The sequence below is a fragment of the Halichoerus grypus genome, chromosome 11 (genome assembly GCF_964656455.1).
Source record: "Halichoerus grypus chromosome 11, mHalGry1.hap1.1, whole genome shotgun sequence".
Classification (NCBI taxonomy): Eukaryota; Metazoa; Chordata; class Mammalia; order Carnivora; family Phocidae; genus Halichoerus; species Halichoerus grypus.
This window is the reverse complement of record NC_135722.1, coordinates 74,172,328-74,460,685: the sequence shown is the minus strand read 5'-3', so window position 1 is coordinate 74,460,685 and position 288,358 is coordinate 74,172,328. Positions and strand designations below refer to the sequence as shown.

The 288,358-nt window shown below is 43.3% G+C and overlaps 2 protein-coding genes across 3 annotated transcripts; both read right to left on the bottom strand.

Annotated features, from left to right (window-relative positions):
- Nucleotides 1–66,972: 66,972 nt before the first annotated feature.
- PANX1 (pannexin 1) lies at nucleotides 66,973–117,761 on the bottom strand. Of its 2 annotated transcripts, none has more exons than XM_036075001.2 (5): nucleotides 117,217–117,761; nucleotides 81,063–81,199; nucleotides 69,750–69,976; nucleotides 68,001–68,659; nucleotides 66,973–67,468 (listed from the first exon to the last, which is right to left on the bottom strand). In XM_036075001.2, exons 1-5 carry the CDS (start codon nucleotides 117,395–117,397, stop codon nucleotides 67,389–67,391), a joined length of 1,284 nt encoding a protein of 427 aa, XP_035930894.1. In that variant the 5' UTR covers nucleotides 117,398–117,761; the 3' UTR covers nucleotides 66,973–67,388. The 2 variants fall into 2 exon arrangements, with proteins under 2 accessions (XP_035930894.1, XP_035930895.1); XM_036075002.2 differs by lacking the exon at nucleotides 117,217–117,761 and adding an exon at nucleotides 99,945–100,040.
- A 5,101-nt stretch (nucleotides 117,762–122,862) lies between these two features.
- Nucleotides 122,863–211,133, bottom strand: HEPHL1 (hephaestin like 1). The gene is made up of 20 exons (XM_036075008.2): nucleotides 210,964–211,133; nucleotides 197,737–197,981; nucleotides 189,765–189,977; nucleotides 188,889–189,068; nucleotides 184,857–185,111; nucleotides 181,103–181,271; nucleotides 178,587–178,726; nucleotides 178,304–178,435; nucleotides 176,530–176,741; nucleotides 170,507–170,657; nucleotides 167,401–167,613; nucleotides 162,122–162,335; nucleotides 156,931–157,070; nucleotides 154,585–154,725; nucleotides 150,800–150,906; nucleotides 132,553–132,775; nucleotides 131,119–131,258; nucleotides 123,736–123,898; nucleotides 123,195–123,266; nucleotides 122,863–123,100 (listed from the first exon to the last, which is right to left on the bottom strand). The coding sequence occupies exons 1-20, from the start codon at nucleotides 211,131–211,133 to the stop codon at nucleotides 122,898–122,900; spliced, it is 3,483 nt and encodes a 1,160-aa protein (XP_035930901.1). The 3' UTR covers nucleotides 122,863–122,897.
- Nucleotides 211,134–288,358: the final 77,225 nt, after the last annotated feature.

The following is a 288,358-nucleotide window of genomic DNA, read 5'->3' as shown; positions in this document are numbered from 1 at the left end:
CATCAAGGTCCTACGGGAAAGAGATGAGCTGAAAACCAGAGAAGGTATGCCACAAAGAACAAGTGTCTTTAGTTTCCTACTTATTTTTCTTCTCAGGCTGCTAGATTCTTCTCTCTTCAACACAGTTTCCCCGTTGCCATGTCTCACTGTGACACTCAAACCAGGCTACTGCTGGGTGTCCGGGAGACCGTGTTAATAAGTGACTGAGGTTTGCAGGCAGTTTGACAATGTGCAGCTGAGATCAGCCCATTTTCTCTTTCAGTCCTCCCAACATCCCTCCCCGCAAATATCTCTTGACTCCGAGTTTTGCCCCAGCTACAAACCTGTCTCTCTCTCTTCCCAGCCTTGCTTCCTGAAAGACCTGTGTATGTTCATTGTGGTTCCATGTGTCACCTCACATTCATTTATCAACCACTGGTATTCAGCTTGTACTCACCATCCCATAGAACCCACTCTTGCCAAATTCACTAGCAACCTCCAAATTGTTCTACGCAATGGGAAGGGTCATTCTGTATCATACTTGACCTTTTGGCTGCCTTTGACCAAGGTAATCCCTCCAGCCTTCTTGAAATTCACCTTTTCCTTGATTCCCAGGGCTCCACTCTGTCCTGGTTTCCCTCCAACATCTTGACTTGTTCCTTCTCTGTCTCCTTGGTAGGCTCCATTTCCTCCATCTGCCATTTAAGTGTTTTTTTGAACTCTGTCCTTGGGCCTCTTTTCTTTCTACACTGTGCATGATCTCCTATATGCAGATAATTTCTAAATCTTTCTCCAGTCCTGACCTGTAGAATGGCCGATGTGTGTGTGTGTGTGTGTGTGTGAGTGTGTGTGTGTGTGTGTTGATCTATCTCCAGTAGTATTTTACTTGGATTTCCAACAGGCACCTTACATTCAATATGACCCAGCTGTTCGCTCCCCATTCAATCTGCTTTTCTACGTTGGTTAATGGGACCTTTATTCTTCTAGTCATCCAGGTCATGGCCTCTTTTTTTTCTCCCCCACGTCGTACAAACACTTTAACATGACATGCAGAATTCTTCATGGCCTGGCACTTGGTTACTCTGGAAACTCCTCTTCGTCCCCTCCCCATCCTCACGCTATACACTTGCCGTACTGACATGCTTGCTGCTGTCTGAATTTGCCACTGCTCTGTACCTTCGCACCCACAGCTCCATCTGCCACGAATGTCTTTCCCTGAGTCTTCACTCGAGTTCTCATCCTCTGGGGCTCCCCTCAAGCATCGTCATCTCTAGGCAGGCTACCTTTGCCCCTCCTTGGGTTCGGGTCCCTTCTGTGGACTCACATGGCTTTCTGTACTTCTTTTTAGTATTGCATTGATCACAAGGTGGTATAATCTTCTGCATATTTGCTTGCCTCCCCATGTAGATTCTGAGCTCCCTGAGGGTGAGGACTTTATCTTATCCTGCTGCTGCTAGCCCCTAGTTAATGGTCCATATACAAGCCTTTAAATGTCTGAATAAATGAGTGAGTGGTATGTGCCACATCCCGACAACGCACAGGGGCCTGCGCCTACATGCAGAACCCAGTCTTTCTGAGCCCGTGGACAGTGCTCTTTCTTCATGGTCCAATTTCCAGCACCCATCCCTTGAACGTTCCAGCACGCCTGCCTAGTATATTTAAAATTGAAAATTTGTTTGGAAAGGCCCAAACCTATCAGCAGGTCCTTTCAGAGGATCTTTTACACTGGAACAAATTGACATGGTTATAATACATATGGTTTAGTGGCCCCGTCCAGGCATGGCTGTTTAGAGCATGTTTAGCACCATTGTGCCCCCCCTCCATTTCCCCCTCCCACCGTCTATGGGATGTGAGCCAATGCTGGTGTTAGTCTTAAAATTGTAACCATCATCCTATCCCACCTGTGAGAGAAAGAGACAGGGTCCAGAACCCCAGCTAAACTGAACCAACTTTAATACTTTCAACATTCTGTGGTCACTTTTGCCTCAGATCTTCACACATGCTGTTCCCTTTCACTTGGGACCTTGCCCCTTCCCTCAACGCTCTTAGTACTTCCCTTAACAGACACTTTATTTTTTAGGTCTCAATTTGGAGTGGTCCACATTCAAGGGAGCCCAAGTCTAAGTTAGGTGTCCCTCCTGGTGCTGTCACAGCCCATGGGTGACCTCTACCATGATGCCACACTATCGTGGAATAGCCTGCTGACTCACATTTTCCCTACTGGTCTGAAAGCTCCTGGACTGGTAGAGACCGCGTCTGTCTCTGGTACACGGTAGACACTCAGTAGGTGTTTGTTGAATGAACAAGTGATTTTTTTGGTAAGAAGGATTCTCTCCTATGATTCATTTTTTACTAAGAAGCATACCAGGACAAATTCTAGGAACTCTAGAGATCAACCCATTTTCCCCAAAAACTAGTTTTTGTGTATGGTCAGAGTGATAAGAGTGATGTGTATGTGGTATACAAGCTTGTGGATTTCCACCTTTTTTTTTTTTTTTAATTGTTTTTCTGTCCCTCATTCACCTCTCACTTATTACTGAATGACCTGTGCTTGGAAGGTCTCTTCTTGCTCATCTTCTTGACTCCCCACAGCTCTGATAACCATGAGGCTTGGCAAATGTGGTTGGTGAATTCTTTTTCTCTTGGACATGTACACAATTTCAAGTTCAAAAATGGAATTGGGTCAGTTGTATATTTTCTTTGATTTATGAAATATCTTTCTAGATTTGTTTTTGTCTTTATGTCTTGGTCTTGATCTTATATTGAAAATGCCTGAGAAAATGCACAGAAGGGTTGGAAGGTCCATAATGTGTTTTGTTGTTTATAGAAAGAAAGTGGTAGAAAGCAAATCATTTTAAACTGGCAAATATTTGACTCCATAGGCCCTTGTACCTACAGATGAAAAGATGGAGATGGGAAAAATCAATTTTGCAAGAAACTGTGGGTAAATTGCCTTCTGGTAATGCAATGATTAAGCAGTTGCCATTTCTAGAAAAGTGAATTTTGTGATTCTTCCATGACCTCTTTTATAAACACTATAATATAACCCTGTGTGAAGCTCTTGAATGTATTATGTTTACTTAAGACTTAATTCTCTGGAAAATGTTAATGGTTGTGAATATTCAATTACTTCAGTTTACAAAACTAGATTTTAATTTGCTAAGTGTCTGCTCACACTTGAGTTGATGATTCTGTTGTTTATTTACCAAAGCTTTTGGAATATCTGGTTGCTATGGATACTGGCGTTTAAGAGGAACCACTGAGTCATCTTACTGTATTGTCCGTAAAGACAAAGCACTGCACACATCCACAGAAATGTAGAAATATCTCTATCTTCTCTATGTCTCTGGCATGGTGGCTTCTTTGGATTCAGAAGAAATTTTCTGGACTTTCTACTGCAGGATGAATGGTCCCTTTGGGTAGAGTGAAGAGACACAAGCTACCACTGGTTATTCTGAGACCTGTGGCTTCCCCATCCTAGGAGGAAGGGGAAGTCAACTGAGGCTTCTCAAGCATTACTTTGTTCTAGGCCACATGGCACACTCTTGATAGACCTCATCTCATTGCCTTATATGGTAGTCAGGGGCAAAGATGTGTCCGTTTCAACACTGTATACTATATAGTTTGTATTGATTGATACAAATGACTGCTGATGAATGAGCAAATAACCCTGCATAAGTATTATAAACCCATTTTACAGATGACCTCAGACAGGTTATACAAGTTGTTTGAGGTCTTCTCTCCTTACCCTCTAATATAAGATGTATTAGTAGTAGTTAACTTTATGTCACAGTATTTAAGTTACAGGATATCAAAGGATAAGAGTGAATATCACCCAAGGATCTGAATCCTCTTCTGGGGAATGGATTAGCATATTTCTGGTTGTTTATGGGATAATTGTATCTTGTGGAAGTATGACTTTATTGTCCTTACTTGGAGATTAAGTATGGTTTAAGAGCTGTACAGGTGCCAAGTTGACAAGAGTAGACTGTAATTGTCAGTTTCGTATGTCCGCTTGTCTAGGTTAGTATCCCCTGTTATTCAGGAGCACTAATCTAGATGTTGTTATGAGGATGTTTTGTAGAACTTAATAAAGTCCATGAGTAATGGAAGGAATAAATAAGGATTTGAGTGTAGTTCTATCTAGCTTAAAAGTCTGTGTTTTCCTGTATTACATTAAACAGGGGAAAAAAAGGTCTGTTGAATTATTCCTTGGCACTTAAAATCTTATAATAAAATCTGCAAAGTACTGCATGCCTGTTAGGGCACTGGGCCATGGGTGTCACTCAGGTTATTACGCAGCAACCCTAAATACCATCACTCCTTTCTACTGTCATGGAGAACGTGGGGTCTAGAAAACCTCCATATTATGTTTAACTCTTTCCTGCACCGTTTCCTAATGTATGTTCCCTGAAGCTCCAGTCTCCAAAATGACAGATTCTTTCCATGAACCAAAAATTGGGGAAATAGTCATGCTATCACCACCTCCTGAGGACTCAGTGTATATGCATGATATATTACAGACTTCAAGGAGTCCTCCAGTAAAGACATTTCTCGAACTCCTCTTAACCCAGCATTTCCAAACTCCTCTTAACCCAGCGTTTCCAAACATATTTGACCACAGCAGCTCTAGTGTGTTTTATAACCATCAGCATGATGGTATGAGGGTTTTGCTGATCACACTTAGGGGAATCCTGGGCTGCTGTGTGGCACTAGGCATTGGTTTTACAGCAGCAACAGTGGGGAAGGTGCTCAGACCATATCAAGTTCCTGGGCCATGCATGTTACTTAGATAATGTTTCGTATATATATCACATTTTGTAAAAGTCTTGTGTGGGCTAATTTCTCTTCAGAGGAGCCTCATTTTGCCCATAGGTTACATGTCAGATTCCAGTGAAAAACAATTCTTGCATCTTTTGGCAGAATAAGCCTGAGAATCTCTCAATTCTTCTTTCATTTCTTGTGTGCCATTTTGATTTCCTCTCATTTCTTTTTTGTATATTTTTAAGTGCTTTTTAAAAATTTTTTAAAAATTTTTATTTTTTTCAAGTTATTTTCTAAGTGATTACCCTGGGGATTACAATTAACATCCTAAAGTTCTAACAATGTAGTTTGAATTGAAACCAACTTAACTTTTTTTTTTTTTTAAGATTTTATTTATTTATTTGACAGAGACACAGCGCGAGAGGGAACACAAGCAGGGGGAGCGGGAGAGGGAGAAGCAGGCTTCCCGCCGAGCAGGGAGCCCGATGCGGGGCTTGATCCCAGGACCCTGGGATCATGACCTGAGCCGAAGGCAGACGCTTAACGACTGAGCCACCCAGGCGCCCCTGAAACCAACTTAACTTTAATAGCATACAAAAAGTCTGCTCCTGTATAGCTCCACACCCCTCTTTATGTTGTTTTTGTCACAAATTACATCTTTATGCATTGGTGCCTGTTAACATAAATTTATAATTATTGTTTTATGCATTCATATTTTATTTTTTATTTTATCTTTTTAAAGATTTTATTTATATAAATGAGAGAGAGTGAGAGCGAGTGAGCAAGAGCAGGTGTGGGGAGGGGCAGAGGGAGAAGCAGACTCCCTGCTGAGCAGGGAGCCTGACATGGGGCTCGATCCCAGGACCTTGGAGATCATGATCTGAGCTGAAGGCAGCCACTTAACCAACTGAGCCACCCAGGAGTCCCTATGCATTCTTATTCTAAATCATATAGGAAAAGAAAGAGGAATTACAAGCCAAAAAAATACAATAATACTGGTTTTCATATTTGCCTATGTAGTTACCTTTAGTGATGTTATTTCTTTACATGGTTTTGAGTTACTGTCTGGTGTTTTTTCATTTCATCCTAAAAGACTCCCTTTAGTATACCCTGTAAGGCAGGCCAACTAGCAATAAAATCCCTCCGCTCTTGTTTATCTGTGAATATCTTAATTTCTCTTTCATTTTGGAGGATACTTTTTCCAGGTATAGACTTACTGGTTGAGAGAGTTTTTTTTTTCTCAGTACTTTAAATATGTCACCCCACTGTCCTCTGGCTTCCATGGTTTTTGATGAGAAATAAGTTGATATTATATTGAGGATCACTTGTACCTGACTAGTTGCTTCTCTGTTGCTGCTTTCAAGATTGTCTTTGTCTTTTGACAATTTAATTACAATGTATCTCAGTGTGGATACCTTTGAATTTATCTTACTGGAGTTCATTGAACTTTTTGGAGGTGTAGATTCATGTCTTTCATCAAATTTGGGACTTTGGGGACATTATTTCTTCAAATATTTTTTCTGCCTCTTTCTCTCTTTCCTCTCCTTTCTGAGATTCTCATAATGTGTATGTTGGTACATTTGATGATGTTCCACATGTCCCTTCAGCTCTGTTCACTTTTTTCTTCTCTTCAGACTGGATAATTTTAATAGAACTATCTCCAAGTTACTGATTGTTTTGCCTGTCAGATCTTCTGTTGAACCCCTCTAGTGAATTTTTCATTTTAGCTCTTGTACTTTTCCACTCCAGAATTTTTATTTGGTTCCTTTTATTGTTGATTGATACTCTCTATTTGTTAAGATATCATTCCTCTGGTTTCCTTTAGTTCTTTGAGCATGTTTAAGACAGTTGTTTAAAGTCTGTCTGGTAACTGTAGTATCTGGGCTTCCTCAAGGACAGTTTCTGTCAATTTATTTTCTTTTTCCTGTGAATTGGCCAGTTTTCTGTTTCTTGGCATGCTCCTAATTTTTTGTTGAAAATCTGACACTTTAAATATTATAATGTGATAACTCTAGAAATCATATTCTCCCCCCTTTCCATGATTTGCTGTTGTTGCTTATTGTGAGCTGCAATCATCCACTTATTTAGTGACTTTTCCAAATGATTTTGCACAGTGTATTTCTTGTCATGTGTGCTCATGCCTTCCATTCTCTGGCAGTGACCTGAGAGATATTTCTTTAAATGCCCTGGAGCCAAGAAGAAAACACTTGATTGTAGCCAAAAGGCCGAGAAGCGATTGCCAAAAAGAAAACAAAACAGAAAATACTTTATGGTATTTGCAGTCTTTGTAGATTGTTTCTGAACTAGAGCCCTCAGTGCTTAGTCAGACCATCTACAACTGTCTTAACCTTTACCTCCTGTTACATGGAGCCCAAAGATCAACCAGAGGTATAAGCATAGGATCACCTCAGGCTTTTTCTGAGTATGAATTCAGACTTGGGCATGCACATGGGCCTCCAGACTCCCTGGCATACCCGGGAGCCATCTTCCTCCTTAGACTCCTCTTTCCCAAGCTTTTTGGTCTGTCAGTTGCTTTTTCCATTCTCCATCCCTACCCCAGGTGACTGTCGCTAGTATAATGCTTTTAAATCCTTTGACAAATGCTGTCCAGAAGACCATTCTATCCCTGAGAAAATTCCAAGAAGATCAAAACAAAGGCAGCCTCTGAGCCACTCATTTAGGGAACCACCTGACAGTTCTTTGATAACAAAGTTTGAATTGCCCCTCTGGCATTAGCAAGCTGCACTACCAAGAATGTGAGTCATCATCACCATGGCCACTGGCCAAGTTAGGGAATGGGGCATGGTAGGTGGGTAAGAAAAATGCCACATGCTCTTACTAAAATTTAGCAGCTGCTGCTTCATTAAGCATTCCCCTTGTTGTTGCAAGTCTTTTTTTTTTTTTTACATTCCTGATTCTGAATGTTTTTGCCAGCTTAATGTTTTCTTCAGTGGAGGGATAGATACTTGGAGCTCGCTGCTCCACTAATTTTGGTGACACCTGTCCTCCAATACCTAACACATATGGAAGCAGAGATGCTCTTGTTGGAGCAGGGATAGGACGCCTGGAGTTCCACTCTTGCAGGTAGCTATTCCACATTATCCCTCCTCATATTACCTGAGGGCTTTGTGGCACACAATTTAAAACCACCAGTACAGAGGATAGAGCATGAACTTTTGGGCTACACAGCCCCGCCTGCCTGCCTGCTTGCATGTTTTTTCATTTTATTTATGCATTTATTTATTCATTGCCCAATAAATATTTATTGAAAACCACATGCTAGGCACAGGTTTGAACCCTGGCCCCATGGTTTATTAGCTGTGTGACTTTGACTTATTCTCAGCAAAATGTGTTTCTTCCCTGGTGGAGGACTAAACACAGCCTGGCTTCAAGAGTGGCTATTAATGACTGGGTTTATTACTGAAGAGGCTTCCAGTAGTTTCCACTCCCACTGCTATAGCATGTTTAAAACCATATCATTCAAGTCAGCAAAGAAAACTGTATATGCTTTAAATTTTCTCAAAGGCCAAACACTTCATCCATTACACAGATAGTGTAATGGCTAAGAGCGGAGGCTTTGGAGCAAGACTGCGTGCATCCAAATCCCAGTTCTCCCTCATATCTGTGGGGTGACAGTGCGTAAGTTGCTTAATTTCTTTATGCCTCGGCTTTCTTATCTGAAAAATAAGCATATTAATAGTACCTAGCTCATCATACTCTTATGATGTATAAATAAGATTATTTAAAATGTTTGGAACATTGTTTGACATACAAAAAGCTCTCAATAAGTGTTGCCTATTATTATCATTTTCATCATTTTTGTTTAAATGGTGCTCTAGATAGCATTTCCAGAGCTCTGGAGAGTGGATGAGGAAAGCTCGGGCAAATTATAAGAAATCAGACCTTTGCAGGGTGTGGGTAAGAGAGAGAAAAAGAGGAAAGAGCATCTAGAAGGTGAACCCTTCATGGATTCATTTAGCTCTCACCATAAAGCAGGGGGATTGTATTCATATCCTTGGGTCTTTCCCTGCCTTCTTTCTAGGGCTATAGCAGGTACACAATCATGATTATGGAATGAGCAAATAAATGAATGAATGAGAAGTGAATCACTGCATAAGTGAATCATGGATAATGGAATGAACCAGAGTCATGTTCCTTTTCACAGTCTTTGACACTCAGTTTATCATACTTCACCCAGACACATAGGTCTACTTATTTTAGTCTCTTTCAAATTAAGAATATGGGTAGTCATGGTACACTGTCCCCTCCTTCCTCCCACGCCCACCAAAAAGAGGATTCTCAGCTTGTGGCTGTGCTTTCTGGGCTTTGTGATTCTGTCCCAGATCCTCTGTGCTTCATAGGTCTGCCCCTTCACTTCCCTTCTCCAGGAGGAAACAGCAGGAACCCACCTGGCTGTCATAGAGAAAGCTGATGTTATCAGCAGGTCCTGAGATTGTCCTGACAAGAAACAAAGATGGCACCACGTGGCCCTGCTTTCCAGAAAGACTAGAGGACAGTCACAGGAACACTGGGACATTCAGGAGTTTTTTTGCAAGAACTCTTGGATTCAAATTTCATGATAGAATGTCCATATAAGGTTATGGAGTGTTAGCCTATCTGCTGGATATTTCTGTTCTGTGTTGACCCTAAGGTAGGCACCGGTTTTCTGACATGGCATTGACATAAAGTACCATGGGATGAGACAGTGCAGGGTATAATTTCAGAAATCTTTCAGGGGTGACCTGGTATAGGAACTTGCCTTCTGTTTCCTAATGCACTGGAAGGGGAAGGAGGCTGTGCTTGGAATTTGGTCAGACCAAGTAGGTAGCAACAGTTCGGTTGAGCATAGGACACAGTGAATTTGTTGCCTTCCCTCTCTCCATGTGGCACAGGCCCCTCTAACCCTCCCAGGCTCAAAGGGAGGTCATGCTCCTGTTCTGTAATCTCTGCCTCAGGAACAAGGTAAAGGGAAATAGGTCTGCCCCATCTCCATTTCAGGATGTGTTTTGTTTCACTTCCTCTTAATATTTACCAGATTTAGGGTTCTGACTCTCAGCCATTTTTCAACCTATTGGCAGTTTCCATCCTTATTCTGACCTCTCTCTCCACAATATTCTTCCCGATGTGTCTTTGGTACTTAGAGGGTCTCTTACTGTAGAGACAGTTGAGATGAGGTGGTCAGCCCTTGGGACTAATGCTAACAGCCCTTCAGTGATTCTCTGCAGTTGTGTTGTCAAACTTGTTCTAACGCTCTCTCCAGGAGCTTCTTCTCCTGTGGCAAAAAGGAGTGCAAAATGGTAATGATGGTGGTGAGGTACAGGAAGGGAAAGAAAAATATAATTGTAGAACAAGTAAAGCACTTAATGCAATTTTGTAATTTCTATAAATGCAATTATAGAAAATATAGGCGATTGAAATCCACACACATAGCTTCAGTAATACCAACTTTCTTTAGAAAACTTATCCCAGAGAGTGCATGTAGTGAGGGACCTCATGGCCCAGGAGGCAGTATTTGGGATATTTGGGATTAGAAATTGGAGGCTCGGGTTTCAGCAGTGGCTTTGCCATCAGCTCTGTGTGACCTTAGATAAATTACGTTTCTGGGCCTTGGATCGTTCGTCTGTAAACTAGAGATAATAGTGCCTATCTGGAAGCACATGCAGATTAAGTGAGAGGATGTGTACAAAGTGCCTAGCACAGGGCCCGGCACCATGCACAGCCACTTTGTGGGTCCTAACACCTTTATTAATTGAGGATAATTGAGGTCTGCCTTGAGGACCTCTTTGGTGATGAAAATGAGAATGTGCTTTGGAACGGGCCCTGTTAAGTGTTCTTGGGGTCCAGCACAGAAGGTCTGCTTAGGGATAGCCCATGTTTGGCAAACGTTTGAATTCAGTAATGAAGAGTTGACAGAATCCGGGGAAGCTCTTGTTTGGTACCCCTGAGAAGTATGGGCTTTGTGAAGAGTTCCCTGCTAGCTCTTTGGATGGTCGGCGTCATTCGCGTTTATGTTCAGGGGATCTCAAAATCCAAAAAGGAAGTTGTGGATTTGGCACAATTTACGGTGCTGCCCTTCTCCAAGTTAAAACCATTCTCGTGGTTTCCGTCTTTGGGTAAAAAGGGCAGATCCATGGGTCTGCAGGAGCTTGGGCCTGAGGTTCCAGCAGGGGGAACATGAGCACAAAAGGCATGGAAATTAAATTTCTGAGACCTGGGAACCCCTTGGAGTCAGGGAGAAGGCCTATTGCTTGTACCTGGCCTTGTACTTGATGCAAAGTTGGTACTTAGTATTTATGCCTGAAAGAATGAAAGAGAGCAAGATTTCAAAGCTGGTAGGGCTGGGGGACACTCAGAAATCTGTACAGCTGAGTTCTGCTATCAGTTTTATCATTTTCTAAGTACTATATTTAATTACATATAGGGCATGACCAACCAACTTTGGCAATTTATATTTTATTGTTAATAATGGCTGTAATTTTTTAAACACCATTTATAAGTCTGGCCCTGTGCCAAGCACTTTACAAATATTGTTAAATTTAATACTATAGCCCTGTGTCAAATCAAACTTCACTGGTTCCCTCCCCTTTAGCCATACCTCCCTCTTACTTGGTAAAATGGTTCTCAGACTCAATTCTAATGTGGGGGGTGGGGTGGTTATCCACACCACCACCAATTCTCTGGGGACACCAACTGGGTGTCCAACAGTTCAACTCAACTCTATTACTATCTACCTGGAGATAGTATTGGACCTCACAGAGTTGCCATATGTCTGAGTTCTGGCTACTAGCCCCTAAAGAAAAGTCCAATACAAGGACTACCGGGAGGCCTATTTTCCTGCTTTTTTTTAAATTTTATTTTATTATGTTATGTTAGTCACCATACAATACATCATTAGTTTTTGATGTAGTGATCCACGATTCATTGTTTTCATATAACACCCAGTGCTCCATGAAGTACGTGCCCTCCTTAATACCCATCACCGGGCTAACCCATCCCCCCACTCCTCTCTCCTCTAAAACCCTCAGTTTGTTTCTCAGAGTCCATAGTTTCTCATGGTTTGTCTCTCCCTCCAATTCCCCCCCTTCATTTTTCCCTTCCTTCTCCTAATGTCCTCCATGCTATTCCTTATGTTCCACAAATAAGTGAAACTATATAATTGACTTTCTCTGCTTGACTTATTTCACTTAGCATAATCTCCTCCAGTCCCATCCATGTTGATGTAAAAGTTGGGTATTCATCCTTTCTGATGGCTGACTAATACTCTATTGTATATATGGACCACATCTTCTTTACCCATTCATCTCTTGAAGGGCATCTCGGCTCTTTCCACAGTTTGGCTATTGTGGACATTGTGGCTATGAACACTGGGGTGCATATGGCCCTTCTTTTCACTGCATCTGTATCTTTGGGGTAAATACCCAGTAGTGCAATTGCTGGGTCATAGGGTAGCTCTATTTTTAATTTTTTGAGGCACCTCCACACTGTTTTCCAAAGTGGCTGTACCAACTTGCATTCCCACCAACAGTGTAAGAGGGTTCCCCTTTCTCCACAACCTCTCCAACATTTGTTGTTTCTTTCCCTGTCCATTTTTGCCATTCTAAGTGGTGTGAGGTGGTATCTCAATGTGGTTTTGATTTGAATTTCCCTGATGGCTAATGATGATGAACACTTTTTCATGTGTCTGTTAGCCATTTGTATGTCTTCTTCAGAGAAGTGTCTTTTCATATCTTCTGCCCACTTTTTGGCTTATTTGTTTTTTGGGTGTTGAGTTTGAGAAGTTCTTTATAGATCTTGGATACCAGCCCTTTATCTGTAGTGTCATTTGCAAATGTTCTCCCATTCTGTTGGTTGCCTCTTTGTTTTGTTGACTGTTTCCTTTGCTGTGCAGAAGCTTTTTATCTTGATGAAGTCCCAAAAGTTCATTTTTGCTTTTGTTTCACTAGCCTTTGGAGATGTATCTTGAAAGAAGTTGCTGTGGCTGATGTCAGAGAGGTTACTGCCTATGTTCTCTTCTAGTATTTTGATGGATTCCTGTCTCACATTGAGGTCTTTCATCCATTTTGAGTTTATGTTTGTGTATGGTGTTAGAGAATGGTCAAGTTTCATTCTTCTGTATATAGCTGTCCAATTTTCCCAGCACCATTTATTGAAGAGACTTTTTTTCCATTGCATATTTTTTCCTGCTTTGTCAAAGATTATTTGACCATAGAGTTGAGGGTCCGTATCTGGGCTCTCTATTCTGTTCCATTGGTCTATATGTCTGTTTTTGTGCCAGTACCATGCTGTCTTGGTGATCACTGCTTTGTAATATAGCTTGAAATTAGGCAACGTGATGCCCCCAACTTTGTTTTTCTTTTTCAACAGTTCCTTGGCTATTCGGGGTCTTTTCTGATTCCATACAAACCTTAGGATTGTTTGTTCCAGCACTTTGAAAAATGTCATTGGAATTTTGATCAGGGTGGCATTGAAGGTATAGATTGCTCTGGGTAGCATAGACATTTTAACAATGTTTATTCTTCTGATCCATGAGCATGGAATGTTTTTTCAATCTTTTTGTGTCTTTTTCAATTTCCTTCATGAGTGTTCTGTAGTTCCTAGAGTACAGATCCTTTACCTCTTTGGTTAGGTTTATTCTGAGGTATCTTATGGTTTTTGGTGCTATTGTAAATGGAATTGTTTCCCTAATTTCTCTTTCTACAGTTGCATTGTTAGTGTATAAGAAAGCAACTGATTTCTGTGCATTGATTTTGTATCCTGCCACATTACTGAATTGCTGTATGAGTTCTAGTAATTTGGGGTGGAGTCTTTTGGATTTTCCACATAAAGTATCATGTCATCTGTGAAGAGAGAGAGTTTGACTTCTTCTTTGCCAATTTGAATACCTTTTATTTCTTTTTGTTGTCTGATTGCTGTTGCTAGGACTTCTAGTACTATGTTGAACAATAGTGGTGAGAGTGGGCATCCTTGTTGTTTTCCTGATCTTAAGGGAAAGGTTCTCAGTTTTTCCCCATTGAGGATGATATTCACTGTGGGTTTTTCATAGATGGATTTTATGAACTTGAGGAATGTTCCCTCTATCCCTATACTCTGAAGAGTTTTAATCAGGAAAGGATGCTGTATTTCGTCAAATGCTTTTCTGCATCAATTAAGAGGACCATATGGTTCTTCTCCCTCCTCTTATTAATGTGTTCTATGACATTGATTTGCGAATGTTGAATCACCCTTGCATCCCGGGGATAAATCCCACTTGGTCGTGGTGGATGATCCTTTTAATGTATTGTTGGATCCTATTAGCTAGGATTTTGTTGAGGATTTTGGAATCCATATTCATCAGGGATATCAGTCAGAAATTCTCCTTTTTGGTGGGGTCTTTGCCTGGTTTGGGGATTAAGGTAATGCTGGCCTCATAGAATGAGTCTGGAAGCTTTCCTTCTGTTTCTATTTTTTGTAACAGCTTCAGGAGAAGAGGTATTATTTCTTCTTTGAATGTTTGATAGAATTCCCCAGGGAATCCATCAAGCCCTGGACTCTTGTTTTTTGGGAGGTTTTTGATCACCACTTCAATCTCGTGACTGGTTATTGGCCTATTCAGGTTGTCAATTTCTTCCTGTTTCAGTCTTGGGAGTTTATAGGTTTCCAGGAAGGCATCCATTTCATCCAGGTTGCTCAATTTATTGGCATATAGTTGTTGATAATAACTTCTAATAATCCTTTCTATTTCCTTAGTGTTAGTCCTGATCTCTCCCCTTTCATTCATAATTTTATTAATTTGGGTCCTTTCTCTTTTCTTTTGGATAAGTCTGGTCAGTGGTTTATTGATCTTATTCATTCTTTCAAAGAACCAGTTTCTAGTTTCATTGATCTGATCTACTGTGTTTCTGGTTTCTAATTCATTGATCTCTGCTCTAATCTTAATTATTTCTCTTCTAATGCGTGGCTTAGGCATCGTTTGTTGCTTTTTCTGTAGTTCTTTAAGGTGTACCGTTAGTTGGTGAATTTGGGATTTTTCTCTTTTTTTTTTTTTGAGTGAGGCTTGGATGGCTATGTATTTCCCCCTTAGGATCACCTTTGCAGTATCTCATAGGTTTGGACCGATGTGTTTTCATTCTCATTGGTTTCCATGAATTGTTTAAGTTCTTTGATTTCCTGTTGACCCAAACATTCTTGAGCAGAGTGGTCTTTAGCTTCCTAGTGTTTTAATTTCTTCCAAATTTTTTCTTGTGATTGAGTTCCAGTTTTAAAGCATTATGGTCTGAGAATATGCAGGGAATAATCTCAATCTTTTCGTATCAGTTGAGACCTGATTTGTGACCCAGTATGTGGTCTATTCTGGAGAAAGTTCCATGTGCGCTTGAGAAGAATGAGTATTCTGTTGTTTTAGGGTGGAATGTTCTGTATATATCTATGAGGTCCATCTGGTCCAGTGTGTCATTCAAAGCTCTTGTTTCTTTGTTGATTTTCTGCTTAGATGATCTGTCCATTGCTGAGAGTGGAGTATTGAGGACTCCTACAATTAACGCATATTTATCAATATGACTCTTTATTTTGGTTAACAGTTGGCTTATGTAGATGGCTGCTCCCATGTTGGGGGCGTATATTTACAATTGTTAGATGTTCTTATTGGATAGACCCTTTAAGAATGATATAATGTCCTTCTGTGTCTCTAACTACAGTCTTTAGTTTAAAATCTAATTTGTCTGATATAAGAATTGCTACCCCAGCTTTCTTTTGAGGTCCGTTGGCATGGAAGATGGCTCTCCATCCCTTCACTTTCAGTCTGGATGTATCTTTAGGTTCAAAATGAGTCTCTTGTAGACAGCATATGGATGGGTCCTGTCTTTTTATCCAATCTGCAACCCTGTGCTGTTTTATGGGAGCATTTAGGCCATTCACGTTGAGAGTGATTATTGAAAGATATGAATTTATTGTCATCATGTTGCCTGTGAAGACGTTGTTTTTATAGATTATCCCTGTAAATTTCTGTTCTATATCACTCTTGGGGTCTTTTTCCTTTTATAGAACCCCCCTTAATATTTCTTGCAGGGCCAGCTTAATGGTCACATATTCTTTCAGTTTCTGCCAGTCCTGGAAGCTCTGCATCTCTCCATCCATTCTAAATGACAACCTTGCCAGATAAAGTATTCTTGGCTGCATGTTCTTCTCGTTTAGTACCCTGAATATGTCTTGCCAGGCCTTTCTGGCTTGCCATGTCTCTGTGGATAGGTCTGACGTTATTCTGATGTTCCTCACTCTGTACATAAGGAATCTCTTCCCCCTAACTGCCCTTAAGATGGTTTCCTTGGTTCTAAGATTTGCGAGTTTTACTATTACATGCCGGGGCATTGGCCTGTTTTCCTTGATCTTGGGAGGGGTCCTCTCTGCCTCTAGGACATGAATGTTTGTTTCATTCCTCGGATTAGGAAAGTTCTCAGCTATAGTTTGCTCAAATATATCTTCTAGTCCTCTCTCTCTCTCTCCACCCCCTCAGGGATTCCAATAATTCTGACATTGGAACATTTCATGGTGTCACTTATTTCTCTGATTCTATTTTCATGGATTTTGAGTTGTTTTTCCCTGGCCTCCACTTTTTCCTTCTTGTCTATTAATTGGTCTTCTAGATCCCTAATTTGTTCTTACCCTAACCTTACCCTAGCTGTTAGATTATCTAGATTAGATTGAATCTCATTGATAGCATTTTTAAATTCTGCCAAGTCAGCTTTCATTTCTGCCCTTAGAGACTCTATGTTGCCATTAATTGATTTCTCCATTCTAGCTATTGTCTTCACAATTGCTAGCCTGAATTCCATCTCCGACATCTTGGTTATATCTGTATCTATTTGTAAATCTGTCGCATAAGTCATAGTCTCTGAGTCTTTCCTATTTTGGGGGTTCCTCCTCCTAGTCATTCTGTTGATGGGTGGTTGAGGGAATGTATAGAGTCCAAATTATTGACCACAACCCAAGCAAGATGCACCTGTTTTATGGAGACCTTAGGGTTGCTGGACTGTCTTCTGGGGGGAGGGGCCTGCCGTGCTGTTACTCAGGCAACCCTGTTTGGGCAGAGTTGCCCTGCCCCCTGTGGTGGGAGATGGGCTCAGTGAAAACCAGTTTTTTGGGACTTTTGTTCTCTGGCGGCTTTCCCTGGTGGGTTTCCATGTCTCTTCCAAGAGTCAGAGCAGAAGAGACCATTTCCAACCCTCTGCCTCAGAGAGAGAGATCCCAGTCTGTTCTTCAGTGAGCTCTCCAGGCCACGCTATCTCCATTTCTGTCTGTGCTGCTATAAACTGCAGCGTCCTGGGTTGTGCGCCCCTCAGCAGCAACCCAGTCCTTGCTTCCATGTCGGGGCATGTCTCTGCCCTTTGTGCTTCTAAAACTACCAGCCACCCCCAGTTCGCATGCGTGGCCCCGCCACTCCAGTTTCCCTCCGGGGGGCTGCCCTAAAGTCCTTTTCCTGCTGCTACTGGTCTGTGAGTCTGTGCCTGGTCCCCAGTGCAGGAGGTTATCGCTCACCAGAGGTGTAGGATCCCAACGGCTCTGCTCCCTCCCCCTTCCATTTATCCTCCAATATCTGCCCGCGGAATAACGGCTCCCTGCTTCCGACCTTGAAACCAACCACCTGCAATACTCTGTAGAGATCCAGATCCATCTTCTTACATCCCAGGCTGATTTCATGGGTGTTCAGAGTGGTCTGGTAGATATCCAGCTCAATTCCGGGGACTGGTTGGAATAGGGTCCCCTACTCCTCCACCATCTTTTCCAATCCCCTATTTTCCTGTTAAAAGGAAAGATATAGGTACCTTGAATATAAATGTGGTATCTGGAGCCACAGCAGCCATTTTACGAGCATGAGGCAATAAGGATGACATAAAGGCCAAAAGAATCAAGGACATATTATTGAGGTACTGAAACAACACAATTAGTCACCACTTCCAGAGCTCTTAAGTGAGAGAAACTATATTCCTTTTTGTTTAAGCCACTGAGTCTGATTTCTTTACTTGCAACCAAATGATAAAAAATGTGTTCTGTGGATACTATCATTTTCATTTCTGGATGAGAAGATAGATTAAAGTAACCAGCTCAAAGTCATAGAGCTGGTAAATTGTGGTGCAAAATTCAAATCTAGTTCTATCCAAATTTAAATCCTATCTTCTCAACCGCTATGTTATGTTGAAATTGTCAGTGTAGTTAATAAAAAGTATGTTTCTCCATTGCTGGGAACTCTAAAAAATAGAATAACACAAGCGCAGAGAAGAAAAGAGGAAAAGGCAGGCTACTCAGAGCCTTTGCTATATCTGGAGCCCAGGTCTTTCTGAATCTGGGATGCTGATCTCCAGTTAGAGGCAAGAACCATCCTGCAGACTTATTTGCTCTCACATCTGGGAAGTTCTTCCAGCTGCTGAAGGAGATAGGTGCCAACATGGGGTGAGGCCAGAGAGGGAAAATCTGGGATTGAGGTTTTGGTGTACCAGCTCTGCTGGGTTGGTGAGGGGGCCTGGAACAATCCTGGGGAGCTAGTCCAGGATTGAGACCCAGCCTTAATGCTGACTGGTGGGAATTGGACATCCAGCTATACCCCGTGCACAGTCAGGGAGCGTGGCAACTCAAGGCAGATGTGACAAGAGCCAGAGACTGCCACTTGCTTGCAGCATGCTTATCATATAAACAGAAAGAAGGGAGAATATGCCTGAAAATCATATCCTAGAATGTGCAGGTAGTGACAAGGAAGTGTGGGCCTGCCTGAGGGGTATGAGAGGCAGCCAGATCCTGCAGTCCCAGAGTTTTCTACCAGGAAATGAGGGCAAGGATACTTTCAACACCAACTATGTCTAGGCAAGGGGGAACAAAGATGAGTACATTTCTGTACAATGTGCCAGACTCTGAATTAGGTACTTTATGCATAATATCTCATTTAATTCTCACTATAACACAATGAGGTAATTATTGAGTTGTTAATTTTTTTTTTTTTAAGATTTTATTTATTTATTTGACAGAGAGAGGGAACACAAGCAGGGGGAACAGCAGAGGGAGAGGGAGAAGGAGAAGCAGGCTTCCCGCAGAGCGAGGAGCCCGATGCGGGGCTCGATCCCAGGACCCCGGGATCCTGACCTGAGCCGAAGGCAGACGCTTAACCAACTGAGCCACCCAGGCGCCCCGAGTTGTTAATTTTTAAACATTAAAACTCAAATGAGTTAAGAAAATTTTCAGGCTGCACAGCTAAAAAATGTTGAAGTTGGAACTCAAGCCTTGTTCAATCTGCTTCCAAAGCCCATGGCATGCTACTCTGACTCTCAGAAAGCTCAGGGTGGAAGGAAACAGGCCTCTTTCTTCCCACACAGCAGAGAGAAGGCAAGAATGGTTCATGGTTCTTTGTGTTTGAGTTCTTCAGAGGAGCGGATTGATGACAGGTCTAGGATTAACAGTGCTTGGCAGCCGTCACCACCCGAAATGGCAGGGTTAAGAAGGGGAGTTCTGAAAACGTGGGCCAGTGGAGGCAGCTCCTTTTTCTGAAATCACTATGGTTCTGATTCGGATAGTCGGGCACAGACTCATTTTCCCTCTGCATTTCTTCAGTACCCAGGAGCTGTGACCCAGACCTCTGTCTCAGGACAGACTGGGGGTGGCGGGAGAAATGACTGCGTGAGTACATCCGCTCTAAGGATGAGAGCAGAGGTTGGCAGGAAGTAGGCCACAAACAGAGATGCAGCTGAGCACAGCCGAGGTTAGGGGTAATCCTCGAGTGGGTTTCATGCTTCATTGATAGGATTCTTTATGGCTCTGAGTTCATTAAACAGAATCTCCATTCTATGTCACCGAGTCTCTGAGGTGGGCTTGGTTTCTGGACCATGCAGTTGAATCCCCTCAAGACATACCACATGTCCTCTCAGGCAGGCCTGTGACGCCCACCCTTTCCTGAGCAATGCCTGCTACGATCACTGCAGTGCATCTCTCTCACCACAAGGCTTTGGCTGTGTTGCCCTCCCTTTTCCTTCACCACACTCCTGCCTCTTGCTGTCCCTCCTGCCATTCCCTTTGGAGCCACTCTGTCTACTTCTCTAAACCACACCAGCTCTCCCAGCGCCCCCACACCCTCTTCCTGCCTTTGGAGCAGATCCGTTCTGCTCTGCCCCTCACTGCTCACCTCAAATTGAACGTCCCCAGAGTCTATCCGAGACCAGAGCTGGCCTGTCCCAGTGCCCCTCCTTCTCTCTCACTTCACCCCATCCTGAAATGGACCACCTTCTGACCACCATCCTCCTCCACGACCATTCCTGCTCCCCGAGTCCTAGAGGTATGGAGGACCCGGCTGCAGGTAGTTTGGGGGAGAATGATGAGAGGGATTGGAAGGGGTCAGAAAAAACGGACCCCTGGACACACCTCTTCAGGGGTCATTTTTGCCCACGATGGTTAGATTCCAACATACTATTAGATATGTGCTGTAAGAGAGGTTGAACTACCCAAATACATGTTTTTTTATATAGACATGTACTTTCTTAAACAGTTTTTCACAGTGCTTTTTAAAATATATATATATATATTTTATTTTTTTTTCAATTTATATATAAATTTATTTATATAAAATATATATATATATACTGCTTTAAAAAATTAAAAGTCAACTTATAGCAATAAATCAGAAAGGGCAACACGGTATATTTCTAGAGGCTTATTTTATATCATGCCAGTATTAAAATATCCAGATGTACAATTATAGGACCAAAATCTTCTCAATGTATATTGAGGCAAATGGCTCCCAGCTGCACCATTTCACATTCTTTGCACAAAATTTGGGATCATAAAGCCCTGACATCAGGTCTTTTGTGCAGCATTTAGGCTTAGTGTAAGCCACCCCGATTGTGTTGGTTAGAAAAAGCATTATTACAGGTTTTTTAAATTATTATTAAAATAACCCTCTCTACTTAGAAGAGTTCAAAGTAGTGCAAAGTGAGTCAAGCAAAAAACTGTTTTCTTAAATTCTGCTGCCTCACTGACCAGTCTTACTTTTTAGAGGCAAGTGCTTTTAACCATTTCTAACTTTATTTTTTGTTCTGGTTATTACCATAATTGTAGATTAGTCTTCCACTATTTCCCTGCTGTCAAAGAGGATGAATTTCGGTCACTTGCACTCTCATGCACATTAGCCCGTGAGCCCCATGAGGGCTGCCTGTCATGTTCAGCATTGTAGACATGTTCAGCATTGTAGATGTGTTCAGCATTGTAGACATGTTCAGCATTGTAGACGTGTTCAGCATTGTCTCTCAAGACCCAGAGCAATGAGGGGCATGTGGAGGGCATGTAATACGTAATTATAGACTGAACTAAACAATATACTCCAATATGTACTTCCAGCTCAATAGACTTGAGATGACCATTGCGGGGGGAATGGGCACATCAGAGCCAATGCAACATCTACTGTTTCTTTTGTCAATTACAGAATATCATTTTTACCAGGTTATACCATTTGAATTCTTCTCTGTACCTATAATTATATATCATGTTCTGTCTACAGATTGACTCTAAAAAATAAGATATCACCACCAATATTATAGTTATATATTTTTCAATTATTGCAGACCCAAATACTAATTAAATTATATGTTGCTAATCCTGTGGAGTTCAAAGAATATACAAGCCTATGGAGCAAATGAATTCTCTCAAGTTCCACCATTGCTCAAAACTACGCCATTTAAAGTTTGCTTCATCTTTGCACTGGGATTCTTCTCACATTTGCTTGTTTTTCCTGGAGTTTCTAATTCTTTTGTTTTTCTTGTTGAGAGAAATAAGTGCCTTTTTAAAATTAAGTTACAAGATATTTCCAGGTTTTTAATACTATCTGTTGAGCGAAATCCATTTTTTTCTTGGAGATCATCATCTTGGAGTCCTTTGACTTCAAATTCTAGTTTGGGCCAATTGTTTTATAAACTCGCTGTATAGTTGTCATCTAATATGTTTTCATTGTATCCATGGGCTAATTCTTTCTGTTGTTGTAGACACGCCTCTAATCCATATTGGGTTTTTTTTTATAAAGATCTTATTTATTTATTAGAGAGAGAGAACATGAGCATGAGAGGAGAAGAGAGGCAGAGGGAGAAAGGCTTGATCCCAGGCGCTTCATGTCTTTTCTCTCATGTTTTATATCCTTTTTCTTTTGTTCCATGTTCTTGACAATTTCCTTAATTTTATCATCCAGCCCTACTATTAAATTTATATTACAGAAATCACATTTTTAATTTCCAATCAATTATTTTCTCAATGTCCTATATATTAGCAGCTGATTCATGTTCCATTGATGTAATAGCTTCTCAAATATCTGAGCATTTTAATAAAGACTGTTTTAAATTTTCCTTCTTTCCCTGAATAGTCTGTTTCCTCTAAGGTCAGATTTTCTTTTCCTTTTTAGAATTTGTTTTGAATGAGTTTCTTGTTTTGTTTTCTCATGTTGGTCCTTGTCTTTTAACCTATTGATTTTCCTCAGAAAGACTGTGATCCTGGATTTCCTTTTGTATTTATGAAAGACTAGGTCAGTTAATAGAGATGCTGGCAGAGGTTCTGCCATTTCTCCAACACATATGTTCCCAAGTGAGAGGGCTGGCTGTGAGCTCTGTGTACTGTACAGAGTACGTCGAGTGAATGACTGTTTGTGGGAAGAAGACAGGCAGGATCACCCCTCACCCTTATCTCCACCCTTACAGATGAATAGGTTCACTCTGAGGTGGGCAGCAAGCTCCCACACTGAGAACCCTGGTCTCTCCACGCAGACTCTTCCTGGTACAGCAGGTCTTCTCAGGTTTTGCGCCAAGGGCAAATACTGCTACCTACTAGTTGCTCTGTGTGCTGAGGGACTGGTGTTAGAAACAGAGAAAGGTATTTGAGTAACTGACTCTGCTGTTCAGTAGGTTAATTGCAGGACATGCCCCTTCTGGTCAGTTATACCCTGCCAAGGAGAAGGCAGTAGGGTATGGACTTTGGGGATTCATGTGTGCGCACGCACACGTAAAAAGAGAGCAGGGAGAGAGATGGGGTGGCACTGGCAGAATGAATGATTTACTGGTATTTGATTATGTATCTGTCTCTTGATTAAACCATAAGCACTTGAAAGGCAGAGATGTCTTTATCGATTGGCAGTACACTGAAGAGAGAGCTTGGGCTGCAGATACGGACCTAGGAGTCACCTGCTGAAATGTAATAGCTGGGACTGAAGAGACAGATGAGGCCCTGGAGAAAGAGAGTCCCAGAGAAGAGGACAAGGACAGGGCCCTGGCTTGTTCAGTCAACAGATCTTTGCTGAGCACATTAGTCTAGGGCCGAAAATAGAGTCTGGAGCAAACAGCCCAGTTCTGCCATTTACCAGCAGTGCGGCCTAGGACAAGCGTCTTAAACTTCTCTGTGCCTCAGTTTCCTTATCTCTAAAATGGATATAATATTAACACTTAAAATTTTAAAAAGTTAACAGACGTTAAGAATTGAGAGCACACGTGACACACTCTGAGGGCAATGTGTGTTAGTTGTTGTTATCATAGAAGTGTTAGCTGTTCCTGTTGTAGTAGCTGTTGTCATAAGCTCCAGGCACTGAGCTAGAAGCTGTTAATGAAATAATGAGTTAAATACACCCTTACCCTTAATGAGGAATCTAGTGGTGGAGACAGCAAGCAAGCAGCCTATTACAATAGCTAATCCTTGGTAGAGTGGAGACAAGTGCAGGACACCTCTGGGCCTGCAGAGGAGAGGTGCCATCCCACTTAGGGGGTGTCAGGAACTTCTTCCTGGTGGACATATTCTTCCCCTCCCTATTTTCTCCGCCCTGTGCTTTTGCCTTGCCCCACCCATATGAACCTTGCTGGTTGGAATCCCTGCAGCCTAGAGAAGCTGGACATCCAGGCTTCCTCCCAGCCCCCCAGGCTGCAAGATAACTTTTTTCAGGGCTGGGTAACCCAAGGCTTTGCCTTCTGAGCTCTAAAGCTACCTTTCAACTGACCAGTGTTGGAGCTCAGTCTTGCTCAGAATGTAGCCAGTCACTTCCTGGCCCTGGTTTCATTTCCTTTTGTCCAAATTGCCTTTTGTAGTTTCCATAGACATGAAGGCTTCCTGCTGGCCCCATCCTTGTGGAAACTTCAAGGAGATTAACAGGCACCGTTGCCATATTTGATTTATTTCTCACTTTCTGAATTGAATAAAACCTCACATCCCAGCTCTTGATCTTGCTGGTGCAAAGGAGGGCGAATTCATCAGTTCGCTAGCAGCTGACATATTACATATATGTTTGATTTGTAGGCACTGCTTCATGGTTGTGTCAACATCCTACTTGCTGGCTTGGAGTAAAAAACATACATGAATTTGTATAGATGCTCATGACAGATGATAATGTTCCCCTGTTAGTTGATGGGAACCCAAGGTAGAGGACAGTGCGTGATCGTTGTTTCAACAGGAACAGAAGGTCATGCTGATTCTGAGTGGCCCTGATCCTCCTCTTCCCAGGGCTGAGTCTGTGTGCCCCCAAATGACAAATTCCCCAAAGCAGGGAGGAGTCAGTGGCCAGTCTTAAAGGCTGTGACCCCGGGCAGCTGCCCCAGTGGGCTAGAGCAAGACAATTATTGTGTCTGTGCCTTTTCCTACCCCCTATTTTTCAAAGCAGGTGTATTGAGGTATAATTTACATACAGTAAAATTCATCACATTTATGTACAAATCTGTGAATTTTGACACAGGCATGCAGCCACCACTATAAACAAGATCTAGAACACTTCTGTCACCGCCCCCCCAAATTCTCTTGTGCCGCTTTGTGCTCCTCCTCTCCTCCCACCCCTTGCCTCCGATCTGTCTTCTGCCCCTCTGGTTTTGCCCTTTCCAGAGAAAAGGTATACACAATTATTCATTTTTAATATGTGCACTCACAAAAAAGTGAATACCCCCAGACGTGGTGAGATTTCCAGAACTTATGTGCCATCTTAATAGGGGAAGTGAAGGGGGGGTGTAGCAACTTAGGGGAGAGTAAATGATTTTTAGAAAAGATGAATGGGCCCTTAGAAAAATAGATGGGAGAGATGATAGTTTGTAACAAAGTTTGCGTGGGTGTGGTGTCCACTTCTTGTCTCCTTCCCTGTGATAGGAGTCCATCTTCTCTGGTTGATGGAACCCAAGGAAGGGGATTTATGACCACTGAGTTCCTTTTGAAGGCTCTGTCTTTAGGCAGAGAAGGGTGTACAGAGAAAGTCTCTCTCTGCATTTGCTGTTTCTCAAGTGCCTTCAGCTCAAAGTAATCACTATACCAAGTGGCATATCTTGGGGTGACATGTCCTGAGCTTCTTAAGTGAACTAAAGCTCACCCAGCTCATAAAGGTGGACCTGACTTCAGGTCTGTGTGCTTCCAGAGTCCACACTCCCTCCACTATGCCCCCAACAAATTGGCAATCCTGGCCAAGGAGGATCTCTCGCTCTCCTTACCAGCTAAGAGAGGGGAAGATGTGAGGAGGAACTGCATGGTAAAGACCATCCATCTGAGGGAAGAGATCGCCCCTTCTCCCACCTCTCTCCCTCTCTCCGTGAACCCTTCTGGGTATCAGCATGTTTGAATTCCATGTGCACCTCAGAACTAGGAATGTTCCTGTGACAGAATGTGAAAAATCTCTCTCCCCATGCCTCAGACAAGGTCTTCCATGAATGTGTCTGCATGTCCTACTTAATTTTACATCGTGAAATTGCTCTTCTAGAAGAAGGTTTTCCAGGAAAAGAGTTGGGGTAGGCAACTGAGCAGATCATGGTGGGCACAGCAGATCCCCTGGGCTAGGAAAAGAACAGAGGCATATGTATTACCAGGTACTGTGCCTCATTTTCTTTTTCACAAGTGATTTGTTTTTTTTTTTAACTTGATATAGAACAGATTCCATCTGTGTATTCGTAATCTACTGCTGTATAACAACTCACCCCAAAACTTAGCAGCTTAAAATGATCAATATTTATGATCTCACCATTTCTGTGGTGGAGGCATCCAGGCACAGTGTAGATGGGTGGTTCTGATTCAGGGCCTTTTACAAGGCTGCAATCAAGGTAACATCAAGGCTGACCAGGGAGGGATTCCATTTTCAAGTTCGTTAGCTGTGGCCAGGCCCCAGGTCCTTCCTGGCTATGGGTCAGAAGCCTCAGTTCCTTGCCACATTGCCCTCTCCAGAGGGTAAGTTCACAGCAGAGCAGTCAGCCTCTCCCAGAGTAAGAGCAAGAGAAAAACAGTCTCCTGAAAGCCACGATCTTCTCAATGTAACCTCAGTAGTGATGAACCATCACTTGTGTTGTATCAATTTGTGGGGAGTCAGTCCTTAGGTTTGGCCCACACACCAGGGCAGGGCATCGCACAAGGGTGGGAATACCAGGAATTGAGGACCATCTTAGAGGCTGCCTGCCACAGGTATAAAGTTATCACAGTTTAATGCACTGTAAATCTTCAGGATTTAAGTCAATGAGTTTTGACAACTGTATACACCATGTAACCATCACTCAAGGTATAGAACATTTCCATCCCATAGAAAGTGTCCCAATGACGCCTTCCAGTCATTCACCCGACTCCCCCCACACACACACCCACACACCCCTCCACCTGCTTTCTTATTTCTATCACCACGGATTCTTTCTGCCTGTTGGTGGACTTCATATAAATGGAATCATTCAGTCTGATTTTTAATTCATGTTCTTTCATCCATGCTTGGTTATGTGGAAAGAAACAAAGACCGCCCACATGAGAACAAGTAAAGGCTATTTATTCAGAGTTTGCTCTAACAATGGAGTCAGCCACCATCACTTGCATTTTGGCAGAGACTCAAAGGCAGGCAAAGGAGCAGAAAAGCTTTATAGTAAGAAGAAAGGGAAGGCCTCAGGTGTGTGCCAGTTGGAGGTTGTTTGCATAGGGATGCTGGAGGTGGGATGACCAGAAGCAGAGCATCCTGTGTAATTGGTGAGGGGAAAATATTTGGCTTTCTCTAGGTGATCCTAAGTTGGAAGTGAGGACAAAAGTTAGGGAAACTATCAGTTATTGATCAAATCCTGACCACCTGGGGCCTGTTGCTACAGCGGTTTGCTTTGGTTGACTGGTTCCTACAGACTGGTTTGGCTTCGCAGGCTGGTCCCTGCAGTTTGTGGGTCAGAGTCCTATTTCAACATATGGTTTGGCCATTGTCCATTTGGATATTCAAGTTTTTAGTTGCCTTCAAGGAAGTGAGGAAAGAGATCCTGGCCCAGACATCAGTATTTGGTAAAAGCTTTCCTGAACATCCTTTAGGTGCGGACAAAATGAAGGGTCACTGCTCTGAGGGCATCTCAGGGACAGCTGCCCAACAAAAAAACCAGGCTATCCCAAGCTTCTTCCTGAGTACCTTGTGTCTTCTGTCCCAAGCTGGTGTCACTGCGCCTCCTCAACTGCACCTCAGTGGTGGCTGAACTCCCACTCAGCAACTGGTGTTTGTCCATCCAGAAACATGGCGGCTGAGCTGATTGTGCCCTGTAGTCCTGGTCTTACCTCAGGCAGACACGACTCTCACCCCCAACCCCCTTTCTCTAGTCGGGACGCTCAGTCTCCATCTAGCTTTGAGCAGAGTAAAGCATCCCCTAGCTCTGTATGCTATTGTATATGATTCTCAAATTATTTCTGGAAAGTTTCACTTCCTTAAAGAAATTTTAACCTCCACAAAATCAGAGTCCTCATCTGTTTCCAGGAGGGACTAGCATACAATTGTGCGGACAGTGGGCAGGGCTTCAATGTCTTTGATCTGTAAAATGAGGTTATCTATAAAATATTTGGATGTGCAAATTATATCCTGTTTCAAAGGAGATGTTTGAAATGATGCACACAAAATGCCCAGAATGATCTGGAACATAGTAAGTACCCCATAAGTGGTGGCTAGTGTTGGATCCGTTGAAACCTAGGCATGATGACATCCAGACCCGGACTTCCTCTAGCTTTCAGCAAGTGCCCAAAGTGACCATGAGACTCCGAATTCTTCAAGTTTTGATGTGTGAAGTACTGAGTGATTGGCCTCGTGGACTGGCTACTAATTGCGAGCTCTGCTCAGGAAATGAACATTTTGACCAGTAAGTTTTACAAGGCCAATTACCATGAGAGTGTTATGTCAACATGACCTACCAGAAAACAATAGTACCTGAGTCATTCAGAGTACTCATGGTGTGACACTCAGGACTCCAGCAGCCTGATCAGCATGACTCTGGTCCTCCTGCCAGGCCAGTGCTTAATTTAATCTGTGAAAGACATGACTGGCTGGGCTTGACCCCCTCTCCTCCTTCATTCCCCCTGGCTCTTCTGAGCAGACGGTGAGGACCCGCTGTTCTGGACCGTGTGCCACATGGGCAGCCTGTTCTGTCACTCAGCAGGAGGGACGTTTGCTTTGTTGTTTGTCTTCAAAGGAAACCACAACTCTCAGGTGTTGCGGTATTGCCAGTTCAGAGAGAAGGCAGAACTTCCCAAATTCCACCTCCGTTCAGTCTCTTCTGTCAAGAAGAATGGAGAGTTGTCAGATTGGAAAGGCCGGGGTCATATTAGCTGGAGTGTCTAGAGATCCAAGAGAAAAAAAAGATCATAGGAGAGCTCAGAATTCATCTAAGTGGCATCGAGCCCTCCCCGATAGAATATTTTCCACTGTGCTTGGAGAGGTTGCAGACGAAATTTTGGAACGTGTGTTGGTGCATCAGGGAAAGTGGGTGGAAGAGAGGTTCAAGACAAGGGAGGCCAGTGTTATCCCACCTATTTTAGTTACGGTGACACCAACTGCTCAAACAGATGAACACCGCAGTCTCGGTGGCTTGGTGGCTTAACAATAAGGGGTTATCTCTCCCTAAGGAGCAGTCTGTGGTGAGTGACATGGCCCAGCAGCCTTCCACATCAGCGTTCTGGGACCCAGCCTCTTTCCAGCTTGTGTTCCACTCTCCTTGTGGGGGTCAGAGTTTTTCCCATTCAACTGGTAGATGGGAACAGAAATTATAGGAGAGATACACCTACTTCTTATCGGAGTCTGCCCAGAAATGACACACGGCATTTCTGGCCATATTTATCTCCTTGGTTAGAGCTTGGTCACATGGCCACACCTGACTGCAATGGAGATGGGGAAAATGGGCTAGCTGTGTCCCAGGAGGAAAGGGAAAGGATATGACAAAGCAACAAACCAAAAATTCAAAGTTAACTGAAATAAAGAAGCCAGAGTACCATGCCACCCCAAGCCTCACTCGTCCTGAACTATTGGCTTTGTTTTCTTTCAATAACAGTCTGAATCTTCTTGCTGATTCTTTTTCTTTTATTTCCTTTTATTTTATTATTTTCTTTTATTTTAATTTGATTATGTTATGTTAATCACCATACATTACATCATTAGTTTTTGATGTAGTGTTCCATGATTCATTGTTTGCGTATAACACCCAGTGCTCCATGCAGTATGTGCCCTCTTTAATACCCATCACCAGGCTAACCCATCCTCCCACCCCCCTCCCCTCTAGAACCCTCAGTCTGTTTCTCAGAGTCCATAGTCTCTCATGGTTCATCTCCCCCTCCGATTTCCCCCCTTCATTTTTCCCTTCCTACTATCTTCTTCTTTTTTTAAACATATAATGTATTATTTGTTTCAGAGGTACAGGTCTGTGATTCAACAGTCTTACACAGTTCACAGTGCTCACTATAGCACATACCCTCCCCAATATCTATCACCCAGCCACCCCATCCCTCCCACCCCCCACCACTCCAGCAACCCTCAGTTTGTTTCCTGAGATTAAGAATTCCTCATATCAGTGAGATCATATGATACATGTCTTTCACTGATTGACTTATTTCGCTCAGCATAATACCCTCCAGTTCCATCCACGTTGTTGCAAATGGCAAGATTTCATTCCTTTTGATGGCTGCATAATAATCCATTGTATATATATACCACATCTTCTTTATCCATTCATCTGTCAATGGACATCTTGGCTCTTTCCATAGTTTGGCTATTGTGGACATTGCTGCTATAAACATCGGGGTGCATGTACCCCTTCAGATCCTTACATTTGTATCTTTGGGGTAAATACCCAGTAGTGCAATTGCTGGGTCATATGGTAGCTCTATTTTCAACTTCTTGAGGAACCTCCATACTGTTATCCAGAGTGGCTGCACCAGCTTGCATTCCCACCAACAGTGTAGGAGGGTTCCCCTTTCTCCGCATCCCTGCCAACATCTGTCATTTCCTGACTTGTTAATTTTAGCCATTCTGACTGGTGTGAGGTGGTATCTCATTGAGGTTTTGATTTGGATTTCCCTGATGCTGAGCGATGTTGAACAGTTTTTCATGTGTCTATTGGCCATTTGGATGTCTTCTTTGGAAAAATGTCTGTTCATGTCTTCCGCCAATTCTTGATTGGATCATTTGTTCTTTGGGTGTTGAGTTTGATAAGTTCTTTATAGATTTTGGATACTAGCCCTTTATCTGATATGTCATTTGCAAATATCTTCTCCCATTCTGTCGGTTGTCTTTTGTTTTGGTGACTATTTCTTTTACTGTGCAAAAGCTTTTTATCTTGATGAAGTCCCAGTAGTTCATTTTTGCCCTTGCTTCCCTTGCCTTTGGTGATGTTTCTAGGAGGAAGTTGTGGCTGAGGTTGAAGAGGTTTCTGCCTGTGTTCTCCTTTAGGATTTTGATGGACTCCTGTCAACCATTTGGAGTCTATTTTTGTGTGTGGTGTAAGGAAATGGTCCAGTTTCATTCTTCTGCATGTAGCTGTCCAATTTTCCCAACACCGTTTGTTGAAGAGACTGTCTTTTTTCCATTGGACATTCTTTCCTGCTTTGTCAAAGATGAGTTGACCATAGAGTTGAGGGTCCATTTCTGGGCTCTCTATTCTGTTCCATTGATCTATGTGTCTGTTTTTGTGCCACTACCATACTGTCTTGATGATGACAGCTTTGTAATAGAGCTTGAAGTCCGGAATTGTGATGCCACCAGCTTTGCTTTTCTTTTTCAACATTCCTCTGGCTATTTGGGGTCTTTTCTGGTTCCATACAAATTTTAGGATTATTTGTTCCATTTCTTTGAAGAAAGTAGATGGTATTTTGATGGGGATTGCATTGAATGTGTAGATTGCTCTAGGTAGCATTGACATTTTCACAATATTTGTTCTTCCAATCCATGAGCATGGAACGTTTTTCCATTTCTTTGTGTCTTCCTCAATTTCTTTCATGAGTATTTTATAGTTTTCTGAGTACAGATTCTTTGCCTCTTTGGTTAGATTTATTCCTAGGTATCTTATGGTTTTGGGTGCAATTGTAAATGGGATCGACTCCTTAATTTCTCTTTCTTCTGTCTTGTTGGTGTATAGGAATGCCACTGATTTCTGTGCATTGATTTTATATCCTGCCACTTTACTGAATTCCTGTATGAGTTCTAGCAGTTTTGGGGGTGGAGTCTTTTGGGTTTTCCACATAAAATATCATATCATCTGCAAAGAGTGAGAGTTTGACTTCTTCTTTGCCAGTTCGGATGCCTTTTATTTCTTTTTGTTGTCTGATTGCTGTGGCTAGGACTTCTAGTACTATGTTGAGTAGCAGTGGTGATAGTGGACATCCCTGCCATGTTCCTGACCTTAGGAGGAAAGCTCTCAGTTTTTCCCCATTGAGAATGATATTTGCTGTGGGTTTTTCATAGATGGCTTTTATGATATTGAGGTATGTACCTTCTATCCCTATACTCTGAAGAGTTTTGATCAAGAAAGGATGCTATACTTTGTCAAATGCTTTTTCTGCATCTATTGAGAGGATCATATGATTCTTGTTCTTTCTTTTGTTAATGTATTGTATCACGTTGATTGATTTGCGGATGTTGAACCAACCTTGCAGCCCAGGGATAAATCCGACTTGGTCGTGGTGAATAATCCTTTTAATGTCCTGTTGGATCCTATTGGCTAATATTTTGGTGAGAATTTTTGCATCCATATTCATCAGGGATATTGGTCTGTAATTCTCCTTTTTGATGGGGTCTTTGTCTGGTTTTGGGATCAAGGTAATGCTGGCCTCATAAAACGAGTTTGGAAGTTTTCCTTCCATTTCTATTTTTTGGAACAGCTTCAGAAGAATAGGTATTAATTCTTCTTTAAATGTTTGGTAGAATTCCCTTGGGAAGCCATCTGGCCCTGGGCTCTTGTTTGTTGGGAGATTTTTGATGACTGCTTCAATTTCCTTAGTGGTTATAGGTCTGTTCAGGTTTTCTATTTCTTCCTGGTTCAGTTTTGGTGGTTTATACATCTCTAGGAATGCATCCATTTCTTCCAGGTTATCTAATTTGCTGGCATAGAGTTGCTCATAATATGTTCTTAAAATTGTTCGTATTTCTTTGGTATTGGTTGTGATCTCTCCTCTTTCATTCATGATTTTATTTATTTGGATCGTTTCTCTTTTCTTTTTGATAAGTCTGGCCAGGAGTTTATCAGTCTTATTAATTCTTTCAAAGAACCAGCTCCTAGTTTCATTGATCTGTTCTACTGTTCTTTTAGTTTCTATTTCATTGATTTCTGCTCTGATCTTTATTATTTCTCTTCTCCTGCTGGGTTTAGGCTTTATTTGCTGTTCTTTCTCCACCTCCTTTAGGTGTAGGGTTAGGTTATGTATTTGAGACTTTTCTTGTTTCTTGAGAAAGGCTTGTATTGCTCTATACTTTCCTCTTAAGACTGCCTTTGCTGCATCCCAAAGATTTTGAACAGTTGTGTTTTCATTTTCATTTGTTTCCATGAATTTTTTAAATTCTTCTTTAATTTCCTGGTTGACCCATTCATTCTTTAGTAGGATGCTCTTTAGCCTCCATGTATTTGAGTTCTTTCCGACTTTCCTCTTGTGATTGAGTTCTAGTTTGAAAGCACTGTGGTCTGAAAATAGGCAGGGAATGATCCCAATCTTTTCGTACCAGTTGATACCTGATTTGTGACCTAGGATGTGATCTATTCTGGAGAATGTTCCATGGGCACTAGAGAAGAATGTGTATTCTGTTGCTTTGGGATGGAACGTTCTGAATATATCTGTGAAGTCCATTTGGTCCAGTGTGTTATTTAAAGTCTTTATTTCCTTGTTGATCTTTTGCTTAGATGATCTGTCCATTTCAGTGAGGGGGATGTTAAAGTCCCCTACTATTATTGTATTGTTGTCAATGTATTTCTTTGCTTTTGTTATTAATTGGCTTCTATAATTGGCTGCTCCCATGTTAGGGGCATAGATATTTACAATTGTTAGATCTTCTTGTTGGATAGACCCTTTAAGTAGGATATAGTGTCCTTCTTCATCTCTTATTACAGTCTTTGGTTTAAAATCTAATTTGTCTGATATAAGGATTGCCACCCCAGCTTTCTTTTGGTGTCCATTAGCATGGTAAATGGTTTTCCACCCCCTCACTTTCAATCTGGGGGTGTCTTTGGGTCTAAAATGAGTCTCTTGCAGACAGCATATCGATGGGTCTTGTTTTTTTATCCACTCTGATAGCCTGTGTCTTTTGATTGGGGCATTGAGCCCATTTACATTCAGGGTAACTATTGAAAGATATGAATTTAGTGCCATTGTATTGCCTGTAAGGTGACTGTTACTGTATATTGTCTCTGTTCCTTTCTGGTCTATGTTACTTTTAGGCTCTCTCTTTGCTTAGAGGATCCCTTTCAATATTTCTTGTAGGGATGGTTTCGTGTTTGCAAATTCCTTTAGTTTTTGTTTGTCCTGGAAGCTTTTTATCTCTCCTTCTATTTTCAATGACAGCCTAGCTGGATATAGTATTCTTGGCTGCATATTTTTCTCATTTAGTGCTCTGAATATATCCTGCCAGTCTTTTCTGGCCTGCCAGGTCTCTGGGGATAGGTCTGTTGTCAATCTAATGTTTCTACCATTGTAGGTTACAGATCTCTTGTCCCGAGCTGCTTTCAGGATTTTCTCTTTGTCTCTGAGACTCGTAAGTTTTACTCTTAGGTGTCGGGGTGTTGACCTATTTTTATTGATTTTGAGAGGGGTTCTCTGTGCCTCCTGGATTTTGATGCCTGTTTTCTTCCCCAAATTAGGGAAGTTCTCTGCTATAATTTGCTCCAATACACCTTCTGCCCCCCTCTCTCTTTCTTCTTCTTCTGGGATCCCAATTATTCTAATATTGTTTCATCTTATGGTATCACTTATCTCTCGAATTCTGCCCTCGTGATCCAGTAGTTGTTTAGCTCTCTTTTTCTCAGCTTCTTTATTTTCCATCATTTGGTCTTCTATGTCACTAATTCTTTCTTCTGCCTCATTTATCCTAGCAGTTAGAGCCTCCATTTTTTATTGCACCTCATTAATAGCCTTTTTGATTTCGACTTGGTTAGATTTTAGTTCTTTTATTTCTCCAGAAAGGGTTTCTCTAATATCTTCCATGCTTTTTTCAAGCCCAGCTAGTATCTTTAAAATCATCATTCTGAACTCTAGTTCCAACATCTTACTAATGTCTGTACTGATTAGGTCCCTGGCAGTCGGTACTGCCTCTTGTTCTGTTTTTTGAGGTGATTTTTTTCTGTCTTGTCATTTTGTCCAGAGGAGAATAGATGAATGAGAGAACAAAATGCTAACAGGGTAGCAACGACCCCAGAAAAATATACACTAAACAAATCTGAAGAGACCTTCCAGAAAGTTGTCGCTTCTCTGTTCAGATAGTTGCTGCTATTCTTTTCTTCGATCTCCTGTTGAGTTTGTAAGTGTTCAGAGTGGTTTGATCCCTATCTAGCTGAATTCCTGGGATCAGACGAAATGTAGGTCTCCTACTCCTCTGCCATCTTGCTCCTCCCCTCCTGATTCTTTTTCTCTCTTCACTTTAGCCACTGCAAAGCTCAGCTGTAGAACTTAACAATGTCTGCTTCTATGTATATATTTTTTCTTCTGGCCTTATGTTTATTTCTTTGTACTAAATCTACATTATTTTCCTTTTTCTCAGATTTCTTTATTTATTTTGGAAAGATGGGTTTGCATATGAAGCAGATGATTTGGGGCTCCCGCCTTTGGAGTAAGCTCAAACCCAGGTTCAAAGTCTGGTTGTTTGTTAAGGCTCTTACAGATTTGTTCTGGGCTCTTTGGGGATCTAATTTCATAAACTGATAGAAAGGGCTTTTGCATTTCTGTGTGGTTTGAGGAGAAAGGGGACACAAAGGATGGGAGACCTGTGTGTCCTGCGGCTTGGGAAGACAGTCAGAAATGATGCCCAGGAGATAGTGGTATGGTCTGGTCCCAGCCTAAACAGAAGCCTCTGTGAGAATACTCAGGGCCCCAGGCTGCAGGGATTGGCTCAGGACAGACTTTGTAAAATGGGGCAGTAAGGTGACAAAGGGCAACCAGAGGGAGGACAAAGACCTAAATCCTTGCCATGGCCACAAACCACAGTGCAGCTTTGGCAATAGGAAGGCAGGGAGCCTACCAGTGGAGAGAACTCTCAGGGAGTCACCAGCCACACAGGTGGTAAGATGTGGCTCAGGGGTGAGAATATGGTCCTCTTCCCTGATGTGGAGATCTCTAAAAAAGAGCTTTAGGTTTGTTGTTGTTTGGTTTTGTTTTGGAAGTTCTCCATAAACAAGTAGAGAGGGGCTGCCACTGTAGTTAAGAGATGAATGCTGGTGTGAGTGTGACCTCCTCATACTATCAAGCTGATGAGAGGCTTGGGCCATTCAAGTTTCATTCATTTTTGTAAGTTACCTCAAACCTTTTGAAAATGAGATGAAGCTTATTATGAGTTGACTGTCCTCCAAAAGTTATGTTGAAGTTCTAGCCCCAGTACCTATAAATGTGACTTCTATGATGTAATTAAAAGATTAAAAAAGAGAAGAAGAAAGACTGTCCGGACAAACTCCTTTCAAAATTAGAAACGAGAGCCTGTATTTTATTCCTTTGCAGTCTGGCATGAAATCTCTGCCCCTAATTTGCCTGCTGCATTTCAAATATCAGAGTGATCGTAAGACATTCAGGAACACCACAGGGAAAGCAAGATACCTCTATGAGGGCTCTTGGGTAGCTCAGTCGCTTAAGCATCCAACTCTTGATTTTGACTCACACCATGATCTCAGGGTCATGAGATCAAGCTCCACCTCCAGCTTACTGCTCAGTGGGGCATCTGCTTAGGATTCTCTCTCTCCCTCTCCCACTCCCCCTGCTCGTGCACGTTCTCTCTCTCTGTCAAATAAATAAATCTTTTTTTTTTTTTTAAGGTACTTCTATGGGTCCAGCAGCTGAGAATGAGGGAGTCTCTTACTCCTTCCTGGACCCCCACCATGTGGTACCTGACATAGCATAGCTGCTCAGTAATGGTGTAATTCATTTATCTATTATGCCTGTTCTCCAACTAGAATACAAGTTCCTTGAAAGTGGGAACCATGTTTTATTTTCTCTGTAGTCTTCTCTGGAAGCTATTATTTTTTATCTTCCCAGCATGCTTTCATTTCTCTCTTCTTCCATTAAGGGGGTGTTCTTTCCTTTGGAAATGTCTTCCTTACTCCATGTGGTACTGGTAGACTTTAACTTATAATGATTTCCCCCATTCAGAGGGATGGGCATGTGACCCAGACAGGGAAAACCATAATTTGATACTCCTTCAAAGCCATGGATTAGTCCAAGGATGAGCACATGATTCAAAGTCAATCATCAGAGTCCTTCATTAAATTCTCTGAATTGGAAGGAACAGGATAACCATTTTTCTTGGATTCTGAGCTGAAAGAACATTGCTTTTGGGCTGCAGCAGCCAAATTCCCTGATACCACGTAAACCTATCTGCAGGAAAAAGAGTGAGGCCAAGACAAGGAGAATTGAGCAGTGATGTGTAGAGGGAGGATCCTTGAGTCCTTGACTGCAGTTTCTAGCTCTTACACTTCATCCCTTGATTCTGTCACCTCCCTATGACCACTGCAAGCTTTGTAATTCAGTAAGTCCTACTTTTTTGTTAAGTTAGTCTGAGCTGAATTTCTATTGCCTGCTACATGCTGAAATATATATGGTTACACATGTATAACGCCCATTGAAAATATTAATAATGGAAAGTATTTATACCTGTTATGTACCAGATATTGTAAAAATTCTTTATGTATATTAACTCATTCAAAAATAATGCCATTAGGTAAGTACTGTTATTATCACCACTCTTTTAGGGATTAGAAAATTGAGGTATAGAGGCCAGAGAACTAGTGAATAACAGAGCTAAGATCTAAAACCAGGAAGACTGGTTCCAGAATATGACTTCTTAACAGCTATGCTATTTTGCTTCTTTAAAAAAAAAAAAAAAAAAGGATAGATTTATTTATTTATTTATTTATTTATTTACGAGAGAGAGAGCATGAGCAGAGGGAAGAGGCAGAGGGAGAGGGAGAAGCAGACTCCCTGCTGAGCAGGGAGCCTGATGAAGGGCTCAACTCCAGGATCCTGGAATCATTACCTTAGCCAAAGGCAGCCGCTTAACTGATTGAGCCACCCAGGTGCCCCGCTATTTCGCTTCTTAAACATTAGGTACTTACTGATATTCTGTAGAGTGAATGAGTGGCAGAAAAGGAAAAGTAGGAAAACCATATTGTTTCAATGGCTGTACGGGGGAACTAATGCTATGTTCCACACGTGAAGCAGAGGAACATTCCTGTACTACAAGACTAGAAGGAACCAAATGTCCATCAATAGGAACTGAGTACCCTCGTACTCAGATTGTGGTCTCCAAATACCATTTCTCACTAATAGAAACCAGGGCTCCTTGCAAAAATGGCAGTTTCCATATCTGAGGCAGAAAAATGCACAAGTGGAGTTTAGAACATCATGTCATACTGGAATGTAAGATATCTATTGAAAACCAGTAAGCCCTTGTGAAAAGAATTCAGGAAGTAACTTGAAGAGACTAATGCTGGCCAAAGATGGGACAATTTGAGCAACAATAAGGATATTAACTACAATGGATTGAAACACATTAAATAGGTTTAAATCCATGTTTTTATTATATAATGATGCCAAGAAAAATTTATTGATCATCTTTGAAGAATGCTCTAAAACCAACTCATTTGAAAATTAGCAAATAAAAGAAATGACATTTTTCCTGTCTTTTCCATGGATAACAAATGGTCAATGAAGGGAAGTTTCTATATAAGTAACAAAGGAAAGAAAAACCTAGAGAATCACTGTTTGCAATCATTAATTAATGGATCTTGGCAATGATCAGCAACAACTGCTGACACATAGAGAGAGAGATGACCAAACCTTATACAACTCCTAGAGGAAGTACCCAACACCCCCTAAAAGATGTCTTGCCAAAAAAATCAGATGTGAATCTGATTAAGTCCCTAGACATAACTGCCAATTTACAGGAAATACAGAGGGCAGGGAAACCTGTTAAATGATGCCATACAGATGCAATCAGTAAGATCAACACTGTGGGAAACTCTACAGGACAAGCAGCCTGTTCTCTTCAACAAGTAATTGCAAGGGGAAGAAAAAAAGAGGTGGCGGGTATTTCTGGGTCAGAGAGACTTCTAAGATATAAAACGAAATGACATGAATGGGTCTTAGTTGGAACTTAGTTCAAACAAGAACACTAAATTAACAAAAAGATGATTCATTGATAGAATAAGGAATTATGATGAATATATAGGTGTGATAAATATATTATTTTTTTAGAGTCCTTTTCTTTTAGAGATACATACTGAAATATTTATGAATGAAATTATATGTTGTCTGGAATTTCCTTCAAAATTATTCATGGAATGAGAAAGAAGTACGTGGGAGTATAAATGAAACAAGATCGGCCATGAGTTGAAAATTGTTGAAGCTGGGGAATGGGTCCATGCATCCATCATATTATTCTCTCTACTTCTGTATGTTTGTTTTCTGTAGTAAACAATTTGAAAATATATTCCTACATCAGTCAGGACTGGCTTGGAAAAGCGGCACAAGAGAGGCTGCATACTGATGGATGGACATCAGTAAGGCCAATTATAAGGGGTTGTAGACCTGGGGAAGAGCCAAGTCGAAATGGAAACTGGAACTTAGCATGGAAACTTGCATCCAGGGTTGACTGTCTAATCCTTTGCTTCTGTGCTTACACAATTCCTCCCATGCCCCTACTTATCAATCCACCCCTTATTCCAGGCACTACCTTCCCAGACTATGTATCTAAGCACCTTCTACCCGCATTCACAAACCCCCCATTTACTACTGCCTTGGCTTCCTCCTCTTCCTCTGTGCTTGAGCATGAAGATGAGGTGGTGGGTAGGCCTGAATCTGCTCAATGACTAGATCATCATGACTAAGTGAAGTTGAGTCTATTAAATGGCATTGAGTTTCTAGAATTAAGTAAACTTCTTACTGGCATGTAGGGACTTCTATGTCTCTATACTATACCCTCACAAATCCTAGTCCAGCCCTGTGCTTTCAGTTAGTGTTTCATCTGCAGTGCTTTTTAATCTGATTTACAGAGTGTGAAACAAATGTATGATTAACCCAGAGAACAGATATTTTCTAATTTGACTTCATGACATTTCTGGTCACTTTTTCCATGGAGTGAGGGGTAGCTCCTCTTCCTCTCTGCTTCATATGGACCATCTTCATAAATCCCCACACAGAAGGTACTGGAATTCCAAGGCAATTTAATGTTCAGAGGGGTGTATCTGCAAACCAAACAGGAGATGACTGTGGGTAAACTAAGCTAATTGTCTTCTAATCTCATAGCTTGTTTTCGTTAAGTCACGTACACGGTCTAAACCATTGTTTCCAGAACTTTTTAATGGTACAGACCAGTGGGGTAAAGAAAACCAAAATCCCATAAAATTACAGAGTGCTTTTTTTAATATACAAATTGCCCCATTCAGATCTGTCCCCCCATCCTTTCCCCTGCCCCATCACTGTAAAGTCTCATTCAAATGGATACAAAGAATGGATTTACCTTATGACAGCTTATCATTTAGAAATATCATGTACATTAAGGAAAGGAAAAGTCAGAATCAACTCTTATTAAGCATCTTCAGTGTACCAGGCATGGCTATGTTTATCATTATTTACATGCATTATGTCATTTAATAATATAAGGGTTTAAAGATAATTAAATGAGATCACATATGTTAAGTGCTTGTCATATAAACTGATACATAGGAAACACCAAAAATTGTAGTGCTCCAAAATACATAAATAAGAATAGTTTTTATTATTAATTATGAAGTAGTTATTCCCCTTATTTTATAGATAAATGAGTCATTCAGTAGCTTTCCTAAGATCACACAACTAATGAGTAGTTAGTAGAGCCACATCTCTTCCACAATAGGACAGGACAGGGGTGTGTCTGGGGATTTCACTCTGCCATTGTCTGGGCCTCTGTCTGGAGTAATGTGAGGATTGGAGGGTCACCATTCTGTTCCACAAGGACACTGCCACCTGGCAGAAAGGAAAGCCTTGGTCAGGGATACGGGGGCATTTGCCACCTTCTAACATAGAGGGGCCATGAGAGGGGTTTTACTGGGGTTCAACCAGAGAAACAGAACCAATCAGAGATATGTAAGAAGAGGTTTATTGCAAGGAATTAGTCTAAATAACTGTGAGGACTATGTAGGCAAGTAGGAAATGTGTAGGGTAGGCCGTCAGAAAAGGCAGGGTGGCATTCTCAGGCATGAGCTGATGCTGGAGTCCACAGGCAAAATTTCTTTTTCAAGGAAGCCTCAGCTCTGTTCTTAAGGCCTTTCAACTGATCGAACCAGGCCCACTCATATTATCTAGGATAATCAACTGATTATAGACCTTAATCACAGCTAAAATATACCTTCACAGCAGTACTTTGGTTAGTGTTTGAGTAAGTAGGAACTGTAGACTAGCCAAGTCAACACTTCAAAAGACCATCACAGTGTTCCTTCCATTTTGCCTTCTAAATAGAAATTTAGAGCAGGAAGTTGCCTTAGACCTGATAGATTCCAACTTGTGCATTTTAGAGAGAAAAACAAGGTTTAGGGCCGTGCAGTGACTTAGCCAAACTCACACACTTACCAAAGCCCAGGCCTTCTGGCTTCAGGGCTCTTTCCACAGTAACACCCAAAGCTCATTCAACAAGTATTTGCTGAGCGGCCATCCTGTACCCTGTGAAGGATGAGCTGTGACAGGACATCATGGATGCCACAATAGATGTGTTTGCGGCACACAGTAGAGGCACAAAGTGAGAAGATCAGTTCCTCGCAGAGGAGTGTGGTCAGGAAGGGCTCATGAAGGAGGTGGAAAAGAGATTTGGAAAACTTGCTAATGTTGGCCAGGCAATCAGCAAGAGAGAAGGCATCAGTGATAGAGAACAGTGGGAGCAAAGGCCTGAAGTAGTGTTTACCTGAGGCGAGAAGAAAAAGAAGATTAAAGTTCTTCCTTGGAGGAAAGCCCAGACTTTTTAACATTATATGCAGTAAAACTAGTAGAGTCTATCCATGGGTGCTCCTCTGGGCATAAGTGATCTCTGACTTTATTTTGAGAAGCATTGCCTCAGAAACCCATAAGAAAAGAGGCAAGCAGTTACCTCATTTTTAAACATAGAGGAAGATGGGCAACTCTGGCAAGAATATAGCTAGAACCGTCAAGTATGAAGTAAAAATCCCAATAAGGAAGAGCCACATCTCTTCCACAATAGGACAGGACAGGGGTGTGTCTGGGGATTTCACTCTGCCATTATCTGGGCCTCTGGCTGGAGTAATGTGAGGATTGGAGGGTCGCCATTCTGTTCCACAAGGACACTTCCACCTGGCAGAAAGGAAAGCCTTGGTGAGGGATGCAGGGACATTTGCCACCTTCTAACATAGAGGGGCCATGAGAGCGGCCCTATTGCTGTTCCTGTGTGCACTGAACACTTCTCTGAAGCAGCCAAACATCTTGAGGAAATTGTAGCTAACTTGGATACTGCTTCTACACGGAAGACTTCAAGGGCAGGAGGACCCAAGCTCTCAGAATTCAGAGGTGTGTGTTCTCAGGAGCAGAACAAAGGGTGAGTGGGGCTCCCATAGGCTCAGTGTAGCACAGGAAAGAGCCCAGCATGTGAGTCCATTGCAAACTAGCTGTGAGGCCTCTCTGAGCTGCACAGAAACTGAGAAAATAGAACACCCTGCCTCTCAGGGTTGTCATGACATAATGTAAGGGCAAACATCCCACACAGTGCCTGGAAAATATTTGTGGAATTTAAGGTCCTGGAAAATTCATACTACATGCCACCCCCTAAATCCCCACAGTTACATATAGTTAGATACATATTAAGGAAAAGTTCAAAAGGGGACTAAAAGTATTCAAAAGTTTTCCCTGAGCTCACCCATCCTCCAAGTTAGTTTTCTCAGCTAGGCAATCCATAGCATCTGTGTACGTACCCATCATAATACTAATTAGACTTTCTTATAAGTGCTGGTTAATCATTGGGTTCCCCTAATGGACTGTCAGCTATGGAAGGGCAGGACCATATTCATCTTATTCCGCACTGTATTCCCAGAGGCTAGTATAAGCCTGGCACATGGCGGGTGCTCAGTATTTGCCAAATGAATAAGGGAGTGTAGAAGGGAGTGGAAAGTCCCAGGTGCTTTGCCTTGGTCTTCTGGACCTCTGGCCTGGCTACAAGCATAGTAAGATTTGGGAAGAGCATCCAGAGGAGCCAGAATTAAGTGATGGAGGACCCAGACCTAGCTTGGCCTAAAGGTCATCTACAAGATCTAGCCAAGCCCCTGAGAAGTGGAGGGTAAGGATCACTGGGTCAGAACTTCCTATGAGCATATTACAAGTGTGCTGGGATATTGATCCCCTTCCACCCATCAGAGAGGGCCTAGAATAGCTGGAGCTCACAGGTTTGTCACCTCTAGCCAGAAGCAGCCCCAGGCTTTTATCCCAGAATGCCAGGTAAATATTTTCATGCATGACGTAAAATGGAGAAAAATAAGTTGGGAGCACCACGTTGAATGAATGAGGATATGGTCCCTGGCCTATGGCACGACAAGCTCTTACTTGGGAGGCACTGGGCATTTGGTACCTACAAGGATACTTCAAAGGAGGGATAACTGGAGAAGACTGAGCTACCCAGGAAAAATAATCAGTAGAATAGGCTCATGGGATCTGTCTGTGGTGCTGAATCAGCTCCCTGCCAGGTTGACCCTTCTCTCTAACCTGACCCTGATCTCTGCTACATAGATCTTTTCCTATCTTTCTGGTCTTGGAATCATGATCTTGACCTCATCTCATTAGGCCATTGCAATCAGTCATGGGAAATTCATACAGGACCCAGTCCACAGCATGTACTACACCTGGGGCAATCTCTGCCCTCAGCCATGCAGGAATCTGCCCCTTCCCAACTCTCCTCCTCTGGGCCTTATCTCCTGCCATATTCATGGTTTAAAATGTGGTAACTAAAGGCTCCAGGTACCAAGGAGATTGCTGAATTTGAGGAGGGAAGTACAGTTGGGCATGACTTCCTGGGCCTCTCAGAGCACCAGTCTGAGCTGTAAGGGAGAGAAGCCCAGTCCCATATAGAGTCTGTCAGTATTAATTAGGATGGGGCTAGATTATGCTGTGATAACAAACAGTCCCCAGATCTTGTCTGCCTACAGTGAAAGTTAGGTTCTTGCCCTAGCAAAGTCAGCTGCAGGACCAGGTGGCTCACCAGAGTAAATGTCTTCCATTTGTCTCATCATTCTGGGCCACTTTGACCTTGCAGCACCTCCATATCAAAACTTGCTTCTGTGTGTTAGAAGTTGTAACAAGGAAATAAGGAGAGCTGATGAGGTGACCACCAAGAATTAAATGCTTTGGAGCAAAAGTGACGCAAATCCCTTTTCTCATTTTATTGGCCATATCTAGCCAATATAAACAATCATGTCCAACTCTAAGGGAGCAGGGAAGCACAATCCTCTGTTTACCTAGAAAAGAACCTGCTGTTGATCATTTGTATTCTCTGCGACACTGCCTGGCATGGGGCCTGAGGGTAATGAATTTCAGGTCAGACGCACCTTATTTGAGTCCCAGCTGTGCCATTCACAAAGTCTAGTCACTCCATCTCCCTAGTCTGATTTTTTTTCTCTTTGTGTAAAATGAAGAGGACACCTATTCTTCCTGTTGAGACATGAACTAACGTAATTGTGTTTTTAGAACTGTAAGCATCAGCTATTGATTGATAAAATTAATAGAAGCCCTTGCAACATTTAATAGAAGGGGGAGTTGAGGCTTCTAAATAGAGAAATAACAAAGTATGAAAATACCCTTAAGGAAACTATTTCTAGCAGCTAGAATTAGAGAAGGAATTAATTTTTCATTAGGTCCTTAGTCCTTACTGCCTTGTACAGATAATTTTATACTTCTTTTATTCATGAATTGTTGCTCGGCTTATCATGAACATCCTTAAGATTTAGGGGACAAAAGGGGTGCCTGGGTGGCTCAGTTGTTAAGCGTCTGCCTTCGACTCAGGTCATGATTCCAGGGTCCTGGGATGGAGCCCCACATCGGGCTCCTTGCTCAGCGGGGAGCCTACTTCTCCCTCTCCCTCTCCCACTCCCCCTGCTTGTGTTCCCTCTCTCGCTGTGTCTCTCTCTGTCAAATAAATAAATAAAATCTTAGAAAAAAAGATTTAGGGGACAATAAATAGCATTCCTCTTGTCTACCTGAGTTTGGGAACCAACTGAAAAATAGAAAGGAGTTGGATTCGGGGAGAATAAAATACTGGTTTTGTTAGTAATAAAACTGACACTGGAAATATGACAATAGGTGCAACAGTGGATTTCTTAATACTGAATTCGAGAATTAGACGTACCTCCTAATGTCATTTAAATATAATCTAAGTGATGAGGGAAATATAAGCAAAGAGCTATGGAAGCAGGGAAAGGGCAAATCACTTCTCAGCTCTTTGGTGCTAACCATAAAATGAGTATAGAATAGAATGCAGGCCCATCATCCATGGGCATACAGTTGTGCATTGCACACTTCTACAGGGTGTTATAGTCTATGACTCCCCACCCCCAACCCCGAGAATTGTGTAAGGAACAGCCTGAAGGGCTGTACACAGTGGCCCTTGTAGAAAGAATGGATACCATTTGGGGGGTTTAAACTTCTTGGAAGATCATATGAAAAACAGAGATATCAGTTATCCCTAGAAAGATGTACATGGGGACGCCTGAGTGGCTCAGCCAGTTAAGCATCTGCCTTCGGCTCAGGTCATGATCTCAGGGTCCTGGGATCAAGTCCCGCATCGGGCTCCCTGCTCAGCAGGGAACCTGCTTCTCCCTCTGCCTGCTTCTCCCCCTGCTTGTGCTCTCTCTCTCGATCTGACAAATAAATAAATAAATAAAATCTTAAAAAAAAAGAGAAAGAAAGAAAGAAAGATGTACATGCTGCTGGTAGAATTCTGCAAATAATTTCAGGAGTGACACTAAGAGCCTGAAGCCCATCTCTGAAGAACTAGCTAAGAATTTCTTGAGAAGATGATCTCCAGAGTCCTATATCATTCAGATATTCCATGATTCTAGGGCAGTCTTCTGGTTAGATTGCAGGATTGGCCTGGCAACAACCTGGAGAAAATGCATCAAGGTTAAGAGAGAAGACCACCCTGCAAAACGCGAGGCATACTTCAGCACAGAGCGCAAATGGCTCTGAAAAGCTCATGCAAAAACCTACAGTAGCCATTAGGTTAGGCTTTTGAAATGATACATTTGTTTCTCTCTCTCTTTTGACATTTAAAAATTGTGGTTATTTTTATGTTGAAAGCAAAAAAAGAGATAAACAACCCCTATGGTTTCATGCTGCTGGCATTTATTTGGCAGCAGGCTTCGTTTGCTGCCTGGAGGAGACTCTGCCTCACTTCCTGGCTTGCCGCTTCCGTGGCCTCTCCAGTGGCTGCAGTCAGGCCGACTCAACCTCCAGGCCCTGCCCCTGCCCTGGTTTTGCTTCTGAAATCACGTGGAAGAGAAAGTTAGACAAGTCGGGCTATGTCAGGGGCTGACCGGGACTGAACTTTAAGGGCTCCCTCCTCCCAGGATATGGTGGACCCCCTGCAAAGACACAGGTGGGGGTCCATTTAACCTTGCCTCTGCTCTATATCCATAAACAAAGGGGTCTTGTTCCTTCCCGCTCAATTTTTCATGACCTGATAATGCAGTATGTCCAAGCAGATTTTTAAAAGACTTCACTCTTAATATGAAACGTATCCTAATCTTTTTGTGGGAAGAAACATTTCCGTTTCCCTGTAGATACAGAAACACTGAAGCGGCACACACAGAGGGCACTGATGTTGACGTCCCCAAGGACACTGGAAAGTGGGAGGGGTGAGAATGTGGACAACAAGACTGCTATTTTCTCCTGGTAAGGAATGCCCTTTTCTGGGATCTCCTGAAAAGTGAGAAGGCAGGACAAAGCCTGCAGTCACCTGCTGGGAGTGCTCCCAGGGAATCCTTAGCTTAGCCTGGGCTAAACAGATACTTTATAGAGGTGCTTAATTTATCACCAAAAGTTGGTGCCTTCCATTCTATGCAATGGCTTGATCCAGCTGTTCCAAGCTTCAGGATCATCTGGTTGTTCAAACAGTTGGTGAAGATAGCTGGCCCCACCCCCAGAGTTTCTGATTCAGTAGGTCTGGGGTGGGGACCAAGGGTTTGCATTTCTACCAGCTGCCTGGTGCTATTGCTGTTGCTGATCCAGGGATTACGCTGTGAGAACCACCGGTTCAACTGTTCACAGTTTCCCATTCTCTCTCTCTTTTTTAAAATTTATTTTTTATTTTTTTATTTAAATTCAATTAACTTACATATAACGTATTATTAGTTTCAGAGGTAGAGGTCCGTGATTCATCAGTCTTCTACAATACCCAGTGCTCATGACATCACCTGCCCTCCTTAATCACTCCAGGCAGACAAGGGATATACAGAGAATCAAAAGAGCTCATCGGGCAGTAGGGGAGAAAAGCTGAGGTAAGGGTAGTTGAAGGAGCAGTGTGTCTAATATTGGTTTAACGTATATAAGGAGGATCCAAACTTCGAGCTCTGAAATTGTATTCAGCATGCCATCACCAAACCTCCAAATTCAGGTCTTCAGTTTGGGCTCTCTATAATACTCATTTATCACATTGCATAAAAGGAAATAAAGATGTAAAAACACGCATAGCCCACCACGCAGGTCCTGGATATTGTGTAAATTATCCCACAGTGCTTGCTGTGGATTTCTGAGGCAGAAAATAAGGAGTTACAAGAAGAATGGAAGAGGAAGGTGTCACCATATGGGAATGGGAGACAGGGTTGTGACATTTCAAGAAGGAAGGCATTTATTTTATTTTTTTTTAAAGATTTTATTTATTTGTCAGAGAGAGAGAGCACAAGCAGGGGGAGTGGGAGAGGGAGAAGCAGGCTCCCCACCGAGCAGGGAGCCCAATGCGGGGCTCGATCCCAGAACCCTGAGATCATGACCTGAGCCGAAGGCAGACACTTAACGACTGAACCACCCAGGCGTCCCAAGAAGGAAGGCATTTAGTGGTAATACATATTTGTTGATGAGTGAATGGACACATAGTTATGTTATTTAACTGTCCAATTCAAAACTGTTGCAAAGACTACGGATGGGGCAAACCGTCAGTCTCTACCTGCTCTGCTCCACGCGCGAGGGAGCCTGGGACCGCGCGAGGGAGCCTGGGACCTGGCCTGCGGCAACATGGTGATTCTGACAACAAAAGAGATTTAAGATGTCTTCTCTTGCCCAACAACTTCCCTTTTTTGTTCCCCTGCAGAAAATTTCTGACTTCTGGCAAGATTGTTTCTGGATGTTATGTTCATTTTATGGCTACATATGTCTTATAAAGCCGAGACATAACTTGGCTATGGTCTCCCAGTCTCCCCTGGCTCTGGTTCAGAACTGCCTGAATTTTATCTTCATCACATCCTTTCGATGGGTCACATTTGGGTCACAAAAAGGGATTTCTATGGGCAGTTTGGACTTCAGAGCCCTATAAAACTCTGGGTGAAGCTCAGCAGAACTTTTGCATTAAATTTTAGTAGTTGACTGTTTTAATAGGCTCAGTTAACTGTGCACAGGGGGTGCCTGGCTGCAATCCAGGTCTCTTTTTCTGAAGCCAAGCAGTTCATCCAAATGAAATCTGCTGGAATCGACAATGAGCTTTGAGGCAAACACTCTATCTCCTGAGTAGCTTCAATTGCGTACAAGGAAAAAATGCACATGAAGCTATCCATGGAAACAATAATTCTGTTTTGGGTATGGGATTTGGGCATACTCCAATAGAAAGTTGGTTTCTTCAGGATGTCATGCTCTATGCATAATACTGGTAATGATAGGAATGGCTAATTTATACTGAGCATCCTCTGGCCCAAGCACTTCCTGTGTTCTCTGACTTAACCACAACATTGGAAACAATAACATCTGCCATAGGGTGTGGGTTTCCACGAGCCTCTGTGCTTTATGTACATTATTTGATGGGTCTTCTTAATAATTCTGTGCTCACCCCCATTTTACAGATGAGGAAACTGAGGGTCTAAGAGGATAAGACCAGACTCCTTTGGGTGTGGATTCTAGAATCCTCAGAAGCCTAAATTCACCAGCCTCCTTTCAGAGTCAGTAAATGGGATAGATTCTCATTGTGAGACCACCACCAGGAGCCTGAAAAGGTAGTAAAAGATGACTGTCTGAGGGTATATTGTGTGGCAAACACAGGGGATTTGACTCGAGGAAGGAGAGCTAACAGACTTCAGTGGTGCCGGGCACGGAAGCTCTTTCCATGTCTTCCCTCAGTTAAGCCTCACAAGGGGCTTCTGAGGTGGGTGATACTATCCCCATTTTTCAGTCGAATATGGAGTTGTAAGAAGGTTGAGGAGCCCTGAAATCATGCAGCAAAACCATACTAGGAGCCAGCCTGCCAGCCTTACAACCCCCCCTTAACCCTCTTTAAATCCACCCCAAAAACAATGCCTCTCAAGTGAGTACTGCTTGACTAAAACGTCAAGGTTGCTAGAAAAATGTATGTGTTAGAAAAATATGACACTCTTCCTCTTCCTGAATGATTCCATCCTAAAACCAATAAGTGGGCAGAGCAAGGCCCTGGGGGACGGGGGGAGAGGGGTAATCCAAAAGGAAGAAATGGGGAGAGCAACAGGATCAGGGTCCCGCCTGGGGCCTCACTCCTCCCACCCTGAGGCCAGGAACGGTGCACAGCGCCCACCCACCCACCCGGCAGGAACAGGGGCCCTGATGTGCGACCCTCATCTCTGTCAGCACAAGGCCCCCGGGGGCTGGGGGTCCTGGGAAACTTCTCCAGCCTCCGCTGCAAATGCTCACAGGTTCATGCCCACAGGGCCCATCTGGCTCATCTTCAGGCGCTCGCTGAGTCAGGGACGCTCCTCAGTTGTTCTGGAAAGCCCCAAGCTACCTTCCTGATCCTTGCTCTCTGCTGCCCCAACCCCGGGGGATTAAGGGCAGGGTGAACAGCTGCTCTTGGAAAAGGTGAAGGTTTTCCTGTCTTAGCAATGACCTTTCCAGATACTTTCCCAGCCAAATGTCTGGCATTGGGTTCTATGAAGACACTGCAGTTTCCCTTGTCCTCAGCTGTTGTGAGTGGGTTTCTATTTGAGGTAAGATTCGCAGCTACTATTTGTCGAGCTCCTATTCAGTGCCAGGTGCCTCATTTCATTGAATTTTCACAACAGCCCTGAAAGGGGGACTCTGGTAAGAGGAAAAACATTTTAAGTGACTTTCACACAGTCACCTCTTGTAAGTGTTAGAGCTAAGGCGCCAAGCCAGATTTTCTGATCAGAGCTCAAATTGAGCTTTTCCAGGATGCTAAGCTGCCTTTCATTCTGCTCCAAGAGTTTGGGCTTTTCTAGTATTCAAATGTGGTTTACTTTGTGAACAAAGAAAATGCTGTTAGACTTTTTTTTTTTTTTTTTTAACAAGAATTAAGTGTTTTCTCTGTGCTGGCACAACATCTAGGGTCTTTATTTAGACGATGTACTTTGATCCTCACCAAAAACGCCATGCTGATATAGATATTATAAATGAGGAGACCAAGGACCAGCAGAATCAGGGACCAGGGTCATACAGAGGTCAGACAGAAGTCTGGCAGCTTTTTTTTTTTTTTTTTTAAAGATTTTATTTATTCATTTGAGACACAGAGATACAGAGAGCATGAGCAGTGGGAGAGGTAGAGGGAGAGGGAGAAGCAGACTCCCGGCTGAGCCAGGAGCCCGATGTGGGGCTCGATCCCAGGACCCCGGGATCATGACCTGAGCCGAAGGCAGACGCTTAACCATCTGAGCCACCCAGGTGCCCCCTGGCAGCTTTTCTGAAGCACCCATTCCCATAACCCCTTGATTAGGTCCCTCATCCCAAAACAAAGGGAACATTCTCATGAGCTTGTGAAGATGTAGTGAGCTAATGTGTATTTTTAAATGCCTGGCATGCAGGTGCTCAACAAATACTAATTCCTTCTTCTGTCTGGGGTCTAAGGATCTAGTGTGGGACAGTATGATCCCAGAAGCACAGACATTAGACCTCGGAGGCTGGTTAGTCTGAGCCTCAGACCGAGCACACGGCTAGGGGCAGCGCACTGATGGATGGAAACAAAGCCTTAGTCCTTCTCAGCCTCCCCCGCCCTTTGGCCACCAACATACCCAGGAAACTCCATGAAGCCCAGGGCCCACTGGTTTGTTCAACTTTATATCTGCCATCGGTCACAGTAGGAGGTTGAAAAGCCTTTGTTGAATGAATGAATGCCAACCTCATCTTGCAGCTGAGCTGAGTTTGAAGTCGTGAAGTCTCCTCCCTGGAGCTTTGTATCTAGGGAAAAACACATCATCTTTGGCTCCCTGGGCCAACTCAATCAGTGTTCAGGGGTGACTCACTGGCTTGGTGAGGAGCCCAATTTCCCAGCTGACAGTGCTGCACACAGACTGCCCCCGGCCCAGCGGGGGATTAACCAGCTGCCATAGGCGGCAGGCTTGGAAGCAGGCCCAGTACAGTAGAAAGAGCCCTGGGAAGGGAGTACTGACCTAGGGGCTTATACTTGGCCACCCCTCTCTGGGCCTCACCATCCTTCATTCTACAAGGGAGGGGTAGACCCGATGAGCTCTGACCACAGGGCTCTTTTCAACAGAAAGACAAACTGAGCCAGAGGGTGAATTCATGGGCCGTGGGAATCGCTGCCCCAGGCTGGTGTTCATCTTCAGCAAGAGCTCAGCATCAGCTGCCAGGAACGTTCGCCAGGAAACTAATGTTTACTGACCACGGTGCTCGTGACTTGCCTTTGTGTTTTTCTGTAGGATCCTCCAAATAAGCTTGTATGGAATATTCTCCATCAGTAAAAAGAACAAACTATTGATACATGCAGCAACTTGAATGGACCTCCAGGGCATTTTGCTGAGTGAAAAAAAAAAAGGCCCTTTCAAAGGGTGATATGCTGTATGATTCTACTTATACAGCATTCTAGAAAAGACAAAATTATAGAGATGGAGACTGAATTAGTGGTTGCTAGGGATTGGGAAGGCGTAGGTGGGGGCCTGACTATAAAGGGGCATGGAGTTCTTTTGTAGTTATAAAACAGTTCTGTATCTTTTTAAAAAAAAATAAATTTTTGTAGTTATAAAACAGTTCTGTATCTTTTTAAAAAAAAATAAAAAAAATTTATTTAAATTCAATTAATATATAGGGTGTTATTAGTTTCAGAGGTAGAGCCCAGTGATTCATCAGTTGCATACAATACCCAGCGCTCATTCCATCACGTGCCCTCCTTAATGCCCATCACCCAGTTACCCCATCCCCCCACCCCCTTCCCCTCCAGCAACCCTCAGTTTGTTTCCTAGAGTTAAGAGTCTCTCATGATTTGTCTCCCTCTCTGATTTTGTCTTATTTTATTTTTCCCTCCCTCCCCCTATGATCCTCTGTTTTGTTTCTTAAATTCCACATATGGGTGAGATCATATGGTAATTGGCTTTCTCTGATTGACTTATTTTGCTTAGCATAATACCCTCTAGTTCCATCCACATTGTTGCAAATGGTAAGATTTCATTTTTTGATGCCTGAGTAATATTCCATTATATATATATATATAATGTGTATATATATATATATATATATACATATATATATATACACCACATCTTCTTTATCCATTCATCTGTTGATGGACATCTGGGCTCTTTCCATAGTTTGGCTATTGTGGACATTGCTGCTATAAACATTGGGGTGCAGGTGCCCCTAAGGATCACTCCATTTTTATCTTTGGGGTAAATACCCAGTAGTACAATAGCTGGGTCATAGGGCAGTTCTATTTTTAACTTTCTGAGGAACCTCCATACTGTTTTCCAGAGTGGCAGCACCAGCTTGCATTCCCACCAACAGTGTAAGTGGGCTCCCCTTTCTCCGCATTCTTGCCAACATCTGTTGTTTCCTGACTTGTTAATTTTAGCCATTCTGACTGGTGTGAGGTGGTATCTCATTGTGGTTTTGATTTGTATTTTCCTGATGCCAAGTGATCTGGAGCATTTTTTTCATGTGTCTGTTGGCCATTTGTATGTCTTCTTTGGAGAAATGTCTGTTCATGTCTTCTGCCCATTTCTTGACTGGACTATTTGTTTTTTGAGTGTTGAGTTTGAGAAGTTCTTTATAGATCTTGGATACCAGCCCTTATCTGATATGTCATTTGCAAATATCTCTTCCCATTCTGTCGGTTTCCTTTTGGTTTTGTTGACTGTTTCCTTTGCTGTGCAAAAGCTTTTTATCTTGATGAAGTCCCAATAGTTCATTTTTACTTTTGTTTCCCTTGCCTTTGGAGACATGTCTAGCAAGAAGTTGCTGTGGCCGAGGTCGAAGAGGTTGCTGCCTGTGTTCTCCTCTAGGATTTTGATGGATTCTTGTCTCACATTGAGGTCTTTCATCCATTTTGCGTCTATTTTTGTGTGTGGTATAAGGAAATGGTCCAGTCTCATTCTTCTGCCTGTGGCTGTCCAATTTTCCCAGCACCATTTATTGAAGAGACTGTCTTTTTTCCATTGGATATTCTTTCCTGCTTTGTCGAAGATTCATTGACCATAGAACTGAGGATCCATTTCTGAGTTCTCTATCCTGTTTCATTGATCTACGTGTCTGTTTTTGTGCCAGTACCATACTGTCTTGATGATTACAGCTTTGTAATAGGACTTGAAGTCTGGAATTGTGATGCCACCAGCTTTGGTTTTCTTTTTCAACATTCCCTGGCTATTCAGGGTCTTTTCTGGTTCCATACAAATTTTAGGATTATTTGTTCCAGCTCTGTGAAAAATCTTGGTGGTATTTTGATAGGGATTGCATTGAAAGTATAGATTGCTCTGGGTAGCATAGATGTTTTAACAATATTTGTTCTTCCAATCCATGAGCATGGAATGTTTTTCCATTTCTTTGTGTCTTCCTCAATTTCTTTTATAAGTGTTCTGTAGTTTTCTGAGTACAGATCCTTTGCATCTTCAGTTAGGTTTATTCCTAGGTATCTTATGGTTTGGGATCAATTCCTTAATTTCTCTTTCTTCTGTCTCATTGTTAGTGTATAGAAATGCAACTGATTTCTGTGTATTGACTTTATATCCTGCCACTTTGCTGCATTCTTTTATGAGTTCTAGCAATTTTGGGGTGGAGTCTTTTGGGTTTTCCCCATAGAGTATCATGTCATCTGCGAAGAATGAGAGTTTGACTTCTTCTTTGCTGATTTGGATGCCTTTTATTTCTTTTTGTTATCTGATTGCTGAGGCTAGGACTTCCAGTACTATGTTGAACAACAGTGGTGAGAGTGGACATCCCTGTCATATTCCTGACCTTCAGGGAAAAGCTCTGTTTTTCCCTGTTGAGAATGACATTTGCTGTGGGATTTTTGTATGTGACTTTTATGATATTGAGGTATGTTCCCTCTATCCCTACACTGTGAAGAGTTTTGTCAAATGCTTTTTCTGCATCAATTGAAAGGATCATGTGGTTCTTGTCCTTTCTTTTATTAATGTGGTGTATCACACTGATTAATATGTGGATGTTAAACCACCTTTGCAGCCCAAGAGTAAATGCCACTTGGTTGTGGTGATTAATCCTTTTAATGTACTGTTGGATCCTATTGGCTAGTATCTTGGTGAGAATTTTTGCATCCATGTTCATCAGGGATATTGGTTTGTAATTCTTTTTGATGGGGTCTTTGTCAGGTTTTGAGATCAAGGTAATGCTGACCTCATAGAATGACTTTGGAAGTTTTCCTTCCATTTCTAGTTTTTGAAACAGCTTCAGAAGAATAGGTATTAATTCTTTAAATGTTTGGTAGAATTCCCCTGGGAAGCCATCTGTCCCTGGGCTCTTGTTTGTTAGGAGATTTTTGATTACTGGTTCAGTTTCTTTGTTGGTTATGGGTCTGTTCAGGTTTCCTATTTCTTCCTGTTTTAGTAGTGTATATGTTTCTAGGAATGCATCTGTTTATTCCAGAGTGCCTAATTTGTTAGCATATAGTTGCTAATAATATGTTCTTATAATTGTTTGTATTTCTTTGGTGTTGGTTGTGATCTCTCCTCTTTCATTTATGAATTTGCTTATTTGGATCCTTTCTCTTTTCTTTTTGATAAGTCTGGCCAGGGGCTTATCAATCTTGTTAATTCTTTCAAAGAACCAGCTCCTAGTTTCGTTGATTTGTTCCACTGTTCTTTTTGTTTCTATTTCATTGATTTCTGCTCTAATCTTTATTATTTCTCTTCTCCTGCTGGATTTAGGCTTTATTTGCTGTTCTTTCTCCAGCTCCTTTAGGTGTAAGGTTATGTTGTGTATTTGAGACTTTTCTTGTTTCTTGAGAAAGGTTTGTATTGCTATATATTTCCCTCTTAGGACTGCCTTTGCTGCATCGCAGAGGTTCTGAACTGTTTTCATTTTCATTTGCTTCTATGAATTTTTAAAATTCTTCTTTAATTTCCCGGTTGACCCATTCATTCTTTAGTAGGATGCTCTTTAACCTCCACTTATTTGTGTTCCTTCCAAATTTTCTCTTGTGATTGAGTTCAAGTTTTAAAGCATTGTGGTCTGAGAATATCCAGGGGAAAATCCCGATCTTTTGCTACCAGTTGAGATCTGATTTATGACCCAATATGTGGTGTATTCTGGAGAATGTTCCATGTGCACTCAAGAAGAATGTGTATTCTGTTGCTTTAGGATGGAATGCTCTGAATATATCTCTGAGGTCCATCTGGTTCAGTGTGTCATTCAAAGCTCTTGTTTCTTTGTTGATCTTCTGTTTAGATGAACTATCCATTGCTGTGAGTGGGGTGTTAAAGTCCCCTACTATTATTGTATTATTTTCAATGTGTTTCTTTAATGCTGTTATAAATTGGTTCATATAATTGGCTGCTCCCAAGTTAGGTGCATAAATATTTATAATTGTTAGAACTTCTTGTTGGATAGGCCCTTTAATTATGATATAATGTCCTTCCTCATCTCTTATTACAGTCTTTGGTTTAAAATCTAATTTGTCTGATATAAGGATTGCTACCCAGCTTTCTTTTGATGTCCATTAGCATGGTAAATTGTCTCCACCCCCTCACTTTCAATCTGGAAGTGTCTTTGGGTCTAAAATGAGTCTCTTGTAGATAGCATATTGATGGGTCTTTTTTTTTTTTTTTTAAAGATTTTATTTATTTATTTATTTGACAGAGAGAGACACAGCGAGAGAGGGAACACAAGCAGGGGGAGTGGGAGAGGGAGAAGCAGACTTCCCGCTGAGCAGGGAGCCAGATGAGGGGCTCGATCCCAGGACCCTGGGATCATGACCTGAGCCAAAGGCAAATGCTTAACGACTGAGCCACCCAGGCGCCCAGGTCTTATTTTTTTTTTATCCAATCTGGTATTCTGTGTCTTTTGATTGGAGCATTTAGCCCATTTACATTCAGAGTAACTGTTGAAAGATATGAATTTACTGCCATTGTATTACCTGTGAAATCACTGTTTCTGTATATTGTCTCTGTTCCCTTCTGGTCTTTGTTACTTTTGGGCTCTCTCTTCGCTTAAAGGATCCCCTTTAATACTTCTTGCAGGGCTGGTTTATTGATCACAAATTCTTTTAGTTTCTGTTTGTCCTAGAAACTCTTTATTTTTCTTCCTATTCTGTATAACAGCCTTGTTGGATAAAGTATTCTTGGCTGAGTATTTTTCTCATTAACACCTTGAATATATCATGCCAGTCCTTTCTGGCCTGCCATCTATCTTTGGGCAGGTCTGCTGCCAGCCTTATGTTTCTACCATTATAGGTTAAGGACCTCTTGTCCCCAGCTGCTTTCAGGATTTTCTCTTTATCTCTGAAATTTGCAAGCTTCGCTATTATATGTCAGGGTGTTGACCTATTTTTATTGATTTTGAGGTGGGTTCTTTGTGCCTCCTGGACTTGAATACCTGTTTCCTTCCCCAGATTAGGGAAGTTCTCGGCTATAATTTGTTCAAATAAACCTTCTGCCCCCCCCCCCCCCTTTCCTCTTCCTCTGGGACTCCAATTATTCTAATATTGTTTCACTTTATGGTTTTGATGATGTCTCGAATCCTCTACTCATGATCCAGCCTATATTATTATCCTATTCTACAGATGAGAGATCTGAGTCTCATGGAGGTCATATAGCACTAGGCAGGAAATAAGAATTTGATTTACTTCTCCTCTTGAAACTGCTTAAAAGTATAAAGTTGAACAAAAATCAAAATGGCTACACTAATGCTTTAGCGAAGCTCGGTTTTATACTAAGTAACCTTTTCCTCTCTTCCCCAAACCTTCCCTCCTCCCTTCTTAGCCTTTTGTTTCAGGGATCTGGTATCACTTGGAAATTGTGACAAAAGAGGCTGACAGGAGGTACACAGTTCCTGTTGAAGACAACTAGATCCTGTATTTCCCTATAAAAATCTCCCAGCTCCTTCCTCAGGGCAGAGTTGCAGTTTTGAAGACCTTAGCCTGCTGCAGCCTCCTTTGCCTGGCAAAGCAATAAAGCTATTCTTCTTTATTCCAAATTCTCTTTGAGTTATATTTTGGCTCTGAAGCACGGAGGTCAGTTTTCAACAACACTCTGACCCCAGAGCTGTGAGCTTCTCTCTCTACCACAGGGACTTGGGTGTGGAAAGGGAGCTGCCAGAAGCCAGCGCATGCCATCCTCCACTCCTAGCTTCAAAGGTCTCTCTTTAGAGTTTCAGTACCTCATCCTGTGAGGGGAACATGTGAAGTATTCATGTTTTTCCACCTGGGTGGTGAGAGTCTAAGACTTAGCCAGCTCACTGGTGAGCAAGCCTTTTTGGAGGGCATCTACCATGAGCTATTATTACACTTCTTTGCCCACCTTCACCAAGGCTTTGGTTGGAGGAGAAAGAATGACCCTGAGCACCTGCAGTTTGATTTTTCTCAGAGGAAGAAAACACTTCATCCACACACTTAAACTTTCTCCCGGAAAATTCCATCTCACTTCATCTTGCTGTGCTTGGCACTTGCTAGACAGAGGTTGGGGTGGGAAGGTTTACTGTGAAGGCCCTAAGATAAGACGCCTGAATTAAACAGAGCCTACGGCCCATGTGAGGAGAACAAGGACAAGTAGTAACAAACAAAACAACAGTGAAGGCAAGAGAGCATGTGGTTGGGGAAGCAGCCACAAACTCTTACTCCAGATTAAAACTGCTTCAAAGGGAGGTATTTAATGTACATCTCTTTGTGGGCAGGTGGTAGGTACTCACAGACTTGTTGAGTTTCAAGGTAGCAGAAGGGTGAAACATCCCACCCTTCTGATGAGAGGGACGCATATTCTTTCAGAAGGGAGCTAGGCTTCAAGAGAACCCCAGCAAAGATACAAGCACATTAAAGTACATGCCTTTAGGTGGGAGCAGACATGGGCAAAGCATTCTGTTGTGACCTACCCCGTTCAATATGGTAGCCACTGGCCACACGTGATCACTGGAGCACTTTAAATGAGGCTAGTCTGACCTGAGATGTGCTATAAGTGTAAAATACATGCTGGTATTTCAGAGTTAGTACAAAAAAATGTACTTCTCAATATTTTTTATATGCTATATTGAAATTATATTTTTGATATATTGGGTTAAAATAATTATGAACATTAATTTCATGTGTCTCCTTTTACTTTTTTATGTGGCTACTAGAAAATTCTAAATTACTTATGTGGCTCTTGATGTGATATAGGGAGCAAATGGTCCAAGTTTTCTGCACAAAAAGGTTTTTATTCTAGCCCGGGGACAGGACCTGTGGGCAGAAAGAGCTGGTGCTGGGATTGTGAACACTGACTGATTCTAACTTTTTAGTTTGCTGGGGTTAGGGATAGTGTAAGGGTCTAAGAAATTTGGAAGCAAGGCTTCTAGGACCTTGGGGGGCTAGCTGTTGTTAGAATAAGGTTATTTACTACTGGCTAGCAACCCGTTAGTTGTGAGACCCTCCCAATGTCTATCAGTGGGCCTTATGTTTGAAGGATGATTGCTAACATATATCTTGGGGGGTAGAGATAAAGGAAGTTTCTAAAGGGTTTTCACATGTTAAAGAAGACTTACAGGATCCTGGAGGTCAGGCTAATGTCAAGCTAAGTTGCCTTTTGCCTCTGGCAAAGCATTCACATTAAGGCAGTTGTGAGTTCCTGGAGGAATGTCATATTCTGCCGGCCTCAGGTGTTTTCAATGGGCTGCAAGTTGTAAGGAAATTTAATTTTATCTACATTTCTCTTGCCTTTGTTCTCCTCATCAGCTCTCATCTTATTCTATTGGACAGCCTGTCCAGGCCATGCTTATTATAATACTTACTCTTTTTTCTGCTCCCTTTTGCAGCAGCCATAGTTTGGGGTAATTTCTTTTTTCTTAAATGAGCTTCCCTACCTCAAGGGTGATATTACTTATCAAGTACTTTAAGAGATGGTAAAGAGCCTCAAAGGCCTCTGTGCTCAACAATGCTTCCTTTGAAGCAGTTTTTATATTCAAAATGAGCAAAAGAGATGAATGTTAAAATCTTTAACTCTGAAATTACCATCAGAACTTTCCCTTTTACATTCCTGAAGTTTCCATGGAAGCTTGGATTCTGCTTCCTGAGGGTCCTGGAATCACAGTTCTGGGATGTGGAAGTGATTTTTGATAGCGTTTTAGTTTCTCTGGTTTTTCTTTTCCTTGCGTCTGAAAAGCCAAACTGAAACAATCAAACAGGGCTCTTGGAAAATGTATTTTGATTTTCGTCCATTCACTGGATTTGACTTGCTTCTCCTTTCCCTGAGGGGTCTGCAGTCTCTAGTGTACCCCAAAGGACCATGTACCTGCTCCTTCTCTTTTTTCATCTCACTTTCAAGTAGGGGAACCCGGAACACTGATGTTATTTGAAGGGGGAAGAAGAGGTAGGATTTGAATCAAATTCTCCATTCTGCTATTTAGTCACTGTAATTCAGTTTTGTCAGAAAGGGCACAGAGCTGCCGGCCCAAGTCAGCAGGCTCCAGCCCAGCCTCTCCCGCCTCCCCCTGTCCTCACCCCTGGGTGGTGATGGGGGTGGTGGGGGATGGTGGGGGGGTGTGGTGGGGGTCCGGGTTGGCAGTGTAGTGGGGGGAGTGGAAGCATCACAGACCAAGCCTCTTCCAAACTGTGACTAGAAAAGGTGTCATGGTTCTCCTCTTAACTACAATGCCATCAGCGTTGCCAGTCAACAGAATGCCGAGGAGTCCCAGAAGGTGGTGTCTGTCAGAGCTGCTGGAGATGAACCGACGCTACTCGGATGTAAATTGGCATGGGCACAGATGGAGAAACCGCCCACCAGGGAACTCCTTAGAAGAGTTTCAGAAAGGCCCCAGTTAAGCTCTCAGTCACTGAAGTGGGAGAAGCGGGCAAACTGGAGGGAGGGGGGTGGAGCCCGATGAGGAGGATGATGGGGTGGGGGAGCGTTCCTTCTCACCGGATGCTCCCGTCCACACGAGGCATTCTCAGGAGACATCACGGGGCTACGAGGGTAGAAAAAAGCACTAGGCTGTGGGCCAGGTGCCGGAATCAGGGACAGGAAGGTGCCCTTGCGGTGGGAGCCGGGGGGGGTGGGGGGGCGGGGGTGGTCATTTGAGCCCGGGGAAGGGGAGGGGAGGTTGCGGAGAGCTGCCTGCAGCCGATCTCGAGCATTTCCTTATGGTGGTAAAGTGCATGTAACCTAACACTCACCACCTTAACCAGGCTTAAGTGTACAGTTCCGTAGTGATAAGGACGTTCACGCTGCTGGGTGACCAATCTCCAGAACTCTTTTCATTTTGCAAAACTGAACTCTGTACCCTTTCAACAACAACACTCTATTCTCCCCTCTCTCCAGCCCCTGGCAAGCCCCATTCTACTTTATTTCTGTGAATGGCCCTTCTCCAGGGACCTCACATAAATGGAATCATAGGTAGTTTTTGTGATTGACTCATCTCACTGAGCATGACATCCTCAAGGTTCATCCACGCTGCAGCCTGTGTCAGAACTTTCTTCCTTTTGTCAGGACGGTGTATGTACATTTCCTCCATCTGTTCATCCGCTGACGGACATTTTGGTTGCTTCCACCTTTTGGCTATTGTGAATAATGATGCTATAAACATGGATGTACAAATACCTCTTGAAGACCCTACTTTCAGTTCTCTGAGGTGCATGCCCTGTTTTGGACTTGTTGACTGCAAAAAAAGAAAAAAAAAAGTCAACTTGTTTTCTAAGGGTAATAGCCCGAGAGACAGTACTCCAGACTGTTCTGAAGGACTGCTCTGAAGTTTGTTAGCAAACTGGGGATCATATGCAAAGAGGGAAGGGATACACGTACTTGTAAACAGTTCTCTCAAGGTATAATTGCACGTCACAAGGTATAATTTGGTTATAAAAATTAAGGTTTACTGATCTCTACATAGACATGTGAGAGACCCTTTGGTTGTCTTAAAACATTGTTTCTATCATATCTGAGTTTTCAGAAATTTGCCTACCTGCCTCTGCTTAAGTGGTTTTCTGGTTCTTCTTGTTTTGGGTTTCTCCTTGAGGTCCCTTGAGATGGTCACAGAAGGCTGACATCAGTTGTCTATCTTAATGTGCTGCGCTTTTAATGCACGGACTGAATAGTTCTCCTCTGCCTGCCTCCCCCCCACCCCACCCATTCATAGGTTGAAGCCCTAACCCCCAAGGTGATGATATTTGGAGATGAGGTCTTGAGGAGATAATTAAATGAGGTCATAAGGGTGGGGTGGTGGGGTCCTATCAGCATAGGACCAGAAGCTTTATAAGGAGAGAAAGTGAGGGCGCCTGCATGGCGCAGTCAGTTGAGTGTCCAGCTCTTGATTTCGGCTCATATCATGATCTCAGGGTCCTGGGATCAAGCCCCACATCAGGCTCTGTGCTCAGCATGGAATCTGCTTAGGATTCTCTCTCCCTCTGCTTCTCCCCCCACTCTTTCTCTCTCTCTCTAAAATAAACAAAATCTTAAAAAAAAAAAAAAAAGGAAGAGAGAAACCCCTACCCTTACCCCCAACCACCACATGCACCAAGGAAAGGCATGTGTGGACAGAATACGAAGGCAGCTGTCTGCAAGCCAGGAAGAGAGTTCTCACTAGACACTGAATTGGCTGGAACCTCTACCTTGGACTTCTAGCCTCTAGAAAGAGTCTCCCTTCTTGTAAGAAAACAATTCTGTTGTGTAAGCCACCAGCCTCTGGTATTTCATTATGGCAGCCTGAGTTGACAAATATGTACCCCGGAGTGGAATTGCTGGGTCAGGTGGTAATCCTATGCTTAACTTTTTGAGGCCTTGACATACCGTTTTCCACAGTGGCTGCACGATTTTACATTCTCACCAACACAGAGCTGACTTTTGAATAGAAGGGAAGAGAGCCTGAGAGAGGAGAGGGGCGGTTAAGGAGCAGTGCACGGGGCTGCATCTGAGACGGGCGGCACAGGGGTACAGGACGAGCCTGCAGAAGTGGGCAGGAGGTGGGCCCTTTTGTAGCAGAAACCACAAGTCTGTTCTTTAGGCCCAAATCCATGAAGAGTCCCAAGGGCTTTAAAATGGTGGGGGTGAGGTAGGGAGGGTTGGCAGGATCACATCTATATTCTCAAAAGTCCTGACAGAAATGTAGAAGATGGTGAGATACAGTCAGACTGTAAGAGGAATTCAGGAAAAAAGTGACCAGAGCCTGTAAGATAGGATTAGGAGTGGAACGAGGCCTCAGAAGGACGTTGAGGAGGTTATACTATGAGCTCAGAAGAGAGGCTGGGATTTAGGGTAACTTCCTTAGGTGGCCCCCCGATTCCCCTGCTGTTCATGCCCTGCAGCATCTCCTCCCGAGTGTGGGTGGGACCTGTGACCTGCCTCTGGGTGACAGAATACGGCAAAGCTGAAGCAACTCCACAGATGTAATCAAGCTCCCAAAGCAGCTGATTCTGAGTCTATCCGAAGGGGGAATATCCTGAGTGGCATGATGTAAGCAGGTATAAACTCTTCCAAGAAGGGCTGGGCCCTCCCCGAGGTGAGAGACAACCCTTATGGGCTTGATGACAAGAGCAGTCACACTGGAGGAACCCACATGGCAGGGATGGGCGGCCTCCAGCCAACAGTTGGTGAGAAGCAGTCAGGCAGTCAGAACAGAAGGAAGTAAGTCCTGCCGGCAACCTGAGCAGGCTCGGAAGTGGCTCCTTCCCCAGCTGAGCCTCCGGAGGAGGATGCAGCCTGTCCACGCCTTGGCTGCAGCCTTGTCAGACCCTGCGCAGAGGACCCAGCTCAGCCGCGTGCAGACCCCTGACCCCGAAAACCATGAGATGATAAAGGTGTGTTGCTTTAAGGTGTTAAGGTTGTGGAGACTTGTTCTGGAACCACGGGAACCAAGTGCAGCTTCCAAGGTTCCCCACGGTGCCACCCTGGGGGGTGGCTGGGGAGCACGAGGAGGTGAGGAGGGCTGCCGCCGGCGCTGGCGGCTCACTTTAAGCCAGGCATGGTACTACTGCTTTGGAGGGCCCGGATTTATCCCTACAGCAGCAAATTGTGTTAAATCCCCAATCAGAAAGCATGCGATCTCGGCTTTGAAAATTACAGAAGCTGTGGGCCCTTCATCAAGGACTTTCTTCCTTTGGTTCCTGCCAGGTGGGTGTTAAGTACCATGACGCCTACTGAATTTGATGTATCCAGCAGAGAGGAAGGAGCCCTGAGTCTCATGACATTTTAGGACTCATCTCCCGTGACACCCTCCCTGAAGAGAAGGCAAGAAATATCACAAGACACATTTTTTGTTACTGAGAGAAGTTTTATTGAGGTGGGTGCAACACTGCAGAACGAAAACATTGTTTCCGCCTTCACTACAGACATGGGTAGCCTTGGATCCCTCCTTAAGGGGAAGGCAGCTTGATCAGAATGCAGAACTTGGACAAGTGACTTACATGGGAATCTAAAATGTCCTAGCGAGGACCACCAAACCGCAGAGCTTTCAAGATTCTTGTGCTTTTTTTAAGGATCATTTTCTAACACCGATACGCTGTCATCCTTTGATCTGTGTGGAACAGAAATCGATCATTCTTAGCGAATGACACAGCAGAAAAGAACACGTGTATTTTTCTTTAAAAGTTTTGAAGATGTTTAGTCATTAAAAAGAACTTAAAGTACGCCTAGAGCACCACTCTACAGAACTCCGTGAGACTGTAATTACAGTGCTTTTAAAAAGCCAACTTGTTAGAGAGGAACGGATGGCGTCTGCTTTTGTAGGGAACATTTGTGACACTGTCGAATTCTACAAGGATTTTCCTCCTCTGGGGGCAGGGGAAAGCACACATGGCATGAGAAACTCTTAACAACTTTCAAGAACTCGAAGAACAATCACTGATCAAACTGCATGCTTTAAGTGACAGAGTATTTTTACAGCTAAGAAGAAAACCCCCCCAAAACAATACATTTCAAGCAGGCCGAACAAACCAACGGTGAATTAACATCTACTACGTTCCACAGTGACACACTATCATTTTCGCCAGCCCTTTTTCACGGTTTCACAGTACTTGTGAAAAACAGGGCCCCAGCCAACAACTGCCCAGAAGGGCCATTTCATGTCCATGCCCTCATATGAAACCCCAATTAGCGCTAATTGCACATTTCAATCAATGTTCCTTTTCAAGAGGTTGTTCTGGGAAGTGACTGAGATCAGGAGCTTCAAAACTTCAATTTCGCTAATCACTGCAGGGCAACACTGAACTTGTCCTGAACTTGGAGAGGGGCCACAAGCAGCAGCTAAGAACTGCCACTACTTTTCCGCAGAGACCTCGTCATTGACACAAATCTTCCTCTCTCCACCAGGGGGCCGAGGGAGTCTGCCCTCTCCTTTCCTGCACAAGACCGTGTGCCTTTTCAAATCCGATCACAGTTGCCAACAAACTAGACTTCTCCTAACAGCGTGTTCGTGTGCTCAGCAAGTATTTACAGAATGCCTACTACTCGCCAGCTGCTGGGCTAGCTTACAGTACAGCAGGTTAAAAACTCCCGTCTCGTACACAGTCTATTGACCCGGGACGGACAATAAGCACAAGACACCAACACGAACACATCTGAAAAAGCGTGCAACACTCCGCCCGTGGGAGCGTCTGCCCTGCCGCCCCACCTTGGCTCATTCTCGGATAGGACAGACGCTCGGCTTCCACAAACGGAACACGAACATGCAACGAGACCTGCCACGCAGCCGGAAGCTGCTAGTGTTTTCACAGCACAACCACCAAGTAGGACAAAGCATTGCGCAGGTGTTCGGAGAGGCTGAACGGGGTCAGTGGCGGCGGCAGGGTCGCTCCAGGATGCTGCCACCTACCCACTCTCGTAACTGGCTTGTTCAGCCCGACTCTGGACAATGAGCTCCACTCCTCAGAAGGTACAGCACATTGGAAAGCGTGCAAACACGATCTCACTACGTGAACACAGCGCGGAGACACTGCCGGAAGTGGCCGCTCCCTGCGAGGGCCGAGGGGCCTCCGCTGTGCGCCGGGCGGCCTGGACTCCAGCCCCGGGAGTGCGCACCAGGACGGGCCCTGATGGTGCATTTCATGCTGTGTGTGCATCGCAGGGGAGGGTTTCTAACTTCCCAGAAGTCTGAAGAAGGTCCACACTGGACGTCTCTGCCTGTCCTGTGGTAAAAGCAAACAGGTGGTCGGACGCTGCTTTCAGGATGATCGGGTCCAGTCCCAGCCGGTGGTTTTCTAGGAAGACTCGAGCCGGAAACAAAGTCAGTAGCCCTGGGGTCCTCAGTCAGGATTTGTCTGTCCCTTTGTAGAAAGCACTGGATGACTCTTTACCCTCAGGAAATGGAAGCCTTGAAAGTCGTCCTGCAAGCCAGCAACTCCCAGGGGATGGAGGAGTTCACTTTCCTGGTGACACTTTCTCCCCATGCCGGAATGTAGGGCCGGGCATCCGCCTCAGCCTCTTAGCTCCACGACAGTCATTCACGGCCAACCCCACGGGCAGCTCCACGTCCGCCGCAGGCTTGCCCCCGCCCCGCCTGCCAGGGAAGGTGCAGAAGGCCAGCGGAGCCCTTCCTGGGCAAAACCACTCTGCTATTGTTTTGTCCCAGCTTCACACTGGAGGACTGGTGGCTAAAGAGCCTCTGGGAAAAACTACAACTAGACTCTCAAGACCACCAGCTACAGAAGCTCTGGAGAGAGGAAAACAATATGGTGTCTCCCAATAACACAGAGCAGCTGCTGGGAGTTTCTGGAAGGGCCTTTATTGTGGCTACTCTTCTTTGTACCTGCCTCTGCCTTTGCTGCCTGTGACTAGGTTCTAAACTCCTCAAAGATGGGGACCAGCCTTATTCGTCATATCCAACAGTCAGTGACGAGCATGACGAGCATGATGGGCCCGGGACATCCCAGAACCTACTGGAGCTCAGTGTAGCAACAGGGAAGAAGAAGAAGGGTCAAGGACTCCAACTATACCAACTCTGATAAAAGGATTACATGTAACAGGGCTGAGGGAGTTGCTGGTTTCCTAAAGTAATGGATCTATTTTACCACTTCAAAGTACAAATTAGGGGCTGCCTATAAAGAAGATGAAGCTTTTTGGGGAAAAAAAGTGTATCATAGAAAAAGCTCTCAGAAATCTTTTTAAATTATAAAAAGAAACCAGTGTAGAACGCTTGGATATGGCGATATAAAAATGAAGGAAAATGGAGTATTTAGGTTCCTACCATTTCTAAGTCACACTAATTCAACGGTAATAAATATCATGTAATAAAAATAATTTAAAGCACTGATTGCATTCTTAAGACTTATCATCAGCTTTCCATCTCAGACACCATCACAGAAGCGCAACTAAAATCCGCTTCTGTGAATATTCTGAAAAGAGAGTAGAATATTCTCAGAATATTCTGAGCAGCTTATATAAATTTTGTTTTTCAAACAGTAATTAGGTTAGGTAAACAACTCTCCCTAGGAGCCAAATGTAAACTTCGAGGTTCCTGAGGATTACTCACTTTAGTAATGTGTTAACTTCCTAAGAATAAAAACAGGGAGATCCACGGACAGAATTTTAAAGGGTTTTGTATAAAATGTAAACATAGTTTGGACCTATTTCCATGGTTAGAACTGGGAAAGGTTTTTATATACTCTGAACTGGCCTTAAATGCTTGAGTGTTATATATCCATCTGTAACGTTTATCCTATAATTCTCCATCAATGCTAGAACATCCTTCCCAAATGGCCTCAGTTCTGACATCACAGGATTCTAAATTAAAATGAATTTTTAAAAGATGTGCTTAAATATAAATTAAATAAACCGCTAAGCTGGTCTGGTTCCAAGCACACCATATGGCAGATGTCATTTATACGTTCTGATCATAAGAAGCAAAATGTCCCCCCCCCTTTTTTTTTTAAAGCATTCTGTGTTCTGTTCATTTGTTTAACATCCTGTTTCGAGTCTTTTGATCACAGAGGAAGGACCTGCAGAGAACCCCTTGGAAAACGGACTGAAATAGCCTGTTCTGTATGTCCGGATTTCCCCACTGGGCTCTGTGAGAAGCACTGTTTCCTGTACAGAAGTTGCAAGTAAATGTCCCCGGGACCCTGCCTTGCTCACCACGATTCCAGGCGGAGCAGTGCGGGGGCCCGCAGCCCTCCAGAGCAGAGCCGGCGCCGCAATTTCGGTGACGAGCAGCCGGGTGTGCAGAGCCTGCGGGGACAGGAGCCTCACTGTCCCCAGTGGAGGCCACGGCCAGCAGCAGGTACCCCGCTGGTCAGTGAATGGTTTTCTCATGCAACAGCCATTAAGGGCACATAGGAGATTCATGTTACAATTGTATCCTGACAGGTTTATTATTATTTCACACAACAAATACAAAAAGCCTACCAAAGTCCTTGCTGGTAGCTCCGAGTCTCACTGCAGCATCTCTCCAGAAAGGTGCTTCTCTGAGGCAAACAGGGCTAAGACTCTTGCTTTGATGAGCCTTCCCACCTCCATGTGATGAGGACTCACACATGTACAGTTGCTGGGGTTGACTCATCTCCATGGTGCCGCTCATCAGGAGTTCATGAACCATTCTCCTACGACATTCTGTGGACCGTCATTTCCACTGGGGACTCAACAAGGCATGCTCAGTAGCTCTACTGAGAACCGTCTGCTGCGGACCGGCTGGGAACCTGACAGCCGATACCAATCCCATGTCACAGAAGTCACGGATCTCATGTTCAAGGGGAAAAAAAGTCATCAGCAGGAAGAATCCAGAAGTCTCTGTCGAGCATTCGTCTCTCCGTTATTTACTTTAATTTCACTGGGTTCATTCGAATCTGTCAAAACAGAAAACAAGTATTTATGACAAAAGTCACAGAGCAGGAACCGACAGCATGAACTACCTACTCTTCTATCAATCTTGTGTTCTTTGCCTTACCAGGGTTTGCTTCTTAGCCACATTTCAGGGCACAGTGAAGTTAGGTCAGGGCTATGGTTAAATCAACGAATTTGTCTCTTTTGAAAGAGATGGAGAACAACGGGCAAGAGGCCCAGAGGTATGGGGACAAAGCCCACAGAATGGACAAGCATACGCGAGAATGACAGCAAGGAGGGATGCTTGGGGCAGAGACCTCGAGAGAATGACCAGGAAGAGAGGACAGTCGGGAGAAAGCACACGTTCCTCTGGAGATCAGGGGCAGCACCCATTCTTCCCCTCGGTCTCCCAGTACTGAGGGGTTTCACCTAAGACCGCACAGGAAAATGGTTTCCTGATGAGGGGCAGGGGCAAGACTGTCGCTCACTGGTGAAGGACGGCCACAAAGGCACTCCATGGGCCTCCTCAGCCTCTGCCCCGAGAGCTCACCCTACCTTTGAGCTCCGTCATCGGGTCCCCCGGCTCCTCTGACGTCATTTCCACAGGCTCCGGTCTCTTGCCATCCATGACATCCATCTTGATCGTGCCAAGGTGAGTCAGGAGGAGCATTGGGTTGATGCCCTGGCCGCTGCTTTTAATATTCTCCAGTACCTTCAGACACCTGTAGGACTTGAGCTCACTTACATTCTCCTCCAAGAAGAGGTTGTAAAGACTCAGGTCGTTGTACCCCTCCGACTTGAAATGCAGGACATCGAAAGTGGGCAGGATCTCATACACCCTGAGAACGTCTGTCTTCTGTCGGTGGGGAACGAAGAGCGTGTAGATGACCACGGGGGCCAGCAGCACATAAACCACGAGGTTGATGAGGCTGAGCAACTGGAAGATGCCGACGGCGATGAGCTTGCACTGAAAGCGATCGGGGATGCTGCTGTCATTTCTCAGGATCCCGGACTTGATGTTGCAGACAAACTCGTCAGACAGCGACGAGAGGCTAAAGTAATAGCCCAGGTAGGCGCACGCGGACAGTATGATGCTGAGCGTCAGCAACCGGCAGCTGATGTACTTGATGATTAAGTTCTTACAGTTCTTCTTGGTCTTCAAGTACTGCTCCACAATCGGGTACTTGAAGTGGCTTTCAGAGATCTCCCACAAACTATAAACAACAACAACAACAACAACAAGGGAATAAAAAAAAATTTAAACCCTTACGAAGATCAAATATCAAAGACGTAAACGCACAGAACAGTATCACGCTAAAAATCTCAAACGCCCTTCCTCCCTCCCTACTTTACCTCTAACTTCACTGGTGTATCAGGGAATAAAATCGGGTTTAAAAAAAGAAGAAGAAAAACTACAACAGAACACTCACCCTCTTAGTATTTTAAAGAAGGTCTGGTTGGTTAAATGAGTTATATTTGTAAATTCTTAGAATGCCTGGCACCTAGTAAATGCTACACGTGGACCATTCTTATTCTACTGTTTTTAAATCTGCAATTTTCTCAGGTATGCAGAATAAAGAAGACTTTCTGGCCCAACTTGAACGCATGTGCCTCCTCCAGGCGAGGCACGGGAGGCAGATGGCTCCGTGGGTTCGGGGCTCAGACTTAGGGCACACGGGCCTGGCTGGGGTCCCAGCCCTCCCTCTGAAAGCTGGAGGACAGTGTTTTTATGGGGGAAGAGGGAGGCAGGAAATCAAGGCAGTTAGTTGTAATGACGTGGTGAGGGCTGAGATAAGGTACCCAGAGAAAACACAGTCTCTGGGATAGGTTATTTTAAAAATGAGAGCTATTAATAGGATTACCCTTGTTGAGAACAGGAACCAGAGGAAGAATGTGAAAAAGACAAGGTGCTGCCTACTCATTCCCCACTTCTCTCTCGCCAGTTCTCCAAGCTCAGCAGCCCCATAACCCTCTGCGCTTCTCCGTTACGCAGTAGGTCCCAGCCAGCGAGCAGCTGGTGCCGTCACCTGTCACCCCAGCTACACCTACCTGCCTTTCAGAACACGAGACAGTGGCACTCCCCTCAACAAGGCAAAGCGTCTGGATGTGAGGACAGGTGCTGGGGCAGGCAGGTGGGATGAGACTGGGGGACAGCAGGCCTTCCTGGCTCCCACAGATGTCTGCAGGTGGATGACAGCCCCCACCACCACCTACTATAGTGGGACCCAGGCCCAGATGGGCAGGAGGAGGGCTGAGACCTCATACCCCAAAGCCTGCCAAGATACCTGCCGGGGGCTGAGTTACCTTTGCCCCATGTTCTCAGGAAGCCCCGAAACGGGGCCGGCACCATCTCTCATGTCCTGATCATCATACATGCTCTTTGCGGCTTGAATTGAGCGGTTGTAAACCTTGTCAAGTTCTTCCATGATAAACTTCAAATCTGAGCAAAGATGAGGAGTAGCTGCAAAACGCCAGAACAGGGAGGGCAGGTACAGGAGGATGGCCACCAGCAGCAGGATGTAGGGGAAAAACTGAAAAACAAGACAGCCAATCAGGGGATCCACAGACCCCTCACCTCAGGACCCTAAGGGTCCAAGTGCTGCTCTCCGTTTTCTCGTTTTGAGACCAATGTGCATGCCCACGTCAAGGACGGAAATCGGGCTCATTACCTCATAACTACTTAAGGCTAAACTCACCTGCCCAGGTACGTAACCATCACTATCTTTTTTTTTTTTAATCCTCCTTAATTTGAAATAACTGGCAACTATGTGGTGACTGACACACAGCATCTCCTCCCTAATCACAGAAGGAAACAAAAAAATAAAATGACTTCCATGTCCTTTAGTGTAATCCCTTAATAAAATCCCAATTAAGGAACAGGTAAATGTCACGGTGGTCTCTCTGGTTGGGGGGTTAGTTTTCAATGCCGTGGTTTTAGGAGGTCACTAATGTTAGAGCTCTTTTCTTTCCCCTTTCACTACAATCTGGGGAAAATGACACAGAAATGCCAACCTCACCCAAAACAAATGAGAAAAATTGTGGCTTCAGTGATCCAGTAATCACACCATCAAACAGCTGGCCTAAGCAGTTAAACTTCATAGAATGCAGAATGGACCGTCCATGCCGGGACAGACCGGAGGACTGCCTGACACCCTCACCGTACAGCTGAGCGACCTCAGGCCCAGAAGAGCCAACCGCCATGGGCCACAGCCCCGCGGAGAGCATCTGGATGTGGATGTACGTGCAAAACAAACCCGAGGGGATTCCGGAGTCAGGGAAAGCAAAGAGCGCCCAGTAACCAGGGCTGCCGGGCCATCGGGAAAGGCTAAACCTTAAGAGAAGGCAGAGGAAGACCATGAGCTACAGTTAGCATGGATGTGAATTTAAGTTCGGCTTCGTGTCCTTGGGTGCTGACGTCACTGAGCCTCTGACTCTCAGGTTCCCGATCTATGAAATGGTCATGTAATAGAGGTATCGTGCAGATTAAGTGGGATAATGTGTGCAAACTGTTTAGCATGGGGCCTGGCGTGAAAAAGGCACTACAGCACCAGGCTACAACCAACGGAAGGGCTGCCTCATGGACACATCCTACCTCTAGTCCTCACAGTGACCCTGCTAAGGCCTTTATTAATGGCTTCCCTTCACAAAGGGGAAGAGGATGCCCAGAGCGTCCTCTGGCCACAGAGCACAAAGCTGGAGCGGGGGACAATATGAAGCCTGCCCTCTCTGAACCCAGAGCCATGCCTTTTCCACCACAATACCCCATAAATTATTTTTACTTCTCTGGAGAACTTCTCCCCATCTTTGGATTGGTCTCTCCCATTTCCTCAGAGTTGTAGCAGTGAGGGTCTCGAGAGGACACAGAACTCCCACCCCACACATCTCTGGGAGTGGGCAGCAGACCCAACACTGGGCTTCTCGCCATCCAGTCAGATGTACAGAAAAGTTGCAGAGATCATACAGAGTGTTCTCGAATGACACACATCTGGTGTTCCCACTGTTAACACTTTACATTCCCATGGTCCACTTGTCAAGACCAAGAAGCCATCATTAACTCAATTTCAGACTTGCACTTGGGTTTCTCCAGTGGTCCCAGTGTTGTCTTCTTTCTGCTCAAAGATCCAATTCAGGGTCTATCTGTCAATTGAGTTGTCATGTCTCCCTCGTCTCCTTGGTTCTGTGATAGTTTCTCAGGTCTTTCCTTGTTTTTCATGAAGAATAGTATTTTTCCTAAAGATTTTAAGTAATCTCTATAGCCAACGTGGGGCATGAACTCACAACCCCGAGATCAAGAGTCGCACGCTCCACTGACCAAGCCAGCCAGGTGCCCCAAGAATAGTATCTTTAAATGTGTAAAATAATACCTAAAAGTTCACAAAAGAAGTGGATGATAATTGAGAGAGTTATTACATTACAAAACAAATCTGTATGTGCTTATTAACACATTTATTAGGATCTGACACATGGTCTAACACCAACTTTGAAGTGGTGAAGGTCTCTGGCAAAATCACAGATGCCACTGACATCATTAGGGATAGTTGCCTGCATGGTATGTATTTTTCAATGTTAAATTTTAGTTAGAGATGCATAAAAACCCCCTCACCGATACTGCCTCCTCCATCTGGGGCTCTGGCCTGGGATGGGCTTTCTCAAAACCATTAGCCCGACTTGCAGAGGCCTGCTGCACCACGACACGCACAGCAGGCTGTGATCCGACGAATTCTGGCTACGCCGTTCATAGTTGGCTACAGCGAGAAGCACCTGTTTTTTGTGCCTGTTAGCACAAAAATGTAACCGTGTGAGACAGAGTCTGTGCTCCTTCCAGAACCCTCTAAGAGAGCCAGGCATTTTCTTGGGGAACTACAGGGAGAACGCTATTTCTAATCTGGGGCTGTGGGATACCTTTACAAGCCACTTTTGTTTCAAAGCTATTTGAATTAATAGAATTTTACCTCAAACTGTTCTTCTGGATTAAAAAGTGACTGTTTACAGTCTGTGGCACTTTTTCCAACAGGCCTATGTGGTGCAATAATTAGTACCAATGAATAGATCAGCTACAGCTCATTGTAATTGGAAAAATGAGTGTTTAAAGCTATTACACATTGGGTGTTTGCTTTCTCCTCAGATATCCTCATACCTTGATCACCTCTGTAAGGAATGCAGTTGAATAATGCCCCATTTCTTGGTTTTCTCCACAGTTAAGCCTTTTGTTTCTTTTTCATCAAAAATGAAAATGTGACTTTCAGTGACTCTGTAACAAGGTGGTACTAAAATCAATTCAATTGAAATAGGAATCCAAAAAATCATTATAGTCTTTAAAATCCTTTTGTCTGCGTAAGGAGCATGGGGAAATTGCCGAGCTTTAGGGATGGGAATGGCTTTGTTCATGAGCTCTGTCTGCTCCAAACGAGGTCTGAGACACTCGGCATCTCTCAAAGCCACGGCCGCACACTCCTGTTATGCGGTTCATGTCAGCACTGAGTTCTTCCCGTGACAGCGAAGCTCCTCAAAGCAAAGTAGAACCAAACGGCAGCACAATTTCCAGTCTGTTTGCCTTAAAAGTTTGTGTTGTTTCTGGAAGGGGTTGTAGAACAACAGAACTTCCAGAAGGAAGGAAGCCTGGAGGGGCTCTGGTACAACCTCCCTCCACATTCAAATCCCCTGCATTCAAATCCCCTCTACCTCGTGGAAGGTGAAGATGGGTTCAATTTAGGACTGTACAGCTCCTCCCCTGAAATGTATGTGGTCACGGCCTATGGCATTAAATGCAGATGGGTAAATCCATTTAAAAACATCTGGGCTGGGGGCACCTGGCTGGCTCAGACAGTGGAGTGTGCCACGCTTGATCTCGGGGTTATGAGTTTGAGCGCCACATGGGGAATGGAGATTACTTAAAAAACTAAAATCTTAAAAACAAACAAAAAACCCATCAGGCCTGGGAGCAGGACCAGGTGGGAATACCAGCTAATAATTAAATAAGCAAAACGTTAAAGTGATGGCCACTAAATACGTAGGTACTTAAGTACTGAGCAACGAGAAATGTCCCTCGGAAGGTCAGGGAAGGCTTTACAACAGAGGTGACATCTGAACTAGGTCTTCAAGTACAGTGAGGCAACAAGAACATACAAGAATGCTATCCGTACATTAAGACTCCACTCAAATTTCACCTTTTCTGTGGCCCTTCGGATGCACACTTTCCTCTGCATGGAATTCTCTCTCTTTTTCTGCCCAGTGAATTCCTACACATCCAGGGCACCAAAGCAAACGAGCGAGCCCACGGTGAGGACGTAGTAAGAGCTGAGGTTGGAAGGATGTGCTAGGTTGAATGGTGTCTCCCCGCCAAAACTCACGCCCAGAACCTTAGAACGTGACCTCGTTTGGAAATACACCACAGCCTGCCAGCCACCACCAGAAACGAGAAGAGAGGCACAGAGTTCTCCCTCTGAGCCCCCAGGAAGGAACCCACCGTGCTGACACCTTCATTTCCAAACCCTGGCCTCCAGAAATATGAGCAAATAAATTTCTGTTGTGCCAAGCCACGGAGCGGGTGGTAATTTGCTACAGCAACCCTAGGAACCCCTACGAAGCGTAAGCAGGAACTAATTTATGACGTCCTCAGCTTCCCACGTTATAGGCGATGGGAAGCCCCTGGTGCAGGGCGTGATGACAATTAATTTGAGAGAGATTACTGCAGCCGTGGAGAAGGGAACCCAGTGGAAAAGAGAGAGACAAGGCAGGAGGTTAGGACGCTATGCGCTGGGCTGAGGCAGCAGCAGGTGGGGGGGGGAGACGGATGTAAGAGCCACAGAGCGCGAGGAGCAGACGCTGCCCACTTGGAATTAACGGATGGAAAAGGGAAGAACAGAGGCTAATTCTGGGTTTCTAGCTTATGCAAGGGTGTGGGTGGTAGTATCATTAGTTGAGCTAAAGAAACAAGAAGGAACGGATTCCAAGCAGAGGGGAGTGAGGTGGGAGGTGGACCCGAGGAGATGAGAGCTTGTGAATGTAAGATACCCATACTCAAGAACTCAAATCCTAGTGGAGATGTGCAGTAGGCAGCTGAAAATAAAGGGGAAAAATCTGGCTGACCTTACGATTCAGGATTTTGTAGCACACAGAGATGGTCGAAGCCAAGAATGGCTGGGCTCATCCAAGGAGAATGTGTAGGAGGGGCCAAGAGGGGCAGGGAGGGACACGGGATCCTGACCTGAGGGTCGGGCAAAAAGAGAACGCTGGAAGAGATGGGAAGTAATGGTCTGAACTCAGGAAGCAGGTAAACCAAGAACAAACTGCATCGGGGAAGTGGTATAAAAAGACACATGGAAGATGTCTGCTCTTGGCCGCGTCTTGTTCAGACAGTAATCACTTTGAAGATAATCCCAAATTTCGGAAGTCTCGAGTGTAGGGCTACGCAGAAAGGCTAGTGCATCCAGGAGCAGCTTACAGAGGACAGAGAAGAAAGGTAGGTACTCCATTCTACTCTGCACTCAAGGAAGACACCCGATACCTATCTCCAGGCTTCATGACTCATGACATTCGGGGAGGGTCCTGGCACGAGGAGAGACCTAGGGAAGAGAGGATGGTAAGCAGAGCATTTGTGTGTGGAAGCAGAAAGAGACTCCTGACAGCAGAATCAGAACCAAGTCATGAGGAAGCAAGGACAAATGCTCCTAAAGATCTGTATGAAAATGGAACGAACTGTTCTGGGAGGCAGGGAGTTCCCTTTCAATGAATCATCTGGGAGGCCTTTAGAATTCTCCATCGGGGCAGGCAAACTTTTTCCTGCCAAGGGCCAGACAGTAAATGTCTGTGAGCCAGACGTGAGAGCAGACGCAGGGAACGTGTAAAGGAATGGGCATGGCCACACTAAAACTCTTCACAGAAATAGGTGATGGAGGGGCTGGATTTGGCTGGAGCATGTACGTTAGAGTTTGTCAGTCCCTTGGTCTGTATCCTTGTTTCCCAGAGAGTGGTCCACAGAGCAGCAACTTCAGGATCACCAGGGCAACTGCTGGGAAGAATGCAGGCCCCATCAGGCCTACTGAACCTGAGTCTACGTCTCCACAGGGTCCCAGATGACTTAGGGGCACAAAGAGTTTGCAAAACACGGGTCTGGATGAGCGGTGCCCACAGGGGAGCCCAAGGCGAGCCAGCAGAATCAGCATCTCCTGGAGGGCTGAAGAAAACCAGATTCCTGGCCCTCAGGATCCTGAAGTTTCACAAACTGCCCCCTCCACCTCCCACCCAGGGTAATGCTAAGGTTTGGAAACCTCTGGTCTGGGAGTCTCAGAGGATCCCTCCAAACTAAGTTTCAGTGAATCCACTTAAAGATTTGTCCATTCTGTTAATTTTATTTTCTTGTTCTGTGGCTTTTTTTTTTTTCAGTCAAAATCTTGCTTTCCTGTTTCAGAACATAAAAATCATGCCTAGCAGCTGCCTAATGAACTTAAACAAAGAACAGAACACTCAAAAAAAAAAAAAAAAAAAAATGCCCATTATCAAAGAGTCCTAGAGCACCACCTGCCGGTCCCCCTGAGTGCACACACATTTCCACGAAAACCGTTCCTTGGCGCTACTGGAGGCCACCAGAAGTAAGTGGAGGAGGAAGAGGGAGGGAGACGTGAAAAAGTAGCTGGGAAGAAATCACAGCATTGATTATGCCAGGCCCACAAACTTCACACTGACATACACTTAAATATTCCAGTGAGTAATTTCTTTGGGGGAAGTTTGGGCCTCCTGGGTTTAAGCCTGGCGTCAGAACTAAGTTGAGAAGCATTCCCATCAACCCTGTGCCCCTAACGCCCTCACCCTGGATCTGAGCAGGACATACGAATTGCTTCATTCCCCCCACTTCCACTGCCCCAGGGGCACGCTGCTGCATGAGACACGGGTGTGGGCTCTTCCTGCAGGGAACCTGTAGGCTTAGAAATAAAGAATCACTTCAACAGAATTAAGGCGAGGATCTGCCACCTCCCATGGTTGCTCTAGGAACAGCACAGGCTGCTCTGGGAACAGACAAGAGAGACCAGTGTGCGGTGCAGCTGATGTTTTGCTCAGCCAGCACCCCATTTTTGGGATCTGACTGCCTGGAGGCAGGTTGTGCGGTCTACTGTCCACACAGCGGCCTCAGGGTCTTACTTCGTGTTGACCCCGCCTGGCCCCGAAAGCGATTAGACTTGGCAACAACCCTCAGTCTAGAGGTTCAGAGGAAGCTTCCAGGTGGACTGGACATTTAAGCTGAGACCAGAACAGCACATTAGGAGGTCGGCGGATTAGAGGGGAGGGGCCATCAGGGAAGGTTATTCAAAGGCAGGTGTGTGTGAGACAGCCAAGACACGTGAGAACTACAGGAAGTCAGGGTCCCTGGGGCCCAGGGGTGGTGGGGATGGCCTGGCGGTGAGGCTGGGGTGGGGGGGTTCGCAGGGGCCAGTGGGAGGGAGAACCGTGGTAGCCAAAATAGCTTGAGTTCTAAAAGAAATCTAGACATTGGGGCGCCTGGGTGGCTCAAATGGTTAAGCGTCTGCCTTCGGCTCAGGTCATGATCCCAGGGTCCTGGGATCGAGCCCCACGTCTGGCTCCTGGCTCGGCGGGGAGCCTGCTTCTCCCTCTCCCTCTGCCTCTCCCCTGCTCATGCTCTCGCTCTCTCTCTGTATCTCTGTCTCATATGAATAAATAAAATCTTTAAAAAAAAAAAAAAAATCTAGACATTGTGTAGGGACATTGGAGGGTTCTGTTTAGGGAAAGGACAGTCAGGCAAGAAAAAGAGCGGGTACAGTTAGTGGGAAGGGGCAAAGGGGGAGTACGAGCGAGGGCAGCAGGAGAGTGCACGGCAGGAGTCCGGGAGAGAAACGGCACGGGCGGGGCCGGGGACCCCGGGACACAAGAGCCCGTGGGAAAGCATGACCGCTGGGCTGGGAGGCTGACACGATGGAGCAGGGAGACAACAGCAAAGTGACCCTCAGATTTCTGGCTGAGGGAATAGGGCAGACAGTGGTGGGCACAGCGGGGCCGGGCAGGGAACATGTGCTGGAGGCACGCGCTAGGCCTTTGGGTGCACGAGCTCAGGGCGCAGCTGGGGGTCGGATCTGGAGCTCAGGAGGGGTGGGGGTTGCAGACGAAGACCCAGGTGCTAATGGCAGAGAGGAGGAAGCCAAGACAGATGCCTGGTGAGGTGATCCAGGGAGAGGGGTGGCGTGAGAAAGGGAGGGGCCTAGGACAGAGCCCCGGAGGAACCCCAACTTCTCAGTGATGGGCAAAGGAGGAGTTCACCAAGGAGAACCTGCCCCAGGAGTCCAGAGCGCTTCTGCAGAATGAGGGCATGGCCCACAGGACTGCACGGCTGAGAGAAGTCGAGTGGGGTAAGCCCCCCGCCCGGGGGAGAGGCAAGCGTTTACGCAGCAGCAGAGGAGTTGCTGGGGATGTGGGGAGAGCGCTCGGGGGGGGGGGGGGGGGACAGACGTGCCCAAACGTGCATGAGGAGGGAGCCCGCGGGAAGGGAAGGCTGAGGATGCAGACGACAAAGACGGGGATGCAGTCTGTCTGCAACCAGGGGCACGGGGGTCCGGAACACAGGGGTCCAGCCATCGGTCAGGAGGTGGGGGCCTCTTCCATTTCTCGGAAGGGAAGGAAACGGCTGGGGCTGTTCTCACGTCAGAGCTTCCATTTTCTCTGAAAGTGGCGGGGAGGGCCTCAGAGGGCAGGAGGTGGTGGTGGGGAGTGGGGTGCCCTACTGTAGTTCCAGGTAATGACGAACTCAGAGCGCGGCGGCCACGGGAGTGGAGGACACACGGAGAGGGGGGCAAAGTCCTCGGAGAGCAGACTGAGGGCCCGTGCCAGCTCGGCAATCGTGAGTCCACGGAATGTGGAGAGGCCAGAAGAAAACCATCAGGAAGAACTCTGTTGAGAAGGAAACCGGCAGCCCCACGTCCAGGTATAGGCCCACAAGACCTGCAGGCAGGGCCTTGCACAGATCCCCATCCTCCCGTGTTCGCGGCAGCATTCACCGCGAGAGCCGTGAGGCAGAAGCCGCCCAGGGCCCACGGAGAGATGCATGGACACACAAGACGCAGTCAACACACGAGACAGAGTATGACTCAGCTTTAAAAAGGGAGGGAATTCTGATCATGCGACGACGTGAGCAAAACCTGAAAACATTAAGCGGAGTGAAATAAGCCAGATGTAAAAGGACACATCCCATAGGAATGCAGCTGCAGGAGGGCCCTGGGAGGGTGGACAGAAGACAGACAACGGGACAGTGGGGGCCGGGAAACACGGAGTCAGTGTCTGACGGGTACAGAGTTTCAGTTTGGGAAGGCGAGAAAGGTCAGACGGATCTTGGCAATGGTCGCACAACTGTGTGAATGTACTTAACGCCGCTCAACTGCACACCTGAGAACGGCTAGGAAGGTAAGTTTTAGGTGGTGTGTACTTTATCACAATTAAACAAAACACCGGAAGAAGAAATCGGTGTGGAAACAAAGCAGCTACGATCACAGAGTCTGGCCGGGCCAACAACGCCTCTGTTATGAAGACACCAGTCACAGTGGATTAGGGGCCCACCCCTACTCTGGTAACTAGTTCCACCTGCAACAACCCTAGTTCCACAAAAGGTCCCATTCGAGGGTACAGGTGTTAGGACATCAATACGTCTTTTAAGGGATACAATTCAACACACAACACCACCCAAAGGAAGACTCGGTTTTCTTGTACACTGGTTATTTTTTTATCGACTCCTGAAGTTACACATGAAAAACTGGACAAGAATTTGAGGCTCTGGGTGAAGTTACCTGCCTCTGGAGAAGATTTATTCCTGCTGCTGGCTGGCAGGCAGACTAGAGATGCTGACCATCCCCCTATCTCCTCATTCCATCAGTACTGAAATGATTCAAACCAGGACTCTAGTCCCCATGAGGGCTGGTCTCATTTAGGATCATCCCTTACTCCCCAGGAACAGACTTTCAAGCCAGGGGTGTTGACCAGGGTCCTTCCAACTTAGCTGGTCCCAACTCTAATTTCTGTCCCCAGCCCTATGAATCTGGAAAGATCTCTCAGCCAAACTTCCATCCAAATAAGCTGGACTGCCACCACCAGAAAGAGAGCTCCCCAGTCTCTCACTGACACTGGAGACTGAAGGCTTGGCTGCCCCCACTGCTCCACATGGTCTCTCCTTCTCTAGTGCAGGGGGACTGGACAGCCAGGGACCTGACTCTAGTCTTAGAGCCAGCAACTAGTCCTGCTCCCCAGCTTGCTCTCTCTAGGTGCCCTTCACCTTACACTGCAGCAAAAACCTTGAGTTTCTTCCTTCTCTAAAAGTTTCACAATCTCTACCGTCCCTGCCAGCTCTTATACTGGGCGAGCCAGATTATACATTCTTCTTCTGTGGCTCCGTTAATGCCCAGCCCGGCGACCAGTTACAACCTCCCTTCTCCTAAGAGCATCGTGACAAAGGCACATAAGCTGTAACAGCATGGATTTTGACTCACAAACAAGGCTGTTCAGCTTCTGGAACTATGGCCATTCATAGCATTACTGGTTGGCCTGGCTACTGAGACATGCAGAGTTGACGGGGACCCAATGGACGCTAAGGCTAAATGTCGAAGAGAAAAGCCCAACCCTGAAGTCATTGTAGGGCATCACTGTGCCTGATGGCATGCAAAAAATAAACTGGAGAAGAGGCCTGAGTCATAGCAAAGGACTTAAACTGTTCTTTTTTAGAAAGAAGGATGTGTGTTCAACAATAGGTCAAGGCTGGAGACAGTCAAACTTCAGCCTTTGGCTCTTCAGAAAATAAAATAGCATGCTTTCCTCAATGAAAAGCAGAAGAAACACAAATCTTCTATTTGTTTTCATGATGGACAAAAGAACCAGTGATTGAAAATAATAACAGGCTGACACAGTCCTACTTCTCTGTGCACAGAGAAAACCTACTGGAGCCACTTCATTACACAGAGAACGTTCTCCTGCACAAAGCTGGCCAACTCCGGCTCAAGTTCCCCACTGCCCATCCTCTCCGCACCTCCACCTCCACCACTCCCCTGACGCGGAGCTCCTGACTGTCTGCACCTCTCCTCTGTCGGACACGGGCGTTGCCCTCGTCGTGTGCCTCCACAGTATCTGGCCCCAGCAGAAAGCAAAGGAATCTGTCCCGGGCTGGGTTGCAGCCAACACCCCCAGAGAGAGTCATCACCAGGCTTCCTGATGTTCTAGCAACACACTGTCTAGAAGAAATGGAAGTGTATGCTGGCCCTTACTGTTCCCAAGGGACCCTGTGAGCACTGAAAAGGCAGCGGCCAAAGCTAGGTTTGAGTACTAGCTCTGCCCCCGTCTAACACTGCCCACCCGGGCATCCAAAACGCACCGGGAGCCTACTCTGCGCCAGACGCTGCTGGGCAGTATGGGTGGGAAGGGGACTAAGACACAAGAGGCGCCCCCTGGTACGGAGCTAAAATCCAAAGAGTGCCTCAGCTTCCTCAGCGGCTAGCGAAGGTGCTGGACCAAGTCATGTCTGAGGTCTCTTTATGACCCGCGTGCCCGCGCTGCGGGCTGGCCACGGTCTCTGGGCTCCCGTTCCCACATCTACAGAGCGGACAGGTGAGATTCGCAAGCGTCCCCGGTTACCTTATGCAGACACAGCGGAAGGCGTCCGGCATCGCCCTGCAAGGAGGCCTGCTGAACGGCAGCCCAACAGTATGAATCCACGAAGGCAGCCTGCCGCCAGGAGAAGGAACTTGGGGAGAAACAGCTTATCTGGGTACCTGAGAAGCAAAAACAGACAGTGCCAAATAAATGCGAGTGCGGGGTCCGGACCCGCCCCCGCAGCCCCCCAGACCTCCCTCCCGTGTCAGTGAAGTCATGGAGCACCACACCAGGCGTAGGTCAGAGCTAAAACCCAGCGCCCAGGTTCGTATTTAGGCTATTGGAGAGACTTTCGGCCGACGCTGGCAGCTTGGGCTCAGCTGGGGAAAGCTCTGGAAAGAAGTGAAACCACCATAAAGAGAAAAAACGGCAGGAAAAGAACCAGGGCCCAAAGCGTCGCAGGGAGACATGAACAGGGCTGCTTGAATGTGGGTGAGGACTGAGAGGAGGGAGGGGTTACAGGGCAGGGGCAGGGGGAAGGAGGGTCGATCAGAAATCTGGACTAGAGGAGGAGTCCTTCAGAACAGAGAAGTCAGGGGGCGCCTGGGTGGCTCAGTCAGTTAAGCGTCTGCCTTCGGCTCAGGTCATGGTCCCAGGGTCCTGGGATGGAGCCCCGTGTCAGGTTCCCTGCTCGGCAGAAAGCCTGCTTCTCCCTCTCCCACTTCCCCTGCTTGTGTTCCCTCTCTCGCTCTCTGTCAAATAAATAAATAAAATCTTTAAAAAAAAGAACAGAGAAGTCAGAACTTTGAGCCTGATGAGGGGAAGGCCAAAGGAACATCTGGTGGTAAGTCACCGGATGGCAAATCAGCAGTTTTCTGTCTCCTCCAAGAAAAAAGGCGGCATGGGTGAAAGCACAGGCCAAGCAGGAGCGTGCAGACCCGCAGACGGGGGGACGGGTGCGGGGTGGGCCAGGGGGAGGCGCGCGGGAGCGTGAGCTCGGCAGGTGCAGGGGACCTGCGGCTCAGGCCCAGAGCAGCCACGCCGTCTTCTGTACCCCGCGCGGCCAGACAGATGCTAAGGGCTTGGGCTCTGGTGCTGGTTCTATTCAAACCCAACCCTGCCACTCACAGCTGGGTGACCTCAGGTCACTCCACCTTCCGAAGCCAAGGCTCTCCAAGCGGACACTGGCGTCCCCGTCTGCGTTCTCAGTACACTGCCTGGTTCCCAGTAGTCGCTCAGTAAGTACTACATTCTTCTGTATGAAGTAACTAGCAGGTGCTGTGATTGCTTGGGAGAGTGGGGGCATGCCCACCCTAGACAGAGGGGAAAGGGATGGCAGGAAGGCACTCAGGTGGACTTCCCTAGCCTCTGGGACAGAAAAAGCCCCAAAGGGTCAGCTCCCTCTGGGGAGGAGGTGGGATTTATACTTGTGGCAGGACAGGGCAGTAACGGGGATGTTGTCCAGGGAGCAGATTCTTGTGGTGGAGGAGGTACAACGGGCCCAGAGCACCCCCCCCCCATCGGAGACTTCTATGCCCGCGGACATCAAGAAAAGACTTCTCGGCAAGAGCCCTTAGAGGAGATGGCTATGAAAAGTCACATGCCATCTGAAAATGTCCGATAATAGGGTAAGTTCTTGCCATCTAGGAATGGCTTAAACATGAGTTGGGGGTAGGTCATGGATTTCCAGGACCTCTCAATTCTCGTATCCCATTAAACTTGAGTTCTTGCATTTTATAAAAATAGGCTAATCAGAACAGCACCGAGCCACCGGGCTAACTTCACAAAGCTCTTGCGTTAGCATGACTTTGCTAAATGCTGCCCAGGCGGTCCCACCCACCCAGGCTTACTGAGCACAGCCACAGACACACAGGAGGGAGAAACAGGCCCGGGGTTAGACATGGATGGGTGACTGGCCCAGAGAAGAGTATCCAAGTGCGTTCTCACGAAAATGGACAGCGCTAGTAGGATTTCATGAAAATCTGTCTGGCCTGTATATCCTTTAGGCCAACACATCATAACATTCTTTCTATAGGAAAATGTGCTGCCAAGTCCTGTCTTGGGACCTCCAAAACCTCCCCCAAGGCACTGGTGGGAAGTGCCAGAGCATAAATAACTAAACTTTTTACACCAAAGCTTTTGCAAAAGAGGAAAAAAGAAAATATAATTGAGTCTAGAGAGATGGAAACTGGGGCAGCGCTGAGCTCAAAAGTAAATGTTCTTCATCTGGAATGGAAGGTCAGAAGAAAAGACAACAGACAACCAATATTCACGGAACACTAAGCAGCCCTTAACTCATTGCCTCATTTCAACCTCACAGCTAAATCAGAGAGAGAGGGAGAAAATGAGATCTTCTCTTCCTTTTACCCTGGATGAAACCAAAGCACAAAGTAACCCCTACCCAAGCTAGTAACTGGTAACGGCAGAATTTTGATCCCTCAGTCTCTTAAAACACTCCTCTCTAGGCCAGTCGCTGCAGCGAGGGCACACTGGGGAGGTCCCAGGAGCCAGGGTCTGTCAGAAAGGAGGTGGTTTGAGCAAGGGGTCCCTCCAAGTGACCAGGAGGGGCAGAGCTTCCTGGGAAGAGTCAAGGACAAATCCAGGAAAGGAAACAGATCAAGCCCCAAGAGGTACTTCCAGGCCAGAAATGAGAAACCAAGTTAGTCCAGAGCCAGGAAGCAGCAGGAGCCAAACTGGTGGGAGTGGAGAAGGGCAGAGCAAGAGGGTGCGGGGGCCGCCGTGAGCTGGGCTGTGCAGCGCTGCACCTCCACCGGCGGGGACTAGCCCAGCCTGGCTTCCAGGCACACCTGGCAGGTGCTCAGCTGTTGCCGGAGCCTAGGACGCTCGAGACCTGGGCCATCCTGACTCACCTCTCCAAACATACTTCCACCACCTCTATCTCATTTAGTCTTCAAAATGATATTGGGAAATAAGTAAGGTGCTTTGCATATTTTCCTAGCGGTCTCCAGTACAGAAAGCTTCCAGGTTCTCCCTCTTCCTGTTTTAAACTGTTTGCCAGATTATTCATCCTAAAAGCCCAGTTCTGGTCTTCACACTCTCTTGGCTCAACATTTTTTTGCTGGTTCCCCCTGCCCAGGGTACAAATCCAAACCGATGCTCCAATCCAACCCAATTATTGCTGTGGCTTGCACAGGCCTGATTTGTTCCTAAAATCTGTGCCTTTCCTCACACTAGTCCCTCTGCACGGGGGGCCCTCGTTCTGTACTTGTTTGTTAAGTTAATGCCCCATCCACACTGTCCACTGCCATGGGCCATCTTTCAAAGCCCAGCTCAGATGTGACCCTGTCCATGAAGCTTCCCCCCACGGAGCGACCCAAGCACTTTAAAGCCATCAGAGACATGCAGATAATCACCTCTGACCAGACTGTATAAACATGCACATGTGTCTTATGTCCTCCAGTCGTATCTCAGCTCTCGGCCAGCAGGACGGACACACGTATACACACAGACACACACTGTCTTTCTGGCTCTCTCAACCTCACACAGCACCCTGTATCAAACAAGCGACACCCCTCTGCAGCTTTCAACAGTTCGGACAACTGTCATAAGTACTGTCTCAATCAAGCATCCCCGTAAGACAGCACCGCCCCACTGGACAGTTGAGCAAATGGAGCCCGCAGCCGACCCACATCTATCCCGCAGTGATTCCGCAGCCGACCCGCATTTATCCCACAGTGATCCCGCAGCCGACCCGCATCTATCCCGCAGCGATCCCGCAGCCGACCTGCAGCTGACCCGCAGCCGACCCGCAGCGATCCCGCAGCCAACCCGCAGGCACCTCCCACACTCCTCCCGCTCCGCTCGGCAGTGCCGGGTGATGGCCGGATGAGCGCTCTGATTTCTGGGGAGTAGCTTTAGTGAGACATGAACTGCCTTCACACTGTACAGAAAGCAAGAAACGAGTTTCAGATTTACACCGGGAACAACAAAGAAGCATACCTTTGGACTTGCTGAGAGCGCAGAGGGAGCTGTGGGCTTTACATGTATGCGTCCGGCCAGATGCGGTGAAAGATCGCGGGGAGGGAATGTGTGCTCACGTGCCCCGTGAACGTGCACGACACCTGCTAAGTGAGGGACCCACGCCACAGACATCCCCCTGTCCATTCGCCCTCCGGCCCTAGCCTGGAGTCCAGGGGCAGGTCACACAGGCCCCGGTGTGGCAGCCCTGGTGGCCCTCGGCCCAGCTTACCCCTGCGCCCGCAGCCGCGGCCGAAGCAGCTGGTGGAGAACTCGAGAGCAGAGCCGCCTGAGCGGGGACCGGAGCGGGGAGGGCAGGCCGGCCGCCAGCCCCTTCTCCCAGCACCAACACCAGCTGCGCCTGCTCTGGCCTCATTTTCCTACTGCCTTTCTCTCTTTTCATGGCTTTCTGTTCATTTTTATGCGTTACTAACCTCCAGCTGCTTAGGAGGCCTGAGTTCTGCGCAAGCCGCAGGCCCACTTCTGACGGCCAGACACATCCACCCTCCCTGGGCGCTGCACGGGGTGGGGTTAGCTGTCCGGCCCTGTGGCTTCGCGCCACGGGCGAGCTCCCCGCACCGGCCCCGCGGCTTCATGCCACGGGCGAGCCATCCGCCTCTGCGGCTTCACGCCACGGGCGACTGTCGGATAGCATCGGAAGCAGGCCTCCTGACAAGTTAAGGAAACTCATACAAACCTCAGGTTTAACAAAATAAAAACAGAAACAGAAAGATCTAGTTAACTGGCTAGGAGGACCTTCGAGGAACTTTGGAATGGAAGATTCTAAGCTGAAGGAACCAACACACTGAAGTGACTAAAGGGGCAGCGGAAGGCGGGCAAAGGCAACGACCCCTTGCTGTGCACTTCTACCCCGCTCTTACCGAGGAGCAAAGTGAGGCACTGGGATCTCGTGGCTAGTGGGTTGCGGGGCTGGGATCTCTACCCAAGTCTCCATCTTTACCTTCCAAATACAAGAAAGAGGAGACAAAAAGCACTGGCTATGGCAGAAAGTGGGTCAGAGATGGTAGAATGAGAAGGAAGCGGCCAGGAGTTTCTGTGAGGGTAACAGTAAATCCTGGGGTGCTTATTCTGGGAGGCACAAAAAAAAAAAAGAGTGTAATAATGATTAAATGAATTATAATCCTTAGTATCTATATAGCATTTTAAAAATTCGCGAAATGTTTCTATTTTGCAAACGAAAAATGAGTTCTAATTCACTTTAATGTAAATTATACACACACACAACTCACATGTATACACATGCAGATATGGGGATCCAGGTAGATCATAACACAACCTATAAAGCACTGAATTTGAATGTTCTGGCTAGATTTTAAGGTTGCCAAAAAACCCTGAGAACTATTATAAACTCTTGAGTTCAGTGAGAATAATCACAGAAAGAGGACCGTCAATGTGTGGAAAGAAAGAGATGGGTAGTGGTCAGCTCTTAAAAATAAACACAGAACAGTAAACAAGCACAAGAACGAAATCAGGTCTGACTCTGTTTAAAGTATCTTTCACTCCAATATAAGACTTGGATGAGCCAAAGGACCTGCCCCAGAGGGTCATTTCCTGCAAAATACCCACAGCTCCCAAGCATGATAAAATACAGTAAGACTGCAAGAATCTAAGAATAGCATCTCTTTCTTAAAAAGAACCAAATTCCTCCCCTTTTGCTTCTCCAGGAGACATCAACCCAAAGCCATCTCTAGCTTCAGACACAGCAAATACGTACATTCTGGAAGTCCCAAATGGTCTACTAGCACCTTCATTTGCAGGCACTGACCCCAAGGCACATATATGTTTCAAACCAGTGTGAAAATGTAAGAATGTCTACAGCCCACACTGACCAAAAAAAAGGGGGGGGGTGGCACTGAATTGAAACAACAGTTTTCCCTTAAACCAAATTAATTCACCAGGTCTCTGTTTTCCACACCCCAAACCGACCTTTTTTTTTTTTTTTTTTTTTTTTTTAAAGAGAGGGAGGTGGGCGGGAGAGGCAGAGGGAGAGGGAGAGAGAGAATCCCAAGCAGGCCCCATGCCCAGTGAAGAGCCTGACATGGGGCTCGCGCTCATGACCCCAAGACCATGACCTGAGCCAAAATCAAGAGTCGGATGCTTAACCGACTGAGCCACCCAGGCATGCCCCAAACCGGGCTTTTAAAGAGAACCCAACCAGGGCTAACATCAGCTAAGACAGGCATAATCAAGTGCCGTCTTGTAAATGAGTTCCGAGTCCCGAGGTACTTCACTACCCATCCCTGCAGTACAGACCAGAATGAATGGTTTTCCCCCTCGGGACCAATTAGACAGAGGCCCCATCGGTGCACGACGCCCTCACTAAATGGACCGGAAGAATAGCCGGTACCTACCAACCTGTGGGCCAGGCTGGGTGACCCCTAGACCGCACAAAGGGAACACACGACCAAGCTGGTGAGCCTCAGACGGACGGAACCTACAAGGCTGCTTTCATTCAGTCCAGCACTGATGGCATAAACAGCATAACAGAATCCAGCTTGCTAAGTGCAGCAGCAGCAGGAGAAAAGGAAGCTGGTCTCAGACCCCAGCTGCACGGAACCATGGGGCCAGATTACACCCAGAAGAAAAGACTGGAGAACTAAGTAGTGGTCTGAGCGGTTTCTTTCCTGTGGTGGAGAACCCAGAAAGTCTACACCACAGGAAAGAACAGCTTGTATAAACCTGGCGTAAAACCTGATGACTATCCAGTGAATAAAATTTGTGACCTGGGTACCAGGGCAAAAAAGGCACAAAAAGAACTCAATGTCCTAGGAAAGAGGCAAAATAGTACTTAGTATATGTAAATGTTATTTTATTTTTAAAAATTTTAACATCTGAGATTAATTAACTCAAATATACAGAAAATTATAGAAAATAATATAACAGACACCCTCCTTTTTTTAAATTAAGCATTTTATTTTGATTTTTTTTCAGACCTACAGAGAAATTACAGGAATTTTACAATGATGTTCAGCCATAAAAAGGAAGGAATTTCTGCCATGTTTCACATGGATGGAACTTGAGGGCATTCTGGTAAGTGACATAAGTCGGACAGAGAAAGACAAATACTGTATGATCTCACTTAGATGTTTTATCTAGTAAACTAGAAACAGAGAACAGTTTGGTAGTTGCCAGAGCTAGAACATGGGGGTGGGGTACATGAAATGGGTGAAGGTTGTCAAAGGGTACAAACTTCTGGCTATAAGATAAATAAGTCCTGGGGATGTAATATATAGCACAGTGACTATAGTTAAAACTACAATACTGTATTATATACTTAAAAGCTGCTAATAGCAAATAGATCTTAAAAGTTCTCATCACAAGAAAGAAGACTATGTGGGGTGATGGGTGTTAACTAAACTTACTGTGGTAATTATTTTACAATACATACATCTGTGAAATCATTATGTGGTGTACCTTAAATTTATACAATGTTATAGGTCAGGTATAGCTCAGTACAACTGGAAAAATTACATAAAATCTGTAAACACCATAAAATACAGTATCAGCATAAAAAAAAGAACATTACAGTGAAATCACAAATACTCATCCACTGTCAACATTCTGCCACATGTTCTCTCTATACATGTATACCTAATACATACATCTCTTTTTCTTCTTGAACTGCTTGTGAGTAAGTTGCAGCGGTTATGACCCTTCCTCTCAGAAGTGTGTATCTTTTAAGAACAAAACATTCCTATATGACCCAGAGCAATTATTGATTTTTTTTTTTAAAGATGCAATACTGGGGTCCCTGGGTGGCTCAGTCGGTTAAGCGTCTGCCTTCAGCTCAGGTCATGATTCCAGGGTCCTGGGATCGAGCCCCACATCGGGCTCCCTGCTCAGTGGGGAGCCTGCTTCTCCCTCTCCCTCTGCCTGCCACTCCCCCTGCCTGTGTGCTCACTCTCTGTGTCAAAAAAATAAATAAAAGCTTTAAAGATGCAATACTGCTATTGGTATTCGGATTTTCCCAACTCTCCTTTAGAGCAATTCTCCCCCCTCCAATCGGGCTCCAGTCCTGCACCAGACGCTATGCATTCAGATGTCACGTGTCTTTAGTCACCTTTTCACCTCATCTGGAAGCGTTCCACAACCTTTCTCTGTCATCTGCAGCCCCTACGGGTTCTGTGTGAGGCTCCCCTGATTTCTGTCCATCTGATTGTCCGTGCTCCGACCAGCTTCTGCATGACAGGCAGGACTCCCCCAGGAGGGCGCGGGTCCTCTGCAGGACACCTGGGGAGACACCTAGCATCGGTTTCCTCCAGGGCCAGTGATGTCACATACGACAGCTACTTGCTCGAGCTGCTCTCAGGGCTCTTTCTCCCTGAGACAGAAGTTGTCTGTGTGGAGATCTCGGACTGTGGAAGTATTCGGTTCCCCAGCAAGCTTTTACCCGGTGGTGAATCAGACACTTCCATGGTGGGTGCAAATGAAGGGTTTCCAACTTCATCCTTCCCTCTGCGTGTGTTAGTCAGCATTGTACTGGAAAGAGGAACTTCCCCTTCCCCCAATTTATGTTTTTTAGTACTAAGACGTGCTTATACAGTCTTATGTTTTTCAATATTTTGTCATCTGTTGCTCTTATTCATTTTGATGCACAAACCGTTTCCGACCCGCGCCATGCCCGTGGTTTCTGAGCACTCTGCACTTTGTGGCACGGGTGTTCTGGGCTCCTCTTGTACTTTCCCTGCCCCAGCCCTGCCACTGGCCGTGTCTTCAGGGAGGAGCCCTTGGTTCCTTTTAGTAGGTAATACAATTCCTAAACCCAGGATATGGATGCAAGATGGGCTCACTGCTCCTAGCTGCCTTCAGCAGACATGGCGAGGAAACCCATCTGTTTGTGTATGTATGTGTGCGTGTGTGTGTGTGTGTGTGTGTGTGAAACAGAGTTTATACTGAACATTCAGATTCCAATTTAACACCCCTGGCCTTCCCCCAGTCCGTATTTGTGTCTTCTATCTTTTACAGTGAGACCCCCTAGATTCCAAATATACCAAAATATACTCATTTTCTCAATCCTAAAATTCACACTGAATAATTGCAGAATTTTTAAAGCAAACATATCTTCTGATTTTCCTTTTAAGAGGTTTACTCTGGATGCTGTGTCCAAAACTGCCCATCCAGGGTCAAGAACAGAAGCAGACACTGGTCAGGAGTCTAGGAGACAGTATGAAAAAACAGTCACAGCACGCATCGGCCTCAAGTCTCTTCTGCTATTACCTCCAGGGCCCAGCCTGGTCCCGGCCAAAGGCATTGGGTCTGTGAAATGAAGAGCAATGTAAAAGGCTAGATGGAAGGCAGAAAAAGAAATCAACACAAACGTCTCTGCTATAATGCTATCGATGTGTTAAAAAAGAATATTAGTGCTCTGCAAAATCACACAAAATCTGTACCTAGAGCACTAACCAAACAGCAACAATCCCGATAAAAACACACTAGGTGTGATGACAGGATATATAAGGAAGGCTGCTGAGTTATGTACACAAGAATAAAAAGCAAAATGCACAAAGACCAGAGAGAACTGCCTGACAGCACTCTGAAAACACGGCACATGGCCAATGGAGCCAGGAGGAAGAGCCTGGGGCAAATGGGCATCATGTACACGCCAAGGCATTAAGAACCGATGTGACTCCCTGTTACACTGGTATTCCCCTGTGTGCTGATCACATATAAGCTCCTTTCCATCACAGAATCGCCTACTAAAGGAGAACAGGAATCATTTATTAAATACTGTGATCAAATAGGAATTAGAAGCTCTTGTTCAATCCAATAAAAGAGCCTATGGGCTAGTTATCATTTAGTCCCATTTGTCCGATGCAGAAATAAGGCTAAGAGTAACTTCCCAAGTCAGACAGCTAATACTTGGTATAGGGGCAACACAAGCCCACGTGTGTGGCCCTACTCCTTCCCCAGCATGATGGGAGCCTGCAAACGAGGGAGCAGGAAGGAGAGAGGGTGGAGGCATGGGGAGTGGAGAGAACAGGTGCAATACCAGGCCAGCCAACGACACAAGGGGAAGCAGGGAAGGGCCAGCCTCAATCTCCCCAGCAGCCTGGGCCTGAGCTCCAAGTTCATGAGAAAGTGTATTAAAAAAACCGGGGTGCCTGGGTGGCTCAGTCATTAAGCGTCTGCCTTCGGCTCAGGTCATGATCCCAGGGTCCTGGGATTGAGCCCCACATCGGGCTCCCTGCTCCGCGGGAAGCCTGCTTCTCCCTCTCCCACTCCCGCTGCTTGTGTTCCCTCTCTCGCTGTGTCTCTCTCTGTCAAATAAATAAATAAAATCTTTAAAAAAAAAAAAAAAAAAAAACCACAGGGCCAGGCGGCGCAAGATGGCGGAGGAGTAGGAGACCTGGATTTCGTCTCCTCTCAGGAATTCAGCTGGATAGGGATCAAACCATTCTGAACACCTACAAACTCAACAGGAGATCGAAGAAAATAATAGCAACAACTCTCTGAACAGAAAAGCGACCACTTTCTGGAAGGTAGGACGTGTGGAGAAGTGAATCCGAGGCGATATTCGGGAGGATAGACGGCGGGGGAGGGGCCACCGCTGGCCGCTTCTGACAAGTGATAGAGCCGCGGAGCACAAAATCGGAACTTTTAGAAGTCTGCTCCGCTGAGGGACGTCACTCCGGTGGCTAAGTGGGGGGTGGAAACCTCGCGGGACAGTGTGGTCTCAGGACCCTCGGGGTCACAGAAAGACCGGGAGTGCCTGAGTGCGGCAGAGCTCCCAGGTATCGGAGCGGGGAAGCCGGCTGCGGAGACGGAGCCGACGCGTGGGCTCTCAGCTCGGGGTTGCTATAAACTGTGATCCGCGGCACAGTCGGGCCACTGCTCCTCCAGCAGGGACCCAACAAGCGGCAGATCCAGGGAGACTCCCTTTCCTCCCGGGGGATGAGGGGCGCGGGAGCGCACTGCAGGGATCTGCTGGGTTTGGAGACTCCACACGGGGTCGGGTGCCAGAGATAGAAACGCTCGGTCACAGGCCGGGTGAGCACGGAGTGCGGCCGGAGACCGGGGAGACGGGAGTGACTGCTTTTCTCTGGGGTCTCACTGAGGAGTGGGGCCCCGAGTTCTAGGCTCCTCCGGGGCGGAGACTGGGAGGCCGCCATCTTCACTCTCTGCCTCCAAAGCTGTACGGAAAGCTTGCAGGGAACAAAAGCTCCCGAGAGCAAACCCGAGCAGATTACTTAGCCCAGACCGGCAAGGGTGGGGCAATTCCGCCTCCGGCAAAGACATTTGGGAACCACGGCAACAGGCCCCTCCCCCAGAGGATCAGCAAGAACAGCCAGCCAAGACCAAGTTTACCGATCAATGAGAACGGCAGAACTCCAGCGCTAGGGGAATACTGCACATACAATCCATGGCTTTTTTTACCATGATTCTGTAGTCTTTCAAAGTTAATTTTTTTTTTTAACTTTTTTTTTTTGAATGTTTTTTTCCCTTTGTCAACCAACATCTTATCAATCCCTTTTTTAAAAAACATTCTTATTTTTCATTTTTAGAGTCATATTCTATCCCTTCATAGTAGTTACCCGTATTTTTGGCATATATATATATAAGTTGTTCTCTCTTTAAAATTTTGAGAGAGTTTCTTCTAACAGATCAAAATATACCCTAAATCTCTAGTGTATGGTTTTTTTCTACTCCCCTGCCTGATCACATTCTCTCCCTTTCTTTTTCTTTTTTTTTTTAAGTCCTCTTCTTTCTTTTTTCAACTTATCAATTTCTTTTATAAAGTTTTTTATAATTTCCACCTTTACAGTCATATTCCATCCCTTCATCATATCAACCCTTATTTTTGTACATATATAAGTTTTTCTTTCTTTAAAATTTTGGGAGGCACTTTCTTCTAACAGACCAAAATACACCCAAAATCTAGTGTGTGGCACTGATCTATGTACCAGCCTGATCATATTTGATCATATTCTGGTTTTTTTTGTTTTGTTCTGTTTTTGTTTGTTTTTATCTTTATCTTTTTCTTTATCTTTTTTTTTCTTTTTCTTTTTCTTTTTTCTCTCTTTCCCTTTCTTTTCCCACTGCTTCAGGTCTTTTCTGATTTGTTTAGAGTATACTTTTGGGGACGTTGTTACCCTGTTAGAATTTTGTTCTCTCATTCATCTATTCTCCTCTGGACAAAATGACAAGATGGAAAAAATCACCTCAACAAAAAGAACAAGAGGTAGTACCGACTGCCAAGGACCTACTCAATACGGACATTAGTACAATGTCGGATCTAGAGTTCAGAATCATCACTTTAAAGATACTAGCTGGGCTTGAAAAAAGCATGGAAGTTATTAGAGAAACCCTTTCTGGAGAAGTAAAAGAACTAAAATCTAACCAAGTCGAAATCAAAAAGGCTATTAATGAGGTGCAATCAAATATGGGGCCGCTAACTGCTAGGATAAATGAGGCAGAAGAAAGAATCAGTGATATAGAAGATCAAATGATGGAAAATAAAGAAGCTGAGAAAAAGAGAGATGAACAACTACTGGATCACGAGGGCAGAATTCGAGAGATAAGCGATACCATAAGATGAAACAACATTAGAATAATTGGAATCCCAGAAGAAGAAGAAAGAGAGAGAGGAGCCAAAGGTATACTGGAGCAAATTATAGCAGAGAACCTCTCTAATTTGGGGAAGGAAACAGGCATCAAAACCCAGGAAGCACAAAGAACCCCTCTCAAAATCAATAAAAATAGGTCAACACCCCGACATCTAATAGTAAAACTTACGAGTCTCAGAGACAAAGAGAAAATCCTGAAAGCAGCTCGGGAGAAGAGATATGTAACCTACAATGGCAGAAACATTAGATTGGCAACAGACCTATCCACAGAGACCTGGCGGGCCAGAAAGGACTGGCATGATAGATTCAGAGCACTAAATGAGAAAAATATGCAGCCAAGAATACTATATCCAGCTAGGCTGTCATTGAAAATAGAAGGAGAGATAAAAAGCTTCCAGGACAAACAAAAACTAAAGGAATTTGCAAACACGAAACCAGCCCTACAAGAAATATTGAAAGGGGTCCTCTAAGCAAAGAGAGAGCCTAAAAGTAACAGAGACCAGAAAGGAACACAGACAATATACAGTAACAGTCACCTTACAGGCAATACAATGGCACTAAATTCATATCTTTCAATAGTTACCCTGAATGTAAATGGGCTAAATGCCCCAATCAAAAGACACAGGCTTTATCAGATTAGATTAAAAAACAAGACCCATCGATATGCTGTCTCCAAGAGACTCATTTTAGACCCAAAGACACCCCCACATTGAAAGTGAGGGGGTGGAAAACCATTTACCATGCTAATGGATACCAAAAGAAAGCTGGGGTGGCAATCCTTATATCAGACAAATTAGATTTTAAACCAAAGACTGTAATAAGAGATGAAGAAGGACACTATATCCTACTTAAAGGGTCTATCCAACAAGAAGATCTAACAATTGTAAATATCTATGTCCCTAACATGGGAGCAGCCAATTATATAAGGCAATTAATAACAAAAGCAAAGAAACACATTGACAACAATACAATAATAGTGGGGGACTTTAACACCCCCCTCACTGAAATGGACAGATCGTCTAAGCAAAAGATCAACAAGGAAATAAAGACTTTAAATGACACACTGGACCAAATGGACTTCAGAGACATATTCAGAACATTCCATCCCAAAGGAACGGAATATACATTCCTCTCTAGTGCCCATGGAACATTCTCCAGAATCGATCACATCCTAGGTCATAAATCAGGTCTCAACCGGTACCAAAAGATTGGGATCATTCCCTGCCTATTTTCAGACCGCAATGCTTTGAAACTAGAACTCAATCACAAGAGGAAAGTCGGAAAGAACTCAAATACATGGAGGCTAAAGAGCATCCTACTAAAGAATGAATGGGTCAACCAGGAAATTAAAGAAGAATTAAAAAAATTCGTGGAAACCAATGAAAATGAAAACAGAACTGTTCAAAATCTTTGGGATGCAGCAAAGCAGTCTTAAGAGGAAAGTATATAGCAATACAAGCCTTTCTCAAGAAACAAGAAAGGTCTCAAATACACAACCTAACCCTACACCTAAAGGAGCTGGAGAAAGAACAGCAAATAAAGCCTAAACCCAGCAGGAGAAGAGAAATAATACAGATCAGAGCAGAAATCAACGAAATAGAAACTAAAAGAACAGTAGAACACATCAATGAAACTAGGAGCTGGTTCTTTGAAAGAATTAACAAGATTGATAAACCCCTGGCCAGACTTATCAAAAAGAAAAGAGAAATGACCCAAATCAACAAAATCATGAATGAAAGAGGAGAGATCACAACCAACACCAAAGAAATACAAACAATTATAAGAATATATTATGAGCAACTCTATGCCAGCAAATTAGATAACCTGGAAGAAATGGATGCATTCCTAGAGATGTATCAACTACCAAAACTGAACCAGGAAGAAATAGAAAACCTGAACAGACCTATAACCACTAAGGAAATTGAAACAGTCATCAAAAATCTCCCAAAAAACAGAAGCCCAGGGCCAGATGGCTTCCCAGGGGAATTCTACCAAACATTTAAAGAAGAATTAATACCTATTCTTCTGAAGCTGTTCCAAAAAATAGAAATGGAAGGAAAACGTCCAAACTCATTTTATGAGGCCACCATTACCTCGATCCCAAAACCAGACAAAGACCCCATCAAAAAGGAGAATTACAGACCAATATCCCTGATGAACATGGATGCAAAAATTCTCACCAAAATACTAGCCAATAGGATCCAACAGTACATTAAAAGGATTATTCACCACGACCAAGTGGGATTTATCCCTGGGCTGCAAGGTTGGTTCAACATCCGCAAATCAATCAATGTGATACAATACATTAATAAAAGAAAGAACAAGAATCATATGATCCTCTCAATAGATGCAGAAAAAGCATTTGACAAAGTACAGCATCCTTTCTTGATCAAAACTCTTCAGAGTACAGGCACAGAGGGTACATACCTCAATATCATAAAAGCCATCTATGAAAAACCTACAGCGAATATCATTCTCAATGGGGAAAAACTGAGAGCTTTCCCCCTAGGTCAGGAACACGGCAGGGATGTCCACTATCACCACTGCTATTCAACATAGTATTAGAAGTCCTAGCCACAGCAATCAGACAACAAAAAGAAATCAAAGGCATCCAAATCGGCAAAGAAGAAGTCAAACTCTCACTCTTTGCAGATGATATGATACTTTATGTGGAAAACCCCAAAGACTCCACCCCAAAACTGCTAGAACTCATACAGGAATTCAGTAAAGTGGCAGGATATAAAATCAATGCACAGAAGTCAGTGGCATTCCTACACACCAACAACAAGACAGAAGAAAGAGAAATTAAGGAGTCGATCCCATTTACAACTGCACCCAAAACCATAAGATACCTAGGAATAAATCTAACCAAAGAGGCAAAGGATCTGTACTCAGAAAACTATAAAATACTCATGAAAGAAATTGAGGAAGACACAAAGGAATGGAAAAACGTTCCATGCTCATGGATTGGAAGAAAAAATATTGTGAAGATGTCAATCCTACCTAGAGCAATCTACACATTCAATGCAATCCCCATCAAAATACCATCCACTTTTTTCAAAGAAATGGAACAAATAATCCTAAAATTTGTATGGAACCAGAAAAGACCCCGAATAAGCCAGAGGAATGTTGAAAAAGAAAAGCAAAGCTGGTGGCATCACAATTCTGGACTTCCAGCTCTATTACAAAGCTGTCATCATCAAGACAGTATGGTAGTGGCACAAAAACAGACAGACAGATCAATGGAACAGAATAGAGAGCCCAGAAATGGACCCTCAACTCTATGATCAACTCATCTTTGACAAAGCAGGAAAGAACGTCCAATGGAAAAAAGACAGTCTCTTCAACAAACGGTGTTGGGAAAATTGGACAGCCACATGCAGAAGAATGAAACTGGACCATTTCCTTACACCACACACAAAAATACACTCAAAATGGTTGTAAGACCTAAATGTGAGACAGGAGTCCATCAAAATCCTAAAGGAGACCACAGGCAGCAACCTCTTCGACCTCAGCCACAGCAACTTCTTCCTAGAAACATCGCCAAAGGCAAGGGAAGCAAGGGCAAAAATGAACTACTGGGACTTCATCAAGATAAAAAGCTTTTGCAAAGCAAAGGAAACAGTCAACAAAACCAAAAGACAACTGACAGAATGGGAGAAGATATTTGCAAATGACATATCAGATAAAGGGCTAGTATCCAAAATCTATAAAGAACTTATCAAACTCAACATCCAAAGAACAAAGAATCCAATCAAGAAATGGGCAGAAGACATGAACAGACATTTTTCCAAAGACATCCAAATGGCCAACAGACACATGAAAAAGTGCTCAACATCGCTCGGCATCAGGGAAATCCAAATCAAAACCTCAATGAGATACCACCTCACACCAGTCAGAATGGCTAAAATTAAGTCAGGAAATGACAGATGTTGGCGGGGATGCGGAGAAAGGGGAACCTTCCTACACTGTTGGTGGAAATGCAAGCTGGTGCAGCCACTCTGGAAAACAGTATGGAGGTTCCTCAAAAAGTTGAAAATAGAGCTACCATATGATCCAGCAATTGCACTGCTGGGTATTTACCCCAAAGATACAAATGTAGAGATCCGAAGGGGTACGTGCACCCCAATGTTTATAGCAGCAATGTCCACAATAGTCAAACTGTGGAAAGAGCCAAGATGTCCATCAACAGATGAATGGATAAAGAAAATGTGGTATATATATACAATGGAATATTATGCAGCCATCAAAAGAAATGAGATCTTGCCATTTGCAACGACGTGGATGGAACTGGAGGGTATTATGCTGAGCGAAATAAGTCAAACAGAGAAAGACATGTATCATATGACCTCACTGATATGAGGAATTCTTAATCTCAGGAAACAAACCGAGGATTGCTGGAGTGGTGGGGGGTGGGAGGGATGGGATGACTGGGTGATAGACACTGGGGAGGGTATGTGCTCTGGTAAGCGCTGTGAATTGTGCAAGACGGTTGAATCTCAGATCTGTACCTCTGAAACAAATAATGCAATATATGTTAAGAAAAAAAAAAAGAAGAAGAAGATAGCAGGAGGGGAAGAATGAAGGGGGGGAAATAGGAGGGGGAGACGAACCATGAGAGACGATGGACTCTGAAAAACAAACTGAGGGTTCTAGAGGGGAGGGGGGTGGGAGGATGGGTTAGCCTGGTGATGGGTATTGAGGAGGGCACGTTCTGCATGGAGCACTGGGTGTTACGCACAAACAATGAATCGTGGAACGCTACATCTAAAACTGGTGATGTAATGTATGGTGATTAACATAACAATAAAAAATTAAAAAAAAAAACCACAGGGCCAACAAGAGCAGCCCCCGGTGGCCAACGGCTGGGGTGTGAAGACTGACCCCAGAGCACCTACTGCTGTTTTGTGCAGAGCAGGAAGACTGTTGGTGAGGTGGAGGAAAGGAGCCTGCGGCCATTCGCTCAGCAGGGATGGAGGCTGGATGCATGGAAGGACAGGGCCAGATACGGACACTGTGTCATCACAAAGGCCACAGCGGGAATTGGACATGTGAGGGCCAGGATCAAGTTCTGGTGGCAAAGCCAGACCAGCCCCACCTCCACCAGAGGAAATGTGGTCTTGATTTCTGCACTGTGAGAGCGCGGCGGGGAAACGAGGCAGCGTTTCAAAATGAGCACGAGAAATGGATGCTGCCCCAAGAAGGAGGTCAGGGGCATGAGGGCAGCTTAAGAAAAATGTCAAATAAGCAGACCCTTGAAGGCCCAGGGGCCATTTCCTAGACACTTTTAAGTATAAAAGGGTTGGAAGAAAATTACCGTCTAGCCAGTCTTCACTGACACAGAGGCCTGATCTGTGTGGAACCATGTGGAGGTCCAATTAGATAGGGAAAGGCACATCTATAAAAAGAGTTCTAGATTCTTTATTCCTGAATATTGCTTTTACAAAGATCTCATTATACCAAAGAGCCACTGGGTTTTCTCCTTTACTAAGTCCCTTAACCTCTGTGCACCTGATTTTTCTCATCTGCAAAACCTCAGAGAACTCCTATAAAGACCAAAGGAAGGGCCTGCCACAGCGCCAATCAACTCCTGTTGATTATTTCTCCTGTTTTTATTTCTGTGCATCAGGCTCCACGGTAAGCCCTGCAGATACAGAGACACATGTTCCTCTGTCACATCCTGTGTTACTTTCTTCAGCGCACTTGGAATGATCTGAATGTCCCCTGTACTGACTGGTTTACTTCTTGGTCTTATCTTCTACGGCTCTCGAACACCTGCACCCTGCAAGTCTGCCGTGGATAACTGGGATCTTAGATTTAATGGGGCCACAGCCTGAGACTAGACCCAACTTTGTTAAGTCCTTTTGCATCCTCCTCTCCCTCAGTGATGGCTTTTAAAAGCTAGCTTTTGGGGTTCTGGCAACAAAGGAACCCTATTGTGTAGGAGAAGGCCTTGAGTGTCTCAATCCGGGAATGAATCAGAGATTGGTGACTCCAATAAAATGAAAAGAACTTACAACAACTGTTACCATTATTTAGATAACTGGTCATGAGACTTCTTTGCAAATACAAAGACATTCTAAGTAGACCAACACTGGTTTCAGGGCAAACGCTCTTTTCTTAAGAAACCTTAAAAAAGAAAAGGGACATTCAAGTTCATCCGAGCTGGGCATTTAATGGCTCGGGGCCTTTGTGCCAGCAGCGTATCAGAGAGAGCCACGGACCCCTGCCCTCCCCGAGTGCTCTGTTCTTCCGGTATCTGTTACCGGGCAACAGAGCACAGGTGCTCTCCCTAAGGTACGCAGAACTCACGGGTGTGGAGCCCAACCCAGCACGGATTCACTGGGCATCTACTGCGTACCTGGTGCCATGTGGGACACGGGGGATTCCAAGATCAGACACGGTCCCCGTCCTCGAAGAGCTTACAGCACAGTGGAGGAGGCCAAGACCATGAACGCTAAGCATAAGAGACAGAACAAACTACATAAGGGTAACGGTTAGGCCAAGCCGGGTGTTCCTATGTGAAGGGAGGGGGACCCAGGCTGGGGAACCAGCACAAGCAAACACTCGAGTCTGGAGCTCGCAGCTCATTATGAAGGGCTCTCTATTCACTGTGCCTGAATAGAGAGCCCAGCTGGACATCGGGGAAAGGACATCCTTGCAGACTTGATTCTGTGGTGCTGGCAGGGAGGGCTCGGCAGGGTGCGGTGCGGGAGCTGTGTTCTAATGTCCTTGGGGCTGTCCTCCACACAGCCGTGGTCCTGATGACCTGCACAGGCCGAAGTGCCGGGCTGGAAGGGGCTGGCCATGACCGTAATGGAGCAGACGGCCTCCCTCCCCCCCCAGCAGGAATGCAAGCGGTGGGGAGGGCGACCCCACAGCAGCAGAGCCCATGCCCCAGCATAAGCGAGCAGCTTCGGTGCTGGGGTGCGAGCCTGCCCCACTCCCTGTCCGCTGCTCCTTGCTCACAAGATGGGTGAAGGGCCGAGCACACGGGCTTTGGAATCAGAGCTGCTTTCCAGCCGGGCTCCTCGGGCCCCTAGGCTGGTTATCTGACCTCTGCGGACCTCAACGCCTCATCCATCGGGGTCATCCGTGTCGGGGTATGGTTAGCAGCCAATCTGCCCCGAGCGCCCGCCCTGTCCCAGATGTCAGTCCGGTGCTCACTGTGCTGATCCATTTCATCCTCTATGCCCCGTGAGATGAGCTCCATTATTACCCACATCACTGAGGAGGACACTGTGGGACAGAGAAATTATGTAACTTGCCTGAGGTCTCACAGTGGATGTGTCACCCGCCAGGGTAAATGCAGGCAGTCTGGCTCCAAAACTCACATCCTTTTTTTTTTTTTTTTTTTAAGATTTCCTTCATCTCTTTGAGAGAGAGAGCGATAGTGACAGCATGAGTGGGGAGAGGGGCAGAGGGAGAGGGAGAAGCAGACTCCCTGCCGAGCAGGGAGCCTGACATGGGGCTCGATCCCAGGACCCTGGGACCATGACCTGAGCCGAAGGCAGACACTTAACCAACTGAGCCACCCAGTGCCCCCAAAACTCACATCTTAACCACTATCCCACAGTCTTTCAAAAGTGAACAACATGTAACTGTCCGGCAGGACTGCCGCTCAGCAAACACTGTGCTCAGAGGACTAGCACACAGGCGGTGTGGGGTCTGTGGTGGCTTCATGCAGTACAGGGCTGTTATTCAAAATCCACAAGGAACCCTTAAAACCCAACAGTAAGGAAACAACTCAATTAAAAACGGGCCAAAAACCTTAACAGGCACCTCACTAAAGAAGATATGCTGATAGAAAATGAGTGTATGAAAAGGGTCTCCACATATGTCATCAGAGACGTGCAAATTAAAACCAGTACCCGCCTACTAGAATGGCCAAAATCTGGAGCGCTGACAATACCAAATGTTGGCAAGGATGGGGAGCAACAAAAACGCTTGTTCACTGAGACTGGGAATGCAAACACATGCAGACACTTGGAAGGCAGTTTCTTACAAAATTAAACATACCTTTACCGCATGATCCAGCAATTGTGCTCCTTAGTATTTGCCCAAAGGACTTGAAAACTCACGTCTGCACAAAAACTGCACGTGGCTATTTAGCAGCTTTACTTATAATCGGCAAAACCTGGAAGCAACCAAGATGTCCTTCAGCAGGGAAATGGATGAAGTGTGGCACACAGACAACAGGATCCCCAGCACTAAGAGGCAGTGAGTCAGCAAGCCGTGAAAAGGCACAGAAGAACCTTAATGTAAATGTATATGACTAAGTGCAAGAAGCCAACGGGAAAAGGCTCCAACTCCACGACTCGGTGGAAAAGGCAAAACTACAGAGACAGTAAAACCATCAGTGGTTGCTGGGGGTATGGGGAGAGGGCTTGAATAAGCAGAGCACAGAGGATTTTTAGGGCAGTGAAAATATTCTGCACGATACCATAATGACGGACACATGTCATTCACATTTTTCCCAAGCCCACAGGATGTACGACTCTTGTGGGAGATGTTGATGATGGGGAAGGCCGTGCATGTGCAAGGGCAGGGGGTATCTAGCAGATCTCCGTACTGCCCCTCCGTTTTGCCGTGAAGCTAAAAATGCTCTAAAACAGTAAAGCCTTCATTACAAAAGGTAAACACGTACACGTGTATATGCACACAGGAGCTGTTAATCCTGGTCCTAAAGGCAGCAGAGGAAGGCAGACATTAAGCGCAGAGGTAAGCGGCATCTCCCTTCGGCGCCCGCCCACAGCTGCAGTGTCCCACGGGCCCACAGCACACAGGCCTTCCTGCTCGGCCAGGTGATGAGCGCCGACCGCTGGCCTCACCCAGGACCGGGCTTCCACACTGGCTCTGGGCCGCTCCTTCCTCACCGCCCCATGCCAGCCAGGCTAGGCTTCCCAAGCGACCACGGAGCTGCAGAGCAGAGCTGCTGCACAGGACCAGCTTGGGGCCTCCCCAGACTGGCTCCAGCATCGCAGGAGAGGCAGGCGAGCCCCCCGGTGCTCACAGAGTGCCCGGCAGTGGCCCCCCCAAACTGTGGTAAGCTCTCTGTCCCATACAAAGTACCACGGCGGAGTCCAGGACACCTGCAACGGTCCCCGGCCTCCAACGGCACAGAGACCATCGGGCCGAAGTTAACTGCAGTCACCCCTAACTGGTGTCTCCACAACTCCAATCCATCTCACGGCGTACCTGGGGTGAGGTTTTAAAATGCCTACTGGATTATGTCGCGTGTAGCTAAAAGCCCTCCGGCCGCTCTGGATAAACGCGACGATCCAAACGCCACAGGAGCTCCTGTACTGGGCTGGCCTCCTCTTGCATTGACACCGTTCACTCCTCCCCCTGTTCCGCAGGCCCCAGTAACGCTGACCCTGTTCTCTTTCCCCAAGAAACCAGTCCGCTCTCCCCTAAGAGGCTTCGCCCAGGCTGAGGGATAACTCAGCCCAGGGCCGCTTCTCATAAAGCCGTCCCCGATGTCCCCCACTGGCTGAGGCTCCCCACCGGGGAAACTTGTTCCAGAACACTTCTCACAGCCAGGAGGCGGCAATCCCCGGGAAGCCATGTCCCCGGCCAGGCTGCGAGCTGCCAGCCTTGCTCACCCAGAGCTCCTGGTGCACAACAGGGCAGTGCCCAGTGAAATGCCCAAGGGATGAGAACAGGAATTAAAGGGGATGAGAGGTGAAAAAGAGTAATGACTGTAAGGTGGGGCATGAACCACAGCGCCCGAATGAGCAGGGGCCTGGAGGGCATCTGAGAACTAATTTTAGTCCACTGTCCTCATGTTACAAGGGCTGACACTGGCTCTTGGGGCCAGATGCCTTCTGGGCACACATGTTCCACACAGCCGCCCCTTGCCGTGAAGCCATAAGGGTGTTCCTGTGGTTCTTTACAGTGCACCATTTTCCCATTCGGGTATTCAGTCCACTGGGTGTGACAAAGAAAACCGAAAGCATAAAGGCTTAGAGAGTTTAGAGAGACTTAAAAGGAATGATACCTTATTGAGAAGAAGAATTTCAGTATCATCAGACTCTCCTTCCTCAAAGGGAGCCTGGGGCAGGGACAGGAGGCTAGTGAGTCACTCCTCTGGGGCTGAGCCTCCCGCACCCGTCTCAGTAGCGCCTGAGCATGAGTGAGAGCTGGGGAGAAGCGCGAGGCCTCTCACCTTGGCTGTGCCGGCTTATGGTTCATCACAATTTCGCAAACACCTCCAGATTGCAGAAGTGTAACGTAAGCCAGCTTCGGCGCCAACCAGCATGTACTAAACACAAACAAGCTTCCAGGCCTCCTTCCATGTATTATCTCACTTAATAGGCGTCATTTCCTGTTTTGCAAAGAAAAGCTGGTTTAAGGAAAGGTGAGACTCCCCAAACGAGGGAACAGAATGTCTCTCCAGGAACCCTTACACATGATCATCAAATGTGCAGCAGATTTAACATTTAAAAGAAAGACTTTCTGAAAGACATCTTTACAGTTCCCAAAAGAACTGTAAACTGTAAACTCTGCTAGTTTTGCTCCTTGACCAAAGTTAAACAGGGAACAGAGGGAAATGACTTTTTTTTTTTTTAACTTTCAGCTTAAAACAAAAAGAAATAGTTAAGATAGACTGGGCTTGGGGGAGATTTCTTAAGGCAATGATGACCAGCTGACACCTCACAGTCTCCCTAAGATCAAATACCCCAGGCCAAAAGCATGAGTAGGTAGGCTGGAAAGAATGAGCAGTCCCTAGAACACCGCTAAGTGTTACGGCCAGAGCCCAGAACCACGTCTTGTGAAACCCCAGTGCAATAGGGAACTACAAACGGCAACAGTGAGATACCGTTTCAATGAGAAGAGCAAATAGAAAACCCTGAAAATATCAAGCATGAGTAAAGCAGTGGGGACAGGCCCGCTCCCCTCTATCACTGGTAAGAGTGTGAGCTAATATTCTGGAGAGCACCTGGAAGTACCTTTTACATTTGGAATGTGCACACCTTGTGACCCTCTAACTTCCAATTCCACCCTCCAGTTTGACCCCAGAGCAACGGTTCTCCAAGTGTGGTCTGGAACCTGAGAATCTTTCAGGAAGGTCGTGATGTTAAGCCTGTTTTCACAATAATACTAGGTTTTGTTTGCCTCCTTATTCTCATTCTTACGAGTTTATACAGAGGAGTTTCTAGAGGCTACTGACATGGGATATTGCCACATGATGAATGAAAAGCAGATGTGAGAGTCAGTGGTCTTTTATTAAGTCAGACATTAAGGAGATTTGGTAAAAGTGGAAAACAACGCCACTCTTCTTACAAAATTCTTGTTTTTGAAGTTGTTTTTAAATATATATATATGTTGACTTATTTTAAATTGTCTTTAAATTTTCTCAGTTTTAATTTTTAACATGATAAATACTGATAGATACAACCCACAAACAAAAGTTCTTTGAAATCTCCAACAGAATTTAAGAGTGTGAAGTGTAAAGGGGCCGCAAGACCAAAAAGTTTAAGAACCACTGATCTAGAGAAACACATTTTGCGTGAGGAAGCACGTCCAAGGACGCTGACTGAACCACCGCGTACAGTAGGAAAATGCAGAATGAATGTACACGACCCTTAACAGAATGGTTCAATGAACTGGGGCATAGTCGTACTGTGGAAAATTATGCCACACCTAAAAAGAATGAGGCAGACCTACATGCGCCGACATGAAAAATATCTCCAGGACACCCTGCAGATAAATGAGCAAATTATAAGCTATTAATACAAGGCATAATATTTTGCTAAAAATTTAATAATAATAAAATACAAATAAAATCCTGTTTTTCTACAGGAACACAGAGCAGCCTAAAACACTAACAGTAACGGTAGTTACCTCTGGGGAAGAGACCAAAAGTAGGTGTGTCCAAAAAAGGGCAGGGCTTTAATTTTCTCTTACTGCCTGAATGCGAACACAGACACACAAATACAGATATAGAGACGTGTGGCATATTAGAATTTCGTATGGAGGAAGCTCCCTCCACTACCACACTAGCAGCAGGGGGTGGGACAGACCTGGGCTGGTTGGTGTGGGAAACATCTCAGGAGTCTCACTGGCCTCAGCCTGTCCTATCAGCCAAGGCACTGAGGCAACGTATAGCCTATTCATCCTTCCTCCTGGAATATTCACCACTTTCCAAACCAATCTGGAAGTTGTAATTCCTCTCAGAACCCACTCATAATCAGTTACAACTTCCTGTAATCACAAAGACAGTAGTCATAGCAGTGATCAAAACACAGAAGGTTAAGTAGCCTTAATAACACCCCAAAATGTAACCATGTACTGGTTCTCGTAACTATCAAAAAGAAAAGTGTCCAGAGTTGAGAACGTGACAAGTTCCCAATAAGGATCTGTTGGTAATGATCCTCTTCCTCTAATTCAGTAGCATTCTAAATATTCTCTACACCATGAGGGATTTATCTGCAACAACCTGCGCCAGGCAAGTGGGACGCTTCAACTGCTGGGCTATGCTTTGGTTTCCTTGTTCATGGTGCCAGTATTTCCTGATACCCAGGTATCTCCTTGCATCTAGAAACAAGTCAGGATGAAGCAGTAACAGGATGGTCTGGTAACAATACAGAGAGCCCTAAAACAGGCTCACTCACATAAGAGTTTATAATAAAGGGGGCGCCTGGGTGGCTCAGTCGGTTAAGCGTCTGCCTTTGGCTCAGGTCGTGATCTCAGGGTCCTGGGATCGAGTCCCGCATCGGGCTCTCTGCTCTGCGGAGAGCCTGTTTCTCCCTCTCCCCCTGCCCTTCTCTCTCTCTCTGTCAAATAAATAAAATCTTTAAAAAAAAAAAAGTATATAATAAAGAAATCACCAGAGACCAATGGGTAAGGAACAGGTACCTCAATAAAGAACAATGGAGGAATTACCAGCTAGAGTCTTGACTTACACCATCAAAAGACCAAAGCAGACTGAAGAGGTAAATGTTAAATAAAATCATCAAAGGTAATTAGGAAAAAAAAAACTAGATAGATATTTAACTGTCATAAGGAGGAGCTACAATGGTCTGATCATAATGGAACTGAAGAAATAAAAAATGAAAAGATAGACAGTTTTGACAACTTAAAATAACTTCTGCTCATCAAAAGTAACCATAGTCACAATTCAAAGGTAACTGACAACTGAAAAGGAAGGTATCTGCCATAAAGGACAGCCCCCAAATATCTGAAACTATGTTAGCTGTTAATAAAATCCACTGAGGACCCAACATGCCCTCTGAAAGACAAGCAAAGGACATGAACAATTCACAGAATTATATAGAAGGTGAAAGTACATATGGAAAACCGTTCAACGCCATACCTGAATAAATGTGACCTGAAATGATGGTGGACCTTTATCCATCTACTGAACTGTCAAGGACAATCAGGACGTGCTGCTGACAGGCGAGGCGGGCCTCTCCTAGCTGCTGATGGCGGTGCAGGGACAGTCCTGGAGGGCGGCCTGCCACACCAGAGTCCTGAAAATGTCTGCACACCCCGGCCTCGTGATTAGACTTATACAATTTGTTGAAATACTGAAATCTTCATAGGGAAGAGGGCTCTGTTCAGGGGTATTCCCCCACAATGCTGTTTATATTAGCAAAAACATTGTGAAAGGGTTAAATTTTGATATTCCTAATCAACATTCAGTTTTGTAGCCAACAAAAAGCAAGTTAAAGAATATGGTAAGATGGCCCCGATTTCGTGTTTGATTTTTTTTGTAAGAAGTAGAAGCTGTCAGGTATGTATATATGAAAAGCCTTGGGGGAAAATACACCAAGATATAAGAGTGGCTATCTCTGGTGGTGGAATTACTGCTATTTTCTCTTCCGTATTTTCCATGTTTGCGACACTAAGCCCTACCTTATCATCAGATAAAAACACACAAATTCAGAGATAAAGGAGCACAAGCTTCAGAGAGGATGAATAAATATGTGAGAATGAAAAACCCCTTTCCCCAACACACACCTGTATCCCACAGAGAGCCAGGCTTGCCTCAGTACTCTACAGGCTCTGTCTAGGTCCTCCCCCCCCCCCCACCCCGACCGGCCACCTATGTCCCCACACTGCCCCCCTTGCTCAGCCAGGGCGCAGCGGACATGATGCTCCCAAACTCCCTCCCCTTCTCCACTCTGGACCAAACTCACTGCCTCAGGGGTTTGAGCAGAAAGCAATCCAAGGAAAACAATCTGCGGAGGAAATGCGGTGCTTACGGGGTTTTTTAAAAGGATGTTGCTAATCCAAACTTAGAATCTGCAAAGGTTCCAAGACGTACTTTCAGTTTTTGCTAGTGGAAATTCCATCTATTATGAAAGAATAGACTTTCTTCCTTATTTTCATTTTCCTTTCTTTTTTTTCTTGGGGCGGGGGTGGGGAGACACAGGAAAGGGGGTAGTAAATAAACACGGGTCTTCTAATTTACTAGGGCTCTTCAAGTCAGGGAACAGCGTGGGCTGAAACAAAACAGAAAAGACGCCTTCCCACCAACAGCACACGAGGCTTCCTTTTTCTCCACATCCTTGCCAACTTGTTATTTTTATTTATTTATTTATTTTTATTTTAGCCATTCTGACAGGTACAAGGTAATATTTCATTGTGGTTTTGATTTGCACTTCCCCAGTGCTGAGTAATGTTGAGCATCTTTTCATGTGTCTGTTGGCCACCTGGATGTCTTCTTTGAAGAAATGTCTGTTCATGTCTTCTGTCCATTTTTAATCAGACTGTTCTTTTTGAGGGGTGTTGACTTATATAAATTCTTTATATATTTTGGATATTAACCCCTTATCAGATATATCATTTGCAGATATCTTCTCCCATTCAGCACGCTGCCTTTTTGTTTTGTTGATGGTTTCCTTGGATGTGTAAAAACTTCTTATTTTGATGTAATCCCAATAGTTTATTTTTGCTTTTATTTCCCTTGCCTCAAGAGACAGATCTAGAAAAATGTTGCTATGGCTGATGTCAAAGAAATCACTGCCTATGTTCTGTTCAAGGATTTTTATGATTTCAGGTCTCACATTTAGGTCTTTAATCCATTTTGAGTTTATTTTTGTGTAGTTAGAAATTGGTTCAGTTTCACTCTTTTGCATGTAGCTGTCCAGTTTTCCCAGCACCATTTACTGAAGACACTGTCTTTTCCCCATTGTAAAACGGATACAGTCACTATGGGAAACAGTATGGAAGTTCCTCCAAAAACTAGAAATATAAATACCACATGATCCAATAATTCCACTACTGAGCATTTGCCCAAAGAAAACAAAAACACTAATTTGAAAAGATATATGCACCCCTATGTTTACTGCAGCATTATTTATAATAGCTAAGATATGGAAGCAACCTAAGTGTCCACCAACAGATGAATGGATAAAAATGTGGTATGTGTACACACACACACACACACACACACACACACACACACACACACACACCCCCCACAGTGGAATATTATGCAGCCATAAAAAAGGAAGTGATCTTGCCACTTATGACAACATAGATGGACCTGGAGGGTATTATGCTAAGTGAAATAAGTCGGACCAAGAAAGACAAATATCACATGCTTTCACTCAGATGTGAAATCCAAAAAACAAAACAAATGAATAAACAAACAAACAAAAAGCAGAACCACATCTATAAATACAGAAAACTGATTATTGCCAGAGGTCTGGGGGGGAGTGGTAAAATGGGTGAAGGGGAATGGGAGACAGGGGTTCCATTTATGGAATGAGTAAGTCATGGGAAGAGAAGGTACAGCATAGAGAATATAGTCAATGATACCGTAATTGCATTGTATAGTGACATACACTTGAGGTGGGCAAAGTGTAACGTATAGAGATGGTGAATCACTATGTTGTACACTTGAAACTAATATAACATTGTATGTCAACTCTACTCAAATAAAAAAATTAAAAAAAAAAAGAAACAGACTAAATGCTGCTTGGGCAAGTTCTAGTTATTTTATTTATCTTTTTAAAGATTTTATTTATTTATTTGGCAGAGAGAGAGAGCGAGTATGTGCACAAGCAGGGGGAGCGGCAGGCAGAGGCAGAGGGAGAAGCAGGCTCCCCACTGAGCAGGGAGCCTGATGCGGGACTCGATTCCAGGACCCTGGGATCATGACCTGAGCCGGAGGCAGACACTTAACCAACTGAGTTACCCAGGTGCCCCAAGTTCTAGTTATTTTAAAAATTGATCTCATCATTATTAAATGTTTGCTTACCTTCTCTCAATTCATATTCCTTGCTCTGTTATTGTTATCCTAATCAGTTCCGATGACACTATACAGAGTTTCCAAATATTTTTGACAATTTTTTTAACATAAAATTCCATCTTACAGACAATATAATAACTAACACTCCAGATCCAATCCTACTGACATCACTGATCATTCTGTTCATTCACACACTCTGTTGAATGCCTACTGTGTATCAAATTTTATGTTGGAAACTATGGATAGAGTAGTCAACCAGATAGAGGAAAGATGGTTCCTGCCCTCAATGAACTTACAGTGTGGTGGGGAGACAGTATTCAACAAATATTTATAGAAATAATTATGTAACTGCAACTTATGGTGGGAGCTAGGAAGGAAACTTACAGTGTGTTATGAGAATACTTCAGGAGTTGTTGTAATTTTGTATTGTTTGAATATTGTAATTTTCTTCTGGGAAGAGGCTAATCTTTCTTAAAACTGAAAGCACATCAAAATGTCTCTTCCAATCTTCTTATAGTAACATTTAGAGGGAGTTGGTGGAGGAGGGTATACAAGGTGGCTTTTTTTTTTTTTTTTGTACTTACTTGCAGTAAGAACTCAGGAATGCAAAACTATCCTGGAAAATGATTTCATCCTGGAAACTGATACTGGTTTCTTCTTTCCTTTCAATGCTGAGAGGAGGGGAGCACTTACAAAGACTTCTGTACAAACAAGCCTTGTGTGTAATAGTAGAAAGTTTGAAAGAACCTAAACACGCATCACTGAGAGAGTGCTTAGATGAATTATGGTGAGAACATACTATGCTCCGCAAGAACATGGATGGAGCCAAAGAAAGACAAATACCCTACAATTTCATTCATATGTGGAATTTAAGAAACAAAAAAAAGAAGGGACAAACACACAAAATACACGCTTAAATACAGGGAACAAACTGGTGGTTGCCAGAGGGGAGGTGGGTGAGGGGATGGGTGAAGGGGTGAGTAATGTATGGAAGTGCTGAACGTTACAGTGTACACCCAAGACTAATAAACACTGTAAGTTAATTATACTTCAATTAAAAAAACAGTGAAGTAATGCCTACATACTAACATGGAATGCTCTCCAAAACATCCTCAGTGGGAAAAAGCAAACCACTGCGTATGACTCAATTTGTTTTTAAAAGAACGTGTACACATGGTGTACTAATGAGAGAAAGAGGACTTTAAGGCTGTACCAAGCATCCATGGTGGTTACCTCTAGCACGTGATGAAGGAGGCTTATGCATCATTTATCATCAGAATGTATGTAGGTACTATTTGTACAATAAAAATACAAGAGGGGGTGCCTGGGTGGCTAAGTCGGTTAAGCGTCTGCCTTCGGCTCAGGTCACGATCCCAGGGTCCTGGGATCGAGCCCCGCATCGGGCTCCCTGCTCAGCGGGGAGCCTGCTTCTCCCTCTCTCTGTGCTGCTCCCCCTGCTTGTGCTCTATCCCTCTCTCTCTCAAATAAATAATAAAATCTTTAAAAAAAGAATTAAAAAAAATACAAGAGTAAAAAAGAAAAAAAAAAACCCACAAAAATTAACCCAGAAAAATTGTACCCATCAGCAGCCTCTCCCGAGCGCAGGAAACACAAGGGGGACCCTATGCTAATAGGATTGGAAGCAGCTGCAGTTGTCACCTGTCCTTTGGCTCTGCAGGGAGGAGGGGGGAGAGGCTAACACATGCCCTGTAAAACTAGCTGTGGAGCGGAGCTAACCCGGAGGGACCAAATCCCTCTGCCCAGAACTGTGGGTGCTCACTGGGGTGGGGGGCAGCAGGGAGCGAAGGCTCCCGGGGCAGCTGAAACACCCTTTCCCAGGGGTCCACCGGCTGCCCCGCTGCTCATCCGGTCCAGCCACCCCGGCTCAGGGCAAGAAGCATCCTGGCAGGAGACAGGGCTCTCCTCTCCAGGGCCTCCTGACATGCCAGGTCAGGGCACGGGAGAAGCAAAGCCGTCCCTCAGGAGGATTCCCTCAGCATCAGGCCCTGTACAGCCCTGAGCCAAGGGCACGGCAGACCCTGTCAGAAGACTCCAAGAACATGAATCCCACTCATGTTGAAAGGTAGCACACTGAGGGCATCTATTTATTCAATAGTTTAGACAAACCCTCTTAAAATCTCAGATCTTAAAGGCCGGCCAGTCTACTAACGCTTGTATTCTTTTTGTTTGTTTGTTTTTTAAGTAGGCTCCACCCCCCCGTGTGGAGCCCGATGTGGGGCTTGAACTCACAACCCTGAGCTTAACTGACTCAGCCACCCAGGCGCCCCTACTTATGCTTGTATTCGACACGGAGTTGCCACCCACCTAGTTCCTAATCTCTCTCTGGGGGCAGGTATTCGAATGAGGGTCCTTCCGTGGCACAGAACTTTGTCCCCCTGCAGCTCCCACGCTGGTGAGCCACAGGGAATGACATTCATCCGCCCTCCATAGTAGAGCCCTTCAACACTACAAACACAGCTCCCTCCTCGCCACAAAACACTGCAAAAGGGAATCTGAGGTACTTGGAATATAGCCTGCCCTTTTAAGTCAAGTGGGGCAACTTGGCTCCCTCCCATGATGACCTGTCTCCGTGAATGCTATTATCGGGGACAGGCGTCAGGAAGGAATCCATGACTGGACATGACTTGTGTTCTTAAATGACACAGGCAGCCCGGCGACTGGGAAGTCTCCCTCTCCGTACCCGGAACCCCTTGCCTCCAGCTGGTGAATTCCAGACACTGGGTGGGAGCTGGAGACTGCAACCTTTGGCCTGACCTTAGCATCTGGACCTGGCTTCCCTTATTCCATGCTTCCCATTCCCGCAATGCCCCTGCTCCCCAGCCACAGTCCAAGGGAGGACTCCAGAGAGTCCTTAATGTGCTCCAGCATTTCCTTCACCATATTTTTACTGAGCACTTTTTGTGCACAAGGCATGAGACGAGGCAAGGGGAGAGAAAAAGGGAGGGCTGGGAAAACAGAGCATCAGTTCCCCTTCTCTGGCCCCCATCCCAGTCTTCCCGGCCCAGTCATGATGACACTGAAACTTCTGCTGTGTGCCAGTTAATGCAAAATTGGGTTGTTGTTTTCTTCTCCATACCTAACTTGCCCTCTGGGGAGCCGGGCCTGGAGTGTTCTAGGCAGGCTGAGTAGAAGTATCAGGCCTCCCCAGGCCAGGTGCATATTTTAATTCTTACATCAGTTCAAGTCAGCTCACTTTCCAAAAGCCTTCCAAATGCTCCCAGCAAAAACTCGGGGGTTAAGAAAGTCCCCTAGCAACTCCCTCCAGACTGTTTCTGCTTGTAATTCTCCCCATCACAGGGCCGTCAGGATCAATAAGCAGTCCCTGTCCCAGGCTGCTACACAGGCTACCAGACTTCCCTTGACCTTGACCGGGGGCACCAGCCCTTCTCTGTTCTTCTGCACCTTGTCACTTCTACAATGACCCATAACCTGTGGGCAGACAGCAAGGCAGAGCTCCCTTTTTGCTCCCCAGCCCCGCAGCAATGCCCCCCAGTGCCAGGAGCCCCACACCAGCGCCCACCATGCCGGGCCATATCTGAGAATCTCTGTGCGCGGACTTTGCCTGCAGCGCCCCCCCCATGCCAGCACCCAGGAGGGCCCAAATAACGGTCCTTCACTGCCCCACTGGCAGGTCTCTGTGGCCTGGGCAGAATCTGTCCCTCTTTTCTAAGACAAGCCCAGTGGGCTGAACTGGTGAGAAAATGGGCCAAAGACTAAGGAGAAGCCTTTACTCTAAAGCCCAATAGGTTTTATCATGAGGACATTCTCCAATCTTCCACTCTGCTTCCGTACACGTATACTTTTTTAATTCTAAGAAGTCTGTGCAAAATTTCAGATTTAGGAGAACATTTTCTTTAAAAGAAAATGTTTCCTTAAAGCAAAAATTGTCACCCAGTTACAACTTGGATCCTATTTTATAGAATACTAGTTCATGGAAAACTGAGTTTTCAGAAACTGGAAAACAAAATGTATTTTAGGCTTAAGAGGATTTCATATCACGATCAACAAATTTTTATGTATACCAGGTTATCAATGTAAGAAGAAGAGAGGAAAATTGGTATCTGTAGCCATTAAAGGTGATTTTCACATTGTATATACACCCACCAACACCAAAGGGAAAGCAGTGAGATTTACTGCACCCTCTTTTCCCTATCTGCCCCTCTGGACTGACCTGACTCCCACTTTCCCCCTTCTCCTGACTGTGTCTGCCCCTAAAGCTCCCACAGCCACACAGCATCCCATGCCTCCCTGCTTGGGCTCGCACTGCTCCATACATCTGGAACCCTTTTTCAGAGTTCGGTTTCAAACCTTCCCTGCCCTGAGCCCGGGGCTGTTATCCCGAGTCAGAAGCAACCCCTCCCTCTGCTTTCTATTGCACCCGGCTGCACACCTCTGACCTCGCCCAGATTCCATGAATCCTGTGTGAGGAGGTTATGACCCTCTTCTCTGCTCAACCACCTTCCAAGGGGCAGGGTCTACGTCTTACAAGTGTCCCGCTGCCCCACTGCCAAGAACAGCATCATGCATGCTGGGCTCAACAGACGTCTGATGATGCCAAAACCTGTCACCTTTCATTCACTCAGCAAACCTTATAGAGGGGCTTCCACGTGCCGTACAAGACACCAGCTTCTAGTGATCAATGGAAGAAGTATCTCGTAAGTAAGGGGGCCACATGAACAAGTTATAATGCAATGTGCAAAGTACAACCATGAAAGAATATGCCAGGCACCAGCAAGGTGGGGCGTACTTACGAGAGGGAGGATGAAGCCACATTTTAAGTGTGCAGGCCCATCTCACCCTCTTTCAGGGGCAGTGCTCCTGATTGAAGTGGTGGGTGCGCTCCATTTAAATCACTCTCTCTCTCCATTGTTATTCTCCTTAATCGCTCGGCTTGTTCTTGCTTTCACACAAAAGCTGAAACTGCACAAAATTTAATGCTCCCTGACATGACTCCATTGTACTGACTCCATGCATTAATTTATGTACCTCTCTTCTCCTCCCTAATATCTTTCTTTCTGGCATTATCTAATGAGTACTCAACCTGACAGGTCTTCCCCAGTGCAGCTGGGTCATCCCACATGCCTGCCCTCCCCTCAGAAGTCTGAAGCACTTGAGAAGAAGGGGAGTCTGCTCCACAGCATCACCCAAGTCCCTGCCAACCTTTACCTGCTGGGTGCTCAGAGCTTGACACTGTCCTGTCACTGAACCACATGCTGCTGAATGTCACCTGTCAGCGCATCTGTCCTAGTGCCCAGATGGGTGGTAAACTCTCGCAGGGCGGGAAGAAGACCATGCCTCAAACTCCTTTCATGTCCCACTCAACGCACAGCAGTGCTCTCTGCACATAGCATAAGCTCAGACTCCTGCTGGATAAACCCATTCCCAATGCCAACCAAATGCCTCTCCAGCAGCCCATCAACTTGAATGTGTCGAGAGTGCTTCTGCCTCCAGAATCCCTCTACTATGCGGGGTAGACATTAAGTTTGATCACGGAGGGTAACCAACTCCCTCCTCCTGGCATCAGATGCCCAAGACTGCTGCTTCTCCATGACGGGGACCATGCCTCATTTATTCCTGGGCCATGGTGCCTAGCACTGGCTCCAGCCCACAGCTGGTACTCAAGGAACATCTGCTGACGGGGGAGACTCTCCAGGACCCAAGCTACTTGGTGGTTTTCCTTTCTACTGGAAGTCCCAACTCCTGGCCATCTGGAAGGCCGAATGAAACCCCATGACTCTGCCTGCCCAAAGACGAAAAAACTGATCACTTATTTTCCACAATGAATTTGGCAACTTCCTGCCAAGTTGAACAACTTAGTGCTGTAGATCACAAAATCAAGCTCACCATAACCCTTTTCTAACCAACTCCTCCTGCAACTTCACTATTCCCATCAAGAATACCACCATTCTCAGGGCGCTTGGGTGGCTCAGGCCTCCGACTCTTGATTTCAGCTCAGGTGGTGATCTCAGGGTCATGAGATCGAGCCCCACACTGGGCTCTGCGCTCAGTGGGGAGTCTGCTTGAGTTTCTCTCTCCTTCTCCCTCTGCTCCTCCCCTCTGAGTGCACCACCATTTTCCAGTCACTCAGGTCTGCAGCCTTTCCAACAACAACTCTGGTCAATATCTGCCCTTCATGACCTATTAAGAACTAGGTACCCAGGTGCCCCTTACTGTTCCTTGATCTCTTAGAAATCATCTCCCATCCTTTCCCTTCAAGTCTTGGCCCCCAGGTATGCACAAGACCTCAGTTAATGCCCCATCGTCTGGCATCTGGCCTCCCTAGCTCCAATTCCCCTCCTTGACCCTAGACCCTCCATGCTACCATCAGGTTTATTAAGTAATGGTCCATCCTCTGCTCAAACAATAACTTTGCACTTTTAAAACCATCAAGTCTGTACTCTGTTCTAACGGACTGGACCCATATTCATGCTCATATCCCAAGAACTGTGACTAACTCTCCTGCCTCAACAGGGGACGGTCACTCTCTCTCTCCTTCCAGGAACATGTAACATTCTCTGCGATCTCAAAATCTTAGCAAAGGTCTCACCTCTGCTTATCCAAATCCCACCCGTGCTCCAGGGCTCAGGGCCAGCACAGTTTCTCATAAAAGCTTTCCCCAAGGTCCAGCCCCACCGGCCTCTCTTCTCCCCTAGTGAACAGTCTCTAGCTGTCCTCTTGACTCATAAGCATCCTCTCCTGTGTTGTAAGTCAGAACGGCTGATGAGGAAGCCCAGAGTCTTATTAGCCACGTGATCCTGCCCCAAACACTTTCGCACATTGGAAGCGTTATTATGAGTAAACACTAGTCTACATGACGGGGACTTGTTCATCCCACATTCATAACAAGGCTGTCCAGGTGGAGGATTCTGGTATCCCTCTAATGCCCGCCAAGTGCAGTCATTTCCCATCATTCACAACCCCGCAGAACTAGTCTCAGTCAGTATCAACTCAATGTAAGGTGATGAAGGGAGAACACATTTCAGGGAGTACTTTTCTTCAATCCTCCATTCAGCCACTCAGGAACTTCTCTGTAGGTAATTACACAAATGTAGGGGTGAGGGGAAGGGAATAGGAGACCACTGTTTTCGACAAATCTGATGGCAAGGGCGCCGGTCCTAAGAGGTGGACACAAATGCCACGCCACACTCAGGATCCGTGGGGAGCAGACAGAAGAACTGAGCAGTAGGGATGCAGGCAGGATCCACAGGGGTATAAAATGAACCACGTGGGCAAAGAATACTTCAGGCCATAAAACCGGGGCTCCCTTTCTTCCCAACGTTCACGCCCATCGCAGCCGAGTGGGCTTCCAGGGGCGCGCAGTAAAATCACTTCCCACCAGACCCGGGCACCTCGAATAACGCCGGCTCACGCCTGCCGGCCCCACCCCGCCCCTCCGGCCCGGCCTTACCGATCGAGATTTCCTGCGCGAAGGCCAGCGAGATGAGCAGCAGGGGCAGACCCACGGCGATGCACGTAACCATCTTATCCACGGCCAGCTCCAGCCGCAGCCCCTTGAACTTGGGCTCCGAGGGCTCCTTCAGCAAGAAGTCCGAGAACACGTACTCGGTGGCCAGGTGGGCGATAGCCATGGCTGCGGCGCGCCGAGTTCGGCCCGACAGGCCCAGGAAGGCAGGCCCGGGTACCGCCGGCGTCGGGAGGACTGCGCGGCGCCTTCGCCGTCACCTGCCGCGCCCGCGGCTTTCGCTTTCCCTTTCCCGGCTCCCGGGTTGCTCACGCATCCCACCAGCCTTTGTGTGTCGGGGTTCCCGGCTCCCGGCGAGCCACAGCACCGCCGCCGCTCCCGCCGTGCGCCCGGGCGCAGGAGCTCTCGCGCTCGCTCGTCCGCCGCCGGCTGGGCGCAGGCCCGCCCCCGCGCGCTCGCCCCGTACAGGTCCCCGGGCTGCGCGCGCCGCCCGGCGTTCCCCCGCCTCGCGCGCGTCCGCAGGCGCGAGAACCAGGCGCTCCCGCGACCCCTCCGCCCCGCCCCGGGCCCCGAAGCCGCCCCCCCGGCCCGCCCGCGCGCTCCGCACGCCCGGCCGCGCTCTTCCGGAACCCTGGGCGAGCGCGAGAACCCGGGCGCGTGGAGTTGCCGGAAACCGCGCTGACGCGGGCGGGGTGGGCGCGGCAGCGTGCAGGGACCCCGGGATCCACCTCGGCAGGGGGACCTTCCCACCGAGCGGTACCTCGGCAATACTCGCGCCCCCCCTCGGCCTCAGCCACCCCCGTTCCTCGACCGGGATTTTTGAAATCATTTCCGAAAGCGACCTCTCACCGTGTAGACAGAAGGGTCCCCATTCACGCCCCACTCCCAACAGTTCTATAGGGCGGAATCGGCTTAAAAGGAGCCGCGAACGCTTCAAAGGGCAACGGCTGCCATAAAAGCCATTCGAATGGTGTAGAAGAGGGGACTGTGGACTCTTCCAGGAGCTTGCGTGAGTGGAGGCGCGAGGGCTGTGGGGAGCCCTGCGTGCGCCAGGTTCTCACACTTCAGTTATCGCTGGCCGGATCCGCGCTTTTCCTCGGTCTTCCCAGCCGGCCGAGGCTTGGTGCGGGAGCCGGCCCCGGGCTGTCCGCGGGTGGGTGGGATTGGGGGCTGCAGACAGCTGCTTCTGAGCCACTTACAGGAAGTGGAGCATGAGAAACAGGAGGAGATGCTCCAGCCGGCCACGTTTGCGGCTGACAGGACCTTTAAACAGGAGGGCTCCTTGGGCTGGGCTGCCTTCTCTGCCCTTTGTACCTGGACGGGCGCAGGCTAGCCTCCTCCGTCTGCCCTCGAGTCCCTCAGACCTTGACCTCTGAACACTCATCCGACAGTTTACACAGCTCTGCACTGGAATGGCTCACAGGACTTCGGACTCATAATGGCCAGGCCTGCAGTCATCTTCCTCTCCAGCTGAACTCCAGTCTTCCCTATCTGGCTGAGTGCACCACCATCCACTCATATAGCCAAGCCAGAAGCCTCCAGCACCATCTTTAACGCTTCCATTTCTCCCAGCTGCCATAACCAATTTCCAAATTCACTTGCTTCTCTCTCCTAAATATACAAAATCTGATGGTTGATCAGATTACATTAATATTAATACATTAATACATAATTTCATTAATATTAAAATCTAGCTTATTCATATCTTCTTAATGTTTACGTCGTATCCTTTTGTTTTCTGTTCTAGGATCCCATCTAGGATGCCACATTGTGTTTAGGTATCATGTCTCCTTAGCTCCTCTTAGCTGTGACAGTTTCTTAGACTTTCCTTACTTTTGATGACCTTTTTTTCCTAATTGTAAAGTGCATTTAGGGATTGAATAATACATGCTCCTCCCATGTCCTCCCTGCCCAGTGTCATTTATTAGAAGGAAGCCAAAGCAGCTGTGGACCTCACAGCCACTGTCCCAGAATCTGTTGTTTGTTTCAGACCCTTGACATTTGACATTTGAATATGAGACTTTTTGCAACTGAAATAGTCGAAGTCAGAATAGTCCAGCCCACTACACTGTCTATTCTGCTTACACATTCATTCAAGTAATATTTGCTGAGCAACTATTATATATCTGCACTGTGGTCTGTGCTGGGGATGCAGCGATGAACAAAAAAAGGTCAGGGGTCTTTGCTTCCATGAAGCCTATATTGCAGTCAAAGAGGCAGAAGAAAATCAAACCAACAGAAGGATAAAATGGTCATGTCTTGTGATAAGTGCTACAAAGGAAAACAGTGAAGATAGGAAATAACAGAGGGCAGTCTGGTGAGCTCACAGATGAGCTAGGAAAGGTAGGAAGGGGGATGAGAGTGCTGGAGAGGAAGAGTACTCCAGGCATAGAAAGCAGCATGTGCAAAGGTCCTGAGGCAGAAAAGAACTAGCAGGACACAAGAACTGATCCAAACTAGAGAAAAGAAGAGTTGGAGATGAGGAGAGGTGGGCATGGGCCAACTCAGGCTGGGCCCGAGACCAACGTAAGGAGTTTGGATATAATTAAAAGTGAAATAGATGAAGTAAGGTATGAAGAGGGCTGTAAAAAAATGACCACAAACTTGATGGCTCCCGTGTATTCTCTACCAGTTCTGGAACTCTTAAATCCAAAATCATGTTTAATGGAATACAAGATGCCCACAGGGTCAAGCTCCCTCTGGAGGCTCTGGGGGAAAATCTGTTCCCTTGCCTTTTCCAGGTTTTAGAGCAGCATTCCCTGGCTTGTGGCCCCTTCCTCCATCTCCAAAGCCATGGCATAGTGTCCTACTTCAGTTGTCACATGGCCTTTTTCTGTAGTCAAACCTCCCTCTGCCTCTCTTTTAGAAGGGCACTGTGACTTTTATTTATGGACAACCTGAGTAGTCCGTCTCAGGATCCTTCACTTAATCATACTTGCAAAGTCCTTTTTGCCATATAAAGAAGTAACACAGGTTCAGGGATAAGGACACAAAATCTTTGGGGACATTATTCAGCCTACCCCAGAAGGCAACAGAGAGAAGAGGGCCCAGTGTCAAGCTCTGAGGCATGCCAACACTTAAGTTAGATGGGAGAGAAGGAACTAGCAAGAGACTGAGAAGGAAGAACAACCGAAGAAGGAAGGCTGGCAAGGGGTCATGCTGAAGAGCTAAGGGACTGCGAGGTGTTTTGAAGGAAGGAGCTGTCAATTGTGAATAGGTTGAGTGAGATCAAGATGGGGAAGAAGCCCCTGGAAATGGCATCATGGTTGTTGATTTTGACAACAGCAGACTGGGAGGTGGGAGCAAGGCACACTGGACTGGAAGTCACTGGAATGGGGTGAGGAATTCATGAGGTGAGGTGGTACAGACAAGAAGTTCTGCTCTGAAGGGAACAGAGAAACTGGGTTAGAGAGGGTTATGAAGTTAAGGACCACAGCCCTCTGTTTGTTTGTTTGTTTTTTAATGGTGGGTGCTGCTGATGACTTCATGCACTAGACAAAGCTGAACACTGAGGGAATGAAGTCCTTGAGAGAGCAAGAAGGGTTAGTCCAGAGCCAAGTAAGAGACTGCTCTGCTAGGAGCAGGGACACTTCTTCCATTGTAACAGGAGATGTATCTAATTGTAATTGATTTTCTCAAAGGACTGAGGCAGAGAAAGAAGTATGGTACATTTGAGGAAATAATGTTTGAGGAGAGTCCTATTCTTTGGGAGACGTATTGTTATTTTGTTTCATTTCCTGTAGCAGGTATAACTAGGATAGTTGCTAAATATCTAAAAGACAATTCTCCTTTCACCAACCCCCCGCCCTAGGTCTAGTGATAGGGTAATAGTGAAAAAAATGCAAATAGCCATCTTATAATCTGTGAAACTTTATTAAAAAGAGAAATGGTGTAATCAAACTACTTTATGGTTTCGTTTTCATTAAAAAAATAGACTAAGAGAAAAGGAAAAAACTAAATAATTTGTTGTCTAGGTGAGTTATAAATAAGGCATTTATCATAATTATTATTATGAAATTATACAGCCTACACATGTATGAAAACCGTAGAGCACATACTACAAAATCACATTATCAGTGGTTAGCAGGCTGGAATTCAAAATCCTTTGGGTACACTGATATGACATTCAAGCAAACTAAGAACAGAACTATTAGCATTCGCATCCAGGTTTATGTAATACTATAACTGCTATCAGATTACCCATTTCCCCTCACCAAGATGAAGATGAGAAAGTATGAAAGATCCCTCCACCGGAGTTATTTTTTTAGGTCCTACTTGTTCATCTGGACATCCAAATGATCTGCCAAGGCAGATGTACTGATATCACTCATCTGGCATTGACATTGGCATCGCAGGGCATCTTGCCCTGAGTTAAGGGCAATTTCTCAGTCTAGTAATAAGCAAAGTTGCTTTTATCAATCTTAACCTAATGTTTAGGCATGTATACAGAGAGTGTGGATTGCCTTTATTTTTACATTTGAGAATTGAAAACTGTAATGCATGTTTTCAAAGCCGATTTAATGATTTAAAACTTGCCACTGGGACTCTCTCTTTTCTAGCCTTTTCTCTCTCTCTTTTTTTTTTCCCTTCCTCCCACAAAGGGCTGTCTTTAAGAGGCATGGAATCAAGAATTTTGTGAGATCTCTTCTCCCCACCAGTCAGCTGCACTGATGAATTCTTCCTGGTGTTGCTCACATGATGAGCAAAGTGAGGGAATGAAGTCCTTATTTCCTAGAAGATGCAGACTTGGAAAGATCCTGCTAGGTGAATGAAAAATCAGACTCAAGGCTCAAGTCCAGATTCGCCTTCTTCAAAGCTTCCCTCACACAGGAGCTCCCACTAAACTTTTAGGGAGTCTCTGCCTCACAATGGGAGAACCTATCCTGCTCTTTTATAGCTTCCGGCCCTCCACGTTCTAAAATACAAATACAAATTCTCTAGATGATTTTGGGGCGGGGGGGAAACAACGTTGCCATGGAAACATTGTAAAAACACAGAACATGAAGTGAGTTGTAAACATTAAAGTATCTCTACTGGTTTGCATAAAAACAGCAGGAATTTTTTTTTATGCTGGTAACTTCGCCTTCTGTAGCAAACAGGGCACAGGCTATTTATATTAAAGTGGAAAAGGCCAGGGGAGCTGGCTAAAGCTCCGAAAACTTCATTTGGTCAAATTCTATCAGCAGATACTGATTTAGACATTTCCATGAACTCCTCAGAAAGTTATTTTCCCTGGAACGACTAAGGGAAACATCTTACATAACAGTGTTGAAAAATCAGAGCCATTCCAGTTAGGTGTCTGAGGCGGTATAACTCTCAAAGTCGTCCATCTGGAAACTTGGAGAGTTAGCTGAGGAAGCACCGTCTAATCTAAGAATTACAAAAAAAAAAAAAAAAAAAAAAAGGAAAATAAAGATATCTTTCAGAGGGTTTCCCCACCTCAGCAAATTCATTCAGAGAACAGACTGTGTTTTCTCAGACACACCTGTTCTTCTTTCTGTATTTTATACCTGAGGATTATTCACAGCCCATTAAAAAATAAATAAGTAAAAGCAAATTGCTTTGGTTGTGTTCTGAAGGATCAGAGCCTGATCCAGGATATAATGTAAACCTTTCTTGATGAACGATGCCTTGTCCAGTTTCCTTGCTGAGGAAGACCAGCTGGTTCACAGAGCATCCGTGGGGAGTGCGCAGGACTGGACTTCCCGGTATGCAACCGGCTTCCTTGCAGACTGCAGTCTGATGGAGAGAATCACCGTGGAGATCAGGAGGAGGAGTCCAATGATGAAGAGGATGACCAAGGCTGCTTTGGCTCCCCTAGGACCCAGATTCTTGCCAAAGAAATAGAGCTGCTCTTTGCCAGGTTCTTCTGTGAAAAGAAAAGTGAGGTGTCAGTCCTCTGCCTTTTCCTAGGGAGTGAACGCTGACCATTCACATGCGGGATTCGGGGAGAGTATCGTTACCATTGGAGGGCACTGTGGCTGGACGGGACGCTCCTCCAGATGGAGACTTGGTGGAGTAAGGGATCCTGTTGTCTGGACAAAGATGACAAGTTGATTTTTTTTATAAACAACAGAAGTAGATTCTTTTCATGACATGAGTTATTTCAAGGGTTACATCATTTTACCAATGAGGACTTTATCCCATTTGTATCTGCAGGTCTTTCTTAAATTCTCACTGTTCTACTTCATACCCATACACATGCTATCCTTACCCCATCTACCTTTCAAGCTTCTGCTAACCCATTAAGATCCATCTGAAGCATTAGAGCCTCTAGAATGTTTGCTCATATCCCCACACTGTTAACCATTACCTCCTACTGCTGCCACTGAGCCCTGTACTCTGCACTCTATGTTGGCATGTATCATATTCTATTATAGTTACTATTTATATGTCTGCCTCTCTTACTTGACTCTGAGCCCTTGGGGGCTCTTGAGCCCTCTATTTTCAGGGCCTATGGGAAGCCTGGTGCTATCACCCATCATCGCTGACAGAAAACAGTACCTATGTTCCGAAGGACTGTGTAGGTTGTCTCCATGCCAGCATGGATGTGGTCAGACACATGACAGTGTAACAGCCATGTCCCTGGGTGATCTGCAAACAGCTCAATGGTTTGGAATGTCCCAGGAAAAAGATCATACACGTCTTCTCGGTAAGACTTATCTATCTGCAGAAAGAAGGTAATAAAAATAAGAGCAGAAATCAATAAAACTGAGAGTAGAAAAATAATAGAGATAAATCAAAGAAAACAGAAGCTGGTTCTTTGAACAGGTCAATAAGATTGATAAACCTTGTGGTAACCATCCTCCGCAATGGCCCCCAATAATCCCTGCCTCCTGCTATTCATAACCTTTGTAGTCCCTTTCCACATTGTATGAGAGTTGGTCTATGAGACCAATAGCATATGGCAGAAGTGATGGCATTCTACTTCCAAAAGACTTAGATTCTCTCTTGCTCTCTTCTCTTGGATCACTCACCCTGGGGGAAGTCAGCTCCCACGCCATACCCATGTGGTGAAGAACTGAAGCTTTCAGTTAATAGCCCTTTGAGTGAGTTTGGATGTGGATTCTCCAGTCCCAGTCAAACCTAATGACTGCAGGTCCAGCTGACATCTTAATTATAGCCTCATGAGAAATGCTGAGTCAGAACCAACTAGCAAAACTACCCCCAGATTTCTGACCCAGAAAAACCGTGAGTTAGTGTTTGTTGTTTTAGGCCACTAAGTTTTGGAGTAATTTGTTATAAAACAATAAATAACTAATACAAACCCTTAGACAAACTGACCAAGGGGAAAAAAAAAAGACACAAGTTACAAATATTAGGAATGAAAGAGGGGACATCACTGAGACCTTATAGACATTGAAAAGGATAATAAAGGAATATTATGAATAACTGTGAATTCTAAAACTTAGATCGTATGGACAAATTCCTTAAGATGAAAACTTCCTAAGATCACTATTCAGATTATCTATTAAAGAAACTGGAATTATATTAAGACTTTCCGACTTTCCAATAAATTAAAACTCCAGGTCCAGATGGCTTCATTGGCAAATTCTACCAACATTTAAAGAAGAAATAATACCAATACTAAACAAACCCTACCAGAAAATAGAAGAGAACAGACCACTTCCAACTCATTTTATGAGGTCAGCATTACCCTGATACCCTAATAATTTACCTATGCATTACCCTAATACTTTATGGGAAGAGAAAGCTACAACTAATATTCTTCATGAACATAAATGTAAAATCCTTAAAAAAATACTAGCAAATTGAATCCAGCAATATATAAAAAGGATAATGCATTGTGACAGAGTATGATTTATCCTGAGACTGAAAATTGGTTCAATATCTGAAAATCAATCTATGTAAATCACCAATACACTAAAAAAAAAAAAAGTCATCAACAAACTAAAGAAGAAAAATGTGATCATCTCAATAGATTCAGAAAAAGCATTTGATAGAATTTAACATCTGTTCATGATAAAAACCATCAGCAAACCAAGAATAGAAAGAAACTTCTTCCACTTATTAATAGGAACTACAAAAAACCTACAGCTAACTTTATATTCAGTTATGAATAACTGAGTACTTCCCCCTAAGACTAAGGCAAGGATATTCCCTTTCACCATTCAGATACAACAAATACTAGAGGTCCTAGCCAGTATAATAAGGCAAGAAAAGAAATAAGAGGCATACAGATGGAATAAAAAAAATAAAACCATCTCAATTCACAGAAGACTGTCATTGTAGGAAATCATCACCCCAAAATCTACAAAAAGGCTACTAGAACTATTTAGCATAGTTGTCGGATACAAGATCAATTATACAAAAATCAATTATATTTGTATATATTGGCAATGAACAATAGAAATTGAAATAAAGACAATACAACTTACACTATCACCAAAACCTATGATATTACTTAGGTAATAATCCAACAAAATATATGCAAGATCTGTATGCTGAGATGGAAAAACATTCTATGCCCATGGATTGGAAGAACAAACATCATTAAGACATCTATGCTACCCAGAGCAATCTACACATTCAATGCAACCCCTATCAAAATACCATCGACATTTTTCACAGAGCTGGAACAAACAATCTTAAAATTTGTATGGAACCAGAAAAGACCCTGAATAGCCAGGGGAATGTTGAAAAAGAAAACCAAAGCTGGGGGCCCACACAATGCCTGACTTCAAGCTGTATTACAAAGCTGTGATCATCAAGACAGCATGGTACTGGCACAAAAATAGACACATAGATCAGTGGAACAGAATAGAGAGCCCAGAAATTGACCCTTAACTCTATGGTCAACTAATATTCGACAAAGCAGGAAAGAATATCCAGTGGAAAAAAGACAGTCAGTCCCTTCAATAAATGGTGCTGGGAAAATTGGACAGCCACATGCAGAAGAATGAGGCTGGACCATTCTCTTATACCATATACAAAGATAAACTCAAAATGGATGAAAGACCTAAATGTGAGACAGGAATCCATCAAAATCCTAGAGGAGAACACAGGCAGTAACCTCTTTGACCTCAACTGCAGCAACTTCTTGCAAGACACGTCTCTAAAGGCAAGGGACACAAAAGCAAAAATGAACTACTGGGACTTCATCAAGATAAAAACTTCTGCACAGCAAAGGAAACAGTCAACAAAACTAAAAGGCAACCAACAGAATGGGAGAAGATATTTGCAAATGACATAACAGATAAAGGGCTGGTATCCAAGATCTATAAAGAACTTCTCAAACTCAACACCCAAAAAACAAAGAATCCAGTCAAGAAATGGGTAGAAGACATGAACAGACACTTCTCCAAAGAAGACATACAAATGGCCAACAGACACATGAAAAAATGTTACATCACTTATCATCAGGGAAATACAAATCAAAACCACATTGAGATACCACCTCACACCAGTTAGAATGGCTGAAATTAACAAGACAGGGAACAACAAATGTTGGCAAGGATGTGGAGAAAGGGAAACCCTCTTACACTGTTGGTGGGAATGCAAGCTTGGAAAATAGTATCAACGTTCCTCAAGAAACAGTATCGAGTTTCCTCAAGAAGTTAAAAGTAGAGCTACCCTATGACCCAGCATTTGCACTACTGGACATTTACCCATAGATACAGATGTAGTGAAAAGAAGGGGCACCTGCACCCCAATGTTCATAGCAGCAATATCCACAATAGCCAAACTGTGGAAGGAGCTGAGATATCCTTCAACAGATGAATGGATAAAGAAGATGTGGTTCATATATACAATGGAATATTACTCAGCCATCAGAAAGGATGAATACCTACCACTTACATCGACATGGATGGAACTGGAGGGTATTATGCTAAGTGAAATAAGTCAATCAGAGAAACACAATTATCATATGGTTTCACTCATATGTAGAATATAAGAAATAGTGCAGAGGATCATAGGGGAAGGGAGGGAAAACTGAATGGGAAGAAATCAGAAAGGGAGACAAACCATGAGAGACTCTTGATTCCAGGAAACAAACTGAGGGGCGTGGAAAGGGAGGTAGGTGGGGGGGATGTGGTAAGTGGGTGATGGGCATTAAGGAGGGCACATGATGTGATCAGCACTGGGTGTTATACGCAACTAATGATTCTTGAACACTACACCAAAAACTATTGATGTACTATATATTGGCTAATTGAATTTAAATAAAATAAAATTTTAAAAAAGATCTGTACGCTGAAAGTACAAAACACTGATGAAAGAAATCAAAGCAAATCTAAATATATAGAGAGATATACCATGTTCATGAGTTGGAAGACTTAATATTGTTAAGATATCAATTATCCTCAAACCAATATACAGATTCAAAGCAACTTCAATCAAAATCCTAGCAGGATTTCTTAATAGAAGTCAACAAGAAATCAATTTATTTCTAAAATTTATATGGCAAGGCAAAGATCTAGAATAGCTAAAACAATCACCATGAGATTTAAAGACTTACTATCACACTAAAGTAGTCAAGACAGGATAGTATTCAAGAAAGGACACATACATAGATCACTGTAACAGAACAGACATCCCAGAAATGAACCCACATATATATGATCAATATGATTTTGACACGGTGGGAGAAAGGGTAGACTTTTCAATGAATGGTGATGGAATGACTGCATCCATATGCAAAAAATAAACCCTGAACCATATATGAAAGTTAAAATGGATCAGATGCCTAAATAGAACACCTAGAACTATAAAACAGCTTGAAGAAAATCCTTGTAACCTTGAGTTAGGCAAAGATTTCTCAGATATGACACCAAAAGCATGATGCATAAAAGAAAAAACGACAAACTGTACTTCATCTGAATGAAGATTTTTCTGTTCTTTGAAAGATAACATTAAGGAAAGAAAAAGATAAGCCACAGACTGGGAGCAAATATTTGCAATCATGTAGCTGGTAAAGTATTTGTATGCAGAAAGCCCTCAAACTCAACAATACAGAAATGAACAACAAAATTTAAAAATGGGCATAAAATCTGGACACTTCACCCAAGATTTACAGATGGCAGATGGTAAATAAGCACATGAAAAGATACTCAGTATCATTAGCCATTCGGAAAATGTAAATAAAAAACAATGAGCTACCAGTACATACTTAATAGGATGGCAAAGAAACAATAAAATAAAAATGGAAGATACCAACTGTTGATATGGGTGTGGAACAGGTGATGTTCTCATGCCTTTCTGGTGGGAATGCAAAAGGGTACTGCCTCTGTGGAAAATACCTTGGCAGTTTATTATGAAGTTAAGCATACACTTATCACATGGTCTGGCAATCCAACTCCTAGGTATTTTCTCAAGGGAAAAGAAAAATTATGTTCACAGGAAAATATGTATACCGATATTTACAATGACTTTATTTGTAATAACCAAAACCCAGAAAGAACGCAAATGCCCCTCAATGGGAAAATGGATTAACAAACTGCAGTATATTCATACACTGGAATACTACTCAACAATAGAATGAAACAAAGTACTGATACACACAAGATGGATGCAATTCAAATGCCTACACTAAGTGAAACAAGCCAGTTTCAAAATGCTGTAGATGGTATGATTCCATTTATATGACATTTCAGGAAAGGCAAAACTATAGAGACAGAAAATATATCAATGGCTGCCACAGGTTAAGCATGAGGAAGTAGCTGACTCTAGAAAGCGCAACAAGGACATTTGAGGGGGTGATGGGGATGTTAATCAATATTGATTACACTATTGTGTGTGCTTCCCAAAACAGAACTGTACACTAAACAGAGGGAATTTTACTCAATATCAACTGTACTTTAATTTTTAAAGTTTATATAATATGTATACAAAATAATTGTATAGGTGTATAGAATGATTTTTATAGTTTTATTAAATTTTATAAATTTTTAATATATTTTTAAAGATGTGAGTTGAAAAAGCCAAGTTCTGAAAAGCAGCATAGCCATTTAATATGTAAAACTGTAGTCATTGTAGGCTAGTACTTGGTGTCTTAAACTATGTTAAATAAATATACAGAGGGGAAATATTAGGCATTTTATTAAAGTTACTATTTATTGCTGTATAATGAAAAAGGACCAATGCAGCTACTTCCACAGATTAGATGTGATTATTCTTTTCTATTCTTACATTTCCTTATAGACTTCACTAAGCACTTGGGATGATGGCCTATTTATTTATTTATTTATTTTTAAAGATTTGATTTATTTATTTGAGAGGGAGAGAGAGCATGAGCAGGGGGAGCTGCAGAGGGAGAAGGGGAGGGAGAAGCAGACTTCCTGCTGAGCACAGAGCCCGAAGCAAGGGCTTGATCCCAGAACTCCAAGATCATGACCTGAGCTGAAGTCAAACACTTAATTAACTGAGCCACCTCGGCGCCCCGGACGATGGCCTATTTAGACCTTATCCCTGGGATTCTGATTCCTCAGGACCAGGGGGGGGCCTGGCAGTCTGTTTCTTAAACAGCTCCCCAGGTTGATTCCATATAGGCAGTGCCACCGAGATGGAACAGCTTGATGCTAGACAGGCAGAAGGCCACACATGGTCCAGCCCAGCTCAGTAGGGCAAAAAAAACCAAAAAACAAGAAAAAACCCAGCCCAGCTCAGTAGGGCAAAAAAAAAAAAAAAGCAAGATAAGTTTTGGAGCCCAAGCCAGAGCTTGAAGTATCTCCTTTACTGGATAGGGCCATTCTGTTAGCTAATGACATAGAAAAGAAAGGAACTAGAAGGAAAGTAAAAGAAAAGGGGAAGGTTAAGGAAAAGAAACAAACTACTACAGGTGCTTTCATATACAGTATTAACAGCATAATCCAGAGTGATAAAAATTATCCCCATACAACTGATGAGAAAACTCTCATCTGAGGCTTGGAGAGTTTCTCACAAGCACAACTATATATATATATTAAGAAAGATCTACCAGGAGAAGGGTATAATCACATTATTCTGTTCTGTTTTCTAATATGAACCTCACAAGCCATCTTTGTTCACAGTGAACATACATTGAATCTTTTAGCTCAAAAAATCTTCCCCAAAGCATATTCCTTTTTTTATTATTATGTTATGTTAGTCACCATACAATACATCATTAGTTTTTGATGTAGTGTTCCATGATTCATTGTTTGTGTGTAACACCCAGTGCTCCACACAATACGTGCCCTCTTTAATACCCATCACCAGGCTAACCCATCCCCCCACCCCCTCCCCTCTAGAACTCTCAGTTTGTTTCTCAGAGTCCATAGACTCTCATGGTTCATCTCCCTCTCTAATTCCCTACCCCTTCATTTTTCCCTTCCTTCTCCTAATGTCCTCCATGTTATTCCTTATGTTCCACAAATAAGTGAAACCATATGATAATTGACTTTCTCTGCTTATTTCACTTAGCATAATCTCCTCCAGTCCCATCCATGTTGATGCAAAAGCTGGGTATTCATCATTTTGATGGCTGAGTAATATTCCATTGTATATATGGACCACATCTTCTTTATCCATTCATCTGTTGAAGGGCATCTCGGCTCTTTCCACAGTTTGGTTATTGCGGACATTGCTGCTATGAACACTGGGGTGCATATGGCCCTTCCTTTCACTACATCTGTATCTTTGGGGTAAATACCCAGTAGTGCAATTCCTGGGTCATAGGGTAGCTCTATTTTTAATTTTTTGAGACACCTCCACACTGTTTTCCAAAGTGGCTGTACCAACTTGCATTCCCACCAACAGTGTAAGAGGGTTCCCCTTTCTCCGCAACCTCTCCAACATTTGTTGTTTCTTGCCTTGTCAATTTTTGCCATCCTAACTGGTGTAAGGTGGTATCTCAATGTGGTTTTGATTTGAATTTCCCTGATGGCTAAAGCATATTCTAATACTTACTTTGAAAAGAAAGCTCTCAGCATGATAATGGATGGTATGTATGTCCACTTCACTTCCCATTCCCAACAGATACCAGTTTGTCATCGTATCCTCATTCATGATAAGGCCATGGAGATTCCCAAAAATCTTTCCATTGATAGCTAAGAGGGTGAAAAGAAAATAGCCTTTGATTAGTGATCATTACTCAATCGGGTTTTAGAAATGGTTCAAGATCTTTAGGTTACCAATATTTTCATCTACCTTATAAACATGTAACCATCTTACTCACACCAATGTCCCTACCTTTCTAGACCCAAAATCCAAGTTACTAAGAAATCCTTATAAAAGAAAGCCAGAAAAGAGAAGTCACAGTTGTTTTGTTTTTGTTTTTGTTTTTTTAACTACATCTTGGGTAGCAGTGTGTGTTGTTTGTCTGCTTGCTGGTTTGGCACATTCTCTTTATGGAGTGGGTTACAGGCTCATTTTTGAAGCAGCCATTATTTATATCATTCTATATAGATGAGTGAACTAAAGCACAGAGAATCAAGGTCATATAAGTCAAAACTGAATGAATCAGAAGCTATTCCCTTAATACTTTGCTTTTTGAGAACTAGTTTCGGGCAAGTTCCTAAGCAGGCTGAATTGCCAAAAGAATAAAAGTTTCACACGGGCTGAGCCCATGCTATTACAATGACCAAAGCAAACTCAAGCTGGTTTGACCTGATGGGGACTCTCACCCTGCTTTCTACTAACTTTTTATTCTGTGCATTGTACCACAACCAAATGAGTTACATTTATTAAAAATAGAGAGCGTACTAAGGGAAGTATGGGGGAAGCAAAATTGTAGAGGAAAGAGTAGCTGAATCAGAAATCAGCCTACCTATTCTAATCAATGTTAGCAATACTTAAATTTGTGACCTTGGGCAAGGCCTATCTTTTTGTATATTTTGGTCAGAAGTAGATCTTGGTGAGAGAGTACGGGTGTGTCAATTAGAACATATTACTCCCACTTAAAAAAAAAAAAAAACTACCTTAAATTCTATAGAATTAAATAAATAACACAGACACATTAAAACAGAAATTTGGTGATGGTATTTCATGTCCCAGCATCAGTTAAACCAAACCCTTAAATTTGATTAGCTAGAGGTTATGGATGTATTCTTATAGAAATATACCCATAAGTGATCATTCATTTTTTAAGAATTACTTTACAGTCTTATAGTTTAGGGATCCCAGGCTTCAGAGATAGAGCTCCCTAAACAATTGATCCAAAGTTGCACTGGACCTTGCTGGCAGCCAACCAATAGCTTAGCTCATTCCCTCTGAAGGAAAGTTTTAGAGGACTTTCTTTAGTGCAGGTGCCCCTGGGAATGGGGAAGGGTTCAGAGAAGGAGGCTGGGGACCTCCTACAGTCATAGGAATTTCTATGAGCTTATATCAACATGGGTCTTATACCATGCATTTTGTTGCTCTCTTCAAAGTCGTCAGTGTGCTTAAAATGTCGTGGATCTTTATTGAGATACTTCTTTATATTGTCATCCAGATACCAGGATTCATTCTCATTAAATACCAAAAACAAGAGAACGAATTCATAATCAACATCGCTTCTTCTTCCCTTCTCATTCAACAATCCTTCTCTGCAAATAATCAGAGGACCCATCAAACCGCTATATGTATCCTGAAAGAAAAATAAACTGAATTAGAGGAGCCTTTAAATAATTTAACAATAAAGACTAAGTGCTTGTAAGAAAGTCATTGTGAAAAGACTGTTGACCACAAAACAATTATTCTTTTAAGATTCATTTATTTATTTGTGAAGGGTGGGGCAGAGGGAGAGGGAGAGAGAGAATCTCAAGCAGACTCCATGCTGAGCATGGAGCCCCATGTGGGGCTCGATCTCACAACCCTGAGATCACAACCTGAGTGGAAACCAAGAGTTGGCCACTTAACCAACTGTGCCACCCAGGCCCCTACCACAAAATAATTATTAAGAAGCCCTGAAGATGTAGGAGTGTTCCTAAAAATGAGCTACAGCAACCTCTATGAGGGCTGAATCGGTGTCCCTCCCTCATCACTGAGTCTCCAGAGCACAGTTCAGTGACTAGTACATAGAAGATGCTCAATAAATATTCATTGAATAAATGAATGCCTATTTCTATTTTCCCGTTTGCTTTTCAAATGAGACTATATAACTATATACAGGTGCTTATATTCTACTTTTTATGGGTAACTGGAAAATGATATGGGACCGTCGATGACCTCCATGTCAAATTGTTCAGCCCTAAGCTTTCTTTTGAAGGAAAACTCCCACATTTCCAACTGTCTATTTAGATATTCCACCTGGATGTGCTTTCTGCAATAATTCAACCTACTGAGCATTTTTATTTTTTATTTTTTTATTTATTTTTTTAAAGATTTTATTTATTTATTTGACAGAGAGAGAATGAGAGAGAGAGCACATGAGAGGGGGGAGGGTCAGAGGGAGGAGCAGACTCCCTGCAGAGCAGGGAGCCCGATGCGGGACTCGATCCCAGGACTCCAGGATCATGACCTGAGCCGAAGGCAGTCGCTTAACCAACTGAGCCACCCAGGCGCCCAACCTGCTGAGCATTTTTAAAAGTGGATTTTATTATTTCCCTCAAAACATTTCCTTCTCCAGAACTCTCTAATTCTGTTGATAGCACTATGTTATTTCCTGTCATTTAGGTCAGAAAAAGATTTCAGTGTTTAATTCTTCCTTCTTCCTCACTTTGTCCCATCTTGTTTGCTGTCAAATCTTACATTTCTTTTCCCTTCACAATGCCTCTCCATTCTATGACTTTCTTTCCATTCCATCTGCCATGCTTCTAGCATAGGATCATAATGCCTTACCCTGGACTAGAAATTGGCTCCTCTCTGGTCTCTGGCTCACCTCACTTCCAGCCTATCCTTTTGACCACCATCACATCAATCTCATCATTCCCATATCTAGCAGTCTTCGGTGACTTTCCAGTGATATTCCTGCTGGATAAATACAAATCCTCAACGGGTCCTTAAGCCCCTCATATGCTCCCCACAATGGATTTTTCTAGCTTAAGTTCCCCCAAACTGCTTTCCTTTTGTACCTTATATGGTAGCCAGTATGATGTTCAACATTTCCCAAATGCACCTTCTATTTTCCTATTTTCAGCTTTGCTCATAACGTTCTCTCAGACTCTCTTTCTAATGCCCCCTATATAGCCCTGTACTCCTACTGAACTCACCAGATTCTGAGTTGTATTATAATTACGGGTGTGCACATGTATTATTTTCCCCAAAGATGATAAATTCCTTCAAGATGAGAATATTTGCATCCCTCATAGAACTTGGTAGGGTCATTTGCATATCATACGTGCTCAATAAATATTTATTGGGATGCACAAAGGAATAAACAAATGCGGGTTTCCCATAATTCCAATATGTAATTTTATTTTTTCAAGTGTCTTGTATTTCTCTCCTGAACTCTTGCACTGCCCAATACAACTCAAGGATGTTAATATAGCATCTAATATTTAAGAGGAAGGTTAGATAATCCTTCACCTTTTTTTAAAATAATGGGCAATGCTTACATTATATATCCAATATGATTTTAGTTTGGATTTTGATTTATGACATATAATTAGAGACTAGTTGTTTTATATACACATATCTGACTTGAATTCAATATTGAATGTTTAATTGCTAAGTAAAGTTAGTTTATTTTTTAGTCAAATAGTTTGTAGTTTCAGTTATTATGTTTGGAGTGTGCTTTCTTTCCTGAGTCCAGATAGCAACGGTAATGCCTTTAAAAATGATAGATTTCACACATCAAAAACCATGATATAAATTACATTGAAATATATTTTTATTTTATGATTATCTATTTACATATCCTCTTTTGCTTCCTATCTTTTTTTTTTTTTAAAGATTTTATTTATTTTGACAGAGAGAGAGACAGCGAGAGAGGGAACACAAGCAGGGGGGAATGGAAGAGGGTGAAGCAGGCTTCCCGCCAAGCAGAGAGCCCAATGCGGGGCTCGATCCCAGGACCCTGGGATCATGACCTGAGCCGAAGGCAGACGCTTAACGACTGAGCCACCCAGGAGCCCCTGCTTCCTGCTATCTTGTAAGTTCTAAATTTGGTAACTGAAACATTGGGATTTTATTTGTTTTTTTTTAACCCATACTTTATTTTTTTTACGTTTTTATTTATTTTTTAATTTAAATTCAATTAGCCAATATATAGTACATCATTAGTTTTGATGTAGTGTTCAATGATTCATCAGTTGCATATAACACCCAGTGCTAATCACATCACATACCCTCTTTAGTGCCCATCACCAAGTTACCCCATCTTCCCACCCACCTCCCCTTCCAGAACGCTCAGTTTGTTTCCCAGAGTCAATAGTCTCTCCTGGTTTGTCTCCCCTTCTGATTTCTTCTCATTCAGTTTTCCCTCCCTTCCCCTATGATCCTCTGTGCTATTTCTTATATTCCACATATGAGTGAAACGATATGATAATTTTGTTTCTCTGATTGACTTACTTTACTTAGCATAATACCCTCCAAATCCACCCATGTCGATGTAAATAGTAGGTATTCATCCTTTTTGATGGCTGAGTAATATTCCATTGTATATATGAACCACATCTTCTTTATCCATTCATCTGTTGAAGGGCATCTCAGCTCCTTCCGCAGTTTGGCTATTGTGGGTATTGCTGCTATGAACATTGGGGGTGCAGGTGCCCCTTCTTTTCACTACCTTAACCCATACTTTAGATTGAGGGCTGGCACCAGATGGTAAATATTTTTTACTTTGTTGGCCATACTGTTTCTGTCACAACTACTGTTTGCAAAGAGACAATAGAATCCAAATGGAATCTCTTATGCTAAGTCCATGTCACCAAAATGAGACTTAATACCTAACTTAATTACAGTTTCAACCTCTTCCCGGAGTGGAATCTTAATCTGGAGTTACCTGGTTATCACCGATGAGGTAATCTGCCTCTTAGACATCTGTCATCCCCTAAAGGAAGGTGACCTGGCCACAAACAATCTGTTTTTTACTATTCACTTCCTTATCCTATCCCCTTCTGCCTATGAAAGTCTTTCATTCTGTGCAGCTCTTTGGAGCTCTGTTCTATCTGCTAGGTGGGATGCTGCTTGATTCATGAATTACTGAATAAAGCCTGTAGGATTGTAAAATGTGCTCAGTTGAGCTTTGTTTTAAAGAGAATTGGTAGCAGTGATGGAATACAAAGAACACTCCTGATGGCTTCAGGAACAATGAGAAACACAGGCATGATACCTGCAGAACTTTGAATTCTCTTTCTTGCCATTTCTGAGGGCTGTGGGTAAGTTTTTCTTGGTTCTGAGCTCCACTCTCCTTGCATCAAGCTCCCCATCTAATTAGCTTTCCACAGTTCACCATTTGATTGGAATCTCCAGCTCTTGGTTCAGTCCCCAAATTCCACATTGGGAACTGCTGGTCATTACTGGCTAGAGTCAGACTGAATCCAACATAAAAACTGGGTCCAAAACAGAATTTTGTTTTACTTGTATTGTGTCGGTAAGGGCTATTGCTAATGGAATCTTGGAAGCCAAAAGCTGCAAAATTGGTGGGCATGGGTTGAGTACTTAAAAGTTGTTAGAGCATCTGCTACTTAACTCTAAGACTCCCATGGTAGAATACATTGGTCATGTAGTGGGTTAGATTGACACCAGGTTACTCACCAACCTCAAGAAAATGTCCGTGTAACAAGGCACACTGTAAAACACCACATAATCCCCAACCCAGTGGCATATCCCCCTTAGGTATTAGTTTGTCTCCAAGAGACCCAAAGCTTAGCTAAAAAAAAAAAAAAAAAAAAAAAAATCCTCAAATTCCAAAGAGTTGAGCACGCCACCTTCTGGCACATCTGCTTATTTTATGCCTTAGAACTCCAGTCCCAGAAACTATATATACTACTAAAATGGCAAAATCTAACTAAAGACAACCTAGAATTACAATGGCCATTATGGGTAACATTCCGATGAGACAAGATCATTTTTTAAAGAAGTGCACTTACAAACAAGAGTTTCCAAATCAAGCAAACAGAATGGGATACCTATTTTAATTGGTATGTAAAACCTTCCAAAAGGCTTTACGATTCCAAAATAACTTCATTAAAAGTTTCCTTGCAAAAGGCTAATGAAAAATTAAAGATGCAAAAAGTATCTAAAACAATACCTAGGCCTTCTTCATTACAACCTCCTAGGGATCCATCATCAAAACACCGGCCCAGAAATTGATGTCTCATTTGTAATCATCTGAGACATAAGGAAAAATCCTGTCCTTAAAGATTTTGTGCAAATTTTTCAATATCAACTCAAATGCCCCCATATCTATCTACAAAGGAGAGCCCCCCATTGTGGGGGCCCCCCAGAGTTGATAAGACTCTAACGGATTTTCTGGAAAACTGCTATGTTATTTCCTTAAAAAGCCCAGGGGAAACTAAAATGAAAATGAATGAAAAACTTTGCCAAATTCTAATAGATTGTGGAGCCTGCAGAGGGGATCCTGAGAAAACTGGTAAAAGCCAGAGAAGGGTAAGAATTCTTACCAAGAGTCAGCTCTCCTGAATCTCTTTCTGTAGTGTCCAGTTAAGAGCAGAAAATAAAACTTCATGTTGTCCTTTCCTTTCCAAACTCATACCTGTTGGTTACTGATCATTTCTCTCCCAGGGATAGCTATTGCCTTCTTGCTTGCCTTGTTTTATGTCCTAAGAATTTGACTTGGCTTTCTCCTGCCTGGGACATGCAGGTTGCCATTTCTTTCTGTTGCCTATCTTTGGGTGTGACTTTAGGTCTTGGGAAAGTAGTATCCTTTGTACCCTCTTCAGGGACTGCTTTTATATACAAGGGGTGTTCAATACTGCCAGAAATATTTTCCTGGCTGAAAAGTGACAAGATATTTAAATTTTTAAAGTAGTTCTGTCGCCAGAAGTTGGCCATATTGGAAGCTGATAATCAGACCCTGATCTACTTTTTTTAGATCTCCTTCCCTAAGCAAAAATGAAACTATGTATCCAGGGGAAAAGAAAAACATCTCAAGCATTTGTAGAAGGATTTACTAAAACATTCCAGAGATAAACCGTTATAAATCCATAGAAATCTCTTGATTTTCATCTTAGCTGGAAATCCTTTCTGACTTATATTTTTAAAAAAATCAAATTGAAAATAATGAGGTTAGGTGGGTACATCAGCCACTTGGTATCATTTAGGCTGCAACCCAATTCTTTGAGGAATTAAAGCAACTACCCTCATCTCATAAATCTTGACAAAACCAAAAATGCAGCTCCAGAAACAACTCAAAATCCACCTATTCTATTTACCAATCCCCCAAACCTCACCTATTTATCGCAAAATTGTAAAAATCCTGGCCTTAGGAAACAAATGTCTTTTTGGAAGAACTTGCATTCTTTCCCTGTGCCTTTGAGATTGTAAATATTCTACCTGGTCTTCTCAAGGGACTCTTATCTAGCCATCTCTTTGATATACAAACTTCATGGAGGTAATTCTTACCAGAAGAAAAACAAGGAGGTGGGGAGTTTCTTTGGAACTTGGGCAAATGAAAAATCGTGTTTTCTCCAAAAATATTAATAAAAAGCTTTGACCATCTTAATAGGTAACCTTAACTTCTTCCATCTACCAGAAACACAATTTGGATCTAACTTCTTTTATAACTAGTGGATTTTGTATTACTGTGCTTGATTCATGGCAAAATTTTAGAACAGAATCTATAAGATCTGTTTATATCTGCGTGTGTGTGTGCATGCACATGCATCCATGTGTGTGTGCATGTGTGTTATAGATGTATGATGTTTTCTACCTGGGCATGGTGTTGCCAAAATGAATTTGTAAAAGAGCTCTGTTTAATTGACTTAAAGAAAATTAAGTACTTGTATGAATTAAGTATTTATAAAATTCTCAAAAATATAATAGAAACTAACCCAATTGCTTTTTAGATTCATGTGATCTGGAAAAATATTCAGTATTAAAGCTAATTTAAGTTTGATGGCTTAATTAAAATGTACATGTCTTTAGAATTATTAACATTAAATAATGCAGACCTACAACTTTTATTCTACCTGGGTTATTAGTTAAATAAGTCCACATTACCTCTGCTAAAAATTTTGTCAGCGAGAAAAATAACTTGTATGATGAAATTTTCATAAGTATTCTAAACATAATTGTTAAAAATAAGTGAATTAAATAGATGTAACTGGAATTAGAGTTTTTAGGTGAACTTTTTTTTTAATGTTTGAAGTTTTTATTTAAATTCTAATTAGTTAACATATAGTGTAATATTATTTCAGGAACAGAATTCAGTGATTCATCACTTACATATAACATCCCAGTGCTCAACACAAGTGCCTTCCTTAATACCCATCACCTATTTAGCCCTTTCTTCTGCTCCTCTCCATCACCCTTCAGTTGTTCTCTATAGTTGAGAGTCTCTTATGGTTTGCTTCCCTCTCTCTCTTTTTTCCCCTTCCCCTATGTTCATCTGTTTTGTTTCTTAAATTCCAGATATGAGTGAAATCATAGGTATTTGTCTTTCTCTGACTGACTTATTTTCCTTAGCATAATACTCTCTAGCTCCAATCATGTCATTACAAATGACAAGATTTCATTCTTTTTGATGGCCAAGTAATATTCCACTGTATATTGCATATTCCATTGTATGTATACCACATCTTCTTTATTCATTCATCAGTCGATGGACATTTGGGCTCTTTCCCTAGCTTGGCTATTGTTGATCATGCTATAAACATTGGGGTGCATGTACCCCTTTGAATCTGTATCTATCCTTTAGATAAATACCCACTAGTGCAATTGCTGGATCATAGGGTAGTTCTATTTTTAACTTTTTGAGGAATCTCCATACTGTTTTCCAGAGTGACTGTACCAGTTGCATTCCCACCAACAGTGTAAGAGAGTACCCCTTTTCCGCATCCTTGCCAACATTTGTGGTTTCCTGTGTTGTTAATTTTAGCCATTCTGACAGGTGTGAGGTGGTATCTCATTCTGGTTTTGACTTGTATTTCCCTGATGATGAGTGATGTTGAGTATCTTTTAATGTGTCTGTTGGCCATCTGTATGTCTTCTTTGGAAGAATGTCTGTTCATGTCTTCTGACTATTTCTTAACTGGATTATTTGGGTTTTGGGTGTTGGGTTGGGTAAATTTTTACATATTTTGGGTACTAAGCCTTTATCAGAGACGTCAATTTGCAAACATTTTCTCCCATTCCGTAGGTTGCCTTTTAGTTTTGTTGTTTCCTTTGCTTAAAAAAAAAAAAAAGATTTTATTTATTTATTTTCTTATTTATTTATTAAAAAGGGTGGAGGAGGGGCAGAGGGAGAGAGAGAATCTCAAGCAGATTTCACCCTAAGTGTGGAGCCTGATGGGGGACTCAATCTCACAACCCTGAGATCACGACCTGAGCCAAGATCAAGAGTCAGATGTTTAACCAACCAAGCCACCCAGGCACCCCCAGAAGCTTTTTATCTTGATGAAACCCCAATAGTTCATTTTTGCCTTTGTTTTCCTCACCTCCAGAAACCCGTCTAGTAAGAAGTTGCTACAGATGGTGTCAAAGAGTTTGCTGCCTGTGTTCTCTAGGATTTTGATGGTTCCAGTTTCACATTTAGGTTCATCCATTTTGAATTTATTTTTGTGTATGATGTAAGAAAGTGGTCCAGTTTCATTCTTCTGCATGTGGCTGTCCAGTTTTCCCAACACCATTTGTTGAAGAGACTGTCTTTTTTACACTGGGTATTATTTCCTTTTTTGTCAAAGATTAGTTGACCATGTAGTTTTGGGTCCATTTCTGGGTTTTTTATTCTGTTCCATTGATCTATGTGTCTGTTTTTGTGCCACTACCATACTGTCTTGAGCACTACAGCTTTATAATATAGTTCAAAGTCCAGAATTGTGGTACCTCCAGCTTTGTTTTTCTTTTTCAAGATTGCTTTGGATATTCAGGGTCTTTTGTGGTTCCATACACATTTTAGGACTGTTTGTTTTAACTCTGTGAAAAATGCTGGTAGTATTTAGGTGAACCTTTCAGCAATAATGGTATTTCATGGTATGTCTACTTAAATAGTGTCCCCACATCTTTTTGATAATTTAAAACCTTAGAGTTTTGCTAAGTGAAATGAAAGGATGAATAGTAATTTAATATCTAGATCATTTCCAGATAAAATAAAATACTGAAACACTAATTACTGAACATGGGTTTACCTACTTTTTTGACTTCTTATTACCAAGAAACTTAAGATATTTGGGTTTATTAATAAACAAGTTTTATGCCACATTGAAAAATTTACTATGAGGAAGAATGTATTTCTACAAATTATGAAATGTATTTATAAATTTGCCAAATCACAGAATGCTAATGTAAAAGACAGTTAACAATTGTTTACTTTTCTGTTTTCCCTAGAAATTATGGTGATTAATGGTTAAAAATTCAATATATTCAAGCTACTAGAAACAATAAGGGAAATGACTCTGTTTGCAAGGAAACTAGGCTGTGTGTTTTTGGTAAAAGAAGGTATGAGAAATGGAGATGCATTTTTGTTGAGGGAAAAGAAAGTAATTTTGTCCTAGAGTGAGGCTGATTATTTCAGAATAAGGAAGAGGGGGAAAAAAGGACAAAATTTGGATGTAAAAAAAGGAAGTTGTAGAAGGTTTGTAGAAGGGAATCTTGGGAAAGAAATTTTATGTGAGTCAAGCTGGCTAAGACTATAATAAATTTAAGTAAAAAAGCATTTTAATATCAAAAGTACACTGACATATGGGTAATGCTGGCCTTGTAGAATGAATTTGGAAGTTTTCCTTCTTCTTCTATTTTTGGAATAGTTTGAGAAGAATAGATATTAACTCTTATTTAAATGTATCATAGAATTCACCTGTGAAATCCCAGACTTTTGTTTGTTGGGAGTATTTTGATTACTGATTCAATTGCATTAGCAGTAATTGGCCTGTTAAAATTTCCTATTTTTCTGTTTCAGTTTTGGAAGATTATGTTTCTAGGAATTTATCCATTTCTTCTAGGTTGTCCAATTCGTCCAATAATTTTTCATAATATTCTCCTATAATCCTGTATATTTCTGTAGTGTCAGTTGTTATTTCTCTTTTTTCATTTCTGATTTTGAGTCCTCTCTCTTTTTCTTAATGTGTCTGGATAAAAGTTTATCAATTTTGTCAATCTTTTCAAAGAACCAGCTCCAGGTTTCATTGATCTTTTCTATTGTATTTTTTTAAGTCTCTATTTCACTTATTTCTACTCTAGTCTTTATTATTTCCTTTTTTCTACTAGTGTTGGGTTTTGTTCTTCTTTTTCTAGCTCCTTTAGGTGTAAGGCTAGATTATTTGAGATTTTTCTTGCTTCTTGAGGTATTGCTATAAACTTCCCTCTTAAAACTGCTATGGCTGCATCCCAAAGATTTTGGGCCATTGTATCTTCATTTTCATTTGTCTCCATTTATTTTTTGTATTTCCTCTTTGACTTCTTGATTGACCCATTTATTGTTTGGTAGCGTGTTGTTTAGCTTCCATGCAATTGTGTTCTTTTCAGGATTTTTTTCTTGCACTTGACTTCTAGTTTCATATAGTTGTGGTCAGAAAAGATGCTTGATATGATTTTAATCTTCTTAAATTTATTGAGACATGTTTTGTGGCCTAACATGTGATCTTTCCTGGAGAATGTTCCATGTGCACTTGAAAGGAATGTGTATTCTGCTGTTTGGGGATGAAATGTTCTGTACATATCTGTTAGTTCTATCTGGTCTAATGTGTTGTTCAAAGCCACCATTTCCTTGTTGATTTTCTGTCTAGATGATATATCCATTTAAGTAAGTGGGGTCCTAGAGCCCCCTACTATTATTGTATTATGTCAATTTCTCCTTTTACGTCTGTTGCTTTATTTATTTAGGTACTCTATGTTGGGTGCAAAAATATTTACAATTATTTTATCCTCTTGTTGGATCATTTCCTTTATCATTGTGTAATGCCCTTCTTTGCCTCTTACTACACTCTTTCTTTTAAAGCCTATATGTCTGATATAAGTATTGCTACCCTGTCCTTTTTTTTCACTTCTATTTGCATGGTAAGTTTTTCTAGCTCTTTGCTTTTAGTCTCTATGTGTCTTTAGGTGTGAAGTGAAATCTCTTGTAAGCAGCATATAGATGGGTCTGTTTTTTATCCATTCAGTCATCCTATGTCTTTTAATTGGAGCATTTATTACATTTATATTTTAAGTAATTATTGATAGATGTGTACTTATTGCCCTTTTGTTAATTGTTTTCTGGTTGGTTTTATAGTTCTTCTCTATTCTTTCTTCTCTTGCTCTCTTCCCTTGTAGTTTGATGGCTTTCTTTAATGTTAACTTTGGATTCCTTTCTCTTCATTTTTTTGTGTATTTATTATAGGTTTTTGATTTGTGGTTACCATTAGATTTATATATGATATCTTATGTGCATAGCAGTTTATGTTGTTGATGGTTGCTTAAATTCAAACATTTTAAAAGCACTAAATTTCTTTCTTCCACATATTATGTATATGATCTCATATTTTGCATCTTTTTATTTTGTGTTTCCTTTGACTAATTTTTGTAGATATAATCAATTTTACTTCTTCTGTGTTTTAACCTTCACACTGGCTTTATAAGTGATTAATCTACTACCTGTACTATATGTTTGCTTTTACCTGTGAAATTCTTTCCCTTCATAATTTTCTTCTAGTTACGCGTTTTCTTTTCATTCAAAGAATTTCCTTCAACATTTCTTCTAAAGCTGGTTTAAGGTGATAAACTTCTTAACTTTTGTTTGTCTGGGAAACACTTTATCTCTCCTTCTACTGTGAATGATAACCTTGCTGGGTAGTGTATTCTTAGTTGCAGGTTTTTTCCTTTTAGCACTTTGAATATATCATGCCACTCCCTTCTGGCCTGGAAAGTTTCTCCTGAAAAATCAGCTGACAGCCTTACGGAGTTTCCCCTGTACGTAACTCTTTTTTTCCTCTTGATGCTTTTAAAATCCTCTCTTTATCATTACTTTTTGCCGTTTTAATTATTATGCGTCTTGGTGTGGACTTCCTTGGGTTAATCTTATTAGAGAGCTTCTGTGCTTCCTGGTTCAGGATGTCTGTTTTCTTCCCCAGATTTGGGAAGTTTTCAGCTATTATTTCTTCACTTAAGTTTTCTGCTCCCCTTTCTCTCTTTTCTCTGGGATCCTTATAATGTGAGTAGTATCATGCTTGATGTTGTCGTTGGGTTCCCTTAACATATCCTCATTTTTTATTATTCTTTTTATTCTTTTTAAAATTTTTTCTGCTTTGTTGCTTTCCATTACCCTGTCTTCCAGATCACTGATCCATTCTTCTGCATCCTGTAATCTGCTGTTGATTCCCTGTAGTGTATTTTTTTTTTTAATTTCAGTTACTGAATTCTTCATTGCTGACTGGTTCCTTTTTGTATTTTCTATCTCTTTGTTGAAGTGTTTGTTGAGTTCATCTGCTCTTAAGTCCAGTATCTTTATGACCATTAGTTTGAATTCTTTATTAGGCATATTGCTTATCTCCATTTCATTTAGCTCTTCTGCTGTGATTGTGTCTTATTCTTTCATTTGGCCCATATTCCTCTGTCTCTTCATTTTGTCTAACCCTCTGTGTTTGTTTCTATGTATTAGGGAGGTCAACCACATCTCCTACTCTTGAAAGTAGTGGCCTTTGTAGAAGAGGTCCTGTAGCACATTGCCCTCTGGTCACCAGAACCAGGTGATACAGGGGTGTCTCCTATGTGGGTTCTGTGCCCTCTACTGTTGTGGCAGAAATGTGTTTGCCTTCAGAGCAGTGAACTGCAAGGATCTGCTTTGCCTGCTATGGATGCACAGGGCAGGGTTTGGTCCCTGTGCTGTTGGGGGGCCTGTCTGAGGCTGCCATGGGATCATAAGTGGACAAGATCCGTATGTTACCCTGATACCAAAACCAGACAAAGACGCTATGAAAACAAAACAAAGCAAAACCCAAAACTACATGCTAATATCTCTGATGAACATAGATATAAAAATCCTTAACAACATATTAGCAAACAGAATTCAACATTACAGTTAAAATCATTTCCCACAATCAAGTGGGATTTATTCCAGGGATGCAAGGGTGGTTCAATATTTGTGAATCAATCAATGTGATACATCATATTATAAGAGAAAGGATAAAAACCATATGATCATCTCAATAGATGCAGAAAAAGCATTTGATAATATACAACATTCATTTATGATAAAAACTCTCAACAAAGTGAGTTTAGAGGGAACACATTTAAACATAATAAAGGCCATATATGAAAAACCCACAGATAACATCATCTTCAATGGTGAAAACCTGGAAGAGTTTCACCTAACATCAGGAATGATACAAAAAAAAACAAACCAAACCACTCTTATCATTTCTATTCAACATAGTACCAGAAGCCCTGGCCATGGCAATGAGATGAGAAAAAGAAATAAAAGACATTCAAATTGGTAAGGAAGAAATAAAATTGTCACTATTTGCAGATGACGTGATGCTACATATAGGAAACCCTGAAGACGCCACCAAAGAACTATTAGAACTGATAAATGAATTCAGCAAATTTGCAGAGAACAAAATTAATATACAGAAAACTGTTGCATTTCTATACACTAATAATAGTAGTAGAAAGAGAAATTAAGGAAAATAAGGAAATAATTCCATTTACAATTGCACCAAAAAGAGCAAAATATTTAGGAATAAACTTAACCAAAGACATGTAAGACCTGTACTCTGAAAACTATAAAACATTTATGAAAGAAACCAAGGACAACACAAACAAGTGGAAAGATATTCCATCCTCATGGATTAGAAGAACAAATATTGTTAAAATGTCTATACTACCCAAAGCAACCTACAGATTCAATGCAATCTCTATCAAAATACCAACAGCATTTTTTTACAGAACTAGTACAAATAACACTAAAATCTGTATGTAACCACAAAAGACTACAAATTATCAAAGCAATGTTGAGAAAGAACAAAACTGTAGATATCACAGTCCGAGATATGATATACTACAAAGTTGTAGTAATCAAAATAGTATGATACTGGCACAGAAATAGACACATAGATCAATAGAACAGAATAGAGACTAGAAATAAACCTATGATTATATGGTCAATTAATCTATGACAAAGGAGGCAAGAATATACAATGGGGAAAAGATAGTCTCTTCTATAAATGGTGCTGGGGAAACTGAACAGCTACATGCAAAAGAATGAGACTGGGACACATTCTTACACCATACACAACAATTAACTGAAATGGATTAAAGACGTAAATGTGAAACCTGAACGCATAAAAATCCTTGAAGAGAGCATAGGCAGTAATATCTCTGACATCAGCCATAGCTACATTTTTCTAGGTATATCTCCTCAGGCAAGGGGAACAAAAGCAAAAATAAACAATTGGAATTATACCAAAATAAAAAGCTTTTGCACAACGAATGAAACCAGTAACAAAATGAAAAGGCAACCTATTGAATGGGAGAATATATTTGCAAATGATTTTTTAATAAGGGGTTAATATTAAAACTATACATGGAACTTACACAACTCAACACCGTAAAGCAAGTAATCAAATTTAAAAATGCACAGAGGATTTGAGTAGACATTTTTCCAAAGAAGATATACAGATGGACTACAGACACACGAAAAGATGCTCAAAATCACTAGTCATCAGAGAAAGGCAAATCAAAACCACAATGAGATATCTCCTTACAACTGTCAGAAGGGCTAGAATCAAAAAGATAGGAAATAACAAATGTTGGTGAGGATGTGGAGAAAGAGGAACCCTCTTGCACTGTTGGTGGGAATGTAAATTGGTGCAGCCACTGTGGAAAACAGTAAGGAGGTTCCTCAAAATTAAAAATAGAAATGCCATATGATCCAGTAATTCCACCACTAGGTATCAAAAAGATATATGCACCCCTGTGTTTATTGCATCATATTCATGATAGTCAAGATATGAAAGCAACCCAAGTGTCCATTTATAGATGAATGGATAAAGAAGTGATATCGATCTATCTCTCTGTCTATCTAAGCCTATAAAAAAATTTGTGAGACCTTGCATTTGTGGCAACATGGATGGACCTAGAGGGTAGTACGCTAAGACAAATATGTCAGACAGAGAAATTAAAATACCATATGATTTCACTTCTGAAAAGTAAAAAAAAAAAATCTAAAAAACAAAACAAATGAACAGAGAAAGAAACAAAGAATAAATAAACAAACAAAACCAAGACCCTTAAATACAGAGAACAAACTGGTAGTTGCCAGAGAGGCAGCGGGTGGGGGGATGGGTGCAATAGATAAAGGAGATTATGAGGTACAAATTTCCAGTTATACAATAAATAAATCTAGGAGATGAAAAATACAGCATAGGAAATATTGTCAATAATATTGTAATAATGTTGTAGGGTGACAGATAGTGACTAACACTTATTGTGGTGAGCACTGAGTGATATATAGAATTGTGGAGTCAATATGTTGTACCCCTATAACTAATAGTATGTTAATTATACTTTTTTAAAAAGTACACTGGTATGAAGTTAATATTTGGTTTACTCTCTGTTAAAAAGACAAGTTTTCTTGGATTATTGGTTTGCTCTTGATAAAAGATAGTAACAGTTGTGTGTGTGTGTGTTTTACCTTTTAAGTAATCTGCCTAGAAAACAGAGTCTGTCTTACCAAAATAATTTTCTGTATTTCATGTTGTCTTTATCAAGTCTTTGATTACTTAAGAGAACTGAGTCTTCTCTACTAAAAGAGCTAAGATTTTTTAGAACTATTTAGCATTCTGTATTTGCCTTGTGAAGTCTTGTCACTATGGTTAAATGGATAACTACTTATTATTTCACAGCGACCTATGATCCTATTTGGCCAAGTGTTTTTAAACCTTTTGATATTTTTGAGAAAGTTCCCCAAAATCAATTTCTAAATGAAGTCTTTTTGGCCTTGAACCAACTTTGGGATATTTTAAGAGGGTCCCTGGAACATTTCAAAAGATTTGTTCTCGGGGCACCTGGGTGGTTCAGTTAGTTGAGTGACCAACTCTTGGTTTCGGCTTGGGTTGTGATCTCAACGTCATGAGACAGCCCTGCATCGGGCTCCACACTCAGTAAGGAGTCTGCTTGGGATTCTCCCTCTGCCCCTCCCCCCGCACACTCTCTCTTTCAAATAAATAAATAAATCTTTAAAAAAAGGAAAAGATTTGTTCTCTCTCCTTATTAAAAGAGAGATGTTAAACTAATTAAGTGTATTTGATATGTTAAATTACACAGGAAACATGAAATAAGAAGTAATATTAAGCCTTCTTTATATTATATTTGTATAGATGCATATCATAAATGTTCTAGAAATTGTATAAAATTCCTAGAAATTTGATATATCCTAATATCACATTATCAGTCATAATTCGTTATTATTTTAAAATGTTGTATGTTACAGAAATAACCAAATTTCCTTGTGAATTCCATGATAATGAACTCTCATTAGATCTTTAACCATGGGCAATGTTAAAGTTTTTTATTATTCACAGAGAGTTATTATTTTACTCTGATATTTTTATAAGAATGAGACTCATGGGAAGGGCCTTATCAAGTGCTCTGACCACTGACACTTTTGTAAAACTAAATTTTGAGTACATCTCAGAGCTGAAGAAGGCTCTACCTGTCATCTGGTCCTGTACAAACTTTGGAGATTTCCAAATCAAATTGACTAGGAAAAGAAATAGCCTACATTGAGCTAGACTGCTTCCACCTAAGATACCACATCAAAGCTTCATACTTTAACTAAACATCAAACCCTGCCTTCTTCTCTTTCTTTCCTTTACTCTGGCAGTGTCTGGAAAGATAACACCATCATCCATGTCTTCCAGGCCCTTGCTAAGGGGGGGTAACCTTTCAGACTGCTGGATTTGACATCAAAAACTCCTGTCTGTGATGCTAAAGACCCTGTGGTCCTCCCTCTCATCAATGTTTCTTCTATTCTTAATTGACCCCCCACATCACAACTTAGGAGTCACTTACAAAGTCCAACTTTTTTTTTATGTTATGTTAATCACCATACAATACATCATTAGTTTTTGATGTAGTGATCCACGATTCATTGTTTTTGTATAACACCTAGTGCTCCATGCAGTACGTGCCCTCCTTAATACCCATCACTGGGCTAACCAACCCCCTTGGCCCCCTCCCCTCTAAAACCCTCAGATCGTTTCCCAGAGTCCATAGTCTCACAAAGTCCAACTTTTAACATCAGAATATCCATGTCTTGTTTTTACCTTTCTCCAATTATAACCATACTTTGTTCAGGTAAACACAAATGCTTATGCAAATCACAGCACATTTGCACCCCTGCATTCTTATGATTATCTGAATCAGATCTGCCCCAATCACAAAAAGATCTCACTAGCAGTACCCATCTTTGCAAGGCCAGAGTTGTTCTGGATCATAAGATAGCCTTTTATTATCTTTTAGCTGAACAAGGGGGTGTTGGTGCTGGGGCCAACACCACTTGCACTCCGATAACATTTCTGGGGAAGTTGAAACTCAAATACACAAAACCACTGAATAAGCCACTTGGCTTTAGAAAGTGACTCCTTCAACCTGGTCTTTCTTTGACTTATTTGATTTTGATTGTTTTGCCTTGGGGATCATGGCTCCAAAGTGCACATCAGAAAGTGGGGATTATTCTGCTTATGATCATCACAGTAGTCTCCCTGGTTCACTGTATTCCTTCAAAAGCTTGCAGTGCATGTTGATAGCTGCTAAATGAGCAAATGATCTTGCTAAGAATGGAACATTGGAAAAAGAATGAAGAGAATGACTAACTTAAGAAATGTGAACCTGAAGTTGTGACCTATGAATACCACAGAGATTCAACAATAAGCATCATGACCTATGAATACCACACAGGGGATCAACAAAAGTCGTGAGAGCTTCAGAGCAGTAGCTGGGAGAGGTGTTAATGCCTTAAATTTTGATCACATCTCTCAGTCAAGATGAGAATTTGATCAAAAGCGGGGAATTGTTAAAAAAAAAAAAAAAAGACAACATGTCCAAAATGGAGTCACTTGTGCTAAGCCCACATCACCAAACCAAGACTTACTTCCTAGGTTAATTACAGTTTCAATCTCTCCCAGGAACAGAATCTTAATCTAGTCAATCACTAGCACTAGTAAGGTAATCGGACTGACAGACCCCTGCTGTCTCTTAAAGGAAAGTGACCTTGCCACACACAATCCACTCTTTGCTAGTAACTTCCTTGTTTTGCCGCCTTCTGCCTATACAAGTCTTTCATTTTGTACAGTTCTTAAGAGACCCTTTCTATCTGCTAGATGGGAAGCTGCCCAAGTCATGAATTGTTGAATAAAGCCAATGAAATCTTTAAAATTTACTCAGTTGAAGTTTGTTTTCTTAATACCACTCAACTCAAGCAGAGACAATGTTAACAAATATGCACGGCCATAGTTTGAAATCCTTGCTCACCATTCCACCCTTCGCATATACTCACCAGAGTTGTGATAACTTGAATAATCGATTTAAAGCCATATTACATTAAGCATTTTGGTTGTTCTCTCAGTCTTACCTTCACAAAGTTTACTGTTGAATAGTAAACCCACGGAATACAATTTGGATCATTTGGTCCTGGACCAGACCTTTTAGGGACATTCCACCTGTAGGTGTTTATTTCTCCTGAAACAAATGAGAAGAAATAGAAAGAATTTACTAGTGTTACCTTTGGTTCAGATGTTTTACCTGAAGAAATAACAAACAGGTCTTGATATATTTCGGTTAATGTTTATTGCTGGGGAGAATTACTCATCCATTAGAAGTGTTCCAATTAAACTTACCTCTTGATTTTCTGAATTTGCAAAATGGCATATTTTTCATTCCAGACTATGGTTTTCTTTCTAATTTGACCTTTCTATTATCAACTGATGTTTACTCAAGACACGAAGACGTATTGTATTCCTCACTGTTTTTTCTCCTCAAATTTCATATCTCCCTCCCAAGAGTTAGGCTTGAGCACACTTGAGTTACTGTGGGACTCAGCCTTGATTTCTGATTGAATCGCCAAGGAGCTTTGTAAACTCTTATTGCTGAGGTCTCATCTCAAACCAATGAAGTTAAAGTATCTAGAGTCTAGGACTAGGGCATCAGTATTTTTTTTTAAGTTTCTCAGGTGATTCTAATGTGCAGACCAGTGACATATAGTTAGAACCAGAGAGAATCAGAGAGACTTAGTTTCAAATCTCAACCCTATCATTTCCTATTTATCTAACTTTTGACAAACTACTTAACTTCACTGACCTTTAGTCTCCTTACTTGTAAAGTGGGTTAGTCATCCCACTTTTCAGATTGCTGTGAAGATTAAATAAAATAAAATACCTAGGTTAGTGCCTCACACTGAAGGCAGTCAATAAATGTTCATCTGTATGTATACTAATAACAAATGAATGCCAGGCACCACATCTATGCATCCCCTGAGGCTGACCCAGAGCCTTGCGGAGGAGTCACAAATAAACTCACATAAATTGGCAAGATAATCACATTGTAAAAGTCTCAAATAAAAGCCACATTTAAATTGCTCTCTCCTTTTGAACTGTCTAGCAAGGTATTCCTACAAGGATGGGGTTGAGGAAAAGAAATTGTCACTGCCCATGATACCAACCTCTCTTGCCACTCCACACCCCACCCCACCCCTAATTCAGAAACCTGTGTTTTGCTGCTTCAAGAAATCTCTCATGAACATTCTAAATGTCTATCTATAGGGAGATACTTAAACACATTTTGGAATATCCCTACAATGAACTATTACACAGCCATTAAATGATGTTTAAGAAGATTTTAATGACATGGGGAAAACTTGTGGTCCCATCCTAGGTCCCATCCTGTGTCTAGGTTCCATCCCTACCTTATCAGGACATACAGCCTATAGCTGAATGCAAGCCACAAGACAAAACAAAAATAATGCTTGCATGTAACTGCTCCATATTTGCTCATACACCAGTAGGTTAGCAATATAACCTTAGGTCTAGTTTCCATTACCTTTCATTATAGCTCCTCTGCCTTGTTAATTGCAAGATAAACTGCTGATATTTAGCTTCTTCAATGCAAGTGGCTAAGGGGTGGTATTATTAAAGTTGGAATGGTCCATTATTCACCCCAGTGGGGAGCACAGCTCTAAACAAAGGAAGATGCTCAGTGCATGCATGTTGAGTTGGTGGCATGAAAAAGAAGAAGAAGGAAAAGGAGAAGAAGACATTTGAGAGGGACTTCTTTGCTTATCTCATGCATGCCCGAATTAACCATTCTTCTCCAACTTGTCTGGATTTTGTGCACAAAATTATTTTCTTGCTCCTACCCCCAATCTCTGGGCTCTCCCAAGACTTTCAACCTTGTCAGACAGAGACCCTTGTGGGGATTCTCCCCCTCCAAGTTGCAGTGAGAAAAAGGCTCTTTGCCACATTTTAATCACTCTTCCCTCTACCCCCATAACCCCATCAAGGACCCTTAGAAGGCCAGTCAGCACAGAAGAGCTATGTCCCTTGCCAGTCCTCACCATCAGGGCACAGCAGCCTGTGAGGGCTCACCCCAGCTGGCCCATAGCCCTGTCAGAACCCTTCCCCATGCCTGATTGGCACCTTTCTTCCTCCCTCCTGAGTTACTTTTCACCACCAAAACTGAATAACTTTAATTGCTTTTTTGACCCAATTAAAACCATTTCCCTCTTAATAAAAGCGAGACATCCAAGACAGAAAATGTAGAAAGTACAAACAATGTGAAGAAGTAGAAAGGAACATCACCCTAACTATTACTTAAAATACTACCCTGAAGATACAACCATTTTTAACATTTTGGCCTATTTCCTTTTTAACCTTTGTTCCATACTTGTATTTTTCTTAACATGATACCACAAGTTTTCCCCATGTCATTAAAATCTTCTTAAACATCATTTAATGGCTGTGTAATAGTTCATTGTAGGAATATTCCAAAATGTGTTTAAGTATCTCCCTATAGATAGACATTTAGAATGTTCATGAGAGATTTCTTGAAGCAGCAAAACACAGGTTTCTGAATTAGGGGTGGGGTGGGGTGTGGAGTGGCAAGAGAGGTTGGTATCATGGTCAGTGACAATTTCTTTTCCTCAACCCCATCCTTGTAGGAATACCTTGCTAACTTTTTCCAGTGATGCATTAGATTATTTTCTTTTCTTCCTTCTATGCATCTTTAAATTTTTAAAAGTTTATATGACCTTTATTACAATTACTATAGTATTTAGTATTATACATATATATATATATATATACACACATAAGAAGTAAAATGGAATATAATTCCCCTGTAATTATACCTATGATTGCTCTTTATTTCATAACTGAAGGTCACAGAGGATCTTGACATTTACTACAACCACATTTCAACTGTGTAAATGTTATAGGAAGCTCTTTAAATTATGAGATCTTCTTTCCCTTCAATGCATATTTTAAAACCCAACTGGAGTTCCACCTCTTTTAGAAAGCTTTCCCTAATTACTCCTTTCTTTATTTGCTCTGAATCAATCAATCAATCTTTATGGATTTTCCTTCTCTGAAACTTTTATAAACACTCCCAGATATATTCTTGAAACTCTTTGCCAGTTAGAATTCCATTATGATTAATCCACATTACTACTGAAATGATTCATCTTGTTTGTCTTTTTTTTCCTCCAAATTCATTTTAAGCAACTCGAGAGAAATGTATGGCTAAGAGCATACATTCTAACTCCAGCAAATTGAGGTTCCACTGTTACTAATGTATGACCTGGTCAAGTTCTTTACCCCTCTGTTCTTTAGTCATCTATTAAATGGACATAATGATACCATATTTCCTCAATTATAGGATGTGCATTTTTCACATTTTAACATAACTGAAATCAAGATGTATCTTTCAATCAGTGGCATGCTAAGGTTTAATTGGCCATGTGTTCTTTCCTTTTTTAGTAACAGATAAAAATAAAGATGGATATTCTAATCAATGGTATCAGAGTCAACGACATATGTTAGTGTCTACCTTGTTGGGCTATTGTAAGGAAAATGAATTTTTTTTTTAAATATAAACCATAGCACATGGCAAAAGATGAACATTCAATATGTATTAGCTATTATTATGTCTTACTGCACTTTTAGGTCCCTAATGGAGCCCTAGAAACACCATAACCACTTGGTCATTGGATGAATGATGATCTCATATTAGGAGTGACTAGGTGATGGCTGGAACATATTGACATTAAGATGAACTTTCCAAGAGCCCTCAAAGATCAGAAAAGATCAGAAGAGAGTTGAGTCTGGGGTCCTTATCAGCATGGAGCAGATCTCCTGTGTAACTTACCTGGCTTTGTGACAGATGCTTGGAGTTGCTTCCCACTCTCCATGTCTTCAATACCATGGGCTGAGATGGAGTAGGGCCGCTTGGCTTTGTTCTTAAATATGATCAGTATGGAGTCACCCACCTCAGCATGAACCATTGGGCCTAAAGGCAAAACACAAGCCTGTGTGCATTATCTTTGCTCTTTTCAACACTGATGTAATATATATGTAGGTAGTTTTTAGCAAAATAAAACAAAGGTTAGTTTCCCCATTAGCATACTTCCTTTAGAAGGCAATATATGTAATGTTAAATACTCATGTAGTGTTTGGCAATCAGACCAACCTGGGTTCAAATCCTGCTTCCTTCACTTATTAGAGAGACCTTGGGTAAGTCAAGTAACCTGCCTGACTCAATTTCCTCCCCTATGAAATGGGTTTAATATCACCTTTCTCATAGGGATATAGTAAGAATTAAATAAGATAATGTATGTAAAGTGCTTATTTCAGTGCATTGAAACACAGTAAGTACTCAATAAATGCTTAAATTTTTACTACTGCTGAGACACAGTCTCCAGGAAAAGCCATATCCACATGATATGGTGACTTCCAGTTCTGTATGTAACTTCTGTAAGTAACTTTGGCAAGTCTGAAATTGTTCATTATCTGGTAAATGGATATATCAATAATAATAACCACAATGAAGATCCAATGAAATATTGTGTATAAAAGGGATTTGAAAGATAAGAACAAAATTAAAACATCTATGTACTAATTTATGATCAATACAGGGATTTTACTAATGCATGTCCAATGCCATTTCTCAGTACTTGGATACCTTGGGGGTTCACGACATTCCACTACATTCATAGAGAGATACGCTCATGGTAGGGGCTCTGAAGGCACCCATCCTCTCTTCACGGATTCAAACCATGGTTTTAGTTGCTTTTCTGAGAAGACCACTAAAGTCCTAAATAAATCTGAAATTTGATGGACTGTTTTTATCTTTGGAAGAAAATATTTAGTATGAATCAGGAAGTGTCTGAGAAAAAATGCTATTTTGTTTTTAATGATAAAGCTAGAAAAGAATGCATGTCTTTTAAATAGCAAAGTTGGATATAGTTCCAGATAGGTGCATGTGTATACATATATTAAAATGATTATTTGTCATTCATTACTACTTTAATTCCACATGGCTTGCTGTGCTGGTAGGAGTGAATGTCTTCTGATTTGGGGCCTGATAGGTCACCGGCAGCAGTAAAGAACAGAGGGTTGCCTGTCCTGTGCCCTTTGGAACTTCAGGGGCACAGGCCTGTCCCTAAGCTGCAGAAAACGAGTGGATGGGCCTCATGGTCTCCTGGGAGAAGCACCACTGGGCTTGCCTCTGATGGAGTCATGGCTTTGTGTCATTTTACTGAGCAGACCCTCAGTTGCTTTTTGAGGGGCAACCCACTCTTGTTGGTAGGACCAGTGAGCTTTTTTCCTGGAGCTCATTCGACAGACACAGCTCAAAAGAAGGAATGTTCCCACTGGGGCTGACTCTTTTAGTGTCACAAACCAAGCTTGCATGCCAGTGTTAATAGACAGTGAGGGTAAGGGGAAGATGGGTGGGGCATTTAATAATTTATCAAGCTAGCTGTCCTGGTGCCTTTTTTAATATTAAGAAACACCGTGTAAAGTCATACTATTTATATAAGTCACCTTGTGCATTTAAAAATGAGAGCAGGAAAAAAAAAAAAAGGGAACGGATTTCAGAAAGTCATCTAGATTAGCCCTCTGCCTCAAGATCTCATCTTCATGATGGGGTCAAGTTTGGTGACTCCCAGGTGGAAGTGGGGAAGGAAAGCCAAAAAAGCTTATCTGATCACCACGTCAGGCAGCCCAGGACATCAGACAGGCCTAGCAGGTCCTGAGAAGGCCAAGTTCAGGGCCTCCTGAACTCAAACCAGCCCTTCCATCCTTAGCGCTTCTCTCATGGAAGGGGTTTCTCTTTGGCTTGAATTATTTTTATGGTGTGTTCTTATGGCTCTGTGCATGGAGAATCCAGGACCTTGAAGGAGTTATGCAAATACTCTGCCTGCTCTTCTGAGGCATCAGATCATTCCAAGTTAAAATGTCCAGGCTCAGCAGAGGGATGGGAAAGGAACTTGAGGGCAACAGATGTTGGTTAGACAACCCTGATGATATGGATTGCTGTTTGTGTGTTAGCTGGTTATCTGGTTGACCATTCTTTGAAAGAGCATGCTCCCTGACAATGGGAGGACAGGAAGATGTCATACTTGGATGGATGCTGTCAGGCTACTCTGTCCCTGCTGTCCCTTCTCAGGCCACCCTTGGGGCTGGCAGTGCACGGCTGTGATCTGTACCATACCCAGGAGTTCCAGATGCTTTTCTCGTGGCGGTCGGGCCTTGATCTCCACAAATTCACCATCGGTGTATTCTCTGTAAACCACCTTCCTGTACTGAGAGCCAATCCAGTTCTCAGTGTGGTTCATAAATATATCTCCGTGTCTGTAAAGCAGAAGCATCAGAAATTAAAGTCATCAGGAGGTAGAAAACCCTTGAGTGCTTCTGAGTGATTCAGGGGTACTCTGGAGCAGTGTTTCTCAAACCTGGCTGCCCTCAGGATCCCCCTGTGGAGCTGGACTTTTGCACCAGGCTCTCTGGAAGTGGGGCCAGGAATCTGCACTTGAAAGCACCTCAGGGGGTTCTGATGGGGGCAGGCAGTCTGGCCCAGGACTTCCTTCTTGAGGACCATCATTGCAAAGCCCTGCTGGGTGCTGAATGGGACCAACCTTAGTTAGAAACTCCCATGAGATAGCACGTTTCTTCTTGGGACTAACTAACCTCACACACATGCACATGCATGCACACATGCGCACACTCACTCTCTACCACCCTGAATTCCTTCAGATTTCACGTGTATCTTTCTGTACCTTGTTCTACTTTTCCACTTTAAAGATCTCAAGAAAGACTCTGGGTTGTATATTGTGCATTTACTCATATACAAATATAGGCATAGTTGATTCTTGTTATTCACAGGAGTCATGTTCTAGAAAGTCACCTCAAACACTGAAATAATGAATATTGAACCATTGTTCCTAGGGGAAATACAAGGTTAGGTTTTGTAGGTGTTCACAGTGAATTGCCCCAAGATGTGCCATTTTGGCCTGTGGATTATTTTGAGCTGAAAACAATCAAGACCTAAAAGATCCAGGAAAAAATTTTGACCTTCCCTCTAACTGCCTAAAAGTATTTAGGTAGAGGACCCATTCCAAGAAGAGGCTATTACCATAGGTAACTACATTATAATATGAACTAGGGGTGGGAGACAGGGAGGAATTTAGCAATGTCTGTTTGTTAAAATTCTTCTCTCTGTCCCATTGTTTCGGAGTGGCCCAGCCAACATTTGTTTACCTAACATTTACTCTTTTTCATATTCTTATGAATTGCTCTCCTTTTCTTTGAAGTCCCAGACTCCTTCACCCTTCTCCTTAGGTTCAGGATGACATATATAGCTCATTTTGCCTGACTGTCTTTGGAATCTCTCATGTTTATGTGGATTATCCCTGTGTAAGTAAATTTGATTCTCTCGTGTCAATTTAATTCTTAGACCAGCCAGAAGAATTTGAAGGGTAGAGGAAAATCCACCTCCCCAACCCTCCAAAAAAAACCCAGTTTCTTCAAACCTCTGGTCACAGTATTTTCATTGACAGATTAATAAATATCCTTGTTTTATGTGTGTTTCTGCTTAAAGACATCTTATTCAATACGTATTGTTGATTCATTTACTTTGAATTCTGGCCAATAGCACTGTAACTCATGCCTGAATGAAGCTTATCTAACATACACACTTCCTCTGTAAGGCACATCACGGTCTTCTTGCACTTGAGAACACTAGGCAGCCAAATAAATATTTTATTATTTATTTATTTATTTATTTATTATTTTTATTTTTAAACAGCTAAGTCACCAACAAAACACACACACACACACAAAAGTAGCACTAAATAGACCACAAAGAGGATGTCTGTTTACAGAAGACAGAGGGATGACTCGTTTGTCTGACCTAGCTGGGAATGTGCGTATTGGGTGACACAAATTCTTAGCCGCTTTATGCATCACTGTAAATGACCACAGAAGCGCCACAAAAATTGATTTTGGTGTTACAGATAAATTTCAGCAAGTAGGCAAATTCACAAACATGGAATCTGCAAATAATGAGGATCAACTATATATTTAATCCATCATCAAGATAGATGATCACGAACGATGGGGAAAAAAATCTTATCGGTTTTATCTACAAAATATAGTATGTCTCACAGCCTTCCCTTTCCCTCCATTAAACTACCTGCACTCCAACCTCAGCCACCTACATCACTTACCTACATGAACTGAGTTGTTCCTGGTCATTCTACCTGCCTCCCATGCTCCTCCCTTCCCTCTACCCTCTACGCTACAGGCAGAATGATCCTAACCTGTACATTCAACCAAGTGAGTCCTGGTGGAAAACTCTTGATGGCTCCCAATTCCCCAAATTCCTCACACCCCTTCACTATCTGCCTCTGCCAACCTCCCAAGTCTCCTTTCCCAATACTGGCACCCACACTCTCTACGCTTTGGTCATTCTAAATATTCTCTCTTGAACTCCATGTGCCCTCCCCACCTCCAGGCCTTCCATGTGTTATCCCCTGGGCCAAAAACACCCTTGCCACCTCTTCAACTGGCCTATTCCTCAAGTCCCAGGACAAAGACTACTTCCCCTCAAGAAGCTTTCCCTGACCACCTACTCTCTCCCCGGCTCTCCCCCAGATGGGGCCATGTGCACCTGCTGTGAGCTCCCCCTGTGCCCTGCACTTCCCCTCTCATAGTGATGACCTTGCTCAATATGCTTGGTCAAATGTCTTCCCCATGAACCATGAATTCTGTGTGGGAAAGGACCTCGCCTGCCCTTGTTAGCACCGTTTTGTCAGCACCTGGTACAATGCCTAGCACACAGTAGGTACTTAACAAACGCATGTATATCTTCGACCTAAACCACAATGCTTGCCAAGGGAAGAGAATTTTTCTTCGACTTTCCTTTTCCAAGAGTCCTAGTAACATGCGTGGTAGTGACCCAGACACCTCTGGAGCCACGCTTTACTGTTTGCCAGCTTTCCTATTCTGCAAAGTGGGGTGATGACAATTCATCTGCCTCCCAGGATGGGTGTGAGGACTCTGTGGGTTAAGATCTGTAAAGGGCTGCTCCAGACACATACTGAACACCATGTAAGCGCTTGCTCATCCGCCATCTTGCTGGGATGTCAGGTGAATTTCTGGGCCAAGGCTGACCAAATGGGTCAAGGACATTGTGAGGGTCACTATGAGATAGGGTTTGTAAAAACCCTAGCAAAATGCCTGGTGCAGGGTGGGTGCTCAATACATGGCAGTTATTATCTCAAATCCCACACTGGTGAAATTAAATGCCTATCAGTCCACAAGCTCAGGAGTACTAGGAATACAGCTTTATTTCCCTAGAGCAACTTCATCTCGGTGTTTGAATTCTCTCCCACTGCACAAACCCTGGCATTGCGCTGATGAGTCCCACTGGTTGCTTTTCTGGGGTCCCGAGGCTTTCTCAGTGTGTTCTGAGAAAGCCTTCAGGGAAAGATATCTGGGTCCCAAGGTGAGGCAGAGGGTCTGTGTGAACCGGGATGATAAATGTCTCAGGGATAACCCACACTGACAGGTGGTTTGAAAACTAGGTGTGCTCCCTGCCAAGGCTTTGGCTCAAAAGGCAGAGGCATAACAGTGGCGGTGCAGATGGGGCGTTTGTCCCTGGGCTCCCAGCTGCAGAGGGGCCACAGACATGCCTCTAGGGGGCCCGGTCATCTCCATCTGTACTGAGTTTCTTTCTACAGATCCGTTATACTTCGAATATGTGAACAGGCTCTTGTTTTACTTTGTTTTCGTTTATTTACGGGCAATATCCCGAGCGGAGGGCAGAGTGCAAACACAGCCAGCACCCTCTCTCTCTTTCTCTCTCTCTCTCTCTCTCTCTCTCTATGTCCCCTGGGAGACAATCCCAGAAGACTGAGGCTGGAGCCTCCTGCTGGCCCAGAGAGCTGGTGGTCGGAAAACCGAAATTACACCGAGTTTCAAGAAAATCATGACGGCTATGTTTCTTATACTCTCAGGGGCTAGGAATATACATACAACAAAATTGTTATGCGATTATTTCTTTAGTTCTAGCTGTCTTTAAGTAAAAATCATCATTTTAGAAAAGGCTGGGTCAGTCTTCTTTTCATTTTCTACTGCCCCAGCATCAGTCTTGAGCTGGTATCGGCAGCACTGGTTTTGCAGGAGAGGAATGTCTGGTTTAATAAATGGGTTGGTGAGTCATGGAACAAATTTTAAATCATCCTGTCCCTGAGGCAAATCTTTTTAAAGGGGACGAGTCATTTTGTTTCTTCATTTATCCATAAGGTGATGCTGTTCTACTCTCTTTTCCAGGAGTTTAAACCCTCAAAACAGGCCAACAAGTAAGAACAACAACAAAAAAGACATGTTAAGATCAGGAAGAGTTGGGTATAGAGGATTTGTGTGTGGTGTGGCCAGAGAGAATTGGAGGAGGGGGGGGGGTCGTAGGGAGCTGATAATACAGAACAAAGAAGAACAAAGATATGCAAATTAACATGGCTTGGTGATGAGAACACAGATTTGTCCTTGAAAAGGTCTATGTTCAATTCCAGTGTCCATGACTAGTGGTTAGCCTTAACTCTCTGCACTGAGTCTCCTGGTTGGTATATGGGGACAGGGACTACCCAAGCAGCAGGTGTTGTTGAGTGGAGGGTATGAACTTGGGGGAGGAGGTCTACAGGTCAGCTCCAGGCAGATGCCTCTATACCTTGTTTCACTTTACCCCAGTGCACAGGGGCGGGAGGGGAAGTGTGCGTGGGGGACCAGCGTTCCCAGGCTCCAGCCCTGCTGACCCTTTGGTGCTTAGCATTGGCTGACAGTACTCTCACGGGAGGGTCCATCTTGGGAACTTTCGGGGTACAGGGCCTACTAGAGAGACCAGTCTGCCCATCTCAATTCGGGGATCTCTACCAAAGCAATGCCTCCTACCGGCTCCTAGGCCGTTCCCCATCCGATGAATGCTCTTTCCCCGCGGTCCTCAACCTACCCATCTGCTCACCTCGCTGCACACCCCGTCTCTGCCTCCTTCTATACCCTTTTGTCTTCACAGTCCCCCTGTCACTGGGCTCTGCCTCTTTCCCTAACCCTTTCACGCTAGGCGCTCGCTCAAAGGCACACGCATTCTTGGGACAGCCACACTTGGAACCGGCCACCACGAGCAGGGGATGCACTGAGCCTGCCCGGCGTGCCCCCAAATGACTTCAGACTCCCCTCCTAGGGTGCAGATGGGGAGCTTGCCTCATCTTTTGTGCTCATAGTAACAGTCTCTGTCCGCCAGAATTGTGCAGACAAAACCAGGGCAATGTTAGGTTTCCCCACTTGAAAAACATCTACAGAGCATGTGCAATCCCACCCAAGAGACTTGGCGGCTTCGCCCGCGGTACCTTTCCCCTCCTGCGTCCAAGTGCTGCTTTTCGAACTCCCAGTTTTTGTTAGGGGCATAATCCCATTCTACCTCTTCAGCGGCGATGTAAAAGGTTCTTATCATCCCATACGGCTGCTCAGAAGGGTCCTTGTTGCCACAGCTGCTGACCTCATATATCTGACTCATGCCTCTCGCGAAGTGGTGCATGGTGGAACAAAACAGCCTGAAAATACCTGGAAGAGAAACGACTTGGCATTGTGTGCCGAACTCGACTGTTTTGGTTTTGGCTTGGATCTGCTAGCAATCTACAGCATTTTGTTCCCAAAGAAATAATTGGTAAGGTGGATTTTTTAAATACCAATTTTATATCATATTTTCCAGCCAGACTCCAAGGGGAATAAATTACTGTGAATATATTTACTTAGGAGGGGAAAATAATACCATCTGAAATTCCTTTGGAATCGAAAATGAAAACTTGCAAAGTTGCTACCAAGAAATAATTTCTCTGGGTCTTCCCTATTTTACACACCTGTTAGAAGAGAGTTGCTCCTGGAAAATCACTGATAGGTATGATTATCTTAGCCCAGCCCAGTTTAAAATGAACTAATTACCTGTAAGATTAATATTCTAAATTGAAATTAGGGCACATTTCTGAAATCATGTATTTTGCCCTAGAGGATTTCATAAACTATATAAAGTGAAATATACACATAAGGTATTATTAAATTATTATTATTATTCATTAATCCTTTGAGCAAAGGAGGTTCTCATTACCAGTGATAGGTCAACATTATGCCAGGTGAAAAGAAAAAGAAAATCAACTAGATTTCCCTACATAATGCCAACAATCATGTCTGAGAATTATGTAATTTTATAAACTGATGCAATTTTCTAGATTGGCATCAGGTAGATATATCTTAATTGAACTCACCGTAAAATCATATAAAACAAAATTATTGAAAGATATTAACTGTCAGTGGAATTACTGGATCAATAAATCTTCCCTTCCTTTCATAGAGGCTGTTCTTAGAGGTGAGTGATCAGGGATTGGTCTCATTAACCATCTACAATGCCCAGTGATAGCTTTTATCATGCTATACATATCGAAGTATTGCAAATTACCCCTTGAGAATGAGAAAAACCCACTGGTTCAGTGGGTTGTCCGGCTCCCTCCACACTGAGCAGGACCCTCACGAGGAAGGGTCTTTATGAAACCACACAGAAGACACTCTGAAGGCAGACATGGAAAGAGCTCCCACTGTGTGTGTTATTTGCCACACAGCCCGTTATTCACGTGTTCATCATGTTCCTCGCTAGCCAAGGAATTATCTTCTCTAAGAATGAAGAGGAGTTTGGGCGCCTGGGTGGCTCAGTCATTAAGCGTCTGCCTTCGGCTCAGGTCATGATCCCAGGGTCCTGGGATCGAGTCCCACATCGGGTTCCCTGCTCTGCGGGAAGCCTGCTTCTCCCTCTCCCACTCCCCCTGCTTGTGTTCCGTCTCTCACTATGTCTCTCTCTGTCAAAAAAATAAATAAAATCTTTAAAAAAAAAAAAAAAAGAATGAAGAGGAGTTTAAGGCCTTGATTGTGGTGATAACTTCACAGACATATACTTACCTCCCAACTCATCAATTTGTTCTTTTTTAAATGCATAAATAGCTGTTCATTTTTTTCTATCATTTTATTTTTTTCATCCCCTCTGGTAACCATCAGTTTGTTCTCTATAGTTAAGGGTCTGTTTCTTGGTTTGTCTCTCTCTCTCTCTCTTTTTTTTCTTTTTTCCTTTGCTCATTTGTTTTGTTTCTTAAAATCTACATATGAGTGAAATCATATGGTATTTGTCTTTCTCTGACTAACTTATTTCACTTCGCATTACACTCTCTATAGCTCTGTCCATGTTGTTGCAAATGGCAAGATTTCATTTTTTTTATGGCTGAGTAATATTCCATTATATATATTACCACATCTTCCTTATCCACATTTGGGCTGCTTCCATATCTTGGCTATTATAAATAATGCTGCTATAAACACAGGGGTGCATGTACCCCTTTGAATTAGTGTTTTTGTATTTTGGGGGTAAATTCCCAATAGTGTAATTCCTGGATCTTAGGGTAATTCTATTTTTAATTTTCTGAGGACGCACCACACTGTTTTCCACAATGGCTGTAAGAGTTTGCATTCCCACCAATAGTGCATGAAGGTTCCTTTTTCTCCATATTTTTGCCAATATTTATTGTTGCTTATGTTTTTTTATTTTAGCCATTCTGACAGGTGTGAGGTCATATCTCATTGTAATTTTGATTTGCAAACCCTAAGACTCCACCAAAAAACTATTTGAACTGATAAATAAATTCAGTAACGTTGCAAGGTACAAAATCAATATACAGAAATTTGTTGCATTCCTATACACTAATAATGAAGCAGCCAAAAGGGAAATTAAGAAAAAAAACCCATTTACAAATGTACCAAAAACAATAAACTATCTAGGAATAAACTTAACCAAAGAGGTGAAAGACCTCTACTCTGAAAACTATAAAACACTGATAAAAGAAATTCAAAATGACACAAAGAAATGGAAAGACATTCCATGCTCATGGGTTGGAAGAACAAATATCGTTAAAATGTCTATACCATCCAAAGCAATCTATAGATTTAAAGCAATCTCTATCAAAATACCAACAGCATTTTTCACAGAACTGGTACAAACAAATCTAAAATTTATATGAAACCACAAAAGACCTCAAATAGCCAAAGCAATCTTGAAAAAGAAAAAAATTGGCGGTATCTCAATTCCCGATTTCAAGTTATATTACAAAGCAGTAGTAATTTAAACAGTATGGCGCTGGCATAAAAATAGACACATAGATCAAAGGAATAGAATGCAAAAACCCAGAAATAAACCCACAATTGTATGGTCAGTCAATCCTCAACAAAGGAGGAATGAATATGCAATGGGAAAAAGACAGTCTCTTCAACAAATAGTGTTATGAAAACTGGACAGCAACATGCAAAAGAATGCAACTTGACCACTTTCTTACACCATACACAAAAATAAACTCAAAATGCATTAAAGGCCTAAATGTGAGACCTGAACCCATAAAAATCCTTGAAGAGAGCACAAGCAGTAAGTAATCTCTCTGACATCAGCCATAGCAACATTTTTCTAGATATGTCTCCTGAGGCAAGGGAAATAAACAAAAATAAACTACTGGGACTACATCAAAATAAGAAGTTTCTGCACAGTGAAGGAAACAATAAAACTAAAAGGCAACCTACTGAATGGGAGAAGATATTTGCAAATGACATATCCAATAAAGGGTTAGTATCTAAAATATACAAAGAAAAGATACAACTCAATACCCCAAAAACAAATAATCCAATTAAAGAATGGGCAGAAGATATGAACAGACATTTCTCCAAAGAAAACATATAGATGGCCAACAGACACCTGAAAAGATGTTCAACATCACTCATTGATTTGTATATATTAAAGAGCTATAGGTTTTGTTTATCAGTCATATCTGAATAAAGTGGCTAAAAAACAAGAACAAAGAAAAAAATATTTGAGTTGAAGCCTAGGGTCTACTCACATTTTGGGCACTATTTTTGGCCTATAGATATGCAACAGGAATTGGTGAAATGACCAAGCTATTAGGCAGTCACAGATTTATACTCACCACCAGACGTAAACTGGAAAACATTGTCACAAGCTCTTTAGAACCTTATAGGGCTCATGTGTAATACACAAGGCCCTGGAATAATCAATCAAGTCCCTAAAATTATTCCAGCCAGCTGTAGTTCTGAATGCTGGTTTCTATGGATTAAAACTGGCTATTACCCTGCTCTCCCATCTTTGGTCTTGAAGAGCATATTTTTAAAAATCATTGTGCCCAAGGCATCCCTTGGCTTGGATGATTCATAACTGATCAATTATACTAACGTAGAAAGGTTAAATACTCAAAGTCTATAAGGCAGGGATTGTGGAGCTCCTAGTTTCAGGCAGTTCTTGGACAAATATTTTGAAGCACAAGCCATATGTTTTTAACCAATGACACTAAGGGGCATTGAAACTGTGCTTCTCATGTGAAGTAAAGAAGTAGACATCAATTCATAAAGGACACACAGTCAGCAAGTACTCATCTTGGGTAGCATATTGGTTTCTTTTTTTTTTAAGACTTATTTATTATTATTTATTATTATTATATTATAAATTATTATTTATTATTCTATTTGAGAGAGAGAGAGAAAGTGGGGGAAGGGAGGGAGAGGGAGAGAAAATCTCAAGCAGACTCTCTGCTGAGTGGGGAGCCTGAAAAGGGCCCAATCTCACGACCCTGAGATCATGACCTGAGCCGAAATCAAGAGTCAGATGCTTAACAGAGTCACCCAGGTCCCCATATTGGTTTTTTTAAAGACTAATGAAAAAGTTCGGTTGGAGAAATATTTTGAATGCCCATAGCATCTGCTATCTTTATTTTTCATGTGACAGGTAGCATGTGTTGCCCTTTATCTTTTGGAAAAATGTCCTGATTATGTAATTAGTGTGGGAATCTCTAAGAGAAGGGATGAGTACTGGCACTTCAATGGGCCCTCCATGGACTTCAGACCCAATGCAACTTCCCCTCTAGGGAAACCAAGGGTACCCAACAGAATGAAAATGGGGAGGTCTCCAAACAACTTATCAAAAGGCTACTATCAGTCTCTAGAGAATGGAAACCAGGTCATGTCCATAACCCGAAAGCATCTATGGGGCTGTCCATGCCTGGTACATGCTTCAGAGCAGCAACTAAAATGCTGGTGCTTAAAGAGAACAAGAAATATCCTCTTTCCTGGGGCCAAATCATTCCTGGGAATGGATCAAGAGCGCTCTCCTGGGATTTGTGTGGCAAGGTTGTTTAGAGGATGTTGATTTCTGCTTTGAGTCATTCTAGGTACTTCTCTTTTGTAAAGATTTTGTATTTTTATTTGACAGAGAGAGACAGTGACAGAGGGAAAACAAGCAGGGGTAGTGGGAGAGGGAGAAGCAGGCTTCCCACGGAGCAGGGAGCCTGATGCAGGGCTCGATCCCAGGACCCTGGGATCATGACCTGAGCCGAAGGCGGATGCCCAACGACTGAGACACCCAGGTGCCCCACTTCTCCTCTATTCTTTATACTTTGTGTTTGGAATAAAGTAGTTAGGATTGTCTGATTGTAACCAAGGCTGTTTGCCTTGAAGTGCCCAAATCCAACCAATTTCTTCTAGAATGTATGCCTGAAGATAGGAATTTTGTCACCCAAGATGGTCCTGCCAAGTTTACCTGCATGGTCCGGCTGCATGAACACCGTTGTGGAGGTATGGGGAAACAGGGCTAGGGTGTCTCGGTGAGTCCCTCGTAGGTGGATGGTGTTCCCTTGAAAATAAACTCCATGCATATCCGTGTCAGTGCCCATTCCAATCATATGCCAGGAAACTCTATCCTTTTTGCACATGCTTAGGCCTGGCTGGTTGCCATACATAAAGCCATTAATAGCTAAACAAAAGGAAAAAGATAGTCAGAGCCCACTATGATCTTGTAGATACTGAAAACACACCATTTTAGTTGAGGATTATCAGTGTGGGGGGGCGGGCTGTTCAAGTGTTCAAGTTCAAACTGTTTACAGAAGATCCTTACTACCAGAGAGTAAATAGTACTGGAGAAAAGGCACACAGTGAATCAATCCAAACTGGAGACTAAACTGAACAACAAGAATGAAAATATACTAAAATTGTGAAAATGTTATATTTAACAATATATACACAAGGGCACAAGTCCTAAGAATCAATAAGGAATAAATCAGGTTGTTTTCTGGCATAATTTTTTTCTGACAAAATTGTTTGATAGTGTAATATTATATCCTGCAATTCACATTTTAGTTTTGCAGATTATGAAGAACATCATCCCTGTAAAAATATCTATGAACTTCATCAATTTCCTCAAAGCCTGCTCTAGAACTCTTGATTTAAAAATCATTTTCTTTTGAGGTTCTTATCTTGTTATCTCTTTTAAGTGTCTCTTTCTCAGTTTGTTAATTCATTTCATTTTGTTAGATCTTCATCTGCCAATGGATTTGCATTTGATTCCAAAAGTTGCCAGACATCCCTTTACTGATTTCATGGATCTTGCACCATTTGAAAGATTTGCAATTGATTGACATTGTATTTGCATGTCTGGTCAGTGGAGAGGGATTTTTCTTGCAGGGGAGAGGGGTGCTAAGTTTTAAGAGGTTAGACTTTGAGTAAATAATTTTGCCTTTTGATAACTTTTATTTCCCTACCCCAATAAAATAACTGAAAGGACTTTGAATAATGATGATTTAAATAATGGAGACTTTCTGTATCTCCTGAAATGAAAATCTTTTATATCAACCTCAATCCACTGATAGTGACTACCTGGAGCAGTGCCTTGAAAAGAATTTAGAAACCACATTCCCACTCTGTGAGGGATGAATATATTAACTGAATAGCACTGTTTGACGGGGGGGGGGACCACACATAATTATGTCTCATGTTTGATGTCCCTTAGATAAAGATTCTATACCCGCGCCACTCCTTATAATGCCCATAGTAGGAAAGAACAACTATCATACATATGAATGATCTTCTTTATAATCCCATTATCAGATAAAATCATTTTTTTATTTCTGTGTCTGCAGAACCAGTGGTACTTGGTAATTTTATTCAAATGTCTGGGATTATTAGTAGAAAGTCTAAGAAGCCTGGAGGCTTCTGAGAAGAACATTGCATTTTCTGAAAAAAATCTTTGATAATGCTTTTGCAAATAAATTATGTAAATCTTGTCCACTGAATGTTAAAGAGATTTTTGTAATTTGTCAGATAAAGGTACCCAAAGCCCATGATAAGTTCTGGTAAAGAAGTTACACTGTTCTGCCTTCTTGTGTAGTCTTGTCCCCTAACTCAGTCAATATTTGTTGACTAACCCAAGAACTACTGTAGGTACGCTTCTTTTTTGTCATAAAAGACCCCCAAGGACAGCTCGCAAGCCACTGGGGATGCCCTTGAGGGAAAGAGATCAACAAACACCTTTGAATATAGACTATATAATAGGTGTAATGCAAAGCACTGTCTACCATGTGAGGCACTTTCTCTTTGGTACTGTTGCCATCATTCTTCCCTCTACTCCATGCAAGCAAGCCTGGAGATAGAATTTAATTTATAATTAATGTAAAATTTAAATTAAAATACATTGCTTTCCTTGCATTTTGTTTTAAAGGTGGCATATTTTACACATCCAATATATGAAATTGTATTTCACATTGTCAAACCAGGGTGGGGCTGGATGTGACATGGTCCATTAGGGGTTTAATGCTTTCTCTTTACAGGCCTCTCTTACAATAAATTTCTTTTGCAACTTAGCTTTTCCATGAAGGAATTGCTGTTTCCTCATTCTACTTTATTCCACCCCCCCCCTTTTTTTGGCTGCTAGGAAGGTTGGAAACAAATTTCATTATTCAGTTATAACAAAAATTTTGTAGAAGATGGTATTGAAAATGAGTTACTCTGTGCTTTTCATTGGTCGAAGAGGAGACTGTTGGCATGGAGCACCCAGGACCATAGGAGTCTGTGAGCTGCCTGCTATGGGTCACTTGGAACTTCCTTGGGGGAAGGGAGATTAGGGACTATTTTGTTATTTTCCCATAATGTTTCAAAGGCAATACATAGTTGTTATCCTTGGTCCTAAAATGAGAAATCTGGCACCTGTTCTCTTAGAGTGCTTGCTTTGGGCCCCTTTGTTGACTGCACACTCTAGTAGTTGTTTGAGTTTGGGCTCTCACTCATTATTCTCTCACCTTAGGTAGTGTGCCCAAGACAAATGAGAATCTTGTGTTAGTCACACCAATTACAAGGTGGTTTGCCACTGTTACAACTGATAGAAGAGACACAGAGAAGGGGAATTAAGTAATTCCTTCTAAATAAGATCTGGGACAGGAATGGGTAGCATTTTACAAATTAGCACTTTAGACAGTCCTTCATGTATTTGATAAGAGATGCTTTGCTGTTTAATGTTTATCTCTAATGATCACTTGGATTATCAGGCTTAATGATATGATTACAAACCCAAGGGAGGGCATTTTGTCAGTAATTTTGTACTTTTATAATGTACTGTGATCTTTGCTAGTTCATATTCTGTGTTGCTTCATCTCAAGCTGATGAAGTATTCTGGAAGTATTAATTAAGTTTCACAGTATCGCTGGGAGATAGGGAGGTTTCACCATACATTCTGAGATGAAGTCATGAAATAATCTACGTGTGACCAAGAACAATATCCAAGAAACCAAAATTAAGATAGTTAAAACATTTGAAACATTTTCATTTCAAAAGCAATTACACCTTTCCCTTACAGAAGGGAAAGTCATTTTTCATACCATGCATTCGGTTGGACTTCACAAAATCCTTGTCTTCTTTGTCAATACTGAAGGGGTGCCACATAAACCTCTGAATGTTTTCGTCAAGATACCTGCTCAAGTTCTCATCAAAGACTGTGAAGAGTAGGTAAAATTCCTTGTCTATTCCTTTCTACAGAGAAGAAAGAAAGGAATGTATAAAAAGTACAGCTTGGAGGGAATTCTTATCTCTACTTCACTTTCAAAGTTAACACAAAGTAAATGAGGACCAACATCAGCCATGGATTTACTGGGTCATTTTGTAAATCAGGATTCTGACCGTGATTCTGATAAATTCATTTTATACCGTAAAATTCCATCTTCCTCATTACATCCTTCTTTCTCCCCATGGGACTTGCTCAGAGGAAATAAGTCCTTACTCACAAGCTTTCCTACACTGTGGGACTCCTGTTTTCAGGCTGGTTGTCACTCTCTTATGCTCCAAGCCCTGGCCTCTCTCTCTGACTGTCTCCTTGTCCTCATCCCTTGCTTACTCCAGCTCCCTGGTTTTCTGCTCTTCTATGATCACCCAGCTTCGCTCCTACCTCAGGGACTTTTCATGTGCTGTTCCCATTGCCTAGAAGTTTCTCCCAGGTCTTGCTTGGCTCACTCCCTTACTCCATTCAGTTCTCTGCACAAATGTCACCTCCTCAAGGGCTCTTCCCAGACCACCCTGTCTAAAACAGTCACCCAGCTTCCATCCTACCTGCAGACTCACTCACTCCCTCCCTCCCACTATACTCTTCTTCATAGCACTTATCTCCATGGGAAATGATATTTTATTTATGCATTTAGGTTTTTGATTGATGTCCCACTGCATTGTAGCTTTGTGAGGGTAGGGACATTTTGGATTCCTCTCTGTGTCCCAGTTAAAAAATAATGCCTGGAAAAGCAGGCACTCTACATGTTTTTGAGTGAAATAATGAATTCATATAACCCATGAGACTTTGCTAAATTATGTTAACATAAATTGAAATTGAGGGGACCATGGATTACTTCCCACTGTGTATATTCCTAATCCATGTGTTTGAGCATGTCTGACCACACAGCATCCCGCATTGCTGAAATATGCTTTTCTTTAAAGCTGAACCAGAGAGGTGACTATATTTTCTGTCCTTCAACCATCTTCTTATCTCTAATGTGTTCCCCTCCAACCCACCCTTTACCCTGCTGCCTGCTCCGGAGGGATCCCCAGCAATGCCACAGATCACATCTCTCTCCTTCTGAAACTGGACAATACAGTCCAAACTTGGAGTGATCTGGTCCTTGCCTACCTGCTCAGGCTCATATCTTGGCCCTTCCCTCCTGGCACTTTGACCAAAGTGAGGTCAAACTCCTTGCAGCAATCTGAATTTGCTGTATTCTGAGGGCCTTTGTCTTTCATGCATGCATCCCTTCAACTTGAACATCTGCCACCCTAATCCAACTTCAAGGGCCAGTTTAGCTGTCCCACCTCTGTGATGCTTTCCTAATGTATCATCAAAGATGTGGGTACCCTTTGCTTTATTCTCATACCATACCTTATATACAGTTATTGCTTTTATCACATGGTGTTTTAGAAGGCAGTAGTTTAAGATCATGAGCTATGAAAAGGAACAATGCAGGCTTGAAATTTTTCAAAGTAAAATATAAAAAATTGGGGAGAAATAAGAGGTCAAGTATACTTTAAAAGATTATGGGATTCTAATGTCATTCTACTTATCCACTGTGGAAACTGGGGCAAGTGATTTACCCTCTCTAAGCCCTAATTCCCTCATTTGCAAAAGGAGGATAAGAGTAGCCACCACTTCCTGTTTTTTGGTGAAGGTTAAATTAGATAATATAGGTAAAGCACTCAACACAGCATCTGGCAAATCCCAAGTACTCAATGTTAATTGTGATTATTAGCTATGATTTCAACTGTCCATAAAACAAGAAGGAACCGCTGAAAGGTATTGAGTTGAAGAACCTCATCACCTGTGAGTTATTTGGAAGGTAACTGGGTCTATGAGGGTGGGAAATTAACCCAGGAAAAGGTTAGAAAGTGATAGGTGAAAGGTGATAGGACCCTGTGTGATGGTTAATTTTATGTGTCAACTTGACTAAGCTGCAGTACTCAAATATTAGGTCAAACATTTTTCTGGATGTTTCTATGAAGATGTTTTTGGATGAGATTAACATTTGAATTTGGTAGATGGAGTAAAGCAGATTGCTCTCTCCAATGTGGGTAGGCCACATCCAATCAGTTGAAGGACTCAATAGAACAAAAGTCTGACCCTCCCACAGGTAAAAGAGAATTCCTCCCACCTTTGAAGTGGAACATTGACTTTTTTCTGCCTTCACACTTAACCTCAAACATATGGTCTTCCTGGGTCCTGAGCCTGCTGGACTTTTGTGTCTCCTGGGTCTCTTGCTTGCCGACTCTCTCTGTAGATCCTGGACCTTACCAGCCTCCATAATCATGTGAGCCAAGTCCTTATAATGAGTCCGTTTCTATTTCTATATACATCCTTATGGTTCTTTTTCTCTGGAGAACTTGGATTAATCCATCCTGCCATCTGTGCATGGAATGCATCTGAGTGATGGCTAGTGTCCGCAGCAAAAAATTCTTTTGTGAAGAGCATTTACATCAGTATGATTTAGGCTCCCATAGCAGCAGGGAAACCAGGAGGTCTGAATCATGATCGATCACACAACTCTGAGTGTTGAAATGTGGATACGGGAAGTGAGTTTTGCAAATAAGGTTGTCCTGAAATTTTTAGTGTCTACTTGTAGACCACACATTTAATATTTGAGTGTGTGTAATGTGGCATTTTCTGCTACCTAAACTTCTTAATATGATTTTGAAGATGGAGTGCTTATCCTGTATTTCATTTATTCAACCATAAATATCGGTGGAGTGTCAGCAGTGTACCAGGCATTGTTCTGGGAAATGAAGATAAGACAGACAACTTTCCTGCTCTGTGCTACCTATATTCTTGTTAGAAGAAACATACCAGAAACATAAAAAATAAACAAAGAAAATGTCCTATGAAAATCAGGTGATGTGATAGAGTATGACTTTAGCTTGGTGATCAGGGAAGGCTTTTCTAAAGAGGTGACAGGAAGAGCCAGCCATGCAAGGTCAGGGGAAGGCATTCCAGGCAGAGGGAACCTAGTAAAGAGACCCTAAGCCAAGGATAATGTTGGTCTGTTCAAGGAACAGCAAGGCTTATATGGATGGAGCAGAGGTAGGCATGAGGGAGTGTGGGAGACATATCAAAGAAGGAGTCAGAGGCTGGGCACATAAGGCTGGGCTAAGAAATGTAGATTTTTATTCCAAGTGTGATAGGAAGCCACTAGAGGGTGTTTAACATGGATGTGATTTGATCTTATTCACATTTTAGAAAAGTCACACTTGCTTCCCTGTGTAGAAACAGATCACAGGAGAAACAGGGGCATGAAGAGGGGATGATGCATGATCTAGATCAGAGCTTGGACCAGGCAAAACATATTTTCCTTTTGCTATGAAGGACATCGGAAAGACAGCAAAATTTTCAAGGGTGCTCAGATTTGATAATAGTACAGTATCAAGACTAATTTCCTGACCTGGATAATTATGCTGCATTTATGTCAGAGAGTGACCTCACTTTTCAGAAACATGCTGAAGAGACATCAAGTCTATAACCTACCTCAAACAGGTCAGGAAAAAGAAAACAGAAAAATGAAGAGAAAGCTAATAAAGCAAATGAGGCAAAATGTTTATATTTAGGGAACCTGGGTGAAGGATGTATGGGAATTCTTTGTGTGGTTTTTTGTGCAACTTTTGCGTAAGTCTGAAACTATTCAGTAATTATTCAAAATAAGATAGGCATAGATGGCTGGATAGACAGAGGGTAGAAGTAGGGAGTCTGATTAAGTGGCCATTGTAGAAGGCATGGGTGTTAGCAAAGGGCCTATTAGCACCTAGTTAGATTCTGTGACATCCATTCACCCCTGGGAGAATTTCCTGGAAAGAGATGCAAATACCTCTTTCATGTTCCCGATCTACCTGAAGAGAAGAGACCTAAGCTTTGACCTACAGATGGCCTGCGTTAGTATGTGTTTCATAAGTACTTTTCGCATTGAAGAAACTTTCTGTCTGGCCAAGTGGATTTCTCTCTCAGCCAAGTCCCAGGTGTGGGGTATTTCAGGTTACTATTAATTTTTCATGAACTTCGTGTAAATGGACTGACCATGAGCGGTGTTTGGCTCAGGCAACAATCTTCACATACTATGACGTGCTTCTAGCAAGCATCCAAGCTACTTGGATGAATTGGGGCAAAATCAGAACTACCTTACAGAAGTTTTCTGGCACTCAGTTTCCTGGGGTCAGGTATTTAGCTACAGGAAGCAGGGTAGTGCATTGGAAAAACAAAGTTGGAAGCTCAAAGCCCTCTGTTACTGCTGAGTTTCAGTATTTACTACTTGGGATATCACTCAATGTCTCTGGGCCTCAGTTTCTTTCTTTCTTTTTTTTTTTTATTCTTTTTTTTTCTTTTCTTTTTTTATTATTATTTAAGACCTTTATTAACGGGTGCTTGCTGTTTGTTGATTTTTTTGAAAAAATCAAGTTGTAAACTTTTTATTACAAATTAAAAATGAGGTTCTTAAAAATCTCAACTTGACCAGATATGAAACAATTTAAAAACCTTTAAAGGTGTATTGAGAAAAACCAGGTTTTGTTTTTTTTTTAAAAAAACACATTTGTCGGGGCGCCTGGGTGGCTCAGTTGGTTAAGCGACTGCCTTCTGCTCAGGTCATGATCCTGGAGTCCCGGGATCGAGTCCCGCATCGGGCTCCCTGCTCAGTGGGGAGTCTGCTTCTCCCTCTGACCCTCCTCCCTCTCATGCTCTCTGTCTCTCATTCTCTCTCAAATAAAACAAAAAAAAAAAAACAAAAAAACACGTTTGTCATTACCAAAAAGAGACGTCTTTAGGTAAAAATAATAAAAACCCCATGCTGCATAGATAATGCAGATAGTTCTATTTATCTGGTCAGTGTGGGCCTCAGTTTCTTTAGCTTTAAAACAGGCATGTCATTCTGCTTTGCCTTATATGACTGTTGGGGTACAGTGTAACTGTTCAGTCCTATTACACATGCATTATTGAGGGCCCATTTGGAGGGCCCTGACACACTGAGCCTCTAATAGACATTTCTAGGATTGGAACTTTGTGCAGAAATGAAAATCTGAGGTGGACTAAGACACTTTGTGTCCTTTACCTAGAAATTCCCTGGAGCCCAGAAGTGGGTGCTTACAATGCCAACATTATAAAATATACCATGTAAATAAATAGCCTTGCTATTTCTGATTGGTGAAATAAATCAAAATGATTGATTAGATTTTCCTCCTTTCATCAATGTGTTTAATATCATGTAGACATAGCTTGAAATGCTATGCTTTGCCACACTAGTCAATGCAACCAGCAAAGCCTCCAAGTTGGGACTTGCAAGAATTTATCTACATGCTTTCTTGTGCCCTTGACCCTAGTGATTCACTTGCAGCTTACAGTGGTGAGTTACAATGGTTCTCTACCTCGGCTACACATTAGAAAGCACCTGGAGATTCTGATTGAATCAGTCTGGAGCACTGGAATGAAAGATGTTTAAAAGGTCCCCTATGTGATTCTAACATGTGGCCAAGTTTGAGAAAACTTGTCCAAGAAGAAAGGGTCCCAATTCACAGTCCATGTAGATCCCTAAAGATTTCTAGAATCAAAGCAATGCACAGGGACAGGGACCCACCAAATTCCACCCACAACAAGCAGAAATCCTGGGTTTCTGGGTGGGCATCTATAACTTTCAGATCTTAAATTTACCTTAAAATTAAATTCAGATCTTAAATTTACAAAAAGTAAGATACTCATTCTGTATCTTAAGTCAATTTTAAGAAGGAGGAAAAACCGCTTTTCATACCTGACGCCTTATTACACTCTTATCCTTAGCCATATTATTGCTGTCTCCCACATACAACCCTGAGGAGAATTTAGTGACCTTGGATGGCCTACCTGTGTCCCATCAGCATTGAGAGCACCCTTCTTACAGACTAGCAAGGGCCCCACAAGACCAGCACTGGTGTCCTGGATGGGCTCCACCGCTGAGAAGTAAAGATAGGTCAGACAGGGGGGATCACCGGCCGTTGGGCTTACACTCTCAGGCACTGTCCACTTGTACGTGAAGGTTTCACCTGGCTTCACATGAGCCCCTGGCTTCAGAAATCCTGGGCAGATAATAGATACAGTTACTCTCAAAGCAAGAGCCAAGAACATTAGATTTGTCAGACTGGGTCTTCCAGCCCTGGGGTCTCTCTCTGATGATGTATTTTGTAGAAGAACAGTTGTTTCCACTCGGGTATCCTACCAGGGAGGTCACTGTCACTGTCCGCTGTTGTATGAGATAGCAGCTTATATCCAAGGGTCATCTTCTCCAGAGATTACATTTAGTGTCTTCGTAGATACTATTTCTTACCCAAATACTAGGCTTAGCAAATATGAAAAGAGTGATAATTGCCTCTCTAACAATTAAATGTAAATCCATAAACTCTCACTGAGTGCCTTCGTATGCAGAATACATGATACTCAGCACTGCGGAGGATACCCCAAAAAGTTGAGCAAGCACCCTGTCTTTAAAGAGTTTGAAATCTAGGTTGAACTAGGAAATAAGCCAAATAATCATAAGATAGAGGAGGTAAGTGATGACACAGGATGACAAAGCTGATAAGTGGCAGGTCTGGGATTCAAACTCAGGGCTGTCTGATTCCAAAGACTTGGCACTCAGCCCACACATCAGATTGCCAAATGAACACGATGAATACGTTGAGTCTCTCCAGCCAGGCTGAGGCCAGAAACTCTCTGCACCTTGTCCAGAGCTTTGCAATAACGTGCCCAGTATGTTTGCTAAGATAAACAATAGAAAATATAGACATATGGGCTGTCACTGGCTGTCTTCCTACACACACACACACACACACAGCCATTGTGAGCATTTTGACCAAGGAGAAAGTATAGGTAGAAGAGATGTTGCTGTAGGAGGGAGGATGATGATGGGTCTGGGAAGGGGGAATTCTCCCTCCATTCCTCCCTTCTCTGTTCCCATCATTTCAAAGCCTGCTCTGGACTGGGCCTAGCCCCTCCTTGGGCATGAAGTATCCCAGACTTTCATAATGTCTGTTGCAATGATGGGGAAGACTTCCAAGGAGACTAGGAGGTTCCCAAGAGTAGTATCATGAGTGGAAGGGTAGTTCCTGCAGCTATCGGGCCAAAGCTGCCTTTCTTACATGTAGGGAGTCTCTGCCACCTACTCTGTGATGGGGAGAGGCCATATATGATGGTAAACACACGAGACTGATTATCAATAAATATTTGTCAGCAGAGACAGTGCAGGATTTTGATGTCAACCAAACATTGGAAATCAGATTTTATCCTCAGCCTTTACCCACAGAATCCCCTATAACCTGTGGTTGAAAGCTCTCCATCTTAGGGAAGTGGGGGTGACCATGAACGTAGCTCACTTTGAGATTTATTACATTACTGAGGTAAAAGGAAAGGAGTGAACATTTCCTAAGTGCTTACTGTGGAGCAGACCCTGCCCTGAATTCTCTCCAGCTCCTTCTGAAGGAGTCAGAGTGTCACTATCTACATTGGTAGGGAAAGAGTAAGGCACAAGCTCACAAAGCTCCCAGGGCTGGTAAGAAAAGGGGCCAGCATCTGAACCAAGTCTATCCAGTTCTAAGTCCTCTGTTCCCTCATCCTCTTTCCTCCCAGAGGCCAGCCTGAGACTCACCATCTATGTTTGGGGCTGCATCAGAGGCCTTGTCATAGATCACGCCATGGGGCAAAATACTGTAGACTTTGTCGGCTTTGTTGGCAAAGGTGACTAGCAGGGTATCACCCACCTCTGCCCTGATGACGGGGCCTGAAAGATATCAAGAGGAGGAGGGAGAAGAGGATGAAAAGGGGCAGAGGGAAGTGAATATATGCAGGAGAAGGAGAGTCATTCCATGTACATATATGCCCCACTAAAGCATCTCCCCCCATTCAAAACATGACAGATGGTTTTATTCTACCAAGAATTCCAAGATGGGCTTCTGCCTCAGAGAGTCTCTTTCTTCGAGTAAAAGTTGCATCAACATACTCCATATACTGAGCCTTCCAATATTTTCCTCCAATTCTGTTGTCCCCTTGTGTGAAGTAGAGCTCGGAGTCACTGTGTAAAGAATAGGAACCTGACTGAGAGCACATCTCTACATATCCACCAGATGCCTTAATTATGGAGCTTCCTTTTATTCTCTTTAGCTCATTCACCCACCCATCTCCCTGGGAAAAATGGTCCAGTCTTCAACCAAGTGCCCCGGAATAGTCAGGCAGCCTTGAAAGTCTCCAGAGGGCTGGATGGTGGTCAAGCTCACTCTCTCTTAGCCACCTACTTTCTTCCCCAGAGGTCCAGCAACCGAAGAAAGCACAGGTGAACTCCTTACTTACCAGCATTGCAGTCCCAGAATGGTGTTCTACAAAGTAAAGAGCTAACTGGTTTCTTTGCAGAGTAAATATCCCTCTATCTCTTGCTAATGTCAATATGAATAGTCTCTGCATCTAGTAAGCTCTTTGATATCTGGCATGATTAAGGAATGGAGTGTCTAGTTAATCAAATAGTTTAGTCAATGGAGAGTTATCGTATAAACGATATACATGAAATACCAAATTCCAAAGTTGTGAACTGCAGTGATGTGAATTTTGACTAGCACTATCTCTAGATACCTTATTTTTGCCAACGGTACCACCACTCCTGCAGTCACACAGGCTGCCTTTGTCTTCTTTCTCTGCCTCATCTCCTTATCTTGTTCATCCTTCCTTCTCTGTACCCTTTTTGCCTCTTTTCCTTGCCTTTCTCCCCGCTGCCACAAGCCCCGTACCTGCCCCCATCACCTTGTGTTTGCAGCATTTTACGGAGCTCTAGTTACACCCTCCGCAGCCTCCCTCTAGCCTCGGCTCGCTCCGGGTTCTCCCTCAGCATACACACTCCTACAACGTTAATCTCCAAGATGGTAATCTCCACGGCCTGCTCTAACATCTTCAACTGTTTACAGCCGCCAATCAGATAAAGTTCAAAAGGATTATAGGATATCTGCGGTTGAGATCCAGTTTACCCAATCCTCTCCCTATGGCTCTAGGCAAACCTCCACTCCCCTGTGCAAATCCCCCATCCAATCACTTTGATCTCACTAACCCCTGCAACTAAAATTTCCCTCCTTACGATTCACTTATATAAATTCCACTATTCTTCAGGACTCTGCTTAAGTCCCATTTCCTCTGAGAAGTGTTCCCTGGCTGTCTTAGCTCTCTCTGAACGCCCAGAGAACTCCCTTGTCTGGACAACTCATCTTAATCTTACTTGTAACTTGCCAGGTTACTTCTCTTCTCCTGCACACACAGCTTCTTTCTGACCTGAGGGTGGGAACACTGCCTTTCAGCTCCCTGCAACCCTCGTGTCAGTTTTTATGTTGTGTTTCCATATATCACATTAAATATCAGTTAAATATAGTTTAATATTTCATAAAGGTGCTTCAGAATTCTGGAAGGTTTCTAAGACAAAATTCCCAATGCCAGTTCTCATTATTCTGTTTATAGAGAAATACTGGTCAATAGAGAGTGTCGATTTCAAACAGGTTCATAAATGGTTCATACATATTCTTTAGGTTAGGTTCAAGGGCATTGGTTTGATGGAAGAATGAATGAATGAGTGAAATTATGATGAAAGAAATGAAGGGTATCTTATCCATCACAAAGAGAATTTTAAAAACATTCCCTCAAACATAAAAGGGATCATAGGGTAATAATGATCATTCTTGGTATCATACTGCACATTTCAAAATGCTTTCACAGATATCATTGCACAGGATTCCATAATAACAAGTCACAGGAGTCCACATCCACTTAGTGAATTGTTAGATTTAATTTGAAAAATACTACATGCTATGGGAGAGAAAATGATTAACAATGACTCAGGAGTCAGGGGAGGCTTCACTTAAGAGGTGACATTAGAATTAGATTTTGAAGGAAAAATAACATTTTGCTGGATAGGTAGGAAAAAGATATTCTGGGTAGAGGGGGCATAACATATCAGGTTGTCCTTGAACCAGAAAGGGTAAATTTCCTTGGTCAGTTCATGTCTATTGAAAGAGAGCCCTGTCTTATTCTCTCTTCAAAACTATCTTTTCCACATGTGCAAAGACCTTAGTCTGGTCTCTGTGAGCTTAGTATTTCTCATGGCACTTAGCACTGCAATTTTCACCCAGTAGGTGCTCAAGAAATGTTTGATGAATGAATGAATGAATTTAGTGCTTTGATATAGCCAGCCAATCATGACACAATAAATACCCTGCCAATTCTCAGCAATATGTACGTTACAGGGCTCAGAACCCTTTAAGTGGTGTCTTTTAGTGTCGTTAACCCTTTAAGTGGTGCCATCTATGGAGTATAGGCTCATAGGATAAGGGCTGGGGATACAAGTGAGGTCCCAGAAAAAGGTCTAACAGATGCCTCCCTTATGAGAAGCTTAGAAACACCAGCAAAGAGTACTTACCTGCCAGAAGCATTTAGGGGAAGACCACTGAATTTGTTATAGCCTTGAGGAGCATAATCCCAAAGAACTTTTTCAGCTGCTATAAAGTAGCGCCTCTGCTGACCCTTCATTTTGGGGTGAGGAATATCACCTTTGCAGTTACCAACATTATACTGTCCCAGCATGCCGGCTGCAGAACAGAGAAAAACCACAAGCCAGGGTATAAATGCTCACAAAAGAAATCAGACAGGAAAAGACTGATAGATTTGACTTTGTAAACATTTAAAACTTTTGTACAGAAAACAGGACCTTAACGAAGTTAAAAGTGAAGGATAAGTGGTGGGTAGGGGGATATTTTAACACATAGGACAAAAGATTAATACATAAATACATTTGACAAAGAAGAAAGAAGAAAGTAAATCTCCCAATGGAAAATGGGCAAGGGACATCAATAGATTATTCACAAAATCTATCTAAATACCGTCGACCTATAAACACATGAAAAAAACAGTTCAATATTAATAGTAATCAAGCAACACTGTTATCCATTTATCAGATTGGTAAAGATTAGAAACACTAATAGTTCTCAGTGTTGGCAGATGAATGGGGAATTCTCACACACTAAGGGTGAGGAGTAAAAGAGAATTTGGCAATACATGTCCATCCATAGCTTTAAGAGAAAAATCAAACTGTTTGACCCAAGAATTCTAAATCTAAGAATTTTCCTAAAGAAATATCAGACAAAAGTGTAACATATCTGTAAACTGAGTTTTTTTAGTATGGTTTATGATAGCCCCCCAAAAATGAGGGGAAAATACAAGTGTTATGCAATAGAGTATTTGTTGGGTAAATCATAATCTCCTTTGAAAGGACACTGGGAAGATTAACAATGACGAAGTAGCTTTATATTCACTGACATGGAAATATATTTCTGATATATTAATAAGTGGGAAAAGTCAGATAAAGGGCAGTATTAATAGATTCACTTCATTTTATAAATAACATGCACTTATGTATAAAGGTCTAAAAAATAGAGGGAGAATGTTCCTCAAAACGTAACACCATTATCCTAAGACAGAATTACTGATTTTTAAAATTAAGTATATTTTCTAATTTTTTATGATAATTTTTTTCTGAGGGTATGGATAATTTTGGAAATGCTATATTTCAGTAATGTACAAACACCAGCTTATGTCCACAGCCACTGGCCATGCTTAGCAATCTTACTAGTCTCAAATAAGCTGTGAATGCCTTGATTTTAAAACTAGTTTCTTCCTACATATAACAGCATGAGACCCTGTAAGAATAGGGATCTTGCAGTAAGAACACTTAATATCTACCCTCTTAGGAAATTCCAAGTACATTCTACAGTATTGACCATAGTCACCATGCTGTACATTAGGTCTCCAGAACTCATTCATCTTGCATAACTGGAACTTTGTACTCTTTGAGATCTCAAGTGTTCTTAGCATGGGCATGCGCATACACACAGTTAAACATGCGAGGTCATGGCTATGTTAATTAGTTTGAGTGTGGTGATGAGTTCAAAGTATGCATATATCAACACATCAAGTTGCACATCTTAAATATATGCAATTCCTATGTATCAATTATACCTCAATAAAACTGGGGGGAAATAAGAATGGGAATCTTGTCTTGATCACTTTGTCTTCCCAGAACAGTTTCTGGTACATATTTACTGATCCACTCAACATTTATTGAATTGAACTGAATTGAAATAACCCAGCTGACTAATGTTAAGATTAGCTGCTTAAGGTTGACAGGAACAAGAATGTGTTATCAAAGCTGCCCTGGAGAGTTGCATCCCTGTACCTGCTGGTGACTGTGGGTAGTGAGTCAGTATCCAAATTTAATTACACATTATTTCTTCTGTGTCTATTCCATTGACACATTTTTTTTTTCTATTTTGTTCTCACCATCTTAGGCCAGACCTTTTCTTTTTTTTTAATTTTATTTTATTATGTTATGTTAGTCAACATACATTACAGCATTAGTTTTTGATGTAGTGTTCCATGATTCATTGTTTGCATGTAACACCCAGTGCCCCATTCAATACGTGCCCTCCTTAATACCCATCACCAGGCTAACCCATCCCCCCACCCCCCTCCCCTCTAAAACTCTCTGTTTGTTTCTCGGAGTCCATCGTCTCTCATGGTTCATCTCCCCCTCTGATTTCCGCCCCTTCATTTTTCCCTTCCTACTATCTTCTTCTTCTTCTTCTTCTTTTTTTTTTTTTTTAACATATAATGTATTATTTGTTTCAGAGGTGCAGGTCTGTGATTCATCAGTCTTACACAATTCACAGCAATCACCATAGCACATACCCTCCCCAATGTCCATCACCCAGCTACCTCATCCCTCCTACCTCCCTCCACTCCAGCAACCCTCAGTTTGTTTCCTGAGATTAAGAGTCTCTTATGGTTTGTCTCCCTCTCTGGTTTCATCTTGTTTCATTTTTCCCTCCCTTCCCCTATGATCCTCTGTCTTGTGTCTCAAATTCCTCATGTCAGTGAGATCATATGACACTTGTCTTTCTCTGATTAACTTATTTCATTTAGCATAATACTGTCTAGTTCTATCCACGTCATTGCAAATGACAAGATTTCATTCTTTTTGATGGCTGCATAATATTCCATTGTATATATATACCACATCTTCTTTATCCATTTATCTGTTGATGGACATCTTGAGGCCAGACCTTTTCTACGTCATAACTCTAGTGTTGCCAATGTTTCTTAACTAGCATCCAGTGGCCAGAATCTCTCCATCAAATCCTTTCTGCACACAGGTATCATACTTATCTTCCTAAATTGCTGCACTGATGTGCCTAAGGATCTGGAAGAACCCTCTTGGCCTTCCGGACACAGTCCTGACTCCTTAGCTTTGCCCTTCAGATCTCCTCCCACTAGGCTCTGCCTCTGTAGATTTCTCTCTTATCACTCTTCTGGCATAAGCCTATGGTCCAGCTGAGGAGAGACCCATTCTGTGTGGTCCCAAAGGATGAGACTAAGTCATTCAACAGGCATTTAAGTAAAAAAAGAAAATGTTCATCATGTACCTATCATAGGACTTTGCAGCTATCATTGGCCCTTGTCTCAATATAAGGAAGAGCATTCTAGCAGAGAAGCCCAGAGATGAAATGGGCTGCTACAGTTCCTTAAAAGAGATATCCAGAAGGAAATGGAAGACTTAGATGTTGGGTTGGTCCAGATTATCCATAAATTTCTCTCCAGTGTTAAAATGTTATTATTCTATTTACAGCTGCTTGTATAGAACATGTCTTTTTCCTGGTTCATGGTGCTTCCTCTGCCTGGAAAGCCTTTCTTCCCTTCTTCATCTGTTCAATTCCTACCCATATTTCAAGACTCAGATTAGGGGCCAACACCTCAGGAAGTCCCTCTGCTTCTTCCAGAGAAGTGACCATAGCAAACAAAGAGCATTTATCTTTCTGCCTCAGATTTTATTCATTTGCAAATGTCTAACAAAGTCTAGCTACTAGACTGCAGGCTCCTTGAAGGTCTTACCATTTCTTTCATTCACCTCCCACCTTTTTCATAGGGAGTTGATGAATAAATATCTGTTGATAGGATGGCAAATAAATGAGCATTGTGCATTTTCCTCTATACCCAATATTTAATTAAATATAATACAAGAACCTATCTAACAGCAGATACTGAATGAGCATCATTGACTGTGTGGTATAATCATCCCCCTCGAAACATCCACACGCTACACTGGCCCTTGTCCTTTTTACCTTGTAGGTGATCACTAACTTGGCAAGTTATCATCCACTTCCCAGGATTCTCGACTACCATTTCTGTTGTCAGGAAGGTGGCTGGGAACAGGTTGATGACATCAGTCCGATGTCCTCTGCTGATGAAGGTGTTGCCATAAAAATAGATGGAATGGATGTCTATTTCATTCCCCATCCCATAGAGGTGCCAGGACACCAATTCACCAACACACATCTCAGGCTCAGGGAGGTTTCCAAAGAGGTATCCATTGAGGGCTGAAAAACAGAAACACACTGGTGCAAGAGAGTCCCCTGTAGAGGGGGTAACACATACTCCAGCACAGCTGAAAATTGAGCGCTGATCATCGCTTATAATGTTTTTGTGCAGAAAAGCATGACTCCTTTCATAAACTACAGTCCCAGAACAGAGTGAAAGGTATTAGGTTTTTCAAGAGAAAAGCACTCAATAAAAGTGGAGATGAGCACACAGGAAAACAAACTTGGAGCTGCTGTGTGAACACAATAATGAGGTCAGGAGTAAACAGAGCACTGCTCAGACTTCAGGATGGCTCAGCCACTTCCTCTCGCGATCCTTCATTTTCTTTCTTTCTTTCTTTCTTTATTTTTATTATGTTCAGTTAGCCACTGTATAGTACATAATTAGTTTTTGATGTAGTGTTCAATGATTCGTTAGTTAAGTGTAACACCCAGTGCTCATCACAGCACGTGCCGTCCTCAATACCCATCACCCTGCAATCCTTCATTTTCATACCTGACTTCCCTACAGGACTCTTGGTCCCTGACATTAGAAACCCCATCTCACCCATTCCACAGCTATCAGGACCCAGCAGAAAAGCAGGCACATAGGAGCTACTTAATTTAAGTAACCAAAGCGAGCAGCAAGAAGGAAATGAAAGGAGCTGATTAGAAGGGACCTATGAGACGTGTTACTTTAAAGTTCTGTTATTTTAAAAGCAGAGAGAAAAAACAGTTGTTACTAGGTCTTGCTGGGGCAGCATCTAATTGATTGAGCTTATGCTGGAAGTCTGAGACCTAGTCTTTTGAATCATCTGAATGGCAGCCAGGACTTTACCAAGTGCAGAAGAAAACTTGACTCATGGTTTTAAAGAGTCATAACATCACTTCTTAAATCCAAACTGAATTAAAAAGCAATTGTTACTAAGATAATAATGATTAAGACAGCACAACTGATTCTAAATAATTTTAGTACATTTAAATAAATTTATCAATAAATATTATATTGATTGAGCATCTTCTATGGACTAGTTTTTGTTGTTTTTTTTTTTTTAAGTTGATTTTTTTTTTTTAAGATTTTATTTATTTATTTGACACAGAGAGATAGTGAGAGAGAGAGCACAAGCAGGGGGAGCGGCACGCAGAAAGAGGGAAAGGGAGAAGCAGGCTCTCCACTGAGCAAGGAACCCAATGCAGGGCTCAATCCCAGGACCCCGGGATCATGACCTGAGCCGAAGGCAGCTGCTTAACCGACTGAGCCACCCAGGTGCCCCATAAGTTGATGTTTTTCTATTCTTGGTTAGGTCTCCTTTACTAGTTCGAAGAAGACCGACTGTTTGCAAACACCTACTTCTGCATACAGGCTGATTTTTACTTTTATTTACTTATTTTTAAAGATTTTATTTATTTTTAAAAGATTTTATTTATTTATTTATTTACTTATTTTAGAGAGAGTGAGAAAGAGAGAATATCCAGCAGACTCCAAGCTGAGTGTGGAGCCCAACGAGTGGCTCAATCCCACAACCATAAGATCATGACCTGAGCTGAAACCAAGAGTTGGTTGTTTCCCGACTGAGCCACCCAGGTGCCCCTATTTTTTTATTTTTTATTTTTTTTAAGAGTTTATTTATTTATTTTTTCATTTTTTTAAATTTTTTATTGTTATGTTAATCACCATACATTACATCATTAGTTTTTGATGTAGTGTTCCATGATTCATTGTTTGTGCATAACACCCAGTGCTCCATGCAGAAAGTGCCCTCTTTAATACCCATCACCAGGCTAACCCATCCTCTCACCCCCCTACCCTCTAAAACCCTCAGTTTGTTCTTCAGAGTCCATCGTCTCTCATGGTTCGTCTCCCCCTCTGATTTCCCCCCCTTCATTCTTCCCCTCCTGCTATCTTTTTTTTCTTTTTCTTAACATATATTGCATTATTTGTTTCAGAGGTACAGATCTGTGATTAAACACTCTTGCACAATTCACGGGTGCTCACCATAGCACATACCCTCCCCAGTGTCTATCACCCAGCCACCCCATCCCTCCCACTACCCCCCACTCCAGCAACCCTCAGTTTGTTTCCTGAGATTAAGAATACCAAATTATGCAGCCATCAAAAGAGTTTATTTTTAAGTCATCTCTACACCCAGTGTGGGGCTCGAACTTACAACCCTGAGATCAAGATTCGCATGCTCTACCGACTGAGCCAACCAGGCGCCCCCAGGCTGATTTTTATTTTAAATACAGTCTATATTTGCTTATGTAATTGATTCCTTTTTGTTGGACATTTTCATTTGAAAGAGTGAGAGGAATTCTGTGGGCAGCTGAGTCGTAAACCATCACAGTAGTTTTCAGCAAGATTTGAGAGCATTGCCACCATTTTGTAAAGCATAGGGATAAAAGTTGACTGGACACAGCAATGTTTTGAATTTAGGTCTTTGTTTATCCTGTCCTTCACTTCTTTCCCTGCTTCCCCTGCCTCCCAACCTTCCCTCCTTTACTTCTTCCCTCCTAAAATATTTTCCAAACACCCCCCTCACACAAGGTTACTGAAATACCACTAGAAAGAACAGAGAGGGTGTGCGATGCAGTGGAAATTGTCAGTATACTGACACTCACACCTCGACACACTTTGGAATCAAACACAACCAAACTAACATTTATTTGCTATGGGGCTCCTCTCTTAGCTTCTCTCAGGCAACTCTGGCCCTAATTATCACTTTGACCTTAGGCAAGTCATTGATGGTCTCTTGACTTCAGTTTCTTCTTCTGTAAAATGGGGGAGGTCAGATGATCTTCAGCCCCTTCCCTCTCTCCTATGATTTTTTAACTACATTGATGCTGCCTTGGTTAAGATGATTCTAGGAGACAGACAAGCAAATATGAAGGAAATGTATCAATGAATGACATGGGGTGTTTGTTTACATTGAAGATGTTCTTTGTGTTCACTAGAACTCTCTAGGAAAACAGAAGAATGAGTCTACTTAATAATCCCCAAGTCTTAAAATTCTGTATTAAGCCACTATTCTGCAAAACAGATGTGGGTAAGTGGTCTGTCTCAATGGAGAAGATAACTATAAGAAGTTCACTATTTTCAAATATGGATCTGGCACATAGTGAATGCTCAATAAATGTTGATTGAAAGATTGTCTGGGAGGGGTGCCTGGGTGGATCAGTCGGTTAAGCATCCAACTCTTGATTTTAGCTCAGGTCATGGTCTCAGGGTTGTGACATTGAGCCTTGTGTTGGGCTCCATGCTGGGCGTGGAGTCTGCTTAAGATTCTCTCTCTCAAAAAAAAAAAAAAATTATTATTTTCAAAAAAGGAATGCCTGGGAAATATAACAAATTCACAAGTGTGTATTTAAACATAGCATACAGCATAGTTTTTAAAATTTAGCAGTCACTCAGGAAATGGTTACTGGAATAATGCAAAATGTTGCAAACCACAGAATTGTTATGTGATGGCAATTCATTCTCCTTTCTCCTGTCAATATAAACCCATCCTTCTCTAGGATCACCTCTTGATTCTTTCCTGATTATAACATTAATCCTTCCACTTTCCATACCATAGCTTGTCATACACAATTCAGCTGATATCTATTGCCTCATCTCTTCTCAGATTGTTTTATGTTCTGACATGGATTGTGTTTCATATCACTTCCTAACCATTCTTATCACTGAGTTATCAATCCTAGAAAACCGGGTTAGACATTTCTGTGTTTTTTCATCCCTCGCCTCATAGTATCAGATCCACAAAAAGCATTTGGTATATATTTGATAACACGGGAGACACTCACCATGCATTTTGTTACTTCTCTGGAAAACAGCATCTTTTTTGTCAACTGAATCAGGGTCAGTGCAGAAATGTCTGATATTTTCATCAAGGTACCAGCTTTGATTCTCATCCACCAGAGTAAACATTATAATGAATTCTCGGTCCACATCTGTCCTTGTCCCGGAATATTTATTCAGGACACCTATCGGGGGACATCCAAAAGAGTGGAGGAAAATAGTTCAAAGTGAATTAAATCAAGATGAGTTTTGCCTCTTGCCAATGGTATCAGGTAAGTTTGAAGTCAGTCAAAGACTTATAAGAACAAGAATAACCACAACATGAAAGCAGCAAAGGATTTTAATGGAAATGACAGAGTCGTAGAAGAGAAAAGTCATGAAACAGAAGCCTTCACAGCAACTGCTCCTAAAAGGAGCCAGTGTTACTGACAGAGCACAGACACACTAACGTGATTAATGGGGAACAAAAAGTGATCATGCAGGTGAAATATCAAAGCAAAAGCAAGCCTGGCCATTTGGCTACATTCTTCACTTCTCTATGTGTGGTATGGGCTGGCATGAATGGCTATCAATATGGTATGTCCCTGGTTTGTTTTCTTTTTTAAAGTATATAAATTTCAGAATGCTAATGATGGTTCCTTGACAGAAGTCTGAATTATTACCCCTGCTGTGGTGTCAGACTGGCCTTCTATGTTAGAAGAATCTCCCTAATCTTATGGAAAGCTTGGAAGAAAAGGCACCTTTGTATGGAGCAAGGGAGGCAGGCAAAACAAAGCCCAAAATTTATACATACTTTTTAATACATCTGGGAATAGGCTTGTGTGTGTGTGTGTGTGTGTGTGTGTGTGTGTGTGTTGGTGGGGGGTGGAAGAGCTCCTTACCTTCCTTGCATACCAGCAGGGGGCCAATTAACCCAGAGCAGATGTCCTTAGGCGCGTCAATGTGCGAATGGTACACCCAGGTCAGACAGTTGGCGTCCGCTGGAGCAGGGGCATATTCTTCTCTCACTGGCCAGATATAGGTGTAGTTATTGCCAGGAGGAACCATATCATCATTCTTATTCCTTCCAGATGTTCCATCTGGGTATAGGGCTCCTTCCAAGAAAAGATTAAAAATAGTTAATATACAAAGATCGCATGCTATAGTGGACAGGGCCAGAGCTTTGGAATCAAACACCTATGAATTAAAATTTATTTCCTGTGGGATTGAGGCATGTTACTTAAATTCTCAATGCCTTGGTTTTCTATCAGTGAAGCTAGAATGTTGATACTTACCCCAGAGTGATGTGAGAACTAGCTGACACAATGTACAGAAAGCATCCTGCACAAAGCCAGATGCTTAATAAATGTTCATAAGGATCCCTTCTGATGGGCCTCTTGTTCCAATCAGGAAGATTTGAATCCACCTCACTTAACATGAATTCAAGAAGGAAAGGAGAGGGGTGCCTGGGTGGCTCAATTGGTTAAACATTTGACTTTGGCTCAGATCATGATCTTGGGGTCTTGGGGTCAATTCCTGCACTAGGCTCCCTGCTCAGTGGGGAGTCTGCCTCTCTCTTTCCCTCCCTGCCCCTTCCCTCCACTCGTGCTCTCTCTCTCCCTCTCTCTCTAATAATAAATAAAATAAAATCTTAAAAAAAGGAAGGAAAGAAACAGAAGAAATAATGAAATTCTTAGGCACTTATTACAGATTCAACACCTGTTTGAATTCTCACGAAAGATAGGAAGGAAGAGTAAGACATTCATCTTTCCTCCAGAGATCCTACAGTTCTGTTGAGCCAACCGGAATCGGAATTATTAGCACATGGGACAACTGGGGAGTAAAATAGGGTGATGTGTTAAACATAATTTGGTGTTTTGCTAGGTGGGGGGTCTACCACAGAGGGGGTGTGAACTAAGATTTCACAAGATTTTTCAATTAAGGAAAGTCCACTGATAAAACTAGTTTGATAACTACCTGGATAGAAGGTAGAGGTCTGGAAGGACCAGGACGAGCTGGATGGCCTTAGGAAGAAGGCTGGAGGGTGAGAGGCCGAGGAGATGGATGTGGACACACCCCAAGTTCATTCTCCATTCTTTCACTTGTTCACCATCCATTCAACAAACCTGCAATCCTGAACTCCCTGGACTAGGTCAGTTTTCTAAAATGCATTCACACAGAGAGAAGGGCAGTAGAGCCAATGGTGAAGTTCAGGGCCATTGAAGTTAGACTGCCTGGAATCAAATACTATCTCCATTGCTTGTTAGCTGCAACTTGGGCAATTTTCTTCTCTTCTAGGAGTCTTAGATTCTTATCTGGAAGAGGATGATAGTTATCATACCTATCTCATAGAGTTGTTGAGGCTTGCATGACATAAGATCTACAATACATTTATCACAGCATCTGGCATATAGTAAGCTTTCAGTAAACATCAGTTATTATTCATTCATAGTACTTGCCCAAGGTTTTAATTATATATGTATAATATTGTGTATATAATTGTTCAATTAATGTCTGTCTCTCACGTTAGACTATAATTTCCACAAAAAATAGGGGTTTTTTGCTCATAATTTTATAAGCAAGGTCTACCTCAGTGCTTAGTAGAGTGGGTGCTCAGTACGTATCTGTTGAATAAAATAATGAATGAGTGGCATGACTGTACACCACACACCAAAGCCCTGTGAATAAAATGCATGGCTTGAAAGCTTCTGAATTTATATACAGAGAGACTGAGGCTCCGTAGCTGGGGAAGGGTGGGTGGGTAGTGGACTTGTCTAGAGGCTTCAACTGAGATCACTCATTTTGCTTTGATTATATGATACAAATCAATACAAATATTAGTTTTTCCAGAGACTCTTTTATTTACACTCTACTTATGTGTTTTCTTTTTGCTTGTTATAATTGGGAAATGTTGATCACTATTATTGAAAGGAAGGGCCTGAGTCCCCAAACAAAACCTTGGTTTCACCTCTCAAGATGAGGATGATCATTTAGGATCCAAAATATACTGTGAATATAAAGTAAAAGGTGATTTAGGGTGGGGTAGCTTATTAAGTTGTTCTGAAAATTATTCCCAGAAAGGAATTTTGATTTGTCAAAGGTTTTGAGCAATGGTAACATTAACCATATAAGAATATTTTTAAAACAATCATTTGGTTTTATGTATTCTAAAATGTGTGGGCTTTGGGGCGCCTGGATGGCTCAGATGGTTAAGCGACTGCCTTCGGCTCAGGTCATGATCCCGGGGTCCTGGGATCGAGCCCCACGTTGGGCTCCCTGCTTAGCGGGGAGCCTGCTTCTCCCTCTCCCTCTGCCTGCGGCTCCCCGGCTTGTGCTCTCTGTCAAATAAATAAATAACATCTTTAAAAAAAATAAAAATAAATAAAAAAATAAAATGTGTGGGCTTTTAGAAATTAAAATATACAAGTTTTCACCCCATCAGGTTTGAGAATATTGAGGATTGGTGAAGTTATAGGAGAAACAGGCCAGCTCATAAACAAATGGTGGAAGAGTAAATGTGCAATTTTTTGGAGGACACTTTGCCAATTCCTATTGAAAGAGAGAGAGAGAAAGAAAGAAAGAAAGAAAGAAAGAAAGAAAGAAAGAAAGAAAGAAAGAAAGAAAGAGAAAGAATATGAACGTAACCAGCAATTTTACTTTTAAAAATTTCCCCTAGAAACATCCTTGAAAATGTTTTTCAAAATACATGAACTGGAATGCTTGTTGTAGAATTGCCAGTATCAACCCGCAAATGAAAACAACCTAAATAATCATCATCAATCATCAATAATCATCAATGTACTAGACTGGTACATTCATACAAAGGGATATTGCACAACTGTTAAAAGGAGGTCTTTCTCTGTGTGCTAATATGAGAAAATCTCCAAGATGAAGCAAAAATGGAAAACAGATAATATGTAACAGCATTACAGTATAATCTCTTTTGTACAAATGAACAAATATATACATACACATAACCACACACACACAAATATATGTATGGAAAATTTTCTAAGAAAAATTTGTAAGACATCTTTATTTTATTATGTTTTTCACCATATAGTACATCATTTTTAAAGGTGATTGCTTTTCAGGTAAGAGACAAGTAAGAAGAATTTTTACTTCTCTTATTATACCTCTCTGTACTCTTAAAATTTTCTTTTTTTTTTTTTTTTTTTAAAGATTTTATTTATTTATTTGAGAGAGAGAGAATGAGAGAGAGCACATGAGAGGGGGTACGGTCAGAGGGAGAAGCAGACTCCCTGCCGAGCAGGGAGCCCGATGTGGGACTCGATCCAGGGACTCCAGGATCATGACCTGAGCCGAAGGCAGTCGCTTAACCAACTGAGCCACCCAGGCGCCCTTAAAATTTTCTTTTTTTAAAAAAAAGATTTTATTTATTTATTTGACAGAGAGAGAGAGAGTACAGCAGGGGGAGCAGCAGGCAGAGGGAGAAGCAGGCTCCCCGATGAGCAGGGAGCCCGGTGCAGGACTCGATCCCAGGACTCTGGGATCATGACCTGAGCTAAAGGCAGCTGATTAACTGACTGAGCCACCAGGTGCCCAAAATTTTCTTTTTTTTAAAAAAGATTTTATTTATTTGACAGACAGAGAGAGATAACACAAACAGGGGAGCGGCAGGGAGAGGGAGAGGGAGAAGAAAGCTCCCCGCTGAGCAGGGAGCCTGATACAGGCCTCAGTCCCAGGACCCTGGGATCATGACTGGAGCCAAAGGCAGACGCTTAACTGACTGAGCCACCCAGGCGCCCCTAAAATTTTCTAACCAAGTTCATATATTAGTTTTTGTTTAATCTTTGGTTTTGAGCTCATTTTAGTGGATAAGTAGGGAATCAGAATGTGAGACATTTACCCCTTCTTTATGCTTCTCTGAATTAAAAAAAAAAACAACAGTAGAATTTATTTTTAAATAGTCCTAACACTTAACTATATTTCATGTGGAGATCAAGAAAGCACTAGCTAATTCCACTATTAAGTGAGATATGGTATGTAAGACTCTCATGCAGGCATTGACACATTAGGAACTGCTTAATCAATGTTAATCCCACCTACCGACTTCTTCTGTGTTCATTCTCTACCACTCCCCAGATGAACACCTTGGAAGCAACAACTATGCATTTACTCATTTTTGCAGCCCCAGTGTCCAGCATTGGGTCTAGTGCACAGTAAACACTAAGTTGAACTGAGCAGGGACTTTCAGACTAGCAAGCTTGCAAAGGTAGCGAAGAGAAAAATTCATCGAAAGAGAGTGAGGAGGTCAGCAAATCCTCTCCCCTGAAAGTAATGTAGAATTGAATGAAATTGAGAAAACCAACAATTTCATTGCTCTGGAAATCAAATAAAGGCATCCAGCAAAGTTTATGCTTGAAAAATTGCTGAACATCAGTTATTTGCCTACTCCTGGCTGACTCAAATGCTGTGTGCTTGCAAAGAGGAGAAGCAAAGGGCCCAGCAAAAATGAAAATCCAAGGCAGACAAAAACCACCTAAACTTTGAATGGGCTCTCTATCCACCCACAATTCCAACCGCAGAGAATTGAGGACTTACTGATGCTTAAGCACAACCTCTGTCCAAGCATCTGCTGACTTCAAAGCTAAGCAGATTTAGAGGTGACCCCTTAGAAACCAGCCTTAAAAATAAACATAAGAAAAAAAAAAAAGAGCAGAAACCTTGGTGGCCTCATACCCTAGGGAAGACAGATTTCATGGATTTAGCCCAGGCAAGTTACTAAATAAAAAAGCAAACCAACAGCAAAAATAACCTTGGATGAGGGAAAGATTTGAATCCAGAGTTGCTTCAATATATGCTCAAAAATTTCCAGTTTTCAACAACAAGGACAACAACAAAATGAGACATACAGAGAAACAAGAAAGTGTGACCTATTCTCAGAGAAAAAAAGCAGCCAATAGAAATTATCTCTAAGTGTCTCTAGATGTGAAATTTAGCAGATAAAAACTTTAAAGCAGTTATTATAAAAATGTTCAAGCAATTAAAAGAAACCATGTTTAAATAATTAAAAAAAAGTAGGACAAAATGATTCAGTAAATGGAAAAATCTCAACAAGGAGGTATAATTTTATAATTATAAAAAGAACAAAGTTGGAGTTTTGGCATTGAAAAGTGAAATAAATAAATAAATGATATAAATGATATAAAACATTCACTAGAAGGTCTTGACAACAGATTCAAGATGGCAAAATAATCAGTGAACTTGAATATAGATCCATAGAACTATCCTATCTGAAAAAGGAAGGGGGGAGAAAGATCAAAGAAAATAAACAGAACCTCAGAGGCCTGTGGGTCAACATCAAGTGTATTAACATGTGTAAAAGTAGCCTGCCAAAGGATAAAAAAAAAGAAAAAGGGACAGGAAAAAAAATGTTTGTAGAAATTTTTTGTAGAAGTTTTCCAAATTTGATGAAAAACATTAATCTACACATCAAAGAAGCATAATGAACCACAAGTAGGATAAATACAAAGAATCTATACATAGACACATTGTCGTCAAATTGTTAGGGAAAAAAGGGCAAAGAGGTAATATTGGAAGCAGGAGAAAAATGACTCATCACATACACAGGAACATTGACATGATTAACGTTGACTTCCCATCTGAATATTGGAGATGAGACGACAATAGGATGACATACTTAAAGTATTGCAGGGGGTAAGGGGGGAGTGCAAAAGGAGAATACCATATCCAGCGAACTATCCCTCAAAAAAGCAAGGTAAAGTAAAGATGTTCTAGATAAACAAAGACCAAGTTTATTGTTAGCAGACCTGTCTAGCATTGGCTAGAATCTTCAGGATAATATTTAATAATAGCAGTGAGAGCAGACATTCTTGCCTTATTCCCAATCTTATGAAGAAAGCATTCAGTCCCCCTCCCATTAAGCATGATGTCAGCTGTGGGTTTTTCTTAGATAAACTTTATCGGGATGAGGAAGTGCCTGTCTATTCCTAGTTTGTTGGAAATGTTTAATTTGATAAGTACTAGATTTTGTTAAATGCCTTTCTGCACTTTTTGAGATGATCATGTGGTTTCTGTCCTTTATTCTATTAATATGTTGTACATTCATTTTTTTTTAGAGAGAGAGAGAGTGTGAGCGCATGAGTGGGGGAGGGGGGAGGGGCAAAGGGAGAGGGTGAGAGAATCTTAAGTAGGCTCCACCCTCAGCACAGAGCCTGACCCAGGGCTCGATCTCACAACCCTGAGATCATGACCTGAGCCAAAATCAGGAGTTAGACGCTTAACTGACTGAGCCACCCAGGCACCCTGACATTCATTTATTTTTGAGTGTTAAACAAACCTTCCAATCATAGGATAAATTGCATTTGGTCATGATGTATAGTTCTCCTTATATGTTGCTGAAGCCAGTTTGTTAATATTTTGTTAAGAATTTTTGTGTCTACATTCATGAGGAATATTGATCTGTAGTTCTCTTGTGATGTCTTTAACTGGCTCATGATGTTTGCCTCATAGGATGAATTTAGAAGTATTCCTCTCTTTATTTCCTGAAAGATTTTGTAAAGGATTGGCATTATTATTATTGTTATTTTAGTAGTTGATAGAGTTTATAAATGAAACCGTCTGAGCTTGGGTTTTTCTTTGAGGGAAGATTTTTAATTGCTAATTCCATTTCTTTACATTTTATAGGTCTGTTCAAATTTTTATTTATTCTTAAGTCAGTTTGGGTAATTTTTGTCTTTCTAGGAATTTGTCAGTTTCATTTAAGTTATCTAATATTTTGGCATAAAATTGTTTATAATCCTCCCTTATTATCCTTTTAATTTTTGTATGGTCAGAGTGATGTCCCATCTTTCATTCCTGACTTTGGTAATTTGTGCCCTCTCTCTTCATCAGACTAGATAAAGTTTTCTCAATTTTATTAATCTTTTTCAAAGACCCAACTGCTGGCTTAATCAATTTTATATTATTTTTCTGTTTTCTCCTTCTTCGAATTTCTGCTCTAGTCCTTATTATTTCCTTCTTTCTGCTTGCTTTAGCTTTTTTTTCTCTTTGTTTTCTAATTTCTTTTTTTTTTTAAGATTTTATTTATTTATTTGACAGAGACACAGAGAGAGAGAGCGCAAACAGGCAGAGCGGCAGGCAGAGGGAGCTGAGCAGGGAGCCTGATGTGGGGCTTAATACCAGGACCCTGGGATCATGACCTGAGCCGAAGGCAGCCCGCTTAACCAACTGAGCTACCCAGCCGCCCCTGTTTTCTAGTTTCTTAAGGTGGAAGCTTATGTTATTGGTTTGAGACTTTTCTTCTCTCTCGGCGTGTCTAAAGCTCTAAATTTCCTTTTAAGTACTTCTTTAGCAATATACCATAAATTTTGATATGTTTTATCTCCATTTTCATTCAATTCAAAATATTTTACAATTTATCCTGTGATTTCTTCTTTGACCTATGGGTTATTTAGAAGTGTACTGTTTATTTCCAAATGTTTGCAAGAATTTGCAAGATTTCTTTCATTGATTATATCAAATTGAATTCCAGTGTGATTGGAGAATATGCTTTGCATCCTATCCATTCTTTTAAATTTATTTAGATTTATTTTATGCACAGCCTACTATCTATCCTGACGAGTGTTCCATATGCTTTCGAAAAGAAGGTGTATTCTTTAGTCATTGGACAGAATGTTCTCTAGAAGTCAATTAGGGCAAATTGGTTGATAGTGTTGTTGAAGTTTTCTCTATCAGGAGGAACAGACGGAGATAGGGAGAAAAGGAGATGGGGAAAAAGACAAATGAACATGTGTAATCACTGTCTCTTTGATCCCTTTAACTGTAGCTGACAATTGCCTTACTTACAAAATAGAGACAAGACACCAGTAATACAGGATTGATATTTACCTTCTGAATCTTTGTTGTAGAAAACACCATGTGGATGCAAAGAGTATGGTCGGGAAGCAAAGTTCTTCAAATGGATGACAATCACATCACCCACTTCAGCCCTCAAAATAGGGCCCAGGAATCCAAGCCAGGGAGGTTTGGGGATCTCTGTGGAATAGGTCCCATCTGTGTAATGTCTGTAAACAGCCTTTTTGTAAAGACCACCTATCCTGTTGGGCCCTCTTTCGAGAAATAAGGTTGCAAGTCTAAAAGTAAGAAGGAAAATATTTTATAATTATATGACATTAAGAGAAAATCCTAATGGCTTACCTCAACAGTTGATAAAGTATTTGCATGTATGATTTCTTATTTGGTGTTGGACAAAACCCTGTAACCTCTGGAGAGCTGGTAAGATTACCTTCAATTTACTGATAAGGAAACTAAGGCTAAGAGAGTTAAGTGACAAGACAAGAAACACAAATCGTATCCACAACCAAACTACAACCAAACAGAATACTCTAAAGTCTTGCTGTCCATTTGCCCCTTTTCATTTCAACACGTTCCCCTTCACTTTTTCATTTAATAAACAGTTAGTATGTGTTCACCATGTTCCCAGCACTTTGCTATGTGCTATACAGGGATACAAAAGAATTTATGACTTAATGGGAAAATTAAGTAATGACATTCATCAGTATATGATTAAGCGCCAGTGGAGTTGATGGAGTCACCCCAGGTCTGAGAGCCTCTGTATTGACTAATGGATTTATGTTTGCTTCATTAAGTTTGGGGAAAGCACTATAGATCAAAAAGCCAAAGACAAGATATATTCAGGGCTTCATCCTCATTTCCTCAATGAGATTATGCAACGTTTGTATACCAGTGACTCAGATACATGCTCCTAAGCAGTTCCTACTACAAGGCTCCCCAGCAGTCTCTAGTGTGAATGGCAACTTTGCCCACCCTGCAGACTCTTCAGGATGATGGAGCCAGAGAGGAGCGTGTCAGGTGGCCAGGCATGCAGCCCACCATGGAGCAGAAGACAGAAGTGCAGGCAGATGGAGTGGAGGGTGACTGGGTCAAGCAGGGGACAGGGATACAGTGGCTCAAGTCAAAGCAGGAGTGATCTTCTTTGGTGCATCTAGCCCAGCTTTGGTGCATCTCTCCAGGCTAATTTCCTCACTTCCTCTTTGCCTACCTCCCACGGCCTCACCCTTCCACCAGACCTCATGCTCAGTCTTCCCAGAACGCACTGTGTCCTTCCAGCATTCCAACACTTGCACGCATTCTTTTCCTGCATCTGGGTGTTATTCCTCATTCTCTACCTGCCAAGCACCCTTCCAGGTCAGTTCAAACTCTTTCTCCTTTCCCCTTCCGTACACACACAGTTCAAGCACAAATAACACACTTGCAAGACGTGTCACAGTAAGATATGTACATCTCTGGTTTGTGAGCTAATTGAAGACAAAAATGCTTCAAATATATTTTTTATTGTAGTGCTGAGTAATTGCCTGGAAGTGTTGGTGCTTAGTGGCTTTGGAATAAAGAAAAAGAAAAGCCTTGGATTTGCCCCCAGATTGGCAAGTTAAAGCTGGGATAATTTTGCAGACTGTATTTGCAGAAAAGTGTATGTTGCCATACTCGACTTTGAATATTCTCTAGGCCTGGTATGGCAAATAGGTTTTAACTTGTGCACCAGATCGGGCTGGTTGGTAGTGACTGCTTAGACAAAAATAAAGTCAAGTTTGCATTCAGTCAGGGGGAAGAAGGAACCACTTGCGATGTCTCCTGTGGATGTGGGGTTGGAGGTATACTTGGTACGTAATTGCTCTCTTTGCTCTGCACAGGCAGCCAGCTAATGCGATACTTTGGGTCTTTGGGTGTGGCCTTCTCTACACCTAGGTGACATAATACTATCACTACTGGCAGAACATACACCGGCTTGTTCTGTCATAGCGACAATAGTTAGGGGATGAGCTCCTCATGCTCATCTGTCAGGTCCCCTTTGTAACCAAAATACATAAGGCATCATATCTGATGATGTCTTGTGGACACCAGAAAATATCCCGTGATCATCTCTGAAATCCAACCTGTGACCTTATGAGATTTGGTTTGCTGGACCTGCCTTCCAAAGACTGTTCTCTTGCTCCCAGGGACCTGCTGACAAACAGGGTTTGCAGCCCCCTTCCCTTTTTGTAATTTATAAACAGAAGCTTAGAGAATGACAAAATTTAAAAGAAAAGCATTTAAACAGAACAGAGCATGGTTTTAAAATCAAATTGAAAAGTGATTTCTTCACAACGTCATTACTTCCTGGTTCTAACCAGCTGGGGCATCCAGCCTACTCCAGACCACCTAATATGGTCACAGGCCATGGTCAAACCTGTAGCAATAAAGCCCCTTTTAAAGACACTGGCCTTGGCCTTGGAGGCAGGGGAACTTCCAGGGGTCCTCAGCTGAGCCAAATTAAGGGGTGGAGCTGCTAGATCTCAGCTCTAAAGGGCATTGCAACATCACTGGGGAGCTGGATGGCATTGCTGGGGGGACAAAATTAACTGGAAATGACATTGGGAGTGGAGAAAATGGCAACTTTCAGAACTTCTCTGGGGGTGAGTATTATATATGGTTGGAAAGAATCATCTGCTTCAGATGGGGTTTGGGAGGTGGAAGGAGGAGACCCCAGGGAATGTGTGCAAGTAGTCACTGAAATCCCTTCCAAGAAGGATTGCTCCAGGGAGCTATAGAGTGGGTTCCTTCTCCTTGTGACCAAGAGGACAGTGAGGACTGCCACCACCAAGCCACCTTCTTCTCAGCACTCAGCCTTTCCTCCAAATAAGAGCTGAACAAATATTTTTCCAAATATCAGTTGAAGGAGCCCCAATATTATTTATTTTCCCAGAGCACCAGATTACTAGCCTGCCCAGCCACCCACATGTGTCAACCCTGCCCTGCCCTTGGAGTGGAGTCAGTAGGTAGGAGGTTCCTAGGAAAAAGGGGAAAACCATGGGCTGAGGCTCCCCTCAGAGGAGCCAGGACCACAGGGCTAGTCCTCCCAGAGGCAGCAAAGCTCTTTCTCCCCGACCTGCCAGATTCAGCACCCAGATAATGGGACTCACAAGACAGGAATCCTGACAAAAGGGTTGGAGTATTACAACAATGATTTTTGGCAGCAAAAGCCTGGAAAGACCAAAATGTTCTCACCTGGTGACTGGGTAAATAAATTCTGGCACCTTCCTACCCCATAGCCACACAACAGAATGAGGGGGGTTCTATAGGTGGCAATATGGCACCATCACCAAGAAACTACATGGAAAAAGCAAATTGCAGGTCACACATGTAAAGTGTGATCCATTTCTGTGTTTTTTAAACAATACGCATATATATGTATATGCAAAGAAAACATTTGGAAACTGGCCACGGAAACCATAAAGGTGTAACTTCTGGGCCATGGGACTGAGGCCATGGGCAGGAGCCAGAAAGAATGAGAAGTTTACTCACCCTCTTCCATACATGGGAGTGTATCTTTTATTTACTTTCATAATAAAAACAAGCTCACATTTTATTTAGAAAAGAGGGACAACTGAGGGGCCAAATTTCTCTTTGTGCCTTCTCTGTGTGGCTTCTCCCTCTGAAAACATAGCTACCACCCCAAAAGTGTGTTGTTTGGGTAAGTTCTCCTCCACAGGGGCATTGTTGCCCTGAGAGGGAGCATAGTGCCTGCAGCTTGAGTTGGAGGGAAGAGAATCACTGCTCAACCTCCAGCTTGACGAGTCCACTCTCAGACGTCCGGACTGAGGACTTGGGCACAGTCAGGTTTGTGCACACTCAGCCCTCTGCCTCTGTGTATCCACTGAGCCTGTGGGTGTCTGGCTGGGAGCAAGAGTTGGCCCTCTTCTGCTCCGTGAGGCAGAAGCCTCCATTTCCCTGTGCAAGGGAATGGGATAAAAAGTCTGGGTGCCTGACACTGGGGCTTTGTGATGGAAGCTCTTGTTTCCTAGCCTCACTTGAGGCTTGGATGGTCATGCGACACACTTCTAGCCAATGAGATGTACGCGTGTGTCATTCGGTGGTACTTCTCTGGACTCAACTGGCAGAGACCCTTGTAGTTTTTTGCTCTTCCCCTTATTCATGCCTGAAATGAAGATATGATGATGAGCTCCAGCAGCCATCTTGAGAGAAGGGGGAAGAGGGTCATACCCTACGAATGGATGGTCAAGTGGAAAGCCAAAGGAATCTGGGCCCCTGAAGATTGCCAACTTCTGACTTTCTTTTGCATAAGCCAAACAATACATTTGAACCAGTGTTTTCCAGGCTTCTGTTAACTAGCAGCTGAATACAAGTCCTAATTGAACAGGCTGTTCAGGAGAAGAAGGAGGAAGAAGCAGAGGAAGAACTGAGTCATCCCCAGGCTGGCTAATTAGCCCCAGAGTAGGCAGAGTTACCTGGCTTTATAGCTGATGCCGGGCCACCCAGTAAGGTAACAACAGAGGAAGGATTAGATTCAGAATCACTGGTGTCCTCTCTAGACCCAGCCTGATGGGTAAAAAGCTAGAATGAGGTTATTCATAGGGAGGGCCCTGTCATTCCAACGGGGTCTGCAGGGAAACATGGACATCTGACTCTCTGCACTGCTGTACTCTGAGCTCCCAGCAGTTTATAAACCACGCAAATGCACGCTGAGCAAGAGTTCCTTATCATAATGAGTTGTCTGGCAGAGCCACCCAAATAAGAGGCGAGCATATCAGAAGGAGGGGACATATTTGTTGACTTCCCACAGCACTTACTACATATGCTGCATATTTTAGCATTGAATTACATATATTGACTTGTTTTGCACATTCCTGACGAGTGTCAGTCCTATCACAGAGACAGCCAATAGTCACCCCGAGAGGGCATTAGGTTTTCTAAAGCAGTACTTCCTAATGCCCACCTGTGTATCAACTGGATCAGAGTTATTTGGGACATTTGCCAAAATTTAGGTCCCCAGGCCCCATTTCAGGGCAACTGAATCAGACTTTCTGGCGTGGCCTCTATATTTTCCCTAAGTTCGCCAAACAATTCTTATGGCAGAGCTGTCCAGTGCTTACCCATGCTGATTCTTTACTCCCAGCAGAAGGGGAGAGCAAAGAGCTTTTGCAGATAGATGGAGCCATGGGATTTTGGCAAGTGGGCTGTGAGTGGAAGTGACATGTGTCACTTCTGGGCCAGGACATTTAATTGCCATTGCAAGACCCCCCTCCTCATATCCTCTGCTACAGGGAAAGCCTCCAGTGAAGATTGTGAAACCTCACGATCCCAGCAGCCTGGCTTACTAGTTGTCCCAAGAGGACAGTTGTCCTGGAGCCACGTGGTCCTCTATGAACCCAAGTGGAAAGAAACATGCCTCTGTGGTGTTAAGCCCCTGAGATCTGGGGGTTGTTTGTTGCTATAGCACAACCTGACCTGGTCTAACTAACACAATGTTGAATGCATATACAAATTGGGAAATCACCTTTCTGTAGTACTCAGTACAAAACAAAAACCATAGTACCTACTTGAAACTAGAACATAGTAACTAGTTGAAACCATGGGAACTATCCAAAGTGGAAAAGATAGGGACAGATGAAAGTAAGAGAAATCAGTCTCTTTAGTGTCTCCACAGCAAATCACTCCTAAGAACACATTATACATTTGTAACAGTGGGACTGAAGCTCCATGTCCTATGAGTCCTGGAAGATGCAACCCTTACCCAAGAAACAAAACAAATGAGTGACTTCAAGGAAGGCATCCACAGAAAGCAGCCTCTGACATAGCTGGAGAGCACTCGGTGGAATGCCTGTGGTGGTGGGCTTTAAGTTATTTATAGTGTAGCCACAGGATGGCCTCACTCTGAGGCACCGAGCATTCATTACCCCTCAGGCTCATTCCCAACCAACATTCTCACATTTTGACTCAAACTGAGGAGGTGTCTATTTTATGCTGTGAAAATATCCAGTTGGGCTGGAAAGCTTCACATGAGCAACTGCTTTAAAGACAGAATGGGGATGTAGAACATTTACGTTGCCAAGGCCAAGGGCAACACCATGAAGGAAGATGCCTTCTAAGGGCAGGTGAGATTAACCATTGTTAGAAGGAACCTGCCCAGGAGAATCATCTAACCAGAGCAGAGATGGGCTTCCAAGTCAGATTCCAAGGAGCTGGTAGCTCACAAGGGGTGTGCACCTCACCAGCACCACTGTCCCCTACAACCTGGATCTTTCAGTCAGATTTTTTCCCCCATCCCTTCAACCACTGAGCAATTGTTAAACCTCTACACTATATGGGACATTAAACTAGAAACTGGGGCCAAGATGTATGAATGTCAGTCCCTGCACTCAAGAGATTTACCATCTGGCTGGGAAGACAAAACCCACACACTAGAGAGTAAATAGCAGAAGCCGGTTTTCTACATTAAGCGGCACCTGCACCATATGGATCCTGCAGGTCTGAGTATGGGGAGGGGAGCTGGGGTGAAGGTGAGCAGCAGCAGAGGGTGTGGTCAGAGCAAACGTGTGAGACCGTTTGGTCACCAGAAGGACGAGCAACATTGTTGCCTGAACTTGAGAAGGGGCACTGAGAAAACAGGAGTAGATTGGGGCAGGGGCTACTTGGCAAAAAGGAGGGTGGAGATGGTGATTACACGTTGCACTTGGATGTAGTCATGCCCTCCCTAATTACATTAATACATTTTGAGCCATCCAAGTGATGCGTTCCTCTACACAGTCTCTCGCCCTGGTTCCCCTGGCACCACTCAAGTCTTGAGTTCTTCCTTCTCCCACTTCATGTCCACAGAAAGCCCCTCAGAGCCCACACAGGTGGCTTAAAAACAAATGTATGCAGTAAAGAGAAAAGAGAATGAACTTGAATCCCAGCTTCCCTACTTAATGCTGTGAGATCTTGCAGAAGTAACTTCTCTGAACTCCAGTTTCCTTGGTTGAAAACCAGTGACTGCGACAGAGCCATCATGAGGAATAAATGAGATGATGTGGAGCCCCATGCACAGCGTCTGGGAGAGGGGGTGCTCAGTCAGTGGGAGTTATGGCAAAGCTCTAATTAGAAAGAGGGAAATGTGACCATTTGCTGTCTGTTTCCCACAGAGCTCCTGCTCTCCAGAGACCCCTCAAGATAGGTGAGCTATCATGATGACTAACATCTCTGGCATGTTAAGATGTTAACCCAGTGCCAGGCGTCGCATTTGAGCACATTTACAGATCCTGTCTCATCTGAGCCTCCTAATCCCCACTGTGGGTGGGCTGATAATGGCTTCCAACGATAAGTCCCAGTCCTAATCCCCTTATTTGGAAAAAGAGTCTGCAGATGTGATTAAGTTAAGGATTTTGAGATGAGGAGAAAGATCAGACACACATAGAGAAGGTGATAGGAAAATGCAGGCAGACACCAGAGTGATGCCACCACAACCAAGGATTGCCAGCAGCTTCTACCAGAAGCTGGAAGAATCAGCAAACAGATTCCCCCTGAAAGCCTCCAAGGGAGTGTGGCCCTGCTGACATCTTCCTTTCAGACTTCTGCCTCCAGAACGGGCAGAGAATAAATTTCTGTTGTTTTAAGCTCCCCAGTTTGTGGTAATTTGTTCCGGCAGCCACAGGAAACTCCTATACCCCCAAAGCAAGTACTATCATTATCCTCATTTTACTGATGAGCATTTTGAGGCAAAGAGAGATTCAATTACTTACTCGGTTGGTAGAACAAGAATCGTAAGCTTGTCAGTTGATGCAAGAGCCCCCACACTTCCCCAGCAAGCCAGGCTGCCTTAGCATCTCTGTTAGACCACTGCTTGGCTACACTTGGCTAGGGAAACCTACCTTGGGCCTCCCGGCCCCCCTGACCAGGGACAGGACCTCTGTCACCCCCCTGCTTGGCATGGAAAACCTTTATGACAATGCCTGGAACAGAGTGAGGATGCAGGGAGAGTTAGCTGTTACACTGTCTGTGAGTTCTCTCAGATGCCACTAACCAGGCCTTGGGACCCCACGATCTGGAGGCGGGAAAAGGAAAGGGGGACTAAGAGGGTGTTTGTGAAGGATGAGAAACAGGGAGAACTGAGGTAGGGGAAGGTGGCAGGGACTGCCTGCTACCTTGCAATATTCATGTTCCCATCTTTCTTAGTAACAATCAAATCCTGCTTTTACTCAGAAACAAATCACAAAACAAAAAACTATATTTCCAACCGCTCCCCTCCCCCCCGCTGCTTTGTGGTTTAGAGTATCCAGTGAGATGTACATAGAATTGGTTGTGTGGGGTTTCCATGAGAGCTTTTTAAAGGGCTAATGGGCTAATGCCTCAAGAATTGGACCCTTTCTACCTTTTCCCTTCCTCTTTTCTTCTTGGAACATAGACATGAGGGCTGGAGTTCCAGCAGCCATACTGTGACCATGAACTTCCTTGAGGAGTGAAGTCACATGCTAAGGATCATGGGTCAAAAATATAGAAGGCCCCCAAAATCCTATCATACCACCTGTCTCACCACCCTTGGACTGCCCACCTCTGGGATTTTTTTTTTTTTAAGATTTTATTTATTTATTTGACAGAGACAGAGATAGCGAGAGCAGGAACACAAGCAGCGGGAGTGGGAGAGGGAGAAGCGGGCTTCCCCCCGAGGAGGGAGCCCATGTGGGACTCAATCCCAGGACCCTGGGATCATGACCTGAGCCAAAGGCAGACACTTAACGACTGAGCCACCCAGGCGCCCTCTGGGATTGTTTTATAAGAGAATACAGAAGCTTAATTTGTTAAGCCACTCTATTCTGCTCTCCACTGGCAGCCCAAATCAATCACTATCTGATATAGGGAATAAGAGCAGCCCCAAGATATTCATATGGCTTCAGAACCAACACATGATTTTTCTGCTGATCCAACAGAAGTTGAAATCTGAAAGTCACACTCTAAGATCAAGCCCAAATGAGATGATAACCTTCCCTTTATTTCAAAGCTTACAGAAGACTCTCTCTTCCCCCACATGCTTCCCTTCAATTAATTGGCTTCAGATAGATATATAGGTCTCTCCCTTATGCACATCCTAGGGCCTGCTTCAAGGGGGTACCCAAAATCCTTTACCATCAACTGGGCTGACACAGTGATGTGGTTAAGTAAACTCCTTAACAGACCCTAAAACTTGGGGTTTGTGCAGTGGTTGGCCTCACTCATGTCCAAGGGTGGTTCTGCCTGTGAGTTAGCACTCGTGAAAACCCCACATTTCACTGGGAAGAAAAATCCTGCATGTGTGTTGGTTGCTTAATGAGGTCTTTGGTGAGAATTGTAGCTTTATAGAAGGTGACCCCACTCTGGTTCCATTAAAGACTTGGCTTTACCACCGAAGCACAGGAACACCTTAATTAAGCACTTTATGAGCCAGAACAGGACAGGCATGAATGGATCAAATGCTGACATCATCCCCAGGCAAATCAAAGGAGCCCGGTGTCCCCATTAGGCCCAATGGGGAGCAGGGGGAAATATATTCATCTGGATAAAATATTCCTAAATAGAACATAACTCCTGAATTTTATGCTTTCTAGGAAATATTGGCGCTTACAGTCTCAATTATATTTCTGAAATCTATGATTAAGCAAAGGTACCAAGATGGAAAATTAAATTGTACCATCTGACTGCTATGGAGTCTTGGCAAAATGATCTCAATTTATTTCCTATCCCATCCTTGTGAATCAGGATTTATTGGGCTTTTGGTACTGCCTAATTTTGGTTTCCAAATTTTTTTACATCACAGAAACTTTGGCACTCACCATTCTGTTCCCCTCATTTTTGCCATTCCCATAGTCAAAGATTAAGCAACTGGAATAACTAAATTGACAAAGTGATTAGTTTTTAATGATTCCAAATGAATAGCCTTGTGCTCAGTCCTCCATGGATTATTGTCACCGTCAAAGCTCGGGGCAGGGGTGGGGAGTGGATTATTAAACATACTCTGGGCCTGTCTCTCTGCCATCATGGTGCTTATCTTTCAGCTGCCGAGGGGCCCAGTGTACATCAGACACCCAACAGCAATGCGGGGAGAGGAAAATGCTGTGTCTAAGGCTTAAGGAAGACACCAAGTTCCATGAACGGTGAGGAAGGAAACAGATCAGAATAAGCCAGGGTTGTGGGAAAATGCTTCTTGCATAAAGAATTGGAGATAGCTCTTAAAGAACAGGGGGAAAAAAATGGATAAGCAAAGAAAAATATGGAATACTTCAAAATTTGTCACATATCCCCACTCAGATCTTATCCAACTCTGACTCCTAGACTGAACATTTGCAAATCATCTCTCTCTCACCATTGTAAAAATCTTTCTAGAACTGGAGAATCAGGTAAGATGGTTTTCATTCAGTTTCAAAAATTATTTTTGATTCCTTGGAATTACACTTCCCAAGCGACTTTAGGGATTATATTTCAACTCCCTTGTTATACAAATTAAGGAAATTGATGGTCAGAGAGATTATATGAGATATTCAATGTTTCACAGCAAGTTGGGGGCGGAGCAAGGACTAGAAGTCAGGTCTCCTGATTCCTATTTCAGGCTCTATCCACTCCTAGTGGGATACTAGGCACCTGGCTCTCCAAATATCTGGCATTTGTCTGGGTCTGAATATCTTCAACAGCAGACTGTCCTCAGAAGTGCTGGAGGCTGAGTGAGAGGCATGTTCACATTATTCAAGATGACTCCTTGCCTCTGGGGAAATGGCACAAAGTAGAGTACACACACTGAGCTCCATATGTCCCACAATTGTGGCATCTTCACTGGGACACCTGTGAATCATGACATGTGTCCTCTATTCCTCAAGCAAGAGTCAGCAGCCCACTACAAATGTGCCTTCTTAGGGACTTGCCCTGAGCCACCTCACACCAGTAGCACTGCCGGACATGATTGCTAATAAAAGCCACTATGCGCCATGTCACCCAGGCTCCCCTCCTAAGAGTCAGGAGGCAGCCCTGCACACACACCATCCCTTCACACACTAGAAGGAAACACTTGGGGACTTGGGCACTGTGGGCATGACATCTAGAACGCCAGCTGTGCCTAAAAGGCAAGAGTCCTCTCAAGCAGGACCACAGCATCTGTTAAACCATCCTACTCTAGGCTGACACCAAACTGCATGTTAGGCATGCCTATTCTTTTTTTTTTTTTTTTTCCCTTTTCACCATAACTATTTTCAAGTACTTTATTGTATGTTCTTCAAAGCACCATCTTCTGGCTGAAATAATTAACAGAGACCCCCTAAATTCTTCCTGCACTCAGCTTTGCGGAAAGAGCTTTGTAGCATTTGAGTATTTAAAGTATGTTGGGTTTTTAAATAAAAAATAAAAAAATAAAGTATGTTGGGTTTTTGAATGAATCCAGGTAACTGGTTTGGCTACTGACACCAGTGATCCTTTTCAACGTCTCTCTGGGAAGAGTGACCCTTGGGACTAAACCTACCTTTGGTAAGAATTGGAACTTTCTAGAAAGTTCTTTTTACTGGAATCCCTGGCTGCCATCACAGCTGAGTTCAATTCAGTGGGAAAGGATCACCTTTACCAAGAAACATGTTGCATGGCGAAAAAATGTGACTTTGGTGCTGCCTTTACTCTGTAAACTCCAACAAGTACTTAACCTCGGGGTCTCAGTTACTGGTTTGTAAAGTGGAAATGATACCACCTGTAAACAATAATGAGTTGAAAGTCTCTGGTGGAACTCCTGGGTCAGAATAAATGTTCACAAACAGCTACACTGACATTTTAGGAGAAAGATAGACTTCGAAGCTTTTTACTCAACCATGTGGAAAGGCAGCCCAACGTTTCATTGTGCTTAAAGACTGTACTCACTATGCTCGGCGTACACATCTTGAACAGTCTCATGTTCAATAGCTGCTCACAATGACTATTTTCTATTGAGCCCTTTATGAGGACAGCAGAGCTCTATTTTAGGGAAAGCCAATGGCAGTTAGGGTAGCCTCTCAATCCCATATCCATTCATCACAGTAAAGACTACCACAACCAATGAGCACATGTGTCAGCACATATGAGATTGAAAGAAGTCAAGAGCTTTCTTCGGAAACAGCCCCCTGGACATTAAGTTTCCTGGTACAAAGCTTAAGGAAGAATCTTTCTTGGCAGCCTGGCTGGCAGGAATTTCATCCTTCTTTAACCAAACATGACTATGCCACCTTTGTATTATTAGAAAACCCGGAAGCTGTGTATCTCAGCGAACTAGATCTTTGGTCTTCCCCCGGGGCAGGGGGACCTGGCTCTTAAAGACATGTTGGAAGACTCCATGGTATTCCTGAATGTTAGCAACTAACTTCGTTTTTAGAAAATGGAACTTGGATGTTGAATGAACTGGGTTCTTCCTATCAGAAAGAAGCCAGTGTATCTGAATATCCAACAGCAATTGCCAGAACATCTCAAAAGATGTTCTAAGAACCACAATATTGAAAGTATGCATTACAGCTTCTGGAGCTGGGAAGTGACTTAAGAGGGAGCTTCAAGGAACAAATAAGAGATATAAGACACTGGACCCTGGGAGAGAAGGGGAGAGCAAGGGCTATTTTCCGCAAAAAATAAAAAATCAGAGACATACAACAGTCTGACACCAGCTCACCCAGCTATGCCATGGGCCCGGGAACCAGAATATTGCCCTCAGATTGAATGAGTCAGAGCTAAAATAAACCTCTCACTAGTGAAAAAGCCATTTCTAAGAGGACTTGGGGAAACTCTTAAAATACCAGCCAAATCTATTGTAAATGCCCCTCTTTTAAACATTGCAAAACAAAAACAAAACTTAACTACTTATAGCATACTTATCTCCAATGATGATGTTTCATTCCAAAAATAAAAACTAAGAAAATAGTGTGTTTTAACAGTAAAGAATTCTGGAAAATTCTCAAATGCTCATTCTAAGGGTTGCCATTATTTTTTTAACAAACTGAGTCCAGAACCCCCTGGAAGTCCTTAGTAGCGCCCAGTGAAAATTGTCCTTCTATAGAATAAGCCATTATTCAAAACGCCTGGTTGTGTATATAGCACTTTACAGACAAGGCTCAAGAAATAGGCAGGGCCAAGAATATCTCTTCCACATTACATACCCACCCTTGTGAGGGCTCTCCAAACAAACACAAAGCCCCTCCACTTGGTTTAGATCATGTCACCCCCACAATAACATCCCAAGGACTATAACTTTCTCCATGCAGAGTCAAAAAAAAAGTGAGCCTGGGAGTCTGTGAGAACCCCAACTTTACTCACTTGTCTTCTGAAAAACTTCCTCCGCTAACAGCGTTCTTCCCTTGGGGTACATAGTTCCAGTATTCTTCCACAATCCCAATGTGGTATGTTCTGGTCACTGCGCCAACCAGCCCAGACAGACCCAGGAATGTGAAGAGAACGATGCAGTCAGCCTGCTGCTTCCGAGGCATTTGTGGATGTAACTCAGGCGAACAGCCTGAGCAGGAGGCAACCCTGCCTGTCCCTCCCCCTCACTCGAAGCTAATTATAAATAAGGAGTGAGCAAGACCCGGCTCCTCCTCCTTAGGTAGCTTGGGGTTGGGACAGAGGCTGATAACCTGTGTAAGCAGAGCAAACGATGGGGGGAGTTGCTGTGACGACAAAACTTTGGCCTGCCATCCAAGAAAGGTGTAAGCGGCTTATTTATTTACTATCCAAGCCAAGCAGGCCTGTTTCTGTACGTTTTGGTGCTCTGCTGGGACGTTAGTCATTCATCTTTGCCAGGAACGGCAGAGCAACAAGTTGGGCCAATGGGTTTCCTCCCTTCTTCCTCATTTTTTCTCCACAACTATTACAAGAACATATTAAAATCTGAAAACTGGGCTGGCCTGAGTGGGGCATCAGGAAAGCTCTCGTGCACTAAAGAATGCTTCATCTCTGTTGGGAGGGCAGGGGGAGTGATGTAATCACCCTCCGCCATCTCTGACTTGTTTTATGAGGCTACATGAAACAATCAACTCACATCGTAAAGTTTGTAACAACATTGTAAAACCTCACTAATTCTCCATTTGGACATGCACCATCTCCCCCAAATTCTCTTAAATCCTACCAGCAAAAATGAGGAGCTCAGTTGCCCAGTTCAGCCAAAATTCTAGAGGTCATCACCCTCGGTGAGCTACCTTTGTAAGGATAAACGACAATGACACGGGAGGAGTATCCTTCAGGCACAGGAAGATAAAATTCAGTAGCAGTTCTTTGAGTCAAAAAGGCAAAGGGAGTACCCATTTTTCTCTGTGCTCTAATCTGTGACCTAGAATCTCAGTGTGGACAGAGACCTTGACCCACCTTGGACGAGAGCCAATCTGATCACACTCTGAGGCAGCCACCATAGAGTAAGGAGAGAGCCTCCTGGCTTGGTTTTGAGGTTGGACAGACCTGTGTTCGAATCCAGTCCCACCACTTACTAACTTAGTGGCATTGAAGAATCACTCACCCTTTCTAAGCCCGGCTCTGTAAAATAGGGATGGAGGGATTGTCAAGGAGATTTAAAGGATCACACAGGAGCAAATATAGATGACCTTGGGTTTACTGATGACCTTTTCAATACAACACAAAGACACAATCCATGAAAGAAATAACTGCTAAGCTGGGCTCAAAATTAAGAATTCCTGCTCTATGAAAGATGCTGTCAAGTGAATGAGAACAGAAACTACAGACTGGGAAATATGGTTGGAAAAGACAGATCTGATGAAGGACTGTTATCCAAAATATACAAAGAACTTTCAAAACTCAACAATAAGAAAACAAACAGCCTGTTTAAAAAATGAGCAAAAGACCTTAATAGACATCTCCTCAAAAAGATATACAGATGGAAAATAAGCACATGAAAAGATGCTCCACATCATATGTCATCAGGGAAATGCAAATTAAAACAAGATACCACTACACAATGGCCAAAGTCTGGAACGCTGGCTACACCAGAATGCTGACTGTGAAGCAACAGGAATACTCATTCATTGCTGGTCGGGTATACAAAATGATATAGCCAGTCTGGGAAGATAGCTTGGCAGTTTCTTACAAAACTAAACATACAAATGGAACATTCTCCAGAATTGATTACATGTTAGGTCACTAAACAAATCTCAGTAAATTCAAAAGGATTTTTTAAACCTAAACATATGGCACACATTACATATCTTACAACTTTGTCAATTATACTTTGATAAAACTAAAAAAAAAAATACTCTTACCATATGATACAGCAATTATGCTCTTAGGTATTTACCTAAATGACTTGAAAACTTACATCCAGACAAAAACCTGCACATGAATGTTAAACTTGGAAGCAACCAAAATGTCCTTCAGTAGGTTAGTGAGTAAATAAACTATGGTACAACCAAACAATGGAATATTATTCAGCATTAAAAGGAAATGAGCTAGCAATCAATGAAAATATATGGAGGAAACTTAAACGCATAGTACTAAGTGAAAGAAGCCAATCTGAAAATCTACATGTTGTATGATTCCAACAAGATGAATTGCTGGAAAAGACAAAACTATGGGGATAAAAAAAAAAAAGATCAGGGGTTATGAGAGGTTAGTGAGGAGGCAGGGGTGAATAGGCAGAGCACAGGGGATTTTTAGAGCTGTGAAACTACTTTGTATAACACTATAATGGTAGATATGCATCATTTTATATTTGTCCAAAGCCATAGAATGTACGACACCAAAAGTGAACCCTAATGCAAACTATGGACTTTGGGTGATGATGTGTCAGTGTAAGTTCATCAGTTGTAACAACTATTCCATGATGGTGGGGATGGGGGGGATGATGATTAGGGAAGGCTAAGCATGTGTGGGGGCAGGGAGTGTGTGGGAAAATTCTGTACCTTCTGCTCAATATTGCCTACCACCATTCTAAAAAATGAAGTCTATGTTAAAAAAAGATTTAAAAAGATGTCTACAAAGTGCCTACCATGGGCCCCCAGCACAGCGTAGGTGAGCAATAAATATTAAATTAATTCTTTCCCACTCACACCCTCTGAGACTCCCTCAATCTCTGTGATGAACACTGGCATTTCCAATCTTCTGCTCTCTTTCCCAAAGTCCCATCCAGACTCTCACCAGCCTCAAGTAAAAGAGTTCTTTTCCTTTACATTATACTTTATAGATGTTCTGTAGCATGAGTTTTGAATTATCATCCATCTTAGCTAATAAAATACATGCTGAGTATTCTGTTTCACAACCAGGCTCTTAACATCTTTGATTTATTGATTTGTTTTTATGTCAAGACACTTATAGAGTAATTGCCATAGCACATTTCCCTTTAACTGAAATCTACTCTTCAATAAACGTTTGGAAGTGCTTTGTGTGAGCTTGTCACTTTAACAGCTACTACAGAGGAAGGACTCACAGGGTGAACCTGAACTTGGCCTCGAAAGAAGCAGGGCTTCAGGAGTTCTTGGAATCTGGATATGTCTTGCGCCAAATAGCTTTGTGTTTGTACCCTGGAGAAGCAGATTATTTTAGGTCAAACAGGCTCAATGTAGTATCAAAAACTTCATTAGGATATATTCCACCCCAATTTTTTAGACAGAAGAAACAGGTAAAAATGGCACAGATCCAACACAAGAGTTAACTTTCCTACCCGGAATACTGAATGCATATAATTGAGTCCCTGAGGAAGGCATCACCTAACTTCTGATTCAAACCTAGGCTTATAGGAGGATAGAAGAAGCATGGAGATTCAGAGTTGCTAGAGCAGATCAGTGCATTTAACCTGTCTGAAGCCAAGAGTATAGTTACCGAGGGGCGAAAGAGTCAGGGGACGAGTTTACTGAAAACAATGAAATAGTGTCTGGAAAACACTCTGAAATTCTTCCTTACCCTCGGACAATAAAGATGCTCAGCAAGCATCTAAATTACATAAAAGCTAAAGAAAAGAAAAGAAACTGGTATAAGTGAATGCTGTGTTCCTATAACACTCATTTCTGAGAACCCACAGTAAAATACAAGATGTGATTGACAGTGTCTAGCATTTGATTAGGAAATCTGTGAGTGATAATGTTAATGAATCTTTTCAGCTGCCTTGGACACAATTCAGACACAAATAAAGCAGAGAAACCCAGCATTTTGAGATGGCCAGTCCATTATTTCCTCAATACACTCACCATGGTGGAGATACAGTAAATTTGAGGTCATGCATTGATAGAAGAGAAAGATAACCTTGGATCAAACTATAGTTCTCTGAAACATAGTACAGGATATTCAAACAACAAAACTTTTTGTCAGAGACACCAATTCGGAGAAATAGTATTCTAGCTAGCCTTGGTTGAGGTGTCATTTTCAATAATACAGTGTGAATGATGAAGTTGGCTATCCCATTCTGTAGACTTTTGCATTTTAGGAGATACATTACATATTCCTTAGTGATTCTTCATATCCTAGACTCTGATTGAAAATTCCCATCAGTCTGGCCTTCTTACTCCCCTGCTACAGTAGATCGTGGCTCTTGGGCCTCATTAGGACCCTCAGTTCCTTGATGGTACCTCGTTCTTTCTCACCTGGACTTCTACAGCTTCCTAACTATTCTACCTGGGCCCAGAGTGACCTTCCCGAATGCAGATGGTGCAAAGTCCCTCCACTGCTTCAGATTTTGCAGTTGCTCCTGTGGCCTTCAGGATAAGGCTAACATCTCTGACTTGACTTTCAAGGTTGGTCTTGATCTGACTCCTGGGTAATGGGATGTCTCGTCAACATTTCATCCATGCTCTGATGATGATCATCATCATCATGGCAACCAGTGTGCCCTTCATCTGTGCTCCCGTCAACACTCTGTGGGCGCCTTCGCCACAGCACCCATCACATGTGTGGTAATCACCTGTTTATTTGTCTTTACTCCCACACAAATACTCAGCACAGGCTTCTCATGGGCAGGGACTGAACCTTGTTCATACCTGTGTTCCCCATGTCTGATGTTAAATGGTGAACCAATGCATGTGTGAATGAATGATGCTGACCATTCTGTACCAAGTGCATGTTATGTACTGGTTTCAATACTAAGCCCTTTATGTGCATTATCTCATTTGATTATTACAACAACGCTGTCAAGTGTGCACCACTTTTTATCCCTGTTTTACAGATGAGGAAACTCTAAGTTTAGAAAGGTGAGATGCTTTTCTCAGTGCCCCACAACTGATAAAAGGCATAGTTCTGTGAGACTCCAAAGTCAATATTCCTACCCAGCCCACCCAGACTGAGAACAGGAGAGGGGGTGCCTCAGGGATCATGGGGGCCTGCTTCATCCCAAGTGGGACCTGCTCTCAGTAAAGAAACATGAGCCTAACCTGTCCATTTGAAAAGGATCCCAAAATGCCCCTCCAGCCTCATCCATGCACCCCTGACAGTCCAGATAAAGCCTTAATCATAACAGAGCCTTGAAAACACCCAAACATACTATTCTGCTTCATTCCTCCATTTTAGGTCCCAACCCTCCACCTACTCCATCCCTCACCCCCACTTAAATTCTTTCTCATCCTCCAAAATCCTCCTAGGCTATTCCCCTCTGAAGCCTTCCTTAGTTCCTGCCACACCCACCACACCTTCCCTCCCATGCCCTGGCAGTAATCACTCCCTCCTCTGTGCTTCCTCTAGACTCTGCGTGCACACTTACCCCTGTTTATAATATTGTTTGCTTACACACCAGTTTTCTTTACTAGGCTCTAAACGCCTTGGCAACAGTGTCTGGCCAGCCCTTAACACCTCTCTCACACTACACCTGAGGTCTCGAAGCTTTATTAAAAGAACCTGCAGCTCAGGGACTGCTCCAGCCTCCACCTGCCACCCCTGGGCCCATTGTCTCTACACTCTCTTCTGAGAGTCTCACCCCACCCATCCTTTTAGGGCCATCGACTCACCTTTTAGGGTTGGGGTTTTGACTTCTCCCCTCCCACAGTTCCATCTTTCACTCATGCCTCTGCTCCGAGCTCTGAGGCCTGAGAACCAGTCCTGCCTCACCCTCACACCCAGGTCTGGTGCTCAGGCCACTTCTGTCTGGACTGGGAGATTTAAAAGGCATCTTGTTCATCTCTGTACTGTCAGGGGTTAACACAGACCAATGGTTAGCATTAGGCACTGAGCAAAAAGCGGTATTAACAGCTGTAGCCCTTACAGCACATCAGGCAGTGTGCCCACTGACCGAGCAGTAAGATGTATCATACCATAATACTCGATGAAGTAGATGTTTTTGTCCTTGTATTTCAGACAGAGAAACTAAGGTTTGGTAAGGTAAATAACTTGCCCAAGGTCACACAAGCAGACAATCGTAGAGCCAGGATTCAGACCCTCCCCAGTCTGCATGTCTCAGAAACCTGCACCCCAGACCACCAAACTTGAGAGATGATAGTGGGACTGGACTGAATGGAAAGGCAAGGCAAGGGCAGCAGACCATTTCAAGGAAAGAAACATTAGCAATACACAAGAAGTTCCTTCAAACATAAACAGGACCTAAGAATTTAAAAGGAGCAGAATATAGAATGCACATGGGCAATTAGTCTACCAAACAGAAATCCAGTGATAAAATCATTCATTTAACCATTAGAAAATATTTGTTGAGCATCTACCTTGTTAACTGTTCTAGTCAACTGGGAATGAGACATGCATCATCCTTGGCCTCAATTAGTTTATATTCTAGTGAGGAAGACAGATTATAAATAAGTTTTAAAATATTAATTAAAGGGGCACCTGGGTGGCTCAGTTGGTTAAGCATCTGACTCTTGATTTCAGCTCAGGTCATGATCTCAGGGTTGTGAGATCGAGTCCCCATCGAGCTCCCCGCTCAGCGGGGAGTCTGCTTGAGATCCCCTCTCTTTCCCTCTCCCTCTGCCTCTCCCTGCCACTCTCTCTCTCTCTCTAAAATAAATAAATAAATCTTTAAAAAATATTAATTAAAATATTAACTATTGTGTTGAGTTCAGTGAAGTTCAAGTTAAATTCAGTACAAAATGGTGTGGGAGAACGTCAGGACCACACTCAGAAGGTGTCTGAGGTGCTTGGGGAGGTGGCCCAGTAGTGTGTTCTGAAGCACACTTATATTTTATAGGGTGGAATAGAACATATTGAGGTCCCACCCCTAGAAGCTGTCATAAAAAATAAACCCAAAAAACAAACCAAAAAAACCCCAGGTTCAGATCTAAGAGACACTTTGGTTGAGTTCTGTGAGGAGAGTTAATGGGCCACATCCCTGCCCAGTGGGAACTTCCACTTTTAGGCATTCGTTTGCTCCTCCACTAGGCAAGTGCCTGTCGATGTCTCACTTCCCAGAGGCCTGAGGCAAACCCTGGTACTAGAGAGTCAAGAGAGCCAGCCTTCAATCACAGATATACTAAAAGGAAGAGCAGAGGAAATGGGCTCCCCTTCACTCTCTCCTCAGACTCCTCCATCTTCCTCCTTTTCCACACAAACCAACACAGGTGGGGGAGGTGATTCAATTCCCTAATGCCTCTTTGATGTATGGATGGGTTCAGGCAGGGCTGCTCCTCAGGTGTGTGTGGCAGAGTGTCAGCACCCTTCTGGCATCCAACCTTACACAATCCCACAAAAGAAATGTCATACCTGCTAACAAGAGCAATCTTCCCTACAGGCCCCCTCCAGGAACTGGAACTGGCTCTAGAGCCCTGGGACAACCACATAAGAACAAGTCCTAAAGCCCAGAACAAATGGAGACATCTGGTCAACCCAATGCACAAGCTAGAGGGTGGAGAGTACCCAAAGAGGTGGGATGAGACCACAGACCAAGGCCCACGTAGGTTCCTGTCTGGGTTCAAGGGACCCTATCCAGATGGCACTGCTAGGCACAGACAGTCTCAGATAGTCTCAGACACCAGAGGAAAACCACCTTTGAGGAAGTCTCTCTAAAACGAGGAACCTCCTAAGGGCCAGAGCTCAGAGCAGGGGCTCCATTGCCAGGTCTCAGGACAGTATTAGGTTCGGCCCTCTTCCCAGCTCCTCTGTGTGTGTGTGTCTGTGTGTGTGTGTGTGTGTGTGTGTGTGTGTGTTTGGAGGGGAGGGGAACAATCTGGCCATTGTGGTCTAGACATAGGGTGTTCCCACAGCATCTCTTCAGTGACACTTCTAGGCCCTCTAGGGGGGTTCATTCAAAGAGAGAAACCAAAGCAAAGAGCTAGAAAAGATTCACCCCTTGTCTCTTTCCATATCAGGGATTACTTTGCACCATCTCTGTGACATCCTCACCATGCCTTGCTATCCTCCATGCTCAAATTTCATGGCCAGCTCTGTTGTAACTTGGACACATGGCATGTGATCATAACTTCTAAACCCAGTCTCTAAATGTTCTTGAGACTCCCTGTGTGTGCACAATTCATAAACAAAGAAGGCAATGGTCTGACAGTTATCTGAGTGGTCAGGAACAGTCAGATTCCATTGCAACAAAACTCTAAGGATTCTTTTGTGGGACCTAGAATTTTTTGCGTGTATCCAATACTCTCTTAAAATAGGTGGGTCCTCCCTGAGCCTTGAGGCTTGTTTTGTAATAATCTTGACTGTAATAGCCTCGATTTATACCAGTGGAGAAAGCTACATTTCCCTTAATCATCAGTGACCAAAGAAGAAGTCTTAAAGACTTAGAATTCTTTTGTCTGAGGCCCCAGGATTTGAGAGTGATATCTGTGTGAAGGCATTTGGCAAATCAAGATGGTGTATAGGATTGGTTGGTTGAAGGTCAATCCAGACTCTAGATCCCCCATTTTTAGGAGATGGAAAAGCCCCTCTACCTTCACCTACCCTTCTATGGTTCTTCCAGTATTGGCTCAGTAAGGGCTCTCCTTAGTACATCCCTGGTGACCTGGTCCTATGGAGTGTAGAGGAGCAGGGCAGGGCACTCAGAAAGGGATTTATCAACTTTCCGACATATTTTCTGGGAAGATAGCAGGCTGCTCATCTCAACACTTCTGAAAAATCCCACCTGAGGAGCAGAGCTCTCCAGGAAACCCTGATATATGGCATCAAAGATGTTGGTTAACTGTAGCAGATTCCTGTGGGTGGTTGCAGGAAGTGAATTCCTACTAGAAGGAGGGCCCTGGCTCCAGGTGGGGACTACCTTACCTGAGACCTCCGTGGGACATAGATTCCCAGGAGAAATGCCTCTGACGATCAAAGCACCTAGTGATTCTGTGGAGAAGATCTTTATAGGTAGTGCTTCATCTCCCAAGTTTGGACACGTAGGCACAGGTAGCATGGATTCTGGAGCACAGCCAAGGCTCTCTGCTCTGGTCTCATCACTGATGCTCAACCTCCAGCATCACAGCTTCCTGATACTGGCTTAAGACTAACACTGTAAAAGTGCAAATATGTCTCATGATATTGGTCTCACTGGTTGAGGTTGCCTTCAATGAATGAGTTTATTAGATCCTTTCCCATGAATATGTTTCGGTTGGGAGGAAGAAGAGAGGGGGTAGAAGGCACCTGGTCTTCCAGGAAGAGGTCCAGTAAATCAGAAGGAACCCAAGTGACCATCTGGTTCAAAAGTTCGAACTCAAAGCCCACAGGCCAAATCCAACCTGTGTGTGGTTGGTCTAGAATAGTGCCTAATACAAACTTTGAATTTTGTTTCCTTTAAGTAGGATATGAGCCCTCCACTTCGTTGTGGATCCCATCACTCCTCATTGTCTTGCATCTGTTTACTTCATCTGTTCAGGACACCTAGCCCGAAAATATGTGTGTTTGTGACCCTGAATTCTATTACAAGTTTCCACTCAATGCAAAGTCCTTTTGACAACATCAAGCAGTCTGTCTTTATTCATTTTTCACACATTTATTCAAAATATATGTACTGAGCACCTACTACAGGGAGGCTTATGAATGCATAGTAATTTAGGGCATGAAGAATCCTTGGAGATGTTCTAGTGCAACCAAAGCCCAGAAAGCTGCCTGACTCATGTAACGCCACAAAGCTGCTCCAAGGCAGAGCTAAATTTAGTAAGAAGCTGGGTGGGCAGAGGTGGCTGCTATCTGAGACTGCCAAGCACCTCGGTGAAACCCAACTATACTTCGACTATGACGCTCCCCTACTGTGCTTAGTTCAGTGATTCTCAAAGTGTAGTCCAGGAGCCTCTGGGGTCTGAGAGCCTTTTGGGGCATCTGTGAGGTCAAAACTATTTCCATAATGAAACAAAACTATCATTTGCTTTTGTAACTCTTTCTCTCACATATGTATGGAAGTTCCCAGAGGTGCGTGATGTGTAATATAGCAACAAATTGAAGGCAGAAGCATATATGAGAATATCAACCTGTCACTGAACAGGTTAGCCTAACTGTATAACTATGCCACTATTCTCACTAAATATTTGTTTGGAAAATATATTCTATATGTTATCAATATATATATATTTTTTAATTTTTTAAATTTTATTATGTTATGTCAGTCATCATACAATATATATTATTTCTATTTAAAAATATATTATTTATATCAACATTTAACATGTTTTATGTTTATGTATTGTTATTCATTTGAAATACATTAATCAACAGTTTTTAAATTTCTCAGTTTTAATTTCTAATGTGGTAAATATCAATAGACATAATCCACATCAACTATAGCTTTGGGGGGTGTTCAATAATTTTTAAGATTATAAAGAATTCCTGAATTCAAAAAGTTTGAGGACTGTTAATTTATTCTGATAAACCTAGCAAAGGAAAATTATAGTACTTGAATTTTTCCAACAGGCATATGGTCATGTAAAAGTTGTATAATTATTTCTTAAAAAGGAAAAGAATTGAATGGGGTCCATTTTTGCTTCTTAGAAATGAAAAATAGCGCCTTGTGTTGTGGTAGGCCCCATGACTCCCTCAGTTACCTCAAGGATTGGTCTGACTTGAGCTATTCCATCACCAAAGACTGGATGGAATAACCCTGGTCCTGTGGTGATTAAAGTATGAAATGAGGACCGGTGTTACCAGGATTTATATCTCAACCCCCACACCCACTCCTCCTGCTTTCGTCTTAGCTACAAGTACCACCATCACGAGGGGCCTGGGCCAAAAACCTGGGTTCCTCTTCCACTCTCCTCTCACCTTCTGTCACACTCACCACTGCTGTCTCCCTCAACAGCTCTGGTACCTTCCTCTTTGCTGCATCAGCTGCAGTTGAGACAGCCATTATGTCATGCTTGGAGGTGGCTTCTGTCTTGCTGATCTCCACCCCTCTTGTCCCCTCCATAGTGGCTCCACTCTGCCTCCAGATTAAGCTTTCGATTACATGAATCTGATCATGATCCATCCTGTTCCACCTTCTTCAAGGCCCTTGGTAATCTGGCCCCTGAGGACCAACCAGCCCCACCGTCTCACACACCTCTTCCACCACAGAGAACTCTTTATATGCCTGCAAACCCACCGGGCGCAGTAGGGCTTCAGGGCCCTTCCACCTGGGGTTGGGAGTTCCCCCAATCTGGAGTACATTTCCTTCCTGTTTGTCTACCTGACCAACTCAAGCCTCAGCTCAAGAACTCCCTTCCGGGGCACCTGGGTGGCTCAGTTGGTTAAGCGTCTGCCTTCGGATCAGGTCGTGATCTCAGGGTTGTGGGATCGAGGCCCCCATCGGGCTCCCTGCTCAGCAGGGAGCCTGATTCTCCCTCCCCCTCTGCCCATCCCCCCCGCTCCTGCTCTTCTCAAATAAATAAATAAATCTTAAAACAAAAAACAAACAAAAAAACAACAACTCCCTTCCTTTGGAGGAAACCCCAGCTCCTGGAAAGGCCCCATACAAAGTAAATAATACAGTAAGCCTTTGTTAAACTGCTTCAATGTCAAAATGTTAAATGCAAATGTTCCAATGTTCAAATGAATGAATCCTTCATTTGAAAAAATATTCTACACTGTCTGTTAAATTTCCCTGCCTTCTTAAGTATAGCATAACGAACTGAGCTGATAATTGCCATCCTGCAGGGTCAGTGGTCTTTGCTCTGGATGCCAGGCCTCATTGTGCATGCCGCAGGGTAGAGACAGTGAGTTGGAATTAATGTTCATCAACCTTCGGACTTGACCCAGAAGTTGGTTTTCTCCTAAGATATCTTAATATCAACTGTTTTCTTGTCTTCTGCTTATTTCTCCTCAAAATGGAATCACAGGGTGAGATCAAGATGATCTGTGTTTCTAAATAGGTGATGGGGATTAAGGAGTACACTTAACCATGATGAGCACTGAGTAATGTATAGAAGTGTTGAATCACTGTATCGTACACCTGAAACTAATATAACATGGTATGTTAACTATACTGGAATTAAAATTGAAAACTTAATAAAAACATAAAGAGAAAAAATACCTTTAAAAAAAGACGATTTGTAGTTCTAATAAATTGGCTTCTGGTTAATTGGTTCTGTCACTTTAAGGTTAGTAATATAATACTTATGAAGCTTTTATCCAGTATAAGTAATTCATGGATATTATTCTTATCACTTTCTCATTTAAAACAGTATTTTGTAACATTAATTCGGGCAGCACCTTTCTCAACATGAAATGGGATAGGTTGTCACAGAGCCTTTTGCCTGATTAAAATAACCTGTGATCTCTATTTCTTATTCAGAGAGAAAACTTTACAGAAAATATAATCTGTTGAAATAACCCTGTTCAAGCACATAAACCCCTTGTCACATGGTAGTGAACAATAAATGCTAGTTCTTCTCCCTTCCATCATTAAAGTCAAATTTGACAAACTAAGTCCAAAGTTTTCAGCATGGCCCATAAAGCCCTACTGATCTGACCGCCATCCACATCAGAAACATGCTACTCTCCCCATGCAACTTTGCCTTCCAGCAACCTGCCTTGCCCACACTCCCTGGATACACACTGCCTCTCTTCTCTGCCTTTATTCACCCGGTTTCTCTGCTGGGAATGCCCTTGCCCCGTCTGTCTCCCTCCTGCCCTCCCAGACTCAGAGCAGGTATCACGCTCTCCGGAAACACTTCTGGTCCTCCCCAGCGAGGCTTAGCTGCTGCACCTTGAAGCTCCAGCCCAACCTTAGGCTGACCTCTCTCAGAGCTCTATGACCTTGGGCAAGGACCTGACCTCTCTTATCTCGGTTTCCTCTCTGTAAAATGAGTAATAATTGTTTCCACGTCACAGGGTTATCGGGATAATTACTTGAGATTTACGTAAAGTGCTTAGAATAGGACCTGGGACATATTAATTACCCCCTAAGCGCTAGCTGTTATATTTGTTTTGGTATCACTTACCATGATGAAAATATCTGTGCACTTATCTGGGTCTCTATGACTTTTTTTTCCTCTGTCTCCGAGAACCTAGCATACCTCCCAGCAAGTGCTCTGTAAATTGAACTAACACTAATTCTATTATCTATCAATGTACATATAAAGATTTATACCATAGTAGTCAACAGAGAACAGAAGTCCACATTCTGATCTTTCACTTTATATCATCCATGCTTTTGCCTTTTTTTTTTTTTCTTTTTTAGGTAAGTTTCATGCCCCACACGGAGCCCAATGCTGGGCTTGAACACACGACCTTGAGATCAAGACCTGAGCTGAGATCAAGAGTAGGATGCTTAACCAACTGAGCCACCCAGGCACCCATGTTTATGCCACTTTTAACAGCTATGTACATGTCTATTCATTTCCCTTTATGTTTTTATAATTGATTTGGTTATAAACATCTTTAGCATTAAACAATAAGTGTTTCCTTGTGGCAGCAAACAGTTATTTGGTCAAAACTCATAAACACCTTTACGACCCTTGAGGGGGATCACCACACAGATCTCTGAAGAGACTGAGCTAATATATAATTTCTCATGAAACTATTTCTTCCCAGACTTGTCATCATTGAATTTTATCACTAATTTTTTTACTTTAATGGGGGTATAATAGTATCTCCGAGTTGTTTTTATTTGTCCGTTTGTAATCACTAGCAAGGATGGACGTTTTAGCACATGATAAGGTGCTATTTCTTTTCCATCAGCAACAAAACATCTATTCCTTTTTTACTACATTCAAAGTGGAATCCAAATGGTAACCTTATATGTTTCTCTTTTTTTAAGATTTTATTTATTTATTTGAGAGAGAGAGCAAGCATGAGCAGCGGGAGGGGCAGAGGGAGAGGGAGAAGCAGACTCCCCTCTGAGCAGGGAGCCCAACCTGGGGCTCCATCCCAGGACTCTGAGATCATGATCTGAGCTGAACGCTGACGCTTGACTGACTGAGCCACTCAGGTGCCTCAGGGTGTATTTCTATAAAATTTTTTTTTAAATTTTTTTATTGTTATGTTAATCCCCATACATTACATCATTAGTTTTAGATATAGTGTTCCATGATTCATTGTTTGTGCATAACACCCAGTGCTCCATGCAGAACGTGCCCTCCTCAATACCCATCACCAGGCTAACCCATCCTCCCACCCCCTCCCCTCTAGAACCCTCAGTTTGTTTTTCAGAGTCCATCGTCTCTCATGGTTCTTCTCCCCCTCCGATTTCCCCCCCTTCATTCTTCCCCTCCTGCTACATTCTTCTTCTTCTTTTTTTCTTTCTTAACATCTATTGCATTATTTGTTTCAGAGGTACAGATCTGAGATTCAACAGTCTTGCACAATTCACAGCGCTTACCAGAACACATACCCTCCCCAGTGTCCACCACCCAGTCACCCCATCCCTCCCACCCCACCCCCCACTCCAGCAACCCTCAGTTTGTTTCCTGAGATTAAGAATTCCTCATATCAGTGAGGTCATGTGATACATGTCTTTCTCTGTTTGACTTATTTCGTGCAGCATAATACCCTCCAGTTCCATCCACGTCGTTGCAAATGGCAAGATCTCATTCCTTTTGATGGCTGCATAATATTCCATTGTATATATATACCACCTCTTCTTTATCCATTCATCTGTTGATGGACATCTTGGCTCTTTCCACAGTTTGGCTATTGTGGACATTGCTGCTATAAACATCGGGGTGCACGTAGCCTTTCGGGTCCCTACTTTTGTATCTTTGGGGTAAATACCCAGTAGTGCAATTGCTGGATCATATGGTAGCTCTATTTTCAACTTTTTGAGGAACCTCCATACTGTTTTCCAGAGTGGCTGCACCAGCTTGCATTCCCACCAACAGTGTAGGAGGGTTCCCCTTTCTCCGCATCCCCGCCAACATCTGTCATTTCCTGACTTGTTAATTTTAGCCATTCTGACTGGTGTGAGGTGGTATCTCATTGAGGTTTTGATTTGGATTTCCCTGATGCCGAGCGATATTCAACACTTTTTCATGTGTCTGTTGGCTGTTTGGATGTCTTCTTTGGAAAAATGTCTGTTCATGTCTTCTGCCCATTTCTTGATTGGATTCTTTGTTCTTTTGGTGTTGAGTTTGATGAGTTCTTTATAGATTTTGGATACTAGCCCTTTATCTGATATGTCATTTTTTTTTTTTTTAAAGATTTTATTTATTTATTTGAGAGAGAGAATGAGAGACAGAGAGCATGAGAGGGGGGAGGGTCAGAGGGAGAAGCAGGCTCCCTGCCGAGCAGGGAGCCCGATGTGGGACTCGATCCCGGGACTCCAGGATCATGACCTGAGCCGAAGGCAGTTGCTTAACCAACTGAGCCACCCAGGCGCCCTATCTGATATGTCATTTGCAAATATCTTCTCCCATTCTGTCAGTTGTCTTTTGGTTTTGTTGACTGTTTCCTTTGCTTTGCAAAAGCTTTTTATCTTGATGAAGTCCCAAGAGTTCATTTTTGCCCTTGCTTCCCTTGCCTTTGGCGATGTTTCTAGGAAGAAGTTGCTGCGCCTGAGGTCGAAGAGGTTGCTGCCTGTGTTCTCCTTTAGGATTTTGATGGACTCCTGTCTCACATTGAGGTCTTTCAACCATTTGGAGTCTATTTTTGTGTGTGGTGTAAGGAAATGGTCCAGTTTCATTCTTCTGCATGTGGCTGTCCAATTTTCCCAACACCATTTGTTGAAGAGACTGTCTTTTTTCCATTGGACATTCTTTCCTGCTTTGTCAAAGATTAGTTGACCATATAGTTGAGGGTCCATTTCTGGGCTCTCTATTCTGTTCCATTGATCTATGTGTCTGTTTTTGTGCCAGTACCATACTGTCTCGATGATGACAGCTTTGTAGTAGAGCTGGAAGTCCGGAATTGTGATGCCGCCAGCTTTGCTTTTCTTTTTCAACATTCCTCTGGCTATGCAGGGTCTTTTCTGGTTCCATACAAATTTTAGGATTATTTGTTCCATTTCTTTGAAGAAAGTGGATGGTATTTTGATGGGGATTGCATTGAATGTGTAGATTGCTCTAGGTAGGATTGACATCTTCACAATATTTGTTCTTCCAATCCATGAGCATGGAATGTTTTTCCATTTTTTTGTGTCTTCCTCAATTTCTTTCATGAGTATTTTATAGTTTTCTGAGTACAGATCCTTTGCCTCTTTGGTTAGATTTATTCCTAGGTATCTTATGGTTTTGGGTGCAATTGTAAATGGGATCGACTCCTTAATTTCTCTTTCTTCTGTCTTGTTGGTGTATAGGAATGCCACTGATTTCTGTGCATTGATTTTATATCCTGCCACTTTACTGAATTCCTGTATGAGTTCTAGCAGTTTTGGGGCGGAGTCTTTTGGGTTTTCCACATAAAGTATCATATCATCTGCAAAGAGTGAGAGTTTGACTTCTTCTTTGCCAATTTGGATGCCTTTGATTTCTTTTTGCTGTCTGATTGCTGTGGCTAGGACTTCCAATACTATGTGGTGGAATAGCAGTGGTGATAGTGGACATCCCTGCCGCGTTCCTGACCTTAGGGGGAAAGCTCTCAGTTTTTCCCCATTGAGAATGATATTCGCTGTAGGTTTTTCATAGATGGCTTTTATGATATTGAGGTATGTACCCTCTATGCCTATACTCTGAAGAGTTTTGATCAAGAAAGGATGCTGTACTTTGTCAAATGCTTTTTCTGCATCTATTGAGAGGATCATATGATTCTTGTTCTTTCTTTTGTTAATGTATTGTATCACGTTGATTGATTTGCGGATGTTGAACCAACCTTGCAGCCCAGGGATAAATCCGACTTGGTCGTGGTGAATAATCCTTTTAATGTACTGTTGGATCCTATTGGCTAGTATTTTGGTGAGAATTTTTGCATCCATGTTCATCAGGGATATTGGTCTGTAATTCTCCTTTTTGATGGGGTCTTTGTCTGGTTTTGGGATCAAGGTAATGCTGGCCTCATAAAATGAGTTTGGAAGTTTTCCTTCCATTTCTATTTTTTGGAACAGTTTCAGAAGGATAGGTATTAATTCTTCTTGAAATGTTTGGTAGAATTCCCCTGGGAAGCCATCTGGCCCTGGGCTTTTGTGTTTTGGGAGATTTTTGATGACTGCTTCTATTTCCTTAGTGGTTATAGGTCTGTTCAGGTTTTCTATTTCTTCCTGGTTCAGTTTTGGTAGTTGATACATCTCTAGGAATGCATCCATTACTTCCAGGTTATCTAATTTGCTGGCATAGAGTTGCTCATAATATGTTCTTATAATTGTTTGTATTTCTTTGGTGTTCGTTGTGATATCTCCTCTTTCATTCATGATTTTGTTGATTTGGGTCATTTCTCTTTTCTTTTTGATAAGTCTGGCCAGGGGCTTATCAATCTTGTTAATTCTTTCAAAGAACCAGCTCCTAGTTTCGTTGATCTGTTCTACTGTTCTTTTGGTTTCTATTTCATTGATTTCTGCTCTAATCTTTATTATTTCTCTTCTCCTGCTGGGTTTAGGCTTTATTTGCTGTTCTTTCTCCAGCTCCTTTAGGTGTAGGGTTAGGTTGTGTACTTGAGACCTTTCTTGTTTCTTGAGAAAGGCTTGTATTGCTATATACTTTCCTCTTAGGACTGCCTTTGCTGTATCCCAAAGATTTTGAATAGTTGTGTTTTCATTTTCATTGGTTTCCATGAATTTTTTTAATTCTTCTTTAATTTCCTGGTTGACCCATTCATTCTTCAGTAGGATGCTCTTTAGCCTCCATGTATTTGAGTTCTTTCCGACTTTCCTCTTGTGATTGAGTTCTAGTTTCAAAGCATTGTGGTCTGAAAATAGGCAGGGGATGATCCCAATCTTCTGGTACCGGTTGAGACCTGATTTATGACCTAGGATGTGATCTATTCTGGAGAATGTTCCATGGGCACTAGAGAAGAATGTGTATTCCGTTGCTTTGGGAGGGAATGTTCTGAATATGTCTGTGAAGTCCATTTGGTCCAGTGTGTCATTTAAAGTCTTTATTTCCTTGTTGATCTTTTGCTTAGACGATCTGTCCATTTCAGTGAGGGGGGTGTTAAAGTCCCCCACTATTATTGTATTCTTGTCAATGTGTTTCTTTGCTTTTGTTATTAATTGCCTTATATAATTGGCTGCTCCCATGTTAGGGGCATAGATATTTACAATTGTTAGATCTTCTTGTTGGATAGACCCTTTAAGTAGGATATAGTGTCCTTCCTCATCTCTTATTACAGTCTTTCGTTTAAAATCTAATTTCTCTGATAGAAGGATTGCCACCCCAGCTTTCTTTTGGTGTCCATTAGCATGGTAAATGGTTTTCCACCCCCTCACTTTCAATCTGGGGGTGTCTTTGGTTCTAAAATGAGTCTCTTGCAGACAGCATATCGATGGGTCTTGTTTTTTAATCCAATCTGATAGCCTGTGTCTTTTGATTGGGGCATTTAGCCCATTTACATTCAGGGTAACTATTGAAAGATAGGAATTTAGTGCCATTGTATTGCCTGTAAAGTGACTGTTACTGTATATTGTCTGTGTTCCTTTCTGGTCTATGTTGCTTTTAGGCTCTCTCTTTGCTTAGAGGACCCCTTTCAATATTTCTTGTGGGGCTGGTTTCGTGTTTGCAAATTCCTTTAGTTTTTGTTTGTCCTGGAAGCTTTTTATCTCTCCTTCAATTTTCAATGACAGCCTAGCTGGATATAGTATTCTTGGCTGCATATTTTTCTCATTTAGTGCTCTGAATATGTCCTGCCAGTCCTTTCTGGCCTGCCAGGTCTCTGTGGATAAGTCTGTTGCCAATCTAATGTTTCTACCATTGTAGGTTACATATCTCTTCTCCCGAGCTGCTTTCAGGATTTTCTCTTTGTCTCTGAGACTCGTAAGTTTTACTATTAGATGTCGGGGTGTTGACCTATTTTTATTGATTTTGAGAGGGGTTCTCTGTGCTTCCTGGATTTTGATGCCTGTTTCCTTCCCCAAATTAGGGAAGTTCTCTGCTATAATTTGCTCCATTATACCTTCTGCCTCTCTCTCTCTTTCTTCTTCTTCTGGGATCCCAATTATTCTAATGTTGTTTCGTCTTATGGTATCGTTTATCTCTCGAATTCTGCCCTCGTGATCCAGTAGTTGTTTATCTCTCTTTTTCTCAGCTTCTTTATTTTCCATCATTTGGTCTTCTATCTCACTGATTCTTTCTTCTGCCTCATTTATCCTAGCAGTTAGCGCCCCCATATTTGATTGCACCTCATTAATAGCCTTTTTGATTTCTACTTGGTTTGATTTTAGTTCTTTTACTTCTCCAGAAAGGGTTTCTCTAATAACTTCCATGCTTTTTTCAAGCCCAGCTAGTATCTTTAAAGTGATGATTCTGAACTCTAGATCTGACATCGTACTAATGTCCGTATTGAGTAGGTCCCTGGCAGTCGGTACTACCTCTTGTTCTTTTTGTTGAGGTGATTTTTTCCGTCTTGTCATTTTGTGCAGAGGAGAATAGATTAATGAGAGAACAAAATGCTAGCAGGGTAACAACGTCCCCAGAAAATATACTCTAAACAAATCAGAAAAGACCTGAAGCAGTGGGAAAAGGAAGGGAAAGAGAGAAAAAAGAAAAAGAAAGAAAAAAAGAAAAAAGAAAAAGATAAAGATAAAGATAAAAACAAACAAAAGCAGAACAAAACAAAACAAAACAAAAACAGAATGTGATCAAATATGATCAGGCTGGTTTATAGATCAGTGCCACACACTAGATTTTGGGTGTATTTTGGTCTGTTAAAAGAAAGTCCCTCCCAAAATTTTAAAGAAAGAAAAACTTATATATGTACAAAAATAAGGGTTGATATGATGAAGGGATGGAATATGACTGTAAAGATGGAAATTATAAAAAATTTTATAAAAGGATTTGATAAGTTGTTTGAAAAAAGAAAGAAGAGGATTAAAAAAAAGAAAGAAAAAAAGAAAAAAGGGAGAGAATGTGATCAGGCAGGGGAGTAGAAAAAAACCATACACTAGAGATTTAGGGTATATTTTGATCTGTTAGAAGAAACTCTCTCAAGATTTTAAAGAGAGAACAACTTATATATATATGCCAAAAATACGGGTAACTACTATGAAGGGATAGAATATGACTTAAATATGAAAAATAAAAATGTTTTTTTGTTTTTTTGTTTTTTTAAAAAGGGATTGATAAGATGTTGGTTGAAAAAGGGAAAAAGAAAAATTCAAAAAAAAAAGAAAAAAGAAAAAAGAAAAAAAGACAGTTAAAAAAAAAAAAAACTTTGAAAGACTAAAGAATCATGGTAAAAAAGCCATGAATTCTATGTGCAGTATTCCCCTAGCGCTGGAGTTCTGCCGTTCTCATTGATCGGTAAACTTGGTCTTGGCTGGCTGTTCTCGCTGATCTTCTGGGGGAGGGGCCTGTTGCCGTGGTTCCCAAATGTCTTTGCCGGAGGCAAAATTGCCCCGCCCTTGCCGGTCCGGGCTAAGTAATCTGCTCGGGTTTGCTCTCCGGAGCTTTTGTTCCCTGCAAGCTTTCCGTACAGCTTTGGAGGCGGAGAGTGAAAATGGCGGCCTCCCAGTCTCCACCCCGGAGGAGCCGAGAACTCGGGGTCCCGCTCCTCAGCGAACCCCCAGAGAAAAGCAGTCAGTCACTCCCGTCTCCCCGGTCTCCGGCCACACTCCGCGCTCACCCGGCCTGTGACCGCGCCTTTCTATCTGGCACCCGACCCCGGGTGGAGTCTCCAAACCCAGCAGATCCCCGCGGTGCGCTCCCGCACCTCTCCTCCCGGGGGAAGAAGGTGAGTCTCCCCGGATCTGCCGCTTGTTGGGTCCCTGCTGGAGGAGCAGTGGCCCGACTGTGCCGTGGATCACGGTCTATGACAACCCCGAGCTGAGAGCCCGCGCCTGGGCTCCGTCTCTGCAGCCGGCTTCCCTGCTCCGATACCTGGGAGCTCTGCCGCACTCAGGCACCCCCGGTCTTTCTGTGACCCTGAGGGTCCTGAGACCACACTGTCCAGCGAGGGTCCCACCCCCCAATTCGCCACCAGAGTGACGTCCCTCAGCGGAGCAGACTTCTAAAAGTTCCGATTTTGTGCTCCGTGGCTCTATCACTTGCCAGAAGCGGCCGACGGAGGCCCCTCCCCCGCCGTCTATCCTCCCGAATAACGCCTCGGATTCACTTCTCCGCACGTCCTACCTTCCAGAAAATGGTCGCTTTTCCGTTCAGAGAGTTGTTGCTCTTCTTTTCTTCGATCTCCTGTTGAGTTCGTAGGTGTTCAGAATGGTTTGATCCCTATCCAGCTGAATTCCTGAGAGGAGACGAAATCCAGGTCTCCTACTCCTCCGCCATCTTGCTCCGCCCCCTGCCAAACTGTTGAACCCGAGGCTCCGTCGCCGCCTCTCGAGGTGGTGAGTCCCTCTCAAGATCCTGGCTTCACAGTTTTTACGTTCACGAGCTTTCCGGCTTCACTTGAGCGTTTCTCTCTCCAGACTGGGTCTGGAAACTGCTGGAATCGGACTGGGTCCAGTCTGACTAATAAGGGCTGCATCAGACCGGACCCCACGGCTTGTATTTCTATAAAATTTTTACACTTCTTCCGATATAAAATACCCTCACCCTATGCCTTTTCTTTTTAACATGTATTTACAACATCTTCGGCTACCACAGAATTTCATACATCAACAATGCCCTTGTAGTCAGGCAATAGTAATACTGACATTCAATCTGTCCCTTGACAGTCTTCGATAGTATTCAATTATGCTAATTTTTTACTTCAAGCTCCTTTGACAGGTTGTTTTTAAATAGTTTATTCTTTGACTTATTCAAGGTCTATCCTATGGTATAGCTCCGAGTTTATTCTCTTCCCTACTGAGATCCAATTTCTACAAAGCAGATTGAATAGTGATTCTTTTCCCTGCTGTGATACTGTTTCTAGCATGTTATAAAGTTCTATACAATTTTGAATTTCTGAAATTTCTGTTCTATTGCACTGATGAATCTTTTAAATTGCAAATTATATGGTTTCAGTTGCTGTTACTGTTTGTATTAAGTTTTTAATTTTAATTCCAGTAGAGTTAACATACAGTGTTATATTAGTTTCAGGTGTAAAATATAGTGATTCAACAGGCCTATACATTACTCAGTGCTCATCATGATAAGTGTACTCTTATTCCCCTTCACCTATTTCACCCATCCCCCTCACCCACCTCCCCTCTGGTAGCCATCAGTTCTCTATAGTTAAGAGTGTTTCTTAGTTCATCTCTCTCTCTCTTTTTTCCCCTTTGCTTATTTGTTTAGTTTCTTAAAGTTCATACATACGAGTGAAATCATATGGTATTTGTCCTTCTCTGACTGGCTTATCTTGCTTAGCATTATACCCTCTACCTCCAACCATGTCATTGCAAAAGGCACAATTTCATTCTTCTTTATGGCTGAGTAATATTCCACAGTATATACCACATCTTCTTCTTCCATTCATCAATTGATGGACACGGGCTGCTTACATAATTTGGCTATTGTAAATAATGCTGCAGTAAGCACTGGGGTGCATATATTCCTTTGAATTAGTGTTTTTGTATTCTTTCAGTAAATACCCAGTGGTGTGGTTACTGGATCATAAGGTAGCTCTATTATTAACTTTTTGAGAAAACGCCATACTCTTTTCTACAGTGGCTGTACCAGTTTGCACTCCTACCAATAGTGTACAAGGGTTCCTATTTCTCCACATCCTCTCCAACACCTGTTGTTTCTTGTGTTGTTGATTGTAACCATTCTGACAGGTATGAGTGATACCTCATTGTGGTTTTGATCTGCATTTCCCTTATGATGAGTGATGAACATCTTTTCATGTGTCTATTGGCCATCTGTAGGTCTTCTTTGGAAAAATGTCTGTTCATGTCTTCTGCCCATTTTCAAATTAGATTATTTGGTTTGGGGCTGTTGAGTTATATCAGTTCTTTATATATTTTGGATACTAACCCTTTATCAGAGATTTCAGTTTGCAAATATATTCTCCCATTCAGTAGGTTGTCTTTTAGTTTTGTTGATTGTTTCCTTTGCTGTGCAGAAGCTTTTAATTTTGATGTAGTCCCAATAGTTTATTTTTGCTTTTGTTTCCCTTGCCTCAGGAGACATACCTAGAAAAATGTTGCTATGGCTGATGTCAGAGAGATTACTGCTTGTGTTCTCTTCTAGGATTTTGATGGTTTCCTGTCTCACATTTAGGTCTTTAACCCATTTTGAATTTATTTTTTGTGTATGGTGTAAGAAAGTGATCCAGTTTCATTCTTTTGCATGTAACTGTCCAGTTTTCCTAACACCATTTGTTGAAGAGACTGTCTTTTTTTCCCATTGCAGATTCTTTCCTGCTTCGTCGATGATTAATTGACCATATAGTTGTGGGTTCATTTCTGGGTTTTCTATTCTGTTCCATTGATCTATGTGCCTGTTTTTGTGCCAGTACCATATGTTTTGATTACTACAGCTTTGTAGTATAACTTGAAATCTGGAATTGTGATACCTCCAGCTTTGCTTTTCTTTTTCAAGATTATTTTGGATATTTGGGGTCTTCTGTGGTTCTCTGCAAATTTTAGGATTGTTTGTTCTAGTTCTGTGAAAAATGTTGGTATTTTTTTTATTATGTTCAGTTAGCCAGCATACAGTACATCATTAGTTTTTTTATGTAGTGTTCAACAATTCATTAGTTGCGTATAGCACAACCCAGTGTTCATCACAACACGCCCTCCTTAATACCCATCACCTGGTTACCCCATCCCCCCCACAACCCTCCCCTCTGTAACCCTCAGTTTGTTTCCCGGAGTCCAGAGTCTCTCATGGTTTGTCTCCCTCTCTGATTTCTTCCCGTTCAGTTTTCCCTCCCTTCTCCTATGGTCTTCTGTGCTATTTCTTATATTCCACATATGAATGAAACCATATGATAATTGTCTTTCTCTGCTTGACTTACTTCACTTAGCAAAATACCCTCCAGTTCCATCCATGTCAAAGCAAATGGTGGGTATTCATCTTTTTGATGGCTGAGTAATATTCCATTGTATATATGGACCACATCTTCTTTTCCATTCTTCTGTTGAAGGGCATCTTGGCTCCTTCCACAGTTTGGCTATTGTGGACATTGCTGCTATGAACATTGGGGTGGAGATGCCCCTTCTTTTCACTACATCTGTATCTTTGGGGTAAATACCTAGTAGTGCAATTGCTGGGTCATAGAGTAGTTCTATTTTTAACTTCTTGAGGAACCTCCATACTGTTTTCCAGAGTGGCTGCACCAGTTTGCATTCCCACCAACAGTGTAAAAGGGTTCCCCTTTCTCCGGATCCTCACCAACATCTGTCATTTCCTGTCTTGTTAATTTTTGCCATTCTAACTGGTGTAAGGTGGTATCTCATTGTGGTTTTGATTTGTATTTCCCTGATGGCTAGTGATGTTAAACACTTTTTCATGTGTCTGTTAGCCATTTGTATGTCTTCTTTGGAGAAGTGTTTGTTCATGTCTTCTGTCCATTTCTTGACTGGTTTTGGGGTGCTGAGTTTGAGAAGTTCTTTATAGATCTTGGATACCAGCCCTTTATCAGAAATGTCACTTGCAAATATCTTCTCCCATTCCATGGGTTGCCTCTTAGTTTTGTTGACTGTTTCCTTTGCTGTGCAAAAGCTTTTTATCTTGATGAAGTCCCAAAAGTTCATTTTTGCTTTTGTTTCCCTTGCCTTTAGAGACGGGTCTTGAAAGAAGTTGCTGTGGCCAATGTCAAAGAGGTTACTGCCTATGTTCTCCTCTAGGATTTTGATGGATTCCTGTCTCACATTGAGGTCTTTCATCCATTTTGAGTTTATCTTTGTGTATGGTGTAAGAGAATGGTCTAGTTTCATTCTTCTGCATGTGGTTGTCCAGTTTTCCCAGCACCATTTATTGAAGAGACTGTCTTTTTTCCATTGGATATTTTTTCCTGCTTTGTCGAAGATTAGTTGACCATACAGTTGAGGGTCCATTTCTGGGGTCTCTATTCTGTTCCATTAATCTATCTGTCTGTGATGTTACATGTGTCTAGGAATTTATCTATTTCTTCCAGATTGCCCAATTTGTTGGCATATAATTTTTCATAATATTCTTTTATAATTTTTTATATTTCTGTAGAGTTCGTTGTTATTTCTAGAGCAATCTACACATTCAATGCAATCCCTATCAAAATAGTATCCACTTTTTTCAAAGAAATGGAACAAATAATCCTAAAATTTGTATGGAACCAGAAAAGACCCCGAATAGCCAGAGGAATGTTGAAAAAGAAAAGCAAACCTGGCGGCATCACAATTCCAGACTTCAAGCTCTATTACAAAGCTGTAATCATCAAGACAGTACGGTACTGGCACAAAAACTTTCATTCATTTCTTATTGCTGGAAGGTCATAGTCCTTTCTTCTGGTTGGAGGAGGAAACACGCCGGTGGAGAAGGCAAGCCAGCATTTACTCGGCCCTGCTCTCTGGGGTGGACAAATTCTCAGCTGGTAGATGGGCTGCTTTGGTGTCTCTGCCATCTTGTGGTTTTGGGCTTTCTGGGCGTCTGCCCTCACGTTTGAAGGCGCAGCACTATTGCCATTGGGTCTTATCTCCTTGATTCCCCATGTCTTCATTGCTGTCCTCTCTAGGCGGTCTTTGGCATGGACGACCCCTGAGAATCACTGTCTGTAACTCCCCCCGCCCCCATCCCTATTCTGTCTCACTGGTCTACCTTGCTCTCCTGCACCCTGCTTGTCAGCACCCTCCATCCCTTCCCCCTGCGCAGGAGGGGTGGAGTGCAGTGGTTGCCAGAGGTAGGGTCCCCGCACCGGCAGGTGGGCTCAGTAGCCTGGGCAGGGTGGGTGCTGTGGGGCCTGGCCTCAGGGAACACTCTCCCACCCCTCCTTCTTTCCCCACTCTCACTGTTCTGGTACTTTTGTGGGAGGATGCTGAACCAGGGCTAGGATGCGCTCCTCTGCATAGTTCCTGCCTTGCTCTGGGGCACCAACACAGCCTGAAGCATTGGTTCCTCTGAGGACATCAAGCCCCACAGTCTCTGCAAAGGTACTTCTCCGGGTTCTTCTTCTTTATGGCAGTCTGGTGTACAAATACATCTTCCTTGATATCATTCCTGTTGATGAAACCAGATATATCTGTTTCTTACATGGAACCATTTTACTGTTTCCACAACCTTTCTTGCGGTGACATTCTTGTCCCTGCCAGCAGGTGCCTCAGTGTGAGGCTCTTGGTACCCACTCCCTGGGCCACTGTGGGTGGTGCGGGGCTGGGTGTCACCAAGCAGTGCTGACGGTCGGTGGCTGTGAGCTGCCCTGCATCCCTGTCACTGCACAGGGTTGTGGTCACGGTGACTGGGCCGGCTTCTGCCACTGTGGCTCCTCCCAGGTGTGTGTAACTAGTCCTTTGGTGGTGGGGGTGCTGCTCAGGGCTCTCTGGGGTCCACTTTCTATTCATGCTCTGGATCCAACTCTAACAGTACACTTTAAATGAGTGAATCCTGTGGTGTGTGAATTAATACCTCCAGAAAGCTGTTTTAGAAAATCTTTTTTTTATTATGTTCAGTTAGCCAACATATAGTCCATCATTAGTTTTTGATGTAGTGTTCAATGATTCACTAGTTGCATATATCACCCAGTGCTCATCACAACACGTGCCCTCCTTAATACCCCTAACCCGGTTACCCCATCCCCGCACCCCTCTCCCCTCTGAAACCCTCAGTTTGTTTCCCATACTTAAGAGTCTCTCATGGTTTTTTTATTCCCCCCCTTCAGTTTTCCCTCCCTTCCCTTATGGTCCCCTATGCTATTCCTTACGTTCCACATATAAGTGAAACCATATGATAATTGCCTTTCTCTGCTTGACTTATTTCACTTAGCATAATCCCCTCCAGTTCCACCCATGGCAATGCAAATTGTGGGTATTCATCCTTTCTGATGGCTGAGTAATATTCCATTGTATATATGGACCACATCTTCTTTATCCATTCTTCTGTTGAAGGGCATCTCAGCTCCTTCCACAGTTTGGCTATTGTGGACATTGCTGCTATGAACACTGGGGTGGAGATGCCCCTTCTTTTCACTACATCTGTATCTTTGGGGTAAATACCTAGTAGTGCAATTGCTGGGTTGTAGAGTAGCTCTATTTTTAACTTTTTGAGTTAAAAAATACTGTTACATACTGTTTTCCAAAGTGGCTGCACCAGCTTGCATTCGCACCAACAGTGTAAGAGGGTTCCCTTTCTCCACATCCTCACCAACATTTGTTGTTTCCTGCCTTGTTAATTTTAGCCATTCTAACTGGTGTGAGGTGGTATCTCATTGTGGTTCTAATTTGCATTTCCCTGATGCCGAGTGATGTTGAACATTTTTTCATGTGTCTGTATATCTTCTTTGGAGAAGTGTCTGTTCATGTCTTCTGCCCATTTCTTGACTGGATTATTTGCTTTTTGGCTGTTCAGTTTGATAAGTTCTTTATAGATTTTGGATACCAGCCCTTTATCCGAAATATCATTTGCAAATATCTTTTCCCATTCCATGGGTTGCCTCTTAGTTTTGTTGACTGTTTCCTTTGCTGTGCAAAAGCTTTTTATCTTGATGAAGTCCCAAAAGTTCATTTTTGCTTTTGTTTCCCTTGCCTTTGGAGATGTGTCTTGAAAGTCTTGATAGTAAGGGATAGCCTGAAAATAAAACTGATTAGAGCCACATATCCCAGGATCGAGGGCCAGTTTGGTAATCTGGGCCTCTATTTTCACATGTAGAAGATGTACTAGATGACCCCTAAGATTCTTTCCACCATTTAGAATACAAGAGTCTACAAAAGACAGGTGAAGAGCATTAAGACAAGTTTCTCTGCTTGAAATTGAGGCTCCCCTTTATGTAAGGTCAAGTGTTGGTTTCTTCGTGTTTGTGGCAGGTGGTGGGGAAATCCCCCTGAGAGTTCCCCATCTACTGTTTTGTTAGAGACACTGAAATCAAGTGGAAGAGAAGAAAGAAAAGTCTATGAAGACAGTAATTTAATCCTGGCTGTGATGTTGGAGCCTTGATCTGGTCCTAGGCAGTCCTTAGGGGATTGGGCCAAGTTCCAAATCACCCATGATGAGTTGCAACCCAGGATGTTGCTGTCCACCCTACCCCCATCACTCTAATGCCCCATTTGTATTTCATAAATTATGCCTATCTTTATCTGTATAGAGAAAAATTTAGTATATTACTCCTCATTCTGTTAAACTACAGAATACAGAAGCAGGCAGTGTATAGGAATCACTGCAGACTTTGGCTCAAAATAAGAAGAAATTTTCTAATAATTAAAACGATATGAAAATGGAGTGACAATCTGATAATATGGTGAAACTCATTAGTGGGCATGTCCAAGAAAGAGATCATTCCGCCAAGACTGCAATCGAGCAGTTCTCAAACTTTCTCTGCATCAGAAACCTGGGAAGCTTGTCACAGGTCACTCAGCTCTCTCCCAGAGCTTCTGATTCAGCAGGTTTAGGGCAGAGCCATACAATCTGCTTTTCTTTTTTTTTTTTTTTTTTTTTTTTTTTTTTTTTTTATTGTTATGTTAATCCCCGTACATTACATCATTAGTTTTAGATATAGTGTTCCATGATTCATTGTTTGTGCATAACACCCAGTGCTCCATGCAGAACGTGCCCTCCTCAATACCCATCACCAGGCTAACCCATCCTCCCAACCCCCTCCCCTCTAGAACCCTCAGTTTGTTTTTCAGAGTCCATCGTCTCTCATGGTTCTTCTCCCCCTCTGATTTCCCCCCCTTCATTCTTCCCCTCCTGCTACATTCTTCTTCTTCTTTTTTTCTTTCTTAACATATATTGCATTATTTGTTTCAGAGGTACAGATCTGAGATTCAACAGTCCTGCACAATTCACAGCGCTTACCAGAACACATACCCTCCCCAGTGTCCATCACCCAGTCACCCCATCCCTCCCACCCCACCCCCCACTCCAGCAACCCTCAGTTTGTTTCCTGAGATTAAGAATTCCTCATATCAGTGAGGTCATATGATACATGTCTTTCTCTGTTTGACTTATTTCGCTCAGCATAATACCCTCCAGTTCCATCCACGTCGTTGCAAATGGCAAGATCTTATTCCTTTTGATGGCTGCATAATATTCCATTGTATATATATACCACATCTTCTTTATCCATTCATCTGTTGATGGACATCTTGGCTCTTTCCACAGTTTGGCTATTGTGGACATTGCTGCTATAAACATCGGGGTGCACGTAGCCTTTCGGGTCCCTACTTTTGTATCTTTGGGGTAAATACCCAGTAGTGCAATTGCTGGATCATATGGTAGCTCTATTTTCAACTTTTTGAGGAACCTCCATACTGTTTTCCAGAGTGGCTGCACCAGCTTGCATTCCCACCAACAGTGTAGGAGGGTTCCCCTTTCTCCGCATCCCCGCCAACATCTGTCATTTCCTGACTTGTTAATTTTAGCCATTCTGACTGGTGTGAGGTGGTATCTCATTGAGGTTTTGATTTGGATTTCCCTGATGCCGAGCGATATTCAACACTTTTTCATGTGTCTGTTGGCCATTTGGATGTCTTCTTTGGAGAAATGTCTGTTCATGTCTTCTGCCCATTTCTTGATTGGATTCTTTGTTCTTTTGGTGTTGAGTTTGATGAGTTCTTTATAGATTTTGGATACTAGCCCTTTATCTGATATGTCATTTGCAAATATCTTCTCCCATTCTGTCAGTTGTCTTTTGGTTTTGTTGACTGTTTCCTTTGCTTTGCAAAAGCTTTTTATCTTGATGAAGTCCCAATAGTTCATTTTTGCCCTTGCTTCCCTTGCCTTTGGCGATGTTTCTAGGAAGAAGTTGCTGCGGCTGAGGTCGAAGAGGTTGCTGCCTGTGTTCTCCTTTAGGATTTTGATGGACTCCTGTCTCACATTGAGGTCTTTCAACCATTTGGAGTCTATTTTTGTGTGTGGTGTAAGGAAATGGTCCAGTTTCATTCTTCTGCATGTGGCTGTCCAATTTTCCCAACACCATTTGTTGAAGAGACTGTCTTTTTTCCATTGGACATTCTTTCCTGCTTTGTCGAAGATTAGTTGACCATAGAGTTGAGGGTCCATTTCTGGGCTCTCTATTCTGTTCCATTGATCTATGTGTCTGTTTTTGTGCCAGTACCATACTGTCTTGATGATGACAGCTTTGTAGTAGAGCTGGAAGTCCGGAATTGTGATGCCACCAGCTTTGCTTTTCTTTTTCAACATTCCTCTGGCTATGCGGGGTCTTTTCTGGTTCCATACAAATTTTAGGATTATTTGTTCCATTTCTTTGAAGAAAGTGGATGGTATTTTGATGGGGAACAATCTGCTTTTCTAACAAATTCCCAGGTGCTGCTGGTGTCGCTAATCTGGGGACCACACTTTGAGAACCACTGCTAAAGAGGATCTCCTGCCGTTGGGCTGGATGCCATAGTAGATAACTTCCAAGTTATGTGTCAGCTCTGAGATTCTGTGAATCCATGGAAGGCCCATACAGGGCAAACAATCAAGTTCCAAAGGGATGAATTTGCTCCAAAAATAGAACTCAGTTCACTTTAGTTCAAAGAACCGAGTACTTACAGAACACTCATTATGTTCTTAGCAGTATGCTATTAAGTACTTAAGGTACTATTCAAAAATTTACAGCAAATAATCCTGGCTCTCAAAAAGCCTACATTTGAACTAGAAAGGCAAACCCTAGTTCCTCCACGTAACTTTTGCCTATTTGACAAATATTCATTATGTTTCTATGTTTCTACTATTCTTCCATCTATAAGCTACACATGGGGGTACAAAGTGGGGCGGGGAAGGTGATCCAATCTAAGAAGTACATAAAGTTATAATCTTTCTAAAAATTTATTTGTATGTAAATGGGAAAAGATACCTACTTCCCAAGATCATTAAATTAGATATGAGAATTAAATTAGATAATTGTTTACAGAAGTGCCTATGATAGGTGCTCAATAAATACAGTAGTCCCCTCTAATCCATGGTTTCAGTTACCCATGGTCGCTCATGGTCCGGAAGCAGATGATCCTCCTTCTGACTGTAGTGAGAAGGTCAATAGTAGCCTGCCACTAGGTCACAGCGCCTACATCATTCTCCTCACTTCATCTCCTCACGTAGGCATGCTCTCATCTCAAATCACCACAAGAAGAAAGGTGAATACAGTGCAATACTGAGAGAGAGAGACCACATTCACGTAACTGTTATTACAGCATATTGTTATAATTGTTCTATTTTATTACTAGCTGTTGTTAATCTCTTACTGTGCCCAATTTATAAATTAAACTTTATCATAGGTATGTATGTATAGGAAAAAAAAACAGTATATGTGGGGTTCGGTACTATTTGTGATTTCAGGCATCCACCGGGGGTCCTGGAACGTACCCCCCAGGTATTAAGGGGAGACTACTGCACTTCTTTTGTCTGGGATGCTTCATATCAGACATAAAACTTGATCAGGTCCTTGAGAGCTGACGAAGTAAGTTCATGGCTGTCATATCTCCATGGAACAAGTGAGCAGGGTATTTTTCTAAACACTCCTCACTGTGATCTGGTTCCTCCCACTGTCGCAGTTTCTCCCCCTCTACCAATAGCAGCAGAACTAAGTCTCAGAGGACCCCGGGAAAAGCTGTAAGAGCCATGTCATCACTGGTGCCACCATTCCTAAGTACCCCGGGGGGTGATGAGCTGATAAGCAGCAGTGTACAGAGTTTCTCAACTTCGGCACCATGACTTCTTGGGTTAGATAGTGTTTTGTTACTGGGGGCTGTTTGTGCATCGTAAGATGTTTAGCAGCATCCCAGGCCCCTATGCTCTAGAAGTTAGCAGCACTCCTTCCCTGATTGTAACATCCAAAAATGTCTCCAGACACTTCCAAATGTCCCTGTGGGGTAAAATCATCCCCAGTTGAGAAACACTGGTGTAGATGGATTCTCACACACATAGAATTGCCAGATTTAGCAAGTAAGAGTACAGGACCCCTGAAAAGGCAACCCATAAAGTGGGAGAAAATATTGGTACATCATATATCTGATATACGGTAGCGGGGATGAATTTCCAGAGTATACAAAGAACTCCTACAACTCAACAACAATAACAAAAAACACCAATTCAAAAATGGACAAAGGACTTGCATAGACAGTTCTCTACAAGACATATAAATGGCCAAAAAGCACGTAAAAAGCTGCTCATCATCTCTAGCTATTAGGGAAATGCAAATCAAAATGACAATGAAGCAGAGGGGGGAAATGACGGAACGGAAGAAAATATTTGCCCTAGTAGAATGGTGGTTGCCAGGGCCTGGGGAGGGGAAATGGGGAGATGTTATTCACTGGATATCAAGTTTCAGTTATGCAAGATGAATACGTTTCTAGAGATCCACTGTACCACATGGCATCTGTTGCTAACAATATGGTCTCGTGCACCTGGCACATGTTAAGAGAGTAGATCTCAAACAGTAATAATAAAATAAAATGGAAAAAACCACAATGAGATATTTCTTCGCACTTATGGCTATTCTAAACATAATTGTTTAAAGCATGGAAAATAAGAAGTGTTGGCAAAGATGAGGAGAAATCGAAATCCTTGTGTACTGCTGGTGGGAATATAAAATGATATGGCTGCTGCGGAAACAGTTTAATGGTCCACCAAAAAGCTAAACACAGAATTACCCTATGATCTGGCAATTCTACTTCTAGTGAATTCCAACAAAAATAAAAGCAGGGACTTCAACAGAGAGTTATACTCCAATGTCCACAGCAGTAGACGAAAGGTGAAACACCCCAAATGTCCATCAACAGATGAATGGATAAACAAAATGTGGTACATACAGTGGAATAAGATTCAGCCTTAAAAAGGAAGGGAATTTTGATACATGTTACAACATGGATGAACCTTGAAAACATGATGCTAAATGAAGCAAGACAGACACAAAAGGACAAATATTCTATGACCCCACTGATAGAAGGCACCTAGAAAAGGCAGATTCATAGAGACATAAGATATTGTAGATGTTCCTGGGGCATGTGGGAGGGGGTGGAGGGTTCTTTTACAATGGGTACAGTTTCTGTTTGGGATGATGAAAAAGTTCTGGAAACGCAAAGTTGTGATGGTTGCACAATATTGCGAATGTACTTCACGTCACTGAATTACATACTTGAAAATTGCTAAAAGGGTAAGTCTTATGTAAATTTCATCACAACAACAAAAAAATGTTGAATACAGGACCACCCAATTACATTTGAAATTGATGTGAGCAATGAATTTTTTGGCACAAGTATGTCATGTGCAATTTTTAGGATGTACTTATACTAAAAAAAATGTTATTGTTTTTCTGACATTCGAATGTAGCTCGGCAGTCTGCATGTTCTCTGGCAACCCTGACAGGAGATGCTCAGAGTCTTAACTTAGGGAGAAACAAAGAAATGGAAAGGATTCCAGAGATGTTTTAGGATTAACGCTGTTAGGACTTGGTGACCAAATGGAATGAGCACATGCTGAAGAGGGCAGAATTTCAAATAGCACTGAGGCTTCTGTTTTATAGCACAGGGATGCCATTCATGGAGAAAAAGAGCCACCACGAACATTCAGTTCATTCATTTGTACCACTTAACCCGTATACTTTGTTGACATTGTTATACAGGCTATCCAGACCTCAGTGAGGAAATAAGGAGCATAGGGTCCAGCAGGGTCAAGGACAGGTAAGGAGACAGTGACAATGGGTTATGAAGAGTTCCATGACGGAGGGAGTAGCCGCTGCAAGGACAGCATGTGGCAGGGGTTCCTAGACAGGATCAGATGGCAGCTCACTGGAATCTGGAATAGGCGAGAAGCAGCATCAGGAGCCCTTGGAAGACTACTGGGGACAGTCCTGGCCTCCTGGGCTGTCACCTGGGGTGACCACAAGGAATCTCACTTTTTTATTGTCTTCCAAAGATCAATGTCCTAAGGAGGAACTTCACAGCTCCCAACCCAGGCAAACCTGTTGCCAGCAGATTCAGATAATATCTTGCAAACTGGAATGACTACCGACTGCCCTGCAGCCTTCCTGGAATAATGATTTTAAAGATAAAATATAAAATATATGGTCAGGGTCCTTACCAACCACAGGTCTCCAAGCCGCCAATGTGCGGCAGCCAGTGGGACCTGGGAAATGGGCAGCTTCTCGGTTGGGTTGATTCCTTGGCTTCCCTTCTGCACTGGCTAAACTGGCCCCCTCTGCTGTCTCGTTATACTGTGCGCATCCATAAATTATCACTTCATTAGACACGTTGTAGCACCACTAAAATTACATCTGCAAAACGCACCATTAAAGTACTAGGGCTGGCTCCGGAAGAATGAGTCATCGAGATTAAAGAAAAGCCATTTCTAAAATCCTGGCATTTCTTGGGAAATTCCCTGAGGCTGCTCAGTGGGAAATTAAATTGCCTTGTTAGCCAACTGGATTCTTTGTAACCTTCTGTGCCTAGAGACACAGCCTCTTCTCATCTCCTTTTGGATCTTTCTACTTGGTAGGCAGGGTGAATTTTCTGTCAAGTTTGGTGAAAATTCAGAGGTGTCTGGCTGGTAAATCAGCCGAAATCCTGGGGCAGGCGGGGCAAGGCAACTTGAATATATGCTGCACCTTGATTTCAATCCAAGTGAGTGTAATCTTACCTTATTCTTGCTTGGGCATGGGAGGCATGGGGGCAGAGCCCAAGAAGAACAAGAGGGATGAGCAAAAGGGGCTGCAGATGGAATTTTTAGAGCAGTACAACTATTCTGTATGATACTGTAATCGGCATATATGTCATTATACACTTGTCCAAACCCATAGAATGTACACCAAGAATGAACCCTAATGCAAACTAGATTTTAGGTAACAATGTATCGATATTGGCTCATCACTTGTAACAAATGCACCCCACTAGTGCCAGGTATTAGTAATAGGAGAAACTAGGTGGGGAGTGAGGGGAACTTTCTATACTTTGAGCTCAATTTTCTGTAAACCTAAAACTGCTAAAAATGAAATAAAGTCTCCTAATTTAAAAACAAGAGAGGGGGGCTGCCAAGTCTTCCCAGGGTAGGACTGGGATGGAGGCAGGACAGGCAAGGAATGGATTCATTCATAAATGCGTGAGGTCCAAGCAAGCAGGACTGTAACCACTTAGAAGGCAGGGACGATTTTATGAATCTCTGTATGTGTACATCATAATATGTTTGCTGTATGAGTGAATGAGTCAATCAATGAATGAAACTGATTTAAGGCGGTTATCAAAGGGTAAATGATCTAGAAACACCAAGGAATCTTTCTCAAAAGATACAAACCCATTTGTCTATCCCTCCAGCCCATAAGATTTGCAATACACACCCACATGTGTGGACAACACCCCCCCACACACACACATACACATAAAGCTGCCTCATCCGCAGCCGATCCCTAGATTGAGAGCTACAGTTTTTAGGGATCTCCTCACCCTTCATGCACATAACTATAGGATAAATGTATTATTGCCCTGTGTTGCCTGGGGGAGACCCAGGCTAAGAAAGAACCCATCTTTGCCAAATTAATTTTGCATGTGACAGAGCCCTACATGCAGGCAGAGAATGCAGCTTTCCAGAAGCATATGCAACAAGTTCTCTGCTTCTCTTCTTACTGCTTCTCTCTACCTGGACAGAAGCCTCCCTCCAAGTGCTTACTGGACTTCATTAAGTATTCCAGAAGGCCTCTGTTAAAACACCTGAACCACTCCTATTCTCTCCCCATGGCACCGAAGCATGGCCCATTTACCTGATGATCTAGCTGGCATCTTACTCCTCGGGAAGAGGAGGCAGGGTAAGAGGCCATCCTGGATTATAAGAGGGTGTGGAGGAGGCTGGCAGTGGAAGGTCAGTTCTAGAAGGGTATTGAAGGCCTGGCTTAAGCTTTGGATTCAGGGAATCATGAAAGAGTTGGCATTTAAGCTCAGGTTTAGGAATAAATAGTAATTTCCATGCAGGCAGAGAAGGGCAGAAGGAATTAAAATCAGTTTGTTTCAGAGATTAAGAGTTGGCCCATTGCCCACTGCCCAAATCTGACGGCAAGAGAGAGGCAGTTTTAGGTTGCTTATGCATGGGGTCCTGAGCCCACATTAGCTTTAGAGGAAAGGTTGGTCTCAGAGCTGAGCAACTACCCAGTGAGCTCCAGCCCTGGACAGTCTGGGCATTTCTGGCTTAGAGCCTACTCTACTTAGGTAAACTTGCCCCTTCTCCCTTCCTGTCTCCCTCCCTCTCTCCTTCCCTCTTCTTCATCCTCTTCCTCCTCCTCCTCCTGTTTTTTTCCTTTTTCTCTTTCTTTCTTTCTTTCCCTCTCTCTCCCTTCCTTCCTTCTTTCCTTTCCTTTTCTCTTCTCTTCTGTTCTTTTCTTTCTTTCCTTCTCTTTCTGTTGTTGTTAGAAATACCACGAACAGGGTGCCTGGGTGGCTCAGTTGGTTAAGCGACTGCCTTCGGCTCAGGTCATGATCCTGGAGTCCCAGGATCGAGTCCCGCATCAGGCTCCCTGCTCGGCAGGGAGTCTGCTTCTCCCTCTGTGTACCCTCCTCCCTCTCATGCTCTCTGTCTCTCATTCTCTCTCTCTCAAATAAATAAATAAAATCTTTAAAAAAAAGAAATAAAAAAAAAGAAATAAAAAAAAAAAAAAAAAGAAATACCACGAACATGTTCCAGCTGTCCAATTTCTTAGCTTGTCTAAGAGGTAAAGCAGGGTGAGCTCACTCCACGGGAACTTGGAAAGATTTTCCCAAGCCCAGAAACAACACAGCGTGTCTCACATTCAGAAGTGCCACATAGAAGCCTGTGATACCAGCTGAGCAAAGTATTAACTTTATGAATTACACTAGTGCTTCTCAAACTTTAATGTGCATACAAACTACCTGGGGATCTTGTTAAATTGTAGGTTCTGATTCAGTAAAGCTAGGCTGGAGCCTGAAATTCTGCATTTCTAACCAACTCCCAGAGGTTGCTGTTGATTCTAATTGGTGGGACCCACTCTTTGAGTAGCAAAGGATAGATACCCCACCCCAATGTAGAAGGGAGCAAGTTCTCAGCCTCGTTTGTAGAGTATATGAAAGAATGTTCGCCCATCACCTGTCTGCCCATGGCTACTTCCAGGTACCATTTTCTGGGAACGGAAGGGGCATGCTGTGGTCTGACTGTTGGTTCAGAACATATTCATATACACGCATCACTACCCCCAGACAGTAGGCATCAGCTTGGACTAGTTGTCAATAAGTTTCTTTCAACTAAACTGTGTGAACAAGGCAAGATGAGAAGAGTGAATCTAAATTCTTTTTTTTTTTCAAGTAAAAAAAAGGTATTAACATTCACTAAAATGTCTGTTTGTCATCACTTTATTCATAGCATCTACCCTAGAACAGACTTTGGCACATGATAGGTACTGAATGTACAAATGAGTGAATAATAATAGTTATCATGCACTGAGCATGGAGTATGTGTCAGACTCTACACAAATATCTCATTGCTTTCCTACAACCAGAAGGAGTCTTTATTAATTCCAATCCTACTGGTGGGTCAACTAATGCTTAAATAGCTTGCTGAGCTAATAGACTTAGTGGTAAAGCTCAGGCTAAAGCTTTCTTTATACCTTCTGTGGCCAGTCATCATTCTAGCCTGTACTCTGGAGACTTTCCAGTGTGCGGGCATTCCCCAGGCTTGTCTTTCTTGGCTCAGGAGGGTAACTGGACAAGGGAAGGAAAGGTATATTGAGAAAACAGTCAAGCAAAGGTTGAACTATCTTTGTGGCACCACTGAGGCCGGGGGCACTCCATGGGCACCATTTGTAAGCAGGCCACATGTATTAAGAATGGTAACAGAGCCAGCCATTGTTCGCTCTCAGACCCCTTCTCTGCATTTCACAAACTCCCTTGTCTACTGGCTTCTGGGTGGTAAGGCCAGTAGGATGCATTGGCAGGCGAGAGCAGAAACCAAGATAATTCTGTCTTTCCCAATTTGCCTTGGGTGGCACTTCTGGCAGTGGCCATCTCCTCTGAGCCCCAGCTTCTGTGACCTCTCACCTTGTGGTTCCACCTCTGACTGGCTGTCCCCACTGTGGTTCCAACTCTAAGCACAGAGTTCCAGCATCGCGCTTTGACAAGGCTCCCTTGTTCTGTCATCCAGCCGGACCTAGGGATGGAGCAGCATCCTGCTGTTCCTAATCATAGGATTGTCTCACCTTCTCATGCTTAGCTTCTAAGCTCTTTCATCTTTTCTATAACCAATTCCTTATATTAAATTCCCTCTGTTGAAAGACTTAGAGTTGTACCCAAATAATCCAATTAAAAATGAGCAGAAGACGTGAACAGGCATTTCTCCAAATAAGACATCCAGATGGCCAACAGACACATGAAAAGTTGCTCGACGTCACTCATCCTCAGGGAAATGCAAGTCAAAACCACAACGAGATATCACCTCACACCTGTCAGAATGGTTAAACTAAAAAACACAAGAAACAGCAAGCGTTGGTAAGGATGTGGAGAAAAAGGAACACTCGTGCACTGTGGGTGGGAGACTGGTGCAGCCACTGTGGAAGACAGTATGGAAGTTCCTCAGAAAGTTAAAAATAGAACTACCCTATGATCCAGCAATCACACTACAGGGTATTTACCCAAAGGATACAAAAAACAGTAATTCAAAGGAATACATGCACCCCAACATTTATAGCAACATTATTTACAATAGCCAAACTATGGAAGCAGAGCAAGTGTCCTTTGATAGATGAATGGATGAAGATGGAGTAGATAGATACACAACGAAGTATCATTCAAGCATAAAAAGAATGAAATCTTGCCATTTGCAACCCCATGGATGGAGCTAGAGAGTATAATGCTAAGCGAAATAAGTCAGAGAAAGACAAATACCATATGATTTCACTCATATCTGGAACTGAAGAAACAAAACAAATGAGCAAAGGGACAAAAAAGAGAGAGAGAGAGAGAGAGAGACAAACCAAGAAACAGACTCTTAACAAACCAGCGGTTACCAGAGGGGAGGTGGGTGGAGGATGGGTGTAATAGGTGATGGGGGTTTAAGAGTACAGTTATCATGATGAAAAAATAAAATAAAATAATATTTTTAAAAGAATAGATATTTTAGTAGGTACTTTTCAGCTCTGAAATGTATAATTTCTACTGAGAGGCCCAGTTTCAATCAAATAAAGCATAGCAACCAATGTGTATCATTGTCCAACCTCAGACAAATTAATCCATGAGTTTCCTCTCACTGGAGTAGACCACATTAATATCAGTGACACTTGCCCAAGACAGCTGGAACAAGGATTCTTTCATCAGATAAGAGGATTACATCAGATGGCCTCAAAAATCCCTCCTATGTTTATGATAAATATAAGGTAGACTAAGAGCTCTTTAAGATCTGTCTTGCCCACCATAATATTCCCAACACCTAGCACAGTACTTAGTATTTAATATGTACCAAGTAAACATTTGTTAAATAAATGACTGGCGGTTCTTGGATTCCTGGGCCTATGATTCTATTATTGGTGTCTGAAGCTTATTTTATAACACTTACCACACTGTGTTGTAGCTGTTACTTTATCTGTTATCTGCGCTCCTTTCTGACCTCCCCAAGGACTGGGGCTGCTTTTTTAATCTTTACTAACCAGGACTGCACACAACAGAAAGCAAATGCTAAGCAAATGTTTGTTGGAGACAGGGAGGACAATAGATGAACAAATGAGTAAGTTCTTTGATCCACAATTTTGTGACTTGTGAACATATCAACTGCACACCTCTTGTCAGAGATTCACTTTAAAAAAGAAAAATCAAGACATAAGTGATAAAGACCCATAACAAAATGGCAGAAGGGATTCCAGGGAGAAAGTTGACTATGGAAATAATTGCTAATGTTCCAGAGGGGATGTTTTGTATCTGAAATCAGTCAGGGTAGAGGAGAAACCTACCAGGTTCACGTCCCCTCCCTACGTGCTGAGAGGTGACGATTCAAACTTTCCAGAACTTACTGTCTAGATTAGTGGTCAGCAAGCTTTTCTGGTAAAGGGCCAGATAGTAAATATTTTCAGCTTTGCAGGCCAGATGTCCCCAACGCAACTACTCAGCTCTGCTCTAGAGCCAAAGCAGCCATAGATAGTATGTAAGCAAATGGGTGCGACTGCTTCCCAATAAAACTTTATTTATGAACCTTGCAATTTGAGTTTCACATAATTTTCATATGCCGTGAAACATTATTGTCTTTTTGATTTCTTAAATAAGTGAAGCACAGGGATCTTTGAGGGCAGTTGAAACTATTCTGTATGATACTTTGATGGTGGCTACATGTCATTATGTATTTGTCAAAGCCCACAGTGTGTCCAACAGCAAGAGAACCCTGTGGGTTCTATGAACTACGGACTTTAGTGAATAATAATGTCTTAATATAGGTTTATGAATTTTAACAAATTTGCCACACTAATGGAAGATGTGAATAGGGGAAAGTATATGTTGGGGGGGAGGTGGGGGGAGGTGGACCCATGGAACTGTATGTACTATCTGCTCAATTATTCTGTAAATCTAGAACTGTACTTTATTTTTTTTTTAAGATTTTATTTATTTATTTGACAGAGGAAGAGAGACAGCGAGAGCAGGAACACAAGCAGGGGGAGTGGGAGAGGGAGAAGCAGGCTTCCCGCCGAGCAGGGAGCCCGATGTGGGGCTCGATCCCAGGACCCTGGGATCATGACCTGAGCCGAAGGCAGACGCCTAACCGACTGAGCCACCCAAGCGCCCCTAGAACTGTACTTTAAAAAAGATCTTTAGGGGCGCCTTAGTGGCTCAGTCGTTAAGCGGCTGCCTTCGGCTCAGGTCATGATCCTAGGGTCCTGGGATCAAGCCCCACGTCAATCTCCCTGCTCGGCGGGGAGCCTGCTTCTCCTTCTCCCTCTGCTGCTCCCCCTGCTCATGCTCTCGCTCTCTCTCCCTGCTCATGCACTCACTCTTCCCTGAGATGAGAGTCAGGGGCACCTTCTGTGGAGTCTTGAGCTGACCACTGCCCTCTCACACAGCAGTGACCAAGGCCCTCTGCAGAAATCATAGCACGAGATCAGAAGTCTCCAGATTGGGGCACCTGGGTGGCTCAGTAGGTTAAGCGCCTGCCTTCGGCTCTGGTCATGATCCCGGGGTCCTGAGACCGAGTCCCAAGTTGGGCTCCCTGCTCAGCTGGGAGTCTGCTTCTCCCTCTCCCTCTGCCCCTCCCCCTGCTTATGCTCTCTCTCTCTCTCTCTCTGTGTCAAATAAATAAATAAAATCTTAAAAAAAATAAAGAAGTCTCCAGATTTTTCTAATACTGTGGAACAACTTTTTGCATTCATTTCAGAGATTAATCCTTATAGAAGGGAAGAAAAAAACAGGGGTAGGAAGAGAAGAAGGATTAGTAATGAAGAAAAAAAGGAGAAAATTCTCAGATCAAGTTCTGCTGAGCCCGCTTTTCTGCCTCTCTGCTCAATGTTCTCTAATTCAGAGCCCCTGAGAGGCAGGCAGGGATGTGCTTCTGTGTCCCTTCTCTATGATCAGATGCTGATAATGAGAAGGTGCACAGGGGAACTGTAAATTCAGACAAATATGAACAAAGCATTGTGTCCTTAGAAGGATGAAAAGAATTCGAGACTTAAGTTGGTGTGGTTTCCTTAGGTCAGTCAATATTTAACAAGCACTTACCATACATCAGGCCCCGAGCTGAGTGAGGATAAAAAGAGAAGTGAGCAGAATTTTGTGTCCCTGTCTTCAGGGAACTGATGATGGAACATTTGTATATCAAAGAGGATCATCTTTATCCTCTCTCTTTGAACAAAGAAATTGATTTGCCCCCTCTGCTCTTTAGTGCAACAAGGTAAGCACAATTCCAAGGGAACTCCCACTCAAGCTCTTGGATTTTTTTTTTAAGATTTTATTTTTTTATTTATTTGAGAGAGAGAGAGAGAGAGATAGCATGAGCATAGGGAGGAGAGGGAGAAGCGGGCTCCCCACTGAGCAGGGACCTGGGACCCCATCCCAGAACCCTGGGATCATGACCTGAGCCAAAGGCAGATGCTTAACCTACTGAGCCACCCAGGCGCCCCTACTTTCAACTTTTAATTTAATAACTGATAATCAATTCAGTCACTGGGAAACATTTAAGTATGTTTGGAACAACTTGGGTATACAAATCAACTTTTCAGGGACTCCTCTGCGGGGAGCCTGCTTCTCCCTCTGCCTCTGCCTCTCTCTCTCTCTCTCTCTCATGAATAAATAAATAAAATCTTTAAAAAAAAAAAAAACAAATCAACTTTTCAGCTGGAACGTTTATAAAATCTAAGTACAGATCAAATATTTCCAATGAAAATTTACCAGCTAAATTGAGATGTGCCGTTAAGTGTAAAGGCACACTGGAGTGCAGACTCAGGAGGAAAAAGCTGTTACACAGTTTACTGATAATTTGTATATTGGTTACATGTTGAAATGTCCTATTTTCAGTCACTCAGGATAAAGTATAGTGTTTGTATTAACTTCACGTTTTCTTTTCTACCCTTTCAATGTGACCTTAGGAAATCTACAGTACTATATGTGGCCTGCCTTCTATTTCAGCTGGACAGCACTGCTCTGAAATGATTGCAGTTTCTTCGTTGGGCTCCAGCACCCCCTACCCCCCCCCCCCCCCCCGGGGCTCTGAGTTTTGCTGCGTCCTCTGTGCCAGGAAGCCCTTTCTCAAACTCTGTTTTTCACAGGGCACTTTTCCCGTGGTGGCACCAGAGGGTGCCTCCCGGATCAGATCAGATTATAACCTCTCAGTTCGCAGGCACGACTCCCCAGCCACGTCCCGGTCCCATGCAGCCCACGCCGCCCCCTCTGCCGCCCCGCAGCCTGTACGTCTGCAGTCTCTTATCTACTCCCCCCCGCGCCGCCTCTGCTCTCGCCAGACGCAGGTTTTGCCAAGCCCATTTTGGTCTTGTGCTTTTGCTGCTCTCCCACTACTCCTCCCCTCAAATCTCACCGCTTCTCCAGCCTACGGCTTCCACCCCTTCAACGTGGGTCTCAAAAATCCGGCTCTTCCGGAAGTATTTCCCACCGCAACGCCAGCCCTGCCCATTTCCCCTCGCCCCCGCCCCCGCCCCCATTCCTGGGGCCCTCAAGTCGCGTCCTAGCTGCCGCTCCTCCGGACGCGCGTGCCCGCGCCTTGGGCCCCCAGCCCGCTCGCCGGCCCCGCGCAACAGACGCACGCCCGCTCCCGCACGCGCCCCGCAACCCGGCCGCGGCGCCCGTCGGTGCTGATGAGTGAACGGCCTGCGCGGTCCTAAGCCCTCAGGAGAGAGGCGCACAGACAGAGAATAGGGTTCTCATGTACTGATACTTCTTCCTACGGATTTGTTTTATGTGGTGTGAGACCACATCTGGCCATGTCACCTTTCATGTCATGTGTGGAAGGGACACACCTTCATCAAAGCCTCCGTTTGCGCAGAGCACTTAACAGTAAAGGCCCCTTGGTTTTACTTAAAGCAGACATTTGTACAGGCAGAGCTGTTAGCCTTGGCGCTCTCTCAAACTTACGGGTTCTTGCTGTTGGGACTTGTCATTTTTAATGGCACGACAGTATTATTGAGCTAGTACGGCCTTAGAAGAAAAGCTCCATGGAACTTTCAGTCCAAAAACATCCTTCCCAACTTCTGATATACACACAGTGAAAATCGCCTTCAAAAACGAGGACAAGGGGCGCCTGGGTGGCTCAGTGGGTTAAGCGTCTGCCTCTGGGTCAGCTCCTGATCCCGGGGTCCTGGGATCGAGCCCCACGTTGGGCTCCCTGCTCCGCGGGGAGCCTGCTTCTCCCTCTGTCCCTCCCCCTGCTCATGCACACTCTCTTTCTCTCTCAAATAAATAAATCTTAAAAATGAGGATAAAACAAAGACATTTGTAGATAAAAGGTAGCTGAGAGAATTTCCCACACTCCAGTTGACCCACACTATAAAGAATGCTACAGGGTATTCCTCAGGTTGGGGGAAATACTACCAGATAGAAACTTGATTCTACAGAAAGAAAAGAAGAACATCAGAAACTGCGGGTAAATATAAAATACCATGGTTTGTTTTTCCTTCTTGAAATTCCCTCAGAAAGACAACTGACAATTTAAAGTGACAGTAATAATATATGGATAGGTTTATAATATGTGTACAACTGAAAGTCATGACAACAATAAAACGGAGGGGAGGGAGAGTAGGTGAATGGAGTAAATCAGATGGAAAAATTATCATACTCGTGAGGTAGAAAGTGTCAGGTATGAAGTGGACAACTGGAAATGTGAAGGGTAAGGCCTAAAGAGAAAAGTAGAAAGTGTGAAGGGGTGGGGCGTCTGGGTGGCTCAGTGGGTTAAGCGGCAGCCTTTGGCTCAGGTCATGATCTCGGGGTCCTGAGATTGAGCCCCGCAGCGGGCTCCCTGCTCAGCGGGAGGCCTGCTTCTCCCTCTCCCTCTGCTGCTCCCCCTCCCCCTGCTTGTGTTCTCTCTCTCTCTCAAGTAAATAAATAAAATCTTTAAAAAAAAATAAAAGTGTGAAGGGGTGTGATGTTAATTTGAATGGCCTTTGATAAGTTAAGGACACATATTGCTATGATGAGAGTGGCCACAAAAAGTGTTTTGTCTCAGCTAAAGTATTTTACATCATCTGCACGTTACTGTTCGTGTTTGCTAAATTGGCGCTTTTATGTTAACTCTGGTATTATACTCTGCTACCAATTTGAAAATTGGATTGAGGCCTCAAATATGATTCACTGAAGTATCAAAGTCATGATTAAAATAATAATAGCAACACCAGATTTCAGAATAAAATCATAAATATAAAGAGCAAAAAGGAAGCGAGTCTACATAGACTAGGAGTCTGTACTGGGACCAGTGAATCACTGAAAGTGATGATTTTCCACAGCAGCGGAAAACGGAAGTTACCCATGTGAAATACTATTTCGATCTGAAAAGTTGATCTGATGATGGGGCAATCCACTCATCTCTGGTGCCCACTGCCCTGTCTATTAGGGAACATCTCAAGCACAAAGCCGTTAGATGCTCTTGTTTCATGTTCAAACAAAGACCAGTGGCCTTGTTTTTCAAGAAAGAGGTTAATCTAAAAAAAAAAGAAAGAAAGAAAGAAAGAAAGAAAGAAAGAAAAGAAAGAAAGAAAGGAAGGAAGGAAGGAAGGAAGGAAGGAAGGAAGGAAGGAAGGAAGAAAAAGAAAGAAAGAAAGAAGTAAATGTAGTCATTGGAGAAGAGAAAAAACCTACAGAGACATGGCTCAAACTTGTGTACCTTGGGACAAAAATAAATAAGTAAATCATATATTTCCAAAGTTTCTAAAACCACCCCCCAAAGTTCAGAAAACAGTATGATACTTACGGAGAAAACAGGAGTTAATGATAAATTTCCTGTATCAGATGATATCAACAGCATACACTGTGGGACAACAGTGATGAGCCCATGTGCATACTAGCAGAATTTTACTTGAGTTGAATGAAGTGTACTGTACTCTTACTGGTCAGTACTCTGAGGCTCCATGAGAGAGTATGATTCAGATCTTGAAATGGAAAGTACCCATATCGGAAGGAAGTGCTTACAACCTTTCTTTCCTTTTTAGATTGTATTTATTTATCTATTTGAGAGAGAGAGAGAGAGAGAGAGAGAGAAAGAGAAAGAGCACACATGTGTAACCAGGGGGTGGGGGGATGGGAGAGGAAGAAGCAGAGTCCATGCTGAGCGGGGAGCCCCACACGGGACACGATCTCACCACCCTGAGATCATGACCTGAGCCGAAATCAAGCCTCAGATGCTCAACCAACTGAGCCACCCAGGTGCCCCACAACTTTTCTATTTATCACTGGAAACCAATGTTATAGGAGTAGAACATTTTGTTAATTCACAATCGTGTGAGTTCTGATAATGGGCTCAAAAGGCGTTTGGAAATCATTGTTGACAAAAAGGTCTTGTTAGGTGACTTGAGCAAGTCACTCCATCTCTTCACCTCGATTTCCTCCCCTGTGGTCTCAGTGTCAGTATCCATGACCACCACGGTTCTTTCTCAGTCCCCCAGGCGGCCACTGAACTTGGGCAGCCTAGGACAGAAGCTGGGTGTTGGTCCCTAAGCCTTTTCCTTCATGCTATTCAGGAAAGTAGTGGTGTATAACAGTTCAGAACAATGGCTCCAGATTAGCCTCTCTATACCTCAGTTTCCTTCTATGTTAAATGGGGATGATGTGGTGAGACCACTCACCACAAAGTGTTGTGAGTATTAAAAACAATCACTTAACAGAGACGTGACATGTAAAAAGCACTCCATCACTATAAGCTATTATTACTGTTGTTGTTAGTTGTTTATTATTATTATTATTATTATTATTATTATTATTATTATTATTACCACCTTCCTTCTAACTGACATCAGTTGGCAATGAGGACAGCTTGTAGGAAGACATAAGTTTAGGAAAGGAAGAAAAGCAAAATTCCAGTTATATATCTTTACATATCAGAGAAAGAAACAGGTCTGGTCGGACTTGTTCTTAAATGGGGAAACTGAGGCAATGAGCTATGGAATTGTAGATCAAAGGCTATCCAGTGAGTCAGTAATAGAACCTGGAACAAGCCCAGAAATGGATTTTCTGAAGAGAGTGGTAAAGGCTGTTCAGTTCCCAAGTCTTAGGAGATTTCCCAACAAGAAAGTGTTCCACTTTCTCTACCCTAACATCAGCCTGAAGGCCATCAGTCAAAGAAAGGCACCTGGGTACCTGTACTGAGGTATAGAGGGTATTGGAATGAAGCAAAATTTTAAGGATAGGAGGACTCGTGATGATAAGCTCTCTGAAATAATTTTTTTTAATTTTTAAATTTTTTATTATTTTTTAATTGTGTTCCGTTAGCCAACATATAGTGCATCATTAGTTTTTGATGTAGTGTTCAACGATTCATTAGTTGCGTGTAACACCCAGTGCTCATCAGATCACGTGCCCTCCCGAGTACCCATCACCCTATTACCCCATCCCCACGCCCTTCCCTTCTGTAACCCTGTTTGTTTCCCAGAGTCTAGAGTCTCTCATGGTTTTTCTCCCTCTCTGATTTCTTCCCATTCAGTTTTCCCTCCCTTCCCCTGTGGTCCTCCACGCTATTCCTTATGTTCCACATATGAGTGAAACCATATGATAATAGTCTTTCTCTCCTTGACTTATTTCACTTAGCATAAGCCCCTCCAGTTCCATCCATGTCGATGCAAATGGTAGGTATTCATCCTTTTTGATACAGCCACTCTGGAAAACAATATGCAGGTTCCTCAAGACGTTAAAAATAGAGACTTCCTACAACCCAGCAATTGCACTACTAGGTATTTATCCCAAAGATACAGATGTAGTGAAAAGAAGGGGCACCTGCACCCCAATGTTCAGAGCAGCAATGTCCACAATAGCCAAACTGTGGAAGGAGCCAAGATGCCCTTCAACAGATGAATGGATAAATAAAATGTGGTCCATATATACAATGGAATATTACTCAGCCATCTGAAATAAATTTCTCTTCCCAGAGCTCTCTCATGGAGCCTCAGAGTACTGACCAATAAGAGGAGCTGTAACTCCCCATCCCACTACAAAGACAGAGGTCATGGACAAGTGCCCTAGGATGACCACCTGGCCACAAATGGAAACTCTGTAAGAATCACTGGCCGCACACACCCTCACTGAACGTAAAAAACGTGCTTTGTCCTCATCTTCACTTACTTTCTAGAAATACAGTCAATGCTCACTAAATACTACTTCGATCAAATCCTGACTGCTTCTCACCATTATTCCACTGTTTAAACCCCTAGATTTATGTCATGCGATGCATTTAAAATCAAAAATCAAAGTTGAACCTAGCATATATAAGCTTTTATCTCCCCCACATTTACTCACTCTACTGAGACAGTCACCGCTTTCCCATTCTCACTCATGCAGTTGGGACAGAGATGACCCCACCCCCTAACTCAAAAGGGGTGTATGGGACACCGGAGTAGATATCAGAGCATCTCATCTTCCTGGTCTCTGTAACTGGCTCAGAACACATCACTCAAAAGGGCCAGCAAAGAACAAGGAGACTTTTTCTGAAGCTACAGAAAAAGAGGTGGAGATTCTTTTCCACTGGATTTTAAACCATGGAGCATATAACCCAACCCCACCCAGGGCAGCAAAAAGAGGCAGAAAGGTAGGACATGGAGCTGAGAGATGAAAGAAGCCACATCTGGTGATGTAGTGGGGCCCCCTAAATTTAGCAGTGGTCAAAGCCAGTCTACCACCTATTAGTTATGTGGCCAATAAATTCTCCTTATTAAAAGGAGCCAATTGAAGTTTGTTTATATCTGTACTTGTTGCTTGAACTTGACCAGTGTGTTAATCTGCTGGGGCTGTCATAACAAAGCAGCACAGACTAGGCGGCTTCGACAACTGAAACGTATTTTCTCACAGTTCTAGAGGCCAGAAGTCCAAGATCACGGTGTCAGCAGATTTGGTTTCTTCAGAGGCCTCTCTCCTTGGCTTGCAGATGGCTACCTTCAGGAGAAGCAGGCTCCCCGCTGAGCAAGGAACCTGACATGGGGCTCGATCCCAGGACCCTGAGATCATGAGCTGACCTGAAGGCAGATGCTTCACCGACCGAGCCACCCAGGCGCCCCTAAATTTCCTCTTCTTATAAGGCTGGCTGTTATATTGCAGAGTTTTAGGAAAAGGATAATTTCAACCTTGAATTCTCTACCTGAATCATCTATCACTTACGTTGAGGGCAGAATAAAAACACGTCTAGGCATTCAAACCTCAGAATTTATTTTTAATAGGCCTTTGGGGGGAAGCTATTGAGGATATTCCCTAGCAAAGCAAAAGAGCAAGCCAAGAACAAGGAAGACATGCGCTCCAAGACCCGGAAGCAGTGAGGAAATCCCACAGTAGTGACTGCGCAGCATGTGGAGAGCAGGCCGTGAGAGGACAGAACCCCAGGAGCGGGCATCGGGGGTGGGGGGCGGACAGACACAGGGTATTTAACAGAATGCCTCTTTGGATCAAGTATTCAAAAATAAATTAAGGATGTAACAAAAGCAAACAGTGCCAGAAAAAGAAAGGACTTACAGGAAAAACCCAAAGCTCTACAAGAGAGAAGATATAATCATTGTACAAAATCAGACTCTGCCCTGAACAGTTAAAATGATCTTCCACTCTTAAAATAAACCCACAGACGGAGCACAGTGTACAGTTACGGTGTCAGGACAGAATGTGTGTATCATCAATCGTGACGCCGTGCAAGTCCAACGGAGAGACGTCGGGAGGTGGGAGGCAGGAAGGGGAGCTGATGGGCAGGGTAGGGATGGGGATGGCCCTGTTTTGCAAAGTGAGAGTCAACAAGCTTCTAGAGCTGAACAAGATATAGAATGGTAACAAGTAATGTGGAGCATTTTTTCATGTCTATTGGCCATTTGGATATCTTCTTTGGAGAAGTGTCTATATTTTCTGCCCATTTCTTGACTGGATTATTTGTTTTTGGGGTGTTGAGTTTGATAAGTTCTTTGTATCACTCGGCATCAGGGAAATACAAATCAAAACCACAATGAGATACCACCTCACACCAGTCAGAATGGCTAAAATTAACAAGTCAGGAAACAAACACTGGCAAGGATATGGAGAAAGGGCAACCCTCCTACACTGCTGGTGGGAATGCAAATTGGTGCAGCCACTCTGGAAAACAGTATGGAGTTTCCTCAAGAAGTTAAAAATAGAGCTACCCTACGACCCCGCAATTGTACTACTGGGCATTTACCCCAAAGATACAGATGTAGTGAAATGAAGGGACACCTGCACCCCAATGTTCATAGCAGCAATGTCCACAATAGCCAAACTGTGGAAGGAGCCGAGATATCCTTCAACAGATGATAAAGATGTGGTTCATATATACAGTGGAATATTACTCAGCCATCAGAAAGGATGGATACCTACCATTTACATCGATGTGGATGGAACTGGACGGTATTATGCTAAGTGAAATAAGTCAATCAGAGAAAGACAATTATCATATGGTTTCACTCGTATGTGGAACATAAGAAACAGTGCAGAGGACCATAGGGAAGGGAGGGAAAACTGAATGGGAAGTCATCAGAGCAGGAGAAAAACCATGAGAGACTCTTAACTATGGGAAATAAACTGAGGGTGCTGGAGGGGAGGTGGTAGGGGGGATGGGGTAACTGGGTGATGGGCATTAAGGAGGGCACATGCTGTAATGAACACTGGGTGTTATATGCAACTAATGAATTGCTGAACACTACATCTGAAACTAATGATGTACCATGTATTGGTTAATTGAATTTAAATTTTAAAAAAAGATATAGAATGGTAAGTTTGTGACAAATTTCCAAGGAAACCGATAAAAGAAGCGGAATAGTGATATAGCTAAATCCAAAGGTTGCGAGGAGGGGGATGGAGGATGGTAAAATCACAATAGACCAATGGCAGAAATTCAGCAACTGATTTCTAAATGTGAACAATCACAACAGAGGACTTTAAACATTTTTATTTAGAGATATGAGGAGTGATACCAAAAGAACCAGTGAAAAGGTGACAAGTGGCTGCCCTAGGGAAAAGGACAGGAGTTAGGAAAGGAGGAGGCAAGGAACTGTGGCTTTTATGACCAGAGTTCTATACTATTTCATGTGTTAACAAAGGTCAGTTATTTTATAAATTTATTTATTTTTTTATTTTAAAGCATTTTAATGTTTCCTTTGGGAATCACTGCCAAATTACTTTTTTAGCCCTTGCTTCATGTACAGATTCAAATTCTCATGGGCAGCTGCCAGGCCCTAGCGCCAAGAAGTCCTCGGGTGCAACCCCCTGTCTTTTCATCCATCTTGCTGGGAACCCCATAAGCAATGAAGCTTCCATGAGCTTCCATAAGTCAAGGGTTTTTAATAGCATTTGATATTTATATGGTACCTTTCATCTGAGGGCCGCAGTGCATGTTACAACATTATCTCACCATGTTCCTGTGGAGAAGGTAGGAGGCGGGTGCTATTAACCCCATTATACATATGGGAAAACTGATGCAAAGGGCTCTCATGACCAACCTGATGGTTGGATCCGTAACTCAGGATTAAGGGGATAACTGCTGAGCCTCAGGACCCTCCTAAGGGATTCTGGGAGCTTTAACCTGTTTTTTAAAGTCCTGAAGAGGATTGTTTCTGAAGACACTTGTGAGTGGGGCTCATTATGGGCTTCATCTTTTCCCTCTTCTGGAGTGGAGCCATGGAGAGAAGGGAGTAAGTCACAGAGATGGGTGAAGAGAGGCAGAGAGGAGGAAGAAAGCCCTAGTTAATTATGGCCAGAGTCTTACCATTCACTAAATAGACCAGCAAGTATCTATAATGCCCCCTATAGGTTTTCAGGTATAGGCTTGAGGCCAGGGAGAATTCCAGGAAGAACAGAACTAGTGCTCATTGATCAGTAGTTCACCCGGAGTCATAAGAAATACGTGCATTAGAAAACATACAATGTTACACTGTCAGGTAGAAGCAGGAAAGGAAGTGAAATCAGATTTTAGGGGAAAGTAAGGTGAGCAAGGGCTTGAACAGTTACTTTTTTTAAACCCGTGTTTGTTTGTTTGCTTGTTTTATTCAAGGGAATGGGCTCCTAGTGTCTCTTTTTCTGGAACAGGAACACTAGGTGGCAAGTGACAGAATATGACTCAGTGGTTTCTGTGTGCAGGGCCAGTCCTAAAGGCTGTTGACTTCCCCAGCTCTTTGGTGCCCTCCCTGCGCTGCCCTATTCGCTCCTTCCTGGCCCGTTCCTTTAAGTGTAAAGAGCAAATCTCAGGAATGCCCTCTGGACGAGGCTAAGTAGAAATAAGCAGATCTGCAGTCTGCGCAGAGCCTTTGCTGAGTGCTGGAGCCCAGCCACCACCCTCCCTTAGACCCACTGGGCCTGCGTAGGCTCAGCTCCTCAGGCGGGGTGCCCTCTTGTCTTCACTGCAGGGCACTTCCAAGTCTCCTGGGGTCCCTAGACATAGCCTATCGCCCACATCTCTCTGCTCCCCTAGAAACATATGATTGGTCTTGTTACCACTAATAATTAAGTTTTTAAGATTTTATTTATTAATTTGAGATAGAGCGCACACGCATGAGCGGGCAAGGGGCAGAGGGAGAGGGAGAAGCAGGAAGAGACACATACACACCTCACCACCCCACCCCGGGCTGAGCAGGGAGCAGGGAGCCAACCGTGGGGCTCGATCCCAGGACCCTGGGATTAGGACTTGAGCGGAAGGCAGATGCTCAACCAACTGAGCCACCCAGGCTCCCCAATAATTAAGTTATTATTAGCAAATATTCTATTTGTTGTAACTAATGTTATCAAAATCAGCATAAATACATATAATCATTACTACTAGTAGTAAGTTTAACTTTTTGATTCACAAAAACCCCTGTAGGGTTAAATGGACTTGTCCGTGAGCCGTCAGGAAATAAGCATGCGGCTTCCCAGGCATAATATTTTCTTAATTAGCCAAGTGAACAGCTGAATAAGAGAATCGGGGCTCTGCTGCTCGTTTCACACAGCCCTCCTTTCTCCCTGGGGCTTTGTGCTCTGACAAGGTCGAGGCGCCCTCTAATGGTCATATGTGGTAACAAAGGAGTCCCTCAAGTTCACCCAGAAACCTGCTCGGCTCAGTCCCCTCCAGGGACAGACAGTAGCCCTGAATCAGACCTGGACTCTCAGATCCTGTGGTACCTTCTGGTTTCACAAGTACTAAGCCCAAAAAGGTAAAGATCAATCCAAATTCCTCTCAACTGATCATTAGAAAAGGAGCCAAAATAAAGTTTTGAGACATACATGAAAGCTACTTAGTAACTTCAGTAGAGAGGCTGAGGTCATGAGACTTTCATGCTTGAATCCGAAGAGCCATGAAATTACAAATGGACATTAGACTCCACAGGTGTGAGAGAACGTGACACTCGTGTGGTTCAACTGCTCACCTGATCTTCAGTTCCCTCCCCCACACCCTGCCAAAGGAGCCAGCCAGCCTCCCAAAGCCCGACTTCGGCATGAGTCCAAGTCAGTGATGAAAATACACAAGCTGGCTGTTCATGGGGCAAACCCGGAAAGGAAAGTCCCATCATCCTTTTAAAAAAGAAAAGAAAGAAAGAAAAGACAAGATGTATATTCTTAATCTCCCATTTAATTAATTATCCAGTTCATTAAAGGCAGATGAATTATACATGTGTAGTTTCATGCTTAAAAATCCCAAACAGTAACTAATAAAAGCAAAATCCCTCTTTGTGAAGTTATTTTAAATATTGTATTTCCAGCGTTGATTCTAAAGATGACCAAATAGAATCGTTGTTTAATCATGAAGGATGGTACCTGTGTTTGTCTCTGCTCTCTCCTGAAAACTGCCTCCAAAAACACAGTACAAGAATTGAAAAGGATAAAAAGAGAAGATCACAGAGCGGGAAATGTGAATGTATTTGGGGACAATGGAAAGCAAATGCAAGTGGGGGACCTAAGTTAATCAGAAGGGAGGAAGCTGGACTCTAAATGCCTGGGGAAGAGGAAACACATGTGAATCCTACGGACCCAGCATTTCAGCCGGGAAGGGCTCAGGAACCAGAGTCATCTGGTTCGGAAGGTGGAGGTGGAGGATAGAGCTGAAAACATCTAGTGGCTCGAGCATCCCCTAGGATCTCTGCAACCAGCCAGCAGACAAGAGAAAAAGAGGATGGAGAATCACACATGAAGGATGATTACGGGCCAAGCCTGGAAGTAGCACATGTCACAGCAGCCTGTACTCACCGGCCAGAATGTAGTCACATGGCCACACTTATCTGCAAGGGATGCTGGGAAAGTAGTCTGGCTCTTTGTCCCAGAGAAAAAGGAAACAGGGTTTGGTGATTGCATAGCAATTTCTGCCACAGGCTGGAACTCTTCTAATAGATAGAGCAAGTTATAAAGTTCTCAGTGCTCGGTTATAGGGTGCTCACCAAATACTAGATCCTCTAGAGTCATAAACCGTAACTCTTCTGGGGGCTAACTCTGCATGTTTAATAATAAATCCCATAGTGTTTGCATAGTGTTTATTCTATGCCAGGCATGGTTTTAAGTACATTACACATACAAACTCATTTAATCCTCAAAACAACCTGTAAAATAAATATTATTATCATTCGCATTTTACAGATGAGAAAACTGAGGGATGGAGAGGCTTGTAACTGGCTCTGATCACTCAGCAACTGAATGGCAGAACTGAGATCAGAGATCATCCAATACGGTTCCAGAGTCTATATAGCTCTTACCTTAAATCCTTCCACCCAAAAGTGACCCTTTATGGCATCAATAGGAGCATTCTTCGGGTTGTCTCCAAGACAGGCAAAGAGGGTATTTAGCGTGTTTCTCGGGAGCTGTTCCAGTATTCATGGCTCTGCATGGTGCAGCGGCCATTTCCAATCTGGATCGTAACCAAGAAGCTCTGTCTCCTGCCACGAGGCATTTGCCACCCCTCCCCACATGACAGTGAGGGTGACCAAGATGCCAGCATGCAGACTGAAGAGCTGCAGAGAGCATCAGCACCAGCGGCTGTTCCTGGGGCCGTGGTCAGACTCCGGCATCGCTCAGGACACAGTGGAGGGAAGCCCCCTCCTTGGCAACGCCCTGGATCATGGTGATCATAAACATGTCCTCAGAGAGTGCAGTTAAGGACTCGGCAGTCAGTGCTCCCTTGCATGATACAAGTGGGTGGCATTTACTGAGCATTTACTCCCCATCAGGCACTGTCACAAGATGTTTTGTAAATACTACCTCTCTATTGACAAATAGGATTTGCATGTACTAGGAACCTGCAGTCCTCACCGTAACCCTACGAGTTATGAGGTCGTCCTGCTATTATCGTGATCCCCATTTTAGAGATAAGGAGACTGAAAACGGAGAAGTAATTTACCCAAACACATACCACTAGTAAGGGGCAGAACAAGGTTGTTAGTGTCCAAACACTTTGTGCTATTCGGCAGCATAGCACATGAGCAGCATGAAAAATGTAGGAGAGGATCAACAGGGCCTGGGAGGAGAGGAAGCTCAGACTGGACCCCGCTGAAATCACCTCCTTGGCTGTGCAATTATGCTGCTTCGTTAGTGGGATGGGACTGGAGAGGCAGGAAAACTATGGAGAACTCAGTTATAGCCATGCATATATGTGTTTGCACTAATAATTACATCCACTAGATCTCTGGTTTTTTATGATTTTATTTATTTATTTGAGAGAGAGAGCACAGAGGGAGAGGGAGAAGCGGACTCCCCGCTGAGCCCCGATGCAGGGCTCAATCCCAGGACCCTGAGATCATGACTTGAGCCAAACTGAGCCACCCAGGTGCCCCTACATCCGCTAGATCTTTCTGCAATCCCTGTAAGGTCCCTCCAGTTGTGTGATCAATATCTGGACAGGGCGGACTAGACCACTGCAGCCAGGATTCCGGGCACGAGAGGGGCAGACCGGATAAGCACATCACCCCATGTTGTTTTAACAAGTCAAACAGCTGTGAGTGTGCCTCAAGTTTCATATGCTGACATATAATCACGAATACATGTAAGTACATATGTAAACATGTAAGTAAATGTGTGTATAATACTCATTGTAGGTGAGCAAGCATATACAAGCCGGGTTCAAGTGCCACATCTTCCATCTATTAATTGGAAGACTTGGGGCAATTCTTTAATTCTCTCTGAAACTCAGGTTTCTCCTCCGTGGAAGAATACCTCTCTCACAGGGCTACTGTATGAAATGTATCTGAAATCTCTTTATAAATCAGAAAATTTGATTTAAAACTGTGAGTTATTGTATGTATATGTATCTAAGTATAACACAGATTCTTTATTGGCCTGCTTGACATTTTTACCTTATTACCTCTATGCAAACCTCAAGTGAAATTTCCCCATCTCTCCTTGTCTGCTCCTAGAAGCGCATTCGTCAGGGAATGATGTTAAGGCTATGCTTTGGAAGATGGTTGCATTATTTTGGATCCTTTAAGAACAGTGTGCTCTTGTTAAAAGGCATCAAATAGTATAGACATTTGGCAGCACTGAATAGAAAAATCTGCCGAATGCCACCTCTACCAGGCCGACCTGGGGACCCAATAAAGCCACGTCTTTATTAAAAGTTGCCCCCCACCCCACCCCACCCCTGTGGAAGGCAGCCTGTCCAGGCACATTGTGCAGGCAACAAGCAGCGTGGAGTACACGTGAAGGCCCAGGACCTCCTCCGGTGGGACAGCCCAAGATCAGAAGGTTATCTCAATGCCGTGGAAAGAGCACAAAAACGAGAACCTTGAGCGCTCTCTTGGTTGCACTGACCTTGGGCAAGTCAGATCTTCCCTGATCCTGCTTCCCCATCTGAATAATGAGGAAAAAATAATATCCCACTGACAGCCCCCTGGGCTCGCCAAGAAAAGAGCGTAGGCACAGCCCGGAAGAGCCCTTGGCGATCACTGTAGTTACAGATTATGACGTAGTTAGGCCTCGAGAGCCAGGAGTCTGACCAGAGGGGCCCTCGTTCCACTTTCTCAGGGGCTTAGCAGCCCGTCGGTAGTGGCTGCATAGGACATCTAAGACTTGGTAGGTTGCTAAAGGGACGTGTGTTCTCATGGGCAGCAAGGCCAAAGACAAAGAGGCCATTCTCCCACAGCCTGCAGGGGTGCCTGGCTGGGAAAGCCGGGAGAGAACTGGAGCAGAGCCCCTGGGGCTCATCCCACCGGGCGACTGGATGACCGGACTGCTGGCACGGTGCCCCCAAGTGGTTACACTGCGTCCGTCTCTTGCCACATTAATATCACCGCATCAGGGGCAGGAGGGACGAGGGAGATGGAAGACAAGGCCCCCTTGACAAGCCATTTCCCTTCCTTGATGGGCTGAGAGACCAGGTCCAGCCAGGAAGCTGAGGCACAACCAGGAGGCCCCCCTGCCCATCTATGTGAGGTACGACCCATCAACAGCCCCGGGGCCTTGAGCAGGGGATATTTGAGAAGACAAGATGGCCAGGTGATGCTCTGACCCCCCAGTCCCTAAGCTGGGCCTTCCTACACAAGTACACGCAGGGCCAGTGGGCCCGTCCTGCCTGCCAACATCCAGAGCAACCACATCCCCCACACCCTCCTCCGGTCGCAGCTGAGTGGAAATACATCCGCCAGGGCAACTTTTCAGAGGTGATCAGGAGTGACCCAGAGAGAGGAGCCGAGCGCGGTGAGCACATGTGTCTTTGCAGCCGGGGGCCACTTGGCAGGGGAGGCAGTGCTGGCTCTTACTGGGGGAACTTGAGCCACTGTGCCCAGCCTGGGGGAGCAGGAGAGAGGTGGGGCCAGACAGGGAGCAGGGAGTCCAGTGCCTCCTCAGAGCCCAGGGTGCCATCGTGCTGGGGGGCCTCAGAGGGTCCTGGCAAGGGCTTCAGCCTCTAAAGAGACAAGCGACCTCCTTACTGAGAAGACTTTGGGCAAGATCAGACGGCTGTGGTTAGACGCCCGAACTGCCCTGTGAGGTGGATGCCTGCTGAAAGGGGGAAGGATCCAGACAGAGCCTGCCAGAAACTTCCAGCGGCTGAGCTAGAAGATTCTCTGGAACTGCCATACGGCTTGCAGGCCCCCTTCACCACCGCTGGCCTGGCCGGGCCAGGGTGCCTGTGCCCCAAGCCCCCACTGACCAGCTACTGCGTTGATGGGTATGTCTGTGTGTCTCTGCTTAAGGATGGGCAGGATTGGGGTGGAAAGCCTCAACGCAGCAACCATGCTGTCCAAGCCAAGTTTAGGGTGTAATCGTCTGACAAGTATGAATACGAATATATGGGGAGCATGAGACAGATGATTTGATATGAAATCTGTGATTAAGGAATTCAAGGGATTGTGATTTTCCCACCTGCCAAGCATGGTGAGGCCCAAAGCTATGGTAACTGGATAGACGCGGAAGAAGAGCTGCCCCATTGCAAGCTGTGTGACCTCAGACATGTTCCTTAGCTTCTCTGAGCCTCAGAGGGATCAGCAGCAACTGAGTAAAATAGGCCTAATAATGATGTGTCTGTCTCTGGACTATTGCAAGATGAAGTGAGAGAATGCCTGTGAACATGACGGCAACTATTTGTGCTATTATTTCCAACTACGTAGCTGTCTAACCTTGAACAAGCGGTTACTACTTTCTGGGGCTGTGCTTCCTAGGAAATCAAGGCACTGGATTTCTGGGAGTCCTTAGCACCTTTAACATTCTCTGCCAGGACCCAAGAGAATGATCAGTTTCTATCGTTTTATTAAGTGCCCACCTTGGGTGCTGCATGGTTCCCCTTTCCAAATGTGGCCCCAGTCTCCCCCTGCCATACCCTCCCCTTCCTCTTAAGAAGATCTGCAGTTTTCCTGGAGAGTTAGCACAACCATATTCGTTGCATCAAGAGATGTGACATCCAGGCATCGAGGAGAAACGGGGGGCTTTTGGCTTGGTACCCTTCTACAGGATGTAAGAGGGCTCAGCCGTGCTCCTGGTGCCTACTCAGCTGTCCTAACTAGGCATAACTCCAGGTGGAAATGAGCAGACCTACGCTGAGTAACAGATCTGTTATTTACCAGCTGGGAGACCCTGGAATCTTTACTGCTATGCACTGGTTTCCTCCTGCAGCTACTGAGTGGTTACCCCACAGGGATGTTCCAAGGATCGAATGAAATCGTGTCCATCATGTGTCGAGAGCGAGTAGCAGTAGTTGTATGTGTTGCTGTCGTCTATTGTAAAGTATTATTTCCCAGTAAGCGTTACTACATTCTCATCGTAACTACTGTTAGTGATCATAATGGGGAGTGACGTCAGCCGACTCAATCGCCTTCATCACACAGAGGTGCTGGAGGCAGCACCCCACTCAGGCATCAGCTTTCCACAGCCCTGAATTTGGATCTCAGAGAGAAATAACACCCCAAGGGGCACCTGGGTGGCTCAGATCCCAGGGTCCTGGGATCGAGCCCCGCATCGGGCTCCCTGCTCTGTGGGGAGCCTGCTTCTCCCTCTCCCTCTGCCTCTCCTGCCCTGCTTGTGCTCTCCCGCGCGCGCTCTGCACTCTCTCAAATAAATAAATAAAATCTTTTTAAAAAATTCTATTAAAAAAAAGAAATAAAACCCCAAGCATTCTCATCCTGCCTAAGCCATTGTTCATTAGTAACTTTGGCTCCTCTGGGGAGTAGAACGCTAAGGCTGGACGTTCTCTGTTTTGTCCCCAAAGAGAGGGCCCTGGCTCTGCAAATTGCTCCAGGCTGCCCCCGTGGGAAGGGCCAGTGGTGGCATCAGGCACCCCACAGAGGTGTCTGGGGACCGAGGTAGTGAATGAGATGCTATTCATGAGTCAGTTAACAATCTCAGCATGCATCTGAGATGAAAATGGGCACAAAGCGGTGTTAAGAGAGCGCCACCTAATGCAAAATAGGAACCCCTCGCCAGGTCACAGAGATGGGGTCCAGAGCCCCTGAGTCCCCGAGCAACGCCTCCGAGCACCAGCGTTGCAAGCTTCTCCAGCAGCTTTCACTCCGCAAATGAGATACTGAGTTTTCTCCAACTCATTTATGCTCAGGAACAGCAAGTGCAGAGAACAAAACAAGATGCAAAACCTTTCCCTCTTTCCACATCCCTCCATCCCTGCTTCTCGGAAATTTCCAGGGTCGATATTAACAAAGAGAGTGAGGAAGGAAATTTTCCACGTAAAGAAAATGAGAGGCCAAGAGGATTGAGATCCTCTTAGTTCTTAATTTGGTAGCTGCCCTGCACTGAGAGCTTTGTATGCGGATATTTTTGAATAGTCTTATTTTCACCTGTCAACAGTCCTACAAGGTGAGTGCTATGGTCAGTCCCACTTTCTAAATGAGGAAATTAAGGCAAATGATATAAAATGTGTGACCTTGATCTGGCCCAAGGTCACACAGCTGCTAAGTGAGGGAGCCAAGGTTTGGACCCAGGTCCTAATTCATGATCATTAGGGGAGCTCCCAGGGAATGGATGAAAGAACCAGAACGGGGACTGAACATTACTTCAGTCCCCCGGTCCTTTAAAGAAAGCCTGTTGAAATATCTATTATGAGCCACATGCTTTTGCATTTACTATACTTCCTTTAGTCCACACACCACCAACTATGTGGTCGATATTTTCTTTCTTTATGTGGGGACCTGAGGCCCGGAGAGGGGAGAGGGCTCCCCAGTCCACATCATCCACCAATAGGAGAGCTGGCCTTGGCGTCTCGCTCTTGGGGCTCTGAGGCTGGTGCTTTCTCTCCTGGTTCTGCAATGGCTGGACTAGGCAGCTTTCTGGTATTGGTTGTTTTCTCTCTCCCTTCCAGGGAGGATTCGCCATGTGTTCTGAGATGGGCTCCAGGTGCACGGGTATGCTGCTCTTGGCCTTGGCCATCATGGCCATCATCACCAACCTCCTACTGTACTTTCCCAGTGGGCAGGTGCTGGAGCCTGCCAAGATTACAGACTTGATCTGGCTTCTCCACGGCTTTCTTGGAGCTGGACTCTTGGTAAGAAGGAGGCTTAAGCTACCTTGCCTCCTCCAAGTCACAAAACAATCATCTCATCTTGGGCCCACTTTCTCTGGGCCCCCAGAACATGGCTAGCTCTCTCCCTCTGTTCACCACAACACACGACACATAAACACTCAGTACATGGTACTGCAAACATCTATGTGCTCCCCCATTGGGCCGTGAGCCCCTCAAGAACACAGCCCACGTCTCATTCACCTTTGCCCTCTGCGTGCCTACCTAGCAAAGTGCTGGCTTTGACTAGAGTTTAATATGAGCTTGTTAATTGCATGAGTGATACACTATAAAAAGCACAATAACTGAGTATTTGTCAGGTTCATCAGGTTTCAACCTCCCATCAAGGCTTCCCTAGGCAAAATTATGAGGCTGGCAACCTTTTCCTGTAAAAGGCCAGATAGTCAATATTTCCAGCTTTGCAGGCCATGTGGTCTCTTGTTTCAACTATTCACCTCTGACGCCAAAGGGCAAAAGCAATCACAAACAATACATAAACAAGTGGGTGTAGCTGTTGTTCCAATAAAACTTTATTTATAAAGACAGGCAACCTGCTGGATTTAGCCCACCACCTTTAGATACTGAGTAGGTGCTCAGCAAATGGACGGTTGCATGCACGGGGCATAAAGAACCCTCAGAAAAAAGTGACCATCTCCCTTCCTATTTCTTCTCCCCACACAGTGGGAGACGCAGTGGTCCTCCGTCCTCCCCCCCCCCCACTCCGGCCCCGTGCTGGCAGAGGCTGGGCCTTCCTGCCCAAGAGCACATTTAAATCAGCAATACCTGGGCAAAGCTTGTCTGTGTCTCAGCTCAGAGCCCTTCCTGAGAGGCAGCACAGACCTCCCTGAGCCTCAGTAAAAGGAGAATCTCACCATTTCAGTGCGGAGAACATGAAATGAGAACATACACAGGGCGCCCCGCACATACCTGGCAGCCAGTAACACGCAATCTGTCCTCTTTCCTGGCTCAGATTACCGACTCCTCACCTCCTCCATGGACCAGGACCAGCTGAGCGTCTTCTCCTGCCTCGCCTCCACCTTGCTTACTCCCACGGAACATTTGTCAGCTCCCCCACCAAGCAAATGCTGAGCTCCCCTCGGCCTCGCTCTCCTCACCTGCAGGATATATAGGAACATTCGTGCCCTACTTCTCTCAAGATATAAATGAGCAAATGCAGAAACTATTGAAGGCAGTCAAGTCAAGCAGCTGGAGCGAATTTAGGTTCCCTAATAGCAGGATCTCAGAACGTTTATTGGGCGAGAGTGACCCAGAGGGAAAACATTGCCCAGTCCTCAGGAAAGCAGAGTGGAGCCTGACTCAGTCCCTCTTTCTCCTCTTTCCTTCTTCTCCTTTCCCCCTTTTCTTCCTTTTCTTCCTTCTTTCGGTGTTCAGTCAGTCTTCAGTGTCCGTTCTATGCCTTGACGCAGGCCAGCTCGAAGGCACGCTAAGGCGGCGGCCCTAGGGTTGGAGAGAGGAGGATGCATTGGAGCCATATTGAAAGGTTGAGCTGGCAGGGTCTGAAGACTGATGGGTGTGAGGCGGGGGAGCAGTCCCAGGTGGCTCCAGCATTCTGGCCCGGGCACCTGGGGAGTCAGGGGGGCATTCTCCGAGCAGGGACCTCGGGGGTGCAGCCGGGAGGGAGGCAGAGGTGCCCCATCTCCTGAGGGACCAGAGGAAGCTTGGTGCAGCCTGGAACCCAGGAGAGAGGCGAGATGGAGAACAACTGTGGAGAGGCGATGGGGAACCCCAGGGGCAGAGGGTCCACCCGGGGCTCGTGAGCAGAATGAGAGAAGAAAGGAAGCCAGATCAAAACCCCAAGCTGCGCTGCAAATTAAAATGCACGAAGAGGGAGGAAAGCATGGGAAGGAGACTGAGAAGAACGCCTAGAAAGTCTCAGGCGAAGCCGAAAAGAGGCAAGTGAGAAAAGCTGAGAACATTTCAAGGCGTGAGGAATCACAGTGCCCACTGCAGCAGAAGAGACAGGGGCTGGGCCCGGCCAAGCATCTGGGGCACGGCAAGGTGCCCGGGGGTTCGTGGCTGGAGCGGTCCTGGGGCTGGCAGGGCTCCAGACTGCAGAGGGCTCAGGAATGAGTGCAGGTGAGGAGCTGGGCTCCCAACGAGGGGGAAGAAAGGGCAGGAGGCTGACCTGCTGTGAGGAACAAGATCTCAAAAGCCACAGGGGACACTCTGCGGACAGTAAGAAGCACAACCATTACTTAGCATCCACTCCATGCAGAACACGATTTAAGGATCTGTAGGAGATCAACCAGGATCCATGCTTTCTGCCCTTTAACAATAATTTTAACAGGCATTTGCACGAGGGTTTCAACATACGATTTCATTTCCTTCCCAGAGCAACTCTGCGAAGTGGGGATCACTCTCCCCTCCTGATGGGTGAAGAAATGAGGCCCAGGCTGATTAAGTCATTGTGACTTCAGCCGCACAGCCGGCACGGGGCAGAAATGGGACTTAAACACCCGTCTGAGTGCAGAGCCTCTTATCTCTCCATTTCTCGCCATCCGCCGCGGCTGTGCACCCGCAACACAGGACACGGAGAAGGATGGCATGCATGGGGCTATGGCAGCAGGGCACCTGCTCCCCGACACGTCCCTGGTGAACAGGACAGGGAGGCAGCTGAAGGGCTACCCCAGACAGTGCTGCTTTGCAGATGAGACACAGAAACAGGGCCACGTGAGTCACTGCCCCCCCCCCACCAGGCAGACAGCCTTTTGGGGGCTGCCTTCCTCCTGCAGTCAGTCACAGCCACGGGTGTAAGGACATGTGCAGCGACACGTCGTCTCCTTGGCAGGGACGTCCCCAGCAGCCGCCCCCTATTGTCTCCGGAAGGCAGCCTCGCGACATCAGCAAGACAGTTGTCTCAGAAAGCCAATGCCAAGAATAAAAGCTCTCTAGTTGCATGGCGCCACGGGCCAACCCAGAACTGGCAGGTTTCTGTGGTTAAACACCTGGGCACCTGGAATAAGCAGACCCTGAACTGGGTACTCCAGGGACTGAGAAACAGAGCCCCCATTTTTTTTTTTTTTTATGTAACCAGTGGTTGTTTTCCAGCAAGACCTTGAGGAGGACAGTTTCAGGCTAGTCAGTGGTGTGATTTGGGATCACTCAGGGGCCTGATTGGGAGTAGAAGGACTGCAATGCGTGGGGGTCTGCCCCACCCAACAGAAATGGGGTTCCTATGCTCCTTCAGGCCAAGGGAGATGGACAAACACAAATAATTCAGCCCAATGGTGTGAGTCCCCACTGCAACGGAGCCCAGGGTCTGCAGAAGAGGAAATAATTTACCTGTGGGAACTAAGAGAGGCATCCCTGAGAAGAAGGTGTCTGCACTGTACTATAGAGAATGAGCAGGTGTTTGCCAGGCAGAGAAGGGAGGCGGTCCAGGCAGAGGAAGCGGTTTGCACAAAGGCATGGGAGCATCCGTGAGCCAGACGCATTCGTGGACAGCAAGCATCTTGCCACACCAAGGCCAGAGCTGCTTAAGTGACAGCGAGAAGGCAATGGTGCTGGAATGCGGACGAAGGCAAAATTCCGCATGACCTTGTACGCCATGCTGACGAGCTGCTTCTTTCCCTTGGACTACGTCACCCACAAGCATTTCTTGAGCACCTACTATGTGCTAGCACTGTTCTAGGCATGAGGGACACAGAAGTGAAAAAAAAAAAGCCAACAAAATTCCTGCTTTCCTAGCGCTTAGTGGGGAAGAGAAAGACCATGAATATCACCAACTGTATAACATAATGTCAGGTGGAGAGGGCTCGGAAGAAAATAAAGAAATGATGGCAAAATGCTATGTGAGGAGGTGGTGTTTGAGCAGCTGCTTGAAGCAAGTGAAGAATAAGCCATGTTGATATCTGGGGGGGAGAGCATTCCAAGCAGAGGGAATGGCACGTTTTATGGCCCTGAACAGGGAATGTGCTAGAGAGTTCCAGAATCAACAAGAAAACCAGGGTAGCTAGAGCCAGGTCACAAAGGTTTAGGAGAGAGGGAGGGAAATGAGGTCAGAGAGAGGAAAAAGTAGCCACTGGAAGTCGAAAGCAGGAGAGAAGCATGACCAGGTGCCATCCAGCCAAGACAGTCTGGCCTGCCGCCATCCCTGCATTCTGACCCCTACCTTGGAGCCTGGCTTGCTCTAAGCACCAAGCTGTGCTCCCCAGAAGGTGCTCAGAGAAACTCAGCACACACGTCCTCCAAGGTGATTCCCACAGTTCCTACGTGTTGGCTGCAAACGTGTATCCTCACCACACAGTCTCCAGCTGGTCCTCCCATTTGACTCAGGGGAATTTTGGGTCCCCCACAGGCCCAACATAAGAACAGAAGTAATTCCTGATGTCAGAAGAGTCATCAGAACTAGAAAAAGAAGCTCACGAAAGGGAGCGTGTTGGACCACCTTCCAGGATACAAGTGTACAGGGACCTGAGGCCCAAAGCTGCCCACAGTCCCCCCACCCCCAACCCCTGCCACCAGGGCAGCCAGGGGTCCTGGCCTAGATCTTCCTACCTGGAAGGTTCTCATCAGCTCTACATCCCAGCACTGAGTTGCCTAGGGATGATTTTGAAAATCTGAGGTTCTTATGAAAATACTTCATTTAAAGAAATATGTGCATTGAATAAATGGGAAGCACACACGCCCATTATACTCGTCAAGCTTTTCCTGAAAATTTTAATCTGCTTTATTCATGCCATAAAACAGTTCAGGGCACACAGTCATTTGATAATTTGCATGAGGCCTGCAGGAAGTAGCAGCAATTCTGATCTTGGAACAGTCCTCTCCTCTGGGGGTTAAGAATTCAGCTATGTGACCTGATTTATATTGTTGCTGGGGGGAAAGAAAATGAGGTGGAAAACCAGGAGGGAAAAGGGAAAGAGCGGGCTACGGCGCCCTTATTAACTTCACCTCCTCAGCCCCCAGAGCAGGAAAAGGCTCCCACAGCAAACTTCCCAATCGAAAGAAAAAAAAAACGGGAAGCCTGTGAAAAATGCTATTGGCATTTGTTTTAAAAGATTTTATTTATTTATTTGACAGAGAGAGACACAGTGGGAGAGGGAACACAAGCAGGGAGAGTGGGAGAGGGAGAAGCAGGCTTCCCGCTGAGCAGGGAGCCCGATGCGGGGCTCGATCCCAGGACCCTGGGATCATGACCTGAGCCAAAGGCAGATGCTTAACGACTGAGCCACCCAGGCGCCCTTTCCTCTGAATTCTTAATGCAAATATCTAATTACCTTCTTGGAATTTCCTCTTGAACATCTCACAGCATTTCAGTATTAATATGTCCAAAACCCTTGATGTTCCCCCACAAATCTTCTTTCTCGGTCATCCCCAGCCCATTAGATGGCACCTAGAACCTGTGAGTCATCTTTATTCTTCCCCTTTCTAACTTTCCCCGTTCAGTCCACCACCAAGTCCTGCCAAACCTCCCTCAACAGTATATCTGAATTGGCCACTGCTCTTCACCTAGACTGCCATCACCGGCTTCCGGATCCTATCTGGTACCCTTTGCCTCCAACAAGCATCCCACTTCCATTTTGCCCTTCAATCCCTTGTTGTACATTTGTCAAAGGGTTTAAGGCCACAGCATCTTTACATTGAAGAAACCTGTGATCTCACTGGGAACTATATAGAAATGGATATGGGTATATGGGTAAAGGCGGAGATAGAGACAGAGACACCAAATAATACATAGCCCCATGAAATATGGCATGAAAACCTATTCCATTTCCCTCTGTCCAACCAGTACTCTCTGATTCCAAATTTCCCTTATGATTTTTGCTTACACACTATTTCTTCTTACAGTTCATTGCTCTCCTCTCTGCCACTGCTCCTTCAAGACCAAGTGACTCCAGCTTTTCCTCTGAGGTCTTCTCCAGTTACTCTAGACCCCTTGGGTCTCCCCTTTCCACAATAATGATTATAATGTAACTAAAATATATCACCTACTACATGGCAGGCGCTGTGCTAACACCTTAATTGATCCTTCCAACCACGCTATGGTATTAATGTTATCATCAACCCCATTTTCCATATAAAGAATCTGATGTATGGCAACATTTGGGAAACTTCTTAGTGAGGGGGCTGGAATTAGGACCTAGGTCGGTGGGACTTTGAAGCCCCAGCTCTTCACCACTTCTAACTGCCCGTGAGATCCATACAGCAGCAGTTAGGCAGTTAGAGCCTGCTTCTCATCCCATTTTCTGTTGTCTCCCAAGCAGATCTCATCTGCCCCCATGGCTTGTCTCACACAACTTCCTGTTTCTCCAATGCTCTCTCGCGTGGCTACGTCTGTACCCACGACACCTTGCTGAGATGCTGAGATGTTGTGCCAATCGAGGGCAAGATGGTGTGTTCAGCACTTGGACCGATGGGCAATGATAAATCTGCTGTCTTTATGAAGATGAGAGCAACAAAGACCCATAAGCTTTGTAAGCTTTGTAAGCACCTGTGTTAGACTCATGCTTCTACATGCTTGTGGGTAGCAGCTCCCTCTCTTTACTGTCTCTCAAGGCTGGGCTAACGTTCTCCTCCATCCTGCAGGGACAATTACTTATTCAACCAGCCCACCTGGGTCACCTGCCAGGAGCCTGAGCATATCGTCCTCTGGAATGTGGTCTTGCTTTCCATCTTCCTGGGCATCGGTGTGGTAGAAGCTGTTCTCTGTGTTAGCCAAGTTGCCAGTGAACTCTGGGACATCTTCTGTGGTACATATGTCAGAAGAGGACAGGTTGGTGCTTCTAGAACCCAGGAATGTTCAAGTCATTTCCCCCTGATCTGTTCATGCTGTCTCCCTCCTAGTCCAACCCCAACACTTACCAGAGAGGTAAGCCAATAACCAGAAAATGCCTTTTGAAATACAGAACTTTATCTGACACTTTGGGCTTTTCTTCCAGGTGAACATCACTGACTTCTGACCTAAGAAATCCCAACTGACTGGCACACGAAGGAGAGTTCCTCGGTTTGGAATAACCGGATTTACAATGGACTAGTACTCGGCCATCAGAAAGGATGAATACCCAACATTTGCATCAACATGGATGGAACTGGAGGGGATTATGTTAAGTGAAATAAGTCAAGCAGATAAAGACAATTATCATATGGTTTCACTTATTTGTGGAACATAAGGAATAGCAGGGAGGACATTAGGAGAAGGAAGGGAAAATGAAGAGGGGGAATCAGTGGGGGAGACGAACCATGAGACACTATGGACTACAGGAAACAAACTGAGGGTTTCAGAGCAGAGGGGTTAGCCCGGTGATGGGTATAAAGGAAGGCAGGTATTGCATGGAGCACTGGGTGTTATACACAAACAATGAATCATGGAACACTACATCAAAACTAATGATGTACTGTATGGTACTAACATAACATAATAAATAAAATAAAATAGATAAACAATAAATGAAACAGAAAGATCTAAAAGAAGAAGAAGAAGAAGGGGAAGAAGAAGGAGAAGAAGAAGAACTGGATTGGTGAATATCAATCCCCAGAGTTCTGAGGAGCTGAGGGGAAAAAACCCAACTTTCTTTCCAGAGTAGATTTTTATAAAAAGACAACTGTTATGAAAATTTCATCTTCTTTGTTAGAATCAACATTGTCATTTCCCCCAAATGACCTCTAAGAATGATATAAGATGTCATAAGGCTATACAATAATAGAATAATAACAAATGATCATCTAACAGGAGGTGTTTAATATACTCATTCCTATATCCCAGGTTCTGTGTTAAGCACTTTATCTACATTATTTCAATTAATCCTATAAAGCAAGTGGCATTAGAACACCATCTTGAGATGAGGAAACAGGCTCAGAGAGGTTCAGTTACTTGTCCAAAGTCAATTAATCTAAGTTTTGAATTTGAGCCTGATGTCAACATTTATATTCTTGATCACACTCCAGTGGTTCTCAGACTTTGTTGCTTAGACACTCGCTCCATGGATCGTCATAGGTGTTATTCATTCACAAAATAAGGGGTGCAGAGGACTCTGTTGTCAAGTTAATTTGAGATACACTGGATTAAACAAAGTTTAATAGGTTTCTTCACTACAGGACTTGTCAAAACCTTTACAAAGCCAGTATAAAATATTGCTAATCTCCAGGAAGAGCATAGCAAAGGCATAGTTGCCCAGTTTTCTTTGACCACAAAACCCTTTTCCCCTGGAACCATTTTTATGGTGCTAATATCCCATGGAGCGCACTTTGAGAAACACTGCATAACTCAGTGATAAGGTAAAACCTACCTCACTTAACCCATGAGAATCCAAGAGACTTCCAAACCACCAGAGAAGCAGAAAAGTATAGGATGAAACAGGTTAAGGACTACTCACTTGTGCTGAAAGAAGGAAAGAAAGAAAGAAAGAAAGAAAGAAAGAAAGAAAGAAAGAAAGAAAGAAAGAAAGAAAGAAAGAAAAAAGAAAAGAAGAGAAGAAGAGGAGAGGAGAGAAAAGGAAAAGAAAAGAAAGAAAAGAGAAGAAAAGAAAAGAAAAAAAGAATAGGTTTCCTGTAGTATCTGGAATCAGAATTTTCTTTTCAGGTTTCTTTACTGTCATTGCAACAAACATCTTTGAGAACCCAGTCTACCGTACAAGCTATGACAGTTACCAAAGAGGCATCAAGACAGGGTCTCTGCTTTATAAGCTTGCCAAATAATGGATCCTGCATAGTTGATTGCTTCCATAGAAGATGTCCAGGACCCCTGCCAGCTCAAATGGCACTTTTGTACACATCAGAAAAAAGGCAGAGGATACAGCTTGGCAATGGCAAATTTAAAAAGGCACCTTCTCATCCAAGTTGATGTAGCCTATAAGGGTTGAATATCACACCCCCCACCCCCCAAAACTTCATGTTTAACAGAAACCTCAGAATGTGGCTTTATTTGGAAATAGGGTCTTTGTAGAGCGCCTGGGTGGCTCAGTCGGTTAAGCATCTGCCTTCGGCTCAGGTAGTGATCCCAGGGTCCTGGGATGGAGCCCTACATCAGGCTCCCTGCTTAGTGGGGAGCCTGCCTCTCCCTCCCCCTTTCCTGCTCCCCCTGCTTGTGCTCTTTCTCCGTCTGTCAAATAAATAAATAAAATCTTAAGAAAGAAAGAAAAAGAAGGAAAGAAAGAAAAGAAAGAAAGAAAGGAAGGAAGGAAGAAAGAAAGAAAGGAAGGAAGGAAGAAGAAAGAAAGAAAGAAAGAAAGAAAGAAAGAAAGAAAGAAAGAAAGAAAGAAAGAAAGAAAGAAAAAGAAAGAAAGAAAGAGAAGAAAGAAAGGAAGAAAAAGAAAGAAAGGAAGGAAGGAAGGAAGGGTCTTTGTAGACATAGTTAAGAAGTGGTCATACTCAGTTAGGGTAGACCCTAGGGTGGACCATAACCCTAAACCCAACATGACCAGTGTCCTTATAAGAAGAGAAGAAACCACACACAGGAGAAAAGGCCTGTGAAGACAGAGGCGGAGATTGAAGTTAGGCTGCCACCAATGAATACCAAAGATTGCCGGCAACCATCAGAAGGAGGGAGTCATGGAACAGATTCCCCCTCTGAACCTCCAGACAGACCCAGCTGACATCTGGATTTCAGACTTCTAGCTCCAGAACGGTGAGAGGATCAATTTCTGTGGCTTTAAGCCATCCAGGTGGTGGTAGTCTGCTAGCCTGTTGGTTTGGTAGCAGCTCTGGGAAACTCGGACACAGCCCCACGCCAGGGAGCAGGCGAGCAGGATGCAGGCCGGGTTGCAATACTTTCCCCCACCCCGCCCCCCACCTCATCTCCTGGAGACGCTGCCTTGTGCCGAAGCAACCTGCTCAACCGAACAGGGCGACCCCGCTGCTGTCACGAGCAGGCAGGCTGCTTCTTAGCTTCCCCTTAACTGGCCCACTGCCACAAATCCAGACACACAACCCCCAGACACGAGATGTACCACGCGCCGGGCAATGAGCCCAGCACTTGCGCCTGCCCCCGCTTGCTCCCTCAGCCCTGACAGCGCTGTGAGCTCGTCGCCCGGTGAGGAAGCTGGGGTGAGAAAGGGCAAGTCTTTAGGACCGTCGGTCCCCCGGATAGAATGGCTCTATAGCCTCCAAGTACTATTTCCCTGGGGGGCGGGGCGGAGGGGGGAGCCAAGGCAAAGACTTTTATTAGCTGTTCCTCGTTGAAACACGCTCTGTGCAAATTGATGGATTTGGAGCAAGGGAGGAGAAAAGTGTTCCACCTCTGGCAAAAGTCCCTCTTGTGGCTCTTCCTTTGGTGAGTAAAAGGAACTCGCTGTTAAAGACACCAAAGTACAAACATCTGGGCCAATAAAATGGGCGGAGGGGGCCCTGAGCCGCCCTGGGGCGGGGCCCAGCTCATAAAGGCTGCAGGGCTCTGCTAAAGCGCACCGCGAAGGGCTTTGGAGGGCCGGAAGAGCGCCTCCAACATTTTAAGTGTGGGGCCAAGCATGAAATGGTCATGATTAAGCCACTTAAAAAAAAAAAAAAAAAGTGTTTATTGCCAAATAGAAAATAACTCTGAAATTAAGTAGGTTTTCAAGGCTGACCTAGGTCTAGTCTTTAGCTGCTCCACAATTATTTCCTGAATTTCCACCAAGGGACAAGGCAAAGTGCCTGGAGAAAGAAGGGATGGAAGGGCTCTCGGTTCTGGAAGAACGGGTCTAAGTGGAGGGAAAATCTCACCGCACAGCTGCCCAGAGGAGCGGCGGAAACAGGGGAGCTTATAATTTCTGCTTCAATCTGTCTTCCAGCACATCTCAGCTTTTAAAATTCCTTCCTCTTTCAGGAGAAACCGATGTTTTCCAGACCACGGTGGACTGACACTTCTCAAACTCATCTTCTGGACATTTAGAATTGTTTTTCCTTCAGGGTACAATAGTGGTTTTAGAATATGATACACATATTACCGGGAAGAAGAAAATAGCTCTCCATAGTGAGTTCAGAAATTCTTCCCACTTTACTCTTTACACTTTGCTAGAATATAAAAATTTTCCCATTTTCCACATAAGCAAGGAAAACTGTTATAATCATAAATATCTGTGAAAAAAAAATTGAGTTTACCTTTCGCAGAAACCTTCTAGAAGACTCCTCTGTCTGCCACGTCTGGTGAAATGCTCTTGCAGTCCTAACCCCGACTTGAGAGAAACTTCAGGACTCAAGGCTCATGGACAAACCAACATACAGTATTTCTTCCAAGTCAAATGGGCAGAAATAATGTTAACACAGGGAGATGCACAGTAGGGTGTGAGTGTTGGAGAGGGGGCTGGGAATGAAGCTAACCTAAGTAGCTTGAGAAAATTTGGAAAAGGTTGCTTTAACTGGAAACTGTGAAGCTAAAGACCAAGGGAATTGTATACGAACACTGTACTCTAAAGTTGTTTCTCTGAGAGGTAGGAGTGAACAGTTATGAATCTGCTCTGTGTGTATCCTGGGGTTGGGGGGGTTGTGGGAGGCAGGTTTTTCACTGGTAAAGGAAGAAGTTTCAGATAAGCAAGGAGAGAAGGCTAGAATGACCCATGTGGTACTAGATTAGAGTCAAGGGCATCAAGGGCGCCTGGGTGGCTCAGTCGGTTAAGTGTCTGCCTTCAGCTCAGGTCATGATCCCAGGGTCCTGGGATCCAGCCCTGTGTGTCGGGCTTCCTGCTCAGCAGGGAGTCTGCTTCTCCCTCTGTCCCTCCCCCCCTCCATGTGCTCACTCTCTCTCAAAAAAAAAAATAAATAAATCTTTAAAAAAAGAAGAGTCAAATGCATCAGTATAAACTCATATTTATTTAATATAGATGCAGATGGGTAAGTACAGAAATACAGCTGTGTGGATACGTACAGGTTATTATATATGCAGGTATTTCCTGGCTCTGCTAAGAGAGCTAGAAGCAATGGCACCCCGTGCTCATTTTTATTATTTACTTTAAATAATATATGATTTTAAATTTAAAATTTTATTAGATTTATTGAGTTATTAAGAAAGAAAAGAAAAAGGAAAATGGGCTTCCTTGATTAAGAGGCTTTGAGCTTCCCTGCCTACCCCAGCGGCAGTCTAGAAAACCCAAGTCACCCATAATTGGAGGCAGACTCAACTCGCTCGTCCCACGTCTGAGCATCATTGCCACAGCCATGAAATACAGGGCTCATTACGTACGCGCCCTGATTCAGCCTTTTCCTCCAAGGCAGTGTGCTGACAAGGGGTCTAAAGAAGTTAGTTTAGGTCACAGAGACAATATCCATGCCCCGTGCCCCCTGAGAAACCAGCAGCTCAGCCCTGACGTGACTGGGAATGTGGGTGCAGGAATACAATAAAGTCGGACCGATTCCTTTGCATTGGATGCTTTCTTTCCCTACCACCACGTGCCGTCACATGCCTGCCATGCCGACTGACCCTGCGGGCAAACAGTACTCTGAGGATAATCCACAACCCCCTGGTTTGGGCAGGTGACCCCTCCGTTCCCTGGACATGTCCCCATTGTCGCGCCCGCCTTGTTCACACCACAGACCCCTCCACCCGGCTGCAATGTAGGATAGGTCTTATGCCCCTCTGTCTCCCCAGTGCCCAGGGCGTGACAGGCTCTCAATAGATGTTTAGTGAATGAATAAATGAAAGAGCGAATGACTGAATGTTCCAAACCTGCAAAGGGGTTTGGGAAATGTAAATATACCAAGAGGTTTATACAGAGTGAATGCCCAGCTCTTTAAAAGTCACCTTCCTTCTTTTTGTCGTCCCCTCTGTCAGCACCCTGGCCCACATGTGGACCTTCCCAGAAGGAAACACAGCCGATCCCAGTGGAGTTGCATTTTGCAACTGTCGCCAAAATATACTCCATCACTTGCCACCACCCTTCAGCTGAGGTTTCTGTCAAGTTCTCAGTATGGGCCATGTTCGTCTAGGTGCAGCACTGTGCTATTGCGATCTGTAATAAAAATATATATACTTTGGTCTCCATCTAGAGCTCCCAAAACCCTTAGAATTTCCTAAGTGATAAGAGCAATCAAGGCGTCTTTTGTTGCTCGTAACAAGTCCCTTTCAAACCACACTTGAGTTTATGTTAATCACGTGACTTTTGGAAAGCCCCCTAAGGATGGGGACTGAGTGTCAGGGGAACAAACCACGTGATTAGAGAGTTGGAACTTTGGGCCCCACCACCACGACTCCCACCTCCAGGGAGGGGAGAGGGACTGAGAGGTTGAGTTCCATCACCAATGGTCAGTGATTGAATCAATTGTGCCTGTGTAGGAAGCCTCCATAAAAACCCAACAGGACAGGGCTGGGAGAGCTTCTGTGTTGATGAACACATCAAGGTACTGGGTGGGTGGCACACCCAGAGCAGGCATGAAAGCTCCACGCTCCTGCCCACAGACCTGCCCTCGAATCGCTTCCACCTGGCAGCTGCCGAGTTCTATCCTTTATAGGGTCATCTAGCAAGTAAACTGGTTTCCTGGGTTCTGTGGGCTGATTGAGCAAATTAATCAAACCTGAGAAAGCGTTGTGGCAACCTCTGATTTCCAGCCAGTCAGATGCACAGGTAACAGCTGGGCTTGCAATTGGCACCCAAGGTCGGGGGGCGGGGGAGGTGGGGGGAGGACAGTCTTGTGAGACTGGGGTCTTAACCTGTAGGACCTGATGCTTTCTCCAAAGCAGATCGTGTCAGAATTAAGTTGTAGGACACCCAGCTCATGTTGCATAATTGCCTCATGTGGGAAAAACTACCACACAATCAGTACCAGGATAAAGAAGTATTCAGAGTATTGGATGCAGGATAAAGGAAAATAATAGAATGGGTTTTTTTCCTTTACAGTATGACACACAAAAACCCTATGATGATGATTGTGTCACATTGTCCAGGGACAAAGGACAAATGGTGATCACCATTTTACTGGGGGGGGGAACCGAGGTTCAGAGGTAGCTGCCCAAGACGAAGCAGATATGCAGCCCAAAGCTGAACTTCTGACTCCAAGTCCAAGGGTTCCTTCCATGGAATCTTGCTGCTCGTAGCCTCATTGGGGAGATAAGGCCAGTCAGCACAGAGGAAAGAACGAGAGGACTCTGTGTTGTCGGCTGGAGCCGTAAGGGAGGCCTCGGGAGGAGAGGAGCTTGAGCTGGACAGGTGGACAGGAGCACAGGGAGGAAGCAGGATTTCTCAGGGCCTCAGAGAAGCACACTAAGGAGGCCCGGTGATAGGGACAGTGGTTCACGCCTTGCACATCTGGGAGCAGAGAAGCTCTGCTCTTGGTGAACTTGTGATGTACAAACATTCACAAAAAACAAAGCAAGCTGAACTCGGGAGCCAAAATGCACTTGACCAGCACGTGGTGGTATTAACAGTCATTTTGCCCTCTGACATATTGTTAGGGCACGTTGCTATGTTCAGATAGTTGTTTTGTTTTGTTTTTGGCTTTTTAAGTTTTTACTTAAATTCCAGTTAGTTAACGTACAGTGTTATCTTAGTTTCAGGTGTACAGTACAGATTCAACACTTCCATACATCACCCGGTGCTTATCACAAGTGCCCTCCTTCATCCCCATCACCTATTTCACCCATCCCCCCACCCACCTCCCCTCTGGTGACCACCAGTTTGTTCTCTACAGTTAAGAGTCTGTTTCTTGGTTTGCCTCTCTCTTTTTTTCCCCTTTGCTCATTTGTTTTGTTTCTTAAATTCCATATATGAGTGAAATCATATTATATTTGCCTTTCTCTGGTTGACTTATTTCACTTAGCATTATACTCTATAGCTCAATCCATGTTATTGCAAATAGCAAGATGTCATTCTTTTTGATGGCTGAATAATAATCCATTGTATATATATATACCACATCTTCTTTATTCATTCATCAACTGATGGACACTTGGGCTGCTTCCATATTTTGGCTATTGTAAATAATGCTGCTATAAACACAGGGGTGCATGTATCCCTTTGAATTACTGTTCTTGTATTTTTTGGGTTAAATACCCAGTAGCTCGATTGCTAAATCATAAGGCAGTTCTATTTTTAACTTTTTGAGGAAACTCCATACTGTCTTCTAGAGTGGCTGCACCAGTTTGTATTCCCACCAACAGTGCATGAGGGTTCCTTTTTCTCCACATCTTCACCAACACCTCTTGTTTCTTGTGTTGTTGATTTTAGCCATTCTGACAGGTGTGTAGTTTTGATTTGCATATTTCCCTGATGGTAAGTGATGAACATCTTTTCCTGTGTCTGTTGGCCATCTAGATGTCTTCTTTGGAGAAATGTCTGTCCATGTCTTCTGCCCATTTCTTAATTGGATTATTTGTTTTTTGGGTGTTGAGTTTTATAAGTTCTTTATAGATTTTGGATTCTAACCCTTTATCAGATACATCACTTGCAAATATCTTCTCCCATTCTGTAGGCTGCCTTTTAGTTTTGTTGTTTATTTCCTTCACTATGCAGAAGCTTTTTATTTCAATGAAGGCCCAATAGTTTATTTTTGCTTTTGTTTCCCTTGCCTGGAGAGTTTTAAGGCTTTGCTAAGATTATTAAGGAAAGGAGCATCCTTCAATGGAAACAAAGGTAGAGATTTAAAAAAAAAAAAAAGAAGTTTATAAATGATAAGGAAAGGCTCATGTTGTATATTCTAATGGCTGAAACCTTTGACAATAGAAATGATTCTCAGAATCAAAGAAAATTCTGCCACATGTCAGGAGTGCTGTAACAGCAAACACGTACCAACCAGGAACATACCGGAAAGGGAATGAATGAAATGAAAGCTTTTGAGTACAGACGCAGCTTAAAGGTCAGCGTGGACTCAGAATATGTGAGAGACTAATGTAATTAGAAGTCAGCTGGGAGCTTCTTATTTAGTCATTCCACAAATATTTGTTGAGCATCTACTATGTGCCAAGAACTGTTCTAGATACTGAGGCTAGATCAGTGAACAAAATTAACATCCCTGCCCTCATGGAACTTTGTAAGTAAGGAGAAATAGATGGAAAACAATGTACTTATCAGGTGCTGATAAGTGTTATGGAGAAAATTAAACAGGTTAACTGGGTTAGGGGGTAATGGTGTGGGCAGGGCAAAGGAACACTGGCATTTGTACTCCATGGTCAGGAAGACCTCTCAGAGGAGGTGGCTTTGGTCAGAGACCTACTAAAAGTGAAGAAGTGATTCTTTGAGATTTATAGATTTAAACACCATGAAAATGCTGCCAATGAAACTTTTTGAAATTTTAAAAATTTAACTAATTTTTGTTGAAATGTTTAAAGATTTTTGCTTACTTCATGTGGGTGGGGGCAGAGGACTTAGGCTGCAAGACACAGAGAGTCTAGCAGGTTCAAGGCCCCTGGGGAATGCTGTCACATTTAAAAGCCCTTCAAACCAGTCGGGTCGTGAGGACACCAGAGATGCTGGAGTTTTCTCAGACACTTACAGAGATTCTCGAGGAGCAAGTTTCCTGCTTGCTTTGCTTCTGCTTCAGCCAACTGCCAATGAAGCAGAAATAGGCCTATTTTGGCAAAAGATGCATGATGATAGAGTCATCACTAATAGAGGGCGAGTGTGTTTGATTTTAAAGCCTAAAATTAACTCACATCTTTATTAGGTAGAAATGATCTGGGGAAATACAAACTTCAACAATTTTTGTCATTTTGATCTTTAAAACTGACCTCGTTGGCAAGCTGCCGTGCTGGGAATTCATTTCCTTCTCTCGCAGTTCTTCACGGAAAATAGACATTTGCTTTGCCTTCCAGAGGGTGACAGGAAATCTTGAGTGCTGTCATTTTTGGCCCTTCTGATGAGCCACATGTACCCTATACTTAGCCCACAGGGAACATTCCTTCCAATTTCGAGAGTGCATTTGTCACGCATATTGCTGGCACCAGCCTGACA

Bases quoted from the DNA above. Each gene is read 5' to 3' on its own strand.
- HEPHL1 (XM_036075008.2), bottom strand. From the start codon at position 211,133: ATGCCTCGGAAGCAGCAGGCTGACTGCATCGTTCTCTTCACATTCCTG. The intron at 170,658-176,529 runs GTAGGCCATCCA...TCTTCTCTGTAG, and splicing joins TCAATGCTGATGGGACACAG to AAAGGAATAGACAAGGAATT. The intron at 123,899-131,118 runs GTAAGTATTAGA...TTCTTTCTGCAG, and splicing joins CTGAGAGCTTTCTTTTCAAA to ATAGATAAGTCTTACCGAGA.
- PANX1 (XM_036075001.2), bottom strand. From the start codon at position 117,397: ATGGCTATCGCCCACCTGGCCACCGAGTACGTGTTCTCGGACTTCTTG. The intron at 68,660-69,749 runs GTAACTCAGCCC...TGTTGTTTATAG, and splicing joins CCTGAGAACATGGGGCAAAG to TTTGTGGGAGATCTCTGAAA. The intron at 67,469-68,000 runs GTAGGGTGAGCT...CTGTTTTGACAG, and splicing joins CCCGATGACGGAGCTCAAAG to ATTCGAATGAACCCAGTGAA.